This window comes from Protopterus annectens, chromosome 16.part0 (assembly GCF_019279795.1).
Source record: "Protopterus annectens isolate FY-2018-M chromosome 16.part0, PAN1.0, whole genome shotgun sequence".
NCBI lineage: Eukaryota > Metazoa > Chordata > Ceratodontiformes > Protopteridae > Protopterus > Protopterus annectens.
In genome coordinates, this window is record NC_056750.1 from 797,023,987 (window position 1) to 797,312,344 (window position 288,358).

Here is a 288,358-nt window from a genome sequence, read left to right on the forward strand (position 1 = left end):
CACACATCGCATATCTGGCAAACATTATCACATCAATACTTATTTCTACATCATTCAGTCACTACTGCACATCTAATATAATTTTGAATGTTTAAATTTAGTGATAAAATTCCTAAATCATCATTTAAGCAATAACCCACACCTGGGTGTTGGTAATGCTGGATTTCTCCACGGTTGGTGTGGTTTGGTCACGAGGGCCAAACAAAGACAACCGTGGGTAACTCCAGCATTACCCACACCCAGAAGTGTGTTATTGCTATTATACAATGACATTATTTAAGAAAAAAATACGTACATCAGAACTGTGTGTGTGGAAGCAACAGAGAAAGGAAGATCTCCATTGCTTTTAAAAACTTGTGAGAGATAACAGCAATGGAGCTCTTCCGTTCTCCGTTGCTGTCCAAAAAAAAAAAAAAAAAAAATGACTTTTACTAATGGAAAAAGTCCTGGCGACCGGACCTTTTTCCATTAGTATAAGTCTTTGATTTACAACGTGCACACTGACCAATCGGCGTGCACGTTTTGGAATATTAATTGGGGGGGGGGGGTTGTTATATAATTTCCTTTTTTGAACCTTTCTCATTTCCAGTTTTTATTTTTATTTTCCTTATCTTCCACAATGGATTTGTCACATCTTTCTTCTTTTCCTCCTTTCCCCTTCTTCATTTCCTAATGCTACATATCTGTTTTTGCCATGTACAGTAAAACTTGGATCTGGAGTAGGGACTTCATTTGTTAGCAACCTGTGGGTCTTGGATCCGATATCAGATCTGAGCCGGCAACTTGTAGCATAGTTATGGATCCGAACTCCTAGCTCCTCCCATCACCCATAATCCCCTGACAACCTCCTATGACCTCAGATCTAGTTTGCCACGCTTGAGTGTGTAGCTGGATTTTTTGAGCTCCTAGCGTCTTTTTCAGGTAAGTGAAATTTTCAGAGTTTTTTTTGACTAGTTTTTGTTAATTATATTTTGTGTGTGTGGTTAGGTTCCTGTGTAGTCTAATTAGTTTAATTTTCACCCTCCCCTCGCTGGTCGTTAGTGTGTCTGTGTGTGTTTGTGTTTGGGGCCTGTGTGTTTGTTTTTAGCGTACTTTAGTTTTGGGTATGGCAGAGGCCCCAAAACCTATTTTTTCGAAATGCACCGAGTGTAGCCATAAGCTATCCCCAGCTGATGGCCACACTCGGTGTGTTCGGTGCCTTGGGGTTGAACACCTCTCATCAGGATGTACAATCTGTGCAGCGTTCAACCCCAGGGCACTGAAAGAACGGAGGTCAAAGCTTGTCCTGGCAGGTCTTTTGCCTCCGGATTCGGTTTCGGCCTCCGCTCCTCCAGTGGCACCTCCTCAGCCTGTGGTGGTAGCCACTCCTGCCCCCCTTCCCCCGGCCGGGATTCAAACTCCCACTAAAGCGCCGGAGGACAGGGAGGCTAGGAGGGAAAAACGGAGGGAGAAGCACCACAAGCGGCGGGCCGAGGCCTCCGCTTCAGTCCCCCTGCTAAGCGGGCTTCTCCCTCCATGGCTTCCAGGTCTCCTCCTCAGCTCCGATCACCTTGCTTCTCCCTGGGTCCGGAGGAGGAGGAGACCCGATCTCCAAGGTCATCGAGGCGGCACTCCAGGCCAGCCTCTGTGGCCTTCTCAAGATCCACCTACTGATGCACACTTGGACCGGATGATGAGAAGGTTCATCCAGGCCCAGCTGCAGATGGGAGTGCTCCTGCCTCCTCACCCCCCCCCCTTTCGGGAGGGAGCTCGACACCCTTTTTTGCTCCGATAGCTCCTTCTCCAACCTGCTCTTCGGGTTCGGAGCGTTTGGAGCTGGGCAGCGTTGGAGCCGGGGGTGGGTCGGCGCCGATAGTACTGGGTATTTCGGATCCGACCCTACCCTCGAGTGTGTCGGATCCATCGTTGGATCCGACCTCTCGGAGCTGCAGGCCGAGCTTTGAATCTGAGGGATTCAGTGTGCCTTTGGCTCCGTCCAGGTCGGAGCACACTGGTCCCTCGGATCCGACTGTCTCGGCGCCAGTTCCCATCCCTTCATTGGATCCGAGTGGGAGTCGGCTCTCGGAGCCCAGGGAGAGCGGATCCCCCTCAGCCTTCGATGTAGTGGACAGGACTCTGTCGAGAGCATCCAGACCTCCGGCCCTTGTCTCTGCTCTGCCCTGCACTCCCTCTCTGCTGGGTCAGGCTTCCATCACCCGGCCACAGGGACAGCCTGCTTCGATGTCCCAGGTTGTTCCATTGGAACAAGACATTGCTGGCGAGACTTCCTCGGACAGCCCCCCCCAAGTGTAAGAGGAGGCACGTGGACTCCCTCGAGTCCTTAACAGAGGACACTGACTTGGATGAAGGGGAAAGCTCCCCAAGATTACCCCTGGAGGATGTCTCCTTTGGAAACATCATGGAAATGCTTAGGATCAGAGGTGGGTGGTCTGCCCCCAAGGCTTCCTCTGACGAGTCTGTGTTTCTGGAGGCATTCGAAGCAGGCCAGTCTACCTCTTGGGTGTCCCCTCCGGCCGACCCCCTGGTGGACCTTACCACCAGGGCGTGGAAGGAGCTGGACACTGTGGAGCCAGTCCCTAAACGCCCGGACAGGATACTGAGCCCCCCCGCAGACCGATCCCACTGGAGCAAGGGTCCCCCCGTAGATGCTATACTGACGGCGGCAGCCACAAAGAGGGAACTAGCTCAGGAGAGCCCCTCCGTCCATCCACCGAGCAAGGAGTCCCACTCGATGGATCGCCTTGGGAAGCAAGTTTTTAGTTCAGCGACCTTCTCGGTAAGGTCGCTGAACTATATGGCACATGTCATCAGGATGCAGCGGGATCTTATCAAAGAATACGCTGCTTCCCCCCCTGAGTCCATGTCGGTGGAGGACAAGCAGTTGTACTCCATTCGAATGGTCACTCTACAGTCTCTCTCCAGTACCTCTATGCGGCTTTTGTCCCACGCTACTGAGGGAGCCGCTAGAGCTAGCGGAGCGGGCCTAGTCATGAGACGTCAGGCCTGGCTCCGGCATTGTGACTTTGTGGAGCCCTTTAAGGCGTCCTTTGCGAACACCCCTTTTGATGGTTCTGCCTTGTTTGGCAAGACCATTCGTGAAACACTGGTCCAGAGCAAGAAGGACGGGAAGACGTCTGTCGGAGTCCGCTTCTCTGCTCCCCAGAGGTCCTTCTCGAAGAACCAAAAGGAACAGAAGCTGTGGTTCTGGAAATCGCAACATTCCCAACCTGCTCCGGACAACCAGTCCTTCCGTGGCAGAGGAGGACGCCGCCCTAGGGGCAGAGGGGCCCCGAAGAACTTTGGGTCCAGAGAGTCATTCTCTGACCGGCCCACGCAGCAGCCCTGAAGGGTTGCCCGACTGCTCAGCTCTGGAGGAAGTCGGGGGACGTTTCTCGTGGCATCTGGCGGCATGGGAGTCCATCACATCAGACCGCTGGGTGCTTCATATCATATCCAGAGGCTACAAAATTCCAATGTATCATGTCCCCAAACTCAGGAGCCTCACCGATGTTCCACCCGATCAGAGGGAGGCCGCAGCCGCAGAAATCCAGCAGCTGTTAGAAAAAAGAGCCATCCAACCCGTCCCCCAAGACCAGCTCGGATTAGGGTTCTACTCCAGGTTCTTTCTGGTGCCAAAAAAGATGGGGGACTTGAGACCAATTCTAGATCTTTCCCTCTTGAACCTGTCGGTAACCAAGGAAAAATTCCGAAAGGTCACTCTTCAATCCATTCTCCCCCTCTTACGAGAGAGCGATTGGATGTGCTCTATAGACCTCAAGGATGCATACTACCATATTCTAATGGATAGGTGATCCAGGAGGTTTCTCCGCTTCCAGCTGGGAGACGGTCCTTATCAGTTCAGGGTCACACCAGTCCAGTAGTTTAGGCAGAAACAGCTCACAATCAGGCAAAATGATCCAAAAAGATTTTATTAACGTGTCAAGACTCCAGCAATAAACTCCACACACGTTTTCGTCTATTGGAAAGACTTCATCAGATACAACAATTTCCTGCATTCAACCAGTTTAAATACTTTTGCAAAAACACTAATTGATTAATTGATGAATCAATTTTAAAATGTTTTAAGTCAAAGGGACTTAATGAAAAAACATTTTCCAACAAATGAATGTACCAAAATGAATTGGAATATAACAAGTACATCCTGGACCACTTAAACCACAAGTACAAAATATTAAATAAAAAATTAACTAAAAAATTTTTTAGATGTAACTTGTAAAATTCAATAAAACACATAACAATATTAATTTACTTATACAATCAACAAAATGAATAATAAAAATAAAAACAACTTATGCACAATTTACCTAAATGTATTGTGCCTTAATTTTTAAATACGGAACAATCGAAATAGATTCATTAAGACCAGGGGATCTGTTAGCCTCCAACAAAATCTGCCAGTACGTTTCTTTATGGGCAAGGCGTGCCTCCCATGGACCCCCCCTGATGTCCTTTGGAACTACCTCCAGAACAAAGAACAAGAACTTGGCATTTTTGCATATGGTGGTATGTTTATACAAGGCACTGGTGTTTTTGCACTTAGAAATGTCGTAAATGTGCTCATATATACGCCTAGAAAGTAACCTTTCGGTTTTGCCAACGTAAAACGCTGGACATTGTTGGCATATAGCCAGATAAACCAAACCACCAGTCTTGCAATTATAATGACCCCTTGCCTTAATGTCCCTACCTCTACTTTCCAAAAACACATGACTGGCCTGAAGTATGTACTTACAGGAGGAACAATGACCACACTTGAAAACCCCTAAATTAGGTCTGGAGTGCAAGATGGAAACATCTTGTTGTTCTAGGGTTTTTTTGATGTTTATACCCCTCCTAAACACGGTTTTAACGTCCCTACCCTTAAAGGTATCTAGGTCAGTCAACTCCTTAAACGTGCCCCATTCCTTTTCCACAATGTTTCTTATGTGGGAGGCGTTTCCACTAAACTGGGTAATAAAGGTAAAACTACTTGCAAACTGGTCAGTTTTATTAGATGTAGAACTATCTACGATGTTAACACCAGACCTACCCAGTATAGGAGCAAATCTAGATGACCTAGCCAAAGTAACCTCCTCTTCAACAGCCTTAATCAGTGATACAGGGTAACCCCTTTCTAAAAATAGATGTTGTAGTATACCACATTCCTGCTGATAATCTACATCTAGAGAAGTCATCCTGGAAATACGAACGTATTGCCCCTTGAGTATCCCCCTTTTTTGAAAATTGGGGTGGGAACTCTGATAATGTAAATAACCATTGGAAAATGTGGGTTTACGATAGATGCTAGATTTGAACCCACCATCAACCATGGTAAGTGTCACATCCAAATAGTTTACACTATGTTGGGAAATGTGGTGTGTAAACTTTAAAAAATTGGTGGTAGTATGGATGTACTGAATAAATTTCGCTATATCATCCACGGGACCCGTCCAAAAAATACAAACATCATCAAGGAATCTAACATAGAAATTCCAAGATTTAGAAAAGGGGCTATCCAAGATGAATTTCTTTTCCCAAATGTACATAATAATATCAGCATAGGTAGGTGCACAATTTGCCCCCATTGACACACCTGTCACTTGATGGAAATATTCACCTGAAAAGAACACAAAATTGTTCTTTAAAACCACTCCCATCAATTCGGTAATGGTATGCACGTCATTGTTGGTAATATTGGGGCATTCCCAAAGGGCCGCCTCTAACCATTCGAGACCCAGTTCGTGGGGAATAACAGAAAAAAGATCCACCACGTCGATGGTTAGAAATACCAAGTTGGGTACAAGTAAATCTGATGTAACACGACGCAAAAAGGCCCAGGAATCTTTGAGAATGTATTCTTCCCTACCCCATAGTTCCTTCAGTTTCCAATCCAAAAATTTGGATATAGGGTGTGTCTTGGAACCTTGGGACGCTACTATAGGCCTTAAAGGTGGGTCAATGGGGTCTTTGTGCACCTTGGGTATCCCAAAAATAGATGGTATCCTGGGATCTGTGTTTGAAAGGAAGGTATAAACTTGAAAATCAATCCCCTCCTGATCTAATAAATCCTGAACAACTAGGTCTATCTTGTGATAGGATATATTGATTTCATTCAAGGAAGCAGAGGTGTATTTATGATGGTCATGAAGAATGTCATACATTTTACCCTGGTAGACTAAACTGTCCATAATGACCGTCCCCCCACCCTTATCGGGTTCCATAACCCTAAGGGTAGGGTCACCCCTAAGTTGTTCAAGTAATTGTCTCTCCTGTGGTGTTAGGTTAGCCACAAAGTGGTCCGTACCCAACTCCTTCCTAAACCTACCCTCGATCCTTTTCTCAAAATTTTTGAGTTGTGGATGAAGGGGGGGATTAAATGTACTAGATCTCCTCAAAAAGAAACCAGGAGTACCATTAGAGGTACCCAGTAAATGTTCCAAATTTAATTTTCGGGTGAAGAGCTTGAGGTCCAGAATGGCAAGTATTAAGTTACTAGATTTTTTAGGAACATACTTAAACCCTTTGGTGAATAACTGAAAACAGTGGTCAGATATAGCAAAATCACTGTAATTGTAAATGTGATAATTATTACAGGAATGTAAAGTATATTCTCCCAAGGGAGTAACAACATGTTCATTGTTCCTTACCAATGCTGTCTCTGGTTTCTCTTCCACCCGCGAGTAAACCCCCCTCTCCCTCTCTGTGCTAGAGGGGCCCGGTCTAAAGGGTGATAATTATTATGGGGTTGTTGCCCTTGTTGGCGAATACGTTCAGACCTGCGCAAGGCAGGCTCATCCTCACCTAATGACTCGTGAAAGTCACCATGGGGGGATGTAATGTCTCTCTGTTCCAATGGAACCTCCCTGGGAGGACTGTGGGAAGAAAAAACAAATTCATGATCATGATGGTAAAATGGCTGTTTAAAAGGAGGCGGACTGGGGTATTGTCATCCCTGTTCATATTCTAACAGATCCCTTCTTAGTTTTTTGTATTTGCGATTCAAAACTGTCTCGCAATGTGTATCAACATCCCTTCTAATTTCATAGCATTTGTTGGAATCAAATAACAAATCATCGGACATTCGTTTAAAATACACAGAAATATCCTGCTGTAAAATACACAATTCTTCATTATTCTTTTTAATGATGGCTTTCACTATGCTACGCCTACATTGATCAAAGGCCTCAATGAGGTCCTTGTGAAAGGGGCTGCCTGATATAACCTGATTGGGGTATTTAAATACCCGGAAACCCTTAGGTACACTACCTTTATTTAGATTTTCCATAAGGTATAAATTGTCCAGTTCAAGAGTCCGATAACGGTAGAGTGCATTCTCAAAACGCCGTTCCAGTTCGGAATAAACAACGCCGTTAGCTCCTCGACCCTGAAAATGCTCCTCATATTGAAATTTAGGTTTGGACATAAACCATTCATTGAAAGAAGAAGTAGAACGATGGTTAGTCTCAATGTCACTGTCCGGTTGAGCGGCAGAAATGGGTGAGGATGCAGTATTATGAAGAGCCGCTGGCGTACTGTTAAAATCAGTTGCAGGAACGCGTACGCCATTTGCGTTCTCTCTTACTCGGACTACACCATCAGCAAAATCTGGGACGGGTACATTTCTCTGGTTGGGAACAACCAACCTGGAAAGGTTACGCTGCTCTTGGAGTAGAGCCTGAATACCCGTTCCCATAGGAGTCAAAAGATTTATTAAAGTGGTTAACTGGCCCGTGAGCTGAGATAGTCCGTCCGTTTCGGACCTGGACGATTCCACAGGGAAATTCCTCTGTTGCCCATGCCCTGGAGAGACCACCGGACTAGCAGCCATAACGACCACAACCCAAAAACAGATGCTGCAATAAAACGAACCTCAACAAAGAAGGCAGCCACACCAGTCCAGTAGTTTAGGCAGAAACAGCTCACAATCAGGCAAAATAATCCAAAAAGATTTTATTAACGTGTCAAAAAGACTCCAGCAATAAACTCCACACACGTTTTCGTCTATTGGAAAGACTTCATCAGATACAACAATTTCCTGCATTCAACCAGTTTAAATACTTTTGCAAAAACACTAATGGATTAATTGATGAATCAATTTTAAAATGTTTTAAGTCAAAGGGACTTAATGAAAAAACATTTTCCAACAAATGAATGTACCAAAATGAATTGGAATATAACAAGTACATCCTGGACCACTTAAACCACAAGTACAAAATATTAAATAAAAAATTAACTAAAAAATTTTTTAGATGTAACTTGTAAAATTCAATAAAACACATAACAATATTAATTTACTTATACAATCAACAAAATGAATAATAAAAATAATAAAAACAACTTATGCACAATTTACCTAAATGTATTGTGCCTTAATTTTTAAATACGGAACAATCGAAATAGATTCATTAAGACCAGGGGATCTGTTAGCCTCCAACAAAATCTGCCAGTACGTTTCTTTATGGGCAAGGCGTGCCTCCCATGGACCCTCCCTGATGTCCTTTGGAACTACCTCCAGAACAAAGAACAAGAACTTGGCATTTTTGCATATGGTGGTATGTTTATACAAGGCACTGGTGTTTTTGCACTTAGAAATGTCGTAAATGTGCTCATATATGCGCCTAGAAAGTAACCTTTACGTTTTGCCAACGTAAACGTATACTACAACATCTATTTTTAGAAAGGGGTTACCCTGTATCACTGATTAAGGCTGTTGAAGAGGAGGTTACTTTGGCTAGGTCATCTAGATTTGCTCCTATACTGGGTAGGTCTGGTGTTAACATCGTAGATAGTTCTACATCTAATAAAACTGACCAGTTTGCAAGTAGTTTTACCTTTATTACCCAGTTTAGTGGAAACGCCTCCCACATAAGAAACATTGTGGAAAATGAATGGGGCACGTTTAAGGAGTTGACTGACCTAGATACCTTTAAGGGTAGGGACGTTAAAACCGTGTTTAGGAGGGGTATAAACATCAAAAAAACCCTAGAACAACAAGATGTTTCCATCTTGCACTCCAGACCTAATTTAGGGGTTTTCAAGTGTGGTCATTGTTCCTCCTGTAAGTACATACTTCAGGCCAGTCATGTGTTTTTGGAAAGTAGAGGTAGGGACATTAAGGCAAGGGGTCATTATAATTGCAAGACTGGTGGTTTGGTTTATCTGGCTATATGCCAACAGTGTCCAGCGTTTTACGTTGGCAAAACCGAAAGGTTACTTTCTAGGCGCATATATGAGCACATTTACGACATTTCTAAGTGCAAAAACACCAGTGCCTTGTATAAATATACCACCATATGCAAAAATGCCAAGTTCTTGTTCTTTGTTCTGGAGGTAGTTCCAAAGGACATCAGGGGGGGTCCATGGGAGGCACGTCTTGCCCATAAAGAAACGTACTGGCAGATTTTGTTGGAGGCTAACAGATCCCCTGGTCTTAATGAATCTATTTCGATTGTTCCGTATTTAAAAATTAAGGCACAATACATTTAGGTAAATTGTGCATAAGTTGTTTTTATTATTTTTATTATTCATTTTGTTGATTGTATAAGTAAATTAATATTGTTATGTGTTTTATTGAATTTTACAAGTTACATCTAAAAAATTTTTTAGTTAATTTTTTATTTAATATTTTGTACTTGTGGTTTAAGTGGTCCAGGATGTACTTGTTATATTCCAATTCATTTTGGTACATTCATTTGTTGGAAAATGTTTTTTCATTAAGTCCCTTTGACTTAAAACATTTTAAAATTGATTCATCAATTAATCAATTAGTGTTTTTGCAAAAGTATTTAAACTGGTTGAATGCAGGAAATTGTTGTATCTGATGAAGTCTTTCCAATAGACGAAAACGTGTGTGGAGTTTATTGCTGGAGTCTTTTTGACACGTTAATAAAATCTTTTTGGATTATTTTGCCTGATTGTGAGCTGTTTCTGCCTAAACTACTGGACTGGTGTGGCTGCCTTCTTTGTTGAGGTTCGTTTTATTGCAGCGTCTGTTTTTGGGTTGTGATCAGTTCAGGGTCCTTCCCTTTGGCCTCACCACAGCTCCCAGGGTGTTCACCAAAGTTTTAGCAGTGATAGCGGCCCACCTGAGACTCCAGGGAATGCAGGTCTTTCTGTACCTGGACGACTGGCTTCTAACCGCCCCAACAAGGCATCTACTCTGCTCAGCCAGAGATTACTTTCTCCGCCTAGCTCCCCAGTTAGGCATCACAATCAATACGGGCAAATCTTCCCTTGCTCCGACACAAGTGATAGAGTTAATAGGGGCCAGATTAGATACCAGAGATCTACGAGCCTTCCTGACTTCGGCATGACTACAGAATCTGAGATTGCATGTGCGGGCCATCCTACTATCGGAAGCTCTACCGGCGGAATTGGTCCTGAAGGTGCTGGGTTCCATGGCGGCTGCAATAACGCTGCTTCCATGTGCTCGCCTAAACATGAGGGTATTGCAGTGGACCCTTCAAGTGCAATGGTCCTTCCAATCTCTTCCTCTCTACAACCCTATCTCTATCAGCAAGGTTTGCAGGAGAGCCCTGTTATGGTGGCTCCAATCCCCGGACCTCCACATAGGCCGGCCCTTCTGCACTCCTCCCCCGCTCACCACGGTGACCACGGACGCCTCTCGCCTCTGGTGGGGGGGGGCATTACACAGGCAGGACAGTCCAAGGCACGTGGAACGACAGAGACCTCCTTGCATATCAATGTTCTGGAGATGAGAGCGGTGCTGTTGGCGTTGCAGGCACTTCAGAATCTCCTCCCTGTAGGAACGATTGCAATTCAGTCAGGCAACATGTCTGTCTGGTACATCAACAAACAGGGGGAACCAGATCCTACCCCTTATGCAGAGAAACCATGAGAGTGTGGGAATGGGCGATTTCCACCAACCGCTTTCTGATCGCAACGCACATTCCGGGGCGGACAAACTCAGCCGCACCATTCTTTCTTCTTACGAGTGGTCTCTCAACCCACTAGTAACGAAGCAGATATTCGCAAAATGGGGGCAACCCTGCTGCGATCTCTTTGCCTTTCCTGTAAATACGAAATGCGACAGCTTCTTCGCTCTGATTCCCCCAGCAGGGGAAGCCCCGATAGACGCTCTGCTGCATGCTTGGCCGCCCGGTCTACTCTATGCCTACCTTCCTTTACCCCTGATGCTAAAGCGCTTACAGAAAGCCTCGCGGTTCGGGAGCAGAATGATCCTCATTGCCCCATTCTGGCCTAGGCAAACTTGGTTCCTTTACCTGTGGTCTCATCTAGTGAATCCTCCTTGGATTCTGGATCCCACTCCGGATCTAATCTCCCATCCATCGGAATTACAGACCCTGAATCTGGTCATCCTGAAGCTGACAGCTTGGTTGCTCCAGTTCCACTGTTAGTCAGGACTCCCGGCATTTCTTCTCCAGTCAAAGCCATCCTGGTGGCAGCACATAAGCCTTCCACCAGAAAAATATACCACAGTAAATAGAGACGTTTTTCCATCTGGGCAGAACATCATAATCTGGATGCCTTCACTGCCCCTCTACCGTCTGTACTGGATTTTCTAACCGGACTCTTTCAGCAAGGAGCTAGTTGTTCAACAGTCAAGGTACAGTTGGCAGCCATCTCCCTTTACCATGTGGGACATGAGACAGGCCCTTTAATGTCAGCTAAATTGTGCAAAACATTTCTTAAGAGCACCTTTCTACTCAGGCCTCCTGTCAAAGAAGCCGTACCCCCATGGGATCTTTCTTTAGTCCTTCAAGCCTTGACCGCTTCTCCCTTTGAACCAGCTGCATTGGTCGATCTCAAATATTTGTCCTGGAAAACAGCATTCCTGGTAGCCATCACTTAAGCCAAGAGAGTTTCGGAACTCCAAGCCCTTTCAGTAAAGCCTCCTTACTTGGTCTTTCATCCGGACAGAGTGTACCTCAGGACCAATCCCTCCTTTCTTCCCAAGGTGGCATCGGAAGTCAATATCAATCAGTCCATCAACTTACCGGTCTTCTTCCCTAAGTATCAAAATAAAGGAGAGTACAAGCTGCATTCCTTAGATGTACACAGGCAGCTGCATTTCTATATTCATAGGACAGCTGATCACAGACCATCTGATCAGTTGTTTGTCTCCTTTGCTAAATTCAGTTTGGGTAAAGCCGTTTCAAAGGTCACCTTATCACGTTGGATTTCTCAATGTATTCTTCTGGCCTACCAAGCTTCCGGGAGGCCTGCACCTGAGCGAGTCCATGCACATTCCACTCGCTCCATATCTACTTTGGCTGCTTATAAATCTAGAGTGCCATTAAGCGATATTTGTTTGGCAGCTACTTGGGCCTCATCTCATACTTTTATTAACCACTACAAACTGGACGTAATTTCTAGAGGGAGAGCATCCTTTGGCTCCGCAGTGCTCTGGAACATCCTTCCATGATGGCCGCCCAAGATTCAGGTAGCTGGGGACTCTGTCCCACAGGTTGCTGACAAATGAAGTCCCTACTCCAGATTAAGAAGTTATGTACTCACCATAATGTTCCATCTGAGTAGGTGGCTTCATTTGTCTGCAACCATCCCCCCTTCCTTCCCCCTGGCCTTCATAACTTGGTCCTGTTATATTGTTTTAGCTATTGAGCTTGTTGGTACACCTTTTCAGGTATCCATAGAGGGACAAACTTGATCTGAGTTCATAGGAGGTTGGCAGGGGATTATGGGTGAGGGGAGGAGCTAGGAGCTCGGATCCATAGCTATGCTACAAGTTGCCGGCTCGGATCCGATATCTGATCCAAGACCCACAGGTTGCAGACAAATGAAGCCACCTACTCAGATGGACCGTTATGGTGAGTACATAACTTCTTATTTATAAAATTTCTTGTCTTGGTCTAGTTATCTTCTTCCATACTAAGTACATTTTCTTCTTCGATTATGTCCCCATAATACTTTATCCACCAATATCTTCAGTTATAGTATCCCATGTTGTCTTTCTTCTAGAATATTCTCTTCTTCTAACCTTGTATTTTCTAGTAAAGGACAGTCACACCAAACATGTTCAAATTCATTGCATTTTCTACATTTAGACCTACAATTTTTGAAGTATGCTCCCTTTTGCTGCATTGCTTACATTTTTCTTGCAATCTTAGAGCAAGTGCTTCTCATCCCCACAAAAATGCTTTAGGTTGATGACAATACCTCACTGTTCCCTAAGATTTGAAATATGTAATTTTCCATCATGCATATCCAGTGTCACCTATACCTCTTCCTGCCCAAATACCATTTATCATACTTTTTATGCTATGTACATTACAAATAGAAAACATTTTTTAACTCCGGTTCCTCTTTGTCAGAAGTTCTAAACTGCACATTTATTTTTCTACTTTAACTGTAGTCCCAAATTCTGAAAAATGTACCCATCCCATGCTGCAAATTACCTGCTTTTTTCTGCTTCATATTTTTTCTAGTAAACTTCGTTTCAAAAGTAACTTCACAAAAATCTTTTCCTAAGTGTAGTAAAGCTATTATGTCATATGTTTTACACCCTAAATGTAAAATAATACTGTCCATAATGTAACCTGCTAACATACATGTTACAGTAACTTTTCTTTGTTTTGAGTCATACCACTTGTCTTTTGTTCTGTTTTTTTGTCTTTGCAGTATTTCTTGTTTTCTTACAGCTTCACTCACAGCATCTTTCTTTCCTTTGTTTACCACGTCTGCATATGAAAAAGGTTTTTACTTATAACAGCCTGATGTTCTTCATCTCACATTGCTGCAGTCCTTACATATGGGTAGTCCGCTGTCCTCGGTCGGCCCGAATACCAAAGTATTAGGCTGACGTCGGTCAAGGCGCTTAAAACTGACATCAGAACGTCAGGGTACAAAAGCGCATGACCGACGTCATTTCCTCAGTCTTTTTTGCCGCATGGTCCGATGCAGAAGCAGCGTTGCAAGTGCCGTTCGGCGTTCTGAAATTTTTCGAATTCGGAGTTTCAGACCGAATCCAAGTTGGCTAAGTACCCCGTTGGGGAATATTTTGTTTTTTTCTTGCCTCAGTGTTTTACCGGATGTCAGAAAAAGTGAATAACTGTATTTCTTGTGGGAAACCGATACCGCATAGGGATTATCATTCTTTGTGTATTCCTTGTTTGGGGCCTGAGCACGACGTTGTTGGGTGTCGCTTTTGTGCTAGGTTCAATAAACGCACTATTAAGCGAAGGTTAGATTGTGCTAGGCTGGTCTTTGGGAAGCAGTGCAATTATAATATGCCGTCGGATTCTCTGGCGCCCGCTTCTGCGAAGAAGCGCAAAGACAAAGCAGTTAAACCCAGGCAAGATGAGTCGTCCGTTCCGGACGCCGGTTCTTTAGAGGCTTCAGTGGAACCGGTGGTTCTGACGGAGACTTCTCTGGAGTCTCAGGGGGAGACTTTGATTTTGCAGGAGGTGGTCTCTCAGGAGGCAGGTCAGGCTGAAGGGGCTTCTCAAGTTACTGTACTCCCCTCCCTTCCTAGGGTGGTTAGGCCGCCTTCTGTTTCCAAGGCTTCTCCCAGAGGCAGGCCAGTTTTAGCTTCTGTTGGTGTCACTCCTAGTTCAGCAGGGTCTGTGCCTAAGAAGCACATGCTTAAAATGGCAGAAGATTTGATTACTCTGATTAGAGGTTCTTTGCCCCCTCCTGATAAGAGGCCTAGGGTGGAGCCAGAGTTGGGAAGTTTTGAGCAGGCTTCGGATGTTTCAGAGTCTTCAGCTGAAGACTTGCAGGAGTACTCTCCTTATTCTGATTCTGATGCAGATGATTCCACTCCTTCTGCTTCTCCAGAGGATTTTTCTTTTTCAGAGACACTTCATTCTATGAGGGAACATTTTAAGTGGGAAGGTCAGGACTTCTCTGATTCTCGGAAAAGGCTTAGGGAATTTTTGCTGTTACCCCAGCATAGGCCCTTGGCTATACCCCCTGTTCTGGATGTTGTGGAAGATATGTTTGTAGAGGCTTCACTTAATCCTGATTCTCTGCCTCCTGCTCCTGTTAAACCGGATAAGTATTACAGGGTGCCTGAGGCTCATAAATACCTTTATAAGAGTCCTAGGGCGGACCCAGAAACTATTTGTCAGGGACCTAAGGGTGTCAAGGCCTCTGTTGTAAAAAATCCGGTTCCTCTAGATAAAGAAGCCAGAGCTTTGGATAGATGGGGAAAAAAGGTCTATACATCTTCTACCTTAGCTATGAGGGCTTTGAATTGCCAGTTTCATATGTTGAAATATCAAAACTTTCTTCTTTCTCAATTGAAGTCTAAGGTGGATGCTCTGGCGGCAGGCATGGAGTGTAAAGAATTACAAGATTTGGTGCATGTCTCTGAACAGGTGGGTAAGCATTCATTACAGTGTGGTTTTGATGCTGTGCAGGCCTCGTCTAGGGTGGCTGCCACTGGCTCAGTTCTTCGCAGGCACGCCTGGCTGAAGGATCAGAATTTATCTGACCATGTTAAGACAAGGATTTTGGATGCTCCTTTGCAGTCTGATGTGTTGTTTGGTTCACCTGTGGAGTCAGTCTTGAAGAAAATGGAAGACAAGGCTAAGTCTATGCAGGCTGTTAAAGATTTTTTGCAAGTTCAGCCTCCGAAGTTTAGTAGGAATTGGCCTGCTAAGGGGTGTACGTATCCTTCTTATGATTCTCAGTCTAGGGGTAGATCTAGACGTGGTAGGGGCAGAGCTCAGAGTTCTTTCAGGCCTAGAACAGGGAGTTCACCTGCACAATCTTGGTGAGGGCAGGGGCCAGTCCTTTCGTAAACAGGCCCAATGACCTACTTTTTCAGCTGCCAGATCCTTCTGGCCTGGCAGCACCTTTGGGAGGAAGGTTAGCACTCTTCAAGGAAAATTGGATGTTGATTACCCAGGACAAATGGGTATTGGATATCATACACCAGGGTTACAAGTTTTATTTCCATACCTTGCCTCCTTTCAAAGGCATGCCGGACGTTCCTCCTCAGCAAAGACTAGAGTCTCACAAACAAATTTCTCTACTACTTCAAATAGGGGCCATACAACCGGTCCCTCTGCCAGAAGTGGGTCTAGGATTTTATTCTCGCCTGTTTCTAGTACCAAAGAAAGGAAACACGTGGAGACCAATTTTGGATTTATCTATCCTCAACACATATCTGGACATTCCCAAGTTCAAAATGTTGACGTTACAACAGCTTTTACCTCTGCTGGGCAAAGATCACTGGATGGTGACTCTGGATCTCAAGGAGGCTTACCTTCATGTTCCTATCAGGCCCAGTTGCAGGAAGTATCTGCGTTTTCGGGCTGGGACTTCACATTATCAGTTCTCTGCATTGCCCTTTGGCTTATCTACTGCGCCCAGAGTGTTCACGAAGGTTCTGGCTCCAGTGGTAGCTTTCTTCAGGCTAAGAGGAATACAAATCTATCCTTATTTGGACGATTGCCTGATTCTGGCCCAAGAAAAGGACGAACTTCTTCATCATCTACAGTATGTGATGGCAGTGTTAAGATGCCTGGGGTATTCTGTGAACGAAATAAAGTCCAGTCTAGTACCCTCTCAGGACATGTGCTTTCTGGGTGTGAGACTGAATACAGCATCCCAGATGGCCTTTTGACCCCGGACAAACAAAAGAATCTTTCTCTTTACTTCCACCAATTGTCTCGTCAGTCCAGGCTGACTGCAAGGACAGTCCTTCAAGCCTTGGGGTTCATGGCATCTTGTATTCTGGTACTTCCCAATGCCAAACTGCATATGAGGAAGCTACAATGGTATCTCAAGAATGTATGGACACAGCACTGCCAAGATTTGGACACTGTCATTCAGATAATACCTTGCATTCAAAAGGAGTTTTTGCGGTGGGCTCAGGAATGTCACCTAAACAAGGGACTCTCTGTGACCCGGCCAGAGGCGAGTCAGATTTTAACGACAGATGCCTCAGACAAAGCTTGGGGAGCTCATCTAAATGGAAAATGGGTACAAGACACGTGGCCTGCCAGACTTCAACATCTACATATCAACTTGAAGGAGATGTTAGCAGTCCAATTTGCATTGATAGCTTTCAAGGATTTACTTCTTCCAGGGCAGGTGTTGATTCAAACAGACAACACAACTGTCATGTGGTACATCGACAAGCAACGGGGAACGATTCTTATCCTCTATGCAGGCAAGCAATGATTTTGTGGGAGACTGCTCTCAGTTTACAGCTAAATCTTCAGGCAAGGTTTCTGCCAGGAGCACAGAACTCCTTAGCAGATGTGTTGAGCAGACAAATTATGGATCCCCACGAGTGGAAATTGGATCCTCATGTATTTCAGAGATTGACAGTGTTATGGGGAACTCCAGACATAGATCTGTTCGCTTCTCCACTAAATTACCAGCTGCCAAAGTTTTGCACAAAAAGGTTTCATCCCACAGCTTGGAAAGTGGATGCTCTCTCATTCAATTGGAGCAATCTTCACGTGTATGCCTTTCCACCTCTGCCTCTCCTCCCAAAGGTACTGCTGAAGGTCAGACAGGACAAGCCAAACATGATTTTAATAGCTCCAGATTGGCCTCGACAGCACTGGTACCCATTACTGAGAAGTCTGGTACGGAGCCTCCATGGCCTTTGCCTTCGATTCCTCACCTGCTGTCTCAGGAGAACAGTCATTTACTCAATGTCAAACTTCATTCTCTACATCTGACAGCCTGGCATATTCTGTTTTAAACCCTGGAGGGTCTCAGCTTCCACAACAAGTTTTGAATGTTATTTTGGAGGCCAGAAGGCCTAGTACAAGGAAAGTTTACGCAGATAAATGGAGGAGATTTTTATTTTGGAGTACAGCAAATGACTTTGATGTTTCTAAACCTAATTTAAGTGTTGCGCTTCAATACCTTACTGAGTTATTGGACAAAGGTTTGTCCTTCTCTATAAAGGTTCATGCTGCAGCAATTTCTGCTCACTATGACTGTGACCCACCATTATTTTCTCAGCCTTTGTTTAAGCAATTCCTTAGAGGGGCAAAGAATACAAGACCCCCACGTAGAGCTCCTACTCCTGCTTGGAATCTCAATTTTGTGTTGGAGAAACTCACTCTACAACCTTTTGAGCCTGCAGCATCTGCAGAGTTGAAATATTTATCATGGAAGACTGCTTTTTTGTTGGCCATTACCTCTGCGAGAAGGGTTTCTGAATTACAGGCCCTTATGGCAGTTGAGCCTTTCTTAATTTTCCACAAGGATAGGGTGTCTTTGCGTACTAACCCTTCTTTTATGCCTAAAGTGGTTTCTAGTGTGGCTTTAAACCAAACTATTCATTTGCCTACTTTTTATGCAAACCCTCAAAATAAAGGGGAAAGGATTTTGCACACTTTGGATATACACAGACAGTTGCGATATTATTTGAGCAGAACTAAAGGGTTCAGGCAGTCTCAGCAGTTTGTTTCTTTTGCTTTGGGTTCTCGGGGCAAACCTGTTTCAAAACAAACTATTTCTAAGTGGATTGGTTTTTGTATTGCTTTCTGTTATTCCCATCATGGTAAGGAGATTCCAGCTGGGATTAGGCCTCATTCCACTAGGGCTACTGCCACTTCTACAGCTTTTTAAGGGGTGGCTACTAAAGATATTTTGGAAGCAGCTACTTGGAGTTCAGTGCATACTTTCTCTAAGCATTACCACCTTCCACTTTACTCTAAATCTAGGGCTGGATTTGCCACTGCTATTTTACAGGGCATTTTGGCAGCTCCTAATGCTTTATAGTTTTGCCATCCTCCCTTACCTCTGCTTTGGGATTCTACCCATATGTAAGGACTGCAGCAATGTGAGATGAAGAACATAGTACAGTTTTGTACCTACCATAAATGTAGATGTTCGAAGATCCACATTGCTGCAGTCCAATTTACCCTCCCTCCTTCCCCTCTGTTGTTGAAGGTGGTGGTGTGGTTTGTGTTGTACATATTGTAAATATGGTTAGTGCACGGGTGGTTGGTTAGTTTTTGCTGGTTTTTGGCTTTGGCCTTTCTTGTTAGGGCCTTCTGATATCTGGGGCAAGAAAAGACTGAGGAAATGACGTCGGTCATGCGCTTTTGTACCCTGACGTTCTGATGTCATTTTAAGCGCCTTGACCGACGTCAGCCTAATACTTTGGTATTCGGGCCGACCGAGGACAGCGGACTACCCATATGTAAGGACTGCAGCAATGTGGATCTTCGAACATCTACATTTATGGTAGGTACAAAACTGTACTTTTCAGGGGTCTGCCTTTAAAACCAACTATGCCACTGGCAAAGCAAACCCCCAAACTGCTGTCAGCACCTTCTGATAATCTAATTCCTTCTCTGGATTCAACTGGTAGCACCTTCTCTGTTACTGTTCCCAACAAACCATCCACCATAGCACACCAGTTTACTTCTTCATCAGCATTTCACTTATGTCAATCCATCATCTTCAATGCAAGAGTTTCCAGACCTTGTTCCTCCAACTCTAACAATTATCTCCTCTCTTAGTCTTTTTGTGAGATTTTAATACTCTGTAGCACTGCACTGTCAGCCTGCTTTATCCTTTCCTCCTGCACCTTGAAATTCTCTGAGCACCACTGACAGCCATCTGGCACCGCATAGTGCTCACAAAAGAGTAGGGGTCTTTATTGATTATCACATATTATGAACATTATTTACATAATATACGTTATTTACAATTATTTACAGTTTTATCAATTATTTACAGTTTTATATACAATATAAATCAGTCTCATATGTTATTAAACACCCCCACCTTTTTTCCAGAGCCAAAAACATATCTTAAAAATCTCAGTATCTTCATTATTTGTTTCCCATTAAATATTACTTCATCCCTCAATCCATATCCATAAAATGAAAAATATTTTATCAATGTTTTCAACCTCTTTTTGTTTTTTGTTACTATAATACCCATATTCAAACATATTCATAATTAAATTGTCAACCTTTTTAAAACTTTTCAACATATTACATATTTCTTCCCATAACTTTACTCGAACTTTTCAAAAACACGTGTTCTGTTATTTCAAGCTCCCCACAGTGACTACACTTTCTTTCTTGTTTTCTTTTATAAGGCATAGTAGCTTTAATAGGTAATTTACCTATTGTCAATCTTCACAAAAAACCTTTGCATTCATATATTTTCTTACACCATGTACATTTTATTTTAATAGCAATTTTTTTCTCCTTTTCTAAATGTTTCCATGGAAAAACATATGTTCTTTCATAATATTCAGATACCATTCTTTCCTTTTCTTTTCAACATTGTTTATATTCAGTTTGCATAAAAGAATTTTATTTTTCTACTCATTTATATCTTCATTCACATAATTTGTCCATTTCCCTAACACCATCTTTCCCCAAAAAAACTTAGTTAACATTCAAAATATATTCTATTACATTTCCATTCTCTTTTTTAAAACCTACTAAACTCTATACAGGTTCAGGGATGCTGCAAATTGGGTTAATTTACCTTAATCTTCTTCCCTTACATACAGAATCTGTCTTCTAGTTGGATTTAACCTTGATCCCCATAATAACGAAAATACAGTAGACATGATCTTTTTCATAGTTGGACAGAATTATGTAATACTTGATAACTAGGCTAACTTCCTTAAAAGAATATAATTTATTAAATATATGTTTTATATGATTTCCAAAATGTACAAGTATCTCTTAATTCCTGAAAGATTTTCTTCCACTGTTTCTTATGCTAACCTGAACCAAATACTGCTCCCAGGATATCTATAACCTCAACATTAAACTGTATCTCTTCTATATTTCCCACACATCCAAATCCTTTACTTTTATCCTTGTTTATTCTTAAACCAAACATCTTTAAGCATTTCTTTAGCTTTCTAATTCCCTCTTCCATCCATTCCTTATTCTTAGTAATTAAAACTGTCATCTACATATATATATATATATATATATATATATATATATATATATATATATATATATATTTGCAATGGTGATGGACAGGTTGACAGACGAGATCAGACAGGAGTCCCCGTGGACTATGATGTTTGCAGATGACATTGTGATCTGTAGTGAGAGTAGGGAACAGGTGGAGGAGACCCTGGAGAGGTGGAGATATGCTCTAGAGAGAAGAGGAATGAAGGTGAGCAGGACTAAGACAGAATATATATGTGTGAATGAGAGGGAGGATAGGGGAATGGTGAGGATGCAGGGAGTAGAGGTGGCGAAGGTGAATGAGTTTAAGTACTTGGGATCAACAGTTCAGAGTAATGGTGAGTGTGGAAGAGAGGTGAAGAGAGTACAGGCAGGATGGAATGGGTGGAGAGTGTCAGGAGTGATTTGTGACAGACTAGTACCAGTAAGAGTGAAAGGGAAGGTCTACAAGAGGGTAGTGAGACCAGCTATGTTACATGGGTTGGAGACGGTGGCATTAACAAAAAGGCAGGAGACAGAGCTTGGTGTGACAGAGTTGAAGATGTTAAGATTTGCACTGGGTGTGATGAGGATGGACAGGATTAGGAGTAAGTATATTAGAGGGTCAGCCTAGGTTGGAAAGTTTGGAGACAAAGCCAGAGAGGCAAGATTACGTTGGTTTGGACATTTGCTGAGGAGGAATGTAGAGTATTGGGAAAAAGATGCTAAGGATGAAGCTGCCAGGTAACAGGAAAAGAGGAAGGCCTAAGATGAGGTTTATGGATGTGGTGAGAGAGGACATGCAGGTGGTTGGTGTGACAGAGCAAGATGCAGAGGATAGGAAGAAATGGAAACAGTTGATCTGCTGTGGCGACCCCTAATGGGAGCAGCTGAAAGAATATATATATATATATATATATATATATATATATATATATATATATATATATATATTATTATTGGCATTTGCATTTATTCCATTATTTTATAACCTGCCATGTTTAACACTGTTCATTTTATTGGCAACCACATTCATAACTGAAGTAAATAAAATACTACTTGTAAGACATTCATGCCTTATTCCACACTCTGTTTTGATTTCTTCACTTAACCATTCAGTTAATATTATTTTTACATTGTTTTTCTCATAAGAACGTAATTATCTTTATTATCCTTTCACTTGTATTATAAACCCTAACATATCCCATAAACATTCATATTGTGTTCTATCAAATGCTTTACTCAAATCTCCTACAATGACTTTTGTTTCCACCTTTTTATTTATAATATCATCTATTACTTTTATTATCCATAAAAAATCCTAACTTCCTTTCCTTCTTTCTACCAAAAAATTTTGTTCAATTAATTTATCTACTTTGTTAATCTTTTAGCTATTCTCATAATTATCTTATCTGTGTTATTCAACACTATTGGCCTCCAATTTCATACATCATCTTTTTCTTATTTTTTCCATATAAATTTCATAATCCCAGTACATATCTCTCTATCCACCATATTTATCTTTAACCATTCATTTAATACCTCCACAGAATATACTTTTTGCCAATTTTCTGTATTATATATTTAATACTCAATACCATCGGTTCCTGTAGAGTTTTCCAAATTAAGTTTTATAGGTTCGTAGGTAGGTACTAGGCTATTGGCCTAAGGGCTTATGTAAGCCTAGCCAGCAACGTTCCATAGCTTACTCCACCCAAGAAAGTTATTTTCCTGTGCCACTGTCCAGCAGAGACGCAAGTGATCCCTGGGGTGTATTTCCAATTTCTCATCCACTCCTCAAGATTTTTCTTGAGTGCTAATGAAGAACTTTGCTTGACGTAGATGGGTAGCTTGTTCCAGAGTATATGAAGTCTCTGGGACAGGAATCTATCCCTCCAGCATGTCCTGTTTATTGTGGTGGCAAGGTTTAGGTCCCTAGAGTGTGTAGCTCTGAGGGATTGGGATTTCTTTAGGTGTAGCATGTCCGACAGCTCTGGGTTTGGCATAGCTCTATATGTTAAGCAGAGATCACCTCGGAGTAGGCGATATGCTACGGAGCAAAGCTGGGGTTTTTTAGGCAGCCAGTGTAGGACATTTGTTTGAGGCCAGTAATCCTCTTTGTGAGGTACTTCTGTGGCCTTTCCAGCTGCTGCAGATGTCTTGTGAGGTACATTCCAAAAGGGGCGTTGTACTCTATAATGGGTCTAATGAGTGACGAGTAGAGGGAACAATGACCTCTTTTTTTTCCTGGATGAGAACCCTTTTATGATGAGGTGTGCCACGTAGAAGGACTTCCTGACTACTGTGGCAATGTGACTATCAAAGGAGAGATTACTGTCCACCTGGGTTCCAAGGTCTCTTATCACGCATTCGGTGTTAAGTAGATTGCTGCCTATGTGGTAGTTCATGGGTACAAAGTTTTTACCAAAGGGAATGACACTGCACTTTTTGGCATTGAGCTTGAGGTCATGGCTCTGACACCAGACATCTGTCTCAGTGAGGCCCTTCTGTAGGATGTGCACATCATTTGGGGACTTGACTATGGCTCCTAGTTTGCAGTCATCTGCAAACTTCATTAGCCAAAGGCCTTCTGTGTTAGCCTGTACTTCAGAGAAGTAGATACCAAACAGGAGAGGTCCCAGGACGGAACCCTGTGGCACTCCACTTGTCACTGCTTTGAGGTCAGATTTGGAGTCTGCAACTTTTACAGTGTGGGTTCTGTCAGTGAGCCAGTTGGCAACCCATCTTGTGATCTAGGGATTTATACCTAGTTTAGTGAGTTTAGCTATAATTCCAGAATGGGGGATGGTGTCGAAAGCCTTGGCGAGGTCAAGATAGGCTGTGTGAACCACCTTACCCTCATCCATGGCTTTGGTGGCTGCCTCAAAGAAGTCAGTCAGGTTCAGGAGGCATGATCTGCCTTTCACAAACCTGAACTGGGTGGGATCCAGAGTTTGGAGGTTACCAATGTCTTTATTTGAGTTCCATGATGATACATTCCATGGCCTTGCAGACCAGGCTTGTCAGGCTAATAGGTCGATAGTTCCAGGGATCAGTGGTGGCACCCCTTTTGTGGAGTGGGATAACTGTTGCTGTGCACCTTTCAGTGGGCACAAAGCCTGATGCAAGGCTATTGAACATGGTGCTTAAGTGGGGAGCCAGTTCTTTCTGAAGTTCGTTTAAAACGCAGCCTGGGTGTTGTCCAGTCCCATGGATGCTGTGTTTTTGGCTTTAGAGTGCAGCTTTTACCTGCGTAGTTGTGATTACAGGGACTCTGCATTCTTCTTGTATAGATATGGGCCCTTTAGGGAGTGAGGGGAGGGTAAAGTTAGTACTGAACCTATATGCCAGGATGTTGGCAATATCAGTTGGTTCTGTAATTTTTGTGCTGTAACTCGGAGCAGATCTGGGTGTTGCCATCGAGATTCTTGACATAGCTATAGAATGCTTTGTGGATGTCCTTAGAATTAGTGGTGATTTTGTTTTCATAGCTAGCTTTGGAGGATCTTATAAGGGATCTCAGCTTCTTACTGAGGCTGACCAGGGAGCTCCTCCACTCATGGGATTTTACTCCCCTTTGCAACAGTTTCTTCCTTTTGTTGTACAGTTTGTTTATGGCAGGGGACCACCAGATTGGCTTCCTTTTTTTGGAGGATAGTGTCTTGGTTCTGTTTGGGATAGCATAATCCATGCACTCGTGTAAGTGCTTATAGAGTGCATTTGTGTAGGATTCAGCAGTTGTAACTGTATTGTCCATCTGCATGGGTGTCATGACGTTAACCACTTCTGTCCTAAGAAGCATGAAGTTGGCTTTGGAGAAATTTTTTACTGTGGTTTCCTTAATGGGGGCTGGGTCGGGATGTGGATATCAAGGGTGATAAGCTTATGGTCTGATCGGACCGAGGAGTTGACTTCAGGTATGGAACACCGGTCACTCATGTTGGTAATGACTAGGTCTAGGATATTGTTGCCCCTGGTGGGGGTGTGGATGAGTTGATCTAGGGCATTGGAGTTTATGAATTCCAGAAAGCATTGAGCTAAGGAGTAGGTATACGAGTAGTTTTCCCAGTTAATGGTGGGGTAGTTGAAGTCGCCCATTATTAGGGTGTTTGGTTGAACCCTAATATTTTCCAGTACATCAAGAAAAGAGGAGTGGGAATCCTGGGGCATGGTGGGGGATCTGTATCAAGCTACAATTTGGATTGCAGTTTTGCCCAGAGTTAGTTGCACTTAGATAACCTCGGATGCATTATGCTGAGCAACTAGCCTAGAGGTGTGGATATCCTTTATGAATATGGACACACCTCCACCTTTGGTGTTTCGGTCCAGGTTACATGGCCGAAAAGTGTGGTATGAGTTGTAGCCCGGTAGTGCAGAGGTGCTCTCTGGAGCCTTGAACCAGGTCTCAGTCACTGCACAGATATTGATGTTCTCCATTTTAAGGAGTGCCTCGAGTGGATTTTGAGATTTAGACTTCTAGCATTGAGTAGCATTACCCTCAGTTTTTGCTTGCCTGTTCCTGTTATGGTGGCAAATTTGTTATTTGAACCCTGCCTAAAAAAGGCACTATAGGGACAGCAAGAGCCTTAGCCAGTATCCAGAATCCCAGGGGTGACAGGTGCAGGCCATCTGTGGCAAAGCATCTTGGTCTGTCGACCATGTCATCCCAAGCAGACAGATACTGGATCCCCTTAGAATGACACCAGAAGCTTAGCCAATTGTTGAAGTCAATCATTTTGTCCTTTAATTTTAATATTCTAACTCTTCCACATTTATATTTTGCTCTAAGTTCTCGTCTACCTTACTCAGTTTTTTAGCCATCAATTTTTGTCTCTGTTTTATCTCCTTCTTTAGAAAAGTATGATCTGCCTACTTCCTAATTGCCTCAAGTATTCCATTCTGTGTAATCATTATTTCACCTTCATTATTCTTTAATCCCCTTATTATTCTCTTGTCTTTACTAATTTATTCAAATATGGCACCACCTCTACTTTTCTTTCTTGCAAAAAGTATCTTTATTTATCTCATTACAGCCGAGTAACGTCTCCAGGCGTTTCTGCAGTTACCGCCTACTGCACCTCTAGGCGTCAAATATTGCCTGTTCATATTTGCATTAATAATTCTAAAACCATGCTGCATACAAGGTGTCAGAATATTTTATCTTGAAGCATACATGGTGGCAAACACAATTGTATTGATATATGACCTCTGTCAATTAGTATTTGTTATAATTGTAAGGTGATAACTTCATTTTTTAAATGCTGAAGCCACACCCACTTGGAATTAAAGGTACATACTCAGAAGAGCTTTACTGGAGGGAATAACCGTTTCCAAAGATTCAAAGAAACTTTATTATCATTTAGGAAACACCAAGTGCTACCTAAATGAAATTGAGTGTCACCTCTTTTGCAGGAGAAAGCAAACAAAAAAGAAAAGACATGATAGGTATTAAAGAATAAACAATAACTATAGTACAAAAGTAAATATCTCAGTAGCGGATGCACATGCTTGTACACTATTTATGCACACTGGGCAACATTGACTACTAGATTAACACATGAAAAGAAATGTACAGTATACACAGTGGTGAGATTGGGTGATCTTGCACATAAGGAAATGATTGGAATTGCACTTGAAAGAGAATATTAATTTTAGTATGCAGTGAATAAATGCATAGAATTACTGTATGAAAAAAAAGCAAAAGAATGAGAGAGGAACAGTCTGTTATAGTTTTGATATACCCAGATGTATGTCTGCATTAATGAGTCTTATTGTAGTTGGATAAAAACTGTTCATGAATCTGGAGGTCCTGCAGTGGATACTCAACCTTCTACCAGATGCAAGTTTAGTGAACCAACCATACACTGGATGTGAAGTGTGACTCAGTATTTTGCGGGACCTCTTTTTACATCTCATTTTAAAGAGCTCCTGCAAGGTAGGAATACTAGTGCCCACAGTCTTTACTGCTGCTATTATTCTTTGCAGCTCCTTCCTTTCGGTCATTGTGCTGTTACCGAACCAAACAGTGCAGTTGCTGCTGATAATACTATCAATGGCTCCTCTGTAGAAGGTATTTAGAGCATTCATAGAGAGCTTTGCTTTTCTCAGCCTTCTTAGGAAGTGGTCACTGGAGGGCTTTTTTTAATTAGCTGGCCTGTGTTTGTACTCTAAGAAAGATCCTCTGATATATGTACCCCCAGGAACCTTGTAGTTTGGACTCGTTCCACTTCTTCACTGTTGATCTTGAGGGGCAGGTGCATGGCAGTACTCTTTCTGAAGTCAGTACTAATTTTTTGTTTTATTGACATTCAGGTCCAAATTGTTCTTGCACCATTCAATCAGGGAGATGATCTCATTCCTATGCCCACTCTCATCATCACCACTCATGAGTCCCAACACTGTGGTGTCATCTACAAATTTTATGATGTGGTTGTTGCTTGCTAGCTTTCGCAGAGCAGTCATGGGTAAGGATTGTGAACAGTAGAGGACTCGTCACACAACCCTGGAGTACTCTGGTGTTGATTGTAATACTCCCTGAAGAGTTGTTAACAGCACAGGTCCTTTGTGGTCTTCCAGTCAGGAAATCGAGGATCCAGTTGCACAGCCATTTATGCCAAGGTATTTTAGCTTTTCTGTGCAAGTTGCATTGGAATCACTGTATTGAATGCCGAGCTGCAATCTATGAACAGCCTGGCGTGGTTGTTCTTCTCTTGAATATGTTCTAATGTGAGGTGAAGTGCCTCCGAAATGGCATCAGCAGTTGATCTGTTTGCCGAGTAGGCAAACTGCAGCAGGTCAAAGGATTGGGGTAGTACTATAGTCAACGCCTTTTAACCAGTCTTTTGAAGGATTTCATTATATTTGATGTATGGGTCACTGGCCTGTAATCATTTAGGCAACTGGGGTTGACTTTTTTGGGCAGAGGGATTATGTTGGTAACTTTGAAGCATGCTGGTATGTTCTCCTGGACAAGCGAGGTATTGAAGATATCTGCCAGGACTATGCTGAGTTGGTCTGCACAACCTTTCAGTACTTTCCCCAGAATGTTATCAGGACCAGTAGCCTTCCTGGGATTTACTATCCTCAGTTGGTTCATTACATCCACAGCAATGAAGTTGAATACTGTCTTCTTTTGGTCATTGAGAAGCTTTACAGCCTCTTCAAACCTGCCATAAAATGTTTAGATTATCCAGAAATTTAGTGCTATCATTGCACTGAGTTGACTTGGACTTGTAGCCAGTTAGCTGTTGAATACCATGCCACAGGTATGTTTCCTGCATTTCTGTGTGCTTTCTATCTCAAAAACAAAAAAAAATCCTTGTTTTCCCACATCTCCTCGACTAGTTTAGACCAGTATACAGGCTTTGCTGTATTCTGGGCTGTGGTGTAGTCCCTGTGGTGTCCATTGCCTTACTTGGATAGAAGGAAGTTTCTTTGCTCACCAGTGGGAGTGGGGAGCCTTGAGCAGCCTATCTGTCCCTGAAGGAGTGACCTCGGCACAAGAGCTTGTAGTAATTGGTTGTTTTGGACCATTTCTAGCTCTTTTGAAGTTCCCTGTTTAAAATCCGCCTCTGAGCGTTTTTTTCTGGCTATACTACTCAGCAACAGCTCCTTGTGGTCCAAGCAGCAGAGAACTGAGAAAGCGACTACTTTCCTGATTTAAGTATTTTTGCTGTTTTTTTTTACCTGAAATACCTTCTCTTGCTTACCTTGAACAAGCTTAAACTGTTTTTTTAACTGTTTGTTGCATTATATATTATCTGCACGTAAAGTTTCATTTAGTCGAAAATTGGTCGAAAGTTGTTTGTTAATTTAACTGTTGAGACTGCCCACTAAAGTGTGCTAGCCTGTGTAACTGATTTATTACCGTTTCCTGTATTTGTGTGTTTTCTATCTCAAAAACAAAAAAACCCCAAAAAAATATCCTTTGTTTCCCGCCTCTCCTCGACTAGTTTAGACCAATATACAGGCTTTGCTGTATTCTGGGCTGTGGTATAGTTCCTGTGGTGTCCATTGCCTTACTTGGATAGAAGGAAGTTTCTTTGCTCACCAGTGGGAGTGGGGAGCCTTGAGCAGCCTATCTGTCCCTGAAGGAGTGACCTCAGCACAAGAGCTTGTAGTAATTGGTTGTTTTGGACCATTTCTAGCTCTTTTGAAGTTCCCTGTTTAAAATCTGCTTTTGCACGGCTTTGCGCAGCAACGGTTAAACAAGGTTAAACTTTTTCTGGCTCTGCCAAGTCTGCTCTTCAAATTTTCCCTTAATAAAGCTCTACTCTTATAATAATCTAGTCTAACCGCTTTATTATAAGACTAGCACTTGTTCTCAAAACCTCTCTTCTAAGTAAGCACTCGCTAACTAAAGTAAGCACTACATCCACCTACCTTCCCTGTGAGTACCCACTTCCCTTAAAGGCACAGCACTCCCTTATAATATTCTAGCATGTCGAGTGGTAGATTGCTGGCATCCTGTCCGGTTCAGCTGGTTAATCTGGGAATCTTGAGACAATGCTACAATTGTCTCATGTACACAGACAACCCTCTCCTCCTCCCAACAAACAGATACATGAGAGATGCAACTATATAGCCAAACTGGAGGCTGAACTCTCTCAATTCAGGACTGGCAAGACCAGACAGGAGGAGACAGTAACCACGCACACACCAAACCCAGTCCCACATAGACCTACCACAACTGCAAACCAAACACAAAAACACAAAGACATACTCTGAGGCTCTAACAAAAAACTTACCAAAACAACAGCGGCTCCCAAAGCAGACACCCAAAAATCCACCACCTCAAAACATAACACATACATCACATACTTCAATAAATCAGTGTGTCAAACAATCACAGCCCTTAAGGCCAAACACCATGCCTGATACACTAGTAATAGGTGACTCTATAGTAAGACACAGTGACGTTCCGCTTACAAGGCTGAACAAGGAGAGGGTAACGGTGAGCTGCTTATCGGGAGCTAGGATCCGCCACATAACACACGCACTCAGGTCACTCCAAAGCAAGTACAAATATGACTCCGTCATTGTCCATGCCGGCGTGAATGACCTGAGACGTACCTCCCTGGACTACATGAAGAGACGTAGAGGAGCTCTCTGATGTAGCCCAGGCTGGTTTGACCCTGATCCTGAGCAGCATCTTGCCCTCACCAAGAATGATGCCACAATACAAAGACAAGATGACCAGCTTTAATAATTGGCTCAAATGCTGGTGTCATTCTAGGGGGATCCAATGTCTGTCTGCTTGGGATGACATGCTGGACAAGCCACGCTGCTTCACAAGAGACTGCTTGCATCTGTCACCACTGGGCTTCCGGATATTGGCTAAGGCTCTTGCCTCCCCCATAGTGCCTTTTTTAGGCAAGGCTCAAAAGACAAACCCACCTCCTTAGAAAACAAAAATGGAAAAAAACTAAGGGTAATGCTGCTCAACGCCAGAAGTCTAAATCTCAAGATGCAGGCTCTCGAAGCACACCTCAGTATGGAGAACATCGATGTCTGTGCAGTAACTGAAACCTGGTTCAAGGCTCCTGAGAGCACCCCAGCGCTACCAGGCTATACCTCGTATCATGCTTTTCGGCCCCAAAACTCGGGCCAAACCAAAAAGGGAGGGGAAGTGTCCATATTCATCAAGGACACCCAAACCTCCAGGTTACTGGCAACACATGAAGCATCAGAGACCATCCAGCTGCAACTAACCGTAGGCAAAACTGCTATACAACTGGTAGCATGTTGCAGACCACCCTCCCAATCTCAGGAACCCCACTCAGCCTTCCTGAAGACATTGGAGGATATGAATGTCTCACCAAACACCATCATATTGGGAGACTTCAACTACCCTAACATAGACTGGGTGCATTATTCTAGCCCAAACACCCTAGCCTAAAGGTTCCTGGAATTCATAAATTCAAACGCAATGTAACAGCTAGTCACCTCTCCCACAAGGGGAGATAATATACTAGACCTGATCAACACAAACATGGGGACAAAGTGCTCCACACCGGAAGTATACCCTTCACTAGTGAGATCTGACCACAAACTAATCACCCTGGATATACATATCCCACCTCCAACCCCAACACAAAAGACTACAGTGAAAAACTTCTCAAAAGCCGACTTTACACTTCTTAAAATTGAGATGGTATCCTTTAAGCCCACTGGGACAGTGGAAACCACATCCCACAATGCAGAATCCTTCACAAATGCTTTCTACGGACATCTCCAAGAATGCATGGATCATGCAATCCCAAATAAAACCAAGACCCTCTCCACCAAGTGCAGGCGTCCTGTCTGGTGGACCCCAGCCATAAACAAATTGTATAACAAAAGAAGGAAGCTACTGCACGACAGAGCAAAATCCCATAAGGAAAAGGCATCTCTGATCAGCACTAGTAGAAAGCTACGTTCTCTCATAAAAACATCCAAGGCCAACTGAAAAATCGCTATGGACACTAAAGATAACCACAAGGCCTTCTTCAGCTATGTTAGAAACCTGGGCAGAAACCCTCAGATATGTTCAGAATTAGTTCACAGTGACAAAAAATACACTGAACCCACAGATATTGCCAACATTCTGGCAGACAGGTTCAGTGCAAATTTCTCCCCTCCCTCAACCCCAAAAGAAGAAATACTTTATCCCAGCTGAATGTAACCTCCCTGTCATCCCAGATGTCCAGGTGAGAACCGCCCTCAGCAAAGTTAAAAACACAGCATCAATGGGACCTGACGGTATCCTGGGTTGCATGCTACGTGAACTTCAAGAGGAGCTAAACCTGCACATAAAAATGCTATTTAACCTTAGCCTTACTACAGGATATGTACCTGAAAACTGGCGTACAGCAGCAGTAGTCCCACTCCACAAAGGAGGCACCTGTACTGACCCCTGGTAACTACTGCCCCATAAGCTTAACCAGCCTGGTCTGCAAAGCTATGGAAAGAATCATTATGGATCTAATAAATAGAGACATTGGGGACTTACAGACTCAATCCCACCCAGTTCGGCTTTGTAAAAGGCAGATCCTGCCTTTTAAACCTGGTTGACTTTTTTGAAACAGTCACTAGAGCCATTGACGAGGGCAAAGCAGTCCATACAGCCTACCTGGACTTGGCTAAAGCTTTCGACACAATACCCCACTCTGGCATCATAGACAAGCTCAACAGCTTAAATGTAAATCCATATGTCACAAGATGGGTGGCAAACTGGCTAAAGGATAGAACCCATAAAGTCAAAATCGCTGGAGCCATGTTAGACTCAAAGCCAGTGACAAGTGGTGTCCCACAGGGCTCTGTCCTGGGACCCCTCTTGTTCGGCATTTATTTCTCAGATGTGAAAGCAAACATGGGAGGGTTGTGGCTGACAAAGTTCGCAGATGACTGCAAACTAGGTGCCATAGTCGATACACCAGCTGACACACGCATCCTACAGAAAGGCCTCACTGAAATGGACAACTGGTGCCGGAGTCATGGCCTTAAACTAAATGCCAAAAATGTATAGTCATCCCCTTTGGGAAAAACAAAGTGCCCACAAATTATCACATAGGCGGTAACCCACTGAGTACGGAATAAGTAATCGGAGACCTGGGGACCCAAGTCGATAGTGACCTCTCATTTGACACCCACGTTGCCAAAGTGGTTAGACTTTCTACCTTGCCCACCTTATCATGAAGGGATTCACATCCAGATCAAAGGAGGTCATTGTGCCCCTGTACTCCTCCCTTATCAAGCCCATGATTGAGTACAATGCCCCATTTGGTATGTACCTCACCCGGCACTTGCAACAGCTAGAGAGACCCTAAAAGTACCTCACCAAGGAGATCAAGGGTCTCCAACATATGTCATATGCTGCCAGACTAAAGAAACTCCAACTCTATTCAGTAGCATACCGCCTACTCAGAGGTGATCTGTGCCTGACGTACAAGGCCATGTCCAATCAGGAATTGATGGACATGCTCCACCTCAAAAAATCCAAATCCATCAGAACCACGAGAGCTAAAGATTTGAACCTCAGCACAAATATGAATAGGACATGCTGGAGGGACAGATTCATAACTCAGAGGCTTCCCATATTCTGGAACAGAATCCCAGTTCATGTTAGGCAGAGCCCCTCACTGACTCTCTTCAAGAGAAATCTTGACGAGTGGATGGGAGATCGTAGGTTTACCCCAGGGGTCATCTCTGTGTCACTACTAGACAGAGGCACAGTAAACTAAACACAAAAAGAAAAATCTGTCAGATGGACTTTCCACTGTGTGATATCTTAAACCTCTTGTATCAGAGGCAACAGGGATATATGCAAATTACCCTTTAAGGATATCAGGTGTTTCAACTAAATGGCAATTCTGAATGTCCAAGACCTTTTCTTTTACTATAACTTTTAAGTTTATGTATGGTCAATTTCAATATGTATGGTCAATTTCAGGCCACTAAAGCCAAACCCCTCTAGCTATGGACATGCATGTTTCTGCCTTCTTATGGTATCATCAGCACAGCATAAGAGGAATGTTTGACTTTTGGAAACAGAGTTGTCATACCCAACTGATATCCATAAACATAAGGAGGTCTACAAAATATCCCAACTAACAAACTAAAACAATGAGTAAAAGGGTCACACAAAAAATAATTGGTTAAAAAATGCAAAAGGAAAGGGTACTTTGCACATATCCCATGTTGCCTCTGATACAAGAGGTTTAAGGTATCACAAAGTGGAAAGTCTAGCTTTGCTAGATTTTTCTTTGTGTTTATTAACTAATTGTTTTTGTGTGACCTTTTTAATTCATACTGTAGAATATTCTCCATATACTGTCCTGTTTCAAACAGTATGTCTCAGCAAGTTTCTTTATTAATATGAATGAAAGCTCTTACCTCTTGGTGTGAAATACCCAGTGGTGCAATCAGTGTCACACATTTCATACCTTTCAAGTCCTTTTTCTGCCTTACTGCTTAATCTCATCACAAATTTTTTTCTTCGCCTCCATTTCTTCCACACTTCACTCTCCTTTTACCATATGCTTGTAAGATTTCTTTTGCTTTTTTCCATGAAGCCACTACCTCGCTGTCTAGTTCACTCTGGTCAATCATCTCCTTCAAATAAACATCCTGCAACCCTCCCGACTGGAGGGTTGTTACAACAATTTTTTGAAGCTACTTCTTCTTTGAAATATCTTCAGTGTGTCACATAAGTCATCCTTTCTTCTAACATCCTTCTCTTGAAAAAGCTCAACTGCCTTTTCCTATCCAGCTGCTACACCATCTCACTTTTTGCAAGCCTGGCTGTCTTTGTACAACTCTTCTGTCAGAACCTCCTTAATCCTATCCACAGTCATATTGCTTATTGTGCCAGCACTAGCTTCATCAGTTGTTGGCACTTCCATTGCTTGTTCCATCACTCACTATTGCATCCCCGGTTCTCTGAACCACCTTCATGCTCAGAACAGAAGCAGGAAGCACACCCACAAAATGTGTCCCTTTATGAAAAGAGTAAGGGAAGTTCCACAGTGTCTTGACCAAATCTCTTAGTTAATGTGAATATCACCTCTGGCTTCCCATGAAAAGAAGCCATTGGCCTAGTGAGGCAAACCCAGGCAACAAAAAGTATGTAAAAATAAATAAATTATTGTTGCCACTATATGGGTTCATAGGTGTTTACTATGCTAACAACCACAAGGGTCTTTTTAAGCCTAGCTATGCACCCCAAATCGCTGGCGAGTTTTGGTACCTTTGATAAATGTAAGCAGGAGCTTGGGAGATTAAACATTTACAAATAGGGCCCTGGGAGATGAGCCATTTACAGGTAACTTGTGTCCAGTAGAGACATACACAAAAAGCCAGGGATGAATTCCTGTTCCCCATGCAATTGTCCAAGCTGCATCTAAACTGGATTAGGGAGGAACTCTGCTTGACATCAATGGGGAGCCTGTTGCAGAGACTGGGTAGTCTCGGGAATACACACCTGTCTCTCTAGCAGGTCCTATTTATATCACAGGCAAGGTTTAAGTCTTTAGAATGGGTAATTCTATTGCTGCTTGTTTTGATGATATGCAGGTGGTCCATCGCACTGGGGTCTGACAGTGCCCTGTATGCCAGGCATAGATCTCCCCTCAGCAGTCTGTAGGAGATAGAATACAGGAATAGGACCATGAGGCTGTCTGCATAGGACATTTTACTTGCACTTTTTCAGTGAGGAACCTCTGTGGATGTTCCATTTGTTGATATGCCTGGTTAGGTACACACCAAAGGGGGCATTGTACTCAATGACAGGTAAGTTGTGCAACATAGAATTAAAAAATAACTGTAATCCTTGGAACTCTTATGAGGTGCAGGCATTCCTCACTGTTGTAGACATGTGATGGTCAAAGTCTAGATTAGTGTCTGTTTGTCCCTATGTTCCTGACTACTGGGTCATCGCTAAGGGGTGTGTTGTCAGTATGATAGTTATCATGGGTGGATGACTTCCCAAAGGATACGTTTATGCATTTCTTGGAATTTAGTTTTATTAAGTTGTTTGTCTGTGTCACCCCTTCCTGGAGAGCATTTGTGCCTTTGTGAGATTCAGTGACAGCTCCTAATCTGCAAATTTAGTCAGCCCGAGACCACTGACATTGGCTTTGAGTTCAGAGAAGTAAATGCCAAAAATGACAGATCCAAGGACTGATCCCTGAGGGACTCCAATTGTGACTGGCTGGCCCCTTTGTAGAGGTTGACTCCCCAATTCTTACTTCCTGGGTCCAGTCTGTGAGCCATTTGGCTATCCACCTGGTGGTATATGAGTTTGTACCTAACCTCTTGAGTTTGTCAACAATGCCTGAGTGGATATTGTGTCAAATGCTTTGGCCTGGTCAAGGTAGGCAGTGTGGACCATTTTGCCCTCATCCATTGCTTTGGTGACCTTCTCAAAGAAGTTCACCAGGCTGAGTAGGCATGACCTGCCCTTGATGAAACCAAACTCTGTTGGATCCTGCCACTCGACTACTTTGGACACAATAGAAGAGTCTTTGTGGGTTCTGTTCAAACAGCTTTATTATATACAAACACATTATGATATAAGTTTACTGACTTTAACTTAAGTAACTTGTATACAAACTACTGCAATCATACATGCTCACTCTCTGGCTGCACTCTCAAAATGGCACTGGGAATAGCACGTGCCTGGTATTTGGAATAGCACATGCCTGGTATTTATATGTGCACGTTCAGTCCTTCATATGCTTCTTAAAGATACAGCACATACATTCTGATCTATATCCTCCCTCTTTGAGAAATAGACCATGGAACGTTATGAATCTATTTGGCATGCAGATAATACAAGTAGTTCTTTGTGATGCAGTTATACAAGACTTGGTACATATATACAGTTATGTCCATGTTGCTGTGTATTTCACACTGGGCCTGGAAATTCGACCATATAGTGTGACATAAAACTGGGAATTATGTTTAGCAACTGGAGCTGTCTCTACAGAACGGTCAACTTTGGGAGTATTTGGAACATCTTCAGGAATGGAAGTAGAGGTTGAAACACACTCTGGGATGGGAACAACATTCAGTTTGCTGTGAGATCTAGAGTCCATCACAGGAACAATGCTGCGATGATGATTCTGGTACAGGAAGATGTCTGCGATTTCTCCTGTTCTCCACACCCCCAGATTCTACAAGGTAGGATCTTAGCTCGGCACATACACCTTTAACTATCCAATCTAGTCGAAACCTTTCGCTATTTGTATACGCACTGTCACTCCTTCCTTCAACGGATGAAGAAATCTGCTCGATTTATCATAACTGGACTTCTGGATAGACAGCTTCTTGAATAATTGAGCCTTGATGGTACTGTTCTTAGCTTTAGTTCTCAAACTGGAACTAAAGGTAGCATCATTCTGATTTGCCTAGATAGAAGTCTTTGAGTAGGTGAGCCAAATATATCATGATGGGGTATGTTTGTGATATTAAATAAATTCAAAAAAATCATCAGTATTATCACACTTTGACCTTTCATGTAATTGCTTTGCACTCTGCACTGCACATTCAGTTAGCCCATTTGACTGTGGATATTCAGCACTGCTAGTAACAAGTACAAAGTACTATTCTCTTTCAAATTTCTGAAATAACTGACTAGTAAATTGAGTACCATTGTCAGAAACAACTTTGTCTGGACTACCAAGGACTGAGAAATGATGTTTCAACGTAGTAATAACAGTAGTGGATGCTAAATTACGTAGCAAGTCAATCTCAAACCAATTTGATTGAGTCTATCAGTACTAAGTAGTGTTGACTGTTTCACTCCAAGATAGTGGCTATTGACCAACGTAGTTCAGGAACTGGACTTAGCTGAAGTGGGTCTGTTTGCAAATGAGGTCCAGTACTATTGCATACTGAACAAGAAGAAAGTACTCTATCTGTCTTATCACTAATGAAGGCCAAAATACTAATTCTCTCGCTCTTCTCTTAGTGGATGCAGAACCTGTGTGACCATGATGCAAAATCTGGATATATTCATGTTGTAAGGAATGACATCATTTCTAGGGAATGGGGCAGGTTTGTCCAAATTACAGATTTACCACTCAATAACCAAACCCCCCTAAAATTTATTTATCGTAGGGACACCAATTTTAAACAAATCTTTGAATTTGGTGGTCCCAAGTTCAAAAGTACAGGTTCTCGAGGGTTGGGAACATACAAATGTGGTTTTTGTTCCCAGTGTCCTTGGATAGTCAACAGAAGTCAGATTTTTTTAGAAGCTAGGAACAAATTACTTACCAGTAGGGGTACCTTTAATTGTAATAGTTGTGGAATAGTATATTTGGCTATATGTGACCAATGTACCTCTTTTTATGTGGGGAAAACAGAAAACTGAAGTGTCGTATTTATGAACACCTGTATGAAATTAAAAAGCAGAATACGTAAAATGCATTGTATAGACACCAGATAACTTGTTCCAAAGCAGTATTTTTCTTTTTTGCTTTGGATTCTGTGCCCAAGGATGTAAGGGGAGGTATGTGGGAGGACAAACTGGAATACAAAGAATTATACTGGCAGATAGTTTTGGAATGTAATAAACCTCCGGGTTTAAATGATGTTTTATCTATTAAGCCAGTACTAAAATTGAGATCAGCTAAACTTTGAGACATCAATTGTATTTACCACTAAAGTCACTAGGTGGCAGTACTGTCCCACATATTTATACATACATTTATTGTTGTGGAGCCTGAGTTAGATAAATCAGTGATTTTAAATGTTAGTTATTGGTAAAATGAAGTACATGTTTTTTTATTTACTTACAATGGTAATCATGCATTTTTTTTGGTTTTGTTTACATTTTTAACTTCAATTTTGAATATGTACCCACTAGTACTATGTTTAGAAACGAGTCTGTTTCTTTATATGGTTCATTGTAAGAATTGTTTGTTGTTTTTAAATGGACTGATAATTAATTTGCTAATTGGATAGGGTATATAAGTTGGCAATTAATTTTAATTTGTTGTACTGATTCTGATGAAGACCTTTGTCGAAAACGTACTAGGATAATTGCGTTATTCCATCATATTGTTACAAGAATAAATTCCTTTGAGTTTCCAACAGTGTTGCGGGCTTCCCTTTGTGATTGTTTGGGCATTTTTTTACATTTATCAGTGACTTATTACTGCCTTCATCTTCTTTTTGGTATTTTGGTTTGGACGAGATGGCAGATACCACGGAGGCAGCAACCGATTTGGATTCTCGTTTAGACGCCAGAGGTGAATTGAGAAAGGTCATCGGACAGCTCTCTCAATTTGGTGGAACTGCTCACCCCAGTGTGTCATTCTTTGGTTGGACTGGCTTCTGAGCGGAGGGTTGGTTTGCTGAGAGAGCTGCCAACACAAGGAACTGGTCCGGTTGATTCCTGCCCTAATACCAGTCCGTTGGAACTATCTAACGGGTCCACTTCTCAAGGGAACCAAGCGTTTTTGGATTTTCCGAGGCTCCTTCGTTCTGGCACTCCGCAGGCGGGTAGCAGTAGACCGTCGTCCTCTATGCACGCCGATGGTTCTTTTGATGTATTTAATCAAGGTGACTTTACCAATAAGCAGCCAAACCTTGATTTTCAAGGTTTTTTAAAAAAGAACTATGACATGCAAGTTCCTTGCAATGCTGAGACTGGTGATAAGGCTGTTAAAACCTATAGGCAAAGCCTTGATGATTTGTACTTTTATTTAGACAAATATAAAAGATTAGAATGCGATTGTACCTACCTCAAGGAATGCCTAAATAAGCAGGTGGTGCCGAAGGGTTTAAGGCTTTCCAAGTTTCCCAGTAGGGTTGAGGAGGGGTCCGAGTTTCATTTAGATTTATTAAAAATTTTTGATAGTGTGGCTTTGAGGTTATCAGAGCTATATTAAATGAAAATGGGAGAGTTATGGCAGGGATTCTAACAGAAATGGAGACCATTAACAGTAGGATAGTAAAGGATCTTTTATTCCAGGTTGAACATGAGAAGAAGCAGTATTTTAATATTTTTTCTCTGATTCTGACTGTATTACTAACATGAATAGGAAACTGGGAAAGTTAGAAAGGGACCTTAAAGAATATAGGGACAAGTTAGCATATCCCAAACCCAGGTTTTTTTCTAGGCTTCGAGAACAAAGGACCACCATAGATCAAGTTGGTTACCAGTCACATATTCCTGATGAAGCTAAAAGGGGACACTATGATGATATTCCCTTACAGGAGGGGGAATGCCCTTTAGATCAAGGACCCCCACTTCGCCGGTCCAATCGGATCCGCAACCAGAATCAAAACTATTACAATCAGAGGGGTTACAACAGGAGATAGAGGTTTTTTCCAATATTTCTCGTGAGGGTAACACTTTAGAACTGCACAACTACAAGATTTTTAATTACAGCAGCATTGATGTACACCCTGAACATTTCCAGCTTTTTTCAAAAGGATTTAAATTCGTTCCTAACAGGAAGGCCAGCATTCCCAGATCTATTATTGATCTGAAATTATTTTTGAGAAAACAAAATTTGGCTCTTTTATTTCACGGGCAAGAATTAGGTACACCCTCTACCTCTGTACTTAAAAGGAAAAGTACCTTTAACCCCCCCCTACATCCCCAATTGAGGAATTTTGGTAATTTTATGGAGAGGGAGATCAGGAATATTATTTCAAAACACTATGTTTACCCTAATTTGTCTCAGGTTGAGAACAAATTACTCAATGATTTAAAACAGGATGGTAACTTGAGAGTGATGCACCCAGACAAGGGAGGGGGGGACAGTCCTTATGGACAATATTGTCTATGAATCGAAGATGAGGGACTCTCTTCATGATGCCAGTAAATATTCTAAGGCCTCTATTAACGAGGTAAATATTGCTAAAAGCAAAATACATTTAATGCTTCAAGAATTATTGTTGGATGGCTCTATTAGTCAAGAACAATTTAATTTTTTGTTCAACCAACAACCTCGTGTTCCGGCCATTTTTGGTATACCTAAAGTACATAAGAACCCCATGGATCCACCTTTGAGGTTGATTGTCTCCGCAGAGGGGTCTATTACCACCCCCTGGCTAAATTTGTGGACGATAAGCTCAAGAGATTATCATACTCTGGTGACACTGTCCTCAAAGACTCATGGGATTTTTTGAGGTGTGTTAAACCACACCTTTATACGCCCGACTTCATTTTTGTTACCCTGGATATAGTAGACCTGTTTGGTTCTATTCCACACGAGACTGGATTATTATGGTTGGAACAGGCCATGATTGATAATGGTACATTTTCCCATGGTGACTTTACCAATTGCCTTTTATTTATGGAGATCATTTTGAAAAACAATTTTATGTTTTTCCAGGGGGAATTCTTCAAACAAAACAAGGGTGTTGCCATGGGTGCTAAATGTGTACCAACATATGCCAATATAGTTTTGAATTGGTGGGAGAAGTTACATATTTTGGATTGTCCATATACCAAATGCTGGTCCCTGTACAAGAGATTTTTAGATTATATTTGTATCTTTTGGATGGATACTGAAGAAAGATTTTTTGAATTTCTAGACTATGTGAAGGTAACGACTAATTTTTTGGACTTTACTTTTGATTTTAATGTTGAACAACTGTTTTTTCTGGACATCACACCTAGGAAGGCTGAGCAAGGGTTTTCTTCTAGTATACATCGCAAGAAAACTTTCTCTAACTCTTACCTTCATTTTTAGAGTGCCCATCCTTATTTTCAGAAGAAAAACGTAGTGAAGGGTCAATAGTAAGAGTTAGTAGAATGACCTCTGACGACCATGAATTTTTAAAGGAATGTGATCATGTGTGTAGTATGTTGCTTGATAGAGGTTACCCAAGGTCCCTACTGGAGGAAGTTTTAAAAAGGGTGGTTCAAGCAAGGCATGATAGATTTGCCCCTATTTTGGGACAAAATTCACCAACTTCTGTTGACGATTCAGGGAATAAAAATCTTACTAATTCGGATAGGGCATATATACTGGATTATTCAGGTGATTCAAGACCCATTAAAGACATGATTTCTAGAGAATGGGGCAGGTTTGTCCAAATTACAGATTTACCACTCAATAACCAAACCCCCCTAAAATTTATTTATTGTAGAGACACCAATTTTAAACAAATCTTTGAATATGGTGGTCCCAAGTTCAAAAGTACAAGTTCTCGAGGGTTGGGAACATACAAATGTGGTTTTTGTTCCCAGTGTCCTTGGATAGTCAACAGAAGTCAGATTTTTTTAGAAGCTAGGAACAAATTACTTACCAGTAGGGGTACCTTTAATTGTAATAGTTGTGGAATAGTATATTTGGCTATATGTGACCAATGTACCTCTTTTTATGTGGGGAAAGCAGAAAGAAAACTGTAGTGTCGTATTTATGAACACCTGTATGAAATTAAAAAAACAGAATACGAAAAATGCATTGTATAGACACCAGATAACTTGTTCCAAAGCAGTATTTTTCTTTTTTGCTTTGGATTCTGTGCCCAGGGACGTAAGGGGAGGTATGTGGGAGGACAAACTGGAATACAAAGAATTATACTGGCAGATAGTTTTGGAATGTAATAAACCTCCGGGTTTAAATTATTTTTTATCTATTAAGCCAGTACTAAAATTGAGATCAGCTAAACTTTGAGACATCAATTGTATTTACCACTAAAGTCACTAGGTGGCACCACATATTTATACATACATTTATTGTTGTGGAGCCTGAGAGAGATAAATCACTGATTTTAAATGTTAGTTATTGGTAAAACTAAGTACATTTTTTTATTTACTTACAATGGTAATAATCATGCATTTTTTTGGTTTTGTTTACATTTTTAACTTCAATTTTGAATATGTACCCACTAGTACTATGTTTAGAAACAAGTCTGTTTCTTTATATGGTTCATTGTAAGAATTGTTTGTTGTTTTTAAATGGACTGATAATTAATTTGCTAATTGGATAGGGTATATAAGTTGGCAATTAATTTTAATTTGTTGTATTGATTCTGATGAAGACCTTTGTCGAAAACGTACTAGGATAATTGCGTTATTCCATCATATTGTGTTACAAGAATAAATTCCTTTGAGTTTCCAACAGTGTTGCGGGCTTCCCTTTGTGGTTGTTTGGGCAATTTTTTACATTTATCGTGTTGTAAGGAAGCAGGAACAGCAATTTTAGGACCTTTGAAAATAATGGCATCTTCCATCACCATTTCATCTCTGTAAGGAAAATAGGTTTGCACTTCAGGTGGTACACTAAACTGCTTTGACAGCCATCCAGCATTAATGTAGTGATTGAGATTTTGCAAAATTGGATCAGTATTTGTATGCTCTCTCAGCTGCTCAAGTCTAGTGGTTGAGAAATTACTCATTGCCATCATGTCAAAGTCAAAATTCTCTGCGTCAAGCTGTTTCGTCATGTTTCTGGGTGATCTGGATAAGGTATCAACCAGGTAAAGTAGTTAGCCTTTCATATAGACTATTTTGAAGTTGTACTTTTGCAGTAACTAGAGGTTAGTGATCAGTTTCAATCTCAATAGCTTGACCATAGATATAATTATGAAACTTGGAACAGGCAAATACTATTGCCAAAACTTTTCTCAATTTGAGCATATTTCATCTTAGTTTGGGTAAGTGCTCTAGATGCATAGGGTCTGTCCTCTTGAAGAATAACTACACCATGAACAAATTTGGAAGCATTACAAGAAAGAGTGATTGGTTTATTCACATCATAGTATCTTAATGTAGGTGGGGTGGGAATTTTCTGCTTAAGGTCTTCAAATGCTTTCTGGTACTGTTCTAACCATGACCATGTAACATTTTTGCACATCAGCTCTCCTAAAGGTGCTGTCAACTCACTGAAGTCTGGTATAAACTTGCCTAAATAGTTAACCATGCCTAAGAAATGCTGTAGAGCTTGAATATTATTTGGTGATGACATCTCAAGAATAGCTGCTTGCTTGGTCAGGTCTGGTCTCAAGCCAGTACTGGTAAATAAATGACCTACATATGTAACTTCTCGTAATCTGAATTTGCACTTCAGATGATCGAGCTTCGAGTTTACTTCATGTGCTCTGTCTAGAACTCTCTTTAGGTTTCTGTCATGCTCTGCTTCACCATTGCTTCCAATGAATAAATCTACTATTATGGCAGAAGGATAACCCGAAAAAAAATTCCTCCATTGCACGCTGGAAGACTTCACTTGCAGAATTTATTCCAAATAGCATCCTTAAGAATCTGCATCTGACAAATGGGGTTCCAAAAATGGTTAGTAATGAGGATTTGCAATCTAGCATTACTTGCGAAAATGAACTTTTTGCATCCAAGGCCGAAAAAAACAGTGGCATTCGGTATTAGGGCTGCTACCTCCAACTGTACACATTGGATGATGCGGTTTCTTCAATGCTTTGTTCAGATCTCTTGGGTCAATACATAGTCTGATTTTGTCTGAGCCTTTTTTGTGCGCAGCTACCTTAGACGACACCCATTCAGTTGGTTCTATAACTGGACAAATTACACCTTGCTGCACCATTTTATCCAACTGAGCTTTGACTTTATCTTGCATAGCTATCGGAACTTTTCTTGCTGGTCTAACTGCTGGAGTGACCTCTGGGTCTAACTTCATGGAGTACACAACTGGAAGTTTGCCCAACTTGTCATCGAAAACATCGGGCATACTCTGAGAAAATGGCTTCAGAAAAAATTGGAACTAGGATATGCACTTATATGATGAACTTCTTTTGTAAAAGGAATCCGATTCATTCTCAAACTGTCTTTGAGACCCTATAATAACTGTATTGGTCTTCAGACTACATAGAATAACAAGATGCAACACTTCATGGCCAAATAACATGAAAGCATCACTGATCCTTTGGTTTGAATTTCTTCACTTCCATAAGCAACGAGCTTTGCATTACTGGCCACATTGAGTTGCACATTTATTCTCACTTTAGCAAAATGTGTCCACTGATGTAACATTACACTTGGAACCAGTGGCTAATTTAAGCTCTGTGGGTTTACCATTGATAGACTGTACAAAACACTCCATTCTTTGCCAATTAATTCACTGCATCAACTCTTTCATCAATTACTGATATACCATCTACATTAAAAAGTTGACTGCTGAAGCTTCACTTGATCAACTTGCTTTTTTTGTGTGACTTTTCTTTACAACTTTGTGGGGTTTACTTGATTTACAAAACTTTTGAAAATGGTTCAATTTTTTGCACTTGTGACATTGTTGACCAAATGCTAAGCATTTCTCTCTCTTAGACTCATGAGTGGCACCACAATTACGACAGTTAACAATAAAGCTGGACTTGTCTTTTGCTAATTCATGTTTATACTGTACTAAGCATGCTCCTTTAACTGAAGTGTTCTTAGAACTTGGTGGAAAACTATGTGGTTTCCCTGGTGTGCCAGCAGGGGCTGTGGCTGCCATGTGCTTAGGCCTACTCCTATTTTCCACGTGTTGCATGCTATCTACATTTGCGCTGGAGCCTGCTGAAATCATGCTCTTGTCACTTGCAAGAATGCTTGTGCATTTTTCTGTAACTTCATGGATTTAACAAATCTCAAAGGCTTTCCTCAATGTTAAATCACCATGACAAAGCAAAATGTTTCTCACAGCAGCACTATTAATGCCACACACGAGCTAGTCCTTTATTAACTCATCTTTTAAGTCACCAAACCGACACATTTTAGCTTTGTTTCTCAGTTCAGTTATATAAGCTGCAAAAGTTTCCTGTGGTTTCTGATCTCTCATATAAAACAAAGCCTCTCTAATGTAATATTTGTCTGGGGGTTATACATTTCTCTGAATTTGCCCTTCAGGCACTCTGGGTCTTCCCATGATTCACAAGTACTGAAGGTAGAAGCCCAGGAAAAGACTGCATTTGCTGTCAATAAATTGGATTTGAGGTTTGGACTTTGGTTTGTGTGGTTCCTGGGCCTCTACCTTCATTACTTGTGGTTCTTATTTTTTTCTTCCCATGATTCAGCCTGTAACACAATATGAAGATTTTCAACTTCTCCCTCATATACTCCTGGTGCATACACAAATGAACACTCTTTCAATGGCCTCTGATCCAGCTAGGTTTAGAAAAATGAGTGCCCCAGTGCATGCATCTTCATCTGAATAAGCTGCTTGTATAAAAATATCATACTCTTGCTCAAATATTCTCCAATTCTCTGCAATATTCTGATCAAATACAGGTGGTAAGGGCTTTTGAAATCCGGTTGCTATATTAGCACATACTAGTGAAGGGTTTTGCAAATAAGTACAAACACATACATATACACATATGCCAGAAATTTATGCCAGTATTTGTGACTTTGTCCATTAGCACAACAAGCCTTTGTATAACTTAACTTTGTGAAATAAGTCTCTTGGACACTAACATACTCTTGAAAATTACTGTATTGCAAGGAATTGCCTCTTATCAGTGTAAGAATCATTTCAAATAACTGCACGATGTGAAAAGACTGGGAAGAAGCTCAGAGTCAGTAACATTTCAAAGTAATTGCACACTTTTCAAATAAACAATGTGCAGCACCCTTAATTTCCCCAAAATGGTGGTACCTTGCTGAGCAATTTCTTTACAGTGCAAGAACACTCTGTAATGGTGACACTTTGCGAATAGACACACCCAGCACAATAAATGTTTTGAAATTGCTGCACTTTGACTGTACTTCATGAAATAGTTGCACTTTGCGCACAAATAAACTCTTCTGAATACGTGCATAGTAGTAAGCACTCACTGTAAGCACTTTTACATACTTTGAATAACTCTAGTTATCCCCTTGATACAATACAAAGTCGTAGTTATGCCAAAACATAGCACTTTGCCAAAAAACATCCATTTGCTTTGCTTCATTTATGCCTAATGTGCCCTTTTTGCCCTTGTTATATTCGTTTTGTTTATTCTCTTTTCATGCCCATTGTACTTTTCTTGTGCTCGTTTTGCTCTAAACATGCCCGTTTTGCTTTAAACATACTTGTTTTGCTTTCCTCATAATCATTTTATCAAATATCTTAATCTTAAATGTTTTGCTTAGTTAATAAACCTTTTGTGGCTCCCGCTTGTTTAATAATGTAGTTTGTGCCGTTGTAATGCTCTGTTTTATCTTTTTTATAAAGTAAGCAGTTCATGCGAATTCTCCTTACCTTTGATTCTTTTCTGGCTCTTTTCCATGCTCGTTTCTCTTAGTTTATCTTCACTGTTATCACTGCACCTCATGGCTCCGAATATCATTGTCTGGAATCCCGGTTCTGACACCATGTTGCTTTCCTACTTTGCACACAGTAGAAGAGCCTTTGTGAGTTCTGTTCAAACAGCTTTACTATATACAAACACATTACGATAGAAGTTTACTGACTTTAACTTAAATACAAACTAACTACTGCAATCATACATGCTCTCTCTCTGGCTGCACTCTCAAAATGTCTGGTATTTATATGTGCACGTTCAGTCCTTGTTATCCTTTTTAAAGATACAGCACATACACTCTGATCTCTGATCTACAGGTCAGGTGTCTGGAGGTTTACTATATCATTATTTATCATCTCTATGGCTTTGCATATAAGACTAGTGAGAAATATGGGTCTGTAGTTTCCCCACATTTATGCAGAGGGATGACTGTTGCTGTTGTCCACTCATGAGGCATGAAGCCTGTTTGGAGGATAGGGTTAAATGGCAGTTACAGAGGAACTGATGGGTCATGTTTTATGGTGTTTAGAAGGCAGCCTGGGTTATTGTCTTGGTCCTTTGCAGTATTCTTGGCCTTAGAGAGAGTATTAAGGACCTGATCCCTATTGATAACAGGATGAGTTATATTTGATTGCATTTCCTGAGGGAAAGTTGAGGGGGAGAGGGGTAAAGTTGAAGCTGAATTTGTTGACCAGTACATTTGCTATATTTTCTGACACTGTATAGGTTGCTTCATTTACAATGAGCTCTGCACACAATTGTGTATTCCCTTTAAGGTTGTGGACATAGCTAAAGAATCACTTGTGGTTGTCCTTGGAGGCCACATTTACCTCAAAATTGGCTTTAATAGATTTTATTTGTCCTCTGAGTTGTTTGTTTAGTTTGAGAGTGCTTTTAAACTGCTGGGTACTGCACCTCCTAATTTTTGCCATGATTTTCTTCCTTCTGTTATACAGCCTGTTGATGTTGTGATTCCACCAGGGTAGCTTATTTTTTATTTAGTTCTGTACTTCTTCCTGGTGGGTAAAGCTGCCTCTCTGCAGCTGTTAACATGCTCATAAGGTTTCTGTGAACAATTGTGCATAGGGTTTCTCAGGGTTTATGGGGGCTTGAAATTTTGCCAGATTATCACTTAATACCAAGAAGTTAGCCGTAGAGTAGTTCCTGAATATTCCAGGGTTAGCTGAGGGTCCAGGTTTTACTTTTACTTCAAATAAGTTTATTTTGTGGTCTGACCTGAGGGAAGACATTACACTAGGGGTTTGCAGCACTCTCCCATATTAGTAAGGACCAGATCCAGTATGGTTGCACCCCTGGTTGTATATTGACAATCTGGTCCAGTGAGTTTGTTTACAAAATCCAGAAATCTGTGCCTGTACATTTGGTGCCATATAGGATTCCCAGTTAACAGTGTGATAATTAATGCTGCCCATGATTATGGTATTGGGTTAGATAGTGAGTGTTTCTAATAAGTTTAAATAAATCGTATGCGTTTCCTGGGTCATAGAAGAGGACCTATAGCTTGTAAGGAAGTGGTATTGGATTTTGCCTATGATGATTTGAATATGGAGTAGCTCAAATGCATTGACCTGTTTGACCAGACTTGAGGTGTATTTATTTTTAATGCAAATCATGACACCTCCACCTTTAGTCCTTGTCTGTTTAGCAGGTGGTCTAAATTTGTGAAAGTCATTATAATCTTGCATTGTCGGTATGCTTTAAAGCACGTCCCATTGACCGCAGAGAAGTCGGCATTCTCTAAGGTGAGGAGAGCTTCAAGGTAGTAGAATTTTTTGTTTAGACTCCTAGCATAGTATCTTAATATCTTATTTATTTAATTGTATCTTTCTACTCTGTTGTAATGCAGCAGAATCTTTAAGTGGCTATTGTATCTTAATGGACTTGCCACTGTAAAGAGTTGTTTTTTTTTTTTTTTCACAGAATCCTCTTCAGTCCACCTATATGGGAGTTATGCTAGACATAAGGAAATATATTTTTTTAACTTTTATATAAACAGAATGGCAGTAGTATGAATCACAGGCATCTTGCACAGCTTCTGAAACCTATTTTCCTTTTCACTTTTTTTTGCTTAAATCCCTCTGATTTTTGTTCTCAGAGCAGCCCTTAACCTTTTTAACAGTAGTTGTAAATACCCAACAACATAAACTAATATTTATAGTGGGGAAATTGTTTTTGTTCTCAGAGCAGCCCTTAACCTCTAACAGTAGTTGTAAATACCCAACAAAATAAACTAATACTTATAGTGGGGAAATTGAAGCATCAGGAAAATAGCAGCCTGCCTGACCCCGGGGCGCGGAGTCATAAAGCTCTGACTATGGCTTATTTTCCCCATCTTTGTTTAGTGGCATGGATGCTGGAGCCCAGGCAGAGGAAGATGGCCGATGCCTCCTCTCTATCCTGGGGGTGGAGAGGGAGGCAGTCTGTCTCATGCACTGATGATGCCTACAGGATTGTTAATGTAGTGCACAGCAAAGTACCTAGTTATCCCAAGCTCCACAACTGTGTGCTGCATGAAAAGGAGTTGGTATATGTGGTACCAGGTATGCACCCTGTGTGAGGCAGTCTTAGTGGGGCTTACAAAGTGATGAAGGCAATGGTTTAGTGGGGGACCCAATCCAAAGCATGCATATGGCGGTTACAACTCCAAGTTCGACTTTCAATCTGAAGGACTGGATGAGCTGTAGGTATGTTACCTCCACAGAATAAACAGGGCAGGAATTGACGGTTAGAAGGTGTTTCAGAGCTTAAAAAAAGTGCGTCTGTTAGGGAGAAGAATATGATATAAAAGAGTTAGAACAAGCAAAACTATTAAATATCTAGGACTAGACGAACTGGATCTAAACAAAGTACAGGGAGGAGACAGAATTAGTAACAATGAGCTGAGAGCACTTCAGCACAAACGTACGGTACCATTATATCTGTTATTCACTGTCATTTAACTGTGGGGAGATTCCTCAAGATTGGAGACATGCGGTTATTAAACCTGTCTTTAAGAGAAAGAGGAGTAGGAAAAACTCAGTCATTTAGACCCTTAAGCTACTTTCAAGTTGTGGAAAAATAATGGAGAAGGTAATATTGGGTAAGTTATTGTTAGAATTGGATAGGCTGGGACTTGAAACTATATATCAGTATGCATATGTTGAAAATAGATCTATCACCTGTAACATGATGTTCTATAACACTATAATAACAGCTATGAATGAAAAGTTGTGCTGTGATGTAGTTTATATACATTTAACTTCAGCATTTGACAGGGGTCATGCACAAAATACTGATCAATAAATTAGTACAACTAAGTATTGATGTACTCTTGATAAGATGGATAGCTGCATGGCTTACAAATAGGACATGGCAAGTATCATACAGCAACTGGACATGTGAAATCCTTGGTTAGGGTGTCCCACATGGCTCTATCATAGGCCCTTGCTTGATAAATTGTATCTTTGACACCTAACTTTTTCATCTGAGCTGTTTTACAGTCTATATTTTACACCTGAATAGCCACATGGTGCAGTGGTTAAGGTGTATGCCTTTCAATTGCAAGGTTTGATGCTCACCACTGGGAAAGCTTTACAGATTGAAGGTATATATTTTGTGTGGTAGTCATGGCTTAGTGGTAGGTCATACAGACTAATGTTACCAAGGTCGTGGGTTTGAGACTGGCAGTGGGAATTTATTTTCGTGCTGGAGGGACAGATTCATCACCCAGAGACTCCCTATGCTGTGGAACAAAATCCCGGTACATGTGAGGCAGAGCACCTCGCTGGCCTTGTTCAAGAGGAATCTTGACCAATGGATGGGGGATCGCAGATATACCCCAGGGATTACTTCAGTGTCACTGCTTGACCGAGGCACAGCAAAATAATAGGCATAGTTTTATTTAAACTAAAGGGGTGGCGAAAGCCAAATAACTATGGGCTAGGCTTATAAATGCCCTTGGGCAGATAGCCTAGTATGAACCTATGAACCTATATGTAGATGACCTAAAATTGGGTAAACTGATTACATGTGTTACAGATAAGGCACGTTTGCAAAATAACTTGACTAAATTGGCCATTTGGGTACAGGAGAATAATATGCTGATAAATACATCAAAACAAAGCATATGAGATTTGGAGACATAAATTGAAAGGTGAATATTTAATACAGCACACCATGATTGAAAGTGTAGACTCATTTAAGGACCTCGTATATAGGTAGATCCAGCTATGAATTTTTATAATCATACCAAACAATTAGTTAATGATAGTTATAGAACTATAGCTGTATAAAAAGATTTATAAAGTCGAGGAAATCAAAAATGATGAAACCATTGCTTGTAAGTTACATCAGACCCAAATTTGAGTATGAAATAACAATATGGAAAGCCTATAAGAAAACAAACATGAGTAAACGGGGAAGAGTAAAGCAGAAATATACCAAGGGCATACAAGGATGTGAAAAGTTAAGTTTTTATGAAAGACTAAAATATCTGAACTTGTACAGTGCCTCTTACAGATACCTAAGAGGAAATCTTATTCAGGTATATAGGGCATTTAGATCATAGGAGGTTACTAGGCTAATGGTCCTGGGGCCCTTACAAGCCTAGCCAAGAGTTTATCTCCAAAAAGAAACTTCAGTCAGCACCTTCCACCTCTGTCAGTGAGAGCCGAAGGTGGAACCCCTGGGACAAATTTGTGGTTTCCCATCCACTCATCAAGGTTGCATTTGAAGAGGGTCAGCGAGGTACTCTTTGACATGTATAAGAAGTCTATTCTAGAGACAGGGCAGCCTCTGCGAGACAAACCTGTCTCTCCAGCAGGTTTTGTTGATGTTGCATATTAGATATAGGCCTTTCAAGTGGGTAATGTGTGAGGAGTTAAACTTATGGATATGGAGCATCTCTAGTAGGGCAGGGTCTGATATTGCCTTGTAGGTGAGAGACAGATCACCTGTTTGCAATGCGTATGATACTGAGTAGAGTGATAGTGATTTGAGCCTGTCCACTTAGTACAGGTGATGGAGGCCATGGATTCTCTTTGTAAGGTATTTCTTTAGCCTTTCCAGTTGGTGCAATTGTTTGGAGAGGTACATACCAAATGGGGCATTATACTCAATTATAGGCCTAATGTGGGAAGAGTACGGAGAGGTAATAACCTCCTTTTTTTCTGGATGCAATCCCTTTACTTATGAGATGAACCAAGTAAAAGGCTTTTCTGATTACTGCTGCTACATGATGGTCAAATGTGAGATTGTTGTCAACCTGAGTACCCAGGTTTCTCACCACAGGTTGAGTGCTTAGGGGGTTGCTGTTGATGTGGTAATCAGTAAGGGCTGTGTTTTTGCCGAATGATATGATATGCCAGTAGTCATTTGTTGCTGTGAGACCCTCATGCAGTATGTTAACATCATTTGGGGAGTCAGTGACAGCAACCAACTTACACTCATCTGCAAACTTGGTCAGCCACTGGCCTTTGTCTTTGCCTGGACTTCTGAGAAGTAGATGTCAAACAGTAGGGGTACTAGAAAAGATCCCTGGGGAACACCACTAGTGACAGGTCTGATGTCGGAGGTAGTGGTGCTTATTTTGACCTTGTGGGGCCCATCAGTGTGCTAGTTGGCCACCCACCTAACAAGGTAGGGATTTACCCCAAGTTGTGTTAGCTTTTTGATGATGCCAGAGTGAGGGGTTGTCAAAGGCCTTGGCCAAGCCAAGGTAAGCTGTATGTACTGACTTTCCCTCATCCAGGGCCTTGGTGACGGTCTCAAAGAAGTCAACCAGGTTCAACAGGCAAGATCTACCCCTGACAAATCCCATTTGGGTGGGGTGAAGTGCTTCGAGACTGCCTATGTCCTTGTTTATGCAAACCATAATAATACGTTCCATGGCTTTACAGATCAGACTTGTCAAGCTAATTGGACAATAGTTTCCCAGTTCAGTAGTGGCACCACCTTCGTGCAAGGTGATTAGTGGCAGGGCAATTCTCTACTCTGTTGGAATGAAGTCTGCAATTAGGCTGTGGTTGAATAGGGTGCTCAATGGCGCAGCTAGGTCTTACCGGAGATGGTGCAAAATACAGCTTGGGATACTATCAGATCTCATGGAAACTGTTGCCTTGCATAGGACTTTTAACACTTGATCTATGGAGATGTGAGGTGCAGGACAAGTATCGGGGATGTCAAATGGGCCTTTGGGGGAGATAGGGGGTGAAGTTTGCGCTGAACCTATCAGCCAGCAGGGTGGATAAGTCAACGGGATCAGTATAAGTGGTACCGTTAAGTACTAATTTGGAACAAACCTGGGCTTTGCCATGGGGGTTCCTGAAGTAACTGAAGAAGGCTTTGTGGTTTCCCTTTCTTTCGGAGGCTAGTTTCAATTCATAATTGGCTTTGGAGTTTGTTTCGGAGGCTAGTTTCAATTCATACTTGGCTTTGGAGGTTTTCACTAGTGATCTAATTTGCTTGTTGAGGCTGAGGAGGGAGTTTTTTTTCAATTTGGAATTTGTTCCTTTTTACCCTTGGACAACAGTTTCTCCCTTTTGTTGTAAAGCCTGTTGATAGAGGATGTCCGCCAGACAAGCTTGTGTTTCCTTGTGGAGCAGGTTTTAGTTCTGTTGGGTATGGCTGAGTCCATGAAGTTGTACAGGTGCTTTTGTATACTGTTCAGCATAGTTGTCTGCATCATCTGGGAGGGGGGGTGGTAATGGTGTGAAGCTACTGCTACCCTCCCTTAGGAGGTTGTAGTCAGCTTTTGAGAAGTTTTTTAGCCTGGCTACAGCTGGGGGAGGGATAGAAACTTCGAATGAGACAGATCAATGATCTGATTTCACCAGGGAAGAATATACTATGGGAGTGGTGCAGTGGTCACCCATATTGGTGAGACCCAAGTCCAGAATGTTATCTCCCCTTGCTGGGGATGAGATGAGCTGGTCTACTACATTAGAATTGATGAAGTCAAAGAATCCTTGGGTGAGTGCTTTAGTGCAGGAATACTTCACCCAGTCTATGGTGAGGTAGTTGAAGTCATCAACCATCAGGGTATTAGGGGTACCTTGATGGAGTCAAGTAGGTCCAAGTAGGAGGGGGTGGGTGTCCTGAGTCATGGAGGGGGGGTCTATACCTGGCTTTAACTTGGATGGGTGTCTTGCCAACTGTCAGTTGCACCTGGAGTAATTCCAGTGCGTCATGCTGGCAAACCAGTCTGGAGGTGTGCCTGTCCTTAATGAAGATAGAGACTCCACTACCCTTAGTCTTTCCGACTTTTGTTTTGGGGCCAGAAAGTGTGGCATGAGCTAGAGCCTGGTAAGGCAAGGGTGCTGTCAGCTGCCCTGGACCAAGTTTCCATGACCACACAGACATCAGCATCCTCCAGTGTGAGGAGAGCCTCCAATGAGTACATTTTCAGGTTAATGTTCCTAGTGTTAAGCAGCATGACGTTCAGTTTGCCTTTTGAGAGATCTTTCATATTGGAAGATTTATCTTTGGGACATAGCTTAAAAAAGGCACAATGGGGGAGGCAAGAGCCTTGGCCAGGATCCAGAACCCCAGGGGTGACAGGTGCAGGCTATCTCTGGGAAAGCATCAAGGCCTGTCAACCATGTCATACCAGGCAAATAGATACTGAATCCCCTTGGAAAGACACCAGAAACTAAGCCAGTTGTTGAAGTCAGTTATTTTTTGTTGGTATTATGGTATCATTTCTGGTGAAGGTATGATGCTGCTTAAGGGCGAGGGTCATACCTGCCTGGGACACATACTCTGAGAGCTCAATCATGTCTCTCTTCATATATAGTCTAGGTAGGTCTGTCTCAAGTCATTCAGCCAAACATGGACAATGACAGAGTCATACTTGTACCTGTTGTGGAGAGACATAACTGCGTGATGTGTGGATTCTGGTTAAAGCATTGAGAAAGGGTGAAATACCTGAAAGCTTTGTGTTTGTGATATAAAGGTCGTTTTTTTGCTCAGTGTTGTCTTATTTATTGGATTCTGGCACTTGTCAGACAGCTGACCATGACCATCTCCTTGTTGAACCTGGTGAGGGGGGCATCATTGTGTCTCACTACTGAGTTGCCAATGACTGGTATGTTTGGTTTATTGTTATGCCTAATGGGCTGTGTTTGTGAGACACTGGTGTGTTATCTACTGTGTGTGATGTGTTTGGTGTTGTGTATGGAATGTTTGTGGGTGTGTTTTGGGGGTCTCTGTTTAGATAAGTTTTTGAGGACCCCTGCATAGGTAGGTGTGTGCTGTGCTTGGCTGAGTGATGTGGGTGGTGTGGTGTTTGTGCTGGCAACCTCCTCTTTGTTAGGAGTATTGACTGTGATGCAAGAGAGAAGTGACCCTGCAAGCTACCCTAAAAATTATAGACCAATAACTTGCCTTCCGATGAAGTATAAACTATACACCGGAATTGATGCCTACAGAGTTTATAGTCATTTAGAAGAAAACTCAGTTATGGCAATAGAACAAAATGGTAATAAATGAAAGTCATATGGAACAAAGGATCATTTGTTAAATAAAGTTATAGTGGAGAACTGTAAAAAAGGGAAGAATTTAATGAAGTATGGCATGGATTAACTACAAAAAAAAAAAAAAAAAAAAAAAAAAACATTGGATAATATCCCACATTCATGGATACAAGAGTGCTTAAAAGTGTATAAGATACACCCTACACTGATCAACAACATTACATTGACAGACCACTTTGTAATGAAGCCATGATAAAGGACAAATTATTATTCCAGGGATAAAAATTCAACGGGAAATATTCCAGGGTGACTCTGTCACAGCTGCTATTATGTCTTGCCCTTAACCTGTTAAGCTGTCTACTTAACAGCTTAGGCCATGGCTATAATTTGGCTCCTAGAAAACAAAAACGTGTAAAGACTTCTTATCTTCTCTTTGTTGATGATTTAAAACTGTATAGCTTGCACGTTGTCAAAACTTTTTCAGATGACATAAGAATGGCATGTGGTGCAAAAGCAACCTTTAAATGAGGAAAACTGCAGCACCAAGAAAACATCAGTTTGGGATAAGAATGTGATATAAAAGAATTTGAGAAAAAGGGAGTGTAGAAGTATTTGGGAATTGATGAAGGATTAACAATAAAACATGAACAGGAATACTTTAGAAGACTTAAATTAATCCTGAAAACAACAATGACATCCAAGAACAAAATCCAAGCTATAAACCAATTTGCTCTTCCTGTCCTAACTTACAGTTTTGGCGTGACTGATTGGCCCCAAAATGTGTTGATTAGATTAGGCAGGAAAACAAGAAGGATGCTTCATAAAAATCATTGCATACCAAGATTATATATTCCCCATTCCGAAGGAGGGATGAGCTTCCTTGAAATTGATTACATATATAGATCTGCAATCGTGGGATTACATACATATCTGCTGACCTCACAAGATGCAAACGTAGTGAAAGTTTTGAAACATGAGGAGAATAAATCTAAGCTGACATCTCTGCTTAATCTAGCAGAAGCATGTCGGTGTCAAGCAGGAATGGAAATCAAAACCAGAAGTAGATAAAAATCAGGCACCAACTGAATGTGCCAAAAACAGAAAAAAGATTATAAAGTGAAGGACCAGATGAAAAGGCAAGAAATGTGGATAATGTATAAATATAGTTGCAAGTATGGAAAACTTCTGGAAGAACCTCATGTTGATCAGGATCAATCGCAGGAATGGTTAAGGAGAGGCAAATTCAAATCAAGAGATGAAAAGTTAATATTGGCGGCCCAAGATAGTAGGCAATGTACATGTTGGTTTACAAAGTCCATTAAATATGTGGGAGAAACTTCAATTGTAGGTCTTGTAAAACAGAATTTGAAATTGTTGCAGACCTCATTGCTGGTTGTGACATACTAATGGCAGAAGGACTGTGGACTGAAAGGCATAATAATGTGGCAAGACTGTTACACTGGGTATTGTGCAAACATTATGGTACAGAAGTGGCTGAAAAACACTGGAAAGATGAGCCACAAAACATCATACAAAATGATGAAGTTTATATCACATGGGATCACCCATTACCAACAGTTCAAAAGATAGATGCTAGAAAACCAGATATAGTGGTTCAAGAAAAGAAGACAAAATAGCATCAATCATTGAAATCGCTACACCCAGTGACTACAGCATCCTGCGTAGAGAGACACGAAGTTATAAAATATCAGGATTTGCAAGCAGAAATGAGAGCAATGTGGAAAAAAAAGATACCTAGACAATTACAATAGTAGTGGGATCAACGGGTCTTATAAAAATAATTTACAATTGTATTTAGTTATGTTACCAGTACATGTAACTGTACGAATTGCAGGAGGAGTCATTACTGGTTACATTGCGGTTGCTGCGAAGAGCACTTCTGGCTGACATCAAAAGAGTGAAACAATACCAATTTCATGAACTTTAATTGTAGTTTGACTTAGGAATGAGGTCCATTTCTATCACGGTATTAGAAACCCAAAAGACTTGGGGACATTAAAAAAAAATTCTATAGGAATGAGAAGTGTAGCTGATGCATGGAATAGGCTACAAAATTACATTAAAGCAAGTACTAGTTTAGATATTTTTAAAAACAGCCTGGACACTTATTATGGGAACAAGTGTTTTGGTATGTTGGCAAGCTAGAAGGGCATTAATGCCTGTGCTTGAAATATTTGTATGTACGTACAACAAAGAGAAGTACACCAGGATCCACCAAAAAGTATTTATTGAGCACTTTCGTTTTTTTTAAGTAAAAAACATCAAAATGACAGACGCATACAAAAACCGCATATATATATATATATATATATTGACCCTGCTTTAGATACCCACCTAGTTCATTAATGTTAATTGTAAAGGTATATGCCACTTAAAAACATAACAATAAAATTCATGATATCACATATGCATCCCCTTCAAAGTAAAATGAATCTACATTAGAGACTTTCAAAACACATATATAAAAAATATTTTTGTGCAAAACATAAAACATAAATCGTGTTATTAAGCCCTTAATTGTAAACTTGTAAAAGATATATAAAAAAATATCTAAAACCCTTACTATTGTATAGTTAATTTTATATGTATCCCTCTGCCCTAAGCCTAAGGATAGGGCTTATAGAGATATTGCTATTAAGCCCTGGTTGTTCAGTGGCATTAGTTCTGAACTGCAATCTCAATTCTTAAAAATCATTTAAAGGACCTCCCCCATCACCCATTACTACATGCTCTAAAATAGTAAATATAAAACTATGCCCCTCGTTATTAAGGACATGTACAGCCAAAGCATTTTTGGAATCTTGTTTTTTAATATCATAGAAATGTTGATATATTCTAGTACTAAGAGCATTAATGGTCTTCCCAATGTAGAAGCTTGGACATGAATCACACAGGGCAAGGTAAATTACTGACTTAGTACTACAAGAATACTTCTTTTTATGTGTATACCTGCCATAATTGGGTATTTTTACCACAGTACCTTCCATAATGTGTTTACATTGTAAGCAAAATCCACACTTATACATTCCTCCAATCCCAGTACTGGCCTTACAGTTCCTAACATATTTTTAAAGATAATATCTTTCTGATAAATTATTTTTGTTGTCATTCCTACAATTTCTATAAGATCTTGACTGGTATGAAATATATTCCAGTTGTGACAAATAATCTGTTTAATACCATTGAATTGCTTGTTATAACTAACAGCCGATTTCTTAAACCCATCAGTCTCTACATTGGGTAGCCCCATTTGTGTGGAGCTACTTTTCCAAGCAAAGGAAAGAAATGGCCCCTTTCTCTTTTAGCAACCACTTTCTGTAAAATCACATCTAAAAATACATCAGGATAACCCCTTTGTACAAGCATCCCTCTCAATACTTGAACCTGATGTAAAAATTAATCCCACTCAGATATCATCCTGGCTAAACAGACACCCTGTCCCTTTACCAGGGATCTTTTCTGATGGAGTGGGTGAAAACTGTTAAAATGTAGGAGGGTGTTGGAATAGGTTGGTTTTCTGAAAATGGTTGTTCTAAAACTTCTCCTCTCTATCTTTAATGATGGTAATATCTGGGTAATTTATTTCATCCTTGTCTGTTGTGTAGGTGAAATCTAAAAAATCTGTGGTATGATTTATGTAACTCAAAAAATTCTGTAGTTCCACCTTTCTTCCATTCCAAAGAATAATATTGTTCAAATATCTCCCATAGTATTTCCAATATTGGGCATATTGACTATTAAAAACAAACTTAAGTTCCCAAAATGCTAAAACTAAATTTGCAAAAATAGGGGCATGAATGGCCCCCATTGCCATACCCTTGCATTGTTTGAATAGCTGTTCCTCAAAGACAATAACATTTGTGTCTAAAACTAACTCCATAAGGGTTCTAAAGGTCCTAATACAGTCATGTTTAAGGTTAGAATATTGACAAAGAAAAGAATAGAGCCACTCAACCCCCGTGTCACGTGGAATTACCTTAAACAAATCCTTAACATCTATGGTCACGAAAAAAAAAGCGCATCATCAAACATATTTTTATTAATTTTCCTGAGCAAATCCCAGGAATCTTTCACTATCCATGCACACTCATTTAATATGGTTTTTAACTGTGTGTCTTGCTATAAAGTATGTTTTAGATGCTTTTGCATCTACAATAGTTCTAAGGGGTGGGTTGGCTATATCCTTATGCAACTTCGGTATACCAAATATAGTTGGAATTTTTGGACTTTTAACTTCCATAAGCTGAAACTCTTCTAAACCGATTTCTGTATTCAATACAAGCTCATCTAGCATCATATCAACTTTCCTATATAAAATATTTTTTTCATTTAAGCTGATCTCACAATAAACATCCATATAAAGTATACCTAACATTTTGTTGATATAAAGATTAGAATTCATAATAGCCAACCCACCCCCTTTATCAGGTTTCATAACTCTGATAGCCTTGTTATTACAGATGTCTTCAACCATCCAAGTTATTGTCTTTGAACAAATAGGTGCCTTTATTCATAAAATAATTACGTATATCATGTTCACACATTTTTTTCAAAAGTTTGTACCACAGGATGTAATGGCGGATTAAACAAACTAGTTTTTTTTACACATGTCATATTGTGTCTGGTTGGGGGGTACACCTTTAAAAAAGAATTGTAGGTTTAGCTTTCTTGTGTATAATTTTAAATTAATTAATACATCTATCATTGCATCCCTACTGGGAATGAAAGAAAGACCTTTATCAAACACATCAGCTATTTTCCTATCAAAAGTAATATCACTGTAGCTATATATACTAAAATCTCCACATGCATTCCTGATTATACTGAATAAAGGCTCATTACTAGATCTAAACATGTTGACACATTCGATACTTAAATTAGAAACTTGATTAAACCCATTATGAACAGTTTCTACATTCAATACATTGTCCCTCTCCCCCTGTAATTCCAATTGTATTGATTCATACCCCCTCTCTGGTTTCTCAGTCGCTCGGACCCTCTCAGAGGGCATATTCTAAAGTGTCAGGGTGATATTCATCATAATTATTCAAACCCCTACTATCATCAATGTCATGTCCATTTTCTTTGTCAAAACTGTTCCCATATTGAAAGTGTTTGTTCTGTCCCAAAGGGGGTGGGGGATAAGCTCTACATTGAGCATATTCATTTTTATCTCTTAAGTTTTAAATCTTTTTTTGTTTTTAAGATCATTCATATACAAATCAATGCGCTTAAAGATATCAAAATAAGCAATGTTAAGTTGTCAATCTCGCCTTCATTCTTGCTTGATGGGTTCGGAGCCGATCCCTCGGCTCCGACTCGGCACTTGCTAAGCTCGAGAGTCACTTTTACCAGCTTGAGGCAGCCCCATATCCCATGATGCAAGGCGGTAAGTACCCAGATCTCGTTTGCCGCTTCGCTTATGAGGTCCTCCTTTTACCAGCTCCTGGTAAGTGATTCACCTTTTTGATATTTAAGCCCCTTTTTGTAAAAAAAACCCTTAATTGTTAGTTATAAGTTAATTATTTACACTTTCTGACAGGAAATCCCTGTCTCTTCTAATTTTTTTTAGTCAAACTTTACCCATCCCATCCCCTCCCTGTTAGGGTGTGTGTGTTTGTTTTATAGGAATACCTTTTGGTATTTTATTTAAGTTAATTTTTTGACTGGTGTGTGTGTGTGTTTTGTAAAGCACCATGTCAAAGGAGAGGGTCTCAGGTTTTAAGAAGTGTGACTCGTGCTGTCAGAAGATGTCTCTGACAGACGGTCACACTTCTTGCCTGTATTGCCTGGGGCCTCTTCACCTGCAGGACTCCTGTGCTATTTGTCATTCCTTCAGCCAGAGAGTCCTGCAGGAAAGACGCAACAAGCTGATACTTAGGGGCCTTCTTAAGCCGGAGGGCTCTCCGGCTAAGTCGGCTCCATCAAAATCAGCTAAATCTTCCAAGGCCCAGGCTTCTGTATCTAAGCCTGTGGCCTCGGCTCCGACTCGTTCCGAGTCGAGATCGGCTCCGGCTGGAGCCGATTCTGGCTTAACAAAGCCTTCGGCACCGATGGCTATCGGTGCCGAATCTGCATCGACCACTTCGGTGTCGGCTCCGATCGGTTCCGACCCCCATGTGGCACAGGCATCGGTGTCGGCTCCGATCGGCTCCGACACCATTACTTTGGTGGCTGTATCGGCTCCGGCTGGAGCCGATACATCGAGGCTTCCTGTCGGCTCCGGTAAGTCTTCGGCTCCGGCAGGATCTATAGTATCGGTTCCGATGGGTCATTCCAGGAAGAGGTCGAGGTCTCCTTCCTTGGGGCCGATACTTTCGGCTCCGGCTTCACCTCTTCTTCGAACGGAGCCATCGGAGCCGATCTTCAAGGTCATCCAGACTGTCAGATCATGACCTAGAGAGAGTGGTCAGTAGATTACTTAAGTCACAGGTACTGGCCCAAATGTTACATAGTCCGTCTCAACAGACGACTGTTGGTCCACACCCCGTTACAGTTCCTCCTTCAACTCTACCCCAGAGCTTGGAGTTGGAGTCTTCGGGAATGGTTACTGCTACGGCTGGAGGACGGATACCCCCTTCTGTTCCTTCAGCCTCTACTCTTATCTCCTCTTCGAGACCTTCCTTAGAGGGATTCGGTGGTCGGGCTTCCATGGTCTCCGAGGGGGTGAGTGGCATCGGACCCTTGTCCGAACCCGCTCTTCCACTTGGAGCCTCGGCCTTGGTGAGCTCGGCTCCGATATCTGCCTCGGAGACTTCCCTTTCGGTGGTCCCTGGAGTTCCTAGTTCTTCGGAACGGGTTCTCTCGGACCTGCCTGGGAGGGGAGCATTCGAGGTGATGAAGAGTGTGCTGGCCACTGGTATCAGTCAGCAGTCTGTTCCCGTAGCTCCTCCCTCTATAGTACCTGTTGACATCTCTGCCACTTCTCTTGCTACAGGACCCAGAGATCCTCCACCTCAGGTTTCCCCATTGGGAATTTCCCCCTCTTCTGAGGATTCTCCTGATGTTTCGGGAGATCCTCCTAGGAAGAGGATTTGTAAGAGGAAACATGTAGACTCCCGAGTCTGTCACTTCGGATACTGACTTTGATGAGTCAGAGGGATCCCTAGATCCCCTCTGAGGATGTCTCCTTCTCAGACATCCTAGAACTCCTTAAACAGAGGGGAAACTGGCCCACCAACAATCCCTCTGAGGATGAGTCAGTGTACCTAGAGGCGTTTGGATCTCGGCCCTCCACCTCCTGGGTGTCTCCGCCTTCGACCCCTTATGCAGGTTATTGCACGAAGGCGTGGGCAGCTCCTGACTCTGTAGAGCCAGTCCCTAGGAGGCCTTCAAAATTTATCACTGCCCGTGTGACAAGCAATTCCTCACTAAGGGTGTCCCCGCTGATGCCATGGTAGTGGCTGCGGCCACCAAAAAGGAACTTGCAGATCCTTCCGTACCCGTCCATCCTCCTAATAAGGACTCTAGGACCATGGATAGGTACGGTAAGCGGATGTTTTCCTCAGCGACCTTTGCTATGCGTTCGCTGAATTACCTATGTCACTTCACCAGACTCCAGAGGGATATCCTTAAGGAGCTGGGTGAAGTAGTTCAGGATCCTACAGCTGCAGGGGCTCAAGAAAAAATTGCTTCGCAGCTAGGAACCCTCAATTCCAATGCAAACTCCTCCATGCGGCTAATATCTTATGCTGCGGATGGAGCGAGTAGAGCCGCAGGTACAGGTGTGGCTCTTAGACGCCAAGCCTGGATGCGGCTATGTGATTTTGCGGATCCCTTTAAGGCGTCCTTCACAAATTCTCCCTTTGATGGGTCAGCTTTGTTTGGCCCTCAGGTGAAGGAAACCTTGACCAGGTGCGAACAGGACGGCAAGACTCTTTCTGCTGTTGGAGTCCGTTTTCCACCCCTTCTAGACCTTATCCCAAAGGACAGAAAGGTGGGAAAATGTGGTTCCGTAAATCCCAAGGAGTCACGCCCGGATTCACGTGGTCAGTTTACCCCTAGAGGCAGAGGGGTAACAACAACAGGCGCCGCTCTAGAGGCAGAGGGGTCCAAAACCAGGGAAACAGAGAGCCTCTCTCTGACAAGCCCTTTCAGCATCCCTGAGATGTTGCCCGGCTGTCCCTCCTTGGAGGCAGTCGGGGAAGATTATCACTGTACCCAGAAGCCTGGCATTCCCTCACTCAAGACAGATGGGTACAGTCGATCATATCCAAGGGTTACATAATTCCTTTCGAGGAAAGTCCCTTCCCTCAAGTTCCCTTCCAGATGTACCACCGGTCTAAGGGAAATTGCAGAGTTAGAAGTCTCAAAACTACTGCAAAAGAGCCATTCAGCCAGTTACAACAGACCATTCAGAGCCGGAATCTACTCAAGGTTCTTTTGGTCCCCAAAAGACGGGAGACTGGAGACCAATATTGGATCTCAGCAGACTCAACAAGTCTGTCAGGAAGACAAGATTCCGAATGGTCACTCTTCAGTCAATTCTGCCCTTCTTACAGAAGGACAACTGGATGTGCTAAATAGATCTTCAGGATGCGTACTATCACATCAAAATTCACAGACGCTTCAGGAGATTTCTCCGCTTTCGGCTGGGGTCCAGTCATTTCCAGTTCAGAGCCCTGCCCTTTGGTCTCACTACAGCCCCCAGAGTGTTCACCAAATGCATGGCAGTGGTCACGGCTCACCTGAGACGTCAAGGATTCCAGGTGTTTCCGTATCTCGACGACTGGCTCCTGTCAGCCACCACCAGGCATCAGCTTATACAAGCCAGGGATTACACAATAAACCTTTGTTCTCTTTTGGGCATCTCGATCAACTTCGAAAAGTCATCCTTATCGCCCTGCCAGTCTATTACCTTCATAGGCGCAAATTTAAACACTGTTCGGATGTCAGCTACCCTTACAGATCAAAGAGTTTCAGACATTCAGAGTCATGTCAGAATCATTCTGGCCAACAAGAAAGTACAGGCCAGGATGGTTCTAAAGGTTTTAGGTCTCATGGCTGCGGCCATTACTCTTCTTCCCTGGCTCGATTCTACATGCGCCTTCTTCAGTGGATGCTGTTCACACAATGGTCATACCAACAACTTCCAATGCGTCACCAGATTCTGGTGACACAGACATGCAAAGAGCATCTTGCTTGGTGGATCACATCTCCTCAGGTTCACCAAGGCAGGTACTTTGTACCCCCCATCCCCGATAGCCACTGTCACCACGGATGCCTCCCTGATCGGGTGGGGGTCATTATCAGGGCAGGATGGTTCATGGGGCGTGGCAGCCGTTCGAGTACCATCTGCACATAAATGTCCTGGAGATGAGAGCAGTGCTTTTAACGTTGCAAGCCCTCAACGACTTTCTTCCCGTAGGGACAATTGCAGTCCACACAGACAACATGTCTGTAGTTTGGTATATCAACAAACAGGGCGGAACCAAGTCCTACCCCTTGTGTCGGAGCGCTCAGACTATGGCAATGGGCGATCTCCTCTCATCGGTTTCTGGTAGCAACGCATATCCCTGGGAAAACCAACATTGTAGCGGACAGATTGAGCAGAGCTATTCTCATGCCTCACGAGTGGTCTCTCAAGCAATCTATAGCGGAAGAGATTTTTCTGGAATGGGGTCGTCCATGCTGCGATCTTTTTGCTACTCCCCAAAACAGCAAATGTCCAGACTTCTTCTGCCTCTTCCCTCCATCAGGCCATCCCCCCAGAGACGCTCTGACCCAGGATTGGCCCCAGGGACTTCTTTATGCCTTCCCTCCATTTCCTCTGATCCCTCAGGTTATCCAGAAAGCTACCGTTTTGAGAGCCAAATTGATTCTCATTGCCCCTTACTGGCCTCGACAAGTTTGGTTTCCGTTCCTCCATCACCTTTTGGTGCAGCCGTGGCATCTGGACCCAGTGCCAGATCTTCTGATTCACCAATCGGGTCAGCTGCACCGGTCAATCCCTTCTCTCAACCTCACAGCATGGTTGCTCCACTTCCTTCCTTAGCCAGGCTTCCTTTGATCTCTAACCCAGTTAGAGACATCATAGTAGCTTCGCTAAAATCCTCTACCAGGAGGATTTATACAAGCAAATGGAAACGTTTCTCTTATTGGGCTAAGGCCAAGAATATTGATCCTTTTACTGCCCCTGTTCAGGCAGTCCTGGACTTCTTAGCAGAGATTTTTCATGCAGGCTCCTCTTCTTCCACAGTCAGAGTTCAATTGGCTGCTATTTCCAATTTTCATGTTGGTATAGCAGATCATAATATGTCCCATAGGCTCTGCAGGGCCTTCTTGAAAGGAATTTTCCTACTAAAGCCTCCAATCAGGAATCCTCCTCCTCAGTGGGATCTAAATTTAGTGCTGACATCCTTGATTCTTCCCCCCTTCGAGCCAGCTGTTTCTTGTTCCCTGAAATATCTTTCTTGGAAAACTTTATTCCTAGTGGCTATTACATCGGCCAGAAGGGTGTCTGAACTTCATGCTCTTCGGTTCGACCCCTATTTGGTTTTCACAAAGACAGAGTATCTTTGAGAACTAACCCAACCTTTTTGCCTAAGGTCGCTTCAAAGAACAATTTGAATCAATCCATTGATCTCCTGTATTTTTCCCTAACTATTCAGATAGAGCTGAACAAAAGCTACATTATCTTGATGTCCACCGTCAACTTAGATATTATTTGGACAGAACAAAAATTTAGAAAATCTGATCAACTTTTTGTTTCCTATGCGGATAATAAAAAGGCCTTCCTGTTTCTAAAGTGACCTTGTCCAGATGGCTTTCTTGGTCATCTCTGAAATTTATCTGCTCAGGGGAAAACAGCTGTGCTCAAAACCTAAAGCACATTCAACTAGGAGCTTAGCTACTTCTACAGCTTGTCAAGCTAGACTTCCTTTAGACACTATTTGTGCAGCGGCCACTTGGGCCACTCCTCACACTTTTGTTTCCCATTACAAATTGGACTTGGCCTCCAGGGACAGAGCCAGTTTTGGCTCTACAGTCCTCAAGAGTTTGTTCCATTGAGCCACCCAGGATGGAGGTGCTAGGGGCCGGTCCCATCAAGCAAGAATGAAGGCGAGATTGACAACTTAACATTAAGAAGTTATGTACCTACCATAACGTTCCATGTTAGTTGTCTTCTCGCCTTCTTTCTTGCGACCCTCCCTCCTTCCCCCTGGCCTGGACAGACCTTGTTATAAGAAACTGTTATGCTGAAGACCATTCAGACCTGGTCCTTCCATCTGTAAGTTTTCTTTCTTCCTTTTGGAAGTATTTTATGCTTGGTGCTGTTGCCCTTTGTCATCAAACGAGATCTGGGTACTTACCGCCTTGCATCATGGGATATGGGGCTGCCTCGAGCTGGTAAAAGTGACTCTCGAGCTTAGCAAGTGCCGAGTCGGAGCCGAGGGATCGGCTCCGAACCCATCAAGCAAGAAAGAAGGCGAGAGAAGACAACTAACATGGAACGTTATGGTAGGTACATAACTTCTTATTCTTTTTAAAATCAAACAAATCTGAATGTATGGTGTCATCTAGTCTTTTTATTTTCCCTGATAAATCGGTCATTTTCCTTTCGTTGTCCCTAATTAGACAACCAAGCAGCTCACAACCATGCTTATTAAAGAGCTGAAGTTATTCAACATGTAAAACAGAGTCTTTTACTAACCCTGTAGGGTACTTCCACAAACGGAGGCCCTTGGGTATCTCCTCTCTGCGTCTACATTCTCTCAAATAACAGTTCTCGAGCTGCAGCTTACAAAAATCTGATGTTAATGTTTCAAAAGTTTTTAGCTGGTCATTTAGGGAACAGTTTCCTCGTTAGTTCTGTTGTAACATGCCATTCTCATTCGCCTTCCAGCCATTGATTTAGCGTGTCTGTACCATTGTAAGAGTAAACACCCCTTCCGTCTTTGTGATTTTAAGACTTATGCAAATTCTCACGAGTTGATTGGTTTGGATTGAGATCTCCTTTCTCTTTGAGTTGGTGTAATACTGCTAGCTCCCATCTCGTCCTCTACACCATGGTCGTAGGGGTGCCTTATCGAAAGGTTGCTGAGTCAGTCTTTCCATTAGGGAAACTAAGTTCCCCACAGTTGAATTCAAGGTCTGTAATGAGAGTGCTAAAGATCCAATAGTGGGTGGATCACTTGGGTCAACTCCTTCCATAACACACAACTAAGAAAATCCACAGCTATTCCAAACCACGAAAAACAAAGAGAAGTAGTACACCAGGATCCACCAAAAGTATTTATTGAGCGCTTTTGGTTTTTTAAATAAAAAACTTCAAAATGACACACATACAATAACCACATATATATATATGTATATATATATATATATATATATATATATGTATATATATATATATATATATATATATATATATATAGACCTTGCTTTAAATATCCACCTAGCTCATTAATGTTAATTAATTACCTAAAAGGTATATGCCACTTAAAAACATAACAATACAAATTCATGATATCACATATGCATCCCCTTCCAAGTAAAACGAATCAACATTAGAGACTTTCAAAACACATATAGAAAAAAAAATCTTTTTGTGCAAAATGTGCAAAACATAAATAAAACATACATCGTGTTATTAAGCCCTTAATTGTAAACTTGTAAACGATATAAAAAAAAAAATAAAACTATCTAAAGCCATTACTATTGAATAGTTAAATAATTTTATATGTATCCCTCTGCCCTAAGCCTAAGGATAGGGCTGATAGAGATATTACTATTGAGCCCTGGTTGTTCAATGGCATTAGTTCTGAACTGCCATCTCAATTCTTGCAGTTCTAAAAAATCATTTAAAGGACCTCCCCTATCACCCATTAATGCTCTAAAATAGTAAATAGAAAACTATGTCCCTCGTTATTAAGAATATGTACAGCCAAAGCATTTTTGGAATCCTATCCTTAGGCTTAGGGCAGAGGGATACATATAAAATTATATAAAATTATTTAACTATACAATAGTAATGGTTTTAGATAGTTTTATTTTTTTTATACATCTTTTACAAGTTTACAATCCAGGGCTTAATAACACAGTGTATGTTTTATTTATGTTTTGCACATTTTGCACAAAAAGATTTTTTTCTATGTGTTTTGAAAGTCTCTAATGTTGATTCGTTTTACTTGGAAGGGGATGCATATGTGATATCATGAATTTGTATTATGTTTTTAAGTGGCATATACCTTTTAGGTAATTGACAATTAACATTAATGAGCTAGGTGGATATTTAAAGCAGGGTCTATATATATATATATATATATATATATATATATATATATATATATATATATATATGTGTGTGTGTGTGGTTATTGTATGTGTCTGTCATTTTGATGAAGTTTTTTATTTAAAAAAACGAAAGCTCTCAAATACTTTTTGGTGGATCCTGGTGTACTACTTCTCTTTGTTTTTCGTGGTTCGGAATATCTGTGGATTTTCTTACTTGCATGTATGTATGTAAAGGATCACCAATACAGCATGAGCAAATGATAACCACGCTTTGCGAGGAATATTTTATAAGACTGAAGCTAATACTGAAAACTGCTTTAACAGCAAGGAATAAACTTCAGGCTGTAAATTAATTTGCCTTTCCTGTTTTAACTTGTAGCTTTGCTATGACTGACTGGCTCAAAAAGTGTTAAGGCCATTTGGGTAGGAAAACAAGAAACTGTTTTGTGCTTATCAAGAAATACATAGCAAGACAGTGTTTGTCAAGATTGTATATCCCTCAGTCTGAAGGAGGCATGGACCTCCTTGAAATAAACTGCGTATATAGGTCTGAAATTGCAGGACTGTGTACATATTTGTTTTTATCAGAGCCAAGAATAGAGAAAGTTCTGAATGATAAAAATAAGTTTAAGATAACATCCATTCTCAGAACAGCAGAGGCATTTTCAAATGGGAATAGGCATGGAAATTAAATTGTGTGTCTTTTGGCTTTTCCCGGTTAGGGGTCGCCACAGTGGAACTCTGGTCCGCTAATGATTGGCAGTAGATTGTTACGTGCCGAGTTGCCAGCTCTGATGCACAACCTTCAACGAAGGTACGCCCATTCACGCATGTCTCTACACAGAAGACGCTCTAGCTGAGAATCGAATGGGACAACGTCTTACTGTGAGGCGACTGCTACCACAGCACCACCACCGCATGGAAATTAAATTATAAGTGGATAAAAAAAAGACAAATAGAAACAAAGTACTGTAAAGTCAAAGAATATCAAGATTGTGACTAAGGAAGTAAAACAAAACAGGAAAACCTACAGTTATAACTACTGGAACAACCACCTATTGATCAAAGTTTGATGTATACATTGTCATCTTTGTGGCACAGAAGGGTAAAGCCCAAACTGTGGTATAGATGACCTGAATTCTAATACCAGCATAGGTGCTAGTAGAGTCTGGTGCTAGAGGATTGATGGGAATAGCTAATACAGGCTCACCCGTTCTGAGTGAATTCGGCTATGGATTCAGTCGCCAGTTTCCATCATGCAAGTGCAGACTTGCTGCGCACTGAAAAGGTCAGGAATAAATACTTGAGCTTGATGATTCAAAGGCACTGATGGTGGCCCTCAGCAGGTGAGTGGAACCATGTCCATGTATGGTGAGGGCGCAGGATACCTCATGGTAATGTGGGGTGGGATTAAAGTCATAGTGGGATGCCCACAAGAGCACAAACCACCTACATAACTCCCTGGCTTATAGCCCCTTCTGTTGGCTGTTACTTCTATGCTGGGGATACCCAGTAACTTGGAGCGAAAGTGCTGAAGACCAAGAAGTAGAGGTTCAGTGATAGGCAGACACAGAGGTACAACTCATACATAAAAAAGATCTAATGCCTGAATGGCTAAGGAGGGGTAAATGTAATCCAAACAAAGGAAGGCTAATAGCAGGAACTCTGGGCTGCTTTCATGTTGTATCACAAAAATCTGTAGAAAAAATTGGAGATATAGATAGATGCATGTTTTGCAGTATAGACCTAGAAACAGCTGCGCATTTGTTATACGCTGTGATGTACTTATTGCTGATAGTTCTGCCGTTCATTGTGCAACTTACATGGCGAGGTTGTTCACCTGGAAACAACAAACACTAGTGTACAAGTAACCAAGAGACACCAGAGGCATGAAAACACAAAGAAAAACACAAAGAATAACAGAGCAGTGAGGAAATGCTGGTCATGTTCTATCTTCCAGTAATAATTGTTAATAAAAAAAAAAAACAGGTGACTTGAGGAAAAAAGGACAGGAGTAGCAATAGTTATTGAAGTAACTACTTCTAATCATTAGATTGCCTTATGTACTGGCGGCTTGCTGCAGAGTAAATTCGTTCACTTTACGTGGTATGACAATGATGTGACAAGCTTATTGATCAAACAGGGAAACCAAGAACAGAGAAAGTTCGAATGATAAACCCTTGTACTCGTACTGGAGTTTGCTGTGATCAAATTTATCCTTATAGAAGTGAAAGTGAAAGACTTGACCTGAGGACCTGTTCAAACCTTTGTGCCCATATAGGGATTAGTTCTGCAAAGGAGTCAATGTGGCAGCTGAGTTGTTTTAAAGTTCGGCTTTTTTTTTCTTTTCATTTTTGTTTAGTGACAACCCCACCTACAATGTACCCAGCATTGCCTCATGCAGTTCATATGGGGTTACAGTTATTTGTAGCATATTTAACCATGATTGTAAATGTTGTTGGAATTGTCTGTGTATCTTTCTTCCTCATTGCTCTGCTTTCTGCTTCAAATTGTGTTGTTTTATGACTTTCTCTCAGTACATATGAAAATATAATTGCTGGGTGTGACAATTTCAATAATTAATGCTAGTTTTGTCTTTTTTCCTTGGACTACCATACATGGTTTCCTTGCTTCTCCTTTCTCAGCTGTTATCACTGATACTCTCATGTGAGCCATACTGTATCTTTCTAATGTTTCTCAGTGTTTGCACAATCTTCAGTGAAAGACTCTTGCCACATTATTGTACCTTTCATTAACAGGCCATTAGACATGTCACAACCGAAAATGACATGTGCAACTGTTTCCATTTCTGTTTTACAGAACCAGCATTTGTCTGTTTTTTCCCACTTTTTCTACAGACTTTGTAAACCAATATGTACACAGTCCATTATTTGGTGCCGCCATTATTAGCTTTTCATTTTTTTGGTTTAAATTCACCTCTCCTTAACCATTCCTGTATGAAATTTTGGTTAACGTGGTTGTTCTAGAAGTTTTCTATACTTGCTACTATGTTTGTGGGCTTTCCAATTTAATTTCCATTTTTTGTCCTTTATATTCTGTTGTTATCTGTTTCTTGTCTACTTTTGGTTTCATTTTCATTCCCACTCCTTTTCAAAATGCTTGTAATAAACTAAGCAAAGATGTCATCTTAGACTTATTCTGTTTATACTTTAGGACTTTTTTTACTATGTCTGTATCTTATGAGGTCAGCAGATATATATGTAGTGCTATGACTACTGACCTATACATGTAGTCAGTTTTGATGAAGCCCATAACTGCTTCAGATAAAGGGGATATATATTCTTCAGATGCACTGGTTTGTATATCTCATTTGATAAGCATTGTTTCTTGTTTTCTTGTCCATCTGATGCAGTGTTGTTTGGGAAGTTTCGGTTTAATTTCTCCAAATCTTTCAGGTTTCTAATACCATGATGGGAATGGACCCCATTCCTGAGTCGGTGTATGACTAAAGTTCATGAAATTAGTATTGTTTAAATCTTTGATGTTAGCCAAAAGTGCTCTTCTGAATGCCTGCAATGTGCCCAAAACTGACTCCTTCTGCAGTTCATACTGAGTTACATGTGTCGGTAGCATATCTAAGTAAAACTAATTTTTTATTTATTTATTTTTTTATGAGAACCATTGCACTTACTACTATTGGAACTATCTGGGTGTCCTCCTTCCTCCTTGCCCTAGTTTCTGTCTGTAAGTCCTGGCATTTTATGACTTTGTGTCTCTCTCTACATAAGACACTGTAACCACTGGGTGTAGCAATTTCAATGATCAGTGCTACTTTTGTCTTCTTTTCATGGAGTAATAAATCTGGTTTTCTCGCAACTGTTTTTTGAACTGTTGGTAATGGGTGATCCCATGTGATATAAACGTCATCATTCTCTGTAATGCTTTGTGGCTTATTTATTTACGTTTGTTTATCGTGAAATTCAGACTGGACACGGGTCCTTTTTCAGGGGAGGTCCGGGGAGAAATGCTCCACACAAAGCAATACAAGCAATAGACATTGTAAACATGAACAATAGAGTTAAATGAAGAACAATTGATATGCATACAATAGCAATCAATACATGCAATAGCAACATCGTATACATACAAAATGATCATAGAATGATGAGGGTAATCTAATATGCAGGTGGTGAGTAACAATGGTAATAAGTATATTGAGATATAAGTTCAAAACAGATAGAATTATCAGATATCTCTATGCAGTCAACAGGTAAAAAGCAGACATTCCATAGATGGTGGAATGAGCTGGAAGGACTTAGAGGAATATCAGGGGGAGACAGATGGAGTAAAAGGGGAGATCTAGAATGTAGCAGTAGTAGTGAAACATAGGAAGGTGTATGTATCTGGAGATGTATATGGAGTTTAAGAATTTTAGAAGAGGGGACTGAGGGATTGAGCAGGGTAGAGGAGGGAACAGAGAGAGCCAGAGCCTGTGGAGGAAAGTTTGCAATGATCCGACAGTGAGTCAGGGTGGCTAGGAGAGGGGAGAGGAGGAGAGGTAAAAAGGTGAGTCTCTAGTCAGGATTGGTGCATGGACATAACCAGTGGGTTTTTAGTTCAGCTTTGAAGTGATAGCATGAAGGAAGTGTGATTATGGGGAGGGAGGAGTGTTCCATAACTTGGATATTATGCAGGAGAAAAGAGCTTCTCCACATGAGCTTTTGGCTTTGGTTACTTGAAGATGATTTTTGCTGCTGGAGCATAGTGGTATAGTGGTAGAGTAGGGCTAGAGAAGGTTTTGAAGGGATTGGACTTTTTGAAAGTGGTTTATTTACTAACTTGTGAGCAAGAGAGAGTTGATTTAGGTGAAGAACTTGAGGGAGTTCAAGCCAGTCAAGTTCTCTTAAGTGAGATACAGTGGTGGCTATAATAGGATGTTCCAGTGGCAAACTTAGCGATTTTGTTGTAGCAAGCCTTGAGCTTGTTTAGGTCTGTTTGTGTAAGGTTGGTAAGTACAGGAGAGGTGTAGAGTAAAGCGGAGATAAGGTGGAAATTGGCAACAGAAATTCTGGCTGTTTTGGTGAGGAATTGCTTATTTCTATACAGTGTCCCTAGTTTTTTTGTGAACTTTTTTTTATGGTTAGAGAAATGTGAGTGCCGAATCTAAGATGGTTGTTAATCTCAACGCCAAGTAGTTTGGTGTGTTCTGTTGGAGAGATGATGGTGTTGTCGTTGGCTAGAATATTGAAGTGGTGGTTAGTTAGGTTAGATTTTGTGGGTTGGAAGATGAGTTTAGTCTTGTTTGGGTTGAGTATTAACTGGGCATTAGATAGTCAGATTTCAACAGAGTAAAAGCCTTCCTGTGTGATCTTATGGAGTTCGGGTATAGTTTGGAGCTGAACAATTGAGGGTGGAGTCATCCTTATACTGTATGAGAGAGATCCCAATGAAGGCAGTCCCACAAAAACAGTTTGTAATGGCAGTGAGCACCAAAAAGCACCAAAAACTGATCAGTCAACGACCGGATAATAGTAAATAATTTATTAAATCTTAAAACAAAACAGGTTGATTAAGCGCTTTCGTTTCCACTCTGGAAACTTCATCAGAATAAAGAATACTAGTGTGCATACATATTTATACTAATTAACTTCAATTCATTTCAATTACATCCTTGGGTCAATAATCACTGTGGTTTGTATTAACGATACAGTACAAGATGTTAACATTTTAAAAAACAATGTATATATCATAAAATGTGAAATAAATATAGGTATGCGTATAAAAATATGTAAAAATATGTAAAATTCATACCATTGTAAAACATAACATAAAAAGACACATCTATATGTATAGAACTGTACAAGTCTCTCTCTATAAATTCTAACTAATTCTTGTGTATGGTAGTACAGAAGTAGTAATGTATCTTAATAACTATCTACATAAATAAATATGTTGATATGCTAAATATGTTAAATATATATAATATATATATATGTTAAAAAATAGATATATGTAATGCATAATAGTGACGAATACTGTATTTAATGCCTATGTGTAACATATGTATAAAGTAATGTTAGAGTGCAAGTAAATACAGAATATAATGTATAAATAAACAGCAAATACTTCATATTCCATATTATAAGACAAATTGATAACTAAAAATATTATTAATATTAATCCTGTTCTCAGTTTCTAGTGTTTGTTTAATTCTTGAATTGTTTTAGTTTTTACTTTATTATTTTTTACTTTATTGGCCCTTAGTCTTAGGGCTGGTAAAAGTGATACATGATCATTCATCCCAGGGGGTGTGTTGGAGTCCAACCGCAGTTGCCAAATTAACTCCCTGTAACACAACTTGTTTTCCCAATCTCCCCCTCTACTATCCCTAGGTAGCATTTCCAAAATCCAAAATTTAAAATTGGCTTCCGTGTATGTCTATAAAGTGCATTAGTATCCCTTTTCCTGTTGACGTCATACATATGTTCATAGATCCTCTTGTCGTAGGTGTCTTTCTGTCTTCCCTACGTAATAGGCCCAACAGATGGTACAGTAGACTAAATATACAATCCCCTTTATATAACAAGTGTAGTATTGTTTGCTCTTAAGAATTATTGGGATAGTAGGTACTGACAGATCACCTTTGTTGGCTACAAATGCACATTGGGAACATCTTCCACAGCAGAAAGTTCCCTTTTTCTTACTCAATTCTTCATTATTCTCGTGGCTGGTCTTCTCAAAAATGTTTCTAAGGTTAAGACCCCTTCTAAAACTATAGCACAAGTGCCTATTAAATGCTTCTAACTTATTGGGCATACTCTTAAACATATCCTGTGTCTTATCGATAGCCCTTCTTATCAAATTGGTGTCAAAATTGTATGTCATAACTAAAAAGGGAGTAGCATCCTTCTTAGTGTAGGTCCCCCCATTTTGACCCTCACCAATATTATTGTTTAAAAAAAATTCTCCATATTATACCCTGAATTCAATAAGGGTATAAATCTTGTCTCCCACCCCTTAATCACCTCCTCCTTAAGAGAATTGATTAGTGAGTCAGGGTACCCTCTCTCCAAAAATAATTTATGCACGTATTCCATTTCATTGATGAAATCAGTATAATTAGATGTTATCCTAGCCACCCTAACCATTTGTCCTTTTATAATGTTTTTCTTCTGCAGTGGAGGGTGGTTACTGTTATAATGTAAATAGGAATTAGAAAAACAAGCCTTTCTATAAATTCTTGACACATTTTTCATTTGAGTTGTCTTTTGAAATAGCTACAGCTAAGTAATGTATCTCCTCCATGTTAAATTCATATGTGAAACTAAGAAACTGAGTTGAAGTGTTAAAATATTCCATAACCTTAGGAACATCATCCTGTGAACCTTTCCATACTATCAGTATGTCATCCAAAAAGCGAAAATATTTCACAATATTATCCATGAATGGAGAGTTAAAAACAAAATGTAACTCCCAATATAACATGACTATATTGGCAAAAATGGGGGCACAAGCTGCCCCCATAGCCACACTATCCAATTGTTGAAAAATGTCTCCCTGAAAATAAATTTTTTGAGCACCAACTCTGTATTCTCTAATACTAGTCTAAATTCACGATCATTAAGAAACTTAAATTCTGTTAACATACATTCAAACCACTCAAGACCTATATTATGTGGAACCACAGAGAATAATTCTTCTACGTCAACAGTAAGAAATGAATAATGGGACTGGTATTGCAATTGATTGATTTTATTTAATAAATCCCATGAATCAATTAAAATGTGTGGGCATAGTTTATAAAAAGGTTTCAGTTTTGTGTCAACATATATCGCTAGAGGTTGAGTTTTGGAGCCATCTGAAGTCATAATAGGTCTTAAAGGTGGATTTATATTATCTTTATGTATCTTGGGGATACCAAACATAGTAGGAAGAAACTGTTTCTCAACCTTAAAAAAACTTGTATAATTTGTCATCAATTAGACCTTGTAATAAATTATCTTCTGTAATCAAATATATCTTTTTATAAGCTATGTTAAGCTCGTTCCTTGAAATAATAGTGCATCGCCCCTGTGTATCTAAAATTTCCATCATGTTAGTAATGTAAGACCAATTATTCATTAACACAACCCCACCCCCTTTATCAGGCTTCATAATTCTAATGTCTGAATACTGTTTAATTTCATCCAAGGTCACCCTTTCCTCTGAGTTTAGATTAAAATGAAAGTACCCTTGCTTATTTTGGTAATAAGATACCCTTTATTTCCTTTATTAAAACTTTTTCAAAATTGCTGATATCATTGTGTAAGTGTACGTACTTTTCCTTCCCAACTCATCGTAAGGTCTGTTGAATACATTATTTTGGGGCTCCTTAATGGAGGCCAACGCCTCCAAGTTTAACTTTCTAGTAAATAATTTTATATCCAAGGTAATTTCAGCCAAATCCAATCTTCTGGCTGGAACGAAAGTAAAGCCCTTTTTGAATAAAGAAAAATGCATGTCCTCTATTTTGATATCAGTATAGTTATAAATAAAAAACTCACCATCCTGTTGATTGATAACACTATTGTGAGTATTAAGATTAAAGTTGTGTACCCCACACTGTTCTGTTTCAACCTCTGTGTTGAAAATATGTAAATATTTTTAGTTATCAGTTTGTCTTATAATATGGAATATGAAGTATTTATTTATACGTTATATTCTGTATTTACTTGCACTCTAATATTACTTGTAACATATGTTACACGTAGGCATTAAATACAGTATTCGTCACCATTATGCATTACATATATCTATTTTTTAACATATATATATATATATATATATATATATATATATATATTTATATTTAACATACTTAACATATTTAGCATATCAACATATTTATATATTTATGTAGATAGTGTATTAAGAGACATTACTACTACTGTACTACCATACACAAGAATTAGTTAGAATTTATGAATTTATAGAGAGAGACTTGTACAGTTCTATACGTATAGATGTGTCTTTTATGTTATGTTTTACAATGGTATCAATTTTACATATTTTTTCATATTTTTATATGCATACCTATATTTATTTCACATTTTATGATATATACATTGTTTTTTTAAAATTTTAACATCTTGTACTGTATCTTTAATACAAACCACAGTGATTATTGACCCAAGTATGTAATTGAAATGAATTGAAGCTAATTAGTATAGATATGTCCGCACACTAGTATTCTTTATTCTAATGAAGTTTCCAGAGTGGAAATGAAAGAGCTTAATCAACCTGTTTTGTTTTAAGATTTAATAAATTATTTACTATTATCCGGTCGTTGACTGATCAGTTTTTGGTGCTTACTGCCATTACGAACTGTTTTTGTGGGACTGCCTTCATTGGGATCCTGTTTAAGTGGAGGAGCTTTGTGTTACTAGTTTTTCTTTTCTCCGTTATCCATTTGTGTGGTGTTACTGTATGAGAGAGGCTTGCTTGCTGGCTGTGAAGACATTATTCGTGAAAAGTGAGAGTAGTAGTGGTCCAAGGATGGAGCCTTGGGGAACACCAAGTATGACAGGAAGTCGAGGAGAGAGGTCATTATGCCACAAAACGGATTGTTGGCCAGTTAGATAGCTGTGAAACCAGTCAGTAGCTGATTGTGAAAAGGCTTGGTTAGTAAGAACAGAGAACAGTTGTTTGTGTGAGACCATGTCAAAAGCCTTAGACAAATTCAGGAGTATGGCAGAGGAGAGCAGGCCCTTATTTTTATAATGATGAAGGATAGTGTTAGTGAAACAGAGCAAGGCGGTAGTAGTAGTGCTGTGGAATGGCCTGAAACCATGTTGGGTGTTGGAGAGGAGGTTATTAGTCTGTAGGTAGTCTAGGACTTGAGAATGAATGTACTTCTCAAGTATCTTAGAATGTGGCGAAAGGATGGCTATGGAGCGGTAATTGGAGAGTTCAAGTGGAGGAGCTACCTTATGTTTCCAATGTTTCTGATCTACTTCGATATTGTAGTGTTTGCACAAGGTCAGATGCAAAAGTCTTACCACATTATCATGCCTTTCTATAAACAGGTCCTCTGCCATTAGTGTATTACATCCAGCAACAAGATGCACAAATGTTTCCATTTCTGTTTTACTGAACCTGCATTTGTCTGTTTCCCCCACATGCTCAGTGGACTTTGTAAGCCAATGTGTATGTAGTCTGCTGTCCTGGGCTGCCAGTATAACTTTTCATCTTTTGCTTTAAATTCATCTCTTCTTAAACCATTCCTGCATTAAACCCTGATCGACTTGAGGTTGTTCCAGGGGTTTTCTGTACTTGCAACTATATCTATGCCTTTTCCACATTTCTTGCCTTCTCATCTGACCATTCTCCTTATATCCTTTATTTTGTTTTTAGGCACTGCCTATTCAGAGCCCTGTTCTTTGGACTCACACAGCTCCCAGGGTGTTCAGCAAATGTATGACAGTGGTGGCTGCTCATCTGAGACTCAAAGGAATCTTGAGTGTTTCTAAATCTCAATATATATTAAAACTCTACTATCTAAATTAAAACCTTGCTCCACATCTGTAGACAACATTCCCTCTGCATTCCTTCAGGCTGCTGCTGATGTTCTTGCTTTTCCAGTTCCTATTCTAATAAACCGCTCTATCATGGAATCCACATTCCCTTCCATCTGGAAGCAATTTTAAACCCTTCCAATACACAAAGGAGGAAACTCCATAGATATAACTAATTTTAGACCCATAGCCATACTCTCACCACTTTCCATAATTCTGGAAAAATGTATACACAATCAAGTCTTACACTACCTTCTGCAAGAAAATCTACTCACACCTACCCAACATGGCTTTCGTCCCATGCACAGCACTACTACAGCTCTCCTGTCCTTCCTAAACTCTGTATCACTAGCTAGAGACAGTAACAAACTTATTTCCTGTCTCTTCATTGACCTCTCTAAAGCCTTTGATACAGTCTGTCATAAACTCCTTCTTCTTAAACTAGCAAAATTCCACTTCTCTCCATCCATCATATCTTGGTTTAACAGCTATCTCTCTGATATACTCCAATCAGTCAAATGGCTCTCCGCTTTCTCCCCTCTTCTTCCTGTTAAAACGGGTGTTCCACAAGGCTCCATCCTTGGGCCACTTCTTTTTAACATCTTTACCAACCTTCTCTACTCTTCCTGTCCTGGATCATCACTGATACAATACGCAGATGATTCTACACTTATTGCTGAATCACCAGCTCAACTAAAATAAAATCACACACACAGTCCTTTTTTAACTCTGTAGAAAACTAGCTATTTGAAAATCAACTTATCCTTAATCCAAAGAAAAACAAATTACTACTTTCTCCCTAAAAACCTTAACCACATAAAGTCTTCCTTCTCCATATTGTCACAAAATAATACTCAAATACAGATGGACACCAGTACAAAACTCTTAGGTGTTACTATTGATGATAGACTAACCTTTGATTTACACATCAATAATTGTATCCGAAAAACACATCTCAAGCTAGGTCTCCTCTATAGAAACAAAAAATATCTTACCAAAACAGGAAAACTAACCCTTTCAAATGCCTACCTCTTACCCACTTTACTTTATAGCTCCCAAATTCTCACCAGCCTCAACACTGGACTACTAAACATGTTAGAAACAACTTATAACAGGATTGTCAAATTTGCTGCCCACAATTCTTACAAGTGCCATCACTCTCTCTCACTAAAAGAACTAAATTGGATAGAATTACCTAACCTGCTTCGGTATAATCGGTTTCAGATTATTCATTACATTCTCTACAAACCCTGTTTCTGTCCAACTATCTCATCTCTAATCTCTCATTACCTACCCACTAGATTACGCCACAGTTCTGAACAAGGCCTACTAAAAATCTACAAACCAAGGACCAAAATGGGTCACCTAGTCTATAGCTTTAACCCTTCCAAGGCCTGGAATAGCCTACCACTAGATATAAGATCCTTGAACACCCCAATAAATTCAAAACCGCTACAAAAAATACCTTCATGAAAAATGGACTTGCCAATGTAATTATCCCCCGTAAACACTCCCCTATAACCTTCTACTTCTCTTCTCTCTTCCTTCCCTTCAATAAACAAACTTACTACTTTATCTTCTCCTCTTGGTACATCACTGTACAAACATAACTAGTAAATAGTTCAGCTATGTAACTATTGCACTATTATGTATATCATATATAATTATGAATGTATCCCTCTGATAAATGCATTTCTATATATATTTCACTTGCCACAATGTAATGTATGACACTGTAATGTAGTAATGTGTGGTACTGATGAATGTATTCTCTATGTATTCAATATGTAAAATTTCTATTTTTCTGTTGGAGCTTTTCTCCTCGGGCCTCCGCTGAAAACGGGCAATTGTAGCCCAGTCGGTCAAACCCGGTCAATAAATATAAAATAAATAAATATCTGGACAGCTGGCTCCTCACCGCACACTCCAAACATCTTCTTCTACAGTCCAGGGACTTTTTTCTCCAGATTTTCAATCATTGAGGATATCAATAAAATCCGATGTTGTCCTTTTCATTCTTCCTCACTACTGTGTCTAAGATCCTACCATTGCAACCGATATGGCCGCTTCCCTCTAGACTTCAGATCCAAGTCTCAAGCTCCTCCCTTTACCCATAATCCCCCAGAACATTCCTAAGCCCTCAGATCTTGTTTGCTGCCATTCTATTCAGATGGAAGATCAATCCTGTCTTTAGTTTTACAAGTGTTAAGTGCCTTTTTCTAAATTCTTGTCTATTACTGTTCCTTTTTTTATTATAGTGTAAGAATGGTTCCTCCCTGTTAGTAGTTATTTTTCCATTCCTACTTTACGCCTTGCTAGTTAACTTTTAGAAAGAGTGTGTGTGTGTGTGTGTGTGTGTGTGTGTGTGTGTGTGTGTGTGTGTGTGTGTGTGTGTGTGTGTGTGTGTGTGTGTGTGTTAGGTAGTTCTTGTTTCTTAATGTGTGTACCATTTCAAAAAAGTGTGCATTAGTTTAAATTTAGATCTGATGTTCTCAGTCTTCATTTAATCCTTGACTGTGGGTTCAGTTCCATATATCGGAACAGACTCGGCTGTTATTCCAGCTCGCTCCCTCCAAAACTCTTGAGCTAAGCTTTACCCATAATGCTCCTCACAGGATTACCCCAGATCTCATTTGCTGCTTTCAGTTCCAGAAGCGTCTATCAAAACAGCTCTTGGGCAAGCTAATTCTTCTTTGTTGTAAGTAAAATTTCTCTTTAAATCTCCTTTTTAGTGACTTCCCCTTCTCATCCAGCTCCTCTATTACTGCTTAACACGAGTAGTGTTTTTCTTGTACATACCATGGTTGGTAGTTTTTCTGCCTTACCGTTAAGGTAACTATTTGTATCATCATTGGTACCTTTATTTCTTTTCTTTTCCTTTCTTTACCGTTAGGTAAATCTTTTGTACCATTTTTGGCACTAATTTTCCTTAAAAAAAAAAAAAAAGAAATCTAAACTTTAAAGTATAATGTCTTAATTTCTTTTCTGCCATCCTTTCTGCCTGTGTATTTGTAATAGCTGAAAAAACAAGGGAACTTTTGGTTTCAAGAGATGCCAGAAGTGTGAGTATAAACTACCGAATTCAGACAGACACTCCTTATGTGTGTATTGTTTGGGACAAGTACACCTTCAGGAAGACTGTACCATCTGTCATGTCTTCAGTCACTAGGCCCGTATTGAGATAAAAAAAAAACGCTCATTCTAAAAGGCCTTATTAAAAATGCTTTTCGATGAGGCCATATCTGGTTCTCCAAAATCAAAAATGGATGTTAGCTCTCCATCATCTTCTTCCTAATTTAAACATAGACATTCAAAGGAGGAGCAGCTTGGTGTCAACAGTATCTTCAGCACCGTTATCAAAAATGCCTAAGACTTCCCCAGTTCCTACAGTCTCATCAGAACCAACTGGGGAAAAGACTTCATCTTCAGTGCCGTCAGTGCCTACCTCTGCACCGACAGCTTTGGCATCAGCTACTACTACTATTTTAGAGCAGACATCTCTGAAACCAAAGGAATTCCTCTTTAAAGATAGGCCTTATACTAGGTATTCTCCCTCACTAGACCCTTTTGTAGACAGACCTCCAAGCCCCTTCTTGGAGAAGCACAGATTTCTGTCTGTCTCTTCGGTCCATTCCACCAAGAGCCTCATAGAATCTGCTATTTTGAGGTTGGTGGACCAGCTCTTGATGGTAAGGGGATTGTCCACTTCTACAGTTCCTAGCCTATCTGGCTGTGGAACCTTACCTATCTCGACTCCAGTAATTGTTCCTCCTCTGACTCCAGCTGAGCCTTCAGAGTTTCTGGTGCCAACAGTCTTGGTTTCAACTGTCTTGGTGCTGGTCAGAGCTACTCTGATGCCGAAACACCCGTGAAATGTTTGGTTCTTTCAGAAGCCAAGACATCCCAGGGTCACAGCTTTGTTGCCGGTTCTGGGGGACATGGTTCCATTCTGGTGTTGTCTGAGCTATCCATGGCACTCGGACTGTTGGCACACTTTAGCTTTATACTGGCTTTGGCTTTGAAGGTGGACTCTGTGCTGGGTGGGACCACAGTTCCAAAGGAGTCTTTTTCAATTCCAGGCTCTAATTCCTCTACAGAGGGCCCTGTATTCCAAGCCATAGAGAGGGCCTTGTCAATTGCGAGCATACAGTCAACACCACTGTCGTCGGACCAACAGCTCTGCCCTTCCCCTCACCCGGAGCTTCCTCCAGCCTCTACCCTGGGACAGTGGGCACTGAAGCCTCAGGATCCAACCATAGTGGTCATGTCCTCTTTACATATCTCTCTGGCCCATCCCCCTGAAGAGGTACCCCTGAAGTGGAAGTGCAAGAGGAAATAATTTCGATGAAGGAGAAAGTTCCCCAAAGTCACCCTTGGAATATATCTCCTTCGGAGACATTCTAGAGATCCTGAAAGAGTGGTGGCTGGACTTCCTTTCAGCCTTCCTCAGAGGAATCGGTATACCTAGAGACTTTCTGTGCCTGACCCTGTGCCTCCTGGATTTTTCTGCTCAGTAACGATCTGATTAAATTGATTGCACAGTGGGTTTGGAAGATACCTGATTCTATCGAGCCAATCCCAAAGAGACCAGACCATATTTTGTCAGTTCCTCAGGATCAGCAACATTGGGTGAAAGGAATGCCAGTAGATGCATGTTGGTAGTGGCAGCCACGAAAAAGAACTTGCTAATGAAAGTCCTACTATCCGTCATCCTAATAAAGAGTCTAGGATGATAGATTCAGGAAGCGCGTATATGCTACATCGACCTTCACACTAAGGTCTTTGAATTACATGCCACATTTCATGAGACTTAAATGAGATCTGATAAAATAACTTTTATATACTCTGACAGGTGCAGTAGCTGAAGGGGTTAAAGAAAAATAACTTCTCAGCTTGCAACCCTAAGATTCTGTTTGCAACTCGTACATGAGGTTTATTGCGCTCTCAACCGAAGGAACAATGAGGGCAGCTGGTTCGGGTGTAGGCATTAGGAGATGAGCCTGGATGCACTTATGTGAATTTGTGGAGTTATTTAAGATGTTCTTCGTCTTCCCTTGCTGCAGTCCTGACTATTAATACCAGAGTGAGAGACGCCGGGTCATGCGGCGCTTAGACTGACGCCAGTACGCCAGGGTAATGGTCCGATGCAGAAGCAATTTTAAAGTGCGTACAGAGTTGGCTAAGTAACCCTGCTAGAACATTTTGGTTTTTCTTGCCTCAGTATATTACCGGATGTCAGAAAAAGTGAATAACTGTATTTCTTGTGGGAAGCAGATACCGCATAGGGATTATCATACATTGTGTATACCTTGTTTAGGGCCCTGAGCACGACGTTGTTGGTTGGATTTAATAGCGCACTATTAAGAGGAGGCTTGATTGTGCTAGGTTAGTGTTTGGGAAGCGTATTATATTGCATGCCGCGCCGATGCTCCGACGCCTGCTTCATCTACTGTGAAGTCTAGGGAGAGGTGTTGCCAGGAGTCTCTATGGAGTCTCAGGCAGATACTTTACTGTTACAGGATGTGCCTCTCAGGAAGTAGGCCAGGCTGAGGGGCTTCTCAGGTAACTGTTCTTCCCTCCCTTCCCAAGGTACTGAGGGCCCCTCTTTCTGTCTCCAGAGCTTCTTTTAGAGGAAGGACAAGTTCAGCTTCTCGCCTCTGTGCCTAAGAAACATATGCTTAAAATGGCTGAAGATTTGATTTCTCTGATTAGAGGTTCTATGCCCCACCTGATAAGAGGCCTAGGGTGGAACAGGAGTTTGATAGTTTTGAACAGTGTTCACAGGCTTCAGAGTCTTCTGTGGAAGACTTGCAAGAGTTTCCTGCTTATTCTGATTCTGATGTGGATGATTCCACTCCTTCAGCTTCTCCTCCTGAGGATTTTTCATTTTCAGAGACTCTTCACTCCATGAGGGAGCACTTTAAATGGGAAGGCCAAGATTACTCTGACTCCAGAAAAGGGGGAAAGAATTCTTGTTTTGCCTCAGCATAGGCCCTTAGCTATTCCTCCTGTGTTGAATGTGGTGGAGGATGTTTTTGCAGAGGCTTCTCTGAACCCTGATTCCTTGCCTCCTGCTCCTGTTAAGCCTGATAGGTATTATAGGGCTCATAAGTATTTGTTTAAGAGTCCCAGGGCGGACCCAGAAACTGTTTCTCAGGGGCCTAAAGGTGTTAAAGCTTCTGTTGTTAAAAATCCTGTACCCTCTGATAAAGAGGCAAGGGCTTTGGATAGGTGGGGTAAGAAAGTATATACTTCTTCCACTCTAGCCATGAGGGCGTTGAATTGTCAATTTCATATGCTGAAATATCAGAATTATCTCCTTTCACAATTGAAATCTAAGGTGGATGCTTTGGAGTATTGAGTGTAAAGAATTGCTGGATTTGGTTCATGTGTCTGAACAAGTGGGTAAGCATTCTTTGCAGTGTGGTTTTGATGCTGTTCAGGCCTCCTCGAGGGTGGCTGCTACTAGTTCTGTTCTTCGCAGACATGCATGGTTGAAGGATCAGAATTTAGCTGAGCATGTTAAGACCAGGATTTTGGATGCTCCTTTACAGTCTGATGTGTTGTTTGGACCGCCTGTGGAAGCAGTTTTAAAGAAAATGGAGGACAAAGCTAAGTCTATGCAGACTGTTAAAGATTTTGCAGGTGCAGCCTCCAAGTTTAGTAGAAATTGGCCTGCTAAGGTGGACATATCCTGCTTATGGTTCCCAGTCTAGGGGTAGATCTAGACGTGGTAGGGGCAGGAGGCCTAGATCAGACAGTTCACCTGCTCAGACTTCTGGTGAGGGCAGGGGTCAGTCCTTTAGTAAGCAGAACCAATGACCTGCCTTTTCAGCTGCCAGTGCAGCTCCTTTGGGAGGAAGATTGTCTCTTTTCAAAGAAAATTGGGATTTAATCATTCAAGACAGATGGGTGCTGGATATCATTCATCACGGGTACAGATTTTATTTCCACACAATGCCCCTTTCAAAGGCATGCCAGATGTTCCTCCTCCACAAAGAAAAGAGGCTCTCAAGCAAGTTTCTCAGTTACTCCAGATAGGGGCTATTCAGCCAGTCCCTGTGTCAGAAAGGGCTTGGATTTTATTCTCGCCTGTTCCTAGTACCAAAGAAGGGGAACACGTGGAGACCAATTTTGGATTTATCTATCCTCAACACTTATCTGGACATTCCCAAGTTCAAGATGTTGACGTTACAGCAACTGTTACCTCTGCTGGGCAAGGATCACTGGATGGTAACTTTGGATCTCAAGGAAGCTTACCTTCATGTGCCCATAAGGCTAAGTTGCAGAAACAACTGGAGATTTTCATTATCAGTTCTCTGCATTGCCCTTTGGCTTATCTACTGCCCAGAGTATTCACAAAGGTTCTGGCTCCAGTGATAGCTTACTTCAGGCTTCAAGGCATTCAAATTTATCCTTACTTGGACGACTGCCTGATTCTGGCTCAAGAAAAAGAACACCTTCTACAGCATCTGGAATATGTCATAGCAGTGCTAAGATGCCTAGGGTATTCTGTGAACGAAATAAAGTCCAGTCTAGTACCCTCTCAAGACATGTGCTTTCTGGGTGTGAGACTGAATACAGCAGCCCAGATGGCCTTTTTAACCCCGGACAAACAAAAGAGTCTGTCACTTTACTTCCATCAACTATCTCATCAGTCCGTGCTGACTGCAAGGACAGTCCTTCAAGCATTAGGGTTCATGGCATCTTGTATTCTGGTGCTTCCCAATGCCAAACTGCATATGAGGAAGCTGCAATGGTATCTCAAAAATGTATGGACACAGCACTGCCAAGATTTGGACACTGTCATTCAAATAATACCTTGCCTTCAAAAGGAATTCTTGTGGTGGGCTCAGGAATGTCACCTAAACAAGGGACTCTCTGTGACCCGGCCAGAGGCGAGTCAGATTTTAACGACAGATGCCTCGGACACTGCTTGGGGAGCTCATCTAAATGGAAAGTGGATACAAGACAAGTGGCCTGCCAGACTACAGCATCTACATATCAACATGAAGGAGATGTTAGCAGTCCAGTTTGCATTGATGGCGTTCAAGGAGTTACTTCTTCCAGGGCAGGTGTTGATTCTGACAGACAACACAACTGTCATGTGGTACATCAACAAGCAAGGGGAACACATTCTTATCCTCTATGCAGGCAAGCAATGATTTTATGGGAGAGAGTTAAGCCTGCAACTGACTCTTCAGGCAAGGTTTCTGCCAGGAGCACAGAACTCCCTAGCAGATGTATTAAGCAGACAAATCATGGATCCCCACGAGTGGAAACTGGATCTTCATGTATTTCAGAAATTGACAGTGTCATGGGGAACTCCAGACATAGATCTGTTCGCTTCTCCACTAAACCACCAGCTGCCAAAGTATTGCACAAAGGGGTTTCATCACACAGCTTGGAAAGTGGATGCTCTGTCTTTCAGTTGGAAAAACCTTCATGTCTATGCTTTTCCACCTCTACCTCTTCTTCCAAAGGTATTACTAAAGGTCAGACAGGACAGGCCAAGGATGATTTTGATAGCTCCAGATTGGCCTCGCAACACTGGTACTTCTAAGGAGTCTTGTAAAGAAGCCTCCATGGCCTTTACCTCTGATTCCTCATCTGTTATCTCAGAAGGACGGTCATCTGCTCAATGTCAAGCTTCAATCTCTCATCTCACAGCTTGGCATATTCTGTGTTGAAACATGGAAGGTCTCAGCTTCCTCAACAAGTTTTAAATGTGATTATGGAAGCTAGAAGGCCTAGTACTAGGAGAGTACATGTTGCAAGAAAAATGGAAGAGATTTTTATTTTGGTGTACAGCAAAGAATTTGGAGATTTCAGAGCCTAATTTGAGTGTGGCTCTTCAATATCTTACTGAGTTATTGGACAAAGGTTTGTCTTTCTCTTCCATAAAGATTCATGCTGCAGCAATTTCAGCTCACTATGATTGTGACCCACCTTTGTTTTCGCATCCTTTGTTCAAGCAGTTTCTTAGAGGGGCAAAGAATATAAGACCCCGAGCTCCTACTCCTGCTTGGGATCTCAATTTTGTGTTGGAAAAACTTACTCTACAACCTTTGAGCCGGCAGCTACTGCTGAATTGAAATATTTGTCATGGAAGACGGCTTTTCTGTTGGCTATTACTTCTGCAAGAAGGGTGTCTGAGTTGCAGGCCCTTATGGCAGTAGAGCCCTTTTGATTTTCCATAAGGACAGGGTATCATTACGTACTAATCCTTCCTTTATGCCTAAGGTGGTTTCTAGTGTGGCTTTAAACCAAACTATTCATTTGCCTACGTTTTTGCAGATCCTCAAAATAAAGGGGAAAAGATTTTGCACACTTTAGATGTACACAGGCAATTCGTTATTATTTGAGCAGGACTAAAGATTTTAGGCAGTCTCAGCAGTTATTTGTTTCTTTTGCTTTAAGTTCACAGGGCAAACCTGTGTCAAAACAAACTATTTCTAGGTGGATTGGCTTTTGCATTGCATTTTGTTATTCCCATCATGGCAAAGAGGTTCCAGCTGGGATTAGGCCTCATTCCACTAGGGCTACTGCCACTTCAACAGCATTTCTAAGGGGTGGCAACTAAGGATATTCTGGAAGCAGCTACTTGGAGTTCAGTGCATACTTTCTCTAGGCATTATCACCTGCCTATATACTCTAAGTCTAGAGCTGGTTTTGCCACAGCTGTTTTACAAGGTATGTTGTCAGCTCCTGCTACTTTATAATTTGCCAGCCTCCCTTACCTCTGCTTTGGGATTCTACGGACTGCAGCAAGGAAGACGAAGAACATAGTACAGTTTTGTACCTACCATAAATGTAGATGTTCGAGGATTCCTGTTGCAGTCCCAAACTCCCTCCCTCCTTCCCTCTGTGTTTCAGGGTGGTTGTGTAGGTGCCTTTACATGCTTATATTTTTGTATATATATTACTGTATATATTGTACATGTTTATTGGTGCAGGTTGTTTTGGGACTTGTCTTTTGGGTCTTCTGACATCTGGGGCAAGAAAGACTATACCCAATAGTCAGGACTGCAGCAAGGGAATCCTCGAACATCTACATTTATGGTAGGTACAAAACTGTACTTTTTCTTTCGTCACTGCTCAGTTTGATGGAACATCCCTTTTTGGCACCAAACTTAAAGACACCCTTGCCAGATGTGAGAAAGATATATAGACCCTTTCTGCCGTGGGCATACACTTTTCCACTCCTCAATGGTCTTACTCCAGGAACCAGAGAAGTGGGAAGCTATGGTTTAAGAAGTCCTAAGGACTTTTCCATGATTCACATGGCAAGGATTTCCCCTGGGGCAGAGGGTGGAATAACAATGGAAGACACCATGCACGAGGCAGAGGTGGCCTGCAAAATCAGGGTTCCAGGGATTCTTTCCTGGTAACTATTACCATTGCTCCTGAAAGGAGGCGTGATTGCCATCCTCTGGAGCCAGTTGGGGGACGACATTTCTGTACCTACGTGCCTGGCTCAAGATAACAATGTACAGTTGGGTGCAGAGGATCATAACCAGAGGTTACAATATCTCTTTTTTGGAAAAACACAGAAAATTGAAGAAAATCCCAGATGTTCCACCCAGTCACAGGGATTCTGCAGTCTTAGAAATTCAAAAATTACTTGACAAAAGAGACATTCAAGCAGTCCCACCAGACCAGATAGGATCCAGAGTTTACTCAAGATTCTTCTTAGTGCCAAAGAAAACAGAGGACTGGAGACCGATTTTGGATTTCAGTCAGCTGAACAAATCAGTTCAACAAACCAAATTCTGGATGGTCACAGTTCAGTCTATACTTCTGTTCTTAGAAAAAGATGATTGGATGTGCTCAATAGAACTTCAGGATGCGTATTACCACATAATAAATGGACAAGCAATCCAGAAGATTGCTGTGCTTCCTGCTTAGGAGCCAGTCATTATCAGTAAAGGGCCATGCCGTTTGGTCTCACCACAGCCCACAGGGTGTTCACCAAATGCATGGCAGTGGTAACAGTTGTTTTTCTATTCCTAGATGACTGGTTTCTCACCGCTTCCACCAGGCATCTCCTCTTAGAGGCAAGAGACTACATTTTTCAAACTTGTTCCTCATTGGGAATCAGTATAAACTACAAAAAATCCTATCTAAAGCCAACACAGCAATTGGAATTCATAGGAGTGATGCTAGACACAAACACCGGCATCGTGTCTCTTCCCCCAGAAAGACTTCAGCAAATAAGATTGCAAGTCAAGTCAGATTATTTGCAGCAAAAAGGTGACTGTAAGGCTGTTGCTACAAACTCTAGGATCAATGTCATCTTCCATCACTTTAGTTCCCCTTGTGAGGTATCACTTGTAGATTCTTTAGTGGCTCTTGGTGTCCCAGTGGTTGTTACTGAATCAACCAATGTCACATCTGGTATTAATCACCAACTTACTCAAGAGAGACCTGAGTTGGTGGCTTCACTCCAATGAAATTTTGTCAGGCAGACCCTTTGTCCCCCTTCATTCTTAAGCCATAGTGACCATGGACGCATCCTAGATAGGGTGGGGGGGGGGGGGCATTATCTGGGAAAGACAGTTTAAGGCACTTGGTCACAGCTCCCAGCTAGAGGCCAATTTGCACATCAGTATTTTAAAGATGAGGGCAGTGTTCTTAGCATTGCAGGCACTCCAAGAAACCCTCACCTTGGGAACAACTGCAATTCAAACAGACAACATGTCAGTAGTCTGGTGCATCATCATCATCAAGATCTTACCCTCTTTGTCGAGAAATACTCAAAATATAGCAATGGGCAATTTCATCTGAATGCTTTCTAATTGGAATGCATATTCTGGGGAGCTCCAACGTGATTGCGCACAAATTGAGCAGGACCATTCTAATGCCACACGAGTGGTCTCTCAATCAGTTGGTGGAGGAAGAGATATTCTGCCACTGGGGCCAGTCCTACTGCGATCTTTTTGCATCCCCCTTGAGCAACAAGTGCAGAAGCCATTTCCACTCCAGGGGAGTCACCGAGAGACGTTGTCTTTCATGATTGCCCCCCCCCCCAGTCTATTTTATGCTTTTTCACTGATTTCTCTCGTATCCCAGTTTCTAAAAAAAGCCAACAGGTCGAAGAACAGAATAATTATCATTGCTCCATTCAGGCATCATCAGGTGTGGTTTCCTTTTCTTTGGCCTCATCTAATTCGGAAACCTTGGACGCTGGACCCAGATCCAGACCTTTTTTACCTATCTGGATGGACTAGTTCATCTGAATCTTTATCATCTCAAGATAACTGTGTGGCTTCTCCAGTTCCAGTGATTGCCAGGCATTCTACTCATTTCCCCAGTCCAACGAATTGTTCTAGCCTCCCACAAACCTTCGACTAAACTATTATACTTCAGCAGGTGGCACACATTTTCAAAATGTATTTCAGAGACTAATCTTGATCCATTTTCAGCACCAGTTTGATAAGGTTCTGGACTTTTTAACATTGCTTTTTGAAGCAGGAACATCTGCCTCGACAATACGAGTGCATCTAGCTTCAATCTCAGTTTTTCATAATGGTCTGAATGACATAGCGTTAATATCCCACAAACTTTGTAAAGCCTTTCTAAAAGGAACTTTGATGCTCAGACCCCCATACAAAAGACCCTTCTGCACCTTGGGACTTAAATCTGGTACTTCAGTCTGTAATTAGTTCCCCTTTTGAACCTTCTTTAACTTGCGATCTGAAGTTTTTGTCCTGGAAAAACATTATTTCTGCTAGCTATTACTTCTGCAAGGAGGATATCTGAACTACAGGCCTTATCTTGCAAACCTCCATACCTTACTTTCCACAAAGACAGGGTTTCTTTGCAAACAAATCCTTTTTTTTTTTACCAAGGATAGTATCCGAAATCAATATCAACCAGAGTATTCAGCTTCCAGTTTTTTACCCCAGCTTCTCAAACAAGGGTGAACATTGTCTACACTTACTAGATGTGCATAGACAGTTACGTTTTTACCTTCACAGAACAAAGGAAATCAGAAAATCGGACCAATTGTTTGTTTCCTTCTCTTTGGCTACTATGGGAAAACCTGTTTCTAAAGTTACTTTATCCAAATGGCTTAAAGACTGTATAGCTTTCATTTATAACAAAAACTAAGGGCAGCTACCAGGGCGTGTAAAAGCACATTCAACAAGGGCAGTAGCAGCTTCTGCAGTCCTTCATTCCAAAGCTTCTATTGATGATATTATGCAGTGGCTACCTGGGCATCTCCTCATACCTTTGTTGGTCATTACAAGCTAGATCTGGTCTCTAGGGGATGAGCATCATTCGACTCGATGGTGCCCAGGAATATTCTTCTGAGAGACCTCCCAAGATTTAGGTAGCCGAGAACTCTGTCCCACAGTCAAGGATTAAGTGAAGATTGACAACATCAGATAAAGAAGTTATGTCTTACCATAATGTTCCATCTGTGTTGTCGATCTTCACTAATCCTTGACATCCCTGCCATACTTTCCCCTGCCCTTCAGTTTCTTGGTGGAACGGATTATTCCCAGAACATTGGATTTCCCTTTTAGGAATACAGATATGGTCTCTGGAGTGTCACTTCCTGTCTGTCACTATTTTATGCAAACTCGATCTGAGGTAATCCTGTGAGGAGCACTGTGGGTAAAGCTTAGCTCAAGTATTTTGGAGGGCACAAGCTGGAATATTGGCTTGGAAAAGCTGAAATATTGGCTAAGTCAGTTCCGATATATGGAACTGAACTCACAGTCAAGGATAATTGAAGATGAACACAGATGGAACGTTATGCTAAGACATAACTTTTTTCTTTCTCCAGCTTGTGTCTTGGTTGCCACCGGCGTCATAGGTTCATAGTTTATAAGTTTAGTTTAGTGTCAGGACCTGAATCTGTTTGTGGGTTGCTTTCTTTCTAGCCTCAATCTCTGGGTGTGTCTGTGTGTGATTTAGGATGGCTGAGAAACCAGATGAACCTACTGGCTTCAAAAAGTGCACTTCTTTTGTTCACAAGATCCCAAATTCTGATGCCCACAGGAAGTGTGTATACTGTTTGGGAGCTGCCCATCTGGACACGCCTCACTTGGTGTGCAGTACCTTTAATCCGAGAGCTCTCTTGGATCAAAGGAACAAACTTATCCTTAAAGTGTTATTGTCTGCTGGGTCTCACTAAACAGGCCTTCTCGGAGCCAAGGAAGAGACGCCACAGGTTTCCTCCCTCCTCATTGGAGCTGTCCTCAAAACTGAGAAAAGTATTGGATCCGACCTCTGTTCTTCAACCCTCAGAACCTGCCTTTTCATCTGATCCATTAGTCTCGGCTCCCAGTACCAGCTCACCTACAGTCTGCCCCAGCAATGGATTCTAAGACCTCGTATCAGACAGCTAGAGGCAATACCTCAGATTTGGCGTTATAGGCAGTGATGCTGCCACCCAAGATATCTCAAACACCTACCAAGTCCTTGAGACCACCCTCCACCAACTCGTATACGTTTTCCTGGAGCTTCTCTTATCTCGACATGGACAGGATGATGCAGAAGTTCCTTAGAGCTCAAATTCAGATGGGGGTCATTTCAGCTCTGTCCCCTACTGTATATGTGAGGTATACAGTCAGATAGTGACTTTCTCCTTCTTTGATCCGTCCACCAGTTTCATAGCCCAAGTATTCAAGACCTCTGAGAGGCATGTTGTCAGGTCCTAAGAAGTCCCTGACTTTGAATTTGAAAGTCACCCTGAACAGCTCTGTACAGATGTCTTCAGATCAGAGAGGTCTTTGCTAGGTCCGAGGGCAGGGTTTGGTTCTGATTTTTTTGGATCATCCCCTCCCCCTGGGTACCTCTGCTTTAGACAGCTCTGGTCTGATTCTCTCCAGATGGCATGGATCTGGGGCTGGCCTAGACTTCCTGTCCTTGGCGACTTCTCTGAGGGTGAAGGAAGAGGTTTCTTAGGGTCTGTCAGCCTTCTGGGTTGTAGAAAGGGCTTTCTCTGCAATCAGAAAACTGGACCATCCCACTGAGGAAGTTCCTCAGAAGGGGTTGTGCAAAAGGAGGCACATAGACTTCCCTTTGGAGTCCCTCATGGAGGACAGAGACTTTGAGTAAGGGGAAGGATCCCCCATCACCACCTAATGATGTCCCTTTCGAGGACATCATGGAAAGCCTTAGGTAAAGAGGTGGATGGTCCTCCCAAAATCCTTCTCCTGAGGAGACTATGTTTCTAGAGGCCTTCAGGGCTGGCCCATCTACATCTTGGGTGACCCCCCCCCCCCCCCGGCAGATGAGCTTATAGACCTTGTCTCCCACCAGGTATGGAAGGAGCTGGACATTGTTGAACCGATTCAATGTCTGGATAAAATTCTGTCTGCACCTGCCAATTGCCAATTCTGGAGTAAGGGAGTTGCTTTGGATGCTACGGTTGTGGCAACAGCCCCAAAGAGGTAGCTTGCACGGTAGAGCTCTACTGTCCATTCCCTGAACAAGTACTCCATGGTGATGGACAGATTTGGGAAGCACGTTTACATCTCGGCCACTTTTGCACTGAGGTCATTGAATTTTATGGCCTACTTCATCCGTTTGCAGAGAGAGTTGAGCAAAGAACTCTCAAATTCTCTCACTGAGTCCATGCCAGTGGAGGGCCTTAAGAGAGTTTCTCCGCAGCTGGCCACTTTATTGTCTGTAGCTAATTCATCAATGAGGCTAATTTCCCATGCAGCAAAAGGCGACTGTATATCAGCCGGTTCCGGCATAGCCATACAGTGACATGCCTGGATGAGGCTTTGCAATTTTTTGGAAACCTTTAAGACGTCCTTTAATGCCCATTTCGATGGTTCTTCCCTTTTTGGACCATCAGTCAAAGAAATGCTTTTCTGCACCGAGCAGGATGGAAAGACCCCATCTTCTGTTCGAATAAAATTTTGCACCCTTCAGCATACCTTCTGCAGGAACCAACAAGGTGGCAAGAAGATGTGGCTCTGTAAGTCTCATGCTCCTTCCTAGAACTCGTGGGGAGATTCCTTTTCCAGAGGCAGAGGAAGTTTCAATGGTAGGTATCACCCTAGAGGTAGAGGGGGTCCACAGAATAAGGGCTTTAAAGATTCCTTTCCTGAGAGGCCCTATCAGTGCTCTTGAAGTGCTGCCCCTCTGCTTTTCTCTGGAGGCACTTGGACATTTTTCACTGCATCCAGAAGCCTGGGCAAATATTACACAAAATGAATGGGTGCTTTCCATTTATACAGAGGCTATTACATTCCCTTTTCCCTTCTTCTTACAAAATTAAACAAAGAAACTCCCCAACATTCCACCCTATCAGAGGGACTCAGCAGCCCTAGAAATCCAAATGGTGCTTCAAAAAAGAACACAAGAAAGAAGCAGCTTGTCAGGCAAAACAATAAAGCCTAGAACAGTGCGAAATAAAAATAACACAGGGCAGTTTGATGCACATCACCACACTTTAATTCACAGCACAGAGCACATTAATGTTCGACAATACATTTTCATTTGAAAAAAAGCATTTCATCAGATGTGGGCTGTCCTATAGCTAAAACCTTTATACCTTTTTCTAATACGTAATTGAATTAATTACCTAATGTAGAGCTTAGATTTTAAAGTGCATATAATCATTTGTGCTAAAAAACTTTTATTGTTACACTAAAGCATGAATAAATAGTTAAATAGGTGAATTAGTAAATCTTGTGTGAAACCACTTGCTTAGAAATTAAAAAGTTAAACTTTCATTAAAAATGTATCTTACTTCATGAGTAAAATAAACCCCAATTTTTGTACCAGCTTCAATATTCACTTTAAATAACCTTGGAGCTCCATCTTGTGGATTGTTCATAAAACTACACAATTAGCACAAATGTTTTTAATATGCATATGCACTTTAAAATGTAAGCTCTAGATTAGTTAACTAATTCAATTAAGTATTAGAAAAATGTATAAAGGTTTTAGCTATAGGACAGCCCACATCTGATGAAGTGATTTTTTCAAACGAAAACGTATTGTCGAGCGTTAATGTGCTGTGTACTGTGAATTAAAGTGTGGTGATGTGCATCGAGCTGCCCGGTGTCTTTTTTATTTCGCACTGTTCTAGGCTTTATTGTTTTGCCTGACAAGCTGCTTCTTTCTTATGGTTATTAGTGGAGCCTTGAAGCCGCTGTGAACTTGGTGTTTTATTGCTTCAAATAAGAGCTATCCAAAAAGTCATACCGAACAGATAGGATTTGGAATTTACTCCCGCTTCTTTCTGGTGCCAAAGAAAACTGGGGACCTCAGATCAGTCCTGAATCTAAGCAAATTGAAGCAGTATGTAAAGAAGTCCAAGGTCCAAATGGTTACTGTACAGTCCATTCTTCTGCTTCTGGGCAAAGGCAACTGGATGTGCTGCATAGATTTCCAGGATGCGTACTATCACATAAAGATACACAGGTGCTCCAGCAAATTTCTGCACTTCCGACTGAGAGCCAATCGCTGTCACTTCTGACCAATACCATTTGGTCTCACCACAGCCCTCCGAGTGTTCGCCAAGTGCGTGGGAGTAGTAGTAGCTCACTTGAGGTTCAAAGGATTACAGATGTTTCCATTCCTAGACAATTGGCTCCTTACTGCCCCAGCCATGTATCGACTGATTCAAGCCAAAGATTTTCTGATGTACAGCTCAAACTTTTTAGGAATTTCTGTAAGCTTGACAAAATCAAAGCTAACTCCAGTGCAAAACCTGGAATTTATAGGAACCCAACTAGATACCTTGCACGCAGTGGCATAGCTTCCAACACACAGAATATCTTCCTTGAGAAATCAGATACAAGAGATGCTATCTCACCCTTCTCCTGTGAGGCTGGTATTACAGGCATTGGGCTCCATGTCAGCAGCAATAATACTAGTCCCCCCTGGCCAAGGTTTTCATGAGGATACTCTAGTGGACCTTAGCAGTTCAGTGGTCGACTCTTCATTGTCCTCTTTCTATGCCTATAAAACTCACAGCAGTCTGCAAATATCATGTTCCTTGCTGGATTCAGTGCCAGGATCTGCACTTTTCCTCTTCCCTGCTAACAGCCACAGTGACCAGACACTTCCCAGCTGGGGGGGAGGGGGGGCATTACAACAGGAAGTTGGTCCAAGGCATGTGCTCCCCATTAAAGACCAAGTTGCATATCAATGTCCTAGAAATGAGGGCAGTCCTTCTGTTACAAGCCTTTCAGGATGACCTCCCTCTAGTGACCCTTGCTATTCACACAGACAACATGTCAGTAGTCTGTTACATCAACAAACAAGGAGGAACTCGTTCTTGCCCATTATGCAGGGAGGCTATGATGATCTATGAATGGGCAATCTCTTCAGACTGCTTTCTAGTTGCAACACGCATACCCAGGAAAAACAATGTATTGATGGACAGATTGAGCAGGTCCATTTTCCTTCTCACGAGTGGTCCCTCAACCAATCAGTAGCGAACAGGATTTTCAGCCATTGGGGCCAACCTTGCTGAGACCTATTTGCCTCTCTCCTCAACAAGTGCAGCAAGTATTTCACTCTGATCCCCCCCCCCCCTAGGGGGAGTCACTGAGGGATACTCTAGTCCAAGATTGGCCCCTGGGTCTCCTCTGTACTTACCCTACTCTACCTCTGATCCCAAGATTTCTTCAGAAAGCAAGAGGGTCGAAGAGCTCGGTCACCCTCATTGCCCCCTTTTAGCCTCGCCAGGTGTTCCTCTTCCTATGGTCTCCTGTCAAGTATCCCTCGTGGATTCTGGAGTTCTCTCAGGATCTTTTGTCTCACCCATCAGAACTCCATCACCCCAATCTCCACACCCTCAAGGTAACCGTATGGTTTCTCCAATTCCAATGATTGTTAGACAGTCCAGGCTTGCTTCCCCAGTACGTCATATTGCTCTGGCCTTTCAGAAGTCTTCCACTAAAAAGCTGTACAAAAGTAAGTGAAAAAGATTTTCTATATGGGCTTACAAAGAGAACATTGATCCCTTTTCAGCTTTGATTACAGATGTTTTGCTTTTCCTTAGCCACCTCTTCAATCAAGGGGCTCGCTTTTCCATGATTAAGCTGCAGCAATATCTAATTTTCACTCAGGAAACCAAAGTTTTTCCTTGCCTTCTAACAAACTATGTAAAGCTTTCATGAAGGGTGTTTGCCTTCTCAGACCACCAGTTAAAGAACTTTCTCCACCATGGGACCTCACGGTAGTTCTTCAAGGATTAACCCAAAAACTCTTTGAGCCAGCAGGTACCTTTGAACTGAAATATCTTTCCTGGAAATCTATTCTTCTTGTAGCTATTACTTCTGCGAAAAGAATCTCTGAATTACAGGTGCTGTCAGCAAAAACACCATTATATTGTCTTCCACAAAGATTTGTTTATTTATTTATTGCATTTGTTAACCAGGATGGTCCACTGGGCCTAGGTGAGCCCATTTTTAGTGGCGGTCCGAGGAGAAAAGCTCCAACATAATATGACAGTACATACAAAAAAATAACAGGCATTTTAGAGTACAGTACAGTTACAATGGAGTAAAACACTGAAATTGACACTAATACAGAGTTTATATGGTGATATTACATTAGTAATAATGTAAGCCCTGTGGTTCAGTGTTACATACATATTTACACACTATTGCATACACATTTACACACTTCTACCTTGTGTAGAATTAGATGATTGTAGAACAGCATTGAGGATTAATTATTTGGTTGTGGGTGTTAGGATCAAAGATTTAACAGAGTTTAAGTAGATAGTGTATCCCTTCAAACTAATCCTTCCTTCGTGCCCTGGGTAGCCAGTGAGTTAAAACTTAACCAATCCACTACCTGAATTTTTTTCCCCAATTGTTTGAACAAAGATGAATATGTGCTACGCTTTTTAGATGTGCATCAACAGCTACGTTTGTATCTTCACAGAACAAAGCAACAAAAAAAAGTCTGACCAGCTTTTTGTGTCCTTCTCTTCTAACCATTTGGGACAGGCAGTATCTAAGGTCACTTTAGCTAAATGGATTACTGATTGCATTTCATTGATTTACCATGCAAAATGTATGTTTGCCTCGTCCACCTAAAGCCCACTCAACCAGGTCCATGTCAACTTCAGCTGCTTTTTCCTCCCGATCTTCTTTTGACGATATTTGTGCGGCAGTCACTTGGTCTACTATACATACTTTTGTTACCCATTACAAGCTAGACATTATTTCCAGAAGCAGAGCTGCTTTTGGTTCAACAGTGCTCTGTCATATAGTTCCATAGTCGCTCAAGAATTACGAAACTGGGAATTCTGACCCAGTAGTGAGGGAGAATGAAAAGGACAACATCAGATTTAAAAGTTATGTACTTATCATAACTTGGCATCTGTGTTGTCCATTTTCATTCTTCCTCACCCCCCCCCCCCCCCCAATCCATCCTCCTTCCTTTGTTCCTGGAAAATTTCTTAGCTATATTCAGCCCCCACAGATTCTTGGTTTGAGGCTGCTCAGGATGTTAAATATCATCTATGGTTTATGTTTATTAATATGTGAAGGCAGTTTCATGTACACACACACACACACATATATATATATATATATATATATATATATATATATATATATATATATATATATATATATATATATATATATAATATGGACCCAGTAGTGGGGAAGAATGAACATGGACAACTCAGATTTCAAATTATGGTAAGTACATAACTTATAATTATGCCAAATCAAACCTAACCCTAGAATTCATTGGTACACATCTGGATACAACAACACAGGTAGCATCTCTACCATCTCACCACTTATCCACTATCAGGAATCAGGTTCATCTGCTTATTTCCCATCCATCTCCCCCAGCAAGATCAGTCCTTCACGCACTAGGATTTATGGCAGCAGCCATTGTATTGCTTCCCTTGGCACTTTTCTTTATGCATTTTCCTCAATGGACTCTAGCCGTTCAGTTGTCCATTCATCCTCCATCCTCAACTCCTATCCTTTCCAGTTCAACTTATTGCAATTTTCGAATGACACATTCACTGGTGGATTCAATCTGATGACATTCATCTAGGCCAACCCTTTGTTTTACTGCCTCCAATGGCCACAGTGGCCGTGGATGCTTCCTAAGTGGGGTAGGGTGGGCCACTTCCTGGGAAGAACTGTCCAAGGCATGTGGTCCCCTCAAGAGACCAATCAACATATCAGTGTACTAGAGATGCGAGCAGTCCTACTCGCATTCCAGGCATTTCAAGATGCTCTTCCTTTTGGGGCTTTTGCAATTCAGACTGACAACATGTCTGTGGTCTGGTATAATAACAAACAAGGAGGAACTTAGTTTTATTCCTTTTGCAGAGAGGCCACAACAGTTTGGGGAATGGGCAATCTCATCATACCACTTTCTAGTTACAAAGCACATTATGGGGACAAACTAAACAGATCCGTCCTGATGCCTCAGGAGTGATTTCTCAATCGATCTGTGGCAGAAAGGATCTTCTGTTGTTGAGACCAACCTTGTTGCGACCTCTTTGCATCTCCCCACAACAAGTGCAGCAGGTGCTTTGCGCTTATCCTCCTCAGGGGGAGTTAGCGAGAGATGCTCTAGTCGACGGTTTGCCCTCTACTCTTCTTTTGCTTATCCCCCTCTTCCTTTAATTCCCAAATTATAGCAGAAACCAAGTTGGCTTAGTCATCCTCATTGTCCTCTTCTGGCCTCAACAGGTATGGTTCCCCTTCCTATGGTCTCACCTTTGTTATCCTCTGTGGATACTGGAGCCATCTCCAAATCTCTTCCCTTGCCCATCAGGGATCCAGCATCCCAATACCCAGGCCCTCAAATGAATCACATGGATTCTCCACTTCCAATAATGGTTGGACAGCCCAGGCTTTCTTTTCAGGTATATACCATTATTTTTGATTCACAAAAATAATCTACTAACTAAGTTTACAAGAGCAAGTGGAAAAGATTCTCCCTTTGGATGTTGAATAATGTAGTTGACCCTATCTATGCTCAAGTTTCTGCAGTACTTGAATTTTTAGCTATCCTATTTAAAGAAGGAGCTAGTTTCTGCAATTAAACTAAAGTTAGCAGCAATTTTTAATTTCCACACAGGAGACAGAAATTATTCCTTGGCTTCACCGAAATTATGCAAAGCATTCCTAAAGGGTATTTTTCTTCTCAGACTACCAGTAAAGGATCCTTTACCTCCCTGGGATCTCACAGTTGTGCTACAAGGTCTAACTCAGAAACACTTTGAACCTTCAGCTAAAACTGGTTTAAAATTCCTTTCATGGAAAACAGTTTTTTTAGTAGCCATTATTTCTGCAAAGAGAATATCTGAACTCCAGGCTCTTTCCTCAAAAATCTCGTACATCATTTTCCTTAAAGATAGGGTTACCTTATGGACAAACCCTTCCTTTTTACCCAAAGTGACTTCTGAAAATAACATTAATCAATCCATTCATTTACCAGTCTTCTTTCCAAATTTTTCAAATAAAGGTGAGTACAGGATAAAACAAGTCAGAAAATCAGATCAACTATTTGTTTTCTTTTCACCAAAAAGGCTAGGGTACCCAGTTTCCAAAGTCAATATTAACCAAATGGATTGCAGGCTGTATTTCCTGAATTTATTCTCAACGAGGCATGGCCTTACCCAAACCACCCAGGGCTCATTCAACCCAAACCAAGGCTGCTTCATTTGCTTTTTGGTCTACAACATCTGTTAATGATATTTGTGCAGCAGCCACATGGTTCAGTGCTCATACCTTTGTTACTCATTATAAGTTGGATATTATATCTAGAAACACAACCGCCTTTGGTTCAGTATATCCTTCCATGAGGGCCACCCACACTCAATGTAGCTAGGGCCTATGTCCCATTCGCTGACCATAACTAGGCATCTGTGCTGTCACAGGTTCATAGATTAGTATTAGGCTTATTGTCCATTTTAAGCCTAGCCAATTATCCCATGTGAGAATCAAACTCTGCCTCTTGTGCCTGCAAGATAAACACCTTAACTGTTCTGCCATCCTTCATTCTTCCTTAACTTCCCTCCCATCCATCCCCCATCCTTCAGTTTTCTGGAGAGACCTATAGGACTGTGTTTTGGAACCTACAGTTCTGGGTTTGGGCCCTTCCCTTCTCTGTCAGCTATTCCTGTCTCTGTCTAGCTATATGGGCATAATGGCAACAAACTCAATCTAAGGTAATGGGGATGGTCTAAGGCATTATGGGTAGAGGTAGGAGGTTGAGACTTGAATCTGAAATCTGGAGTATGCAACCAGGTCGGAGCCGAGGATCGGATCCAAATACATTCGGTGAGGAAGAATGAAAATGAACAACACAGATTCCTAGTTATAGTGAGTACTTAACTTTTAAGTTATGTTACTGAGCTGTTACTAAACTTGCCAAATGTAATACTATAGTATCAGTTTTCTGGTACATTTTTTATATTATTACTTTAGCGGATGTTTCCCACAATATTTCTTACACCCAGAGTACTTTCCTAGTTAAAGAAAAGAGGGAAAAATGCAAGTGTTGCTGGAATCAGGGAGCTTGACTGCACCTTTAAAGCACAGTATGTTTGGACCATAAACCATTGTACTACGTAGAAAACTGAAGCTAAATGTACATGTAAATGCAAGGGGAATACCCTGCAATACAGCTAGAAATGCAAATTCATTTAGGCAAAGTGTTACAGTTGTAGCCTCATAGCTAATCAAGCATTTCACTGTAAATGTCTGACTATTTTACATCTCAAATGAAAGTCCTTGAGATACAAGTCATTTTGTTTATTAAAATTTTCCAGTAAGCATAATCAAATGGAGAATTTTAATAAAAGCAGTGTGATTTTTTTAATTTGGCTTTTTATTTAAGATTATTTTTGTGTCCAGTCTGTTTTTGCTGTTTTGAGATTTGTCTATATAAATCACTGAGGCAATAGATTTTATTTAGAGTAAGATTTAGCAGCTTAATAAGAGTGCACAAAAGCAACTCTAAAATGGCCTGGCTAGCTTTATAGACATGCAAACTACAAAATAAGCAGTTCCACAGCTTAGGTGGTACATTTTGGAATACTCTTCCAGTCATAATCATCATACGCTAACTGACAACAAAATAATGCATAATCTGTTTCTTTTGTCACTTAGAAGACAGCTCAGCTTGTCAGAGCTCTAGAAAGTTCTCATCTCATGCCATTTTCCTCTCATGTTGTCATGTTTAGTAATCTCCCATGATCTTAACACTACAAATAAGGTCACAGACACAATGGTAGTCTGTCTGTCTGTTTTTAAAACGTTTCTTACTTAGTTCATGGTAATATTCAGTAATACTCTTGTTCACAACTGCAGCTTTAAAAAACAAAACAGCTTTTTTATCTAGAGTTGCAATAAGACAGTTGCAGTGTAATGTCTGAAACAATTTTCACACAACACAAATGTTCTTTCTGCCCGAGATTGCTTAGAACTTATGTCTGAAATTATTCTGCTGGAAGAAATCCACTCTACCTGTGCTATAGCGATATTTTAATAGTTCTTCATTTAATTCATTTTACGAGTTATGAATTAAACTTTTATTTACTCAGGAAAGAGGTTCAGGTGACCCATGGCACACCTGTATCTGATGATCACCTGATCTGCTCTATGCTCAGACCAGCACTAAGTAGTAGGTGAAGGGCACAGACTGGCCTGGAGGCTACTTCTCCCGCTCTGTATTTACATGGATATATGTGTACACTCTGTGATTACTACTAATTTATCAGTAACTATTTTGTGTCCTCTTTTTATTCAGAATCTAAACACAAATCAGAAGAAAATCAGAACTATAAATGCTATATCCAAGAACATTTCAAAAACAGATCTGAAAACAAAATGGTTAGCCATGCCCATGGTGAGTTATTAGCATGTGAAGAAGTTACAACTTGCTAAGTTGCACCCAAATGATCTCCAGTTTATTTCACTAACTGGAATGATTGTGCAGCATTTGTATCTCGCACATGGTCCCCTTCCCCAATGATAATAGCTACGTCTCTCATTGAACTGTGCTAACATCATGTCAAAAGGGTCAGGATTTAAACTCCAGGAACTGTTATGCATTTAGCAGCTGTTTGCATTTACCCTCTATATGTTCTTGCCTTTTGCTCTTCTCTCACTGCGCTTCCATAAACTGATCTACAACTTGCGTCGTTCTCAATTTGTCCTGACATGCATTGCAATTATGTCTGCTGTGACAGTTGCTTCAATAAGTAAGATCTATAATTTATGAGAAGAACAAATAGGTTGGGTATTTGTGGCATATTACAGAAGCAGATTGACAGGCTTTTCTTCTGCTTAGATACTGCTGGTGCCCAGGTGTTCACAGCCAGATTTCGAACCCAGGTCTATGACTTGGTATCCTGTGCCTTAACCTCTGCTATCAGACCAGGGAAGATCTGGAATGTCTTGTTATCTTACCATTTCCGATGCTCCATGATCATTAATCATTAAATAACTTGAATACTTGAAGACTGATTTGTTATATTTTGAATCTTGTTAAGTAACCTTCGCTACTTGTTTTATCAGGAAGCCATTTTTCTCATTCTAACAAATTTGTCACAATGAACACGTCACTTTCAAGCTGGTGTCCGAATAGTGTTAACTGTGATGCCTTGCTGCAAAATCTGTTTAATCATATGCATGTATTATCTATATTGTGGGAGCTATTTAGTAATATAAACATATCATACTGAGCATTGAAATAAGTGTACTTACTATTAATAGAATTTAAGAAAAATCTTTAACTACTTATATCCTTATCTTCAAGAGAAGAAAGTCTTTAAATCTGCTTTAAAGAATAAGTCATTATTATAAAAGAAAATTATAACCACTAAAAGTGTCTCACATTCTTTTAAGTAAGCATCCCCCTAAAACACAGACCTAAAAATGCCATTCCTGCCACCTTTGTCTGGGCCGTCCATCCATCCACAACCCCTATTCTTGTTTCTGCACATAGGTTGGTACTAGGCTATCTGCCCGAAGGCATTTATAAGCCTAGCCAGAATCTGTTGGCTTTCGCCACCCCTTTAGATTAGTTCCCTGTGCCTCTGTCCAGCAGAGCCATTGAAGTGATCCCAGAGGTAAATTTTCTGTTTCACATCCACTCGTCAGAGTTTCTTTTGAAGAGTGTTAGTGAGGGGCTCTGCCTAATGTAGATTGGGATCTTGTTCCAAAGCATGGGAAGTCTCTGGGACAGGACTCTATCCCTCCAGCATGTCCTATTTATTGTTGTGGTGAGGTTTAGATCCCTAGAGCGTGTGGCTCGAGGGGATAAGGTTTCCTTTAGGTGGAGCATGTCCATCAATTCTGGGTTGGACATGGCCTTATATGTCAGGCAGAGATCACGTTTGAGTAGGCGGTATGCAACTGAGTACAACCGGAGTTTCTTCAGTCGAGCTGCATAGGGCATCTGTTGGAGGCCAGTGATCCTCTTGGTGAGGTACTTCTGTGGTCTTTCCAGCTGTTGCGGGTGTCTTGTAAGGTACATCCCAAATGGGGCGTTGTACTCTATGATGAGTCTGATGAGTGATGAGTAGAGGGGCACAATGACCTCTTTTGATTTGGATGTGAACCCTTTTGTGATTAGGTGGGCCATGTGGAAGGATTTTCTAACCACTTTGGCAATGTGATTATCAAAGGTGAGATTACCATCTACTTGGGTCCCCAGATCCCTTATTACATCTTCTGTATTTAGGGGACTACCACCTATGTGGTAGTTTGTGGGTACTTTGTTTTTCCAAAGGGGATGACTATGCACTTTTTGGAATTTAGCTTGAAGCCATGATTTTGACACCAGGTATCCGTCTCAGTGAGACCCTTTTGGAGGATGTCTGTATCAGCCGGAGAGTCAATTTTGGCCCCTAGTTTGCATTCGTCTGCAAACTTGGTCAACCATAGTCCTCCTATGCTTGCCTGTGCCTCTGAGAAGTATATGCCAAACAGGGAGGGGTCCTAGGACTGAGCCCTGAGGAATACCACTTGTAAATGGTTTAGAGTCAGACCTAGCTCCCACAACTCTCAACATGTGGGTTCTGTCCGTGAGCCAGTTGGCAACCCATCTTGTGACATAGGGGTTTATGTTCAGGCTGGTGAGCTTGTCTATAATACCAGAATGGGGAATGGTGTCGAAGGCCTTAGCGAGGTCTAGGTAGGCTGTGTGTACCACCTTTCCCTAGTCTGTAGCCTTGGTAACTGTCTCAAAGAAGTCCACCAGGTTTAGAAGGCATGATCTGCCCTTAACAAAGCCAAACTGGGTTGGGTCCAGCGTTTGGAGGTTCCCAATATCTCTGTTAATGAGTTACATGATTATGCACTCCATAGCCTTGCAGACCAAGCTAATCAGGCGATAGGGCGATACTTCCCGGGGTCTGTTGTGGCTCCACCTTTGTCAAGCAGCATAACCATTGCTGTGCGCCACTTTGTGAGTATGTAGCCTGTGGAGAGGCTGAGTTTGAACAGTGTGTTTAGGTGAGGGATTAGTTCATCTTTGAGCTCATGTAGGACGCAGCCTGGGACACCATCCGGTCCCATTGATGCTGTGTTTTTGGCTTTGGAGAGGGCTGTTTTAACCTGAGTGTCTGTGATTTCAGGGACACTACATTCTTCTGGTATGGTTATGGGCCCTTTTGGGGTGAAAGGGAGGTGAAGTTTGCGCTGAACCTGTCTGCCAGGATGTTGGTGATATCTGTCGGTTCAGTGTATTTCGTGCCATTCTGCACTAACTCAGAGCAGATCTGTGCATTGCCACTTAGATTCTTGACATAGCTAAAGAATGCCTTGTGGTTATCTTTGGAGTCTTTGGCAATTTTTCTTTCAAAGCTCGCCTTGGATAATTTTATGAGGGATCGTAGTTTCTTGCTGATACTGCTCAGGGATGTCTTCCCTTCTTGGGATTTTACTCTTTTCTGTACTAGTTTCTTCCTTCTATTGTATAGCTTGTTTATGGCAGGAGTCCACCAGACTGGTTTCCTTTTCTTGGAGGAGTGAGTCTTGGTTTTGCTTGGGATGGCACGATCCATGCATTCTTGTAGCTTCCTGTAGAATGCATTAGTAAAGGATTTTGTTGCTTGGACAGTGTTATCCTTCAGCATGGGGGCTTTGAAACTTTCCACCTTGGTCTTAAGTAACGTGAAGTTTGCTTTTGAAAAGTTTTTCACAGTGGTTTTCTTGTCCGGGGGTGGGGGCGGAATATGGATATCCAAAGTGATTTGTTTATGGTCAGATCTAACCAGCAAGGGGTTGACCTCTGGTGTGGAACACCGGTTGCCCATGTTGGTGATGACCAGGTCCAATATGATGTCACCTCTGGTGGGAGTGTTCACCAGTTGCACCAGGGCATTTGAGTTTATAAATTCTAGGAAAAGTTGGGCAAGGGAGTTTAGTACTTGAGTAGTTCTCCCAATTAATGTTTGGGTAATTGAAATCACACAATATTAGGGTGTTTGGTAGGAAATTTGTTTCCCAGTGTTTTCAGAAACATGGAATGGGGGTACTGGGACATGGTGGGTGATCTGTAGCAAGTTACAATTTGAATTGCAGTTTTGCCGATTGTTAGTTGCACGTGGATGATCTCTGAAGCATCGTGCTGTGCCACTAACCTGGAGGTGTGGGTATCCTTGATGAATATGGAAACATTCCCACCTTTTGTATTTCTGTTTGGGTTCTGTGGCCGAAATGTATGGTATGAGTTGTAGCCTGGTAGTGCTGGGGTGCTCTCTGGAGCCTTAAACCAGGTTTCTGTTACTGCACATATATCTATTTTCTCCATACTGAGGAGTGCCTCGAGTGCATGCATTTTGAGGTTTAAACTTCTGGCATTGAGTAGCATTACCCTCAAGTTTGTGTTACTTGTGCTATTTACGGTGGGTTTGTCTTTTGAGCCTTGCCTAAAAAAGGCACTATGGGGGTGGAAAGAGTCTTGGCCAGTATTTGAAAGCCTAAGGGTGACAGGTGCAAGCCGTCTCTAGCGAAGCAGCGTGGCTTGTCGAGCATGTCATCCCAGGTGGACAGACACTGGATATCCTTTGAATGACACCAGAAACTTAGCCAATTGTTGAAATTGAGAATTTTTTCTTTATACTGTGGTATCATTCTTGGTAAGGGCAGGATGCTACTCAGGGTCAGGGTCATACCGGCCTGGGCTACGTGATCAGAGAGCTCTTCCATGTCTCTCTTCATGTAGTCCAGGGAGGTACGACTTAGGTCATTCACACTTACTTGGACAAGACAGAGTCATATTTGTACTTGTTCTGGAGTAACCTGAGTGCTTGTGTTATGTGGCAGATCCTGGCACCAACAGGCAGCTAACAGTAACCTTCTCCTAATTCAGCCTAGTGAGTGGGACATCAGCGTGCCTGACTATAGAGTCACCTATTACTAGTATGTTGGGCATGTTATTTTGCCTTAAGGGCTGTGATTGCATGGCACACTGGTTTTGTGAAGTATGTGTTTCATGGTTTGTGTTGGGGGGTGGAGGTTGCTTAGGTGTTTGCTTTGGAGGTCTTTGTTGGTTTTGCAGATTTTTATTTAGAGCCTCGAGTATGTTTTCATGTATTTGTGTGTTTTTTGTTGGTGCTGGTTTAATGGGTCTGTGCGAGACTGGTGGTGTGATGCAAGTATTTCCCTTCTCTTGACTGTCCGATCCATTTTTGGGTTGAGAGAGCTTAGCCTCTAGTTTGGCTGTGTATAACTGCATCTTTCGCATGTATTAGTGTTTGGTGGTAGGAGGAGGGGGTTGTCTGTGTACATGAGGCAGTTGTAACATTGCCTCACAATGCCCAGATTTACCAGTTGAACCGGAGAGTACACCTGAAACTGCCCTTTGGATATGCCTGGATAGGTACAGTGAACTGTTTTACTGGATGGCTGGTAAGGTCGAATAGAGAGCCTTGTCCTTATGTACAGTACAGAAGGGTCTAGTGCTAGGGTTTATAAGTGCTTGCTATAAGTTTTGAGCAAGTGCCAGGCTGAGAAATGAATGGCTTGAGTGCTTAAGTTGAAAGTTTGTCTAGTTCCAAGGGAAAAGTTGAAGAGGAGCTTTTGTGGAACTGGGAATAGTTTTACCCTAGCTAACCGGTGCTGCCCAGCATGCAAAACCGGGCAAATGCGGTATTTATAGCAGGGAAAAGAAAGAGCTAGAAATTAGCCCAAAATGGCCAATGAACTACTAATTTCTGGGCTGAAACCACTCCTCCAGGGACAGATAGGCTGCTCAAAGCTCCCCTCACTCACAGGTGAACAGAGAAACTTCCTTCTATCCAAGAAAGGTATGGGCAAACACAGAGATTTGTAACAAAGCCCTGAATTCAGCACTAACCTGAAAATTGGACTATACTAGCTTAGAAAGGTGGGAAGCAAGTGTATATATATATATATATATATATATATATATATATATATATATATATATATATATATATATATATATATATATATATATATAATTTTTTTTTCCAGAAAATAAAGCAGATACACTCAAAAAAAAACAGTTTAAAAGCACAGAAAAGTATACTTATTGTTATATATCACAGATCAGAGTTGTAATAAAGTAGGAAGAAACACAAATACAGTAAGAGCAGATGAATAAAGTGCAATTGTGTGTGTGTATATGTGTGTGTGTATATATATATATATATATATATATATATATATATATATATATATAAAACAATAGAAAATGAACAAACTGACTTAAACAAGTTACCCAAGTAACCAGATAAAAGCTCAAAACTGAGCTTTGTTCCAGCAGTTTTCGATCAGACAAGTTCTAACTGCACACCCCTGCTTACTAGGGTGCAGGGGAACTTTCTCCAAAAAAAGATGGCCTGGATCAGTGCTCGAGTTATACAAACAAAGCTAGATTCTGCAGGCCTGAATCTGGTCTATGCTACAGCAACAAGGTGCACCAATTTCAGAAAGAAACAGTTGAAATAAGCAGTCACAATAAGCCTGTGACCAGAAATTCCCAGCACAGAAGGGCAGAATCCAGCCTCTCCTCCGACAAGAGTGCAGATCACAAACCTTCTTTATGTAGAATAACTGGCCTGAAGCCCAAGTGCTTAAGCCAGAACTAATACACTTTTAGAATACCAGACATTGGGCCTTCAATCAGCAATTCCCAGTTTAGAAGGATGTAAACTACCTGTCCTGCCACAACAGTGCAGACCACAAACCTTCTTAATGTAAAACAGCCTGTATGAAGCCCAAGTGCTTAAACCAAAAGACTTAGAATAACAGTTACAATTTAATCAGGCTACGACCAAGCAGTAATAAATGAAGCAGAATAAATAAAATTGAGTACTTTTAAGAAAAGCAAAATAAAGTAGGAGGAAACACAAATACAGTAAAAGAAAATTAATAAAGTGCACATTTTTTTTTTTTAAGTGCAAGAAGAGAGAAAGGAAGAACCTAAGTGGGCTGTCCTTCTCAAATCTTCTCTCTGTATTAAGTAGAGTGAACACTAGACTCAGAATATGATCTAACTGTACTCATTTAACTGAGTGTTCTAATACAGACTTACCGGAGGGGAGGGCAATTCCAGTGCCACCAACACTATTACCAACACAGGAACAAGGAGGGAAGGCAGGGAACTAACCGCAGAGAGACAGAGGACACAATTAGGAAACAGAAAAAATGAAAATACAGTACTTTTAAAACTGCAAGTTTGTACTTAACAGAAGACTAAAATTCACTACTACAAGTTTCACTTGGCTTCAGCTTGTAATGCAGATGTTTGTAGCCAAGCAAGTCAGGGGTCAGGGTGTCACTTTGACAGTGACAATCATCTAGAGCTAAGGTTTACACCTTTTTTTTTTAAAACATAAAATGTATAGAATCCTAGATTTGCAACCACTGGTTAAATATATGTTTTTTTCTGTGTTCTCAGAAGCATTGAGGGAAACCGTTAGGTCAGAATTTATAACTCACCTGGGAAGTAGATGGTATAGCATTACATCTGGATTTCATCATGTAAAAACAAGAATGTTATTAAATGTTCCTGCATAAGACCATGTGAAAAATAAACTTTTATTAATTAATCACTTTTTCTTTTTTTACAAAGGCAAAAACAAGAAAGGACATAATTAGAGGATCTTCCAGTATAAACAGACGTCACAGATCATTTTCTTTTTCTCTGCTTCTTGAGTAAGCAGCCATTAATACGGTAATAGCAGATTTCCAGACGAATGGCTTAAGAGCCCTTATAAGCCTTGCCAATATAACCCAATTTTGCCCAATATGCAGCCCCTAAGGGCCAGAGGATGGTATGGATTTGTGCCTATACCTTGAGTGTCTTACAGATTGCCCCTGTCCATAAGGGACATAGGCATTATCCCAGGTGTGAATTTGCGATTCCCCATCCATTGATCCAAAATGTGTTTGAAGAGGGCCAGGGATGGACTCTCTTTAATGTGAATTAGAAGCCTATTCCAAAGAAGGGACACTCTCTGAGACACATATCTGTCTCTCCTGCATTTTTTGTTTGAGTCGCTGACTAAGTTTAGATGCCTAGATCGGGTAACCCTCATGCTGTTTGACTTGTGGATATGTAGCATCTCCATCAGGGCTGAATATATGAGTGCCTTGTAGGACAGGCATAGCTCACCCCTTAATAGTCGGTAGTAGACAGAGTAAACGGATAGGGTTTTTAGTCCATCACATAGAGCATGTTGTTTACACTGTATTTTCTTTGTGTGACATCTGAGGTCACTCCAGCTGCTGAAAGTGCCTAGTCAAGTACATGCCAGATGATGCATTGTACTCAATTATTGGCCTAATGAGGACTGAGTACAAAGGGCCTATAATTTCCTTGGATCTGGATGTCATACCTTTACTTATAAGCTGTGCCACATAGAAGGACTTCCTCACCACTATGGCTTTTAAAGGTCAGGCTACTATCTAGCTGTGTACCTAGATCTCTCACCTGTGAGTCTATGCTTAGGGGTGTGCTATTGGTGTTGTAATTTGCAGGTTTATTTGACTTCCCGAAGGTTATGATGTATTTTTTCGCATTTGGTTCTAGGCCATGGTTCTGGCACCTATCATTTGTCTGATCTAGACCCTCCTGAAGGATATCTATATCATATGGGATTCAGTGATTGCCCTAGCTTGCAGTCATTGGCAAACTTTGTCATTCAAAGGCCCTCCACATTAGCTTTGACTTCAGAGAAATACATTCCAAACAAGAGTGATGCCAGCACTGAGCCCCGTGACACACCACTAGCAACTGGCCTCTTGCTGGATCTGGATTCACACATTTTAGCCACATGTACCCTGTCCATGAGCCAATTGGCTAAATGTCTGGTAATATAGGGAATTATGCCCAGTTTTGTGAGTTTATTTATAATACCTAAGGGGGAAATGTGTCAAATGCCTTGGCCAGGTCAAAGTAGGTGGCGTGTACTGTTTTACCCTCATCCTTGGCTTTCTCAGAAAAGTTCACGAGATTCATTAGGCATGACCTGCCCTGGACAAAGCCAGATTTGGTCAGTTCCAGTGTTTGGAGGTTTTCCATGTCATTATTTATGAGGTCCGTGATTATTCTTTCCATGGCCTTACACGCAAGACTAATCAATCTTATGAGTTTGTAATTTCCCAGGTCAGTAGATGATCCCCCTTATGCAGAGTGATAACTGTTGCTGTCCTCCAGTCTAGCAGGACAAAGCCAGTCCAGAGGCTGCGGTTAAGGAGAGATCCTAATAGGTCTGATAAGTCCTGATTTAAGCTGTTTAAGAGGTAATCTGGTATATTTTCAAGCCTCACTGGAGCCACGTTTTTAGGTTTAGAGAGCACAATGGCATTGTGTTCTTTCATGATAATTGGCAGTGGAGTGATGGAGGGTATTTCTTGGGGAAGAACTGGGGCGATGAGGTGAAATTTGAGCTGAATTAGTCAGCCAGCAGATTTCCTATATCTTCTGGCTGAGTATAGGTGATGTTATCTGCAACTAATTCTGCACATTATTGGGTGTTGCTCTTGATCGCAGACATAACTGAGAAATTTCTTATGGTTATCCTTACCTTTGGATGCTATTTTTACCTCTGAGTCTGCTTTTTGAGACTTGAACAGTTCCCTGATTCACTTGTTTGGACTTTTGAGGGACTTTTTGCTCTATTGCACACATTCCTTCTTCTTGACAGGGTTTTCTTTTTCTTGTACAGTCTGTTAATAACAGAGGCCCATCAGAGTGGCTTATTTTTGTGGTTTGACCTGGGCTTATTTCAGTCTGGTACTGCCATTTCTATGCAGTTCTTTTATATGGTCATACAGGGCTTTTGTGTATTCCTCTGCATAGGTTTCTATATTTTCTGAATTTGGAGGAGCTTGGAAACTAGCTCTCCCATTCCTTAATAAGGGGGAATTTGCCTTAGAGAAGTTAGGTGTGGGACTAGCTTTACCTTTATTTCAAGAGAGACCACTTTGTGATCTGATCTTACCAGTGAGGACATCACACTGGGGAGGGTGCAGGACTCTTCATATTTGTGAGTACCAGATCTAGGATGTTTGTTCCCCTGGTGGGAGTGCAGACTAGCTGCTCCAGGGCATTTGAATTTACAAAATCAAGAAATCTTTGGGCCTGCATGTTAGTAGTCATCTATGCCTCCCAATTAATGCAGTGGTAGTTAAAAACACCTATGAGTATGGTATTGGTCAGGATGGTGAATGAGTCTAGTAAGTTCAGGTATGATGTATGGGTTTCCTGGTTCATGGTGGAGGACCTGTAGCTAGGAAGAATATGGTAATGGATTTTTTCCCATGGCTAGTTGAACATGAAGTAGCACAGGCATGTAATATTGTTTGACCAGCCTTGAGGTGTGCTTATCCTTTATGTAGATATATACACCCCCCTTTGGACCCCTTTGAAATGATACCAGTAGCTAAGCTGGTTTGTGGCATCATACTTGGATATGGTAGAATGCTGTTCAGTCCTAGGCTCATGCCTGCCTGTGTCACATATTCTGAGAGCTCAATCATGTCTCTCTTCATATAGTCCAAGGAAGTACGTCTCTCATCATTCCTGCCCACACGGACTATGAATGAGTCATATGGGTACTTAGGGCTAAATGACCTGAGTGCTAGCATGATCTGGTGAATCCTATCCCCTGACAGGCAGCTAACAGCAACCTCCCTCTTCTCCAGCCTGGTACTTTGGACGTAAGTGTGTCTCACAACTGGGTCTCCTATGACTGGAAAACTGGGTTGTGCAGTGTTTCACCTTATGGGCTTGGTAGCTGAAATACAGTGAGATCTGGCTTTATGTATTGTGAAGGAGATTGTTTTGTTTGTATGCATGTGGAATTTCTGAGGACTGCGCCTGAGAAACCTTTGATGTTTGTGTAAGTTTCATGTGAGCACCTACATACATGTGGGTCTATCTATGTGGTGCTTTGTGGGTGCAGTGAGTAATGTGTGTGTCGCTGACAACTTGTTTGTTGCCTTTTGTGTCTGTATGTGACCGTCTACCCTCCAGTGCTAATGTGTAACCGCATCTCTCAGATACTTTGTCTGTTTGAGAATTAAGTGGTTATCAGTGTACATAAGGCAATTGTTACATTGCTTCAGGATGCCCACATCTACCAACCTGGATGCAGAGATAGCAGAAAAGTGCACATCCGTGGTTACAGGTCATAATGTGTACTTGAAAGGGATAGGAGTGGAGGGTGTTTGTAAGCAGATGAAGGAAGGATGTTTACTTGGTGTAATCTGCAGCTAACCTAACCAGCAATGCTGCACACTGCATAATCAGATGCACCCAGAGCAGCAATATTCCTGGGTGCTATAACATGTGGTAAGACAGACCTAAATAGTCCTAACTAAAAGTGTAAATGCTGCTTACCATGCAAAATAGTTTCCACATGCATAACACAGACTAAGGTAATGTTCAGAAGTGTTTCTTTTATAGGGAAATTTCAGTTTCTGGTGATTGTCTACAAGGCACCAGTAACGGTTACTGCACAAAGAGCAGTTTCTCACAAATGTGAGGGTTATACACAATTAGAAAAAAGCAAGTTTTGCACTAACTATGCCCCAAGGCCAATCAAGGAAGCACCCAGTGATCTTTCCACCAGCATTTCCCAGCTCAGATAGGTGAAATCAGCCATCTCCTGCCACAAGAGTGCAGACTTTGGCCATCCTAATGTAAAATGACTGGTTTGGAGCCCAAGTGTTAAGGAACCACAAACAGGTTCCTAGTACTAACTTAAACACTAGATACAATGTATTTTAGTACAAGACAACAGCCCTTACAGCACTTTTTAAACTTTAGAGAAGCACAAGAAAACAGTAAATAACACACTAAACTTTCACAGTAAAATGAAAATAAGCAATGTCTCTTGAAGGTCGCAGATACAAGTTGAGTTTTTGGTTGTATTACTCAGGAATGTTAGTTTGTAGTACCTGCACAGCATCTCTGTGCTTATTAGAGCTTGAAGAAAGAAATATCTATTAGATAGCTATCTAGTAGCTATTTGCTCAATGTGTTTTTTATAATCTTTATAATTTATATTTACCATCTCAAAATGCTTACTCCTCTCTCTACTCTTCTTTTCTAGACCGAACACCACTGTAAGTACTCAACTGTGGTACCACCTTTAACATTCTTATAAGAAAAGCACAGTCTGGGTCTGAACTGTCTGCAAACACAAACAGCTACCTAACACCACTCTAAGTATTCAACTGCGGTACCACCCTTATCATTCTTATAAGAACAGCGCAGTCCGGGTCTGAACTGTCTGCAAACAGCTACAGTTAACTTTGAACCTAACACCCCTCTAAGTATTCAACTGCGGTACCACCTTTATCATTCTTATAAGGAAAGCCCAGTCCGGGTCTGAACTGTCTGCAAACAGCTACAGTTAACTTTGTACCTAACACCATTTTCCTCAGTCTTTCTTGCCGCGCGGTGCCCGAAGCAGAAGCTGTTCGCAAGTGCCGGTCGGTCAGATCCAGTGATTTCAACTACCGAAGACTTCGAAAAAAGCTAAGTACCCCGTTGGGGACTCTTTCTTGCCTCAGCCGATGTCAGACAAAGTAAATAATTGTTTAACTTGTGGGAAACAAATACCTCATAAGGATTTCCATTCTTACTGCCTTCCTTGCTTAGGCCCAGACCACGACGTATCGGCCTGTTTAGCCTGTGCCTCCTTCAACCGACGAACTCTTAGACATCGGTCGGAGTTTGCAGAGGAATTTTTTGGAGCCGCTTTTGCTTATAAAATGCCGTTGGAGACTCCGACTTCGCATATGGTCAAAAAACGCAAGGAAAAGGACCGACACTCACGGCCCGCGGTTTCGGCTGAAACCACGGCTAGGCCTACTGCGAGTGTCTCAGTTTAGGCCGAAACCGAGTCCTTGGTGATTCCTTCTTCCGAAACCATACTTCCGACCACCGAGGCCCAAGAGGCCCCGGCTGAGTCGGCTTCAGAACTACCTACCGAAGCTAGTGTTCAGGAATTGTCCGACACCATACCTTTGGATATTTCTACCCCTGCACGTGGGGCAGCTAGGCCCCCTGCTTCCATGTCCATTAAGGCCTTTTCAAGGGCTAAAGCTGCCAAACTTTCAAAAGCTTTGCCTGCCAAATCTACCTCCCAGAGGCCTTCCTCTAGTTCACAAATCCTCAGCCTTGCTGAGGACCTTATTTTCTTAATTAGGGGTTCACAACCTCACCCAGACAGGGCCTCTCATCCTCCTCCAGACAAAAGGCCCAGGACTGACCCCTCTGATCCACACTCCTCAGATGATTCCACGGATGGATCTGAGTTGTCATACCACCAGGAAGGGGCTTACTCGCCTTATGAGGATTCAGATGCAGAGGAATCTATCCCTTCGGCCTCCCCTCCTGAAGAGTTTTCCTTTGGTGAGACTCTACACTCCATGAGAGAGCATTTTCAATGGCAAGGTCAGGATTTCTCTGATTCTAGTAAAAGATTAAGGACCTTTTTACATTTGCCTCAGCATAGGCCCTTAGCTATACCTCCTGTTCTGAATGTAATTGATGATGTGTACAATGATGTCAGTACAGCCCCTGATACTCTCCCTCCGGCTCCTGTCAAACCTGACAGATACTACAGGGTCCCGGATTCTCATTTCCATTTGTATAAATCCCATTCTGCAGACCCAGAAACTATTTCTCAGGGCCCTAAAGGGGTTGCGGCCGCTACTGCCAAAAATCCTCTACCCTCTTGACAGAGTCTAGAGCTTTAGAGAGATGGGGAAAGAAGGTGTATACTTCTGCACCTCTTTCTGTCAGGGCATTAAACTGTCAATTTCATATGATACAGTACCAGGAGTATTTGTTAGATGAACTGAATAAGAAACTTTCTTCTCCTGAACCCCTAGACCGTAAATCCCTTCAGGATTTGGTACACAACTCACAACAGGTTAGTAATCATTTCTTAAAATGTGGCTATGATGCACTGGAGGCTTCATTTAGATCAGCTATGACTGGGGCAGTTATTCGTAGGCATGCCTGGCTGAAGGAGCAATCTCTGCCAGACCATGTCACAGCTAAACTCCTGGATGCTCCAATGGAGAAACAAAATTTATTTGGCTCCTCTGCTCAGGAGATCTTAAAAAAGGTTGAAGAAAAGGCAAAATCTGTGCAAACAGTTAAAGATTTCCTGCAAGTTCAACCACCGAGATTCAGCAGAAACTGGCCTACTAAGAATTGGTCCTTTCCAGACTCTTGACAGAGCCCAGAGAGGCAGGAACAGGCGCCCTAGAGGCAGAGGTCAATCAAAGGGCTCCTACAGAGGCCCTCAGTGGCAGCCTGCCAACCAGAGGAGTAGTGCAACAGCAACAACTACTACACCAGGACAGGGTCAATGACTTAACTCTGATTCCGCCTACCAGGGATCAACTTAGAAGCACCCTTGGGCGGAAAGCTGGCTTTATTCTCAAAAAACTGGCATTAAATAGACAAGGGATACAGGTTCCACTTTCACACTTTGCCAAAAAGAGGCGGAATGCCAAACCTTCCACCAAATCAGAGGGCAGAGGCTTTAAAACAAATCAGCAATTTACTTCAGATGAAAGCTATAGAAAAGGTACCATGTTCAGAACAAGGCCAAGGATTTTACTCCAGACTATTCCTTGTACCAAGAAAGGAAAATCAATGGAGGCCTATTCTCGACCTGTCTGCACTGAACACTTATCTCATTGTGCCAAAATTCAAAATGCTGACCCTACAGCAACTTCTTCCCATGTTGGGCAAGGAGTCTTGGCTGGTGACTCTAGCTCTCAAGGAGGCATACCTGCACGTCCCTATTCGACCAAACTGCAGAAGACACCTCAGATTTCTTGCAGGATCAGAGCATTATCAATTCTCAGCATTGCCCTTTGGCTTATCTACTGCGCCCAGAGTATTCACGAAATGCCTGGCATCAGTAATTGCACATTGCAGACTACAGGGAATTCAAATTTACCCATACCTGGACGACTGCCTAATACAAGCGGACAACAAGGAAAATTTGATAAAGGACTTGGCCTATGCCATACACCTGCTACAGACCTTGGGGATACACAGTCAACATCCAAAAGTCAAGACTAGTACCATCCCAAAGGATAACCTTTTTGGGTGCAGATCTGGACACAACCACCCAAATGGCGTTTCTCACAGAAGAAAAATAAAAACAACTTCCAGATTACTTCATGATTCTGACAAGACAAACTCAGCTTACTGCAAGGAAAATCCTGCAGGCCCTGGGTTACATGGCATCCTGCATAATTCTAATACCACATGCCAGGCTGCATATGAGGAAATTACAGTGGTACCTCCGGAGTGTATGGTCTCAGCACAGTCACAGTTTAGAAACCATGATACCAATCATTCCATGCCTTCAAAAGGAATTCCTGTGGTGGGCTCAGGCCTGCCAGTCCAACAGAGGGTTGCCTTTCAACAAACCAAAACCAAGGCAGACCATCACCACGGACGCCTCAGACCGAGGATGGGGAGCACACATGGAGGACAAATGTATCCAAGGCCTATGGCCTCAAGGACAGCTAAGCATGCACATAAACCAAAAGGAAATGCTGGCAGTGAGGCATGCAATCGAGGCATTCAAACCCTTCCTCCAACAAGGACACCTGCTAATAAGGACAGACAACACCACGGTCATGTGGTACATAAACAAGCAGGGAGGCACACATTCCTACCCTCTATGCCGGATGGCTATGAATCTGTGGGAACTATGCCTGAATCTCAATATCCAACTACAGGCCCAATTCGTGCCAGGGAAAGAAAATGCACTGGCGGACAGCTTAAGCAGAACTACCATGGATGCACACGAATGGATGCTGCACCCAGACATCTTCCAACTCATAGCAAAGACATGGGGAATGCCGGAGATTTGTTCGCCTCCCCACTCAACAACCAACTGAAGACATTCTGCTCAAGGACATACCACCCACAAGCTTGGAGGGTGGACTCTCTCTCTTTCAGCTGGAAAGCCCTAACAGTATATGCCTTCCCACCTCTCCCATTGATGTACAAGGTTCTACTGAAGATCAGGGAGGAACAGCCAAAAGTGATACTAATAGCTCCGGACTGGCCAAGACAACACTGGTATCCATTATTGAGAAGCATTTCTCAGGCAAAATCATGGCCTCTCCCCCTACGGCCTCTTCTGACGCAGAACAATTTCAAGACCCTGCATCCCAACTTGAAAACATTGCAGCTAACTGCCTGGAAAATTCCTTAAATCCCAATCAAACTGTTTTATCTCGGAGGGTGAAGGACATTATCCTGGAGGCTCGCAGGCCTTCCACAAGGAAGACATACTCGGCTAAATGGAAGAGATTTCTCATTTGGAGCACATCAAAGGGCACAGATGTCACAGTGGCAAACCTAACACATATCCTAGAATACTTAGCAGAATTGTTCCACAGTGGCCTGTCCTATTCTTCCGTTAAGATTCATGCTTCAGCAATTTCAGCAGAATACAATGTGGATCCACCTATCTTCTCACACCCTCTCCTCAGACAATTTCTGAGAGGGATCAAAAATATTAAACCTCCAAGAAGACCCCCTCTACCTGCCTGGGATCTCAACTTTGTGCTGGAGAAACTGACACTACCTCCTTTTGAACCAGCAGCATCAGCGGATCTAGAGTTTCTATCTTGGAAAACTGCATTCCTACTGGCAATCACTTCAGCAAGAAGAGTATCTGAGTTACAAGCATTAATGGCAGTGCAGCCTTTTCTTATTTTCCACCAGGACAGGGTGTCACTAAGAACCAATCCTACTTTTATGCCAAAGGTGGTATCTAGGGTATCCTTGAACCAAGCTATTCACTTGCCTACGTTCTTCCCTAATCCACAGAATAGAGGGGAAAAACTTTTGCACACCCTGGATATACACAGACAACTACGCTACTACTTGGACAGAACAAAAACTAGCAGAAAAACTGACCAACTTTTTGTAGCATATGCAACTGGGGTGCAAGGAAGAGCAATTTCCAAACAGACAATTTCAAAATGGATAGGGAATTGCATTCACTTTTGCTACTCCTTTCATGGAAAGACAGTTCCTGAAAATATCAGGCCTCACTCCACAAGGGCCACGGCCACCACTACAGCCTTCCTACGGGGGGTGGCTACCAAGGACATTTTAGAAGCTGCTACTTGGAGCTCCGTGCATACATTTGCCAAGCATTACAATCTACCTTTATACTCTAGATCCAGAGCAGGGTTTGCAACTGCAGTCCTGCAGGGAATCTTAACTACACTATCCTTTTCTTAGTACCTCCTCCCCCAGATTGGCTATGGTATTCTACCCATATGTTATGACTGCAGATGCATCCTTGAAGGACATAGTACAGTTTTGTACCTACCATAAATGTAGATGTCCGATAGGTATGCATCTGCAGTCAGGATTACCCTCCCTCCTTCCCCTCTGTGGTATTCCTAGGGTGCTTACCCCTCTTTTAGCTAGCTGGGGGAATCTATTATGGTGTATTTGTTTGTTTATACATGTATATAATTTGCAAATGTTTGGAACTTTTCAGCATTTATCCAAATTTAGCCTTCCTAGAGGGCACCTGGCATCTGGGGGCAAGAAAAACTGAGGAAAATGGCGTCGGCTGATGCTTTTATACCCCAGACGCTCTGACTTCGGGGAAAGTGCGACATCAGCCGAGGCCAGACCCAGACTTTGGAATCCGGCCGACCGAAGGGCTGCCTGAGGCAGGACAACCCATATGTTATGACTGCAGATGCATACCTATCGGACATCTACATTTATGCTAGGTACAAAACTGTACTTTTTTCCACCTGAGAAATTAAGAAATGACTTAGTTTCAGAGCAGTCCTTGGTCAATTGTGATTGTTTCTTAACACATACTTGTCTTTGCTTTGTGATTGTTTCCAGCCTCTCATACAAGCAACTAACAGGGTCTCTACCCGCTTCGCTCCCCACCCTGCCCCCCATTTCCTCCCGCCCCCGGTGGTCCCACCTTTATTGCACTCAAACCCCTCCCATCTTTCTAATAGCCAACCACAGCACTAACCCAACACTACCTCCTCCATCTTCCCACTACTATCACACCTCCTCAACTAACATGTACAAGCATACCTTTCCTATGCTCACTGCATGCACTCCTTGCATATCTTGCATCCTACCAATGCTCCATCATTCCCCCACTCAACCACTACCACTGTACTACTACTCAAACCACCACTCATGTCTCACCCACTCAGCTCCCCTCCCACCAGCTCAAGAACCATCCCTATGCACCCCCCACATATACTACCAACTATATTACTCAAACATAAAGCATCCCTACAACTTAACATAGTAACCCTCCCACCATACCTATTACCCACAGAGCACAATCATAAAGTTTCCCTTATAAACAAACACATTCAAAAACTGAGAAAACTAATAATCTCATGCTTATCAAAACTAGCCCTAAGTGGAGACATCCACCCCAACCCTGGCCCTACCATCTCCAACCCCAATCTTCATAATCAGACTAGAAACCACAACTTCTCCCATATTACAGCCAATAGAAAGCCAAGTGACTTCCTTCTACTATGCCTAAATATTAGAAGTATATCCAACAAAGTCCATGAACTCCATGCCACCATAGACTTGTACTCCCCAGATATAGTCATCCTGACAGAAACCTGGCTAAAACGTCACATTACCAGTGAGCAAATACTCCCTACAGGTTACGGCATACTAAGAGTATAGGAAAAGAGCTAGCTGATATGATGGAGAGAAGGAAGGTTGATATATCGTGCGTGCAGGAGATCAGGTGGAAGGGAAGTAAGGCCAGGTGTTTAGGAAACGGGTTCAAATTGTTCTATCATGGTGTGGATGGCAGGAGAAATGGGGTAGGGGTTATACTAAAGGAACAATATGCCAAGAGTGTTATAGACGTGAAGAGAGTGTCTGACAGAGTGATGTTTATGAAGCTCGAAATTGATGGTGTAATGATGAATGTTGAGCCGACTTTAATGGGCATGTTGGTGAAGTGAACAGAGGGGATGAGGAAGTGATGGGTAGGTATGGTGTTAAGGAGAAGAATGCAGAAGGTCAGATTGTAAATTTTGCGAAAAAGATGGACATGGTTGTGGTGAATACGTATTTTAAGAAGAGGGAGGAGCATAGAGTGACGTACAAGAGTGGAGGAAGATGCAGACAGGTGGATTATATCCTATGTAGGAGGGCCAGTCTGAAGGAGATTGGAGACTGTAAAGTGGTGGCAGGGGAAAGTGTAGTTAAGCAGCATAGAATGGTGGTCTGTAGCATGACATTGGTGATCAAGAAGAGGAGGAGGAGTGTGAAAACAGTGCCAAGGATTAAATGGTGGAAGTTAAAAAAGGGTGATTGTGAAGTGGAGTTTAGGGAAGAGTTAAGACCGGCACTGGGAGGCAGTGGAGAGTTACCGAATAGCTGGGTAACTACAGCAGAGCTAGTAAGGGAGACTGCTAGAAAGGTGCTTGGTGTGACATCTGGACACTGGAAGGAGGTCAAGGAGACCTGGTGGTGGAATGAGGAAGTACAGGAGAGTATACAGAGGAAGAGGTTGGCGAAGAAGAAGTGGGATTGTCAAAGAGATGAAGAAAGTAGACATGAGTATAAGAAGATGAGGCGCATGGCAAAGAGAGAGGTGGCGAAAGCTAAGGATAAGGCATATGGGAGAGTTGTATGAGAGATTGGACACTAAAGAGGGGGAAAAGGACCTGTACTGATTGGCTAGACAGAGGGACAGAGCTGGGAAAGATGTGCAGCAAGTAAGGGTGATAAAGGATAGTGAGGGAAAGGTACTCACAAGAGAGGAGAGTGTGTTGAGTAGATGGAAAGAGTATTTTGAGAGGCTGATGAATGAAGAAAATGAGAGAGAGAGAAGGTTGGATGATGTGGGGATAGTGAATCAGGAAGTGAAACAGATTAGCAAGGAGGAAGTAAGGACAGCTATGAAGAGGATGAAGAATGGAAAGGCTGTTGGCCTAGATGACATCCCAATGGAAGCATGGAGGTGCTTAGGAGAAATGGCAGTGGAATTTTTTAATGAAATTTTGGAAAGTCAGAGGATGCCTGAGGAGTGGAGAAAAAGTGTTTTGGTACCTATCTTTAAGAATAAGGCTGATGTGCAGAGCTGCAGTAACTACAGAGGGATAAAATTGATCAGTCACAGCTTGAAGTTATGGGAAAGAGTAGTAGAAGCTAGGTTAAGAAGGGAGGTGATGATTAGTGATCAGCAGTATGGTTTCATGCCAGGAAAGAGCACTACAGATGCAATGTTTGCTCTGAGAGTGTTATTGGAGAAATACAGAGAAGGTCAGAAGGAGTTGCATTGTGTCTTTGTAGACTTTGAGAAAGCATATGACAGAGTGCCTAGAGAAGAGTTGTGGTATTGTATGAGGAAGTCGGGAGTGGCAGAGAAGTATGTAAGATTGGTACAGGATATGTACGAGGGTAGTGTGACAGTGGTGAGGACTGCAGTGGGAGTGACAGATCCGTTTAAGTCCTTTCTTATTTGCAGTGGTGATGGACAGGTTGACAGATGAGATCAGACAGAAGGCCCTGTGGACTATGATGTTTGCAGATGACATTGTGATCTGTAGTGAGAGTAGGAATCAGGTTGAGGAGACTCTGGAGAGGTGGAGATATGCTCTAGAGAGAAGAGGAATGAAGGTCAGCAGTACTAAGATAGAATATATGTGTGTGAATGAGAGTGAGGATAGAGGAATGGTGAGGATGCAAGGAGTAGAGGTGGTAAAGGTGGATGAGTTTAAGTACTTGGGATCAACAGTTCAGAGTAATGGTGAGTGTGGAAGAGAGGTGAAGAAGACAGTACAGGCAGGGAATGGGTGGAGAAGAGTGTCAAGAGTGATTTGTGACAGACGGGTACCAGTAAGAGTGAAATGGAAGGTCTACAAGAGGGTAGTGAGTCCAGCTGTGTTATATGGGTTGGAGACAGTGGCATTGACAAAAAGGCAGAAGTCAGAGCTGGATGTGGAAGAGTTAAAGATGTTAAGATTTGCACTCTGTGTGACTAGGATGGATAGGATTAGGAATCTGTATATTAGAGGGTCAGCTCATGTTGGACAGTTTGGAGACAAAGCAAGAGAGATGAGATTGCTTTGGTTTGGACATGTGCTGAGGAGGGATGATGGGTATATTGGGAAAAAGATGCTAAGGATGGCGCTGCCAGATAAGAGGAAAAGAGGAAGGCCTAAGATAAGGTTTATGGACGTGGTGAGAGAGAGGACATGCAGGCAGTTGGTGTTACAGAGAAAGATGCAGAGGATAGGAAGAAATGAAAAGAGATGATCTGCTGTGGCGACCCCTAACGGGAAAAGCCAAAAGATGATAATGAATATATATATATATATATATATATATATATATATATATATATATATATATATATATAATCACAAAACCCAGTTCTCGTAATTATGTGCAAAAAAACCCAAAATAGGAGCACGATCACCTTAGATATCACTCTGTAACTTCCAGTATATAAAAGTCCGTATATGCAGGTAAATGCAATCAAAAAAGTTTATTAATAAAATATGTGAGCGCTTTCGCGGACACCACATCCGCTTCTTCAGACAGTCAAATGAATGCTTACATCACTTTTAAATAATACAAAGCCTAACATATAGATTGAACAATTAATCAATTAACCAATTAACAATTGCTGATTCATTAAACGCCCATTGAAAAACCAAGCATAAGAAAAATGAACTGTAGTAGAACCTACATAATAAATATAGGAATATGTAGCCAACACTAATTCCCTAATACAACTAGTATGATAAATGATGAGCATGTAGAAGAAGCTCATAACATAAAATAAAAACTGAATATCAAAAAATTTTAAAACATTGATTAAATATCCACAAAATTGATATGTAAAACTTCTAAATGATAAATGACTATATGAATTGCAAAATATATATAAAACTGTAACTATCATAACTAAAAACCATATAAGCTGAAATGTTATTATACTATTAAACAACTACCTGAGAGTTCTTGCTCATCATTTATCATACTAGTTGTATTAAAATTGTTAATTTGTTTATTAATAAACTCTGTTTTTATTGCATGTACTTTTATATAGTGGAAGTTACAGAGTGATATCTAAGGTGATCGTGCTCCTTCTATTTTGGGTTTTTTGCATATATATATATATATATATATATATATATATATATATATATATATATATATACATATATATAAACACTTTATATTCTCAAAATACTGAAATGTCGAATTTCAGTATCTTGAGACTATAAAGTTGAAATTTGAAAATAGTGAAAGTGCATAATCACGAATTTGAATATCTCGAATTCACGGTTATGGATTTACGCTATGTGACGTCCGGGATTTTATGTGGATGGTGTACGGTGCCGTGTGTGGATTTAGGTGTTATGTCAGGTAAGTGAGTGTTTTGTAACGGTTTTGGGTGGGAGTTTGAGTGTATGTGTGCTGATATGCGTAGTGTGTGTGTGTGTGTGTGTGAGGGACTGTAGAATGTGTGTGTGTGTTTGCTATTGTTTACTGTTCGTGCGATCTCGGAGTTAATATATATAAGTAGGGGGGTGTGGGATGCAGGGGGGCTTGCCCCCCCTGCTTATTTGTGTTGTAGGTTTGTGGATGTGTGTTGTTTTGTTTATGTTGTGGTGTAGGTGTTGTGGTATATGTGTGGTCTGGTGTGTGCTGTGTTTTAGGTGTTTTTAATTTCTCGGTTTTGCTGTTTCGGCATTGTGTGGATTCGATTTCATGGTCTCGAAAAACTGAAATTCGAGATTTCAGTATTTCAAGATTATGAAGTGAATCCATATATATATATATATATATATATATATATATATATATATATATATATATATATACACACACACACACACACACACACACACACACACACACACACACACACACATATATATAGTGACCTTTTTTTCTGAGTAAATGTGTGTGTGCACTATCAAAATACAAATAACTATTAGAAAAAGGTGCTTTTCCTATGCAGGTCAGATTCATAGCACTCCTTGTTCACATTCCTGTATAAAACAATGTCTAAAAAACCAGTACCAAAATGTTCCACTTTGAATGTAAACTCCAGAAAGTTAGCAGGAAATCTCCAGATATTCTATGAACTCTGAGAATGTCGCCTGCGAAACAAAAAGATGTCATCCAACAACCTAGTTTATGCGTTGAGAAGTGGATTGCATTTGCTGTCAAAAATGTGGACTTGCTCCCAGTAACATAACAAAATATTAGCAATGATGGGGGCACAGGCTGCCCTGATCACAACCCCCAGAAGTCTGTTTACAGTAGTCACCCTAGGAGATGAAGAAGCTGTTTTTAAGTGCAAGTTCCGTAAACAGACAGAAGTTGTTGATCCCTGTGTTGGTTATAGATGTGTTAGTGCTAATGTAGTCTGGGAACCATTCCAGGCCCATGTTTTGGGGGATCACCATGAAAAAATCCTTGGTCTGTTAACAACAACCATCTAACTGTGGTCATTTAGGTTACACGGATTTTCTACACGGCTAAGCTTGTAAAGTCCATAAGGCTTTTAGCCTAGTAACCTCCTATGAACATCCCCAGTAACAAACAAGTTACCCTTCTCACAAACCAACCCTCTAATTTTCCCTCAGAATTCCCATGAAACTTTGAGTACCTGGAAACGCAGGGGAAAACGTTTCAATTTCTTGTCAATAAAGATGGTGAGAAGTTCAGTCTTGCACCCCTCAGAAGAAATAATTGGTCATAGAGGAGGGTTGTACTTGTTTTTATGAATCTTAGAGATGCCAAAAATCACTATGATGAATTGTTTAAAAACCTGTAAATAGTTCATTAGAAATAGTACCCAAAACTAACAGTCTTGTAATGCCAAATCAGTGGCTGTATATGCCTGGTGTACCTCATTTAGAGAGAGAGGGTCTTGTAAAGAGCATTACTGAGTATCATGTTCATTATTCTCCCTGTATAATCCCATGTGTTCATCAGCATTATACCCCCACCTTTATCTGGTTCATAACCCTGACAGCCTTATTGTTAGACACATACCTCTCAACGTCTTAACTCAAAAATCTGTTCAAAACCTACAATAATGGTGGGAAACGGCCCATAAATAGGGACATATTTTAAATATTGCTCTTATAAACTTGGAAAGTTGCTAGAATAATATGAAGTCTGAAACTCAAATGTATGTTATTATTTAGTGACTTTAATCCTTAGTGATATACCAGAAAACTACACATTTTTATGAGGAACACACCAAAAATCTGAGGCAAAAGTCTGGGCATTCTGTGAAAATCTGGACAGTTGACAGGTATAGTTAGATAAATCTTTTAAATTATTAAATTTGGTCTTTTTAAGTTGTAATACCAGTGCTTAGGTGTTTCACACGATAAGCTTCCTCTTTTCAAAGTTAAATATTGGCGGAGGGAAGGGTTTCACTCAGACCACCTTATCAGTGAAAATCAGTAACATTATCACCACAGTTATCAGGAAACACAACTGAAAGTTCATTCTTCTTAAATAAATTTTAAATTCACCAATGGTGCTGTCCAAATTAAAACACCTGGTGGGAATTTCTTAATTCTATATATCACTGTGTATTTAGCTAGTATTATCTATTTGGCCTGTCTACTTTGGGAGCACCTCCTAGTTTCATCTTTAAACAAAGGAATCTAACTGTTGAGTATTACTACACCAATAGGGGACTTTCTTGCTGTGGTTTTAAACAGCCAGTGTCTCTATTTCCACTCCTTATGGTAATCTGACTACTAAATCCCCCCACTCTTTCTCCCTGATATTTAAATCCTTCATCTGATATTGTCAGTTTTCATTTATCCTTGACAGATGGGACTTGGTTCCAAGTCTCTGAACCGGCTCGGCTGTTACAACAGCTCGTGTGAGCCAAAAACTCCTGAGCCAAGTTCCCACCCCAAATGCCTCTCTGTAAATTACCTTAAATCTCATTTACTGCTCTTCTCATAGAGACGTGTCAGCCGAACTCTCCTTGAGCTAAATGAAAATTTACTGTTTATTCCATTTTTATTTCAGAATTTCTATCTCCTACCCAGTTAGTTTACTTGTATAACATTATAGTACTCTCTCACTCTCTCTTTAATCTTTATAGGTTCATAGGTGTTTACTAGGCTAACAACCACAAGGGCGTTTTTAAGCCTAGCCGTGCATCCCAAATCTCTGACTAGTTCTGATACCCTTGATAATTGTATGCAGGAGCTTGGGAGATGAACCATTTACATGTTACCTGTGTCCATTAGAGAAATAGGTGCCAAACCTGGGATGAATTTCCACTTCCCCATCCAATTGTCCAGGTTGCACTTGAATTGGGTTAGGGAGGAACTCTGCTTTACATAGATGGGGAACCTGTTCCAGAGACTGGGTAATCTCTGGGATACATACCTGTCTCTCCAGGAGGTCCTATTTATGTCACAGGCAAGATTTAAGTCTATAGAATTGGTAATTCTAGTTCTGTTTGTTTTGTGGATATGCAGGAGGTCCATCAGACTGGGGTCTGACAATGCCCTGTATGCCAGGCATAGATTTCCCCTTAAAAGCCTGTAGGAGACAGAATACAGGAATAGAACCTTGAGGCAGTCTGCATAGGACATTTTACTTAAGCCCTGTATTCTTTTAGTGTGGACATTCCAATTGTTGGCTATGCCTAGTTAGATACATACCAATGGGGACATTGTACTCAGTGATAGGTCTGATGAATGCTTAATACAGTGAAACTGACTTCCTTGGACTTAGATGCCATACCTTTCTTTATAAGTTGTGCAACACAAGAAGGATTTCCTCACTACTGTAGACATGTGATGGTCAAAGGCAAGATTATTATCTATATCTGTCCCAAAGTCCCTGACTACTGGGTAAACTCTAAGGGGTGTGTTGTCAATGTGATAGTTACCAGGGGTGGATGACTTCCCAAAGGATACTATTATGCATTTCTTGGCATTTAGTTTTAGTCCATGGCTCTGACTCCAGTTGTTTGTCTGTGTCAGCCCCTCCTGGAGAACATTTGTGTCGGTGTGGGATTCAATGACAGCTTCTAATTTACAATCATCTGCAAATTTAGTCAGTCAGAGACCACTGACATTGGTCTTGACTTCAGAGAAATAAATGCCAAAATGCAGAAACTGGAACAAACATACAACAAAATTGCCAGATTTATTCTAAACCAACCACTCTCTACGCATCACTGCCTTTCACTAAACAAACTTCAGTGGCTGGAATTTCCACACCTTCTCCTACAATCGCAATTCCACACTACATTTTCCATACTCAACAACCCCTCTGCCTGTCCCTGCTCTCGCCTCCCATGTTCATAGGTTGGTACTAGGTTTTCGGCCCTAGGGCCTATACAAGCCTAGCCATAAGACTTCCCTGGCTATTTCTTCCCACACTATTTACTTCCCTGGACCCCTGTCTAGCAGGGCGACTGACGTGATCCCTGGGATGAATTTCCTTTCTCCCATCCAATCATCAAGGTTCCTTTTGAAGAGGGCCAAAGAGGTGCTCTGCTTGGCATGTATGGGCAGTCTATTCCAGAGTCTGGGGAGTCTCTGGGTCAGGAACCTATCCCTCCAGTATGTTTTGTTAATTGTGATGACAAGGTTGCTCTGAGGAATTGTGATTTCTTTAAGTGTAGCATGTCCAACAGCTCTGGGTTTGACATGGCCTTGGATGTTAAGCAGAGATTGCCTCGGAGTAGACGATATGTGACAGAGTATAGCTTGAGTTTTTTAAGGCGGTCAGCATAGGGTATCTGCTTTAGGCTTGTGATTCTATTAGTGAGGTATTTCTGCGGCCTTTCCAGTTGTTGCAGATGTCTTGAGAGGTACATACCAAATGGGGCGTTGTATTCTATAATGGGTCTAATGAGGGATGAGTACAGTGGGACTATGACCTCCTTTTTTCTGGATGAAAAGCCCTTAGTGATGAGATGTGCCACATAGAAGGATTTCCTGACTGTTGTGGCGATGTGGTTATTGAAGGTGAGACCACTGTCCACCTGTGTCCCTAAGTCTCTTATCACACTTTCGGTGTTTTGTGTACTGCCACCTATGTGGTAATTCACGAGTACATGTTTTTCCCAAAGGGGATAACTATACATTTCTTGGCATTGATCTTGAGCCCATGGCTCTGGTACCAAGCATCTGTTTCTGTAAGGCCTTTTTGTAGAGTACCGACATCATTTGGGGATTCAATAATGGCTCCCAGTTTGCAGTCATCTGCGAACTTTGTTAGCCATAGTCCCTTAGTGTTGGCCTGTACTTCAGAGCAGTAGATGCCAAACAAGAGAGGTCCCAGGACTGAACCCTGAAGTACTCCACTTGTCACTTGTCTGGAGCTGGATTTGGAGTCAGCTACTTTTACAGTGTGGTTTTTGTCAGTAAGCCAGTTGGCAACCCATCGAGTGACGTAGGGATTAATGCCCAGCTTACTAAGTCTATCTATGATTCCAGAGTGGGGAATGGTGTCAAAGGCCTTGGCAAGGTCCAGATAGGCTGTGTGGACTGACTTACCCACATCCACGGCTCTGGAGACTGATTCGAAGAAGTCAATCAGGTTCAGGAGACAAGATCGGCCCTTCACGATCCCAAACTGGGCGGGGTCCAGTGTTTTAAGGTTGCCAATGTCTTTGTAAGTTCCATGATAATACGTTCCATGGCCTTGCAGATCAGGTTCATCAGACTGATGGGGTGGTAGTTCCCGGGATCCAATGTTACTCTCTCCTCTCCCCCTGGCCTCTCTAGATTGTTGATCAGCATCTTCTCTCAGTTTATAAACCCACAAGCAATATTAACAAACTACTTTACAAACACTCTATCTCACTAAATTTGAATAAACTCCATCTCCGTATTAGATCCAACCCTTCCTTTCCCTGTTTTAAAAAAGAGCTTAAATCCTACCTACTAATACTTGAAATTATGCCGTTGCCTTGACCACACAAAGTCTTAGGCTGTCCTACTGTATAACCTGTTGCATCTCCTAACTTTCTTTTTCTGTTAGTAACTTCTGCTTAAACTAACCTCCTAAACCCTCCGCTCTACTATTATAGCCCCATCCTTTCTCTCTCCCCTCCCATTCTCCACACGATTTCTTTTCCCCTCACTTCCTATCAATGTCTGTACATTTTCCTTCTTTTGAACAATGATCACCTTTTTTTACTCTTGTATGTAGTAAATTTAGACTGCTGCTGTCAGTGCAACCCTTAATGTTCATAATTTTTTCTTTTTCTCTTTATTATTAATTTTGTATTTGCATTGTTGTTTTTAATAGTTTTTGCCCTGTATATTTGTCTTTGCTTATGTTTGCTGGGGCGTTTTCCCCTTGGGTCTCCACTGAAAATGAGTTTCTTACTATTAGTGCAATACAAATAATTAATAATCTTTTCATTTTTACAATTATTTTACATTGTGATTATCTTAACTTATGTTTGCTTGGGCTTTTCCCCACGGGTCTCCACTGAAAATGGGTTTGTTTGCAAACTCAATTGGACTAACCCGGTTAGGTTAACAAATGTGAAATAAATAAACAAAATAAATAAAAAGGAGCAGTCTAAGGACTGATCTCTGAGGGTCTCCACTTGTGACTGGCCTCTTTGTAGAGGTGGACTCCCCAATTCTAATTTCCTGGGTCCTGTCTGTGAGCCATTTGGCTATCCACTGGGTGACATGAGTTTGTACCTAACCTTTTGAGTTTGTCAACAATGCTCGAGTGGGGTATTGTCAAATGCCTTGGCCAGGTCAAGGCAGGCAGTGTGAAGGATTTTACTCTCATCCATTACTTTGGCGACTTTCTCAAAGAAGTCCACTAGGTTGAATAGGCATCATCTGCCCTTGACAAAACCAAACTGGGTTGGGTCCAGTGTCTGGAGGTTTACTATATCACTATTGATTATTTTCATAATTAATTTCATGGCTTTACATATAAGACTAGTGAGACTTATGGGTCTGTAGATAGCCCACCTTTGTGCAGAGGGATGACTGTTGCTCTCCATTCATGTGGCACAAAGCCTGTTTGGAGGTAGCAATTCCAGAGGCCCTGACAGGTCATGTTTCATGCTATTTAGAAGGCATCCTGTGATATGTTCTTGGTTCTTTGATGCAGTGTTCTTGGCCTTAGAGAGAGGATTAAGGACCTGTTCCCTAGTGATAGCAGGTGGAGTTATATTAGATGGTATTCCCTGAGGTAAGGTTGAGGGCAAGAGAAGGGTAAAGTTGAAGATGAATTTATCAGCCAGGAGGTTTGCTGTATCCTCTGGCTCAGTATATGTGGCTCCATTTACAATGAGCTCTGCACACAATTGTTTATTGCCTTTGAGGTTGCGGACATAGCTGAGGAATGCCTTGTGGTTGTCCTTGGCCTGGGAGGCCAGATTCACCTCAAATATGGCTTTGGTAGACTTTATTTGTCCTCTGAGTTGTTTGTTTAGTTTGATGAGAATGCTTTTATCCTGCTGGGTTCTGCACCTTCTAATTTTTGCCATGATTTTCTTCCTTCTTTTATACAGCCTACTGATATTTTGATTCCAGTAGGGTGGCTTGATTTTTTGAGTTAGTTCTGTACTTCCTGGTGGATACAGCTGCCTCTATGCAGCTATTAACATGGTTGTACATGGTTTCTGTAAACAGTTCTCCATAGGCAGCAGTGTTCTCTGGGTTTATAGGGGCTTGCAATTGTACCAGGTTATCACTTAATAGCAGGAGATTCGCCTTAGAGTATTTCCTGAATATTTCAGGTTTAGCTAGGGGGTCCAGGTTTTATTTTTACTTCAAAGTAGACCAGTTTGTGGTCTGAACTTACCAGGGAATACATTACAGTAGGGAATGTGCAGCACTATCCCATATTAGTGAGGACCAGAGCCAGTATAGCTGTACTCCTGGTTGGGGTATTGACCATCTGGTTGAGGAAGTTTGTGTTTACAAAATTCAGGAATCTCTGTCCCTGTACATTTGGTATTGTATAGGATTCCCAGTTAATAGTGGGGTAGTTAGTCACCCATGAATATAGTATTGGGTTGGATGGTTAGTGTTTCTAATAAGTTTAAATACATGGTGTGGGTTTCCTGGGTTATAGAGGGGGACCTGTAGCTGGCAAGGAAGTGATATTGGAGTTTGCTATGGTGATTTGAACTTGGAGCAGCAAAAGTGCATTGTCCTGTTTAACCAGCCTTGAGGTATATGTATTTTTGACGTAAACAGATACACCTCCACCTTTAGTACCTGTCTGTGTAGTAGCTGGTCTAAATGTGTGGAAGGCATTAAAACCTTCCACTGTCAGTGTAGTCTCCATGGCTTTAAACCATGTCTCAGTGACTGCACAGACATCAGCATTCTTTAGGGTGAAGAGAGGTTCTAGAAAGTAGAGGGTTTTTATAGACTCCCAGCATTGAGCAGTAATACCTTTAGATTTTCTTGGCTTTGATTTTCTATGTCGGAAGTACTTTTAGTTTGGCATTGCCTAAAAAGGCAGTGTGGGGGAAGACAGTGTTTTAGCTAATATTCGAAAGCCTAGAGGGGAGAGGTGCAGAGCATCCAAAGCAAAGCAGCATGGTTTGTTCACCATCTCCTTCCAAGCTGGCAGATATTGCACCCCCTCAGAATGACAACAGAAACTAAACCAAATATTAATCTCAATCATCTTTTGTTCATATTGTGACATCATCTTTGGAGAAGGTAAAATGGTGCTCAATGCCACATTCGTACCAGCTTGAGACTCATATTCTTAGAGCTCTATGATGTCTGTCTTCATATGGTCTAGGGAGGTATGTCTCAGGTCATTTACTCCCACATTGACTATGACTGAGTCATACTGGTACTTGTGGTCCAGTGACCTGAGTACATGCATAATGTGGTGGATCCTAGCCCCGGATAAGCAACTGACCGTGACTTTCTCTTTAGTCAGCCTAGTGAGAGGGACATCATTGTGTCTGAAGACGGAGTCTCCAATGATCAGAATGTTAGATTGTGTGGTGACTTGCCTTATGGGCTTAGAGGTGGAGGCTCCACGAGATGTAGCTCTATGTGCTGATGTGGGTGTTGTTTAGAAAGAGGGCATCTGGGGCTGCTGAGGTTATCTGTTATGTATACTTCGTCTAGCGGGTCTTTGGGGTTTAGGAAGGTTACATTTAAGTGCCTCAGCAAATGTGGGTCAGTATGTCTGCTTTGAATTGTGCGTGATGGGTGCAGCGTGTGTACTACTGACAACCTTTTTGACATTAGGAGTACTTTTGTGCGAGAGCATTGCCTCCAATGACATTGTGTAAATACATCTCTCACATACCATATCAGTTTGTTTGAGAATTAACTGGTTGTCAGTAAACAGGAGACCATTTCTACATTGCCTCAGGATGCCCATATTTACCAAGCTGGTAACGGAGGCAGTGAAAAAGTTGATATCCATGGCAACAGACCTTTTTTTATTGATTAGATAGCTGGGATGGCAATATAAAGCAAATGTCAAGAGTATTCGGTTTAGAACTCTGGGAACAGTGCTTGTCACTGTAAACTAGTTGTCCCGTGTGCAAATAGGTAATGGAGAAATTTCAGTCATGCTTTTATAAGGAAAATGTCACTCAAGATGTCTGAGTCTGTACAGGGCATGGCCAAACACTTCAGAGGAAACATAATATGTAGACCCTGAAAATTTAAGGATGAAATATTTAGGCAGATATTCTGATGTTAGAAACCAATCAAGCAGCACTTACTGAAAACAAAGAGTTAGGTTGTCAAGAAGGATGAAAAAAGGGGAGTCACATGAATGGCTACTTTACCATTTTTTTGGAGTGAGTGTTCTATCCCTTTCTTCCTTCGTATCATTTGGGTTCTCTCCTACCATTGCTGGTAGTGCTATCCCTTTCCCTTACCTCTGATAGTTTTTTGGCGTACCATCGTTCGTAACCTTTCCTTCTTTCTTCATTTTTTTCTGTGTGTGTGTGTGTGTGTGTTTGGCATGAGTGTATCTGCCACTGATCCTTGTCTTTCAGTATGGCAGATAAAAGAAAGAGAGCTACTGGCTTCAAATCCTGTTCTGGTTGTGGCAGAAAAATGCCAAAATCCGATGGTCATGCTTCTTGTGTATATTGCTTGGGCCGTGCGCACTTACAACAACAGTGCAAAATTTGTCAAGCCTTTAGCTGCTGCGCCATAGTTGAGAGAATGAATAAACTTATTTTAAAAGGTTTATTAAAAACATTTTTTGAAGAGGCCTTGTCTGGTCAGCCTGGAGGTGCTAGATCTGAGGGGTCTTTTCCTTCATCATCATCCTCATCTTTCTCAAAAAAAAAAGAAGTCACTTGGTGCAGATGTCACCCTCAGCTCCAGGTCATAAGAAGTTGAAACCCTCTGTTTCCACAGCTTCTGTGGAGTCGAAGGTGGATCTGGGAAAATCTATGGAACTGTCTCCATCAGTTGCGGTAGTAGTGACTACATCAGCACCTCCACTTTCGACACTGTCCACCTTGGTCCCGACCTTTGAAAGTGCCTTTCCTTCTTTGGTGCCAGTTATGGTGCTGACAATATTTTTGGAACAGATTCCCTCCCTGGCGCTTGTTGTCCAGGGAACATGGTTTCTTTTGGATCCCAGAACCAGATGCTCTCCTTTAGTAGACCTTTTTGTGGGGCAACTAACAAGTCCCTTTTTGGAGAGGACAGAATCTCCTTCAGCCTTGTTAATATGGTCATCTAGGAGTCTGATGGAAGTTGACGTTGTGAGGTTGGTGGATCAGCTCCTTGTGGCGAGGGGTCTCTCCACTTCTTCCCAGGCTTCACTCCTTACTGGAGATAGGCGTCTTTCTCTAAGGACTCCACCAGATATTCCTGTTCTAACCACTGTGGCTTTAGAGACCTCAGCTCCGACTTCCCCAATTCCATCTGTCCTGATGCTGACAGCTCTGGTGTTTTCGGCTCCAGTCCCTGTCTTACGATCCTCGGTTGCTTTGGAACCAATGCACTCCTGGGGTTATAGCTCCACAACCCCATTTGTGCGACCTTCCATGGCTCTGACCTCGATGGCTGCTTCCTTGGAGCAGGGTGGCACCATGGTTCTGAGGTTGTCTCTCAACTTTGGGCTCCCATCCCTCTTCGGGGGGACCTGCCTTTCAAGTTATTTTGAAGGCTTTGGCCTCTGCAGCCTCCCAGCTGTTTTTTTCCCCATCAGAGCTTTTCTCCGGGATCCTCTCTAGTTCAGAGCTTCCACAAACCTCCATGCCTGGACAGTGAGCATGGACACTGCAGGGCACTTTTTTTATTATTTTTATTTTTATTAGCCAGTCCAGTAGGTACCAGACTGGCTAATAATACAAAAGATTTTCTAAGCCTCGGGAAGATTTATTTATTTATTTATAACTGGATTTGCACATTTATTATTTTTATTTTTTTTTTCTGCTAATCATTATTAACAAACAGTTTTGAAAGGTAAACAACATTATTCACGAGGCTAGCACTAGCGGAACCACTCTTCCAATAGTTTTCCTATTTTTAGTAATTTTTCAAACAAGGGAGACTACTGCTTAGATCTATTGGATGTCCACAGGCAATTGCATTTTTACCTCAACAGAACTAAGGATTTCAGGAAGTTGGGCCAGTTATTTGTTTCCTTTGCAGGTTCTTCCATGGGTAAATTAGTTTGTAAGATTAAGTTATCTAAGTGGTTAAGAGATTGCATTATCTTTGTCTACAGCAGGAAAATCTCAAATTAGCAGCTCCAGTTAGAGCATACTCCACAAGAGCTGTAGCCACGTCTGCTGTTTTTCACTAAAACTTCCATGGACAACATTTGAGCAGCAGCGACATGGGTGCTCCTCTTATCTTTATTACTCATTACAAAGTGGATCTGGTCTCTAGTGGAAGAGCGTCATTTGGTTATATGGTGCTCAGAAATATCCTTCCATAAGGCCTGCCAAGATTCAAGGTAGCTGGGGACTCTGTCAAGGATAAATGAAGATTGACAACATCAGATAAAGAAGTTATGTACTCACCATAACATTCCATCTATGTTGTCGATCTTCATTTATCCTTGACATCCCACCGTCCATCCCCCTCCTTCAGACTCCCTGAGGAACTGACCATAGTCATGGCTATTAGCTTCCTCATGTATGACCTTGGACATAGCCTCTTCAATGGCTATACTATTACCTTTACCTAATTTGTTATAGCTGCAAACTTGATCTAAGGTAATTTAGAGTGAGGCATTCTGGGTAGGAACTTGAATCCGGAATTTTTGGCTCGCATGAGCTGTTGTAACGGCCGAGCCAGTTCTGAGAATCTGCAGCAGTTTCCCTACCAAACTATACTGCAAAACACTGATTATTGCCTTATAAAGCCTCCCTTAATACTCATCTGCCTACTTTCTCTACCCTTCCTTGTTCAAGTCTACTGAAATGTTATGAATCTGGCTGTCACAAACCATGAAAATACCTTCAGATAGAGTCCTATTTCAAAACACATTTGTATTATATTATTTATGTATAACACATTCACTTTCTAGCAAACAACTATGCTTTTAACTTGTGCACCTTTTTGTATCTGAAGAAGTTGAGCAACGGTGTCTTGACGAAAAGTGGATTTTATAATGAACACTTAAAGTCGACAGTTTACGGGCTTTCATTGTATCCGGAGTTGGTTTCAGTGAGTTCTACTGGATTCCTTTGCTTCTGTGTGGCTAGCAGTTGGCGTTTTTCTTTAACAGTTGGTTTTCGTGTTTGTGATGGATCCTGAACCTACGCTGAGTGTCTCTCCGGTACGAAGCCAACAAGATAACGAGTGCAATTTATCGGCACTCATGGAACTGTTATCGTAGAAAGTGGACAGTATATCTATAAGTATAGACAATATTTCTCCTTCCCAAAGTGCATTGTTACAACCAAGTACTACAGGCGACTTGGTTAACTCTAGGGATGTAGCTCAAAAACAACCATTGACTGGTAACCAAGGAATATCAGTTTTGAACACCAGTGTTACCGGGAACTGTGCCAGCACTCGTTCGGAAGGACTAGTTTTTAGACCTACTACTTCAGCTAACAACGAGGTGCTTTCAGCACAGACTTAATTTGAACACTTGGGTTAATAAGACATTTACTTTTGCACAAGTGGTTTCTATGAATGCAGATAGTTCTCCAAACGAGGTAAGACAAGATTTGACTACCAAAATGAATTTATTTGATATAAAATTAGTGAAACTGTGGAAAATACAGCTAGAAATAGCATATTTTCAAGAATGCATTCGCCTTAAGATTATTCCTAAAGGTTTAAGGGTTTGGCAGTACCCAACCGGGTTGGCTGAAGCTTCCAGTTTTCACAAGGACTTGATTAACTTATTTGACAAACATGGTATAGAGTTATCAACTTTCTGCCACCATTACCAACAGGCAGCAGACCAATTGATAACTGAGACTAACAACTTGGACATAGAAATTAAAAACAACATTGATTTTTTAAGATATCAATACGAATACGAGAAAATTTTTGACAGTATTGACCAATACATGTCAAAAATTAATACGACTAAAATCAAAAAAAATCAAGAGAGACTTGAAGGAATATGAATTAGGTGTGGCCTACCCTAAACCCCCACTCTCACAGGGGAATTTTTTACCAAATGAAGGTCCCAATAGTGATGAACAGCAGGAACAAGAGCGAACATCTGGTAATAATATTAACCATCAACAAACTTTTCATCAGGTTGAAGGAAATGGTCCAGTAAGACTGAGCGAAAGAATAGCAGCTAATAATGCGAATGGTATTAACACTTCAAATATAGTGAACAACACAAATTTTCAGAGGCGAGCCTCCAACTTTGTTCCAGGAAAAGGGAAAGGCTACGCAGGAAAGAACAGAATGAAGAACAAATGATGATAAGTAATGGACCGAGTGTAAGCCCAGTAGAAGAACAAAAGTGTCAGGTGTTGTGTAATGCTACTATGGACTTTAAAATTTTTAATTATTCAGACATTGCAATCATGGACGATATGATAGAATTGTTGGCAAAAGGCCACACTTTTGTTCCTTCAACACATCTGACATAGCAAGTATACTGATTGATTTAAAACTTTTTAGTCGTAAGTTGAATTTAATAGCCTTAATGGGCGAACATTCAAATAACAAAAATGACTTCTATGTGGCCAGTGTATATAACCCCCCGTTACACCCATTAATAACACTGTTTGAGCAAATCTGTGAATTAGATCTGCGTAACATGTTAGATAGACACGGAATACAGAACAGGGGTAAGGGGTGTAAACATATCAGTACAACTGGCAGAGATAACTTGAGATTTCTCTGCCAGGCACCAGTGTAATTTATGAAACCGGACAAAGGGGGTGGGATAGCTATAATGAATAATTTTGATTATAACAAAAGAATGCTGGAAATTTTTGAGACTCAGACATATTCAGAAGTCTCAAGGAATTAATTGAATGTGGCATATAGAAGAATTAGAACTTTTATAGAGGACTTATACATAGAAGCAAAAATTGACAAATCAGTATACAATTATCTGATCCAACCAGCACCTAGGATTCCAATTCTATTTGGCATCCCAAAGGTACATAAAAGTGTGGACAGCCCCCCCAATGCGCCCATTGGTTGATGCGAGACATAGTATAACTTACTCATGTGCAAAAGTAGTGGATAATATTCTAAAGAAATATGTTACTTTGGAACCACAGATCTCAAAAGATTCATGGTCCTTTTTAGAAACAATAAATAAGTGTGCTTTTAATGAAGAACTTTTGTTTCTTACAATCGACGTGAAGGACCTTTATCCATCTATTCCCCATAGTGTAGGCATAGAGTGGGCATCTAATATGATGAGACGACATGGGGCGTCAATGCCAGAGATAAATTTAATGGAAGAACTTTTGGATATAGTTTTGTCATACAATTACGTAATGTTTGACAAGAAATATTACCATCAAGAGATTGGTGTAGCAATGGGTTCCCCCTGTGGGGCCAGTTTTGCCAATTTAGTGATGGCAAACTGGGAAAGATTACATGTGTTAACACATCCCACCTTTTATGAACACATTGGTCTATACACACGATTCTTGGATGACATTTTTATTTTATTTAAGGGTAAAATAGAGGAACTGAAGAGTATGATAGATTTTTTAACATGAGTACAAACTTTTTTAAGTTCACTTACACATTTAACAAGGACAAAATAGCATACTTGGATGTTGAGCTTAATAAGGACTATCAGACTAAGACATTCATGATGAAAATCTATCGCAAGGAAACATACTCTAACACATTTTTACAATACTCAAGTTGTCACCCTCCAAATCAGAAGAAGTCTGTAGTGAAGGGCCAACTTGTAAGAGCTGCTAGGATGGTTTCCAGAGATACAGACTTCGAGGAGGAATGTGGCACACTGTATACATTTTTTACCTAGAGAGGTTATCCAGCCTCGTTAATACAAGAAGTTACGAGTGAAGTCAGTCATAAAAGGAATAGCGGTATTTATACACCAATTTTGAAGTATAGCACACAGCAACAGGGGATGGTGAGAAATATTCAATCTACTTTTAGCCCTCTGTATTTTATTTGTACATACACATTGGACGCTAGTTCAGTAGTAAACATTATTAACAAGAACTGGGCAATTCTAACAGGGGATGGCAGGCTGAGAACTCTTATGCCAGAAAGACCAAAGGTGGTTTATAGAAGGGGTAGTAACCTCAAAGCTATTCTAGAGTCCGACCAGATAAAAGTACATCCCAGAGCAGGAATGTATAAATGTAATATGTGCAGACATTGTAAGCACATTGATGAAGGCATAAACTTCCACATTAGAGATAAAACATTTAAAACTAAAGGTAGATTCAATTGCCAAAGCAAACAAGTTATATATCTAGCTAAGTGTAATTCATGTCAAGCGTTCTACATAGGAAAAACTGACAGAAAACTTTGTGAAAGAATTTATAAACATTTATACTGTATTAGTAGATCCAAAGTAGAAAACGCACTAGCTAGACATGTCAAGGAGTTTGAGGGGCATAGTTTTAAATTCAGAGTGATCCAACAACTACATAGTGATGGTAGAGGTGGACCTGAATCACTTAGATTGGAGAGAAGCGAGCTAATATGGCAATTAAGATTAAATGCATGTCAATATCCAGGAATTAATTAATTTAGTTCCATTATGTGCATTTTACGCCTAAAGAACTTGGGTAATAAGGTTGTAATTTACATAGGTATAGGTCTGAGCACACTTAGTATACGGACAACGACTTTACAGTAAACGTATAACTAGCCTTTTCGGTCCACGACATTTCATCAGTAGTAAGACTATTATTAGAGTACCGTAAGAGGCCATTTGGGAGTAAGTTTATTGTAGTATTCAGAACTATTGACAAAGATTGGTTTAGTCACTGTTGTAGCAATCAGTAGCTGTAACTTCACTAGCATTTAAGTTCTATTAACAGTGTCACTAGTATTTTAGTAGTATACTTGTGTGCACTTTATCTTAGCGCTTTATTTCACTCATGTCTTGCTATATGTTTTGTAGACACACATTGGTGTCGAATGAGCAAGACATTGAAGTAATGTGGGCCACATGTTGTAGCTTGATTTGTATTATAAAGTATAAAAATTTTAGGTAATAAATGAAAAAACATGCATACATATATATATAATTCTTTTGTAAGAATTTTTTTTTATTTAATCTTTTATTAGTTTTTAATACATTATGTTTTAATACTCACAGTTTTTAAATATTATGCAGGTTTTTAACCTTTCAATGACATAGGCATAGTATTAGAAGACAAGATGTGAGAATATTTAATTCCTGACATTCTTACGTTGTTGTGATTACGCTGTTGTTTGCTAGAAAGTGAATGTGTTATACAAAGTTTGGGAGTGGCAACACTGTTGGTAGACACAGTTGATAGAATGTACATCGAGTATCGGACGTACTGTTGATTTTTTTTTAAATCTGGAGTTTTGACACATTACCCGACTACACATTGTACGATAATATGTTTGAGAGTTTACTACAAATTAGCGTAGTAAAGTAACATTCATTAAATTACAAGTACATGTGTAGAATAGGGAAGCTTGGAGATTTAATGCATTCATAGTTAGAAACTCAAGTGACAATATATTTTAATTACAATATACCTGTCTACTGAATAATTTATTGACTAGCCGTGTGAGTAGAACCAATGGTTATATCTATTAAAGTCACATGGGAGGGGAGTTTTAAATTTAAATGACACTTATTGCTTTGATATGCTTTTAACTTGTGCACCTTTTTGTATCTGAAGAAGTTGAGCAATGGTGTCTTGACGAAAAGTGGATTTTAAAGTGAACACTTAATAAAGTCGACAGTTTACGGGCTTTCATTGTATCTGGAGTTGGTTTCAGTGAGTTCTACTGGATTCCTTTGCTTCTGTGTGGCTAACAATAGTGTGTGTTTGTAACACCAAAGCTGGAAATACACATTAAAAATAAACATAACTCTCAGATTTTTGCCTCATAATTTGGGTCTGCTCCTCATAAAATCTGTGGCTTTCTGGTAAATCACCGGGGATAGAAGTCACTAAATAATGACAGACATATAAGATTCAGACTTCATACCGTATAGAAAATGTATTATATCACAAAACCAGTTATTTTACTAACTTTCTAAGTTTATAAGAGCAATATCTAAAAATCTGTCCCTATTTTTGGGCCTTTGTCCCCCCATTATTTTTGGCTTTTTCCAGATTTCTTCCACCAAGAGGTTGAGGTATGTAAATAGCAGTCATATATAATATGTCAGAACAAAACCTTTTTATCATGATGGCTATGCATATTATCCTGGAACTTGAATGGCCTTACAGAATCAGGTTAAAAGGAAAGATTATTAAATTATATTAAGAAATGCAGAGTGCAAACTGCAGTGCTGCAGTAGAGACATTAGGAAAGAAATGAGCATGTGAATATGGCAAAGTGAAGATTTCAGATTGGATATTCAGCAGAAAATCAGGGACAGAGGAAAAGTGGAGTAATTATACTAATTGATGGAGGGGCTTTAATAGAAGAGAAAGAAGACAAAAAAATGGTAGATTTGTGGTAGTAAGGGGCCATTGGCAAGGGGTGAGGATTACAATGGCATGTATGTATTTATATTCCACTGAAAACTGCTATTATGGAGCTTAAGAAAATTTTGGGAGAAATGATCAGATTTCAGTAGGGAATATTACATATAGGTGTGGACTGGAATTTGATTTGGAATAGTGAGAATGTGTCGGGGCACCTGGAAGGGGCACTATAACTGTGACACCCATACCCTGGCCCAGCAATCAAGGAGCCTCAATCCTCACCACTAACACCAGTGAGGGGCGTCTCATATAGGAGGAAAGGATAACAAATACACACAGTAAAGTGCAATTTCCCTTAAGAGCACACAGAGATCACAGTCAGTCCGGGGCTGGTTGCTCCCTCACTCTCCAGGTCCCCAATAAGGCTCCCCACTGGCACAGCTATAGGGTCCAGATCTCAGCCTAATGGGCAAGCTAAAATCTCCAGCACCCTCTCTGTCCACCCAGTGCTTCGTGTCCCTGCCCAGGTAGCACACACACACACACACACACACACTTTGAGAAGAGTTTATACAACCACACAGACACTCCTGGGAAAGGTTGGCACAGGTTCTCCAGCTGTGCCCCTTTTTCCTAGACTATATGGTAGTACCAGCTGCCACCACCCACTAATATTTATCAGCTACTCAAAGGCCCTTAAAAGGGTGTCCAATTATTACTGTGCAATATTATTATCCAACTGGTAGTATAGCCCAGGGCTAAAGCTGTTGGAGTGGCTTTGTACAATTTTACCAAAGGCATGCAAGTAATCTAAAGAGCTTAAATTATCTGTACAAAAACAGCCACAGTTGAAAGGGTTTAAAAATATTTAATAACAAATAGTCAAAACACAAGACAATACTTTTCACTACACAGTGCTAGTCAAGAGTTCAGAGATTACAGAGAAATACTTAAAATAATTCAGTAGTACAGTTCTGACATCACAGAAAAACACTTAGCTAGAAACTAGAAAGATTCGACTATTGCTAAGAGAAAACACAAATCTAAGATAAACTTACATATAGAGAGAGAAAGAAAAACACAGTCTAATCTTTCTAGTTTCTAGCTATTGCAAAGAGAAAACACAAATATAAGATACACTTACATATAGAGCAAGACAGTGCTGGTGAGTTGGATGGTCAAGACAAAATGCTTAATGCTCTCTGATTCTCTCTGTTTTTAAAATCACATTCCTGGTTCACATTACATCATTCTTCACACTTCCCTGGGTTCCCAGGCTAACAGAAACTGCATTTACATTCTTCACCTTTGGGCAGAAACCAGAGCAATAAAGGACATTTATGCATGCAAATTCTGGCCATTATCTCTGGCCTTAAAACAATAGGCAGGATGCCTCATTCTAGACTTACTGGCTCTGAGTTTTAACATCAAGTCACAACATGCTTTACTTGGTCAGTAGAGTGCACTGTTGTTACATTACTTTTACCATTTAAGACAACAGCCTGTGGTTTACATTAATATTTACAGATGACATAATTATCTCCAAAATTCTATCTGGCTAGGCTGGCAGCCTTCACCCATCTTCACCCTTCACCCATCTTCACACAATCTTCACAATAACAACAAATAATAGATTTCTGATGAAATTTATGAATGTATTTGCTATAGAATTTGTGAATTCAGTAGTAGGAACTCTGACAAAATTTACATATTATTCAACAAGGCACAATAACAGAGCAGTTGCATTTAACTGAAAGCTTTGACAGACAATAACTATTTCAGATCATACATTAGTAAAATCTAAAATGCAGGACAATTAAGTTAAAATAAGACACTGGTGCTTCCCTACCTATCTGTTAAAAAGAGAGGAATTTAAGGAATGGGTAGTGGAAATTATTCAAGAGTTATTAGGGAAGGTAGAAATATGTTCAGAAGTTGTAGATAGTGACTGGGACAAAAAAATGGAATACAAATACAGTGAACACCATGGGAAAAAACTGCACAGAAAATAAACCAGTAACCAGAGCAGGCTGTGCACTCTGGGTGAACTGGAAGGAATGTACTCCACATCTGGTATTCTCCACAAGTGGAGTACATTCCTTCTGAAACACCCAGACTGTGCTGCCAGCTCTGGTTCTAAAATACAAATGAATTTTTAAAATGATGGTTGAAATAAAAAGGAAAGGAATGTGGTTAAGTAGTATTAGAAATTATTTAGATGGACTGACAAGGGTTAAAGTATTGCAGAATTAAGGGAATCTCCAAGAACAAGAAGAGGAGTCGATGTACAGTGCAAAAGAGAAAATAAGGGAGTATCTGGATACCATAAATGAGTTTATAAATATTGCTATTAACCAACTAGTTTTTTAATGAGTCCAGAGATCACAACGTTGTAGCACAGCGAGTTAGGCAACAGAAGATTGAAAGGGTTATTGCCAAATTAGGGAACCTATAACAAAAAAATAAATGACTACAGATCATGTAGAGGTTTTAGACAGTTTCCAGAATTTTATAAAAAAAATATATAAAAAAGAGAAATGTGGAAATCCAGAAAGAGTACAAATAAAAATATTTATGGAAGACTTATTTATGTCAAGGTTAGAGATGGACAAGGCTCAATAACTAACAGTTAAGATAGGAGATGATGAGATAAAATAGCAATGTATAATCAATCTTAAGGAAAGTCTCCAGAAACAGATGGTATTCCTGTGGAAATTAGAAAGAAAGAAGGTGATAAAGATGTGGAAAATTTTAACAGCATTTAAAAGGATGGGAAGCACCAACATCTTGGAAGAAAGCTTTGGTGGCTGCATTACCTAAAGACAGCAAAGACCCTTCAGGCCCAGCTTCATATGGAGCCATTTCGATTTTAAACCACAATTATAAGTTGTTTGTCTATACTAGCTAAAAGAATAGGAAAGGTGTTGCCAACATTGATATCAGTCAGTGTGGTTTTGTGGAGGGAAGGCAAACATTTGACAACATTAATAAACAGTGATGATCCAGAGGAAAGCAGAATAAAATAAACTAGCTTTGTTATTGGTGGAGCTTGAGGGAGACAAAACATTTGACAGACTAAGCTGGAATTTTATGAGTAGGACATTGTAAGCATTTACATTCCCTGATACAATAATAAAGCTAATTAGAAGGATATATGAAGGGATCTGTGGCAAAAATTAGAGTGGGTTCATGTTTGAACAGAGAAACCAAGTAGGGATGTCTTGGCTCTAAATATAAATCAAATAACAAATGGGAGCAATTGACAAAGAAAGTAAGGGAATCAGAAATACAAGGATATAATTGGTATGGTAGTCAGTAAAAGTTTGCCTTATCTGCAGATAATATTATTTTGTACTTAAATCCAGAAAAGGCCATCCCAGTGCTGTGGAGCAGTTTGAGCTAGTTTCAGGTCTTTTCAGAATATAAAATTAATGAAGATAAAACAAAAGCTATAGCCATAAATTATGTACCCACACACAATTTGGTTCACCAATACCCACATTTATGGGGACATAAGATGAAGTATTTAGAAGTATGGATTAAAAAGGCTTCTTTTATGGTAGCTAAATATATATGAAATAAAACTACACAAAAGATAATACAAAAACTGAGAAACTGAAACCTCTTGTTCATGGATACGGATAGTAAGATACAAATTGTTAAAATGTTTTTAGTCCATTTAGTCTTGTATACAAGTCATGCTACTTTAAGCAACCTGAGGAGAAGTTATGGACAATACTTAAGACAACTGAAGGAATTTATCTGGGAGGGGAAGAGGGCAAGAGTTATGTGGTATAAGCTGAACCTTCAAATAGAACAAGGTGGTTTAAATTTACCTGATTTGAATGGATAGTTTACAGCTACACAGTTGAGGCTCAAATACACAACACAAGTATAAGGTTATAATTCAAAATGGAAAGGGATGATGATGAAGCAAGGGAGAATGTCAAGAAATAGAGAGAGAGAGAATTGAAGTATGGATGCATATCCTTACAGAGAATAATAATTATACAAAATGTTATATTAATAAAGTAGCAGAAGGTATTCTAAGAGCTAAGCCAACATGAGAATGGACAAAAGAGATTTTGCCAATAGGGATGACTGCAAGTAGGTTTTCAGAAAATAGGCAACAGGGGGCTGGAATCTACTGGGGAAACCTAGCAAAGGAACCAAGACAGTGGGAGCAAATAACTAAAGCAGGAAAGGTAATAGAGTGGGATGAAGACATTTGGATTGCAAATTAGAGACTGCCTCTCCTACCAAGGCTTGCTATCAGAGTACAGGGAAGCAGAAAGGGATGGGAATATTTGACGTGAAAGACTTGCTCTGGTAGAGTGTTTAGTTGGATCTAGAATAAAAGCAGCTGTTAAGGGATAATTAGTAAGTCATATAAAATATTGCTTGATAACTATAAGAATCAATTAGAGGAGGTTAGTAAAGATTGGGAAGTGAGACTGGACAAGCAATTTAGAAGAAAACAATGGGAAGACATATGTATGTCTCTTAAATATCCAGCCAAGTCCAGAAGGTTTAGGATTGTTGCTTAGAAGTGTTTGCATAGGTATTTTTATACCGCAAGCAGACTTCAAAGAAGTTTTCCTCAGGTAGATAGCACATGTTGGAGGTGTGGTGGAGAAGGAAGAGGTAACAGGAAACATGTTTTGGGAATGTAATTAGTTAATAGATTTAAAAAATTCTTTACAGAGTACTCTGTCAGAAAAATTGGGTGAGCAAATGGCCGTAGCTACAGAAATGATTCTTTTGAGGTGTGATACAGGATTTGAATTGCCTAGACATAGTAAGGGCTTATTAAGTTTATTTCTGTTGGCTGCCAAAACAGCAATTACTAGGAAAATGGAATTCTAATTCTACACCAGCTGTACTTGAGGTATTGAATTTTATAAAATGGATAAAACAGGATATTTAGAAAAGGGGAGGAGCAAATTACACACACAAATGGGAACTGTGGGAATAATACATGCATAATAATGTCAGGAGGAGGACTGAGGTTAAGGAAAGGTAAGAATTATGGAACATGTTAAAATGGTTTGCTAATGTATGTTTGCTTATGTCTTAAGTGATAGTTTAATAAAGATGCTAAAGTTGCTGGGTGAGTTAGTGAAGACATGGCTCCAAGGAGAATCATAGCAGAATGAAGGAAGAAGCGTATCCTAGATGACCGTAGAATAAGCATTCTATTGGCAATGTGCACGAACAGAAGTGATATTCACAACTGTATGCAGTATAGAGGTATGAAACTCCTTTTACACTGCATAAAAATGCTGTAGAAGGTGATTTATTAAACAAATATGCAGAGTAGTAGAAAGCTAGATGGGAGTTGAGCAGTTTGGATTTAGAGCAGGATGCAGCATGACTGACCTGATGTTTGCAGGGAGACAGATGACTGATAAGCTAGAGAGTCCAACTGGGCATTCCTAGACTCTGAAAATACATATGACTGGGTCCAAAGAAAGCTAATTTTGAGCAGTTCTGTCATGTTACAAAGTCCCAAAAACATCAGTAGAATTAGTGCATGCTTATGTACTTGGCCCAATGACACAAGTACCGTATTTGGACTGTCAGAAGTTTCCAGGGTGAGTGGGTGTGTATCAGGATTCATCTTTGAGCTTACTACTGTTCATAGTGATGATGGACTACAACAAACAGTTTGGGGAAACAGATCAACAAAGCTGCTGGCATTACAGGTAGACTCCGAACAAGAACTTCAGCAAATGATAGTGGAACAGAATGCAAGACTGAAGGTAAATATGATGAAACTCAGTATAGAGAAGACTGTTGCCATGGCAGCAAATGGAAAAATCAGATAGAAGGGAAAATAGTGGAACAGGTTAACAGTGTCAAGTATCTGGGAGGTTTGGCTGAGAGGAAAGGAAGTCTGAATTTGGAGGTCAAAGTTAGAACATAGGAACTGCAGCTAATAGTGTAAGATGTAGTGTGGGCAGAAGAATGCCAAAGAAGCTGAAAAGTAAGGTGTACAAAACAGTGCGGTGACCAATACTACTGTATGGTTCAGAAATCTGGGCAGTGATTGTAGAACAGTTGCGAAAGCTACATATGATGGAAATTAAGTGTCTGAGAAAGGTGGGACTGTGCATGCTGTAGGGAAGATGAAGAAATAAGGACATCAGAGCTGAAGCCAAAGTAGCTCCACTTGCATAGAAGGTCAAAAAAGACAGATTGCAGTGGTCTGGAGCGGGGAACCAGAATTCAATGTAAAGAAGATTTGGGAGAAACAAGATGATGGCAAGAGGAAACAAAGCTGACCAGCAAAGAGATTGATGAATTGCATGAGAGAAGACTTGCAACAGTCAGGCATGACCATTGAAGAAGGTATGAGAGTGGCAGTGAATCACGAAAGATTGTAAAACTGGACATGACAACATGACCTCATGTACAAGATAGGGAAAATGGGATTGTTGATGATGGTGATGTTTGAAGTTAATATTTGTCACGTTTTTCCTCAAGACTTATTTTGTAAGGTCCATCTACAGTATTATTTATACAATTTATCCTGCTGAGATTCAAAACTCCTGGTCTTATTCTTCCTGGAACCTGTAGTAACTTCTGTCAGAGTTGCCCACTTTTGATGTGGAGATATCTGAGATGTTTACTCCTGTCCCTTTTGTGATGTGATACTACCTGGCTAAATATTAAGATTGCCCTCAGTTGATAAAAGCAATTGAAATGTGATAGTACAGAAAGCAAATTACCATATGAATTGGAGAAGGTAATATGTAAAGATTAAGGACCAGTGCAGATTAGATAAACTCACAGACTTGGGAGACTATGAAAGTTATTTCAAAAGAGCTATTGTAGAAAATGTAAAAAAAAATATTTTTTCCTCAGCTTCTTAAATATATGTTGTATAAGACAGCATGTTGAAGGTTTACTTGATGTAACAATTTTAGCAAACTGGCAGTTGATTTCTATGATCTTTAGTGAAAGATGACATAAAATGGTATCCCATCTTCCTTTCCATTTTTCAGTAATGTAACAGGTTATTTATATCTGACCAAAACTGTTTTTATTATTATAGTATTATTTTTTAAGAAACTTGCTTATTGTACAAAAAAATGAAAGCAAAAAAAAAAAAAAAACATTTAGGAGCGCCCAGGAGCTGGTATAGACCTGTAGAAGCTTGATGTTAGGTGGGCTGTTATAGAGTCATCAGAAGTACCCAGGAAAAGTAACGCGATGTAGAAAATGATGTGTTTAGTATTCACGGGATCAACTTCACATAGAAATGACATGCAGTAATTGCTATAGGATAACACAATGTGTGAAAGTATTTTCTTAACACTTACACTGGTTCAGGCTTGTAAGTCTGTTGAGCAAAATGACTATACTTTTCAGGTGCTTCAAAAACACTACAAAACACTTGATATTAAATTTGTATAATGTGAGAAGTAGGTAGGATTTTTTTTTTTTTGCTCTGTAGCAAATGTTGCTTAGATTTTTTTATTTTTGATCAGTAATTCCATACAAATTATTATTTTTTCAGCAAGGGTGAACAACTCAGTTTTATTTACTAACATTTCAAATAAGATAATTAATATACAACAGCTGAGTTCAGATCGCATCACATTTGAATTTACTATTTTGATGAGTTGATATTTAAAGCACCAGGTAAAGAAAATATTTGATAGTTCAAAAATTATTGATCTATCAATGGCAAATCATGATGATATTACCAATATTTGGGATAGTTTCTATCATTTGTGCTATAAACATCTTAAGTGTTGAAAATATATTACTCAGAGATTTCAGAAATTCTATCCACCTTATTAGGATCTAATATCTTCTACATTTTTGAAAAAGTAAAGGACAAAATTTAGAATATGAGAAAAGTATAGGAGCATTGCTGCAAAGAACCTATAATTTAGTTAAAAGAAGACACGTCATCTTTAAGAATTGCAAAATGTAAGCATGACAGTAACATTTTGTCTAATGTTTCAATGAAGAAATTATATTCTTATGTTATTTAATCCTAAGGAAAAATAAAGGTTTAGGTCCTATTGTTGTCAATAGTGTGGTACTATATGCAGGTTTAAGATTGGCTGCCGTAGTTAATAATTTTCTAACAAGTGCTGCTACTGTAAAGGTTGATTATTATGAGTTGGGCATCGTACATTAGATGCTCAGGAGTGTCTAATTTATAATGTAGACACAGTGAGCAATTTGTTGGGTTGAGTTATGATATGATAGTGATCTGGTTCCTGATAATGTACCAGAATGTTTCTCGCCCAACTGTTTTAAATATAATTCTACAACTACTGCATCACTTTTCAACAAAATGTTCCTATATGGTTATGTTTCTCCAAGCTGAAAATGAACTGGTGTTATACTGATCCATAAAGAAAAATGAGAGGATAACATCTCTAATTATAGGCCAATTGGTTTCTCTTCATTGGTTGAAAAGCGTTTCAAAAGATGTCTTTTATCAGTACTGAATGAGGATTTAAAGGTTAGCTTATTAGATACTTCTCAACATGGGTTTACACAGAACAGATAATGTTTTATAAACTTGATTGTCTGTAGTTGTGGTTTAATTAGATCTATCAAACGCTTCTGATAGCATTTTACACAATGTTATAATAGAAAAAATGTGTATGTAGTTGGTTTACCCTTACATCATTCGTTGGAGGTCTCAAAGAATCAGATTAATATTTATAATTCTAATTGGGCCCAGCTGTTTGTAAGAGTTCCACAAGGTTTGATTTTAGAATCCATGCTACTTAATAGGCTACCTGTCAAATCTTTGAATGCTCAAAATTTCGAACATTACATGGTCGAGACCAAACGTTCGAAATTTTGAGTGCTCAAAGATAGACTTTCAATGGCACCATACAGTGCATACAGGGAGAATTTCCCTTTTCTGCACTGAAGTACGGTTTCGGAGTTGGTATATTTAAGTGGGGGGTGGGGGTGCAGGGGGGCTTGCCCCCGCCTACATTGTTAGTGTTTTTTTCTGTGTTTTCTTTTTTTTTTTTATGTTCGAACATCCAAATGTCGAACATTTGGTCTCGACCATGTAATGTTCGACATTTTGGATGTTCGAACATTTAACATAGACACTACTTAACATTGTTTTTTTCTTTGATGCCTAAATCCTATTCTGTATGAATGGCTAAATATGCTGATGAGATTAAGTTTGGATGTGTTGTGACTATTTATTTTTTATTTATTTATTTATTTATAATTGTTTACTGGGAAAGTCCAACTGGATACAGGTCCTTTTTCAGCGGAAGCCCGGGGAGAAAACTCCACAAGTACAGTATAAGTAAAATAATACTACTTACAAGATTATAGATTAATTTAATTTGTACTGGAGTTCAGTTGCATCTTAGCTAAAACAAAGTTGGCCTAACATTAATACAGATAAATATGGAGCCTTATACTTTGAAAAGCACAATGTCATTTGTAATGCTAGACTGGGATGTATAGATTTATTGAATTTGTCAGAGTATTAAGATTTAGATATCCTTATTTGTAACGCACTCAAATTTAGATCTCTTGCTCAAATTATAAATGTTAAGGTGATCAAAATAATAGGACTGATCTTTTAGAATTTTGTCTCAACCGCTATGTTTTTCTTTAAAAAAATGCTCATAATATATGTGTGTGCCCAATTATACAGTACAATGCCTTGTTTTGTATATATAATAAAGGTGATCTATCTGTATTTGATGGTATTCAACAAATGTTTACAAAAAGACTAATGGAGATCAAAAGCCACACATACTACTCTAGATTAGAACAACTTGGCCTGTTTTCCATTAGTTATAGATATTTGCATGGAAAGCTGTTTTTAGCTTGTAGGGATTTAACAAATGAGGCACTTTGATTCATTGTTAAATATTGAACTGATGGATTTGAGCCAATCCACTAGAGGTATTGATTGCACTTTTAAAATTGGTAAATGTAGAACTGCAATTAGATCAATATTTCTAATCCATTCTATGGTGGAATAACCTCTCTTTGTTCATTTGTCAGTCTGGATCCTTGCAGTTATTTAGAAAACATATTTATATTTGGGTAGGTTGTAAAGCTTTTTTATTTGTTAGGGAATCTTCATTTTAATTGGCTTCTACCCTAATGCAGTTATTGCTTGAACTATGAACTACGTTATCTTACTGTTGATTCACGGTTAGTTTCACATCTAATCTTGGCAGACTGGATCACAAAAGCTAAAAAGATGGCTGTTTCCTTCTTACTGTTTGCTTTATATTTGGAAGCATTAGCAATGAAAATAACGAGCTCTGAAATTCAAGCATATAACTGGTACTGTGATCAATAAAAGTTAACTTTCTTTGCAAACGGTATTATTTTGTACTTGATAAATCCAGAAATACACATCATTGTGGGACATTTTGATACGGTTTCATGTCAGTATGGGATATACAACAAATGAAGATAAAGGCTATAACAGTAAGCTATGTATTTATGGGAACATGGGAAGATGAAGTATTTAAGTATATGGCTTGAAAATGATTTTGTTATGGCAACTAAGGATATGTAAGAAGAAACTGAACAAAGTAGAATGCAAAAACTGAAAAGCTGGAAGCTCTTTATTATATTTAGGGATAGAAAAAGCAAGCAGTCAAAATGTTTAAGTCCCTTTAATTTTACATACAGGCCAGGTTTATTTTAGCAACCAGAGAAGAAGTTGTGGATGATAGAGTTGAATGAATTTATTTAAGAATGGAAGAAGGCAAAATTAATTGGACTGAGTTGATTCTTCCCATATAATAAGATGGTTTCAGATTACCTGATTTGAAGGGGCAATTTAGAGCTACCCAGATAAGGATTATATATATATATATGTGTGTGTGTGTGTGTGTGTGTGTGTGTGTGTGTGTGTGTGTGTGTATATATATATATATATATATATATATATATATATATATATATAAGGTTATACATCAAAATGGAAAAGCTAAATGATGACACCGGGAGGAGATCAAGAAATGAACAGAGTAGGATTTTTGGAAGCAAGACCTTAAGAAAGATAACAACAATACAGAATATTCTATTCAAAGGGTAACAGAAAATATTCTAAAAAGTAAACCAACATGGGAATGGAGGAAGACTTTACGAAGAGAGCTAACAACAAGTAGGGTTATAAAATGGATATCAGAGTAGAATTTGTTTAGGAAAAAATAGCAAAGGAGCCAAGTTATTGGGAGCAAATAACTAGGGAGGGAGGGAAGGAGAATAAAGTGGAAAAGCAGAAGTCTAGACTACAGGATAGAGACGGTCTTCCTTACCAGTTAATTGCTAAGATTATAGGCAAGGAGAAAGTGATAGGGTAATGCTGAGTGAATGGTCAACTCTAGTTGAGTTTTTAAATGAGTGTAGACTGTGAGCTGCTGTTTAATAGAGATAATTAGTAGGGCCTGTAAATTCAAACCAGCTGTTGCTGCATCAAAACAATAGGAAAAGCAGGAAATGCTCTTTAGAGAAATAAATTATGAAAAAATGTTATTGTAAAATCATTTTAATGCTTTCATCTATTTACATTATCTTAGAGTTCTTCAGAGCCAATATAAAACAAATATCTTTCCTAATTTATACTTTCGGGTAATGATGTAATGAAGTAAATTAATGCATAAAGCATTTAACACCTAAAATTATGGTAACCTATAGTAGAATTACCGTAATAAATAACGCAAGAAACATGTAGCTTATGTCATGTCATCCTACTAGGAAATAAAAAATACCATCACACGTAAATATCGCATGATAACTGTAAGAATCTGGAAAAAATCAAAACAAGAATCCAACTAATAACCACACCAGAAATGTAGAAGAAACACATAACTGTCTGTAATAAATCTGTGGATTTTTATCTGGACTTTACTGTTTCTTCCACAAGAATCTGAAAAAGATTGGGAAGCTGAATGGAAAAGCAATTTACAAAGAAACAATGAGAGGGATTCTGTATTTCTCCCAAATATGCAACAACGTCCATGATTTTTGCATGTAATTGTTTGCAAAGGTATTTTTATAATCACAGCAAATTCTGGAGGTGTGTTATGAAACAGGATAGTGGAAAAATTTTAGAGACTGCAAGAAGTTGACAGAATTTAAAAAATCCTAACAGAGTACATAGTCAGAAATGTTGGAGAGAAAGTGTTTATAAAGAAATGATTGTTTTGGACACTGTTTATTGTTATTTTTTTTTCTTATTTTTTGTATTTATTTGCTGTTTAAACCTATTGTTGCTATTATGTATATATTAATTTGTTTGGAGCTTTTCTCCTCGAGTCTCCACTGAAAATGGGCTATTACTGCTCAGTTGGACAAACACTGTTAACAAATGTCAAATCAATAAGATATAGGGTCTGAATTGCCTAGCCATACTAAGGCCTGACTAAGTTTAATGCTACTGACTATTAAAAAAAATTACTTGAAAATGGAAATCAAAAACTAAACTAACCAGAAGTGAAATATTGAATATTGTAAAGAAGAAACAAATTGGAGGTGGGATCTTTAGAAAAGGGAAGGAACAAATTACACATAAATAAATGGAATTTATGGAAGCAATACATGCAGAATAATGTTCTGGAGGAGGAATACATTTTAAGGGAAGGTAGAAAGTAAGCTATTTATATAATGTTGGAGTGAATGAAAACTGTTAAAACATTATGTATTTTGCATTATGGAAATGTTATTATATGTGCACGTATCACTTTTTATAAAATATGTTTAATAAAGATCTGTAAAAAAAGAAAGATGAGATCATCTTACTACTGGTATAGCACAGAGGAGGATCACATTTGTCTATGACGATCAAAGATGGGATGGAGATCACAGAAAACTTGGAAAAACTGAGGTACTAAATGAATTACTTCAGTTCAGTCTTCATAAATGAAAGCAAGGGGAGATTGCCATGCTAGAAGGTGGCAAGACATAAGAGTAAAAACTTAAGACATAGGCAAGGATTGAGGGGAGATGGAGAAGGAACTGTCTGCCTGTAGATACTACTAAGCAGAAAAAGCTAGCTGGGCTGACTGACAGTCCTCTGAAATATGTCCATTATATTAGTAGACTCCATAATGGGCACTTATAGTTATTCCTGGCTAATGCAGATGTGCTAGAGGATTGGAATATAGCAAATATGATACTCTTGTTTAAAAGGGAATACAGAAAAATCACTGACTAGAATATATGTGCCTGAGGATTGGAAGACAGCAAGTATGGTATCACTGCCATAAAAATAAATAAATGCATACATACATACATAAACAAGGAAGTAAGATCACAGGGTAGTGTACGTGTGCCTGAGGACTGGAAGACAGCAAAGGTGGTACATTTTCTCAAAGAAGACAAATCCACACAACTAAAGACCTTTTGGCTTAACAGCAGTGAGAGGGAAAGTCATAAATAGAATGTTGAGGGGAAGGTTGGAGGCATAGTTAAAGGAAAGCAATGTCTAGGACAACAATCAAAATAAGTCTGTGGCCAGGAGGTGCCAGCCAGTCATGATGCAGTGTTACAATGGGATTACAGGTGTGGTTGAAAAGAGCCAACCATGATGCAGTTTTAGAATGGGATTACAGGTGTGGTTGAAAAGAGCCAGTCATGATGCAGTGTTACAATGGGATTACAGGTGTGGTTGAAAAGAGCCAACCATGATGCAGTTTTAGAATGGGATTACAGGTGTGGTTGAAAAGAGCCAGTCATGATGCAGTGTTACAATGGGATTACAGGTGTGGTTGAAAGGAGAGAACTAGTCAGCAAAATGTACTTGGACTTCAGCAAGGCTTTTGACACTGTCCCACACAGAAGGCTGATAGGAAGACTGGTGGATCAGGTCAGATCAAGACTGGGGAACTGGACCATTGGATAACTGAGGGATATAACACAGTAATGTGGTTTGAGAGACTGTCAACTATTAGGAATGTGACTAGCGGATTACCATAGAGACCAGCCTTGGGTTCATTACTCTTCAGTGTGTTTGTGAGAGACATAACTGAGGGGACAGAGAATGGGATCAACCGCTTTATTGATAACACAAAGATGCAACAGTGTGGGATTCATCTATATTACAAGGCTATTAATCTTATTACATCTACGACTTGCCAGTACCCTCCTTCAGGCCACAACTCATTTCTTAAGAAAACTTATACCTGTCAATCTCGGAGTAAATTTGTGGGTACTCATCAAGTTGTCTAGGTTATGTTTAAAGGAAGATATTTTGTCACACTACTTACCATGGAAAGAAAGTTTATTCCAGATGTTTATCAAGTGCTGGATTATAAACATGCAACTCCACCATGTTTTATTTATCTGTTGTGAAGATTTAGGTCTCTGCTTGTATTACTGGTAGAGGTATTGGATGGCAGACATAAAGAAGATTCAGGAGAACAGAGTCACTAATAGAGCAGTAAACGAGACAGAGATTTCCCCTCACAATCTATAGGACACTAATAATAAGATATAGTTCCCAGTCTCTCTTGATAGCTCAGAGAGTTTATGCCTGTGATCTTTTTAAGTGGGAACCATTGGGGACTTTCTAATTGATATGTTTAGTGAAATGCATTCCAAAGGGGGTATTGTCCTTGATAGTTGGTCTGATCAGTGCTGATTATAAGGGGGTGATTACCTCTGTGACAACCGTGCCGTGGCCCAGCAATCAAGGAGCCTCAATCCTCACCACTAACACCAGGGAGGTCATCTCCTAGAAGAGAAAAGGATAACTAATACACACAGTAAAGTACAATTTCCTTTAAGTGCACACAGAGATCACAGTCAGTCTGGGGCTGGTTGCTCCCTTACTCACCAGGTCCCTAATAAGACTCCCCACTGGCACAGCTATAGGGTCCAGGTCTCAGCCTAACTGGGCAAGCTAAAACCTTCAGTACCCTCTCTGTCCAACCAGTACTTTGTGTCCCTGCCAAGTAGCTGACACAACACACACACTTTGAGATAAGTATTTATACAACTTCACAGACACTCCTGGGAAAGGCTGACACAGATTATCCAACTGTTCCCCTTTTACCCAGACCATACGGTAGTAATTACTGCCACCACCCAGTTAATATCGGCTACTAAAAGGTCCTTAAAAGGGTGTCCAATTATTACTGTGAAATATTATTATCCAATGGTAGTATGACTAACAGTCACGGCTTACTTTAGAGTGGCCTATTACAATAACCTCTATAAATATGCAATGTACTCTAGAGCTTATCTCTCCACAAATCAGCCACAGCTGGAAGGTTTTAAAAGTATTTAATAATAAATAATTAAAACACAAGACAAAACTACTACACCACAGAGATATGTAAGAGTTCAGAGATCACACAGAAACTTAAAATAATACAGTAGGACAGGTCTGATTTCAGTGAAAAATACCTAATTAATCTTTACTAGCTTTAACTATTCCTACACGAAATCACAGTGCTAAAACTTACATGTGAGCACAAGGCAGAGTGCTGATAAGTTAGATGTCCAAAGTCAAAATGCTTTTCAATCTTTTGTGAGAAATAGTACTTAAACATTACTAACAAACATGTCTCTAAGGCCCTTCCCAAATTACATCATTTTTGACACTTAGGTTTTAACAATATTCATATTGCATCATCTTAACACCTGGTCTGAGTTCCAAACTGCATTATTTAGCAATCTAACGCCTCTTCAGAAACTTACAATACAAGACATTTCACATGTATATGCTAGCATAAACAAGAGCAATAAAGCACCTTCCATATCTAAATTCTAGTCATAAACTTTAGCCTTAAAACATTGGGCATGAAATCTTCATCCAGTTGCCCTGGAGCCAAATTCTAACATGAAAGGGGTACAACATGCTTCACTGGGCCAGTAGAGTGCAATGTTGTCACATATTTTGCAGTTCCATATTTCATAATATTCTTTTACATTCAAGAAAACATGCCTGTATTTTACATTTATTTACAAATACCGGAATTATATATCAAATTCTATTTGACTAGGCTGGCAGCCTTCGCCCATCTCTCCCCAATCGTCACATCTCTTCCCCCTTGGGGAACTCAAACAAGTTTTTCAAGTGCCCCTTGAGAAACATCGCTTGAGAGTGTCAGGTCTACCTAGGTGTACCTCACCCTATTCCCTGTCTTGAGAGCCCATCTGCATTGGCAGTGCTACTCCCACTGCGGTGTTGCATTGATATACCATATGCTTGCAACCACGGACTCCATCTTAGCAACTTGGCATTTTGCTGACTGGCTCTGTTTAACCATGTTAGAGGGTTGTGATCTGTCATCACAGTGAATTTTGTTCCATACAGATAAGGCTGAAGTTGTTGTAGTGCCCACACTATGGCTAGACATTCCTTTTCTACTGCTGCATAGCATTTCTCTCTGGGTTGGAGCCTATGACTGAGATAAACCACTGGGTGCTCTTCTCCCTCTGAAGAAATCCGGCTAAATACAGCCCCCACCCCATAGTTTGAAGCATCCACCTGCATAACAAATTCTTTGCTATAGTCTGGACTGGCTAACACAGGGGGTCCTCCCAAAGCTTCCTGAAGCTTCTGAAATGCCTGCTCACATGCTGGGGTTCACACTACCTTATCTGGCCTGTTCTTCCTTGTCAGGTCTGTAAGGGGGGCAGCTATGGTACTATAATTGGGAACAAACTTTCTGTAGTACCTTGATGTCCCTAAAAATGCCCTCACCTGCTTTTTGGTAACAGGTGCAGGCCATGCCTGAATGGTTTCCACTTTGGCAGGTTTTGGCCTTATCTTACCACTCCCCACTCTGTCCTAGGTAGGAGACCTCTGCCATACCCACCTGACATTTGCTTGGCTTAATGGTCAACCCTGCCCTCAGTAGTCTGCCCAGCACCTCCCTGACATGCTGAAGGTGCTCTTGCCAGGAATGGCTGTAGATAGCAATATCATCCATGTAAGCAAGGGCAAACACTCCTGCTCCTGCTAAGATATCTACCAGCCTCTGGAAAGTCGCTGAGATATTCTTCATCCCAAAGGGCATCATTGTGAACTCATACAAGCCAAAAGGAGTCACAAAGGCTGTCTTCTCTCTAGCACTGGAAGTCAAGGGCACCTTCCAGTAACCCTTGGTAAGATCAGTGGTTGTAAGATACTTAGCCCCACCCAGCTGCTCTAGGGCCTCATCTGTCCAAGGCATGGCGTAAGCATCTGACTCTGTGTGACTGTTTAATATCCTGTAATCCACACAGAACCTGGTGCTGCCATCCTTCTTTGTCACCAGTACCACTGGTGAGGGCCAGGGACTGTTGGACTCTTGAATCACCCCTAGTTCCAACATCTCCTGTACCTCCTCCCTCAGAGTCTGTTTGACTCTCTCAGGCACCCTATAAGGGGCCTGCCTGATGGGCCTTTGGGGTCCTGTATCCACCTGGTGCTGCACCAGGTGGGTGCTCCCTGATTTCCCGGTGAACATGCCCCCAAACTCCTGCAACATTGCTCGGATTTCTCAAACCTGGGTAGGAGATAGCTGCTGGGACATTGCTACCCCTTCCACTGAGGTGTCAGCCCAAGCCTCACTGAGAAGATCAGTCCCTAGATCTCCATCAGACTCCTCCTGCAATCCACTGCAAATGCTCAGCACAAGGGCCTCCCTATCATGGTAAGGTTTAATCATGTTAACATGGTACAATTTGTGCCCCTGCCATCTGCCTAGCACTTTCACCATGTAATTAACATCACTTACCTTTCTTACCACCTTGTAGGGTCCCTCCAGAGCTGCCTGCAACTTGTTGTGTCTGACAGGAATGAGAACCATTACCTGCTGCCCTACAGCATACTCTCTAGCTCGAGCATTCCTGTCATACCACACCTTTTTTCTGTTGTTGGGCTTCTGCCAGGTTCTCCTGGGCCAGGCCCATGATTTCCCTGAGCTTTGTCCTGAGGTTCAGGACATAAGCCACAACAGACTCCTTGTGAGACTCACACTCACCTTCCCACTCATCTTGAATTAAATCTAGAGGAGCCCTCACCCTATGCCCATACAGCAACTCAAAGGGTGAAAAACCTGTGGATTCCTGGGGAACCTCTGTAAGCAAACAGATGGGGCAAATATTTGTCCCACTCACTCTTAAACTGATCTGCAAATGCCTGTAGCATGGACTTGATTGTAGAGTTTAACCTCTCAACAAGACCGTTAGTCTGGGGATGGTAGGGGGTGGTCTTCATGTGCTTCACCCCCAGGACTTCCACAGACAAGCCAGCAGGTCTGACATAAAATTGACACCTCTGTCAGACAGTATTTCCTTTGGGAAATCTACCCTGCTGAAAATCTCTAGCAAAGCATTTGCCACCTTTTCTGCCTCAGTGGAGGACAAAGCCACTGCCTCATGGTATCGTGTAGCATAATCTACAATCACTAGGATATACTTTTTCCCTGTGAAACTTGGGGTACTCAGAGGACCCACGATTTCCATAGCTACCCTCTGAAATGGCTCCTCAATCACAGGCAAAGGCATCAAAGGAGCTCTCATCTTGTCTCATGCCTTGCCTACCTTTTGACACTGCTCACAAGTCCTGCAGTACCCTGTTACATCTCTGGAAATTCCAGGCCAATAGAAGTTCTGCATAATATGTCACTTTGTACGTTTTATGCCCATATGAACTGCAAAGGGAATATCATGGGCTATGGCTAGAAGTGACAGACTGTAAGCTCTAGGCACTACCAACTGCTGTATTCTCTCACCATTTAGCCCTCCCTCAGGCGTCCACTCTCTGTACAGTAACCCTTTGTTCCAGTATACAGATTCGCCCTTCCCTTGGGAATCAGGTGCCTCCCCAGCTACCTGCCTCAGGCCTTGCAATGTAGGGTCTGAGAGCTGAGCCTGTCTCAACTCCCTCCTTGTAACCCTTCCCAGCTCCCCTTCCACAGGAAGTCTGGCATCCTCTGACAGCGGTGCCACACTGTCAACCTGGATACTACTACTCACCTCTACCTTTGCAGTTACCCTGTCCAAGGGAACATCAGTACCCACAAGTAGCTGTGGCTCACATTCATTCTCACTGCTACAGAGCAGCTGCCTCCCTGAAGTAACCACCTCAGCAGTCCTGGCTGCAAGTGTGCAGTCTGTCTCGGTCTCCCCCAGGCTACCAGACCCACATGCTTGTCTCCAAGCCTCACTGCATGTAACTTGCATAAGTACATAGTACTGCCTCATTCAAATCCTTCCCTCTCAGGACATCTGCAGGATGGTAATTCCATACCCCTGTTGTCTCAAGACAACCTACTATTGGCATTTTGTCTTTACCACTTACTGGCTTCCTCACCTTTGGTTCCCCACCTTGCGTCCGTGGATACCTGTATGCCACATGGCCCCACTGGTTGCATTCAAAACTTTAACCCTAGCTCTTAGACATGTACCTGGACTAGTGGCTTCCCCTGCTACTGGCGGATTCTGTTGGGGCAGTCTGTGCTGCCCACCATGGGTTCCTTTAGTCCCATGAGCAGTACTGGGGGTCCCTTTCCTGTGCAGGGCTGCCCTGCTTGCTAGGTATAGGTCTTCCTTCTTCCCCAACTCCTCTGAAGTAGCACATTGTCTATCAGCTAAACAGATCCTCATGTCCTCAGGCAAAGTGCTAAGGGCTTGTTCCCTTACGAAAAGGTCTGCCAGCCCTTCAAAAGTGGTGACCTAACATCCACTTACCCAGCTATGAAAATAAGTGCTCAGTTCAGCAACATATTCACATACATTTTCATCTGCCTTGCGTCTATGCTCACTAAACTTTTTCCTGTACATTTCGGGTGTTAGCTTAAAACATTACAACAAGTGTCTTTTTACAGCAGTATAATCAAAACAGTCAGTATCATGCGTTTTTGCTAAAGAAGTTACAGCTTTACCATGGAGTAAGGGGGTCAGGAACTGTACCCAGAGCCCTTGGTTAACTTCATACTGTTTACATACCTGCTCAAACATATGCATTAAGCTATCAAAATTATCCCCCTCTTTAAACTGTGGAAGAAATTTACTGACCTTTTGTGCTTCTGGGGTCCAGTTACTCCCTTCCCCATTACCTCCATGACTCTGGTGAAGAGTCAGCATTTCCCTCTCATGCTTTCTCTGCCGTTCCTGTTCTTCAGCTTCTAGGCTCCTCATTGTGTCAGCTTCTTCTAGTTCCATACGCCCGACCACCAACTCAAGTCTCTTTAGCTCCAGCTGGATTTTTACGTCCACTGCAGAATGGTTGAGCTGTCCATTCTCCGAGGATATTATATCTCCACTGTCAGTCTGATTGTCCTCCAGGCTGCTGTTTTCTTATGCAGCTGTAACTAAGGCTGCAATCAGGTCTGCTTTAGTCAGGTTTCCATGCACCAGTCCCCTAGCCTGGCACATCTCTGCCAGCTGGCTCCTTGTCAGCTTTCCATACTCTTCTGCTGACATGCTGCCTGCTCACCCTAACACTAAACTAACAAAAGAAATAAAACAACTGTGATCTGAACTCTGAGTATACACTGTGTGGCTGTTTTAGAGTACAAAACACTTTTAGAGATCACTGTACATAAGCTACAGGAATTCTCTCTACCCACACCACTACAAGCCAATTAGTATGTGAAGTAGATCCCACCACTGCCACCACTTGTGACGACCGTGTCCTGGCCCAGCAATCAAGGAGCCTCAATCCTCACCACTAATACCAGGGAGGTCATCTCCTAGAAGAGAAAAGGATAACTAATACACACAGTAAAGTACAATTTCCCTTAAGTGCACACAGAGATCATAGTCAGTCTGGGGCTGGTTGCTCCCTTACTAACTAGGTCCCCAATAAGACTCCCACTGGCACAGCTATAGGTTCCAGGTCTCAGCCTAACTAGGCAAGCTAAAACCTCAAGTACCCTCTCTGTCCAACCAGTGCTTTGTGTCCCTGCCAAGTAGCTGACGCAACACACACACACTTTGAGATAAGTATTTATACAACTTCACAGACACTCCTGGGAAAGGCTGACACAGATTCTCCAATTGTGCCCCTTTTACCCAGACTATACGGTAGTAATTACTGCCACCACCCAGTTAACAATATCCGCTACTAAAAGGCCCTTAAAAGGGTGTCCAATTATTACTGTACAATATTATTATCCAATGGTAGCATGATTAACAGTCAAGGCTTACTTTAGAGTGGCCTATTACAATAACCTATATAAATATGCAATGTACTCTAGAGCTTATCTCTACACAAATCAGCCACAGGTGGAAGGTTTTAAAAGTATTTAATAATAAATTAAAACACAAGACAAAACTACTACACCACAGAGCTATCTAAGAGTTCAGAGATCATACAGAAACTTAAAATAATACAGTAGGGCATGTCTGATTTCAAAGAAAATACCTAATTAATCTTTACTAGCTTTAACTAGTCCTACAAGAAATCATGGTGCTAAAATTTACATGTGAGCACAAGGCAGATTGCTGATAAGTTAGATGTCCAAAGTCAAAATGTTTTTCAGTGTCTTGTGCGAAATAGTATTTAAACATTACTAACAAACTTGTCTCTAAGGCCCTTCCCAAATTACATCATTTTTGACACTTAGGATTTCCCAGTATTCTTATTGCATCACCTTAACACCTGGTCTAAGTTCTCAGGCCACAAACTGCATTATTTAGCAATCTAACACCTCCTCAGAAACTTACAATACAAGACATTTCACATGTATATGCTAGCAGAAACCAGAGCAATAAAGCACCTTCCACATCTAAATTATAGTCATAAACTTTAGCCTTAAAGCAATGGGCATGAAATCTTCATCCTGCCACCCTGGAGCCGAATTCTAACATGAAAGGGTACAGCATGCTTCACTGGGCCAGTAGAGTGCAATGTTGTCACATATTTTGCAGTTCCACATTTCACAATATTCTTTTACATTCAAGAAAACATGCCTGTATTTTACATTTATTTACAAATGCCAGAATTATATATCAAATTCTATTTGACTAGGCTGGCAGCCTTCGCCCATCTCTCCCCAATCGTCACATCTAGGCTGGTAGCCTTTGCCCATCTCTGCCCAATCGTCACAACCTTTTTAAACCTTGATGACATTCCTTTGTCTGTTAGCTATGGTTGAGCTAAATAAAAGGATTTCCTGACCGCCTTTATTCCATAATGGTCAAAAGTGAGGAAGTTATCAATCCAAGTTCCTAGGTCCCTGAGAAAATTTTTTTTGTTTTGTATCGTGTTGTCTATATAGTGTAATGAGGGAAGGTTTTTCTACTAAAATTGATGATACTATATTTTTAGCATTACGATTGAGCCCATTTTTAGTACAGAAAGAATTCTGTAGGAGGAGTTCATTCTGAAGGGGTTTGGGTGTCGGAGGATATCTTAACAGCAACCCCCAGTCTGCAGTAATTTACAGCCTGTTATCCAGAACTTTGCTTAGAGATCTGAGAAGAACATACCAAAAAGGAGTGGTCCCAGCATTAAACCCTGAGGAAATCTTCTGGTAATTTTCATATTTTTTTTATGAGGCACTTGTAATTCACACTGTGTAGGTTCTGTCTGTATCCATTATACCATGTGTGGGTTGATTTTTAAAAGAATTTTACTTTGGTATGATACAAGCATGGAGAATGGTGACAAAGACCATGACCAGATCAACCAGCTTGCTTAATGGGGATGACTCTATGGGATGATTTAGAAAGGCTGACAAAGTGAGCATAAAGGTGACAGTTTTAAGTTCAGCACAAACAAATGAAAAGCACTGCACGTGTCTTGCTTTAGTCCTGGTATTAGGTATTATCTGGGGCATGAAACTGAAGACAGTACAGCAGGAAATGGATATGGTTATGTTCATCTCAACCAGATTGGACTGGACAGATTACTGGGATGTATCTTCAGAGTAAAAGATGCCAGAAACAAAATAGTAGTGCATTGACTACATGGCCTTAGTTCAGCTCACACCTTGAAAGCTGTGTTCAGTTCTAGAGGTCCTACAAGGATTAGGGTACCAGCTGTTAGGGGGCATATTCGGAACAACAAAAGAGTTGCCTGTCAGGCATGTGTACTCAAATGAATTGTGTTATTTGCCTTTGTAGTATGTGTTTTAATAACTGTTGGAAGGAGCTAGTATAGTTCAATTAGTGATGCTAGGGACTTTGTTGGTCCTCCACTGTTAAGAGAACCTTTCCTTTTGTCACCATTTCACAGAGAAGGTGGGTATCACTTTGGGGATTACCAGGGGCATCAATCGACCTGGCTACATCTCTGAAGGGAGGGGGTTACGTAGCTGGAAGTAAGATTGAGGAGATGAACTCCACAATGGCATTCAAGAGGGTATAGGACAGGCGAAGAAAAGGTAAGAAGAAAGGTACCAGATGTATAGGATGATGAACATTAAAGGGCAATTTTGCATGTATATATCATGTGTCTAGGTATATATATTGTTTTGCTTGGGGGGGGGGTGCTTGAAGAAGTCCAGAGGAAAGCCACTAGAAAGATTAGTGGGATCATGGATTACAGGATCTAGACGACTTCTTACATCAAATAAGGGAAAGTAGGAAGGACATGGTATTGGTGTAGAAGATCAAGTAAATGAGCTGTGAATAGGTGAGCCCCAACAGGAAGGACAGAGGGTGATTTTTGTTGGGCTATAAAACAACCTGAAATGTACTTCATTGAAGACACATTATAATGAAGACTAGAGGCAAATTAGTCCTGCTACTAAAAGGAGTATGTAATTTTTAATTCCTGCAGCAGACTGTACTGCATTTATTAGTGACTAAAGCAAATCCTGTAAAAGGACTATAGTCTATTTCAAAAATATCAACAAGAATTGATTTTCCTTATATATTCTCCCACTACAGTCAGTCTAGTTTAATTTCAGAAAGTGGGATAGATTCCCTGTATATTCACTACAAGCAGGCCAAATCTATTCCCTGAAGGGTGGACCTTTCTCAGTCTGACTAGATTTCTTTGTCTGAATGGACTTAATAGTATGTTTATTAAAATAGATCAGAATCTGATTCATGAAAGATAGTCCCTTCTTTCACTACAGTTTTGCATTTTCTTATTAACAACGCATTCTCCTGCCATATTGTAATCATAAGAAACATTGATTTATTCACTGAAGCGAATTGAAGACATTTCAGTAAATGGATTGTCCGATATTTATAAAATACAAGCTAAACTCTATTTCCCAGATGGCATTCCCTTTTCCCACCACACCTTCCACTAATTAGGATAAAAAGGTTATATATTTATTTATTTACTTTGTTGGTGGGCTGGGCACACCAGGTTATAATTCCACGTTGTATTCTAGGTGCCGAAAGAGTAGATCATTTGTATGGTCTAGATCCTTTCATCCAATGTAATCTAGTAGGAGCTTTAAAAGCATTCAGAGTTCATGTTCTGAAGGATAGCCCTTTCTTCTACTATAATTTAGCCCTCTTTTTTGAGCTTGTAAGATTTTCTTGGCTGAAAGAACATGAAAGTGTGCTTAGTTAAACAAACAACAAACTATTCCATGAAAGAAAGTTTCACCAACTTTTATGAAGATGTTCTTTGCCCATGTTATGCATTGAAAGAACTAGACCATTTTTATACCTTACTGCAGACATCATTATATTTATTAATGGTTTAGTTACTGCCTACTGTGGTCACTAAAGATGTTTAGCATTCATTAAGAAAGTCTGTTATGTTTCCTGCTGACTGGCATCCTACTGATGACTGGACTGTAGTAAGTTTAAAAAATACAGTGATGGATGTATCTTCCAATAGGCAGTCCTTTCCCCCATTACAGTCTAACCTACTTACGGCAAAAATCACACGCACATTTTGGTAATTAAAAGGATAGATGATTTTATTTCCTACAGCAGAATGCATTACATATATTAATTCCTGGATTCCTTCCTGCCTATGGAACATTATCTAATTCCAAGATGCCAGAATGAATTAAGTGACAGGTCATGGTCTGTTTACCACACCACGAAAAATACAAATAACCACACAACACATCAACAACTCCATAACCAGGCTAAGAAAGAGAAAAACAGACAAGCAAAACTACTTCCTCTCATGTCAAAAACCCCCCACCATTATAACCCCCAAAAAGTCTAGCAAAGCATTAACAATCTTCTCAACCTGTGCCATACCCCAAACCTCCCCACCTGACACCTCCAAGACTACTGACCCTATAGCTACAAAATTTAATGCACACTTTATTAACTCTATCACTTCACTTCTTGGTAATCAGACTAATCAACCTCTCACTGTACACAATCCCTCTTCTGACTTCCCCACCCCCTTCTCTTTCACCCCAATCCAAACTAATTACATAAAATCAGACCTTTCCAAGCTCAAATCCTGCTGTTCAGCTGCTGACCAACTGCCTAATGAATCAGTCTTGATTAACTGCTCAATCTCTGACCAATACGTCCCCTATCTATGGAAAATATCTCACATCATTCCACTACACAATGGAGGCCCCTCCAAAGATCTTACTAGTTACCATCCCATAGGCATCCTCTCCCCTTTAGCCAAGATATTAGAAAAATGCATTCACTCCCAACTCCTCACCCACCTCCTTAATCACAACCTCCTCTCCCCCTCTCAACATGGCTTTAGGCCGAAACATAGTACCAGCACTGCCATACTGTCTTTCACAAACACCATACAAGGTCTCATTAACAATGGTCAAATGATGTCCTCTATATTTCTTGATATGTCAAAAGTCTTTGACACAGTCTCCCACCAAATCCTACTAAATAAACTATCATCCCATGGCCTCAGCACATCAGCCCTGTCCTGGTTCCATAGTTATCTTTCTAAACCGTCAGCAAGCCACCAAGTGGAAGAACACCCTGTACCCCCTTCTACCCATCACTGTTGGTGTACCCCAAGGATCTATACTTGGCCCTCTCCTCTTTAAAATTTTTACCAACAACCTCAGCTCTGCAAGCCAACTAGCCTCCATAGTCCAGTACGCCAACGGCTCTACATTAATCTGCTCTGCCTCCACACCCCAGGATCTACAAACAAAAATCCTTCCAGAACATAGAAAACTACCTTGCTAACCATCAGCTCATACTAAATTCTAATAAAACCAAGTTAGTTCTTTTTAAATATAATAAACGTAAAACATGTCTTACCCCACTTTCAGTCCTCTCCACAAACAGAACCAAAATAGATCCCACTAACCATACCAAACTTCTAGGTGTCACAATCAATGAAAACCTAAGGTTTGATGCCTACATCTTCCTCACCATCAAAAAAGTCCACTCTAAACATTGCACCCTATATAGAATTAAACCCTACCTTACAGATATTGCCAGACTAGGCACTGCCTGCATACAATTACTCTCCACCCTTCTCTATGGCTCTGAAGTATTTACAAACATTCATAAATCTGACCTAAATAATCTACAATCATGCTACAACAAAATTGCCAAATTCGCTACAGGCTGCCCATACAGAACCCACCACTGCTCAGTACTCTCACAACTGAAATGACTAGAACTCCCAAACCTACTAACATTAAACCAACTGTCCATAGCCCACACAATAATCCACAAACCAAACACCTGCCCAGCTTTCACCAACCTAATCCAACCCAACAACAATCATAGAACACTTCTTGTTTCTTTCGGCTTTTCCCAGTTAGCGGTCGCCACAGCGGAACTCCGGTCCGCTAAATGATTGGTAGTTTTTTACGTGCGGAGTTACCAGCCCTGATGCACAACCTTCAACGAAGGTACGCCCATTTACGCATGTCTCCACGCAGAAGACGCTCTAGCTGAGAATCGAACAATCATAGAACACGAAGCTCCTCAAATAAACTTATGTTAAAGGTTAGCCAACAACACACAAGGCTCTGCCCATTACTCCTATAAAATTGCCAAACTCTGGAACACCATTCCTCAACCTATAGCTAAAAACCCTAACATTCATGAGTTCAAACACCTCCTTAAGGAACATTTAGCTAAACACTGGCTCTGCTCCTGCCACACTCCTGGTTAGGCCACACACTATCTCCACACATCACCCTAATACAGTTCTTTCTCACAGCTACAGCTATTATCTGCTTTACACTATCTAGGTTCAACAATCTATCTCAGTTAGCATTGTAAACATAACTACTGCTATGTCTTACATATGCATTGCTTTTTCTTGACAAACTATATTGCACTGTTTACACTACTAGTCAAGCTGTTAATAGTCATCTCGTACTGTAACATTTATTTTTGTTGTTGTTGTTAAATTGTGAATTGTTGCTATTCTAGTTATTACCATACTGTTTTGCTTTGTGCATTGCTAGTGACATTTATGCGTGTTTCAACTTGATTGTTCAATGCTGTTATTTGTATCTATGGAATTATATATATATATATATATATATATATATATATATATATATATATATATATATATATATATATATATATATAGTGCTTTTCTCCCTAGGCCTCTGCTGAAAATGGGCCTTCTGCCAAGTCGGATATTATCCGGTAAATAAATGAAATAAATAAAAAATAAAGTTTCCTGTACCTTTCTGTTACTGTGATCAGGACTGTCTTACCTTTAAGAAAAACAGGGTACATTCCTTTGGCTGAAAGGGTGACATCTCTTCATCCTAAAGAATGTAACACATTTTGTTCCTGAAAACTGGTCCTTCCTTCCAGTGTTATTCAGCTTTATTATGAAACTAGGCCAGAATCCAGTGGCTGGAAAGACCTACTGGTGTGCTTGGTAAAATCTGTCTACTATGTATTCTGTGAAGGAAAGCACTTTCTACCACTGCATTTTACCTATTTTCCTATTCTAGATGTCATTACTAAAGAGCTTTCTTATTAATTAAAACAGTCTCTCTTATATTTAGCACTGACAGAGTCCTTCTAGAAAATGGAAAATTATATATTTATAAAATGCAAGCCAGAGTCCATTTCCAAGGAGGCCATCGTATGCCCTCAAGAATGTAGCATATTTAGAGTGAAAAATGTAAGATTACAGGTAAAGATCGAAGTAATTTTTATTCTTACCAGCATAATATTTTATATATATATATAAGGGAGTAGGTTCTTTCTTGTAAATGAAACATATTTCTAAATTGGCAGAAGAAATTAATTTTCCCATACGTTTTTCATATTATAATCAATCTTTCTACTTTTAAAAAGCAGGTGCATTCATCTGCTTGTAAGGGCTAGTCCCCTTCAGACAAAGTACTCTGTCACCTCTCTTTCATGATAAAAGGTCCTTCCTGTCATTGTAATTTAACCCTCCCTTCAAGACTAGGCTAGATTTTGTTAGCTAAAAAGACCTAGTAGTGTGCTCGGTAAAACTTGGCTATACTGTATCCTGTCAAGGAAGGTACTTTTTCCACACTACAGTTTTGCCTTCTTTTGCAGCCCAAGCTGTTCCCATACCCTTGTGATGATTACATACCTTTATTATTCCTAAAGTAGTCTCTCTTATATTTATTACTGATCAGAATCCTTCCAGTAAATGGAGAGCTGTACATTTATAAAATGCAATCCAGATCCTATTTCATAGAAGGCAATCCTATTCCCACTATATAGTCTAGTATATTTAGAGTAAAAATATAATATTCCAATTAAGGAATGGATTATACCAATTTTTATTCACACCAACAAAATATTTTATATATATATATAAATAAAAAAAAAAATATATATATATATATATATATATATATATATATATATATATATAGTTGCAGTTAATTTGATCATTGGCACGCATTCACAGAGTGCCACAATTTCTGGTAAATTTTGTTGGTGTTTGCTGTGGCCAAAGTATATTACAGTCTAACTGTATTAGTTCTACAGGGTCTACATTATAACAACGAAAGTTTAAAATTGCGAACGCTCCAAATATCGAAAATGCCGGACCTTGAAGTGCTTTTTGTGAGATCGCAGTACAGTGAAGATCAGAATATTTGCCCTTTCCTCACTGTAGTGCGATCTCGGACTTGGTATATATATTTAGCAGGGGGGTGTGGGGGGTGCAGCCCCCCACAATAGCAAGTTCAAGGTCCGGCATTTTCCATATTTAGAGCGTTCGCAATTATTAACTTTCATTGTTATAATATAGACCCAGCTCTACGTAATATAATTTTTGGAGTTTCCTCTTTTCCCATTGATGTATGGCTATGGAGTTAGTATATTTAATTTCCAGGGGTGTATGGGCAGAGCCCCCCATGTTGGGGGTGTAAAGGCAAAGTTTCTGTTTTTCAGGTTATCACAAATTAAACATGTTTTTCATTTGCGCTCACCTAATTTCATTGCTTTTGTGTGTTGATAAAAGAGATCCCCGTTGAAGTTTTATGATATATTACATGTCAGTGAAAGTTCATTGGTGATGAAAACGAATATAACCAGATATGATTATAGCTCATTGCATCTAAAGTACATTTCATCAAATTGCAAAAAATCATCAAAGTGCACATTTGAGCTACAACACAAAAAAGTCATATACACTAACTGTATCTTCAAAGCTTTTTTGCAGGGGTAAGCCCCTCTGAATCGTCATATGGTGGCTTTGCCCCATACCCCTCTCACATAAATTCACAGATGCAAAGAAAAGAGAATACTTGCACACTGAATCACTGTTGGCACACACATACAGACAGTAGAGGTCTATAACAAACTATTACTGGTCAATATTAATTTGTATTGTAACACCCGCGGTAGTGGTGCTGCGGTAGCGTTGTCGCCTTACCGCAAGATGTCACATTCGATTCTCAGTTAAAGCGTCTTCTGTGTGGAGGCAAGCGTGATTGGGCGTGCTTTCGTTGAAGGTTGTGCGTCAGGGCTGGTAACTCGGAACGTAAAAATCCACTACCAAACATTAGCGGACCAGAGTTCCGCTGTGGCGACCCCTAACCGGGATAAGCCGAAAGACACAACAACATTAATTTGTATTGTAATTCCTGTGCTCCAGAACCACACCAGTAATCATTTTCTACCATCTTCAGCAGTTTTCAATCAAAAGTGATTCAGTCAGTTGTGGTTTAGATCAAGTTTTGTATCAAATTTGCTTTAGATCAAATGAAACACTACTCTCTCTCTCTGTATATGTGTGTATATACATATATATCTATATATATATATATATATATATATATATATATATATATATATACATATATACATATATATATATATATATATATATATATATATATATATATATATATATATATATATATATATATATATGTATATATATACACATATATATATATGTATATATGCTCTTGCAATAACCCTGACTAATCTGCTTTTTTCATTTCCTTGTCCTCTGCTCTACCATGCCTCACTTAAATTTTTCTCTGTTAAAATTTATCCTTATTTCATAATTACTCTCTGACCTTTCTACTCTGTCCAGCTCTACCTATCCCATCTAACCACCTATCCTGTTTTCCTAATCCTATCTTATTCTGTAGATGTCCTTAGTAACCTTATATCCCCATCTTTTCTTGATTTGCTTACTTATTGTTTTTTTTTTTTGTGGGAAAATAGTCTAATAATTTTTTTTTTTTTTTTTTTTTACTATGTACAAATCTTGTTCTTGTAACATTTTGTTTACTTTATTGTATTGTTGTTTTTAAATTACTTGTAACATTAACTGTTTTGAAAACTTGGAGCTTTTCTCCTCGGGCCTCCACTGAAAATGGACATGTATCCAGTTGGACTAGCCCGGTTAACAAATGTAAAATAAATAAATAAATAAATAAATATATATATATATATATATATATATATATATATATATATATGTCTGGATTCTTCTGTTCATACAGAACACTGTATTTTTCCAAAATGACTGCAGGAATGTATCTTCTCATTCCTTTGGCTCACTGTAAGTATCACAGCCTACCTTTAAAAAAGTAGATTGCATTCCTTTGACAACAAAAAGGACTAGCTCATTTCAGCCAAACAAATCTAGATTGTACTTTTCCTGAAAAAAAAAGTAATTCCACTGTAATTTAGCCTTCTTTTTTGATACTAGACTAAATTCTGTTGGATGAAAGGACTTCCTCGTATGCTTGTTAAACTCAGGCAAAAGTGTATTGTGTGAGTAGAAATTTCTTTCTCTACAATTTCACCTTCTTTTGCAAACCAAGCTATTCCCCTCCTCTTTCTGAGATCACTGAAGAGCTTTATTGTTTTATCACTGGCCAAAGTCCTTCCAGCAACTGAAATATTGTATATTTATAAAATGCAAACCATAACCTATTTCCTAGAAGGCAGTCCTTTTCCCAATAGAATCTAGAATATGTAGAGTAAATGTGTATCATACCAGATAAATAAAAGGCTAGATCATTGTTTCTCTCACTAGCAGAACATGTTGTGTATATGCTGTTGGCTGAGTCCTTTTATGCAAATGAAGCACAGTCTAATTCCAAAATAATAGTACAAATTGATCTTCCCATACTTTTCTGCAAATTTTAATCAGTACAGCCCACTTTAAAAAACAAGGTGCATTCTTTTGGCAGAAAGAACTAGGCCCCTTTACCCAAAATAATCTAGTTTACCTCTTTCTTCAAAGTTATTTTTTTCTCCTGTGGTATAAGATTGCGTTGTCTCAACCCTCATTTGCCCACTTTGTGACCTTGAGCAAGTCATTTAACCAGATATTGCTTCCAGGTCACCACTAACTAGTGGGCCTACCTGGTAAACAAATGGGAATTTTATTTAATTTACTTTAGCATTCTGCTCAAGACAAGCCTAGATTCCATTGGCTGAAAGAACCTCCTGGAGTGCTTGTAAAATCAAGGTCAAATGTGTTGTATGAAGGAGACTAATTTTTCCCACTATAAATTCGCCTTCTTTAGTAGCCCAAGCTAATCCCCTACCCTTGTTTTTAATGTACAGGACCTTTACTATTCAATAAAACAATCTGTCTTGTTTTTTACTGACTGGAGTCTCGCCATCAGCTGAAAAGTTGTATATTTATAAACTTCAAGCCAGAACCTATTTCCTAGAAGACAGGCATTTTTGAATTAGAAGATAGTGTATTTGTCATAAAAGGGTAACACTCTTGGTAAAAGAAGGGTTAATTCATTTTTATTCTCATTAGCAAAATATCTCATATGCATATTAATAACAAGTTATTTAATGCAAATGAAACATGATATATGTCCAAAATGCAGCAGGATTTTATCTTCCCATAACGTTCTATCACTGTAATTAGCACAGACAACTTTTAAAAAGTTGGGTGCATTCCCTTGACTGAAAAAACTAGTGCCCTTTAGCCAAGAGAATCTAGTATATCTAATTCTTGAAAAACGGTCCTTTTTCCCACTGCAATATAGCATTCTTTTACAGACTATATTAGATTCTGTAGGCTGAGGTCCTCCTAGTGTGGTAAAATCAGGCTAAAATATAGTCTGCAAAGCAGAAGAAGAATTTCTGCTTGTACAATTTCACTTTCTTTTGCAACCAAATGTATTCCCCTACTCTTGCTTTGATTACTAAGGACATTTACTGGTCACTAAAGTAGTTTCCACCAGTATAAAATACAATTCAAGACCTATTTCCTAGAAGGAAGTTATTTTTTTTTACTAGAATCCAGTATATTTTGCTAGAAATACATGATATCAAGTAAAGAAATGGATGGGTCATTGTCTCAGCCACTAGTAAAATATCTTCTCTATACATTAATGCCACAGTTCCTTTGTGCAAGTGGATCTTAGTGTCTTTCAAAAATGCCAGTAAGAACTTATTGTTCCATACTGCTCTCTCATTTTAATTATCACAGCCTACTTTTAAGTATCTGGGAGGAATACTTTGGCAAAGGACTATGTCCTTTCACCTAGTAGAATTCATTGTATTACTTTCTTGAAAAAGTGTTTCTTTTTGCCACAGTAATTCAGCTCTCTTCTTTAGACTAGGTTTCATTCCATTATGTATTTGGTAAAATCAAGGTAAAATATATTCTATGAAGGTGAATAATTTATTCATTACCATTTAAATTCTTTTGCAACCGAAGCTGTTCCCCTACCCTTAATGTAATTACCGAGGGCTTTGATTATTCAGTAAAAACAGTCTTTCTAATGTTTACTACTGTCTAGAGTCCTTTCAGCCACCAACAATCTGTAGATTTATAAAAAGAAAGCCAAAACCTATTTTATAGAAATCAATTCTTTTCCCACTGGAATCTGGTATATTTAGGGTAAAAATAATGACTCCGGGTAAAGAAAGTGTTGGGTTAGCTTTATTCATAGAAGCAGAATATTCTACCTATATGTATTCTTGGCTAAGTATTTTTCTGCAAATGGAACACAGTCTGTTTCCTAACTGCCAACAATTATTTATCTTCCAATAGACCATAATCCGCGGTGGTGCAGCGGTAGCGTTGTTGCCCCACAGCAAGAGGTTCTCCCCTTCGATTCTCGGCTGGAGTGAGGAGAGTGCCTTTTGTGTGGAGTCTGCATGTCCTCCCCACAGTCGAGTGGTATTCCGAAAGACGTGTGAAAGGGCGTGCCTTCGTTGAAGGTTGGGTGTCGAGCTGGCAACTTGGCACCATAAAAATCTACTACCAATCATTAGCGGACCGGAGTTCCGCTGTGGCGACTCCTAACCGTGAAAAGCCGAAAGACAAACAACAAGACTAAGATGAAGAAGGAGCTTGATAGTGTGCTCACTGAAAAGAATGTAATGACGCTCTTTCCTTAATTTAAAAAAAAAAAAAAAAAGGTCATTCCTGCCACTGTCCGAGAAAGGGGCTTGAATTCCAAGAATTTTGGTCTATTCTTCCCCTTCAATTTAGCATTTTCACATAAAGCAGGCTAGATTTCCTAGGATGAATGGAATACATCCCTTAAACTATAGGACTACAAGCCGAATTGACCTGATAGTATGCTAAGCAAAAATAATGCAATACAGCTCCTTCCTGAAAAAGAATAAGTCGTTCTTGCCACTGTACAACAAAGCAGCTGAAATCTATTGACATAAAGACAGTCTTTTCTTCCACTAGAATTTAGCCTTTTTACATAGAGCAGGCTAGATTCCCTTCCGTCACAGGAATCTGTGCTGAAAGGACTTGAAATTATGCTCAGGCAAAAGAAAATCTGCAACTGTTTCGTAAAGAAAAGAGGTTATTCCTGTCACTGTACACCAAAGCAGCTAGAATTTAGTCCCATAAGACAGTCCTTCAACCATGGCAATCTGTGTTGAAAGTACCTGAAATTATTCTCAGCCAAAAGAATGTAGTACTGCTCTTTCCTAAAAAGTCTATTCCAATAAAGAAGGTCCTTTTCACTACTAGAATTTAGCCATATCATAGAGAGCAGGCTAGAGGACTCGATGAAAAGGATCATGCCTACTACTTCCAGAAGGATGGTCCTTTCCTCCACTAGAATTTAGCATTTTCACATACAGTAGACTATATTCTTTTGATGGAAAGGACCAGGATCCTTCAGCCATGGCTGTCTGTGCTGAAGAGACCTGAAATCATGTTCAGCAAATGAATGTAGTGCATTTATTTCCGAAAAGAATTGTCATTCCTGACACTATACACCAGACAGGATAGCATTTACTCCTAGAAAGAAAGTCCTTTCCTCCACTAGAATTTAGCATTTCACATAGAGCAGGCTAGATTCCCTTAGCTGAAAGGACCTGGGTCCTTCAGGGACAGAATTCTGTGTTGCAGGGACCTGAAATTATATTCAACCAAAAGAATGTAGTGCAGCTTTTTCCTAAAAAAAAAGATTCCTTCTGCCTCTATTCACCCAGAGGTGATAGAATCTATTTCAATAGAGAAGGTTCTTTTACCCACTAGAATTTACCATTGTCACATGAGGACAGTCCTTTCCTCCATTAGAATTTAGCATTTTTCACATACAGTAGGCTATATTCCCTTGGCTGAAAGGATCAGGGTCTTTCAGCCATCTGTGCTGAAGGGACCTGAAATTATGCTCAGTCAAAATGAATACAGTGCATTTATTTCCAAAAAGAATGGTTATTCCTGCCACTGCACACCACAGGGGTGTGAATCTGTTCCCAAAAAGACAGTTCTTTCCTCCACTAGAATTTAACATTTTTGCATAGAGCAGGCTAGATTCCCTTGGCTGAAAGGGACTGGGTCCTTTAGACATGGCAATCTGTGTTGAAGGACCTGAAATAGTGCTTAAATAAAAAATGTAGTTCAGCTTTTTCCTAAAAAAATAATCATTCCTGCCTCTGTACAACAGAGGTGATAGAAACTAATCCAATAAAAAAGGTCCTTTCCCCCACTAGAATTTAGCCATCATAGAGAACAGGCTAGATGACTCAATAAAAAGTGTCATTCATGCCACTGTACTCTAAATGGGCTAGAATGTATTTCCAAAAAGATTGTCCTTTCCTCCACTAGAATTTAAGATTTTCATGTATAGCAGGCTATATTTCCTTGGCTGAAAGGACCAGGGTCCTTCAAACATGGCAATCTGTGCTGAAGGGACCTGAATTATGCTCAGCCAAATGAATTTAATGCATCTATTTCTGAAAAGAATGGTCATTCCTGCCACTGTACACCAGAGGGGATAGAATCTATTCCAATAGAGATGGTCCTTTTCCTCACTAGTATTTAACTATGTCCTAGAGAACAGGCTAGAGGACTCAATAAAAAGGGTCACTCTTGCCACTGTACCCTAAAGGGGCTAGAATCTATTCCCTGAAAGATGGTCCTTTCCTCCACTAGAATTTAGCATTTTCAAATAGAGCAGGCTAGATTCCCTTGGCCGAGGGGACCTGGGTCTTTCAACCATGGCAATCTCTGGGGAACAGACCTGAAATTATGTTTAGTCAAATGAATATATTTCCGAAAAGGATGGTCATTCCTGCCACTGTACACCGAAGGTGATAGTCTATTCCAATAAAAATGGTCCTTTTCTCCACTAGAATTTAGCCATGTTGTGATGATGTGAAGTAGTGCCAGCTGTGCCAGGAGGAGTAGGGCAGTAGCTGTGTAACAAATGTCAGCATAGGTTGTTGGAGTTTTGTAAATAATTATATGTCATTTGTATATCAAACTGATTTGTACAGGTGTTTGTGTTGTGTTGAAAATGTAAAGTTGCTTGTGTTAAAAAAAAAATGTATCAACAGTGCGTCCTGCTGGACAGAAAAGAAATGGACCTGTATGTCAGACTGTATTGTAACTGTTGAAATGTATATATTGTAACCGAGGATACTAGAAGGGAGGATGTTAATCTCACTCCAGCTAACTTTGAAAAATAGGTTGAAATTAAATTACCTAGTTTAGGCCATAAAGATTGCATCTCACAGTTTTGACAGTAGCCACAGATGAAATGTCTGTGAGAAACTTGGCTTAGTAGCTCTGTAGGAAGAGTGGGAGTGTTAAAATTATTTTACAGCTTTGAGATGCTGTAACACATCTTAGCAAAGCTATATGTGTGTGTATTGGGATATAACAGAGTACTGCAGGACCTGTGAGAAGTGCCAAAAAGTAGGTGAGGCAGGAGACAAGGTCAAAGATCCATTGATGCCTTTGCCTGTGATTGAGGAGCTGTTTCAGAGGTTAGCTATGGATATTGTGGACCTCTGAGTACCCCAAGTTCCACAGGGAAGAGGTATATCCTAGTGGTAGTAGATTATGCTACTAGATACCCAGAGGCAGTGGGTCTGTCCTCCATCGAGGCAGAGAAAGTGTCAAATATTCTGTTAGAGATTTTCTGCAGGGTATGTTTCCAGAGAGAAATACTGACTGACAGAGGTGTCAGTTTCATTTCAGACCTACTGGCTTGTCTGTTAGAGTGCAATGTGGTGAAGCACCTAAGGACCACCCCCCTAACAGGACCACTCCCCCTACCATCCCCAGACTAATGGCCCTGTGGAGAGGTTAAACTCTACACTAAAGACCATGCTTTGGGCATTTGCAGGCCAGTTTAAGAGAGAGTGGGACAAATATTTGCCCCATCTGCTGTTTGCTTACAGAGAGGTACCCCAGGAATCCACAGGTTTTTCACCCTTTGAGTTGTTGTATGGGCATAGGGTGAGGGGGCCTTTAGATTTGATTCATGATGAGTGGGAGGGTGTGTGAAACCCACAAGGAGTCTGTTGTGGCATATGTCCTAAACCTCGGAACAAGGCTTAGGGAGCTCATGGGCTTAGCCTAGGAGAATCTGACAGGAGCTCAACAGCAGAAAAAGGTCTGATATGACAGGAATGCTCAATCCCAAGATTATGCTTTGGGACAGCAGGTTATGGTGCCCATTCCTGTCAGACACAGTTAGCTGCAGGCAGCTTGGGAGAGACCCTTCAAAGTGGTAAGGAAGGTCAGTGAGGTTAACTATATGGTGGGACTGCTAGGCAGGAGACGGGCACAAACTGTACCTTGTTAACATGATGAATCCTTACCATGATAGGGATGCCCTTGTGCTGAGTATTTGCATTGGGTGGCAGGAATAGTCTGAGGGGGATCTATGACTACATCGAGCCAGCCAGCAAAATGTCAGTTTACTAAGGTGGAGACTAGGGTTGCAGGCATGTGATATGTCACATAACAGTGCAGCACTGTAGTGGTGTTAGCAATGCCAATGCAGATAGGTTCACCAGATAGGGAATGGATTAATGTAATCCCACACATTCCTCTCAAGAAACTTTTCTCCACGGTCACTTGAGAAACTAGCTTGAGTCTTCAAAGGGAAGAGAGATGTGATGATGTGAGGTAATGCCAGCTTTGCCAGGAGGAGTAGGGGAGTGGATGTGTATCATATGCCAACATAGCAAGCTGAAGTTTCATAAAGAATTCAAAGTGATTTGTACAGGTTCTTGTGTTGAAAATGTATTTGTAACGTTGCTTGTGTTACAAAATGTACCAACAGTGGATCCTGCTGGACAGAATGTCAGACTGTATTGTAACTGTTGAAGGTGACCTGAAATTATGCCCGACCAAAAGAATGTAGTGCAGCTGTTTCCTAAAAAAATGGTCATTACTGCCTCTGTACACCAGATGTGATAGACTCTATTTAAATAAAGAAGATCCTTTTCCCCACTAGAATTTACCCATGTCATATATAACAGGCTAGAGGACTCTTTAAAAGGGTCATTCCTGCCACCGTACACTTGATCTGAGTTTGTTGTCTCCACATAACCACCATACGTCTGCTAAACTATGAGTTTGGTTCTCCAGAAATGGATTCCCATTGCCATTCACAGTAACATTGCAATAGTTCTGTCCCATATTGCCATAATTTTTCCCTGTGCCATCTCTAGAAATGCACATATACGAACCTGGATAGGAAATCGCTGCAGGCGGTTTCTCAACTTTGCTTATGACCGGAAAACGCTTTGTTTCATCTTTGCATTTATCTTCAGTTTTGTTGAAAAATAATTTCAACAGACACGTTAGGTTACCTTCATCTTGCATCAATGGGACTGTTGCTAATTGCTGTTTACCTTCAGCACAAGAAATACAATTCTCACGATGTGCTTCTCGGGTACTATATCTAACCCAAGATAACCATTCATTATGGTATACGAATCCTGTCTCGAGTAACAATTGTTCTTCTTTTGTGAAGGCAAAATCTGCTTTATTTGTAGCATTCTTAAGGCTTTGTACTTTAAGTTGGAGGGTCACCAAAGGATCAGTTCTAGTTGGAAGAGACACTCCGATTCCATAAACTCCTGAATCACTTTCTTGTGGTGACACAATGGTTATAGTAACTACTCCGGTGCCTTGGAAATGCACAATTTTTATTCTTTGTTGCCTGCTTTTATCTTTCTCTGGTATCACTGCACCACTTGTTTCCCATCCATTCACATCTGTTGACCACCAAACACTTGACCAGGACGTACAGTCTCTATTGCACAAGTATTTTGCACGAGTCAAGAAATTATTATTGTTCCATTTAGAACAGTCCAAAATTCCTTCACAAAGTTTCACCTTAAACACAGTAGTAACACCTGTTTGCGCTTGCAGCACCACCATTCCTTTTTCTCTTGCAACTGTTCCTTCTCCTATGGACATATTTACTTTCGCCACCAAAATCATCATCATGTGATAGTTCAAGTACCAGCTGAACATGGCCATCCTCCCTAAGGACTACCTCGCACCGTTGGTTTCTTCACTGGGTTTGAGACAAACTAACCGCTATTGGGCTAATCCCCCTTTGTAGCCAGACTTTGCACTCCAAGGTCCGGTGGAGTTTGACCAATATCAATGGCAGAAGGAAGAGCCTTGAGTTTTTTACAGTGGGTGATATGAATCCACAAAGTCCTCTCAGCGATCTTTACAGCCGTAGGTGTCGAGATAAGTACTTGGTATGGGCCTTCCCACCTGGGGGATGACCAATTCTTTCTCTTCACAATTCGGATCCACACCCAGTCCCCGGGTGCCACACTTAACAAGGTTCCATTTCTGGAATCTGCAAAGGAGTCATTGGTTACAAGAGATTTGACATTTAGCAGCTTCTTCATATAATCCGCTAGATCCTTACCCACCTCACGTTCCGCTGGCAACAATCCTTGCCACTGCGGGACGTAATATGGTCTCCCAAACAAAAGTTCAAATGGTGTAAGTCCTTTGTAGGAAGGTGAGATTCGCATGTAGAGGAGTGCCAACGGAAGGCACGCAGTCCATGACCTATGTGTTTCTGCCATTAGTTTGCGGAGCTTACTCTTCAAGACACCGTTGTGTCTTTCCACCAGTCCAGCTGATTGGGGATGGTAAGCACAATGATTTTTGAGATCAATTTGAAACACTTGACCCAATTTCTGAACAATCTGGTTAACAAAATGAGACCCATTATCACTGTAAATGTGTCTTGGTAGGCCAAATCGGGGAATTATTTCTGTAGTCAAAAGCTTTGCTACTGTTTGTGCATTTGGATGCTTCACTGGAAAAGCTTCTACCCATTTAGAAAAAGCATCAATAATGACCAAACAGAACCTTTTTCCCTCTGAGGGTGTCAATTCAGTAAAGTCCATACAGAGTGTGTGGAATGGATACGGAGGGGTAGGGAATGCCTGCTGAGACTTTTTAACTCCCCGCTGAGTATGATACTTTGCACATAATAAACAAGATAAACAGAATTGCTTTGCATAAGTTGAAAACCCTTTACACCAAAACACCTTAGACACTATTTGAATCATCGTCTGTACTCCTACATGGGCAGGTCCATGGCTAACCAATGCCGCATACCTAAAAAGGTTTGAGGGTAATACCATTTTGCCATCTGATGCCCTATACAACCCACTCTGTTGAGTGATACCATATTTTACTCAGTGTTTGCATTACTTTTAGTGTCTCTAAGTCTAAGAGGTGTCCGGGCTTCAAATCATTATCATGTAAAAGCAAATCATTTTCTTAAGCTGTCTTTTTTGAAGCCATATCAGCAAGGGCATTTCCCCTGGAGACAGGATCTTTTCTGTTGGTGTGTGCAGAACATTTACATATCGCTATCTGAATTGGTAGTTGCACTGCATCTAACAACTGTAAAATTAAATCTCTGTGATTTATTGGTTTGCCTGTCGCAGTAACCATTCCCCTATTCTTCCATAGTTGAGCGAAAACATGTACAGTGGAGAAAGCATATTGACTATCTGTATAAATTGTCACTTTTTTACCCTCCCCTAAGGTACAAGCTCGAGTCAAAGCCACCAACTCAGCTGCCTGTGCAGAATAAATGTTTGACAATCCTTTTGCCTCCAAAACTTCAGTTTCTGTGGTGACAGCATACCCTACTAGTGTTTTTCCTTCAGTGTCCTTCTTTGCTGATCCGTCTACAAACAAAACGAGATCAGAATCTATCAACGGAATATCCGTTAAATCTGGTTGGGGAAGTACTTTGTCATGAATGCTCTCTAAACAAACGTGTGGAGTACCTTCTTCTGGAGTCGGCAAAAGTGTCGCCGGATTAAGAATAGTACATCTTTCTATGGTCATATGAGGCTGTGTCAGCAGCACTGTCATACACGACAAATGTCGACTAGGAGATAAAAAGGTTATCTTATCTTGCAAAAGTATAGTAGCTACTGAATGTGGAACCCGCTATTGTAATGCGTGAAACAAAACTAATGATGCTGAGGCTTGTACTGCCATGGCGGCCGCCACCACAGCTTGAACACAATGCGGCAATGCCCTTGCAACAGGATCTAATCTGGAGGAGTAGAAAGCTATCAGCCTCTGTTTATCCCCATGTACTTGTACCAGAACCGAAGTCATATATCCTCCCTTACAATCAACCATTTGTACAAATGGCTTAGAATAGTTCGGAAAACCCAAAACAGAGGATCCTGCTGTCAATTGCTTAATTCTAATAAATGCCTGTATTGCCTTATTTGTCCACTGTATATTATTCTTAGCCACCATGGGAGTATCATAGATCAGTGCGGTCAATGGCCCTACTTCCTCAGCATAGTTAAGGATCCAACTTCTATAAAAATTAGTCACACCTAAAAAGGACATCATCTCCCGCTTAGTCGTAGGCATAGGTGCCTCAAGAATTGCTTGTTTTCTTGTGTTCTCCAGTTGTCTACCTGCCTGCGAAATTAACCCAAGTACTTTACTTGTGCTTTCCACAATTGTAACTTTTCTTTATTTACCTTATGTCCTTGCTCAGCTAAAAAACTAAGAAGGGCAAGGGTATCCCTTCTACAACTTTCCTGCGTGGGTGAGGCCAACAAAATATCATCTACATACAACAGAACCTGGCTTCCCTCTGGGGGAACAAACTGAGCTAAATTCGCAGCCATTTCTTGTGCGAATATTGTCGGACTCTCACAATAGCCCTGTGGCAATCTGGTGTATGTGTATCTTTTACCTTGATAAGTGAATGCAAACCAAAATCTACTCTCCTTATGTAGTGGTATGGAGAAAAAGGCATTGCTTATATCTATGACAGAAAAATATCTGTGCTGAGGTAATAAATCATTAAGTAATGTATAGGGGTCAGGGACCACTGGTGCTCTTGGGAACACAGCCGAATTAACTGCTTGTAAATCCTGAACCAACCTCCATGACACATCCGGTTTCTTTATAGGAAACAACGGAGTATTGCAGGGCGAATCTGGGCATTCAACAAGAATTTCTACCTGTTTTAGCTGCTCACTGACTGGCTTAATTCCTTCCTCTGCTTGTTTACTTAGCAGGTATTGGTGCTTACGAGGTCTAAAACCTGACTTTGGAGTTATACAAATTTCACCTGCTGTTTTCATCAGTCCTACATCCCCTTTACCTTTTGACCATAAATCTACAGGTAAGGCACTTAACGCACTATCTTCCTCTTGAGTTAGGAGGATTTGCCATGCCATTTCTGTTTTGTCATCCCTGAGGTGCACACTTGGTTGTGCCCAAGTCTCCCAATTTAATCTTTGTACCTGGATCTGTTGATCCTTCAACTGACTTTCGGACATTATGTCCCAATTTGTTACCTTTTTCGCCAAATCTACCCAATGTGTCCCCACCGCTTTAGTAATTGAAATATGTGGGCTATAACCTGAGCGATATAAAGAACTCATTTCCTTGGTCAAAGTACAGGTCACTGCTGTATTACCTTGCTTATCCCAAAACATTTAATTCAAAATTATCCTTGCACATTTGTGCGTAAAGAATTCTTTTTCAAATTCTTTATCCGGACCAGGGGCCTGTCTGTAGTACATAGTACAATGTAAGTGCGCCGCAACCTGAGGTGACCCGCTCCTAGATTTACTTAAAGCTAGGTTGATCAAATCTGTATCAACCCTCCCCGGCTCGTTTGAAATCAAGTCCTGGCTATACCAATAAAACAAGTCTTGTACTCCTTGTACCACCAAGCCATCCGCTAATCTTTTCGCCTCAATGCCTTTAGGTGTGGGAATTGCCGCTATTCCAAATGAATGCATCAAATCTCTTCCCAGCAAATTAACTGGACAAACTTTCGATATAATTACCCTACACCTAACAGTTTGGTTTGTTTGCGGATCTGTGAACAATAGAGGATGAGACAATGGTTCCTTATAGATTTTCCCGTTTGCCACTTTCACAAGGACAAACTCATCTGTTTCGCAGTTCCGGGGTAGAACTGCTGGACCCAAAAGTGTACGCGATGCACCTGAATCGCATAAAAACTCCACCTTCTGTCCCTCAACCAAAAACTCTGTCATGGGTTTTTGATCCAGATGCATAGCAATACCCAAATGTGCCAGGTTTATGACTTCACAGTCACAATCCCGCCCTTCCTTAATTTCCTGGGTGTCCTGACATTCATCGCAGAGAGTGTCTGCCTCATCATCATCACAGTCATTCTCGCTTTCTTCTCCTCTACAATAATCACAATAATGAATTTGGCGCTTTCCTTTACTATCATATAGTCATGCGGAGCCCTTGTTCATCAGCTGTGGGGGATGTTGCCACTCCTCGCAGTCGGCAGCAAAGTGCCCACGTCTACCGCATTTAAAACATTCTCCACGTTTTAACCTCCCCTCATATTCCTCTGAATGTCCACCCTGTTTATACGTGTCCCATTTCGGGCCCCCACGTTTTTGTACGCCACCACGGCGCCCTTGCCCCGTTTGGTCCTGTACCAAAAATATACCACCATCATCCCCTACTGCTAACACTTGTACTTTCTTTTTCTTTTTTAAATTGAAATGTCGCTCAGCATGCCGTGCATATTCAAACAAAGGTTGCAGTCTACATGTTCTGTGATCAACCATATGCTTAGTTATAAAACTGTTTATCGGAGCCTTACAACTTTTAAGAAAAGCGTTTTTCAATTGCTGTTCATACGGACTATCATTAGTCTGATCCTGCAGAATCATCATTCCACAATGGTTATTGAACACTTCTGTCAATCTTACAGTATAGTGATCTACAGATTCATCATCATTTTGGATGCACTGATTTATTACTGTCCAATATGCTCTTGGACGCCACTTATCAGAAATTCACTTCAACAGATCAGTGACTCGCATGTGTAACACCCCAGAATTATGCTTTAATGTAGTGCCGTCATCTGCCTTACATGTCCAAGTACATCAAGTGCCAATCAGGACCCAGGATTTGTCACACTACTTGTTCTACTTCTAAACCATTTAGATGATAACTTAAACGCATACCAACTATGTCCTCAGAAAACTTTTGAAAATTTTGAAAAAAAAAGAAAACTTTTGAAAATTAACCTTGGGATGAGGAATACCATCCGTAGCTCGTTTTATATCCTCTCTAGCCCAGGGACAATAAACTAAAATAGTTGGCTCTTGTCCAACATCCCCTGCTTGTGGGTTTGCAACTTGTATTAAGGGAAGGGCTTCTGAGTGGTCAGAAAGTTTAATGGCCCAACGTCTTTGCCCTGCTGGTCCCGACCTTAACTGCATAGGTTGGTCTACCTGTTCCAAAGCAACCTTGGGTACTACGGGAATTTGCAGGTAAATTGGAGGGGTCACGACGTTTCCTTGAGCAGCCAATAACCCACCCTGCTGTACAGATTCCACATCTTCAGACTGATATTGAGGAGGTACCGCCGGTACAGCAGCAGCAATTTCCCCATGCGGTGGGGCAGTTGCCTGCCTTTGTACCGCACAAACTGTATGCCCATCCTCCTTATCTAAAAATAAAGCTACTTTTCCACTTGGCACCAGTGATCCCTTTTGATTTATTTTTTCTTTTTCCTGGCACTTTTTTTCTTTTATAGCTCGTTTATTTGCCTCTTCTAACCATTTTTTGCTTGGGGAAATCCCAATTGTCTTTGTTTTTTAGTTCTAGTTCCCGCATCTCTTTTCAAATCTCTAACCAATTTTGCACAGGCATTCTTATTCAGTGTACCATCAAAATCATATTTCGACTTCCACTTTTTCAAAAATTTAACATTATTTTTGTTTAAACCTTTCATATACTTAGCATCAACATTTAAACAGGCATCACTCTCACACTTGCAGCAACGCGAACCCATGTTTTCCCTAGATTTCTTATTTTACCCCCCCCCCCTTTTTTTTTTCTCAGGTATTTAGGACTGTATCAAAATTATTTTACAGGGCTTATTATAAAATGGGACTATCTTAACGGGTGACCCTAACAAAATAATCTTAACAAGTAATCCTACCCATCCTTAACTAAAAATAAAACCTTGTCGACAAGATTAAATTAAATTAAAAGAAATTTATTTTTCATCCTACCTGAACCAGATGAGACTCCGTTTCCCCTTTTCGTTCAGAAACAGTCCCTCAGATAGGGGTCAGAGAGCGGCCGGCCTCATTTCAACGACAAATCAGTCGGAGGGCTTTCAGTCGAGGGAATCTTAAGATGAAAAACCCTCACCTGCACAGGTTTTTCTGTCTCTGTCGGTCTGATCCGTATTTTCGTAGAGGTTTCCGGTCCGAAGGACCAAAATGTCAGAAGAAAAAATTCAAACGAGTCGCATCTGCCTCAGGCGATGACTTTTCCTTTATTAGCAGCTAACCAGATTACACAGCATGTTGGCCAAGATGTCCAGTCTGGACTGATCTGATCAACTTGTTTACTGACATCAACTTTTATACTGCAAGAAAACAACTTTTGTTACATTTCTGACCGTTGACAGTTGGCTATGAAAAACATGTTTATCACAAATTACCTCAAACCCACAGCTAGTACAGAATGTTCAAGAAGTACAAAATGTTCAATTCAACAACGGCAGCTCAAATTCTCCAGGACACACAGCCTGCCCCAGTAAATTAACTCTTACTCGGCCGTGCGTCCTTATTCCAGGCTTCACTGAGCTATAACCAAATCTCTTTATTCTGAAATGCAGAAAACATATCATTCAGGTTCATAAGCAATGTTGCATTTTGTTCACAGATGAGGCCCATCTTTGATAGGCATATCCCAATAAATAACATGTTCACTTTGCAAGAACAGGAAAAAGACAAATAACAGTATGTTTTTAAAACTTTTTCTCTTAATTTTTTATATAAATTATGATTGGAATGGGGCTGTGAGTTGTCTGATGAAGTTCTTGTCAAAAAATTTTGAGAACAAAAGCGCTTATATTATACTATTGTGTTGTACTGTATATTTATATATTTTTCCGAGTGAAGCTTTTATTAAATAAAGTGATTTTAAGTTTCATTTGGTCCATTTGTTTCTGGATAATACCTTACATGTTTTGGTTAGTATCTGAAATTATGCACAGCCAAAAGAATGTAGTGCAGCTTTTTCCGAAAAAAAAAGGTAATTCCTGCTTCTATGTACCATAGTGGATAGAATCTACTCCAATAGAAATGTTCCTTTTCCCCAGTAGAATTTAGCCATGTAATACAGAATAGGCAATAAAAAAGGTCAGTCTTAACATTGTACACTAAATGGGCTATAATGTATTCCCAGTACGATGGTCCTTTCCTCCACTAGAATTTTAGATTTTTATATACAGCAGGCCATATTTCCTTGGCTGAAAGGACCAGGGTCCTTCAAACATGGCAGTCTGTGCTGAAGGGACCTGAAATTATGCTCAGCCAAACAAATGTAGTGCATCTATTTCAGAAAAGAATGGTCATTCCTGCCAGTGTACACCAGAGGAGGTATAATTTATTCCCAGAAAGACATTCATTTCCTCCACTAGAATCTAGCATTTTCACATAGAGCACGCTAGATTTCCTTGGTTTAAAGCACCTGCGTCTTTCAACCTTGACAATCTGTGCTGAAGGGACCTGAAATTATGCTCAGCCAAAAGGAATGTAATGCATCTGTTTCCGAAAAGAATGGTCATTCCTGCCACTGTACACCAAAGGTGATAGAATCTATTTCAATACAAAAAGTCGTTTTCTCCAGTAGAATATACCCATGTCCTAGAGAACATGCTACATGTCTCAATAAAGAGGGTCATTCCTGCTACTGTACAGAAAAGGAGCATTTTCACATACAGCAGGATATATTCCCTTGGGTGAAAGAACCAGGGTCCTTCACCCATGCCTGTCTGTGCTGAAGACACGTGACATTATGCTCACTTACATGAATGCAGTGCATCTATTTCTGAAAAGAATGGTAATTTCTGCCACTGTGCACTAAAGGGGATACAGTTATTCCCACAGACTGTCCTTTCCTCCAGTAGAATTTAGCATTTTCACATAGAGCAGGCTAGATTCCTTGGTTGAAAGGATCTGTGTCCTTCATACATGGCATTCTGTGTTGAAGGAACCTAAAATTATGTTCAACCTAAAGAATGTAGTGTAGCTCTTTCCTAAAAAATAGTCATTACTGTCTCTGTATACCAGAGGTGATAGAATCTACTTCAAAAAAGAAGATCCTTTTCACCACTAGAATTTAGCTACATCATAGATAGCAGGCTAGAGGATTCAATAAAAAGAGTCATTCCTGCCAGTGTACTCTAAGGGGGTTACAAGCTCTTCCCAGAAAGACATCCCTTTCCTCCATTAGAATTTAGCATTTTCAGATACAGCGGGCTACATTCCCTTGGCTGAAATGACCAGGTCCCTCATCCCTGGCAATCTGTGCTGAAAGGGCCAACAATTATACTCAGCCAATCAAATGTAGGTCATGTTTTCCAAAAAAGAATGATCATTCCTGCCATTGTACACCAGAGGGGATAGAATTTATTCCAAGATAGATGCTCCACTAGAATCTAGCATTTTCACATAGAGCAGGCTAGATTATGTTGGCTGAAAGGACCTGGGTCCTTCAGCCATGGCAATCTGTGTTGAGGGGGCCGAAATTATGCTCAACCAAAAGAACGTATTGCAGCTGTTTCCTAAAAATGGTCATTCCTACCTCTGTACCTCATAAATAATAAAATCTATTCCTATACAAATGGTCCTTTTCACCACTAGAATTTAACCATGACATAGAGAACAGGCTAGGGGACTCTTAAAAAGGGTCATTCCTGCCAATGTACACTAAAGAGGTTAGAAGCTATTCCCAGAAAGACAGTTCTTTCCTCCACTAAAATCTAGCATTTTCACATAGAGCAGGCTAGAGTCTGTTGGCCGAAAGGACCTGGGTCCTTCAGCCATCGCAAATTGTGTTGAAGGGCCAGAAATTTTGCTCAACAAAAATAATGTAGTGCTGCTCTTTCTTAAAAATAAATGTTCGTTCCTGCCACTGTAGACCGGAGGTGATAGAATTTATTCCCAGAAATATGGTCCTTTCCTCAACTAGAATCTAGCATTTTCACATAGAGCAGGCTAGATTCCATTGTCTGAAAGGACCTGGGTCCTTCAGCCATGGCAAACTGTGTTTAAGGTGCCAGAAATTATGCTCAACCAAAAGGATGTAGTGCAGCTCTTTCCTAAAAAGAAAGGTCATTCCTGCCTCTGTACACCAGAGGTGATAGAATCTATTCCAATTAAAAGGTCGTTATCCCCACTAGAATTTAGCATGTCATAGAAAACAGGCTACAGGACTCATTAAAGAGGGTTATTCCTGCCACTGTACACTAAAGGGGATACAATCTTTTCCCAGAAAGACAGTCCATTCCTCCACTAAAATTTAGCATAGAGCATGCTAGATTCCCCTGACTGAGAGGACATGGGTCCTAAAGCCATGACAATCTGTGTTGGAGTATCTGAAATTATGCTCAGCCAAAAGAATGTAGTGGAGCTTTTTCTTAAAAAAAAATGGTGATTCCTGCCTCTATTTACCAGAGTGGATAGAATCTAGTCCAAAAGAGATGGTCCTTTTTCCCATTAGAATTTAGCCATGTCATAGAGAACAGGCAATAAAAGGGTCACTCTTACCACTGTACACCAAAGGGACCAGAATGTATTCCCAGAACGATGTTCCTTTCCTCCACTAGAATTTAGCATTTTCACTTAGAGGAGGTTAGATTGCCTTACCTGAAAGGACCTGGATCCTTCAGACATGGCAAACTGTGCTGAAGGACATGAAATTATGCCCAACCAAAATAATATAGTGCAGCTCTTTCCTAAAAAAATAGTCATTCCTACCTCAGCACCCCAGAAGCGATAGAATCTACTCAAATAGAATTGGTCCTTTTCCCCACTAGAATTTATCCATGACATAGAGAACAGGCTAGAGGACTCATAAAAATGGTCATTCCTGCCAGTGTACACTAAAGGGGTTAGAAACTCTTCCTATAAAGACAGCCCTTTCCTCCATTAGAATCCAGCATTTTCACATAGAGCAGGCTATATTCCATTGGCTGAAAGGACCTGGGTCCTTCAGCCATGGCAATCTGTGTTTAAGGGGCCAGAAATTATGTTCAACCAAAATAATGTAGTGCAACTCTTTCCTAAAAAAATAAATAAATAAAAAGTCATTCCTGCCTTTGTATGCCAGGTCCTTTTTCCCCACTAGAAATTAGCCATGTTATAGATAGACTGGAGGACTCAAAAAGGTCATCCCTGCCAGTGTACATGAAGAACAGGCTAGGTACCCTTTGCTGAAAGGACCAGGTTCCTTCAGCCAAAGAAAACTGTACTGAAGCGACCCAAAAGTGTTCTTCCAAAAGCCTTCTATGTATTCTATGAGAGAGACTCCTTTTTCTCTCAATAATTCATGTTTTTTTACAGACCAGGTTATTCCTCTGCCCTTGCTTTGTGTTAACAATTGAAGGATTTTTTTTACTTAAATGTTAACTTCAGTCACTCTTTCAGGTGAAGAGGAGTAATTTTGTAAAGTGTAAGCTATAATCTTTTTTTCATGAATTGGTCTTTTACACAATATAATCTACTCTGCTTTACATAAATATTAGGTTAAGAATTATTTCTGTAAATAAAGTGTAACATAGGTTCATACGTAGGTACTAGGCTATTGGCCCTAGGGCCTATGTAAGCCTAGCCAAAGGTACCCTGGCTTTCGCCACCCAAGAAAATTATTTTCCTGTGCCACTGTCGAGCAGAGCCACAGAAGTGATCCCCGGGGTGAATTTCCTATCTCCCATCCAATCATCAAGATTTTTCTTGAAGAGCGCTAATGAGGAGCTTTGTTTGATATAGATAGGTAGTTTGTTCCAGAGTATGGGAAGTCTCTGGGACAGGAATCTGTCCCTCCAGCATGTTCTGTTTATTGTGGTGATAAGGTTTAGGTCCCTAGACTGTGTAGCTCGTAGGGATTGGGATTTTTTTTAAGTGGAGCATGTCTAAAAGCTCTGGGTTTGACATAGCTTTGTGTGTTAGGCAGAGATCGCCTCTGAGTAGGCGATATGCAACGGAGTAAAGCTGCAGTTTTTTTGAGACGGTCTGCATAGGGCATCTGTTTGAGGCTGGTAATCCTCTTTGTGAGGTATTTCTGTGGCCTTTCCAGTTGTTGTAGATGTCTTGTGAGGTACACACCAAAAGGGGCATTGTACTCTATAATGGGTCTAATGAGTGACGAGTAGAGGGGAACAATGACCTCTTTTTTCCTGGATGAGAAACCTTTTGTGATGAGGTGTGCCACATAGAAGGATTTCCTGATTACTGTGGCGATGTGCTTATCAAAGGAGAGACTACTGTCCATCTGTGTCCCAAGGTCTCTTATCACACTTTCGGTGTTAAGTAGACTACCGCCTTTGTGGTAGTTCATGGGTACAGAATGTTTACCAAAGGGGATGACAATGCACTTTTTGGCATTGAGCTTGAGGCCATGGCTTTGACACCAGGCATCTGTCTCAGCGAGGTCCTTTTGTAGGATGTCCACATCTTTTGGAGTTTTGATTATGGCTCCTAGTTTGCAGTCATTTGCGAACTTCATTAGCCAAAGACCTTCTGTGTTGGCCTGCACTTCAGAGAAGTAGATACCAAAAAGGAGAGGACCCAGGACTGAACCCTGTGGTACTCCACTTGTCACTGGTCTGAAGTTGGATTTGGAGTGTGCTACTTTCACAGTGTGGGTTCTGTCAGTGAGCCAGTTGGCAACCCATCTTGTGACATAGGGATTTATACCTAGTTTAGTGAGTTTATCTATAATTCCAGAGTGGGGGATGGTGTTGAAAGCCTTGGCGAGATCTAGATAGGCTGTGTGAACCACCTTACCCTCATCTACGGCTTTGGTGACTGCTTCAAAGAAGTCCATCAGGTTTAGGAGACATGATCTGCCTTTTACAAACCTGAACTGGGTGGGGTCCTGAGTTTGGAGATTACCAATGTCATTGTTTATAAGTTCCATGATGGTACGTTCCATAGCCTTGCAGACCAGGCTCGGTAGGCTAATGGGGCAGTAGTTTCCGGGGTCTGTGGTGGCTCCCCCTTTGTGGAGTGGGATAACTGTTGCTGTGCGCCATTCAGTGGGCACATAGCCTGAGGTGAGGCTATGACTGAACATGGTACTTAGGTGGGATGCCAGTTCATTCTGTAGTTCATGTAGAACACAGCCTGGGATGTTGTCAGGTCCCATGGATGCTGTGTTCTTGGCTTTGGATAGTGTGTTTTTTACCTGTGCAGCCGTGATTACAGGAACTTTGCAGTCTTCTGGTATAGAGATGGGCCCTTTAGGGGATGACAGGGGGGGTAAAGTTAGCACTGAACCTATGTGCCAGGATGTTGTCAATATCAGTTGGTTCTGTATATTTAGTGCCATTGTGCTGTAACTCAGAGCAGATCTGAGTGTTGCCATTGAGATTCTTGACATAGCTATAGAATGCTTTGTGGTTGTTTTTAGAGTCAGTGGCGATTTTGTTTTCATAACTAGCTTTGGAGGATTTTATGAGGGATCTCAGCTTCTTACTGAGGCTGACCAGGGAGTTTCTCCAATCATGGGATTTTACTCTTTTTTGCAACAGTTTCTTTCTTCTGTTGTAGAGTTTGTTTATGGCAGGGGAGCACCAGATTGGCTTCCTTTTTTGGAGGATAGCATCTTGGTTCTGTTAGGGATTGCATGATCCATGCACTCGTGTAAGTACTTATAAAGTGCATTTGCGTAGGATTCAGCAGTCATACCTCTATTGTCTGTCAGCATGAGTGTCGTGAAGTTTGCCACTTCTGTCTTAAGAAGCGTGAAGTTGGCTTTGGAGAAATTTTTTACTGTGGTTTCCCTAATGGGGGGTAGGGGAGGGATGTGGATGTCTAGGGTGATTAGCTTGTGGTCGGATCTGACCAACGAGGAATTGACCTCTGGTGTGGAGCACCAGTTGCCCATGTTGGTAATAACCAGGTCTAGGATATTGCTGCCCCTGGTGGGGGTGTGGATAAGTTGATCCATGGCATTGGAATTTATGAATTCCAGAAAACCTTGAGCACAAGAGTTGGTACATGAGTAGTTTTCCCAGTTAATGGTAGGGTAGTTGAAATCGCCCATTATTAAGGTGCTAGGTTGTACCCAATATTTTCCAGTGTATTAAGAAATGAGGAGTGGGAATCCTGGGGCATGGTGGGGGATCTGTAGCAAGCTACAATTTAGCCAGTGTCCAGAATCCCAGGGGTGACAGGTGCAGGCCATCTCTGGCAAAGCATCGTGGTTTGTCGATCATGTCATCCCAGGCAGACAGATACTGGATCCCCTTAGAATGACACCAGAAGCTTAGCCAATTGTTGAAGTCAATCATTTTGTCCTTGTACTGTGGTATAATTCTGGGTGATGGCAGGATGCTACTTAGGGCTAGGGTCATACCTGCCTGGGCTACAAGATTGGACAGCTCCTCCATGAGCCTTTTCATGTAGTCCAAGGAGGTACATCTCTGGTCATTCACACCAACATGGACAATGACAGAGTCATATTTGTACTTGTTGTGGAGTGACCTGAGTGCATGCATTATGTGGCGGATCCTAGCACCCGACAGGCAGCTGACAGTAACTTTCTCCTTGTTTAGCCTGGTGAGTGGAACATCAGTGTGCCTGACTATAGAGTCACCTATGACTAGAGTGTTGGGTACGTTGTTATGCCTTATGGGCTGTGGTTGAGTGGCACACTGAGTTTGTGGGCTATGTGTCATTTGGGTTGTGTTGGGGGGGGGTGGTTGCTTGTGTTTCTGCTTTGGAGGTCCCTGTTGCTTGGGCAGGTTTTTACTGAGAGCCTCCGCGGATGTAGGTGTGTGTTTTGTGTTTCAATGTGTGTGTTTTGGTGGCGTAGGTTTTGAGGGACTATGTGCTGAGTGTGGTGTGGTGCAAGTGTTTACCTTCTCCTCTTGACTGTCTAGTCCAGTCTTGGGTGAAGAGAGCTTTGCTTCCAGTTTGGCTACATAAGTGCATCTCTCACAGGTTGTAGTGTTGGGTAGTAGGAGGAGAGGGTTGTCTGTGTACATGAGGCAATTATTGCATTGCCCCAAGATGCCCAGATTCATCAGGTAGACAGGAGAAAACACCGGGAGCTGACCCTTAGACATGCCTGGATAGGTGCTTATTTGTTAAGTACTAGAAACTGTTTTCCTCTAGACAGTGAGGAAAGTTGAGTGCTGTAGTAATTTGTAGCTTATTTAGTGCTTACAATAAGTTCTGAATAAGTTCTGAGCTCAAAGAAACAGACTTGAGTGCTGAAACAAAAAACTGGCTAGTTCTAAGAAACAAAATTAAGCTAGAAGGTTTCCCTCCGACACAGAAAGGCTTGGGGGCCTAGAAGCCTACAAATAGTCCTGGACACAGCAAATCTATATCCAGACTAGACTACCCACAGGAAAGACAGGAAACAAGCTTAGCAATTTTTTTTTTTTTTTTTTTTTTTTAGTGGAAGGAGAAAAAGGAGTAGCAGAAACTAAGCTGATTGGCCTTCCCAAATGTTCTCCCTGTATTGGGTAGAATGAGGTAATGACACTAGACTGGGAGGAGGGTCCCAGATCAAATTTACAGTAGGGATGGGCAACTGCAAAGCCACCAACTATGTTCTTCTTTCGATTAGCTCAGTGTGAAATGGCAGAAACACTCACAACTTAACTTCTTAGGTAACAGAAAGGTGAAACCTGAGACAACTTTTAAGAAACAAAAAGCTCAAAAGAACGAATGAGGTGCTTAGTCTAAGCTGTAGTCCAGGTGACCTCAGTCAGCCAATGACCTTAAACAATTCTCTCTCACTGAAATGCCTGATGGCTTTGGCTAAACCAAGATGACCCTGAATATGTGCTCAGACACACAGCCTCCACAAACACTAGGCTCAAATACAAGCCTGAATATGGATAATGCTACAAATATCCACACTACTTAGAAACAAAGTGCAGAAATGTTTCTCACAGCAGAAAAGCAGCAGTGAGCCTTTAAATGAAAGTTTTAAACAGCTAAAGGAGCCTCTAGAGAAAGTGTTTAACTGCAACAAGTTATCAGAAACAAACAAACCAACAGATGCTTAATAAAGGTGGACAATTTCCAGTTAATACCTCACACACAGTGAAACTAGCTAGAAAAATATACAGCACACAAAGTGCTATAAATAATTTGAAAAAATAAGCAAAAAAACAGGATACTTAATGTTGTTATATATTATAGATCCGAGTTTGCTCAGTGTCCTTCCTTTGATTAGCTCAGTGTGAAATGGCAGAAACACTCACAGCTTAACTTCTTAGGTAACAAAGTTGAAACCTGAGACAACTTTTAACAAAAAAAGCTCAAAAGAACCAATGAGGTGCGTAGTCTAAGCTGTAGTCCAGGTGACCTCAGTCAGCCAATGACCTTAAACAATTCTCCCTCACTGAAATGCCTGATGGCTTTGGCTAAACCAAGATGTCCCTGAATATGTGCTCACACACAGCCTCCACAAACACTAGGCCCAAATACAAGCCTGAATATGGATAATGCTACAAATATCCACACTACTTAGAAACAAACTGCAGAAATGTTTCTCACAGCAGAAAAGCAGCAGTGAGCCTTTAAATGAAAGTTTTAAACAGCTAAAGGAGCCTCTAGAGAAAGTGTTTAACTGTAACAAGTTATCACAAACAAACAACCCAACAGATGGTTAATAAAAGTGGACAATTTCCAGTTAATACCTCACACACAGTGAAACTAGCTAGAAAAATATACAGTACACAAAGTGCTATAAAAAACTTGAAAAAATAAGCAAAAAAACAGGATACTTAATGTTATATATTATAGATCCGAGTTTGCTCAGTGTTCTTCCTTCGATTAGCTCAGTGTGAAATGACATATGACATATTTATAAAGAAGGTAAAATATGTTCATCCCTTTCCCCCTACAATCTACTGTATTAAAAAAGCTAGATTCCATGCTCTGAAAACACTGTCAGTCATATGTATTACATCAGACTACCTCATGCTTATTTATAACTAGGTCCTTTCAGCCAAGGGAATCTAGCCTGTATTATGTGAGAAGGCTAAATTCTATTACTGCATATACTGTTCTCTTCCCCACTAGAATTTAGCCTTCTCACATAATAAAGGCTAGATTCCCTTGGTTCATAGGTTGGTACTAGGCTATCGGCCCTAGGGTCTATACAAGCCTAGCCATAACAATTCCCTGGCTATTTCTTCCCACACTATTTACTTCCCTGGACCCCTGTCTAGCAGGCGACTGACGTCACCTCCGGGGTGAATTTCCTTTCTCCCATCCAATCATCTAGGTTCCTTTTGAAGAGGGCCAAAAAGGACCTAGGTCTCTTTAGCCAAGGGAATCTAGCCTGCTCACACCAATAGGGCTATAATCTATTGGTGTAAAGATGGTCCTTTTCCTCATTAGAATCTAGCCATCTCACTATGAGCAGGCTAGATTTCCTTGGCTGAAAGGACTAGATACCTTCAGCCAAGGGAATCTAGTCACAACCTAATGGGTAGTGCAGGCAGCTGTTTGGGTCAAGTAGCATATATCTGAAAACTTTAAACCTTGTATATTTTCCACTATAAAAGATTTGTGAGCAACTGTATATTATTTTGTTAGTTCATTGTCATTTTCTAGCCAAGAAGGGCTGGGTAGATTTCAGTCCTTTGTTGAAACTATTTTCCCTTCTATCCCAAAGTTCAACTTCTGATTTGCCCCATGTGCTGTCATGACAACTGTCTTGTCTGTATTCCTTTCATCCTGTGTGCCTTTAGTTTTGCATTCCATTCCCCCATCATTTGCATACATTCTTGTTCAGAGCCTGCATGTAATACCACATTGTCTGCATACAGTGGCTTTGATACTGTGTCCCTATGACACATTTGTTAATGTAGTACATTACTAGTATGAACAACAGATAGTATTCAGTTGCCCATCTTGGGTTACCTGTGAGAGCTCTGTTGAGTGAAAGCTGGACATAAAACCAAATCAACTAGCCAAACATGAGCTAAAGATTGCTACAGTCATTGAAGATTTACTGATAGGATGCAGCTTGGAAGTAAGTGACTTCATGGTAAGAAGGAGGTTGGACATCCTCTGTATTCAGGAGACAAGATGGAAGGGCAGTGCCGGAAAAAAAACACTTGGCTCTTGATCCAGAGTCTATTACTCATGGGGCAGTCGATGGTATGTCTAAACAGTGCATTGTTAATATTTGCCTTCTGTATTGCATACAAACGTTTGTATATCCTCTTCTTTAGTCATCTCTATATCTTACCTGCATAATGCTGCCCACATCCTTCACAGACTGCTATATAAACTAGCCCCTTGGTATTGCAATTTCCCCTATGTAGATTAACCACAAATGGTATAACTGAAAAGGTACCGAGACGGGGGAGAGGCAGGCGGAGGGGTACGAGGTTCAACAAATAGATTCTCAAGAGGAGACTGGGGGAATAATTATGAGGAAATTGTTGTTTGTAGTGAGGGCAGGGTACTGTCCTATAGAGGTTTTAATATTTTTAACTACACAGATTTAACTATAGGCAAGAACTTTTTTCTCTGTTTGAAAAAGGCTTTAAGTTTGTACCTTTCCATAGTTTAAACATGGTAGATGTTATCACTGACATCAAATATTAACAATGCACTGTTTAGACATACCGTCAAATGCCCCAGCTATACTAGATTTAAATTTGGAATTTTAGAGGGTTTACCTGTTGACTCTAGAGGGAGATGGTGAGAAGTATTGCTAGAAGTAAAAGAATTCCAATGGCAAGTACGATTAAATGCTGTCCAACACCCAGGTTTAAATGAGAACATTTTCATACTCACTATTCTAAAGAAGAGAGCATTAGAATTGTGATTTTGCAAGTTGTTAGTTAGAACAGGCATTAGGGACTAATTGAGTATTTATTCAGGAAGTAAGGGTATGGTATATTTCTCTTTCATTTTTTTATTCCTTGACATGGTTTTAAAATGTATTGTTTCTTTTTGAAACTGAGCCTTATACATTTAAATTTATATTTTTAGAAGTCACATACTAGTACAAACTTTTATTAATGGTAAATGTGTAAACCATATATTTTAGAATGTATTCAGTATTTAAATTAACATACATTTTTATTTTTCAATAGGTGTATGTATGTATGTATATATAATTCTATAGGCATGAGATGCAAGAATTGCTTTGGGTATATAAAAGTAACATGACAATCTTATTTTAAAGTTTTTATATAGCATATACCTTTAAAAGTTGAACAGTTAACAATAGTAGTTAATTGGGTATGGTTTATAAGGAAGTTGTATTTATACTATGTTTGTTCTGATGAAGTACCAGCATTAAGTGTGGAGGGACGAAAGCTCTTGACAGAGTAGATTACAATAAAATTTCTTGGATTTTATGACTACGCTGCATTTTTGAAATCACATGTGTGAAGGTCTCAAACTGAGTTTTTTGTCTCTTTATGGTTTATTTTTCCTCTTTTTCTTGCTAGTTTTCTTCTGCTGGTAGAATTAGTGCAGACAATGTACAGAACCCATTAACTCAAGTATGAACAGTGTTTGGACTCTCACAGGGGTTCTTAGTGGGAGTGGGTGTGCATCAGTGTTCAGCTCTGAGCCCACTTCTTTTGATATAGGTGATGGACTACATTAGCTAACAGGTCAGATAGGACAGATGAACAATGTTGCTGTATGCAAATGATGTGGAATTACAGGCAGACGCTTAGGAAGATGTGAATCATACCCCGTCCCTTGTGTCTGTGAGGTAAACAGCTTAACCATTATGTCAACTCCCAAATGCACTATACATGGCAACTAGTATATCCTGACCTTTTCTGACATGGATTACAGAACTTGGCCACTGAAACATTCTATTATATTTATTCAAGAAGCATTAACAAGAGACTTGTATGTCCATTGCTGCTTCACTTAGAGCGTCTCTTCCCATTTACTTAAGTGATGTGCTTTTAGTATAATTTTTTTTGGTTTTTAAACCTGCAGTCATTATCAAGTTTCATGTTCAGTATCCAAACTGACCAATTTTTTTTCTTCTGAGTCAAGACCCCATATCCCCAGAAACTATCTTAACTTGCAACATTTACTGTATATACTGTTAATAATTAATATCCTGTTATTGTATTAAAGCCAACAACCTGTAATGTTGTTTACTATTGCTGCAACTTTGTATCTCTATTTATCATGTACATGATGTGGAGCTTTTCTCCCCGGGCATCTGCTGAAAATGGACCTGTGTCCAGTCTGAATTTCCCCGTAAACAAATGTAAAATGTAAATAATAATAATAATAATAATAATATCTGTGTTGTTCCCCCTGGAAGGGTGATGAGAGTCAGGTGCTGAGAATGTTGCTGTCATCTAGTGCAGAGATGAGACTGTTTTATTTTTGCACCTAACTCCCAACCCCTGGCCATAGCAACTTATTCAATGACTTGTTAGAAGCAGCACATACATGTTTCCACAAATGCATTCCTCTCAAGTAATATGTAAACTATGAAATGCAAGGATCCTCCCTGTGGACCACCGCAGAGCCCCCCCCCCCCCCCCCCAGATAGGTGAGGCAACAATTGCTGTTCCTTTCCATCCTCTGACATACTATTTCTTGTACTATTAGAACCCTGGTCTTAGGTGCAAAATTTAGGGCTTCATCTGTCTTTGCCACTGTACAGAGCAACTTCATTGAGTAGCTATTTTATTAAATTGTTAAAATTCTTGTGAACATTTCTGGCAGGAATAAGTGTCTTGCTTTATTCATGTAAGGCTTCCAGCAATATAAATTTTAAATTTGTATTTGGAATATGTTCTGGGTACAAAATTTATTTATTGGCATGATCTGACTGGCCAGAGCCCCTTTTCAGTGGAAGACCAGGGAGAAAAGCTCTACATGAATTTACACAAAACAGTAAATACACTTTTATAGTACGATATTCAAACAACTGTATAGCAGAAAATAAGCAAAAACTTCATGAGCAGCATGCATTCAGCAAAATTTAAAAATAACAATATGAGTTCATCCTTCATAGTGAATTGAGAAAGAATATCGATCACAAGTAGAATAAGATGAGTATGAACATGGATATAAAGTAGCCGAAGGAGAACATGTAGCAATGAGAGAGAGAGCATAGTATATTATCTGGGGTTATAAGAAAAGAAAAGCTGGAACAGTTAACATAGCAATAAGTGATAAAAATAGTATTTTAGCCAGGGTGCAGCAAGAGCAAATACAATTATCCATGAGATGCATTTTAGGACTTTTTAAAAGGATTTCTGTGAAGAGTCTACTCTTATAGGGATGGGAATGGTATTACATATGTTTGAGAAATGCCTTGAGAATAGTCTCTCCTGCTGAGTTAGCTTTGGTCATGCTTAGTAGGTCTTTATCAGTTGATCATAGGGTTCTAGTCCGAATACAGTGAGTAAAAATACTAGCCAAGTTTGGGTATTTTTCAAGGTTGGGGATTAGAGTATGGGTCATATTCAGTTGAGAGTAAGTGAGGGAGTTTTAACCAGAGGAGTGTTTTTAGGGCTAAGCAATGGTGTGACCTATGTGCTAGGTTTGCTTTGAACTTTGCGGTTTTGTTATAGCACTGTTTTAGTAGATTCACTTGGGTAGTTTGTAAATTGTTAAGTATGGGGGCGCCACACAGAAGGCTGTGTGTGCTTTTCCTTCCTCAGTTAAAAATGGGTTAATTGTATACAGGAGACCACATTTGTGATGTATTTTTGAATGTTTCTTTTATATGGAGATCTAGTTTCATTTTTTCATAAGTTACTACTTCTAACAGCTTGGAGTGTGAAACAGTTTTAATTGTGTTGTTACTGGAAAAGATTATGGTGAAGTTGGGTTTATTCTATTGGAATATTTTAGGAGTAAAGAAAATAAGTTTGTTTTGGGTGGTTCAGTAAAAGTTGGGAGTTAGAGCCAAGTCTATACAGAGAGTAGGGATTCTGCTTTTAGTTGCTATAACATTTCAGTAGTTTTATCTGAACAGATGAGTGTTGAGTCATCAACATACTGTACTATAAAGGTGTTTTTGGTTGATTTTTGTAGGTCATTGATGACAGTATTAAATAAGAGTGGTCCTAGGATGGATCCTTGTGGAACCCATAGAGATATAGGAAGGAAGGAGATGTCAGTAGTCCATTTAACCACTTGGTGTCTATTAGATAAGTAACTGAAAAACCATGACAGGGATGGACTGTCTAGTCCAAAGGAAAAGAGTTTATTAAGAGGTTCAGGATGGGACACTGTATCAAAGGCTTTGGACAGGTCAAGGAATACTGCTGATACTAATTTGCTGATGTCACGGTGCTGTCAAATACAGAAATTAAGGAGTGCAGTGTTGGTACTGTGATGTGGGTGGAAGCCTTTTGGGTAGAAAAAAGTAAATTATTTTCCAGTGCACATTTTAGTAGTTGGTGATGGATACATTTTTTATAGGATTTTGGCTGGGGGGAGAGGATAGCAATAAAACAATAGCTGATGAAGCCTGTAGAGTGGCCACCTTTGTGAAGTGGCAAAACGTATTATTTCGAGACAGAAGGACATAGCTGTGCTCTCTTTGATGAAGTGGTTAATTAGAATGTTTACTGGGTTGGCTACTGAATCTGTTGCTAGTTTGATTTCCATTTTCTATTCCTCCTGAATATATTAAACTATAAACCAACTGCATTTGAAGTATTGCATATTGTAACATAGATAAAAGAACTGGAAGTGGGATCTTTAGAAAGGGGTAGGAGCAAATTACATTGAAATAAAATATAAATTGTGGGAACAATTCATGTAGAATAATGTTTTGGTGGAGAAGGAGTGAGGTTTAAGGGAAAGCAGGAATTGAGCAATTTATATAATGTTGGATTGATGATAGTTATACAAAAAATACATGTTATGTATAATGTTTGGAACTGGGAACATGTTAATATGATTTGTTTTCTTTTGTAAAATAGATGCTTGCCTGTGTCTTAAGTGATAATTCAATAAAGATGTTAAAAAAAAGCAGATCCAAATCCCCACCCAAAATAAAAAAAAAAATTTCAGGAGGAAGGCTATCTGAGGCAATAATGGTAGGTTTTTTATGTTTGAGAAGAAGTTTTTTGTTGAAGAAGGTTTGTGTAGGTTTGCGCGATACTGTATTTAGCTGTTGAATACTCTTATGTAGGTTTGAGCAATACTGTATTTAGCTGTTGAACAGACTCTTATGTAGGTATAGAGAGATAGTTGTTTTGTCCTTTAAGAGTGAGGCAAATGTTTGAATGAAGGAAGTGACGAATTGGCTAGTCATACTTTCTGTGAAGTTGGTTGTGTTCTATGTCCAGGATGGATGAGTGATTTTGTGATGACCAGAATATTTTAAGGTTAGTATGACTTGTACTTTGTTGACTGGTGTACTATGATCTTTTATCTGATTTAATCTTATATTTGGTCTTATTTCTAACTAAGCTATCTTTAAATCTGGAGATTGGATTAATTTTTGTTTTGTTTCCAGTGACTCCAGGCTTTGTCTCTCTTTGAATTTAGTGGCTTTGTTAACCAAGGAACTGGGTTGAATTTAATTATTTTATTTCTAACACTTTCATAGTTGTTGAGTATATCTAGGAAAGTTTTATTGAAGTAGGATACAGCTTAATTTAGTGGAAGTTGTATTAATAGATGCCAGTTGATTAATTGTAAAGTGTGGGGAAATATATCTTTATCAAAGTTAGTTGTGTTGCAAGATTGATGCGGTGTTTTTTGGGGGTGGATGGACAATCCCTTACCTTAAAGTTCACTAGGTGCTCTCTTAGATTGTCTGGTAGGGAGTTGGTGGGGTAACATTTTTCTGGAAAAATTGTGAGGACCCAGTACAAGGTGCTTTGTCTGTTGCTGTTTTCATTGTATCTAGTTGGGGTATCTATAAGGTGATTATCCATAGAGGTTAATGTTTTTGCTGGATGATATTTTTTTACTGTTAGCAAATCAATATTAAAATCTGCCATTATGATGTTTTTTTGACAGGTAGATGAAGAAACCCATGAGGATCCACCACATTACGCACACACTCAGGTCATTGGACCAAAATTACCAATATGACTGAGTCATAGTCCACGTGGGAGTAAATTACCTGACATGTATCTCTCTAGACTATATGAAGAGAGACATCATACATCTTCTTGGAATATGTGTTTCAGGCTGGTATGAACCTAGCATTGAGCAGCATTTTACCTTCTCCAAGGATGATGCCAAAATACGAACAAAAGATGATTGACTTTAATAATTGGCTTAGTTTCTGGTGTCATTACATGGGGGTGCAATATCTGTCAGCATGGAAGGAGATGGTCAGCAGACCACGCTGCTTTGCCAAGGATGGTCTGCATGTCTCCCCTCTAGGCTTTTGAATATCAGCTAAAATATTGTCTTCCCCCATAGTGCCTTTTTTTAGGCAATGCCAAACCAAAAGTACTTCCGACATAGTAAATCATAATCAAGAAAAACTAAAGGTATTACTGCTGAATGCTAGTTGTCTAAACAAAAAACTCCACTCCCTAAAAGCTCTCTTTACTCTAGAGAATGCTGACGTCTGTGCAGTCATTGAGATATGGTTTAAAGCCACAGAGAACACATCAACAGTGCAATGTTATAATGCCTTCCACACATTTAGGCCAGCTACTTCACAGGCAGGGACTAAAGGTGGAGGTGTCTATATTTAATCAAAAATAAATATTCTTCAAGGCTAGTCACACAGGATGATGCACTTGAGCTGTTCCATGTTCAAATCACCATAGGTAAAATCCAATTCCACTTCCTTGAAAGCTATAGGTCCCCCTCTATGAGCCAGAAAACCCATACCATGTATTTACACTTATTAGAAACACTAACAATCCAACCCGATACTATATTCATGGGTGACTTTAATTACCCTACTATTAACTGGAAATCCTATACGACACCAAGCGTACATGCACAGAGATTCCTGGATTTTGTAAACACAAACACCCTGGACTAGATAGTCACTACACCAACCAGGGGTGCAACCATGCTGGATGTGGTCCTCTTTAGTACATCCCCTGCCATAATGCCTCCCTTAGTAAGGTCAGACCACAAAATGGTCTCCTTTGAAGTAAAAATAAAACCTGGACCCTCAGCTAAACCTGGAATATTCAGGAACTATTCTAAGGCCAACCTCCTGCTATTAAGTGAGAACTGGGAAAATGTCAAGCCCACATAAACGCTGAGAACACTGCTGCCTGTGCAGAACTATTCACAAAAACCCTCTACAAGCATGTTAATAGCTGCATAGAGGCAGCTGTACCCACCAGAAGTAGTACAGAACTAAATCAAAAAACAAGCCACCCTGGTGGAATCACAGCAATCAATAGACTGTATAATAGGGGGAAGAAAATCATGTCAAAAATTAGGAGGTGTAGCACCCAGCAGGATAAAAGCACTCTCATCAAACTAAAGAAACAACTCAGAGGACAGATAAAATCTACCAAAGCCAAATTTGAGGTAAGTTTGGCCTCCCAGGCCAAGGACAACCACAAAGCATTCTTTAGCTATGTCCGCAACCTCAAAGGCAATACACAATTGTGTGCAGAGCTCATTGTAAATAGAACCACCTGTATTAAGCCAGAAGATATTTCAAACCTCCTGGATGATAAATCCAGCTCCAACTTTAGCCCCCTCTCTCCCCCTCAACGTGTCCTCAGGAAATATCATCAAATATAAATGCCCCTACTATCACTAGGTAACAGGTCTTTAATGCTCTCTCTAAGACCAAGAACACTGCATCAATGGTCCCAGACAGTATCCCAGGATGCCTTCTAAATGGCATGAAACATGACCTGTTAGGGCCTCTGGAATTAGTATTTAACTGTAGCCTCCAAACAGGCTTTGTGCCTCATGAACGGAGAAAGGGAATAGTCATCTCTCTGCACAAAGGTGGGCCATCTACAGACTCATAAGTCTCACTAGTCTTATATGTAAAGCCATGAGAAGAATTATCATGGAGATGATCAACAGAGATATAGTAAACCTCCAAACACTGGTCCCAACCAAGTTTGTTTTCTTCAAGGGCAGATCATGCCTACTCAACCTGGTGGACTTCTTTGAGAAGGTCATCAAAGCAATGGAAGAGGGCAAAATCATTCACACTGCCTACATTGACCTGGCCAAGGCATTTGATACAATATCCCACTCGGGCATTGTTGACAAACTCAAGAGGTTAGGTACAAACCCTTATGCCACCCAGTGCATAGTCAACAGGCTTACAGACAGGACCCAGGAAGTTAGAATTGGGGAGTCCACCTCTACAAAGACACTAGTCACAAGTGGTGTCCCTCAGGAATCGGTCCTTGGACCACTCCTTTTTGGCATTTACTTCTCAGAAATCAAGGCCAATGTCAGTGGTCTCTGGCTGACTAAATTAGCAGATGATTGCAAATTAGGAGCTGTCATTGAATCTCACACTGACATAAATGTTCTCCAGGAGAGGCTGCCACAGACAAACAACTGGTGTCAGAGCCATGGACTAAAACTAAATGCCAAGAAATGCATAATAATATCCTTTGGGAAGTCGTCCATCTCTGGTAACTATCATATTGACAACACACCCCTTAGAGTTGACCCAGTAGTCAGGGACTGTGACACATGTAGATAATCTAACCTTTGACTATCACATGTCTGCAGTGCTGAGGAAATCATTCTGTGTTGCACAACTTACAAACAAAGGTATGGCATCTAAGTCCAAGGAAGTCATTGTTCCACTGCATTCGGCATTCATCAGACCTATCATTGAGAACAATGCCTCCTTTGGTATGTACCTCACCAGACATATCCAGCAATTGGATTGTCTTCAGAGGTTCCTCACTAAAAGAATACAGGGCGTAAGTAAAATGTCCTATGGAAACCACCTCAAGGTCCTATCCCTGTATTCTGTCTCCTATAGACTTTTCAGGGGAGATCTATACCTGGCATACAGGGCATTGTCAGACCCCACTCTGATGGACCTCCTGCATATCCACAAAACAAACAGCACCAGAATTACCCATTCTAAAGACTTAAACCTTGTCTGTGATATAAATAGGACCTGCCGGAGAAACAGGTATGTATCCCAGAGACTACCCTGTCTATGGAAGAGGCTCCCCATCCATGTGAAGCAGAGTTCCTCCCTAACCCAATTCAAGTACAACTTGGACAATTGGATAGGAAACCGGACATTCATCCCTGGTTTGGCACCTATGTCTGTATTGGACAGAGGTAGTGTGTAAATATTTCATGTCCCAGGCCCATGCTTACACTCATCAAGGGTATCAGAACTTGTCAGAGATTTGGGATGCATGGCTAGGCTTAGAAAGGCCCTTGTGGTTGTTAGCCTAGTAAACACCTATGAACCTTTAAGAAGAGTTCCTCAGCTGTGCTAGTGTTATTTCCAGGGAGGAATATATACTTCTACAATAGTTATGCTTTTATTAGGGTTACCACCTGTCTCTCTCTGTGAGGGACAGTCCCACTTTAGGCAACTGTATCCTGCGAAAAAAAACTAAAAAACGGCAAATGTCCTGACATTTTAAGGCAAACTATATTTCTTAAGTTGTCTTTAATAGTTGCATGAAACAGTTATTTTGTATCTGAAACACATAAATATTATACGAAATAGCATAAGCAACTCAAATGCTGCAAAAATAAGCTTTTATTTTGGCAAAAAAGTGAAGTTCTGTCCTTTGCATTGGCCGTGGGTATGTTATGCCCTGCCAAATCTCACATTTCTACAAAAAATGCCCACTTTGGGCATTTGAAAAAGCGTCAACCTTAGCTTTTATGATTATACACATAAAGGTAAAAAGGAATACCAAGGCATGGTCTAGTCTTCACAAAAAGCAAGCAGTCAAAAAAGTTTAAACAGAGCTCTAATAAATCCAATGGTTAGTGCTTTCACAATGCATCTCATTGCTTCTTCAGACCATAACAGAAATGAAACAGTCAGCATTTGTAAACATCAAGCAACCAATCAGAGCACATAAAGCCAATAATTAATCAATTAACTAATCAATGTAGCCCTCAACGTCAAGAATGGTTTAAGTGAAATCCTGTCATTTAACTCACTCCCTCTGTCAGCACGCATCCTTATAATCCATCTGGCTTCAGCAGATTCTGTATGTGTTTTAATATCACCCATTCATTCATGCTCTGATAGTACTTTTACTGCCATAAATTTAAATGTATGGCTACTATCTCTTTCACTAACATGTTTCACCAGTGCATTATTTGATCTCATTTTCATACCATATCCTCCTCTCTAGTTCAACCAAACCCACTCCACTACTTCAAACCAAAAATTATACCCTCCTCAATGAAACATCACATACCTAAAGTAATATTGCTTTCCCCACAAAACTCAAGGAGCAAACCCAAGCTCCTGCTCCCATTCCCCTTTGCCTGCCTTTGCTTAGCAGGAGACATACACCCCAACCCTGGACTAAGACTAGCACCAATCCCACTACCCCAATCACAACCAATATTACCGACCATAAATATCTCAAGCTACATACCATTAACACCCAGAGTTTAAAAAACAAAATAGCCCACTTCCATGCTTGGCTATATCATACCCTACCAGACATATTAGCAGTCTCTGAGACATGGCTAAAACCCCATATTACTGACAACGAAATCCTACCCCCTGGGTTTCAAGCACTCAGACATGACCGCCAAACTAGGAAAGGAGGAGGAGTAGCCTTAATTTACCTAGTCTACTCTCCTTCACTCTGTACCAAAATCCCATTCCTCAGTTCAATAACGCTGATAGGAATACTCAAAATGAATGACCATAAAAGCATTTGTGTTATGGCCCTCTATATTCCCCCTGGAAACAATACCACTACACTTGAAGACATTCTTTTATGGGCCACAACTAATATTAAGCTTGAGGCATACATATTAGGGGATGTGAACATTGACTGGAACAAAATTAATACCAATAATCCCTCTGTATCTATCAATCTATTCAATTTAACTCAACTTACAAATGACATTACCACTTGTCAGCGTTCATCCATTGAGCAACCCCCTCCACCTCTTACCTACACCAATAAATCTAGACTCGAAACCTTACAAACTTTAACCCAACAACTTTTTCCAATTCCCTCAAACTAACAAACTGGGACAGTCTAAAAACTCTTCCTCTAGATAACGCCTTAGACTTCTTCAACTTAATCTTCTTAGATGTTGTGAACTCCCAAGCCCCACCAAGAACAAAACTAATAAAAACCAACTCCGCCCCGTGACTAACTAAAGATACTAAAACACTAATGCAACAAAGAGAGATGACCTGGAAACTTTACCATCACAATAAGCACCCTGACACCCTTCTTAAATATAAGCAACTCCACAACCTTGCCAAAAACAAATTATAAAAGATAAAAAAAATCCTACTATATTAAACTCCAGTCTAATCATTCCAAAAACCCCAAACAATTCTGGAACGGCATCAACTGTCTTCTGAACCCAGGTACCAAAAACAATCCTTGCCCTGACACCAGCAAAACTGACCCAGAAATAGCCACTCTATTCATCTCCTTCTTTACCAACTCTATATCAGAACTCTCCAAGACCTTCCCAAATCACAACCCCTCCCCTCACCTCAAATTCTCTTCCCTAACCTCTACCCAACCTTCCATCCATAACAATCCTTCCATATTCCAACTCAAACCCATCTCCACCTCATACATAAAAAAACTTCTCTCTAAACATAAGCCATGCTCCAATGCCCCTGACAATATCCCCTCACTCTTTTTAAAACTTGCAGCTGATGGTATCGTCATCCCCATTAGCATTCTTATTAATAGATCCATACAGGAATCTTATGTCCCCAAACTGTGGTGTGCTGCCTTTATCCTGCCCCTCCACAAAGGAGGCAAAACTAATAACATCTTAAACTTCCGACCTATAGCCATTCTCTCCCCAATCTCAAAAATTCTTGAAAAATGCATCCACCTCCAGCTCATGCCTTTCCTTACCAATAATCAGCTCCTCACCCCTACACAACATGGTTTCCGTCCTGGACATAGTACAATAATTGCTCTTCTCTCTTTCCTAGACATAGTAAACCATGCCCGTGACTCTGGAGATTGTATCCACAGTCCTTCTAGATCTCTCCAAGGCGTTGACACAGTCTCCCATTCCCACCTCCTGAACCACCTTTCTAACCTTAATCTTTCTCAAAATATCCTAACCTGGTTCAACAGCTACCTCTCTGACAGATCTCAAGCAGTGAAATGGCAAACTGGCACCTCAACCTTCCTGCCTATACCGACTGGGGTACCCAGGGATCCATACTCGGTCCAATGCTCTTTAATATATTTATTAATGATTTCCATGCAGCCATTTCTAACACTAAGATAGTACAATATGCAGACGACTCAACTTTAGTCTGCTCCACTTCTACCCTCCTAGAGCTCCAAAGAAAAACTCAAATCGCCTTCTCAACTACTGAGAACTGGATGCTTCAAAACCACCTCTCTCTAAATGCCAACAAATCCAAAATTCTACTTTTCTCTCCCTCAAATTCCCTCCCTCTCGACAAACACTCTTTCAACATTATGAGCCATGCCAACTCCACCATAGAAGTTGTTCCTTTTGCTAAACTTCTTGGGGTTACTGTTGATGAACACCTAAAATTCCATACTGATATACAGCTAAATATTAAGAAAACACATCATAAACTTGGCATGCTGTACAGAAACTCCCACTTTCTCTCTCCTTCTACAAGACAAACACTCACCACTACTTACTTACTTACTACCATCACTATTGTACAGTGCTCCCCTACTAACCAACGTATGTTCCTCCATCTCTTCCAAACTGGAAATCTGTTACAACAAAATCTCAAAATTTGCCACTAAATCCAAATACTCCTCCCACCACTGTACATCTCTCCACCTGCTAAATTGGCAAGAACTTCCCAACTACCTTGACTACCTGCAACTCTCTACAGCCCATAGACTAGATGCCCAGCTCTAACAAACATCTTACCATCATACACCCCTCACAGAACTCTAAGATCTGCCCACCAAAATCTAATTTCTGTACACAAACCAAACCATCCCACTGGTCAGCTTCTCCTATCCTTTTCCTTAGCCAAAAAATGGAATTCTCTCCCACCCTCTCTAAGAATTTTTGAAAACTTTGAACACTTTAAAACCCAGCTCCATTCCCACCTCTCCCATAATTGGAAATGTAATTGCACTCTACCTACCTAACCTGCTAATGACTCTACTACAAGTAACTCTACTCATACTGATTTCCTAAACAGCTGCCTCACTCTGAACCTATATCTATAGCTTGAATGTATATATTGTAAATAGTATACTATCTGTCTTCTCTCTCCCCCCATCTGGGAATGATTCTTACTACTGCCAACTTATAAATTTTGATGCTATTTAACAAAGAATATCAACACTTCCATAACGTGAAATGTAATGTATGCAATCCACTTTTTCTATTTCACAACTGCCTCTCTCTGAACACATCAATATCATGAAGCTATACATTGTAAATAATGTACTTTCCTCCTTTATTCACCCCTTTTCTGGAAAAAAAATTGTATTTACAGCAATCTTACAAATGTTAGTTTTATAACTATGTTCAGATGATTTACAATTGTTAGTTTTTATAACCATGTACACATGAGCTACTACCTCTGTGCAACTTGTTCTCTAATCAAGTATGTAAATACAAAATGAAAACTCCAGCAAAGTATCAGAGGCACATGGGATATATGCAAATGATCCTTATGAACATCAGGTGTTTCAGCTAATTGTTGATTCTGAATGTCCATGACTTGTTTCGTCATTTTAATGGACAATTTCAGGTCAGTAAAGCCTTTATACTCAGGGTATTGCTTTTGGCTAGATTTCTACAGATATTATAACATTTAAAATTCATATATGGGTGCTTCCTTACATCAGTATAACTGAAGGTAATATTATTTCACTGCTTTTAAGAACGTGATTGGAATTTAGCTGTTGAAGTTCTTTTGGCAGGAAAGTTTCCGTAACAAAAATTTGCAGCAATAATCTTCTGAGCAACTATGTGCTCAGCACACTGGGAGAGAGAGAAAAAAATAAAATAATTAGAATTGTTTAGTTGTTGAAATGGGTAGATAAAGCAGCTGATCAACAGAGCATGAACGAACAGTATTTTAAGTAGCGTTAGGCCAACATAAATAAATATTATAGCAATAACCCACACCTGGGTGTGGGTAATGCGGGATTTACCCACGGTTGGCGTGGTTTGGTCCCGAGGGCGAAGCTCGAGGGACCAAACAAAGACAACCGTGGGTAAATCCCGCATTACCCACACCCAGAAGTGGGTTATTGCTATTATACTATGACATTATTTAAGAAAAGAAATAATTACTTTTCTTAAATAATGGCATTGTATAATGCCTCTTTGCTGCCCTTCTGCAGCTGGCTGGTATCCGTGGAAGTTCTGATTTACTGCGCATGCCTACGCAGTATATCAGAGCTGTGGCCAAAAGCAACGGAGAAAGCAAGATCTCCGTTGCTTTTTACTGTCTCGCTATGTTAAACCCATTTAACATAGCGAAACAGTAAAAAGCAACAGAGATCTTGCTTTCTCCGTTAACACAAACCTGTCTCGCTATGTTAAATAGGTTTAACATAGCGAGACAGCTTTAAAATAAGCAATGGAGAACTCTGTTGCTTTTTTTAAACCTGTGTCGCTATGTTAAACTCTTTTAACATAGCGAGACAGTGTTTTAAAAGAGACTTATACTAATGGAAAAAGTCTGGGCGACCGGACCTTTTTCCATTAGTATAAGTCGATTTACAATGTGCACGCTGGCCAATCAGCATGCACGTTTTGGAATATTAATGGGGGGTCATGGTATAATGCACTATATTTTACCATTGTATATTTCAGCTTTGCAGCCATTACACAGAAAGATAAACCGATAACAAGAGATTTTTCCTGGTAGTCAAGTTTGGGATGACTGAGATGGATGTTTCCAGATTTTAGAAGTACAGGTAGAATAACTCTTTGTCAGTTCCCCCTCTCTACTCCCCAAAATACACTCTGTAGTGTGAAATTTAAGCACTTAACTTTCAATCAGTTGATTCTTAACAAATGGAACAAACACTATGGTATGATCCAACTCTTTTTCACAATCAAAGCTCTCAGATTAATGAAAAAAACTGCACTAGGCAGTAACTATGCTATTTGTAATCCACAAAACCAGATACAACTAAAATCTGCAGAAGCCGGTAGAAACATGCTAATATATTTGCTAGAGAGCAGAAAGAAGATATAGACAGATTGATTATACAGAACAAAATCTTATATCTATCTTTTGAGCAAAGTGTTCACATTTAAGTGTCTTTTACTATTAAATGTATTATTTTAGGTATCTGGATGTTTATTTTCTGCACAAGTCATCTGTGGCTATATAAGTATGAGCACATTTAACCAACAAGCTTTACAGTTGTAGTTACTTGATAAAAAAGGTTAGTGTAGAAGGACTGATAACATGCTTGGCACTTTTTGTCTGTTTGTTTATTCACTTTGATGATGATGTTAGTCTCACTATTTATTTTTTATTATTTTATTTTATTTAAGTTTGATGACCAGGGAAGTCCACTGGGCAAGAAGAGCCCGTTTTCAGTGGAAGCCTGGGGGAGAAAAGCTCCACAATAATTGCAAGTTACATTTCACATGTTACAAAAAGACATAGTTCATACAGCTAATTAAACATTTACAGATAAGCTCCATGATATTTGCAAATGGCTTGTCACAATGTTACAAAAATGAAAAGACATAATTCAATACAGAAATTTCAACATTTACATAAAGTGAATATATTTGTTATAAACTCAATTGTAGGTTTAACATTTCAAAATATATAGCAACTAGCCATTAGTAGGTTAGGAAAATATTATGCATGGAGAGGGTAATAGTATATTTAAGATTGGAAAGTATAATACAATAGATATTGGAGAGAAAATTAGTTTTTGGTAGGGGAGGAATTGTTTTGGGTGGGATGAAGTAATAGTAGAGGTAGTTGGATGAGTCAGTGCAAGGTGGAATGAGGGGGGAGGGGTTTAAGTTGGAGCATGGCAAGGGCATTCCCATTTGGAAGAAAGATGAGAGAGCAGCTGATATTTGAAATTTGTGTAGGTGTGTAGTGAGAGAGTCCACTGTTTAGCTAAGGAGTGGGACAGTAGTAGATGGCCAGGAGGTCATGCAGATTTGTGGACCTGAAGGAGATTTTGTTTTTTGGATCTGAGAGAGTGGTTGGGAATGTAAGATTTTAAGGAGGTAGCGAGAGCTGGGCAGTTGGCAGGTTTAAAGATGAGCTTGTGGGCAATGGTGAGTTGTAGATAACTGAGGTAGTTGGGTAGTTCAAACCAGCTGAAGGTAAGGAGAGTGGCAGTGGTGGGATGAATTTTTTGAATTGGTTGCAAATTTGGAGATCGTATGGTAGCAAGATTCAAGTTTGGACCAAAGTCCAAGATGGAGATTGGTGAAAAGAGGGGCACCATACATAAGGGAGGGGAGTAGGAAGGTGGATGCAAGAGTTTGATGGGTAGAGGGCCTTAGAAAGCGGTTGTGCCTGTAGAGGAAACCTAACTTTTGGTGGGTTTTCTTGATTGCAGAGTGGATGTGGGTGCCAAATTTTAGTTCTTCATGAATAATGATGCCAAGAAGCTTGGTGTTGGGAACGAGTTCAAGGAGGGTGTTGTTTTGGCTCTGTGTGGTGAATGTGGATTTGTCAATGGAGTTTTTGGTAGGGGAAAAACATTAGTTTGGTTTTATTTGCATTTAGTGCCAGATGGTTAAACTGCATCCAGGTTTCTGTTTTGGAGAAGGCTAGTTGAGTTTTTGCTATGAGCTCGGAGGGGAAGAAGGCTGAGCAGATGATTGTTGAGTCATCTGCATATTGGATGATAGATGAGTCTGAGATGGATTGGTGAACGTTGTTAATGCATAGGTTGAAGAGAAGAGAGCCAAGAATAGAACCTTGTGGGACACCTGTGGGTGTGGGAAAGAAGGGGGAGGTTGAAGTTTTCCATTGGACAGCATGTTGGCGGTTGGACAAGTAGCTGGAGTACCAGACAATGGTAGTGGGAGAGAGGTGTAGGGTGGAGAGTTGGGATATAAGTAGGGTGTATGAGATGGTGTCAAAGGCCTTTGACAGATCTAGGAATAGTGTGGATACGAACTTGCCTGAGTCACGTTCATGGTTTATGGTTTCAAGGAAGGAAAGAATGGCAGTCATGGTGCTGTGGCCAGGGTGGAAGCCATGTTGGGTAGGGGAGAGGAGATTGTTTAGTGTTAGGTGTGCCATGAGTTGTGCTTGTATTGTTTTCTCTAGTATTTTAGAAATAGGGGAAAGGATGGCAATAGGCGTGAAGGTGGTATCAGTATTTTTTCCACCTTTGTGGAGGGGGATGATGTTAGCATGGCGCCAGATAGAAGGGACGTATGATTCTTGTATGGATCTATTTATAAGAATAGAGATGGGATAGGCAATGCTGTCTGCAGATTGTTTGAGTAAGGTGGGTGGAAGGTTGTCGGGTGCATTGCAACAGGGTTTGAGTTTGAGGAGAAGTCTTTTTATAGTGTTTGTGGTGATTGGCTTGAGGCAGCAGGATGTGGAGGAAGGTTGATGATTGGGGTGGCGGTTGGGACAGGAGGGGCTGGTGGTGGAGGAGGGAGGCTGATAGTTTAGCTATGCAGTCTATGAAGAATGAGTTGAACTGGTTGGCTGTTTCAAGGTTGGAGAGGTTGGGGTCTGGGCAGGGGTTTTCTTTGTTGCCAGGATGCAGCATGGATGAGATGGAGTCCCAGACGTTTTTGCGATTTGTTGAGTGCAAGGACTGGAGTTTGGAGTAGTGGGCTTTGCAGTCTTCAATTCTTAGTTTTTTTGCAGAGTTTCGTAGTTGCTTATACTCTAGGAGGGTGTTAGGGGTTTTATATTTTTGATATTGTTTCCATTTTTTGTCCCTTTGGTGCAAGGCTAGTTTAGTATTTTTTGATAACCATGGGCAGGGATTGGTTTTGATGCGTTTGGTTTGAGAGGGAGGCTTGCTGATTGAGAGGGGTTAGGAATGAGTGGTAAAAGTAGGAAACGGCATCATCTAGAGGAACGGTTTTTAGGGGGGACCAGTCAGTATGCTTTAAGCATTCAGAGAAAGTTAGAGGGTTGAAAGGGGAGTGGTTGCGGGTGTGGATGTAGTGGTGGTGTTTATGCAGTGGAGATGGGAGACGGTCGGCGAAGGTTGGTAGGTGATCACTGAGAGGATCAGGAAATCTTCCGGCTTTGGTGATAAGGTTTGGGAGAGTTGTTAGAATCCAGTCAATTATGGTACCATCTTTATTTGCTCTGGTTGGAGATTGTATTAGTTGGGAGAAGTTGTACAGGTTGATTGTGTGGGACGGGGCTTCAGAGTTAATAGTATTCCAGTTGATGTTGGTATCACCGAGTATATAGGTTTCATTTTTTATATTGGAGGAGAACCAGGATAGGATGTTTTCAAGAGTTTTGATATTATCACCAGGGGGAATATAGGGAGCAGTGATACATATGGACTTGTGGTTGTTTATTTTTAGTAAACCTATTATAATTTCAGCGTTGGCAAAGGTTGGTATTTTATTGGAGTACAGAGTTATGGTATGGGAGGTGGGGTAGATTATTGCTATTCCACCTCTTTTTTTGTGGGCTCTGTCATTTTGAATGATTTGTTAACCTGGTGGTAGGAATTTGCTATCTTTTATATATGTTTTCAGCCAGGTTTCAGAAATGGCGGTAATGTCGGGGTGGTTATGGGAGAGCCAGGCAGGAGGTTAGGGATTTTGTTTTTTAAGCTTTGTGCATTAAGTGTTATAAGGCGAATGGACTTTGAGTTTGCGGGTTGAGTGAAGTTTGTGGGTTGAGTGGAGGGTTTGCTGAGATTGATGTTAGAGATGGGTCTGGGGTTGGGGTGGATGTCGCCGGCTAGTGAGAGAGAGATGTGGTGGAGTAGAAGAGTGAGGCAGTGTGTTGGGCAAGGTTAGCTTGGGTTATGTGAGAGTAGTGATTTTCTGGTACCACATTTAAGAGGGGACTACGGGGGGGGGGGTTGGGTTGGGTTGGGAGCAGTTTTGGTTTGAAAAAATAGATTGGGTTAGAGGTAAAGAGTTCATGTGAGATGGATGAGTAGGATGGGAAGTGAAGTTGATGGTAAGATGTAGTGGAGTGTGTGTGAGAGTTATGACAATGGTTGGGAAAAAGTGTAAGATAGGTAAGACGAGAGAGAGATTAGTAGGGTAACTAGGGTTACAGGGAGAAATGTTATGTAGAGCACTGTAGGAGGGGTGGATGTTTGGGGTGATGTAGAGCTACAGATGGGTGGGGTTTGGCTTAGGTGTATTGTGACTTGAGAGCTGTTGGGTGGGGAGGAGTCAGAGGATGTATAAAAATACAGGTAGTGGGGGCAGGTGGCATTTGGGGGCAGGGTAGGGGAGCGGAGAGATCCCAAAGGGCAAACGGAGCAGGTTACATCTTCCAGGAGGAGTAGCAGCCACCAAAAAGAAACAATCAGTGAGAAGGTTAGCAACTACAGAAACAGGGGAGCCTATAATTTTGGTTTGACTGTTACCTTTCTGTTTGTTTTTATTATTTATGCACCATTGGGGAGCTGCAGTTCACTTAGATCTAGGAAAATAATGTAGTTATGCCAGGGGTTTTAGAAATGGACATGCTGTAAGTGCACACCACTGAGGGATGCCCGTGGGACAGACAGAAACAGAGTGTAGTCAGGCAGAGGTTTTTAGTATTTAAAGATAGCACCGCAGCTCAGGGGAGGAATAAGTAAACTCTCAAGAGGAAAAGGGAGGGAATAGACAGGACTGACAGGGCTGGGAAGCTTACAATAAGATTATGTTAGGAGAGTGAGAGATGGGGGGGGGCTAAGAGCCAGGGCTTGGAGAAAGCTATGAGAAAACAGGTTTGACAGGTCTAGGAAACTTATACTAGAAAAGGGGGAGGGGGTGCTATGGACCAGGACTTGAAGAAAGCTGTGAGAAGAGAAAAACAATCAACCAGTTAGCCCAGGTCAGTACCTAAATGTGTCTGTTAAATCTGTTGAAACACAAAGCACGAAGTGGTGAAAGCTGAGTGCCGCCAAACTATTATTATGAGCAGTTACGAACAGTCACAAAATGGATTTCTTTTTCCTTTAACACAACTTTAATAGTGTTTTCGGAAACGACTATGCGTTTCCTTCTTCAGAAAGCAAAAAGTAAAAAGCAAAAACAACGTAGTCACATCCAGCCCATACATTTAAACCATTTGAGACGTCATGTGATGCTAATTGATTAATACACTCGTAATGTTAAATCATTGTACTGCTTAAAAACACTTTCCAAAACTTTTTCATGTATACTGCAGCAAACCCTATAATTACATTTGACTGAACATCAATTAAAGTTAAAAACACTTCAAAGATATATCCACTTACTTTAAACAATCTATAACACTATAATATAAAACACTAAAATATAAATTGGAATTAAATCTAATATGGCCAATAGAACAAACGGCCAATGCAACAAAGTTGAAGCAGCAAAAGGGAATCCTTTTCAAAGTCCTATACATTAAAGCATATGTAGCCAAAATTTTACTGGATGCATAACAATAACATTAAAGCAAACTATCAAAGTGTGAGAATTCCCATAAACCAACACAAAAGATCTAAAAAATCTAAAAAATAATAATAATAATAAAAAGCTCCCCTATCTATTACAAGCAAGCTTTTTTAATACACAAGTAATGGACATACTATCGTTAAGACCTGGGGCAAAAGTGGCCCCTGTTCTTATCTGCCAACATAGTTCTTGTATGTCCAAATAGATTTGCCATGGACCCACATGAGGGGCAATTTCTATCTTTTGTAACACCATGAATTCAAAATCGTGATGAGGGAATTCCAAGATGTGGCATGCGAGTGCGTTGTTTGTTTCACCTTTGGAGATAGCGTAATAGTGTTCATAAACACGCTGCCTTAATTTACGCTCCGTTTATCTGTTGATAAAAGTAGAACTCGCAGTGGCTTTTACTGGTTTGTACGGGGTTCCGCTCTCCGTGTTCTTGTATGCAGGTAGTTTTGTTGTTGGACCTTTGAATGTGTTTAAACTGCTCACAGTCTGTTGATAAAAGTAGAACTCGCAGTGGCTTTTACTGGTTTGTACAGGGTTTCACTCTCTGTGTTCTTGTATGCAGGTAGCTGCTTCAGGTTTTTTTTTTTTGCTGTTGGACCTTTGAATGTGTTTAAACTGCTCAGTCTGTTGATAAAAGTCGAACTCGCAGTGGCTTTTACTGGTTTGTACGGGGTTCCACTCTCCCTGTTCTTGTATGCAGGTAGTTGCTTCAGGTTTTTTTGTTGTTGTTGGAACTTTGAATGTGTTTAAGAGAAGTTGTGCATACTACTGAGGGATGCCCATGGGACAAACAGAAACAGAGTGTAGTCAGGCAGAGGTTTTTAGTATTTAAAGATTCCTTGATTTGCAACCTATTTTTCAGAGTGACTCAAAAGTTGTATTTATGCAGACAGAAAAAAAAATTGGCACAGGTACCATAGAAATTCCCTTGCTCTTTTCTTACGGTGTGGTACACAGCCTGTCAAGAGATAATGGTTGACCTTGGGAGAAGATGGTGGCGAGAAGTCTGGAGGTTGATGCTTCTGTTGTAGATGCCAAAACCAAACTGTTGATTTTAGATGCAGGTGTTCTCTGTGATGAGACCTTGATTAAACTGTGTGACAAACCAGAACTTCAGAGCAACACTGTAGAATGTCTATGGGAGGTGTGATAGACAGAGTTGCAGTGGACATGTTAGACAATGCCAGGTTGGTGGCTTCATCCTTGACTTCTGGTTGTGCCCTGGAGAAGTCAGCTGTTTCTAGATTGCTCCAGAGTGTTGCAGTCATGCACAAACTGGAGAACCAAGCACTGTGAGACAGCAGCACTAAATGCATCATTGCTATGCTGCCCAACCTTCAACTTCACACTGTTGTAGAGTAGGAAAAAATGGAATTCAATCAAATGGCTTTTGTGTGGGATGGAGCCACCTATAAGGAGGGGGGAATATCAAAGCGAGTGAATATACATTTTACTACAGGAACAGTGATGCTGAGGTTTAGAGGATGCTTTGTTCTGCACCCTAACTTCCCCATATCTGTTTACTAGTGGAGACCAGCTGTTTAATCAGATTACTTGAGAAAAGCGACAGCCGTTTGTTTAATAATGGGATTAATAATGGGATTAATAATGGGATTAATAATGGGATTGCAGCATTAACATGGACTGTTACCTTTTCTTTCCAGTGCCATTGTTTTATTTATTTATTTTTTTTGTGAAATGGAGAAGTTCCGACAGTATTGCAGTTGTTACCTTCTTTTTTTAGGTTGGATAGGGAGCATTTCTAGGGACATTCTTGAATAAAAAAATCATTGTATATATGCTTCACCTTTTTTTTAATTACACTACTATGTATGTTGATTTAGGGTGCTTTTTTTAAAATGTAAGCTGTGGTTTCATCTTTCAATAATTAATAAGGAAGTCAGAAGCTGTTTAGCAGTACGATTACCTAACATTTGTTCTTTTTAGATGTTCTTCATTCCACATTGCTGCAGTCCTAACTATTGGGTAGTCCGCTGTCCAGTCGGCCCGAATACCAAAGTATATGGCTGACGTCGGTCACGGCGCATTAGACTGACGTCAGTACGTCAGGGTACTAATGCGCATGACCGACGTCATATCCTCAGTCTTTTCTTGCCCCAGATGTCAGAAGACCCTAAAAAGACAAGGCCAAAACCAAAAACACCAAACATACCTGCACCAAAAATATATACAATATATACAAAGGTACCAGAATATAATCTCACCTACACAACCACCCCTAAACACAGAGGGGCAGGAGGGAGGGTAAATTGGACTGCAGCAATGTGGATCCTCGAACATCTACATTTATGGTAGGTACAAAACTGTACTTTTCTTTCCTTTCACATTAGTTATAGATATTTTTTAAACATTGTAATAGTATTAATGAAGCAGCGATAGTATGACAGAATCAAGTTAATTCAATTGATAATATCTTACGTAGATGTACAAAAGTTACAGCATACCTCATGCACGTTCCCTGGCTTTGCGATCAAACCGCAGATCTCTCCCTGGCAGGCACCCAGTAATTTTATGCCTATTGTAGAGGATGGACATTTGCGCTATGGTGTGATTCATAGACCTCATCTTCTCTGAGCTTCATTTGTATAATACATTTCTAAATCAGCTCCAGTTTATGCCAATAGGCTTAAAACAGAGGGAATACAGACATTTGTAGGGCAGCACAACAGTTTGCAAAATTAAATACAGGTCAGAAGCATTTGTTTACCAGTAAGACATGAAAGAGAGTAAGATTTTATAGTCTTATGAGCAACAGGAGTGGGAATGTGTAAGGTACGATTTTTACTGCTGTTTGAATGTATTTCATTGCTGCCTGGCATTAAATTATATTGCTAATGGTTATAGAAAAGTAGAACAGTAGCACAGAATAGTAAGGCTATACCTAAAAATACTCAGACGTACAGCATATCATAAAGTGCTAAACATGTAACAATTCACATTTAAGCACTGGTTTGAATGACTTACAGAGGACAAGTAATACCTCAGTCAATACACTTATGCCATTTGTATTAGTAAACATTTAGTGGGAAGCTAGATTAATTGTGGGATAAAATATGTGCCTTCAGGTTCCAGCATGCTCCAGCAGGAGCAGCAGAGATTAAGATACCAGTGAGACTACTTTAGTCTGGAGGAGAACCACATCCTCACGTATGCTCTGAGGACATACTGTTAAATGACTGTTTGGCAAAGGGTGGGGGTGGGGTGGGGGCAAAGCAGAGAGAGACAGTTAAGGCTTGGAATAAAACCGTGTCTGATATTAATGCAATAGAGGGAAGGAAATACACATTGCCATAATGTAGGAAGAGAGCAAATGAGCTAGTGAGACATGTAGGGAACAAAGTTAGGCAGAATGCAGTTGCCTGTAGCAGCACTGGTGGAGGACCTTTCAAACAACAACCATTAACACCTGATGATGAGTACCTTCTTTCCATAAGGGGCGATGACTATAATGCAGATGAGGATACCACAGGAATCGTCAGAAGTGGTGCGGACACCAGCAGTTTGAGACCCCTGCAGCAGCCACAGTCATGCAGTGTGGAAAGGTAGTGCACAGGTGATGGCAAGACTTTATGCTGACATATACCGCTCAGCATACTTGTGAACATGTAACATCTTCCATTAACAAGCACCCCATCCACATGAGCATTGTCGTTATGGTACGTGACAGTCATCTGTTCGTAAATAAATCATTGTTATTGCCAAAGGTATGAGTAACCATGTCATCACAAATTCTTTCACAGGGTAAGCATAGTGCAGGCTATGTACAAGGACACAATAATATAAATACAAACAGTGTTTGGACTCACAAAGGGGTTCCCAGTGGGAGGGGGTGTGCATCAGGGTTCATCTCAACCCTCTCTTGTTCGTACTGGTGATGCACTACATTAACAAACAGGTCAATGGGGCAACATCAATAAAGCTGATGTATGCAGACAATGTAGCAATACATGTAAGCTCTAAACAAGAACTTTAGCAGATCATAAGGGAATGTAATGTACATGGGATGCAACTGAGTACAGATAAGACAGTTGTAATGGCAACAGATGGGGGAAGTCAGAAGAAACTGAGAATTGACATAGGAGAGAAAATAATGGAACAGGTTAGCAGCCTCAAGTATCTGAGAGGGATAGTTGAGAAGAAGGGATGTCTAAATGAGAAGGTCAAAGCTAGAATGAGATGGGCTTCAGCCAACTGGCTCAGAGTGTTGGGGTGGTGTATGACAAAAGAATGCCAAAGATACTGAAACAAAACAGTGGTGTGACCAGTACTATTGTATAGGACAGAAACCTCGGTAGTGAAGGCAGAGCAGTTGAGGAAGCTAGAGGTGATGGAGATGAAGTGCCTGAGATGGGTGGTAGGATGCACACTGTGGGATGGGTGAAGAAATGAGGGCATAACAGCAGAAGCCAAAATAGCCTGAATTGCAGAAAAGGTCAAACAGAACAGATTACAGTGGTTTGGGCACATGTGCAGGAAAGCAGAAAATAATCTGGTGAAGAGGATTTGGGGGAAGACAGAAAGAAGGAAAGTGGAAATGAGGGTGTCCAGCAAAGCGATGGATAAATTGTGTGGGAGAAGACCCGTGGCAGCCAGGCATCAGTGTCAAAGAAGGTAGGCAAGTGGTATTGAATTGAGAGAGATAGTGACAGTTGATGTGACACCCCAATCCCATGTAGAAAAATGGGAAAAAGAGGTTAATGATGGTGATGACAATGGAAGTGTTGCATTTTAGCATTTTACCTTAAATGAAGACAAGACAATTCTTCCTCTCTTTCAGTGGTATTTATTACACACGTGTGGGAGCCTCATGGAAAGTACCAGGGAGACTCCCCGAAGAAAAGAATGCATAAGCTTATATGCTGGTGATACTGCTGACAGTACAAAAATATAAACTAGACCAATTAAATTAGTACAAAAGACAATTAACTAATCAGTGGTTTACCCGTAGGCTTAAAACAGTTCACATTACTACATCTCTAGGCAGAAAAGGAAAATAGGATGCTCTTCCATATAAGGCACATTTCTTGCTTTCAAGCAGGCTCTTGGTTTTCAGTACTTTTCCACTATTCACAGTTTACTCAGAGTTTGTAGTACAAAGTCCATCTTAATGTATGCAGATTGTCACATACTCAATTTCCTTAAGCACATACTTTGGCCATTCATATTTTACAATCCCCCATTTGATGCTGTGTAAGCATCATCATTTAGTCTATCATACATTTGCCCTAAGTCTAACATAACCATGTGGTTGGTTTCTTCAACGCTGTCGCACATTTTTATTTCATCATCCATATTTATGACTGCAGGCATATAAAACTTTGGCACCTTTTTAGTAATCTTAGAAGACATTAATTTCAAAATCAGTGCTTTGATTAAAAACACAACAAGAAAATCAATAAGAGCTAATACTGTGATTAATAAAATTAACTTCAATAGTCCACCTCCCCAACCTGAGAACAGGTTGGTTAACCATGCCCACATTGAGTTTATCGGCCTCCTTGGCCTTAGAGAGTTCAGAAACTCTCTGAGTTTGAGATGACTTTCAATTTCGTGCTAATTGTCAGGAATAAATGTACAACACTCCTCCTGGATTAAAGTGCAAGTTCCACCTTTTGCCGCTAGGTTGAAATCGTGAGCCATATGGTTTTGGAGGACTACAGCTCTCAAAGCAGTCAGTTCATCAGTCACTAGTTTTAAAGCAGAAAATGTGGCATTGCTTAATACTTCAAGCAATTTGGACAGTTTTCTCAGTTCCCAAATTGATTTTACTGCTCCATATGCTGGAATTATACCAGCCCACGATATGACGTCATCACCCAAGTCCATATGAGATAGTCCTTTGGTGCCAGCATAAGCTAAGTCATGATGATAAATCCATGAAGCGTCAATTTGGCCTACTGGCTTGGCAGGCTTTTTAACCTCTCGAACATTCCGAATTTTTCCTTGAGGTAAAGCAGATTTATGTCAGATGGCTGGGACTAAATAACCTAAGAAACAGCTACCAGACCAGTTTCCTGGTAGCCATTTATAGGCTCTTTTACCACACAAAAAGTAGCAATTTTGCACCTTAGTGGTGATATTACTATCTATATAACCTTGTTCAGAATGAAACACTTTCTTATCGATCAATCGCAGCTGTTGGTATAGGACGAAATTATTTCTTACCTCTTCGTATGTTTTATGCACCAGTTCACAAAATGAATCGTAGGTTGTGTTACAGTAAGAGGAGTTATTACACCTGTAGGGAACGGTCACATTGCAAAAACTCCATCCTACCTTGACTTTACTAAATTTTTGAAAACACACAGTTCCATTTTGATGGTTAAACAGATGTAATGCTATCCTGTCTTTTGAAGTGACATTTGAAGTGTCATAGATCAGATTCATCCAGGTTTCATTAGCCCCTAAAGGGACTGTACTTAGCATCAATCCCCCATGAACAGTAGGTAAAGCAGTACAGATCCAACAGTCAGAGACATTGAGGGATGATGCATAGGCAAATTTAATAGCTTGGTAGGTGTTGAAAGGTGGATGCCAAATAGCTCGCTTGGTGTGATGCGTCGATGGAGCAGGAAATAAAAATGGCCACATTAAAAATAAGTACAACAAGAATGACCACCAAAATGGCTGTCCAATATTTTTGTGGAAATGGTTGTTGAGTCTGTGTAGTGTCAGAAGTTTGGAGTTTTCCAAAAGGATAGATGTTAGGCATCGTCAGGTACTGCAACAGTTCTTCGAGTACAAGTAGCAATGGGAGGAGAATCTGGAGTTGAAAAAGGTAAAGGCTGTTGGTCTTCAGACAGCACAACTTTTTGACGTGGGAAATGTGGATCCAGGTTGGAGATCCTTGCAGTCGCACAACAGATGACGTTGTTAGAAGAACCAGGAAGGGCCCCTTCCAGCGTGGCTGAGGCGCTGTTTTTCTAGAGAAGGACTTAACGTAAACCCAATCACCTGGTTGTAGGGCAGATGACAGGAAAGGATCTGGAAGATGCTGAGCAGCTGCTACTTGTCGGTGGTGAAACTGTAGGAAGGAAACGAGATTTGCAGTACAAGAGAATATCATTATCAAATGCATCATATTCAGAAAAGGGTGGTGGTGGCATCATGGGCATACGCAGAGGGAGACCCATGAGAATTTCATGTGGAGAAAGACCCTTAGTAGGATGCGGTTGTGCTCGCATAGAAAGTAAGGCTAGAGGTAAGGCCTGCACCCAAGTTAAGCCTGTTTCTGAAGTGACTTTAGCAAGTCTAGTTTTCAAGGTCTGATTCATTCGTTCAATAATACCTGATGCCTGTGGTCTATATGGACAATGGAATTTCAAAGTAATGCCTGACATTGTACACAATGATTCAACTAACTTAGCAGTAAAATGCGTTCCACAGTCAGAGTATATATGACAAGGAACACCAAAACGAGGTATCAATTCATAACACAATTTTTTTTGCAACTGAAATAACATCGTTTTTAGCACATGGGTAGGCTTCTAACCACCCCGAAAAAATATCAACAACAGTCAAAACATATTTAAATCGAGCACAATGTGGGAGTTCAATAAAGTCCCACTGTAAGGCACAAAATGGTCCCATTGGTTTTGGCACCAACTGAGTGGGAGCCAGAGTGCCCTTTGAAATATTATGCTGTAAACAAATGGAGCGTGTGCTCAAAAAATGTTGCACAGAAGCAGAAAGTCCTGGGGCGAACCACTCCTTTTGGATTTGTTTGATTAGTGCTTGTACCCCTACATGAGCTGGCAAATTATATGCTTTTATAAGAGAATTTAACATAGATATAGGGCAAATTAATCTGCCATCAGGATGCTGCCAAATTGAATTAGAGTGTTTGAAACAACTTTGGGCCAACAATGTTTTTCTTTCCTATTCCGATGCTTCACTTTGTAAAGTTTTTAAAACAGTAGTGTCAAAAGTAACCATTTGTAAGACAGGCTGCAGAAATTGTCCCTGAACAGTATGTGAAAGAGCAGCCTGCTTGGCAGCCCAGTCAGCCAAATTATTTCCCTTAGCTATTAGGGAGTCGTTATACCGGTGAGCTGCACACTTGACAACAACAATTTTAGAAGGTAATAATAAATCCTGTAAGAGGTGATCATTATACAGGTAATTTTTAATCGGTGCCCCAGAGGATGTCAAAAACCCCCTTTCCTTCCACAAGGTACCAAAATCATGAACAACACCATGGGCATAACGTGAATCAGTATAAATAGTAACAGATCTGTCTTTGGCCATTTTACATGCATGCGAAAGTGCCACTAATTCCATGGCTTGTGCGGAAGTGTCAGGTGGTAATTGTCCAGTTTGTAAAACCTCAGATGGTGAGCAGACTGACCATGCAGCCTGGAGTTCACCAAAACTATTTCGTAAACAGGACCCATATACTAAAAGAACTAAATCGGGATTAAGGAACATCTTGAAAATCTAACCTAGGAGAAAGAACAGTGTTAACTACAAGTACATAGCTGTGGTTCGCCCTCATCACTAGTTGGAATCAGTGAAGCAGGGTTTAGTGGTAGGCAACGTGTAATTTGAACAGCGGGATTACTTAAACTTAACTCATATTTAATGAGGCGAGCATTAGAAAGATACTGTGTTTTTGTTTTTAAGAGTAATGCTTGCACCGCATGAGGTTCTGCTAGTATAGTGTCACGTCCTAAAGTCAATGGTGCTGCCATATCGATCAAAACTGCAGCAGCTGCCACCGCTCGTAAACAGGGTGGATAGCCAGAAGCAACAGGGTCTAACTGAGTGCTGTAATATGCTATAGGTCGATAGCCCCCCGTGCGCGCTTGCGCCAGCAGGCCCAGGCAGTCTTGTTTCTTTCACAGCAGAAGAAAACAAAGGGTTTAGAATAATGTGGGAGCCCTAGGGCAGGTGGGTTTATCAGTGCCGTTTTAATAGCTTGAAAGGCATTTTCATGTTCAGGGGACCAAGGCAGAGGATCTGTAACTTCCTTTTTTAGAAGCTGTAACAGAGGGGCCGAAATTTCTGAAAAATTGGGCACCCACTGTCTACAATAACCTGCTAGGCCGAGGAACCCCCTGAGTTGTCTGAGTTACAGGGCAGGGGCAGTCTGAATGGAGGTAATTCTACTTGGAAATATTTGACGTAAACCCATAGAAATGATGTGTCCCAGGTATTGTACCTTTTCTTGACAGAACTGCAGTTTAGATTTATTTACCTTAAAACCTCATTCAGCTAAAAACTTTAAAACTAGAAGTGAATCCTCTATACAAGACTTAGTATCTTGCGAAGCTATAAGAATATCATCTACATATTGGTTCAGTACTGAACATGATGATAACCGTAAATCCTGCAGATGTTCTTCATCTCACATTGCTGCAGTCCTTACATATGGGTAGTCCGCTGTCCTCGGTCGGCCCGAATATCAAAGTATTAGGCTGACGTCGGTCAAGGCGCTTAAGACTGACATCAGGACGTCAGGGTACAAATGCGCATGACCGACGTCATATCCTCAGTCTTTTTTGCCACATGGTCCGATGCAGAAGCAGCGTTGCAAGTGCCGTTCGGCGTTCTGAAATTTTTTGAATTCGGAGTTTCAGACCGAGTCAGAGTTGGCTAAGTACCCCGTTGGGGAATATTTTAGTTTTTTCTTGCCTCAGTGGTTTACCGGATGTCAGAAAAAGTGAATAACTGTATTTCTTGTGGGAAGCAGATACCGCATAGGGATTATCATTCTTTGTGTATTCCTTGTTTGGGGCCTGAGCACGACGTTGTTGGGTGTCGCTTTTGTGCTAGGTTCAATAAGCGCACTATTAAGCGAAGGTTAGATTGTGCTAGGTTGGTCTTCAGGAAGCGGTGCAATTATAATATGCCGTCGGATTCTCCGGCGCCCGCTTCTTCGAAGAAGCGCAAAGACAAAGCAGCTAAGCCCAGGCAAGAAGAGTCGTCCGTACCGGACGCCGGTTCTTTAGAGGCGTCAGTGGAACCGGTGGTTCCGACGGAGGCTTCTCTGGAGTCCCAGGGGGAGACCTTGAAGGGGCTTCTCAGGTTACTGTACTCCCCTCCCTTCCTAGGGTGGTTAGGCCCTCTCCTTCTGTTTCCAAGGCTTCTCCCAGAGGCAGGCCAGGTTTAGCTTCTGTTGGTGTCACTCCTAGTTCAGCAGGGTCTGTGCCCAAGAAGCACATGCTTAAAATGGCAGAAGATTTAATTACTTTGATTAGAGGTTCTTTGCCCCCTCCTGATAAGAGGCCTAGGGTGGAGCCAGAGTTGGGGAGTTTTGAGCAGGCTTCGGATGTTTCAGATTCTTCGGCTGAAGACTTGCAGGAGTACTCTCCTTATTCTGATTCTGATGCAGATGATTCGACTCCTTCTGCTTCTCCACCAGAGGATTTTTCTTTTTCAGAGACTCTTCATTCCATGAGGGAACATTTTAAGTGGGAAGGTCAGGACTTCTCTGATTCCAGGAAAAGGCTTAGGGAATTTTTGCTTTTACCCCAGCATAGGCCCTTGGCTATACCCCCTGTTCTGGATGTTGTGGAAGATGTGTTTGCAGAGGCTTCACTTAATCCTGATTCCTTGCCTCCTGCTCCTGTTAAACCGGATAGGTATTACAGGGTGCCTGAGGCTCATAAATATCTTTATAAGAGTCCTAGGGCGGACCCAGAAACTGTTAGTCAGGGACCTAAGGGTGTCAAGGCCTCTGTTGTAAAAAATCCGGTTCCTCCAGATAAAGAGGCCAGAGCTTTGGATAGATGGGGAAAGAAAGTCTATACTTCTTCCACCTTAGCTATGAGGGCTTTGAATTGCCAGTTTCACATGTTGAAATATCAAAACTATCTTCTTTCTCAATTGAAGTCTAAGGTAGATGCTCTGGCGGAAGGCATTGAGTGTAAAGAATTACAAGATTTGGTGCATGTCTCTGAACAGGTGGGTAAGCATTCTTTACAATGTGGTTTTGATGCTGTACAGGCCTCGTCTAGGGTGGCTGCCACTGGTTTGGTTCTTCGCAGGCACGCCTGGCTGAGGGATCAGAATTTATCTGACCATGTTAAGACAAGGATTTTGGATGCTCCTTTACAGTCTGATGTGTTGTTTGGTTCACCTGTGGAGTCAGTCTTGAAGAAAATGGAAGACAAGGCTAAGTCTATGCAGGCTGTTAAAGATTTTTTGCAAGTTCAGCCTCCGAAGTTTAGTAGGAATTGGCCTGCTAAGGGGTGGACGTATCCTTCTTATGATTCTCAGTCTAGGGGTAGATCTAGACGTGGTAGGGGCAGAGCTCAGAGTTCCTTCAGACCTAGAACAGGGAGTTCACCTGCACAATCTTGGTGAGGGCAGGGGCCAGTCCTTTCGTAAACAGGCCCAATGACCTACCTTTTCAGCTGCCAGATCCTTCTTGCCTGGCAGCACCTTTGGGAGGAAGGTTGGCACTCTTCAAGGAAAATTGGAGTTTTATTACCCAAGACAGATGGGTATTGGATATCATACACCAAGGTTACAAGTTTTATTTCCATACCTTGCCTCCTTTCAAAGGCATGCCGGACGTTCCTCCTCAGCGAAGACTAGAGGCTCACAAACAAATTTCTCTGCTACTTCAAATAGGGGCCATACAACCGGTCCCTCTGCCAGAAGTGGGCCTAGGATTTTATTCTCGCCTGTTCCTAGTACCAAAGAAGGGGAACACGTGGAGACCAATTTTGGATTTATCTATCCTCAACACATATCTGGACATTCCCAAGTTCAAAATGTTGACGTTACAACAGCTTTTACCTCTGCTGGGCAAAGATCACTGGATGGTGACTCTGGATCTCAAGGAGGCTTACCTTCATGTTCCTATCAGGCTCAGTTGCAGGAAGTATCTGCGTTTCGGGCTGGGACATCTCATTATCAGTTCTCTGCTTTGCCCTTTGGCGTATCTACTCGGCCCAGAGTGTTCACGAAGGTTCTGGCTCCAGTGATAGCTTTCTTCAGGCTAAGAGGAATACAGATCTATCCTTATTTGGACGATTGCCTGATTCTGGCCCAAGAAAAGGACGAACTTCTTCATCATTTACAGTATGTGATAGCAGTGCTAAGATGCCTGGGGTATTCTGTGAACGAAATAAAGTCCAGTCTAGTACCCTCTCAGGACATGTGCTTTCTGGGTGTGAGACTGAATACAGCATCCCAGATGGCCTTTTTGACCCCGGACAAACGAAAGAATCTTTCTCTTTACTTCCATCAATTGTCTCATCAGTCCAGGCTGACTGCAAGGACAGTCCTTCAAGCCTTGGGGTTCATGGCATCTTGTATTCTGGTGCTTCCCAATGCCAAACTGCATATGAGGAAGCTACAATGGTATCTCAAAAATGTATGGACACAGCACTGCCAAGATATGGACACTGTCATTCAGATAATACCTTGCATTCAAAAGGAATTTTTGTGGTGGGCTCAGGAATGTCACCTAAACAAGGGACTCTCTGTGACCCGGCCAGAGGCGAGTCAAATTCTAACGATAGATGCCTCAGACAAAGCTTGGGGAGCTCATCTAAATGGAAAGTGGGTACAAGACACGTGGCCTGCCAGACTTCAACATCTACATATCAACTTGAAGGAGATGTTAGCAGTCCAATTTGCATTAATAGCTTTCAAGGATTTACTTCTTCCAGGGCAGGTGTTGGTTCTAACAGACAACACAACTGTCATGTGGTATATCAACAAGCAAGGGGGAACGCATTCTTATCCTCTATGCAGACAAGCAATGATTTTGTGGGAGACTGCTCTCAGTTTACAGCTAAATCTTCAGGCAAGGTTTCTGCCGGGAGCACAGAACTCCTTAGCAGATGTGTTGAGCAGACAAATTATGGATCCCCACGAGTGGAAATTGGATCCTCATGTGTTTCGGAAATTGACAGTGTTATGGGGAACTCCAGACATAGATCTGTTCGCTTCTCCACTAAACTACCAGCTGCCAAAGTTTTGCACAAAAAGGTTTCATCCCACAGCTTGGAAAGTGGATGCTCTCTCATTCAATTGGAGCAATCTTCATGTGTATGCCTTTCCACCTCTGCCTCTCCTCCCAAAGGTACTCCTGAAGGTCAGACAGGACAAGCCAAAGATGATTTTAATAGCTCCAGATTGGCCTCGACAGCACTGGTACCCATTACTGAGAAGTCTGGTACGGGAGCCTCCATGGTCTTTGCCTTCGATTCCACACCTGCTGTCTCAGGAGAACAGTCATTTACTCAGTCAAACTTCACTCTCTACATCTAACAGCCTGGCATATTCTGTTTTAAACCCTGGAGGGTCTCAGCTTCCACAGCAAGTTTTGAATGTTATTTTGGAGGCCAGAAGGCCTAGTACAAGGAAAGTGTACGCAGATAAATGGAGGAGATTTTTATTTTGGAGTACAGCAAAGGAATTTGATGTTTCTAAGCCTAATTTAAGTGTGGCTCTTCAATATCTTACTGAGTTACTGGACAAAGGTTTGTCCTTCTCTATTAAGGTTCATGCTGCAGCAATTTCTGCTCACTATGACTGTGACCCACCATTGTTTTCTCATCCTTTGTTTAAACAATTCCTTAGAGGGCAAAGAATATAAGACCCCCACGTAGAGCTCCTACTCCTGCTTGGGATCTCAATTTTGTGTTGGAGAAACTCACTCTACAACCTTTTGAGCCTGCAGCTACTGCCGAGTTGAAATATTTATCATGGAAGACTGCTTTTTTGTTGGCCATTACCTCTGCGAGAAGGGTTTCTGAATTACAGGCCCTTATGGCGGTTGAGCCTTTCTTAATTTTCCATAAGGATAGGGTATCTTTGCACTAATCCTTCCTTTATGCCTAAAGTGGTTTCTAGTGTGGCTTTAAACCAAACTATTCATTTGCCTACTTTTTATGCAAACCCCCAAAATAAAGGGGAAAAGATTTTGCACACTTTGGATATACACAGGCAGTTGCGATATTATTTGAGCAGAACTAAAGGGTTCAGGCAGTCTCAGCAGTTATTTGTTTCATTTGCTTTGGGTTCTCAGGGCAAGCCTGTTTCAAAACAAACTATTTCTAAGTGGATTGGGTTTTGTATTGCTTTCTGTTGTTCCCATCATGGTAAGGAGATTCCAGCTGGGATTAGGCCTCATTCCACTAGGGCTACTGCCACTTCTACAGCTTTTTAAGGGGTGGCAACTAAAGATATTTTGGAGGCAGCTACTTGGAGTTCAGTGCATACTTTCTCTAAGCATTACCACCTTCCACTTTACTCTAAATCTAGGGCTGGTTTTGCCACTGCAATTTTACAGGGCATTTTGGCAGCTCCTAATGCTTTATAGTTTTGCCATCCTCCCTTACCTCTGCTTTGGGATTCTACCCATATGTAAGGACTGCAGCAATGTGAGATGAAGAACATAGTACAGTTTTGTACCTACCATAAATGTAGATGTTCAAGATCCACATTGCTGCAGTCCAATTTACCTCCTCCTTCCCTCTGTAGTTAGAGGCGGTTGTGTGGTTTGGGTTGTGAATATTGTGGATATTGTATATATTGTACATATGATTAGTGCAAGGGTGGTTGGTTGTTTTTTGCTGTCTTTTGGTTCTGGCCTTTCTTTTTAGGATCTTCTGACATCTGGGGCAAGAAAAGACTGAGGATATGACGTCAGTCATGCGCATTTGTACCCTGACGTCCTGATGTCAGTCTTAAGCGCCTTGACCGACGTCAGCCTAATACTTTGATATTCGGGCCGACCGAGGACAGCGGACTACCCATATGTAAGGACTGCAGCAATGTGGATCTTCGAACATCTACATTTATGGTAGGTACAAAACTGTACTTTGTCTCTGCATCTCTCTAGAGAATAGGGTTGGAGATTCTACATATCCTTGGGGTAGTCGGGTCCAAGTATACTGTTGGCCCTTATAAGTGAATTCAAACAAATACTGACTATCTGAATGTACTGGGATAGAGAAGAAAGCTGATGAGATATCTATAACCGTAAAACAACGTGCTGTAGGTGGGATACAGCTCAAAGTTGTAGCTGGGTTTGGTATGATTGGAAAAACAGGCAAGGCAACTTTATTGACTTCTCGAAAATCTGTACGCTTGTTTACCAGGTTTCCTTACTGGTAGAATTGGAGTATTACATGGACTACTTGTAGGTACTATAATTCCTTGTTGTACCAAGGCAGGAATGACGGGGGCAATACCAGATGTAGCCTCTGCCGTCAAAGGGTACTGTGGTACCCGAGGTAACTTTGCTATAAGGTTATTTTTACAGAAGTGGCTGAAATCAGAAATCCAACATCATTATCATGAGTGGTCTATAGATGAGAGGGTAATGAATTTAAATGCTTATTTTTATCGAGGTCAGACTGCATACATTTTGTTTGCAGAGTGACATTTTCATCTAAAGTAGCCAAAATACTATCTTGTTTATCTGAAGGTACTTGTAAATATACTCCTTCAGCTGTGCAGAAGATGGTTGCTCCCATCTTATAGAGCAAATCTCTCCCTAATAAATTTAAAGGTGCTGAGGGTCCTACTAAAAATGCATGATTGTTGTGTAAAGTTCCCAAAGTTACTGGGACTGGGACGGTTTCAGAATATTCAATAGGAATACCAGAGACACCTACCCCTTTAGTTGTTTTATTGGAGAGGGGGATATTTATTGCTGCTTTGCCAGCTAACATAGATTTAGTTGCTCCAGTGTCAATTAAAAATGGGTATGGTTTATTTTTGCCAAGTAACATAACATGTGGTCCATCTTGATCCACAGGGATGAAAGGGCACAACTGCTGTTGTCTTTGTTCAGGGAACCTTCGTTGTAATGGCTGCCGATTGGATGGGGTCCAATTAGAATTCCACTGAGGTGACGTATCAGTGGGTGGGGCAGGTTGCTCAGCCAGATACGGACATTAATTTCCCCAATGGCCTACTTGGCCACAATTGAAACACTCCATCTGATTATTATAGCTTTGGGGTGGGGCTGATCAAGTTTCCTGCAAGTTTTGTCTATTTTGGTTTCCTGCGCCTTGGCGTCCACCTCTCCCTCTTTCCCATCCTCGTCGTCCATGCTGCCTGAAGGCAGTACACATCTGAATCTGCGCTTTAACCAATTTTTCCTGTAAGTCCTTTTTTTCCTGTGCTAAGTGGTCGGAGAGGTATTGCACTTGTGTGACTAATTCATGCAATCCAAGGCTAGGCCAGTTTAAACATACTTCCTTTAGCTTATCCCGTACTTGTGGGCGTAACCCATCTACGAAGGCAGCCGACAATCTGCTCTGTGCTGGCCCTGCAGTGGGTTCTGGGTAACCAGAATAAGCCTCAAAGGCTTCAGTGAGACGATTTAAATACTCGTCCACAGGTTCATCTTCTTTTTGAAGAACTGACTTGATTTTGGACCAGTTGGGTGTGGGTGGGACTATTACCATAATAGCATCTACTATACGCTGTCTGACCGCTTCAAACCCATTATCTCCTTGTGCATCATGTTTTGTAATCGGAGTAGGGACATTAGCATGGTCCCAAATCCGTTTCATCAGATCAGCCGGTATGGCGTACTGAAGAACTGCCCTGACTTCTTCTACTGTAGGATTTTGTAAACAAATATGTCCCGCCAGCAAACGCTGGAACTTAGCTGGATTAGTACGGATAGGCGGTAGTGATTTGGTAATAGCTTGAAAATCAACCGCCGACTATGCCCTAGGTACTACACCAGTCGGTGGTTCCTGTACACTTCTAGCATGGGCTGGGTTAGGTACCTCCCTCAAAGGTAACAATCTGTCGTTATCTGACGATTAAATTTATCTGGCCCAAATATCCATCCCCACTGTCCATTATAGTGGGGAACTGGCCAAAATGCCTTTGTCGGTGTAAATGTCGCTTCCCTTTCCCTTTATAATAGGGTTTAGCTTTAAAGTACATTACAGCTTTTGCATCTTTGAGTCTTACTATGAGTTCTTGGTCCCTTTTTTCTGTTGCTCGTTTCTGGATCAGATTCACTAGACTGACTGTCCGCAGCCTGCTCTCTCTCTAGTGGTGGAATCTTTAGTGGTTGAATCCGGCTGCTGTGTTTCGGCTCCTTGTTGAGCGAGGGGGGACTGATACTGCGGGGGTGCAACTGGTGGTGCAGTTGGTGGTGGGGGAAGCCAGGCATTATCGTCTTCTGACGATTCAGTTATTTGCAATTTAGCTAATTCTTTTACAGGATAAAGCCCCTTAAAGGGTGGGTCCTTCAAGCATTTACCGTTTACTGCATCTAAATTACTAGCAGTGTGTTGTAATCCCCTCAATTGCTCTTTTAATTTTTGCTGATTATCTTTTAGGCTACTAACAACTGAATCCTTTTCTCTTTCATTCGCCTCTGTCATCCAATCATTAAATGCTGCCCAGCACAACCCTGGTATTCTTCTCCCTTTTTTCCTTAACTTTCCTTGGAGATTAAGCAAAATATTTTTATTAAAAGTACAATTTTCTGGAAAGGCAAGTTTACCATCACCCTCAGTGAGGGCGACCCACTGACTTATAAACATACAACTGTCCCGGGACACACGAAAATACATATAACCAGCTGGTGTACCTCTTTCAGGCTCCTTTATAGTTCCCACACTCGCTCCCATTTTCACACAATAAGCTATACTGTATTTTACAGATTTACCTGTGACGTTTTGTAAATGTTTTCCCCACTCTCGTATCTCCTTTCACTCTTATGTCGCCAGTTTTTCATTTTAACCCACTCTCATACTGCACAATCAATAGCAGAAAAGAAATGCATGCCACTTACCTCAAAACAACTAAATGAGAGGAATTATTACATTTCTATAAAGTTATCAATACCAAATTTTAAAGCAGGCAAGTACAGGAAATGAAAGAAACACTGCCAGAACAGAAAATTCTGTCATGGACCCTTTTACTAGCAGTATTTCGTTCAATCCCCAACTGCCGCAGCTGTTGTCAATTCAGATCTGAGTAAACGGCACCATTTGTTGCATTTTACCTTAAATGAAGACAAGACGATTCTTCCTCTCTTTCAGTGGTATTTATTACACACGTGGGAGCCTCATGGAAAGTACCAGGGAGACTCCCCGAACAAAGGAATGCATAAGCTTATATGCTGGTGATACTGCTGACAGTAAAAAAATATAAACTAGACCAATTAAATTAGTACAAAAGACAATTAACCAATCAGTGGTTTACCCATAGGCTTAAAACAGTTCACATTACTACATCTAGGCAGAAAAGGAAAATCAGATGCACTTCCATATAAGGCACATTTCTTGCTTTCAAGCAGGCTCTTGTTTTTCAGTGCTTTTCCACTATTCACAGTTTACTCAGAGTTCGCAGTACAAAGTCCATCTTAATGCATGCAGATTGTCACATACTCAATTTCCTTAAGTACATACTTTGGCCATTCATATTCTACAGAAGTACCAGAGCCAAACACTTCCAGTGCAGCAGCACAGAAAGTTGATGTTAACTACAAAATGGCTGCCAACAATGATGCCATAACTCTCATAATTATGACACAGCCTGAGGAAAGTGGCACATAGTCACAAAGTATACTGGCAGGACCCCAAACCCCACACAAGGTTGATAACTTCATAGTCAGTGGCAAAGGCACACACACACTAAACAAAATGAAGACATAGCATTAGAACTAGGGGAGGGAAAGACACCATGTACACCAGCACCAATGTCTTGTGAACAACCTTAATGCCTTGAGGAGGATGTTACTATTTTAGAGTAAGCAGTACCCACTATCGGGCCAGAACAAAAGGGTAGAAGGCAAAGATATTTCACAGTTACCTCTTGAGTCGCACAAGGCCCAGTAGCAAATGTGCAGTGACATAGTTCAGGCACAGGCCACTGCCACAGACAGAGTACTGCAGGGTATATGTGAGGAATTTCATCAGTACGTGGGAATGGCAGGGGTAAGTGACAATGCTGTGGTGATTCTTATGCGCAATATGTGGCACATACAATGTCCATGTCTGCCTCCATGTGCACACTAGTAAAGACTTCACAGGCTCACATTGGAAACTCATATCGACATGAACAGGGGACTGTCTGCATACATGGAGGGTTAACAGGCTGTACCCCCTGTGATTGTCATGAATGTACTACAAGGAATAGGGTAGAAGTAACCCAAAAGAAGGCAAGCAGGCCTTATCAGTCTTTCACAACACATGGCGGAACCTCTCATTCAAGGTCTCTATCCCATAGCACTGTAAGATCATTGTTTAGATATTCCCCATGCATCCAGCAGATCATACCATAACAGCAACTCAGCATCAGAGTCTGACATATTAGCACTTGTTCACAATCAATGGAACCATCACCCACACTATACTTAGGAGGCATTGTGTATGATACCTTAGATCAATAATTCACTGACCCCAATGAATTAAAGTCAAAAGTCACAAAGTCTCCAGTTTTCGGGCATGAATATCATTATATATAACTATTCATATCATCTGAACAGAATCAATGATACTGTACAAAGGTAAGGAAAAAAATTAGAGCAGGTTTATTTGATCATGCAAAGAATTACTTAAAATAGTATCCTATACTACGTTTAGGGGGATGTAATGCTAGCTGAATGCATATGTTACTAAGTCTAGGGTATTCTTGCCAGTAAAACAAGCACTGTTGCCACTTGACCCTCAGCACTGCAGAAATGATAACTATATGACTTATGATGAGATAAAGGGGTTCTGAGACAATGAATTAAGTAATTAATCTGATAACGCAGTCTCACATGACCATGCACCACACATCATAGCCATGCAAACAGTACACCTGCAGAACAAGTTATACCTGAGGTTCATGTCAGTTCATTAAGGCAAACTAAAAGTACTAACCCAATAGTGACTTTTAAGATGAATGAATTTCTTCTTTGTTACATCTGAAAAACAGTAGAGTCACCAAAACACACAAGAAAGCTAAAGTACAACCTTCTTTAAGGCTACAATGAAATCATCATAATCTCTCAGGTAGAAAACTGCATGTATATATGCATGTATATAGGTTCATAGGTTGGTACTAGGCTATCGGCCCTAGGGCCTATGCAAGCCTAGCCATAACAATTCCCTGTATATTTCTTCCCACAATAGTTACTTCTCCAGGCCCCTGTCTAGCAGGGAGACTGACATGATCCCCGGGGTGAATTTCCTATCTCCCATCCAATCATCAAGGTTCCTTTTGAAAAGGGCCAAAGAGGCGCTCTGCTTGATATGTATGGGCAGTCTGTTCCAGAGTATGGGGAGTCTCTGGGTCAGGAACTTATCCCTCCAGCATGTTTTGTTCATTGTGATGACAAGGTTTAGATCCCTGGAGTGTGGCTCTCTGAGGGATTGGGATTTCTTTAAGTGGAGCATGTCCAAACAGCTCAGGGTTTGACATGGCCTTGTATGTTAAGCAGAGATCACCTCTGAGTAGACGATATGCCACAGAGTATAGCTGGAGTTTTTTTAGATGGTCAGTATATGGCATCTGCTTTAGGCCTGTGATTCTTTTAGTGAGGTATTTCTGTGGCCTTTCAAGCTGTTGCAGATGTCTTGTGAGGTACATACCAAACAGGGTATTATACTCTATAATGGGTCTAATGAGGGATGAGTACAGTGGGACAATGACCTCCTTTTTTCTGGATGAAAAGCCCTTAGTGATGAGGTGTGCCATATAGAAGGATTTCCTGACTGTTGTGGCAATGTGGTTATCGAAAGTGAGACCACTGTCCACCTGTGTCCCTAAGTCTCTCATCACACTTTTGATGTTTAGTGTCCTGCCACCTATGTGGTAATTCATGGGTACATGTTTTTTTCCAAAGGGATAACTATACATTTCTTGGCATTAAGCTTGAGCCCATGGCTCTGGCACCAGGCATCTGTTTCTGTAAGAACCTTTTGTAGAATATCCACATCATTTGGGGATTCAATAATGGCTCCCATTTTGCAGTCATCTGCAAACTTTGTTAGCCAGAGTCCCTTAGTGTTGGCCTGTACTTCAGAGAAGTAGATGCCAAACAAGAGTGGTCCCAGGACTGAAAGCTGAGGTACTCCACTTGTCACTTGTCTGGAGCTGGATTTGGAGTCGGCTACTTTTACTGTCTGGGTTCTGTCAGTAAGCCAGTTAGCAACCCTTCGAGTGACGTAGGGATTTATGCCCAGCTTAGTAAGTTTATCTATGATTCCAGAGTGGGGGATGGTGTCAAAGGCCGTGACGAGGTCCAGATAGGCTGTGTGGACTGCCTTACCCTCGTCCACAGCTCTGGAGACTGATTCGAAGAAGTCAGTCAGATTCAGGAGACAAGATCGGCCCTTCACAAACCCAAACTGGGTGGGGTCCAGTGTTTGAAGGTTGCCAATGTCTTTGTTTATAAGTTCCATGATAATGCGTTCCATGCCCTTGCAAATCAGGCTTGTCAGACTGATGGCACGGTAGTTCCCGGGATCCAAGGTGGATCCTCCCTTGTGGAGCGGGATAACTGTAGCTGTGCACCACTCAGTGGGCACGAAGCCTGAGGTGAGGCTATGATTAAACATGACACTTAGGTGAGGTGCCAGTTCATTTTGTAGTTCATGTAGTACACAGCCTGGGATGTCATCTGGTCCCATGGATGCTGTATTCTTACCTTTGGAGAGTGCGGTTTCTACCTGTGTGGCCGTGATTATCGGAATTTGGCAATCTTTTGGTATTGAGATGGGCCCTTTAGGGGGTGAGAGTGGGGTGATGTTGACACTAAATCGATCTGCCAGGATATTTGCAATATCCTTGGGATCAGTATATTTAATGCCATTTTGTTGTAATTCAGAGCAGATCTGAGCATTGCCATTTAGATTCTTGACATAACTATAGAATGCCTTGTGGTTGTCTTTGGAATCTTTGGCAATTTTATTTTCGTAACTAGCTTTTGAGGATTTTATGAGGGATCTCAGCTTCTTACTGAGGCTGGTGTGGGAGTTTTTTGCATCCTGGGATTTTCCTCTTTTTGCAACAGTTTCTTCCTTCTGTTGTATAGTTTGTTTATAGCAGGGGACCACCAGATTGGCTTCCTTTTTTTGGAGAAGAGCATCTTGATTCTATTTGGGATGGCACGATTCATGCACGAGTGGATGTGCTCTTACAGTGCCTTAGTGTAGGATTCTGCAGTCGAACTTCCAGATCCCGTCTGCGTGGGTGTTGTGAAGTTTATCACTTCTGACTTCAGTAGCTTGAAGTTGGCTTTGGAGAAGTTTTTTTAAGGAGGTTTCCTTACTGGGGGGGTGGGGGTGGGATGTGGATGTCAAGGGCGATTTGCTTATGGTCGGACCTGACCAATGAGGGGGTGACCACTGGTGTGGAGCATCTATCTCCCGTGTTGGTAATGGCCAGGTCTAGGATATTGGAGCCCCTGGTGGGACAATGGATTAGTTGATCCAGGGCATAGGAATTTATGAATTCCAAGAACCATTGGGAAAAGGAGTTGGTACCCGAGTAGTTTTCCCAATTAATGGCAGGGTAGTTGAAATCACCCAGTATTAGGGCGTTTGGTTGTATCTTAATATTTTCCAGTGTGTTTAGAAAGGTGTAATGAGAATCCTGGGGCATGGTTGGGGATCTGTAGCAAGCTACAATTTGGATTGCAGTCATACCTAGTGTTAGTTGCACCTGGAGAATTTCAGATGCATTGTGTTGGGCAACTAGCCTGGAGGTGTGAATATCCTTGGTGAATATGGACACTCCTCCACCTTTAGTGTTTCGGTCCTGGTTTTGTGGCCGAAAAGTGTGGTAAGAATTGTAGCCTGGTATTGCAGGGGTGCTCACTGGAGCCTTGAACCAGGTCTCAGTTATTGCACAGATATCGATGTTCTCCATTTTTAGGAGTGCCTCGAGAGTGCATTTTGAGGTTTAGACTTCTAGCATTGAGTAACATTACCTTCAGATTTTGCCTGCTTCTATTTGTTACGGTGGTGGTTTTATCCTTTGAACCTTGCCTAAAAAAGGCACTATAGGGGTGGCAAGAGCTTTAGCCAGTAACCTGAATCCCAGGGGTGACAGGTGCAGACCATCTTTGGCAAAGCATCGTGGTTTGTCGATCATGTCTTCCCAGGCAGACAAATACTGGATACCCTTTGAATGACACCAGAAGCTTAGCCAATTGTTGAAGTCAATCATTTTGTCCTTATACTGTGGCATCATTCTTGGCGAAGGCAGGATGCTACTCAGGCCTAGGGTCATACCTGCCTGGGTCACATGATCCAAGATCTCTTCCACATCTCTTTTCATTTAGTGCAGGGAGGTACGTCTCAAGTCATTCACTCCAGCATGGACAATGACAGAGTCATATTTGTACTTGTTGTGGAGTATATTTTGCAAAAGACCTTCCTTTAAGTTACTGCTTGCAATCCTGCCTAAACAACTTTCAGAATAAAAATTCCTGGTCTACCCCTGCTATATATAATTAATTCAGCATAAGTTCATATGGGCAGCTTATTTAAACGTGCTTAATATGCTATCTTGTACATTAGTGTTTACACCTTTACTATTAAACTTTCAGATTACAGTCAACAACTAAGTGTCAGTCTGGGCTCTGCTGCCACTAAACAAAATACAGAAAGCAATCAAGAAATTCTCTAGAAAAAACAAAGAAACAAACAAACATTTCTTTAAAAATGAAAGAATGTCTGATGTACAATGACAATAGACTATGCACTATATACCACAGCCCACAGATAAGATTGCATGAGTCAAGTATTATCTATGTGACTTTTTTATTAATGGTACCACCACCTGAATGTCTTGGCTCGTAGTTATGGACTAGATGCGACTTCTTTGTCTGCGCAGCCATTTACCATGCATGAGCCTGCTGCATGGGGTCAAGTGCTGGGGTCAAGTGCTGATACCATCAGCAGTGCACCATTTTGGCAGTTGATCTATTCTCTTAGCAGGATCCACTATCCTATAACATTCTGACAGGCAGGTACCAGCACAAAGTGGCCTATTTACATCATAGTTTTTTCTACATTACTGCTTCTGTAGCTAGCATTTTTTATTCATAGTTTTCTTATGCTATTTATTTTTTGACTGGAAGTGTCTGACTGATCTCAAACCCTTCTTCAGCGGAGGCCCAGGGAGAAAAGCTCCAAGATGTACATATAAAACATTCCAATAGCAATAGAGACGTTCAACATTAGAATAACACAAGAAATATTTAAGAAACTACAATCCTCAATACAGAAATTGTCAAATTATACAGTACAGTAGTCAAACAGGATGAGTAACAATTAAAGCATGGGAAATAAATAGTTGTGGTTTGACAAATATGTGCCAATCTGAAGTTCAAATGACAGAATATAGCTTAAGTTTAGGAGTTTCATAGATAGTATAGGAAGTAAGTTATTCATGGTAAGTATTAGTTAAACATTACTAAGTAGGTTGGCTGTGGTCAGGGAGGGTGTGAACAGTGACAGGTCTAGTGTGTTTTAAAGTAGTCTTTGGTAGCTAGTTTAAATTGTTTGGGGTGTGTAAGGCTCCTTATTTCCAGTGGGAGTTTGTTCCATGCAGTAGAGGGGAGGTAGCTATATAAGTTGCAGCCTGTCTTAGATTTTGGTTTGTGAATCTTTAATAGGTCTTGGGTTGCACTTTGGAGATGTCTGGTAGGGGAATAGTGGGAGATGAGAGACGATAGAGCTGGACAGAAAGCTGGTTGATACAGAATGAAGTGTATGATTTGGAGCTGAGATTGGAGAAGCAGGTGAGGTAGTTCGAGCCAGTTCAGGTATTTTAGGGAGAGACAGTGGTGGGATATATATGTTTGTTGAGCTGCAAATCAGGCTATCTTGTGATAGGTAGATTCTAGTTTGGTAAGTAGAGAGGAGTTCAGATTAGTGAGTACATGAGAACAGTAAGTTAGATAAGGTAGAAGATAGGCATGAGTAAGAGTAAGCCTAGCTTCAGCGGTGTGGAATTTGTTATTCCTGTTCAGACATCCTAGCTTCTGATGTTTTTTCTGATGCAATTGTTAATGTGTAGATCAAATTTTAGTTGATCGTCAATATTGATGTCAAGTAGCTTTGTTAGATGCAACTTCTATAGGAGCATTGTTTAGGGACGTTATGGAAAAGGAAGATTTGATGTGGTTAACAGATTTAGGAAGAAAGAGTAACAGTTTTGTTTTTTTAGGGTTGAGGATAAGCTGTTTTTTTGAGCCATGTCTCAACTGATTTAAAGGATGTCTGAGTAGTTGATAGGAGTTCAGAGGGGGAGTTGGCATTAATGATGACTGTAGAGTCATCTGCATATTGGGCAACGATAAACTGAGGACAAGAGGGAATAAAGTGAGTTGGTGAAGATATTAAAAAGTAGAGGTCCAAGACTGGATACTTGGGGGACACCAGTTTTTACTTGAATGGGGGAAGATAGTGCAGAGTCCTATCTGACTGACTGCTGCCTAAGAATGCTGGAGAACTGTGCTACTGTACTGGGGAGAAATTAAGGTCTGTAAGTTTGTAAGTAGCAAAGAGTGAGAGGCAGTGTCAAAAACCTTTGAAAGGTCAAGGAATAGGCAAGATGTGAGTTTGTGATCGTCTTTGGCTAGAATAATGGTGTTGAGAAAGGAAAGAAGAGCTGTGGTAGTACTATGCTTGGAACGGAAACCATACTAAGTAGGGGTGAGCATTTTTTCTTGCGTGAGTTAATGCATAGCTTATTTGTGTATGCATTTCTCGTGGATTTTTGAGAGAGGGGAGAGGATAGTCATATGTCTGATATTAGATATTTATGTGGAGTTACCTCCATTGTGAATAAGGAAGAGTGTAGAACTGCTTCCAGATAGATGGAACTTTAGATTCAGAGATGGAGCAATTTATTAGGATAGATACAGGCATAGCAAGGGGGTGCGCTGCAGTCTGGAGAAAATATGAAGGGATGTTGTCTGCAGATAAAGAGCATGGTTTGAGCTTCGAGAGTAGAGTTTTGATATAGTTAGTAGGAACAGGTCTGAAAGAGAAGGAGTTTACTGAATTAGCAGTTGAGGGGGGTTCAGAGAGACTGAAGGTGTTGTTAATCGAGGTGTTGGTGTTAAATAGTTTGGAAATGGATTCAACAAAATAAGTCTTAAAGGTATTGGCAGTCTTTTCAGGGGACCTGTCAGGACATGGATTTGGTGAAGTTGGGATGCCGGGATGCAGTATATGGTTTATAGCATTCCAGAATTTTTTGGATCAGATTTTAATGTTGTTGGGGGATTGTAGTATAAATCTTTTTTATTTTTGTTGATGAGTTTTTTTTTGTTTGATTTCAAAGTTCTTTCTACTTTTGCAAGTCAGCTGGAAGTTTCGATTGTACCCATTTTTTCCAAGCCCTATCTCAGGTTTTCATAAGGGTATGGGTGGTTTTAGGTTAAGAAGGGACATGATGATTAGTGATCAGCAGTATGGTTTCATGCCGGGTAAGAGCACTACAGATGCGATGTTTGCTCCAAGAATGTTGATAGAGAAGTACAGAGAAGGTCAAAAGGATTTACATTGTGTTTTTGTAGACTTAGAGAAAGCAGATGACAGGGTGCCTAGAGAGGAGTTGTGGTGTTGTATGAGGAAGTTGGGAGTGTCAGAGAAGTATGTAAGAATGGTACAGGATATGTACGAGGGTAGTGTGACAGTGATGAGGTCTGCAGTGGGAGTGACAGATCCGTTTAAGGTGGAGGTGGGATTACATCAAGGATTAGCTTTGGGCCCTTTCTTATTTGCAGTAGTGATGGACAGGTTGACAGACGAGATCAGACAGGAGTACCCATGGACTATGATGTTTGCAGATGACATTGTGATCTGTAGTGAGAGTAGGGGAACAGGTGGAGACGACCCTGGAGAGATGGAGATATGCTCTAGAGAGAAGAGGAATGAAGGTCAGCAGGACCAAGACAGAATATATGTGTGTGAATGAGAGAGAGGATAGAGGAATGGTGAGGATGCAAGTAGTAGAGGTGGCGAAGGTGGATGAGTTTAAATACTTGGGATCAATAGTTCAGAGTAATGGTGAGTGTGGATGAGAGGTGAAGAAGAGAGTACAGGTAGGATGGATTGGGTGGAGAAGTGTGTCAGGAGTGATTTGTGACAGACGAGTACCAGTAAGAGTGAAAGGGAAGGTCTACAAGAGGGTAGTGAGACCAGCTATGTTATATGGGTTGGAGACAGTGGCATTGACAAAACTCAGGAGTTAGAGCTGGATGTGGCAAAGTTAAAGATGTTAAGATTTGCACTGGGTGTGACGAGGGTGGACAGGATTAGGAATAAGTATATTAGAGGGTCAGCCCAGGTTGGAAGGTTTGGAGACAAAGCCAGAGAGGCAAGATTACGTTGGTTTGGACATGTGCTGAGGAGGGATGCTGAGTATATTGGGAAAAAGATGCTAAGGATGAAGCTACCAGGTAACAGGAAAAGAGGAAGGCCTAAGAGAAGGTTTATGGATGTGGTGAGAGGACATGCAGGTGGTTGGTGTAACAGAGCAAGATGTAGAGGACAGGAAGAAATGGAAACAGATGATCCGCTGTGGCGACCCCTAACGGGAACAGCTGAAAGATGATGATGATGATGATGTCGGGTGGTTTTAGATAACCAGGGTGAAATGTTTGCTTTTATCTAAACTTTTCTAGGTGGAGCTAGGGAGTTTAAAATGCTAAGGAAAGTTGACTTGAAGGCTTTTACTGCATCATCTAGTGGGAACTGTATAAGGAAGTCCCAGTTAACTCTAGAGAGAAGAGTTCTAAATGTATCTGGGTTAAAGTTGGAAAGTTTACAGCAGGTGATACGTCGGTGTGGTTTCAAGAGATAGGTCTTATATCTGAGCACTTTTATAGGTGAGTGATCACTCAGGGATTCAGGTAGAGTTTCTGGATTATGTAATTTGCTGTGATTTGAGACAAGTATCCAGTTTATCAGGGAGCTTGGGGAATTTGAGTTAGTGTGTGTAGTTTGAGAGATTAGTTGCATAAATCCAAAGAGATTTATATGATGTTGAGAGTTAGGATTGTTGAGGTTCTGCTAATTAATGTTTATGCCCCCGAGGAGGATAGTGTCATTAGGGATGTTTTGGAATAGATATGAGAGGATATGTTCCAGTAGGGGAATGTTGTCCCCTGGTGGAATATATATGACTATTACTGTAATGGTATTATAGTCGTTGAGTTTAAGGTTTGCTGTCAGTATTTCAGCAGGTGAAAAAAAAGGAACTGGTTGCTTAGGATGGGAGAGAGTGAGGTTATTAGAGGAAACCATGGCAACACCACCACCTTTTATCAGAGTGAGGTTATTAGAGGAAACCATGGCAACACCACCACCTTTTATCTTTAAGCAGTCTTGGTGAAGTATGTTGTAAGCAGGAGGGAGAATGTCTTTATCTTGATTTTGGGGTTTAAGCCAAGTTTCAGTTACAGAGATAATATCTGGGGTATGATGAGCTACCCACGCATGAAATTGTCTTACTTTGTTAAGGATACTTCGAGTATTAATAGAATAGAAAGAAATGTGTTTATTTGATATGGATGATTGGTTAGAATTGGGTGAGGTTTTTTGCGGGGTGGAAGAGTGGGTAGTAGGACCAGGATTTGGATGTATTTCGTCTGATAAGAGCTATGGTTTCCTTTTTAGTGGGTAGTTGTTAAGGTATATTGCCTTAGTTTTAGATGAAAGATGGTAGGAGGGGGGGATTTTTATTTTGGGGAATGGTGTGTTTGCTGGGAGGATGGATGTGGCGATAACTATTGGTTACTGTGGATAACACAAAGTGTGTGAGTGAGGGCAAGTGTGGACTTTATAGATTGGGGTTAGGAGTGTGGGAGGTGCTATGATAGTGAGTAGGAGGAGTAGTGGGAGCAAGAGTATAACAGAGATGATTGAGACTGGTATCTTTTAAGAGGGAAGGAGGTGTTATAGTTGGGAGATGGCAGACAATTCAGTTTATTGTGGCTGGGTTGAGAGTTTGGGAAGAGATAATAGATAGTAGCTGAGATGATCTATGGTAAGTTTAGAGTAGGCTGTGGGAGTTAGCTTGAGTACAGAAAGGGGAGGGGGTCTGATGGTGGGAGGAAGTAGTGGTTAGGTATAAAGGAAATTATATGGGGGTGATTGGGGAGTGAAGTGAAGGATACAGCAGAAACAATCAGTAAGTATGAAGCCAATTGAGGGAAATCCTGTTAAGCTAGTTACAGAAGTATATGCAGAATACTGTCCATTTTTAACTTTCCTTGTATTGGGGCCTTTAGGCGTAATGGGAAGGGGTTAGGCAGTAGAGGATATTGCAGATGCAGTAATTTATATTAAAAAGGGACACTCTTATTCTGTGGATGGGGAGGGTGGATAAGGTACAAGTCAGGGAGTGGGGATGGTAGGGCGTTCTTGATAGTGTGCTCACTGAGCCTCCCTAGGTGTACAAGGCTTTTAATTCTAGATTTATGGTTAGATTTTGCCAAGAATACTGTTGTTAATGACAGTTACATACTTTTATTCAATCCTAATAGAGCAACAGGCATAGGCAGTTGCTGTTTGTAGCTGGGAGCTCACTCTTTATAGTGGCTTGGACAGGAACACTGCCATTATTTGGAGTTGCTTTCAGAGTAGTTATTGGGTAATATTTTGTTTAATCTTAATAGAGCAATAGGCAGTTTCCGTTTGTAACTGGGAGATCACTCTTAATAGCGGGTTGGACAGGAACACTACTGTTATTTGGACTTGCTTTCAGAGTAGTTTTAGGGTAATATTTTAGCTTGGAGATCACTCTTAATAGCGGCTTGGACAGGACCACTGCCATTATTTGGAGTTGCTTTTAGAGTAGTTATAGGGTAATATTTTGTTTAATCTTAATAGAGCAATAGGCAGTTGCTGTTTGTAGCTGGGAGATCACTCTTAATAGCGGCTTGGACAGGAACACTGCCATTATTTGGAGTTGCTTTTAGAGTAGTTATAGGGTAATAGCTGGTGAGCATGCTAACACAGAAGCAGTGGGGCAGAGGGAGGCCAGATAGGTACAGTAGATAAAAAAAAAATGTCTTACTCCAAGAACTTTTGTATGGGTATGGTTATCTCAAACATATTGAGTAAAGGCTTGTGAAATATTCCATTATTCCTAGAAAATGTAACTGCTTATTAATCTCCTTGCATTGGCATTTGCACAATTTTTTTCCTTCCACTCCATTGACCATGATCATTGCCCCTTTCCCGGTCTCTCCTCCAATTGTCTGTCCTAACCTTAACAGGCTAGAAGTTCACCAGCTAGCATTGACAGATTGGGTTAATTCATTAGTGAGTTAGAGGAGGTGGAGAGATAAGGGGTCATCTCATCCCCATGTCATTCTGCAGAGGGGAGGAATTCTTCTGTTTAAACCCAACCTCCCACTGATGTAATGACTTACATCATGAGGAGGGACAAACAGTATCATCAGGAGAGGGAAAGATGCTACCTGTGTGGTGATGCTTTCCACTCAAACATCTGCCTGTCTACACTAGTACCAGGTAAATAGTATGGCATTGTTATCAACATCAGTATCTGTACTATCTCAACAGTATGTCCAAACATGCAACTGCAAGACATGAGAAGGCTCTGCCTCATTATTCTTTAGGTTCATAGCTGTATACTAGGCTAATGGCCTCTGGGTACCTCATAAGCCCAGCTGTGAAACCCAAATGTGACCCACAACAGATCATCATTGTGCTAGCTCCAGCAGGTACCCAAGATGCTGGTTGATCTCTAGTCACCTGCATGGTAACCAGGGGTTTACCCATCTCTAACTTTTTCTGTATCAAGCTTCAATCCCTCTGATATTAGAATATGACCCATGTATTTCAGACTTGTCATACTTATTTTATATTTGCTCATATTTAACTTGAAGTTATGCCATCTTAATCTATTTAGCAACTATACAAGTCTTTTTTCTTATTCTTTTTGTGTCTAACATCCTCAACTTTGGTTAAAATACCTTCCAAACAAGGGCGCCTGTAGGCAGGCGCAAGGGGAACCAACTAGCTGGGCGATTCATTTTCTTTTAATTAAAAAAAAAATGTTTATTTTTTTAAAGGCATTCTTCTTTAAGAACTCCCTTTGTGTCCAGTCGCACAGGCGCGCAACCCCCCTTGCAAAAAATCCTGCGGGCTCCCCTGCTTCCAAGCCTTCAGTTGGCTGTGTAACAGTTCTTTGGAATAACTTTGATACTGATGGATAATGAAGTCTAAAGAACCTATACCTTCCGAATGGCAAATTAAATGTTCACATCTTTCTTTATCTGGCTTTATCTACTTGAATTCCTCATTTACATCAAGTGCTGAAAAAAACTTATTTTGGGTTACTAAGACTATTTCTTCAACTGAATCCAGTGAGAAATGTTTTATTTTAGTCACATTGTTCTAATCTTGCAGATAAATACAAATGTGAATCTTGTTTTGCTTTACAATAGTCACAATACTATTTACCAGTTCTCTGCATTATATAGATATAAGAGTTGGAAAGCCATCCTGTCCTCTTCCTACCCAGATCTCACTTTTGGGTACAATTAACATAATATGGGAAGCAGTCATGGATGGATGGACTACCTGGGTTCAATGCTTTTGTGTTCAAATAATATAAGTAGTATTATTATAATTATGGCTATAAATAGGAAAGAAAAGTTTGGTAGGAAAATAGGCCATCAAGGTATTCAAGAACTCCCTATACCTTATCATTCTTCATATAATCAGGACGCCACTGTGCTATGGTATATAAACAACAAGATGGGTATGCATTCTTACCAGTTATGTAGAATGGTATGTGGTTGTAACACTTGACCTTTTCTTACAGTGCTCAGACGACCATGATTTATCTTCTTGGAAGATGAATACGTTATTTGGGTCATGAATGGCAATTTCTTCTGGAGGTTTCCTCATAATCCAGTAATAGAAGATAGTACTTCTAATGGATCTACTTGCCTCTCAGTGATTCACTTCTTCAGTTCCTGACAGAGAACAAGATGGCACTTCTCACTAATGGGAACAAAGGTATTTCTACACTTATCCACCAGTTTCTATTTTTAAGAAAGTTTTGGGAAAGAGGAAACAAGAAAAAAAAGCGCATACATTTCTAGTGGCTCCTTCTGAACCAAGATAGCAATTGCTTTTGCCTAATGTACAAGTTGGCCTACTAAGGCCTTCTTTTAGAGATGCTCTTGTTTTATTCTCTTTAGATATTACACCTCTCTTCTAGGGGAGTAACTTTGTTTTTCTCCCACTCCTGCCAAACATCAACTTTTTTACAATTAACTGGCCTTATCTTTCCCTAGTGGGATGTCCACCTGTCACAAAAGGTCATAATTGATGCAGATATCAACATTTTTCTATTATATATTTCTAACCCCCTTCACTTGTCAGCTATGCTTGCAGATGTGAGGATATGCAATGATTTCCCTTGAGGGCATGCACATTGCTGCATACACTGCATGAAAACTACCACATATATGGCATTGGTTGGACCAAGTGCATGTGTTGACTATTGTTACTTGCAAGACACCTTTACTCCAATACATGACTAATGTGCAGCAGATGGGATCACCCCCCCTTTCCATCAGAACGGACAATCTGGAATCAATCACTGTCATCCTCCCCTGCTTGATTCATCCAGTGCATGAACAACTACTACTACTCAAACATGGGTCATCTGGATAGTAGACAATGCTTTTCCCCTGTATGCAATAACACTAAGCTTCGAGACTGACTTTCCTTCATTTGTCCTAGCATACTTCAAATTCGTCTGCAGGTAAAAAGTCTTAACACTAAGAAATCTTACATGTCTAAATGTATTTATTTATTTATTGACATTTGTTGACTGGGAAAGTCTACTATGTTAGGAAGCTATTTTCAGTGGAGGCCTGGGAAGAAAAGCTCCACTACTAAAAGATATACATAGTTAAAGGCATTAAACAATTTTAACAAAGCAAATTATATAGGTTAAGTATTACAACAGGTGTTAATAAAATTGACAAAACTACTATATACATATACATATATCAACAATTGACAGAGTTGCTATATGCATATAATACATATACTAGGCACAAAGTGCCAACAATTATCATATGATTTATCAAGGTGTATTCAAAAAGAACTTTTGAATTGATAATGAAGATAGGAATAGTTGAATTGTAAATGTTTGAGAGAAGGAGGAGGGAGGTAGTAGTGCAACAGTAAACGGGAAAAGAAATGTAAGGGGGTGTTAAGACATTTTGGTATTAGGCATAAAAGGTAACGGAATGTAAAATATAAAATGGAAGTGTGGTGTGGAAAAAAAGTTATATTAGCATAGTGGCTGAAAAGTGGAGAGAAAAAGAGAAGTATATTATTTAGTGATGAGGTTGGTAAGAAGACAGAGAAAAAGAAAATAGGTGGAAACAGATCTGATTGTTGAGGAAGTATTTCTTCAAAGATAGTTTGAATGCTTTTAATAAGTCTAGAAGGGTGATATTCCATATCCTAACAGTGGCATAGGAATAAAGATTATGACCGGCTCTTTTGTTGGGTTTGATACTAGTTAAAAGCTGTTTATTAGTAGATCACAGACTATTGGATGAGGAATATGGTTGCGGAATGTGCTGTAGGGCAGGACAGCTGTCTGGTTTGTAAATTATTTTATGAGCTACAGTTAGTTGAGTGGGATCAAGGCAGTGCTGGTATTCAAGCCAGTTTAATTCCTTTAAGGGGTTAACATTGGTATGATTGGTAAGGTATGCCAGTTGCAAAATTGGTAATTTTATGGTAGCATGTTGGAGTTTATTTTTTGAGGTTGGTGAAAATGGGGGCCCCATATAAGAGGGATGGGAGCAGGAGACTATTGGCAAATGTCTTTTTGACGGGCTTACCCATGTAAAGTTTGCATCTATGGAGTCTGACAAATTTAACGTGTTTTTTTTTTTTTTTTTTTTTTTTTTTTTTTGTATTAAGTATGTGTTGATCAAATGTAAGTTTGTTGCCTATAGTAATGCCTAATAATTTGGTATGTGTTACTCTTTCAATTTTTGTGTTGTCTTGTGAATATATGTTGAGGTCTTGTAAGACTGGTTTAGTTGAGAATAGCAATAGCTTAGATTTTTTTTAGGATTAATTAGAATTCTTGCTTCATTTAACCAGGTTTCTATGGATATAATGGTATTTTTTTAATACTTAGGTTTTGGAGATGATGATGGAGTCATCTGCGTATTGGATGAGCATACTTTGAAGGGAGGCAGTATGAAGATTATTTATGAAAATATTAAAAAGGAGAGGCCCAAGAATAGACCCTTGAGGAACTCTATTTTATTAACTAGATATTCAGATAGGCTACCTTGCCGTCTGATATATTGCTGTATGTTGGTTAAGTAGTTAGAGAACTGTTTGAGGGTGGATTGAGAGCATCCTACTATTGATAGTTGCTGAAGTAACTTGGGATGTGACACTATGTCGAAAGCCTTTGATAGGTCTAATAGAATTACTGATGTTAGTAGTTCAGAATCCAAGGCTTTGTTCAAAGTGTTTGTGAAGGAGAAAAGAGCAGTGATGGTGCTATGCGCCAGGCAAAAAACATGTTGTGTTATATAAACATGTTCAGTTATAACTGGAGGTTATTTCCAGTGAGATATTTTATTAGCTTTGTGTGTGAATACATTTCTCCAATACTTTGGATAGAGGTGAGAGGATAGAGATGAATCAGTAGTTTGTTCGTTTGTTGGTTTTGCCATCTTTGTACAATGGAGTTATGATGGATTTTTTCTGGAATTCGGGAATAATGGATTCTATGATGGCTCTATTAATGAGGATGCTGACAGGGTAAGCTACTGCGTCAGCAGCAAGTTTGAGATATTCTGAGGGAAGGTTGTCGGCGGACAGGGAGCAGGGTTTTAGTTTTTTAAGAAGTTTATGCACTAACGAGGTGGGTACTGCATGTAGAGAGGAAGAAGAAGCTGTAGAGTTGTTTACTGAGGTCCCTGTAGGAGGGCAGTTGTTTGTATGGAGGTTTGCCTGAGCTACATCTATAGGGTTGTCTGTGAGGCTAGAGTGGGAAATTAGGTTGAGAGTGATTTGTAAGGTTTAGAATACTATCGAAGTGGGAGTTAAACATTTGTGCTGTTTTGTGTGGTTCTTTGTCTGGTGCTGGTGATGGGTTTTCTGAGGTTCCAGGATTAAGGATTGAGGAGATGGATTTCCAAAATTTGTTAGGGTTATTTGCTTGGCTGGATAGTGTTTGAGAGAAGTAAGTTTTTTTGTCCGGATTACTAATTTTTTTGCTACATTCCATAGCTGTTTATGTTTGAGTTTGTTGGCTTTATTTTTAATTTTTATTTTTGCACCATTATTTCTAGACTCGGTCTCTGGAGAGTAGTAGTTGTTTGGTGGCTTTAGTTAACTAAGGGGCATGGTTTAGCTTAGTTCTTTTGATTTGAATGGGGGCTAGGCTGTTAAGGGTATCTAAGAAGACTTTATTAAAGTGACTAACTGCTTCTTCCAAAGGTAATGTTTTTAGTGGGGTCCAGTTAATGGATTTTAGTATTTTATTGAATATTTGTTGGTTGACGTTAGCTAGACATCTGGATGTTTTGTAAGTATGAGTTTTCATGTCATGAATGGGGGCTCTATAGGTATATACTAGTAAATGATCTCTTAGGATGTTAGGGAGGGTACCAGTGTCTGAATATTTATGGGGGTCTGTGACTAGGATCCAGTTTAAGGTTGAGCATCGTTGGTTATTTTGCATTCATGTAGGGATGGAGATAAGTTGTATGTAGCATGCAGATTTATGCTATTTATAGGGGAGTCAGAGATTACATCTATCCAGTTAATGTTAGTATCACCTAGAAAATGTTTGGGCTCTGCTATAAAACTCAGTGCATCTCCCATCTATGGGTGGATGTATCAAGAGTTTTGATTTACTTGGCTTGCCTTTAGTGACTCTCTTCCTCCCAACTATCAACCTTTACTCCATTTCGGGTCCATTTGTTTCCTGTTAGGGGCTAGTGCTTTCTGACTCAGGTGAGGACTGTCCACAAAGAGAAATCATTAGAGCAGCATTGGAGATTGCAGATCTCTAACCATCTGCAGGATATCAGCCTTTTAGTGCAGTCCAGTTGCCAACTGAATGTTTTGCCTTTCCCATCAGACTAACCAGTAGCACCTAGTTTTTTTTTCTGAAACTGTCCCACTCACTCAGTCTGTGCTTCTGATCCAGGCTAGAGAGCCTGCTGTAACGAATTCTCTGAGTAAGTAGCAGGAATTTTGTTTTCTGACTGAAGCCCTCTAACTCAACCCTGGTGTCTAATATTGAGCACCTGCATTACTGATAGGACATGTTGTGCCCTCTGTGTATGCCCAGTGCAGACACACCCCTTGGACACCTGTGGTAATGCATGACGACATGTAGGGGTGCAGGACCATAAAAGCAAAAAAAAAACAATCCCCCATGTAAATGATGGAATATGCACAGCACACTTGAGGCCTAGCTTCTGGGAAAACGACTGGGCCAGTAATGTGGCTGGGGTGGAATCTTGACCTCTGAAGGAGACCACATCCAAAATAGAAGTAATGACTACATAGTGGATTATTAACTACAAGGAACTGATAGCAGACAATATTGTACACACTGTGGACTTCCAATATGGCTACACACTGAATGACAGCTTAATTTCTGCTCTCACAGTATAAAATAGAAACTTAGAAAAGAGAGACAGTGAATTTGTATTTTTGGATAAACATACATTTACTGTCTAGTAAGTGCACTGCCTGGATTCTGGCAAAGAAGAACTTTACAGAAATTTTCCTCAGGTAGATTGCAAACGTTGGGGTGTGATGGGGAAGAAAGAAAATTTGAAATATATTTTGGGAGTTTAATCAATTTGTAATGTACTCTGTCAGAAACACTGGGTGAGCAAATTGGTGTAACTAAGGAAATGATTTTTTGAGCTGTGATACAACTGAAATTGCTTAGACATAGTAAGGCCTTGATGTGTTTAATTCTGGTGGCTGAAAAAAGCAATTACTACAAATGGAAATCAAATTATATTATATTGCTGTAGTACAAGTAGTGAATAAAGTAACAGAAATAAAAGACCTGGTAGTGGGAGGACAAATTACATAGAAAAAAATGGGAATTGTGGGAACAGTACATGCAGAATAATGTTTTGGAGGTGGAATGATGTTTTGGAGGTGGAATGAGGTTTAAGGGAAGGTGGGAATTGAATGAGCTATGTAATGTTTGATGGACAATGACTGTATAGAAGATTATATATTGTATATAATGTATGCAACTGAAAATGTCAATATGGTTTGTTTTATTTATATAAATGTATGATTGCCAATGTCATAAGTGATAATTGATGTTTCTTGTTTAAGAAAAAAGTAGAAGAAATGTGGAGATCCTGAAATAGAAAAATCAAACACAAAAGGTGAGGAGAAAAGACTGGCTAGAAAGACTTGTATAGCTGTTCAGCAAAAAGAAGTTCAAGCTCCAGCTTTGGTGCAAGACATGGCTTTCAGTAATCTAGAGGAAAAATAAGTCAAATGTGCTTACAACTGATTAAAATAAGCAAATCAATGAAGAAGTATACCAACTCAAATAACAAAAAGCTGAATAAAATGGAAGATGCTTTAAACAGATATTCAGATGAGCTGATAAAACTATAAAAATGAGAGGTTGAAATGAAGAAAAGGTTGGCTAAGTATGAGACTGCTCAAAAAGAGATATTTCAAAAAATGGTAAAATTGGAGGACAGAGCATATCGGGCAAACCTGAGATTTTCTGCTGTACCAGAGAAATTTGAAGGAACACACTGTAATTTTATGAAAGCACAGATAAGCAACTAGGTTGGTATTTCATAGCAAAAGTTGTTGATTAAAATGACACATCGTGTGTATGCTCCAAACCTATTCATGAGAAAACAGCCAAGACTTCCAATAGTAAATATGCAATATTACCAGCAGAATGAGCTGATTCTGACAAAGCTTGTCAGTAGGACAGAGTACTAAAAGTTGGAGACAGTAGAGTGTGGGTGGAGAATGATTACTCACTGGACACCAGGCAGAAGAGGAGTAAATTTATTCTAGCAATCATGAGATGTCAAGAAGCAGGTGTGAGAATTAAGCTGCTGTAGTTAGCTGTCTTCAGAGTACTTTTTTTCCTAGAGAGTTATAGTCATTTTTTGATGCAGAACAATCTAAGGAGAAAATACAAAAGTTTGTCTAACAAAAACTAAGCAATCAGACAGAAAGGGATTCTGCTTCTTAATTCTTTTTATAATAAATCTCACAGAGAGTCTGCACCAGTGAAGCATTCTCCAGTGTTCCAAAGGAAATGCTTGATTGAGAGAAAAAAAGCACAGGAGTTGACTAGAAGAACATGGAGTGCATTGGAAATGAACCAGAGACTGAAGCTGAGAGATGGAGATCAAGAGGAGGAAAACCACCAACTCGAAAAATAATGAATAAATGTGAGATTACAGAGCATCAGTCAAATTTGTGATATATGGTGGAACAAGAAAACCTGGAAATATTGCACTTTATTTTCCTTTTTAAACTTGAAGGAGACTTCAAAGCATATGCCCTACTTTATGTTATTAATGTTTGGTAGAACATTAAGGAGACGGGAAGAGGAAAGAAGGAGGTAACTGTAGGTAAAGCTTTTGCCCTTATTCTTAGAAAACATGACATATACTGTATGTTATAAAGTAAAGCTTTTCAGTTATTGTTGTGTTTAATAGGGATATTGAAGTAAACAGTTGTCCTTGTTCCCTCTTCTTGTTCGGTTTTAAGAAATGTAGGCTAGGCACTGCAATTTGAAAAAGAAAGCCTGAACAAAAGAGTATAAGTAAAATTAATATGCTTTTTCTTACTTTTGCATAGGGGAGTGACTAGATTGAGGACAGTAGCTTGATATAACAGCAGGTTTTAAGGGGGAGCAAGTAAATAAATGAAAATTGAATGTAATGGAAAGTTTTCCTTTAGCAAATAAATATTTGCAGTGCAACATGAGAAGCTTGTAGCTGAAGACAACTGTGTATCTAGTTCACATGTTTTTACAGAGCCCAGTTGATAAGGGGAATAAAAACTTAATATCCTTTTCTTTCAGTGGCTAGAAGATAATGTTTTCTGAAAGCAATGAAGTTGTTTTCTACATCTGGGAGAGGAGTAAAGATAAGAGAAAAACAGACAACATTTATTTTAAGTAGAAGCACAGACTACACCGTGCATTCTAGCATGGATAAACCTTCATTATAGGTCAATTCAAGACTTTGAGTATAGCTGTCAGTATGGGACAGTTGCTCCTACTAGGAGGGTTAAACTTCATTATTTGAAATGTACATAGTTTTGTGTGTTTGCACTAAATCAATAGGTTCTTGGGTGTTCTGGAGTGTGTTTTTGTTTGAGGGTTTTCATTAAAACAAAAAGTCTTGCATGATGTGACATAAGTTCAATTGATGTGACAAGAAACAACTGTATAAAAGATCAACCTGCCAAACATTAATATATGCATGTAACACAAAAAGCTGAAACTTGACATTAAAAAAAGTTGTTATACATAACAGGTGGGAATAATAACAGCTTCTTGTCATAATGGCAATACTTTTCATATTATCTTTGAATGTGAATGGCCTCACAGGTATATACGAAAATGAAAGAGTAATGAACTGTATTAAAAAATGCAGAGTGCAAATAGCTATGCTACACAAGACACACTTGGAAAGAACTGAGCATGTGAATTTGATAAAGGATATCAAGATGGTTGTTTGACAGAATATCTGGGACAAAGGAAAAGGGAAGCACTTATATTAATTGTTAGATGAGCTCCGGTAGTATTTATTTATTTATTTGTCTTTTGTTAACCGGGTTAGTCCATCTGGGGCAAAGGCCCATTTTCAGGGGAGACCCAAGGAGAAAAGCTCCAAAAATACAGAGTATAAAGTACAAGATAAACATAGATGATAAAAGTACAATATAAAAAATACATGAATAAAAAAGTACATAGTACACGACAAAAGTGAAACATGAATAAAAAATACACGATAATAAAAAACATAAATGATGAATACAATGAAGGAGAAAAGCTCCTGAAACACGATATAAAAATGTATAATGGCAAAGGAAGTGAATTAAATACAACTGTTAAAACCATGACAGTTTCATAGCAAGTTAAAAACAAACAACTATATGAAATAAAAAATTTGAGTACTAAAAATCAATAATAAGGGGAAGTTACTAGAGAGATACATTTGAGGAAATAATTCTATGAGATAGAGGCCTTACAAGTGGTGAGTAGAGAAGAGGGAAGAGAAAAATAGGAAAGGGCGTACCAAAGAATAGAAAAGTGATTAGTAGGAGTATATGAAGTGGAAGGGGGGGGTGGCAAAGTTAAATAAGAGTAGGAAGAAGTTAATGAGGAGGAGAAGGGCAGTGATGGCCAGAGAAGGGGAAGGAGAAAGGGGGTAAAGGTGGAAGAAAGTTGAGTTACAAGATTGCAAAAAGAGGTTGCTGAGGCTTCACAGGATTATAAGTATGTAGAAAGTAAGGAGGGAAAACACTTTTGAAAATAGGTAGCTGGAGTTTAGGTGGAGTGGTGGCAGATGCATGGAGGAGAGCTGGCCAGTTAGTTTTTAAATTCTTATTTGAAGAGGAGAGAAGATTGGATAAGTCATATGTTAGTTGGGAGTTTGTTTCAGGTTTGCGATATGGAGCATTTGTAAAGTAATCTGCCTATGGTTTTGTTAGGTTTACAGGTGTTAGGTAGTGCTTGATCAGTGCTACGGAGGGATCTTGCAGGGTGTAAAGAGATAGGAGGTGGACAGGGAGGGACAGTTTGTAGGTTTATAGAGGAGAGAATATACTATTTATAGTTGTGAAAATTGGAGTAGTTGTGGGAACTCAAGCCACTGTAGTTTTTTTAAGGCAAGGCAGTGATGGGACTTGTACGGGAGATTGCAGGCAAATCTAGCTATCTGGTGGTAGATTTGAAAAAGTGTGGTTAAAATATTTATTTGGACGTGTGTGTGAATATAGGGGAAGCATAAGGTAGGCAGGGGAGGAGATAGGTTTGTGCAAGCAAGTGTGATTTTAGTGGTGTTGGATAATAATTTTTTGTCTGTAAAGTAACCCTAGTTTTTGCTTGGTCTTTTTGATGGATTGCAAGATGTGATGGTCAAATTTTAGTTGGTCATCAATTGTAATTCCAAGACGTTTAGTAGATGTGTCTACATGTGTAATGGTGTTGTCAAGAAAATAGATATGGAAATAGGTTTTGAGATGGGATGCAAATTTTGGAAGAAAAAGAAGGAATTTGGTTTTCTTAGGGATCAGGATAAGTTGGTTGTCCGTTAGACAGTGTTTTGCAATGTTAAAGGAACTCTGAGTGAGAGAGTGGAAGTCAGTGGGGTTTTCAAAGAGGGTGATAAGGGTAAAGTTACCAGCATATTGAATTAGTGATGAAGAGGTGCAGGCAGAGCGAAGATTGTTAGAGAAAATATTAAAGAGAATTGGGCCAAGAATGGATCCTTGGGGACACCAGTTTGTATAGGTAAGAAGGGTATGTAGGAGGTCTGCCATCTAACAGATTGTTGACAGTTGTTGAGATAGCCGGAGAACCAGAAGATAGTGGAAGTTGCGAGGTTTAGTTCAGATAGTTTGGAGAGGAATTTAGGGTGGAATACAGTGTCAAAGGCTTTTGAGAGGTTGAGGAAGTCAAGTTTATTATTGTCACTTGCTTCTGCCACAGTCTGGGTAAATGATAAGAGGGCAGTGGATGTGCTGTGGTGAGGTCTAAAACCATGCTGAGAGGGGGTAAAGAACTTTTCATGAAGTAGGCAGTTTAAAAGTTGTCTATGAATACATTTCTCAAGAATTTAGGGGAGAGGATGGCCATTGGTTGGTAATTGGTGGTTTCGGTGGAATTACCTCCCTTGTGAAATGTAATAGTATAGAAGGATTTCCAGATTTCAGGGACTGTGGATTCTTTAATGGAGTGGTTAATAAGAATTGGAATGGGATAGCCAATATAGTTGGCAGCAAGTTTAAGAAATTGTGGTGGTAGGTTGTTGAATGAGGGTGAGCATGGTTTGAGTTTTGGCAGAAGGAATTTAATATAGTCAGTCGAAACAAGTTTCAGGGAGAAGGCTGATTGGGAATGGGAGTTTGAGGAGGTCAGGGGTTGGTTTTGGTTGTTGTAAGCTTCCTTATGGAGCCTGTAAAGTAGTTGTTTAGAAGAGTGGCAGTTTCAAGATGTGTATTGGTGGGGAAGGTGTTAAGGGTACTGGGACTTCCAGGATGGAGTATTCTATTCATGGTGTACCAGAATTTTTTTGGATTGGAGAACTGGGTGGATTGGGCTTTCTTATAGAATTTTTTCTTCTCTTGTGAGATGTTTTTTGTGAGGTTTCTGAGTTCTTTATATTTAAGAAGGAAATAAGGAGATTTAGACTTAGACCATAGTTTCCGGGTGATGTCTCTAAGTTTCATGGTGGAAAGAGTATCTTCAGAGAGCCAGAGGCAGGATTCATTTTTATTCTAATTTTCCTTGTGGGAGCTGAGGCATCTTTCACCCAACTAATAAACCTCCCAACCAGGCCAAACAAAGATGGTACCTCTGGTACCATCTTAGATTGGATATTAACAACCCACCCCTACTATATCTCCAAAGCCGGTATAATACCAGACCCCCTAAGCGACCACTTACCAGCCTTCATAGACCGCCTGCCCTCTCACATAGAAAAACAACACCTCTTCAAGCAATCCCATAACCTAGCTTCCTTCAACCCCAAAATCTTCTCTGAATGTCTTAATATTACTGACTGGTCTCCACTAAAAAGCCTCCCACTAGATAACGCTGTCTCATATTTTAACCATACATTCCTTACCTTACTTGATAAACTAGCCCCTCTCCAAACCAAATGCATTTGAACTAATCCCTGCCCCTGGCTATCCCAAGAAACTAAACTGATAATGAATCAATGAAACAAAAAGTGGAAACTGTAGCAAAAACAAAAAAAAAAAAAAACCCCAGCACCCTCCAAGAATATAAACATCTACATAACCTAACCAAAAAAATCAATAACAAAAGATCGCAAAAACTGCTACTGCAATCTGCATTCCAAGCACTCAAACAACCCAAAGAAATTCTGGACATCCATCTTCTCAATACTCAACCCCAGTAATAATACCAACCCATGCCCCAATCCTAACCTCTCAAGCCTTGAAACAGCCATTAAATTCAATACATTTTTCATTGATTGCATAGCTAAATTTTCCTCCACTTTCCCCAACCCACCAATGCTACCCCCTCACCCTGCCCCCCTCACCCCCCCTCACCCTCCTCCCTCCCTGTTCTCCCTTAAACCTATCTCCACCAACACTATAAAAAGACTACTCCAAAAGCTAAAACCATGCCGCAATGCCCCTGACAACCTTCCAGCTAATTTTCTTCAAATATCAGCTGAATCAATAGCCTATCCCATATCCATTCTCATAAATAGATCCATTCAGGAATCCTATGTACCAACCATCTGGCATCATGCATACATAATCCCGTTCCACAAAGGTGGTAAAAACACAGACACTACCAACTTCAGACCCATAGCTATACTCTCGCCTCTCTCTAAAATTCTGGAGAATACCATCCACTCTCAGCTAATGCCCTACCTAATCCAGCACAAACTCCTCTGTCCCACCTAGCACGGCTTCCGCCCCTGCCCACAGCACCATGATAGCCCTCCTTTCCTTCCTTGAAACAGTCAATCTAGCAGGTGATAGCGGCAAATACGTATCTTTTCTATTTCTTGACCTCTCAAATGCATTCGACACAATCTCCCATTCCCTACTCATCTCCCAGCTCTCACACATGCACCTATCGCCCTCAGCCTTAGCCTGGTTCTCCAGCTACCTTTCCATGCACCAACAGGCTGTACAGTGGAAAGAATCAACCACCCCTTTCCTACCTACACCCACAGGAGTTCCTCAAGGATCAGTACTGGGCCCACTACTCTTTAACTTATTCATCAACAACTTCCACCACTCCATCCCGGACGCCTCAGTCATCCCAATATGCTGATGATTCCAGAATCATCTGCTCAATCTCCTGTCCCTCCAGACTTCTACTTAATACCCAAATAGCCTTCTCCAAAACAGAATCATGGATGCAATCCCATCACCTAGCCCTTTCACTCCCACCAAAACCTCCCAATTCAACAAGGACCAATTTTCCATCAAAAGCCACAATAACTCCCCTCTAGAAATTGCATTACCGTTGATGAAAACCTAAAACTCGATTCCCACATCCTCTCTGCAATCAAAAAACCCACCAGAAAATCGGTCTCCTCTACAGGCATAACTGCTACCTTTACTCCCTCCTCCCGTCAAACCCTCGCATCTACCTTCCTTCTCCCCTCTCTCTTGTATGGTGCTCCCCTATTCTCCAACTTACTACTTGGCCTCTGTTCCAAACTCGAAGCTTGTTACAACAAAATCTGCAAATTTGCAACCAATTCTATGAACTCCTCCCATCACTACCACTCCCTTCACACCCTAAACTGGCTAGAACTCCACAGCCACCTAAAATACCTACAACTTACAACAGCCCACAAACTCATCTTTAAATCAACAGAATGCCCCTCTCTTGCCAAATCTCTAACACCTTACACACCTAGCCGCACCCTGAGATCCAAACGCCAAAACCCTACACCCACCTGGCCAACTATTACTATCCCACACCATAATCAAACTGTGGAATGCTCTCCCCACACTACTACATAACATACCAAACCATTACAACTTCAAATCCATGCTTCTCTCCCATCTGGCCTCCAAATGGGAACGTCCTTCACATGCTCCCACCTAAAACACCCACACCTAAATCATTTTTTCTTTGCCAAATTTAACAAAATGTCATAGGTCTTTCTCTGTACATATTTCCAAAAATTATTTCTTTTGCATGCCAGCCTCTGGCCTATCTTACACATATTCTCAAACTGACACCATCTTAATTGCAAAGCAGTGTATATATTATTGTAAAGCTTATTCCTGTATATACTAATATTGACATATGATACATTATCTATTACTAATGTGGCAACTTTCTGTCATTCTTCCTTTTCCAAGTTTGACAAAACTCTGTACTTTATATTTTGTAATTTTGCAAATTTCTGTATTTTATATTTTGTAATGTTCCAAATCTCTGATTTTATACTATGTAACTGAGCTTTTCTCCTTGGGTCTCCACTGAAAATGGGCCACAAGCCCAGCTGGACTAACTCGGTTAACAAACAATAATAAATAAATAAAGTAAATAAATAAATAGTATGAACAGTAAAAAACAAAGCAGGCGGTAGCAGCCACAGCTATGTAGAATAACAGCTTTATTAGTAAAAGAGGTGAGAGCTTTCGTGGCACCAGCCACTTCATCATCATCATCATCATCATCATGTGATGAAGTGGTTGGTGCCATGAAAGCGCTCACCTCTTTTACTAATAAAGCTGTTATTCTACATAGCTGTGGCTGCTACCTCCTGCTTTGTTTTTTACTGTTCATTTCATTGTTGTTGGAGGTAACTCTTGCCAGCACCATTTGGTTTTTACCGCAAATAAATAGTATGTTTAGGAAAATTCTATTAAATTCTAAAACAGCATCATTTAGAGGGTGGTTATACAATTGTGACCAGTTAATCAGGGTGAGTTGGTTATTGAAGGTTTCCACATTGAAATTTGTCAGGTTATGGCAGTGTCTATATTGGTGGGGTTTTGGAGTTTGAGGAGGTAGTCTTACTATTGAGATATGGAGGTGATCACTTAGAGAGTCTGGTAATGTGGTGCGATAGTGATACTGATTGGGGTTGGAGGTTAAGATCCAGTGGAGTACAGAGCTTGAGTTATTGTATATATGAGTGGGAGAGGTAATAAGCTGACTGAAACCGTATAGATTAATAGTAGAGCTAGGGGAATTGTGAGATAGCTTATTCCATTTGATATTAACATCGGCAAGTATGATTTTTCATATGGTATATGTTGGGAGATCCAAGATAAGATATGTTCTAGAATTTAAATGTTATTGCCAGGCGGTATGTAGATGGACACTATGGCAAATTTTTTATGTGGATTAAAGTGGCCGTTAAGGAGGATAAGTTGTTCTGGGGGAGAGGTCTGGGATTGTTAAGGACAGGGGGTGAGGTTGAGGTGCTTTGGGTATTGTATGGCAACATCTCCCCCTTTTTTAGAGAGTCTATCTTGTCAGAATATGTTGTATTTGGGAGGTTGAATTTCTGAGTTTGTAATGTGAGATTTTAGCCACATTTCTGAGAGAGTTACGATGTGGGGGAGTGGTGGGCAGTCCATGCATGAAATTCTGTAATTTTGTTAAGAAGACTTTGTAGATTTATATTATAGAGTGGTAGGTATTTCAATGAGGAAGTGAGAGATTGATGCCTTTTTGGTGTGTCTGAGATTTTTGTGTCTGTGGGTGGGGATGGTTCGGGATTGGGGTGGATATCCCCATCTTGTAAGAATGTAGTTGGATGTAGTATACATTTGGCTAAAAAAGAAAGATAGTGAAAGAAAGGTAGGTAGTAGACATGAGCTTGTGTTTGGGAAAGGAGAGTGGAAGGTTAACATGTTTTAATTTATGAAACAGAATAAAGGAGATATTAAAAAGGGGGGGGACACTGGGAAGTACAGGGATGAGAAGCAGGCTGATGCTGTGTGGGTAGCAGTGGGCAATGTAGAAGGGTAATGTAAGGTAGTGTGGTAAGTGGTAAGATGATAATTTGGAGATGAGTGAGTAGGGTAGTAAGAGGAGGTAAAGTAGCACCCTGTTTTCTTGTAGGTTTGTTTTGTGAGTGATGAGGGGAGTGAGACAGGTTTTATGGGGTAGACTTTAAGAGATAAGTGAGGGGTGCAGTAGATAGAGTAGAGGGAGGAGGAAAATTAGAGAGTGGTAAGGAGAGTAGTTGGTATGGGGGTACATAATGAAGTTAGGTGAGAAGATAGTGTAGAGAAAGTGAGTGTGTATTAATCAGTGTAGGTGGAGGGGTATGTAGAGTTGTTCTATTGTGCTGGAAATGGAAAAGTAAGGTTGTGGTTAGGTAAAAGGATATGACTGAGAATGGGGAGTGGTGAGAAAATAATTACTGGCTTTTGGGAGAATGATGGGTGAGCTTTGTAATTAAGGATGAAGTATTAATGTAGAGTAATCAAGGGTGGGTGGGAATGGGGTAGGGTATAGAAATGGCGTGAACCCAAGCATAGCAAGGACGAATGGAGCGGGTTTGCATGAGTCTCAGAGAGCTATCTCTCATTCCAGAAAAAATGACTGCAGAGGTGCCAGTAAGCAGGTAATGTTGTAGAGCAACTATCTAGCTGACAAGAAAGGCAAATGTACTGGAAAAAAGAAGACTATTGATGGGGGCTAGAAAGTGAGGTTATAACACTTGGGGTGAAGTTAGAAGTTCAGACAATGGTGAAGAGTATAGGTCCAAATGAGAAAGAATGGCTATACCTGAACGTATGCATTGGGAAAAGCCAGGCTAAAGTAAGAAAGAACAAACAACAAAGGACCCAAGAGTGGGAGAACTAAGACGTTGGTAGTATCTCAGGATGTAGTTGCAGGGGAATATAGGGGTTTACTAGGTATGAGGTGTGGGCTACTGCTATTGCTGGTAGCATGCTCCCTCGAATTGTGACAAAAGAAACAAGTAGCTGCAATTCTTGATAGACCTAGGAAAACTAAGGTTATAACATACTTTGTTGCAAAACAAGTGGATAGATTTCTTATTTTAAAAGTAGTTGTGACTCCAGTCCTGCAAGGGACACAGGTTCAATGTAGACAACTGTGTACCAGCAAGATTAAATTGGACAACTAGGGGGGGAAAAGAAAAAAGTGTTAAATGTTATGTCACTGAGTGTGAATTGTTTAAAGGTAATTCCACAGTAACATACTAGTTTTTTGCCTGAACAGTGTGATAAACTATGGCAGCAGAAACATAACGTACACTAGCAGCAGTTCTACCGGGACACTATGTTCTATAGTATGGATTCTGGAAACAAGGTATAATGTTAAATTGAAGGGAAAAAAAGATTAGAGGAAACATAAAGGACAAAATGTTTATAATACCATAAATGGAGCAGAAATGCATACAAAAATGTAACTCTATAATAACAAAGCAGCGGTCATTCCCCAAATGTAGCTCTTTTCAACTAACAGCAGAAACATGTGCAACACAGTTAGAGATACCTATTCTTAAGTGTTTAGCTTTTATCCCTGATAGCAGATCATTCACAAACTAAAGTTTGAACCTTCTAATTAGAGAGTATTTTGTTGGTGGTGGGAACGCTGTTATAAAAGTATACGCCTTCAGTGAAACATGTTGATTCCACAGGTATTTGGACCAGCAAAACATATAAAATAAACCTTAAAATACTTTTGAAACTAGCATACAAATGATCTCAGTTAAACTAGTAAACTATATTTTTGCTATTTTACCAATAGTGATAGAAGAGAAAAAAAAGATAATAATGGCAAATTTGTAGAAGTAGGGGGGAGGAGGATTACGTTGACATGTATTTATATTCCACATAAAGCTGGTACAATGGACCTTAGGAAAATTCTGGGAGACATAATTGGCTTTGAGCAGGGAATATTACTTATAGCTGGGGACTAGAATTTGATTTTTAACAGTGAGGATCAATACGGGTGGCCTATAAGGGAAAATATAAACAAAGAGGGTAGATTTTTGAAGAAATTTATGAAAAGTTCCATTAAAATTTATGAAGAAATCCGTTAAACACAAAAAATGCATTATCATAATATTCGGCAAAAACATGGCCCCTACTGATTACCACATCAATGGCAGTGCCCTAAGCACACAACCTGTGATGAGACACCTGAATGCACAGGTTGACACTTACATTCAACCATCATGTAGTGGAAGTGGTCAGAAAAAAGTAAAGGGATGGCAATCAGAAAAAAGGATGTTGTTACCTCTCTGTACTCCTCCCTCATTAGGCCAATAATTGAGTACAATGCCCCATTTGGTATGTACCTCTCCAAACACCTAGACCAACTGGAAAGGCCACAGAAATACCTCACAAAGAGAACCCATGGCCTCCAACACCTGTCCTATGTGGACAGGTACAAATCACTATCACTCTTCTCGGTATTGTACAGCTCACTCAGAGGTGGTCTGTGTCTCGCCTACAAGGCAATCTCAGACCCTGCTCTACTAGAGATGCTCCATATCAGTAAGTCTAACTCCTACCTGATCAAAAGGCCTAAATCTAATATGGAACATTAACAAAACCTGCTGGAGGGACAGGTATGTCTCCCAGAGGCTGCCCTGTCTCTGCAATAGACTCCCCATACACATCAAACAAAGTACGCTGCTGACCGTCTTCAAGCGCAACCTTAATGAATGGATGGGAAACCACAAATTGGTCCCAGGGTTCCACCTGAGTCCCTCACTAACAGGGGTAATAGGTGCTGATTGAGGTTTCTTTTTTTGGGATAAACTCTTCTTTAGGCTTCTAAGGGCCCCAGGGCCATTAGCCTAGTAATCTCCTATGATCCTATAAAATATTTGGTGTGAAAGATGTGAATTTAGTAGTAGGAGCTCAGAGAGAATTTATACATTATTCCCCAAGGCACAGAAACTGGGTTAGGCTAGATATAAATTATATTTCACAGAAACATGCTTTTAATTGAAAGTTTTGATAAGCATCCAATAACTATTTCAGATCACATGCCAATAGTAAGAAAAAAATGCAAGGTAATGAAACAAGAATGAGACAGTGGTGCTTCTCCACCTATCTGTTGAACAGAGAGCAATTTAAGGACTGCATATTGGAATTTATTTGGGAGTTATTAGGGATGATATAAATTTCTTCAGAAAAAATATAGCTAGGGAATGGGATAAAATAAACGTGGAGTTTAAAAATAGGGTAGAAATAAAAGAAAAAGAAATTTTTAAGAAGTAACAATAATTATTTAGTGACTGACAAAGTTTGGGTTGTTGGCTTTGCTTCCTTATTATGAAATATAAACAATACCAACTCACACACACCCATATTTATGCACACACACACACACACATATATATATATATATATATATATATATATATGTATATATAAGTATAGGGGACTGGATCAAACAGACAGTGCCCTAACACCCAGTAGATCGATGTCAGGACATCCAGTTGTGAGGGTGGGAGGTTGGCATAGTTTTTTAGGTGTTTACATTACCAACAGAAGGTGCGGGGTTTGATTCTCACATGAGGTAATTGGCTAGACTTAAAATGGCCCTAAAGAGCAGTTAGCCTAGTACTAGTTTATAAACCTAAGTCAAGAATATCTGCACATGCTCCAGGAGTTACCCTGACATGGACCAAAGCAACAGCAAGTGTTTGTTTTTGCATGAGAACGTCCCCCCCAATGGTGGTGGGGGGTACTACAAGGATTGACTACAGTAACAGAGATAAAATAATTGGAAGTGAGATCTTTAGAAACGGGTAGTAGCAAATTACATAGAAAAAAATGGGAACTGTGGGAACAATGCATGCAGAAAAATGTTTTGGAAAAGGGATGAGATTTAAGAGATTGCAGAAATTGAATAACCCCGTAATGTCATTTAAAAGTGAGACTGTTCTGGGGAAACAAGACAGATGGTAGCTTTAACTGGAATATTTATGAAGGGGTTGCTTCATTTCAGGCCATTAGAAATTTGATTAATTGATCCAATTTCATTTCATTTAAGGGGGAGGTAGGCATAATGGTTAAGGTGTTTACCTTACAGACAAAAGGTACAGGGTTTGATTCTCACAGGGAGTAATTAAGTAGGTTTAAAGTGGTTCACAAGGACAGTTAGCCTAATACTAATCTATAAACCAAGAGGGGACTTGGCTACTGCTTTTGCTCAGTATATGTTTTCAGCTGCATCTCCCTACATTACTAGTACACAGCTTGGTTTTCTACCCATTTCTTAAAATAAAAACGACAGTAGAAAAAAGAAATGAAACACAATACATTTATGTGAAGAAAATGTAACACTATATATTTGATTCCCACTTCCTGGCCTTAATACTTACACCCATCCCCAGTCACATTCTTTGCTTATATCAGTCTAATGTTTACAGCCATATAGAAATGTTCTATGAAGGGTGGAAGGTTTGTGAGGTTAGTCACAGCCTGGTGTCTCCCTATGATAAAGGAAGACCTGGTGTGTATTTGCTTCGTTATGCAAATGTTTTGCAGGACCTTGATCATTACAGCACATTTTAACAGAGCTAGTTTACCTCTGATGTTGTGTAGTGAATTCATTGTCTTTGCTTGGAAGCATATCCATATTCCTTTAAGTTATATTTAACTCTCTAGTGTTAACAAAACCTCACTAATAAAATCACCCCAAAACTTCTGGAAAAACGTCAACCTTCTTACAGGTTGAAACAACCTTGACTCCACTAATTCCATATCCTGTCAACTTTCTGCCTCTGATTTCCTTTTTCATTTCAAAAACTTTCCCAGCCCTTTCTCTAGCCATTCCCAAACTGTATCTGACACACTCCCTCTCCTCAATGCATCCCTACATTCTACTTCAGAAAGGTCACATCCAAGAACATCTATCCTCTGCTTGAAAAGATTAAACCCGATAGTCCCCTAGTGCTGACAACCTTCACCCATTGTTTATTTATTAGTCAGAGACAACATCATAACCCCATTGAAACACATCTACAACCAGTGTATTACACTTAATATTATGCCTAATTTCTGGAAAAATACCATTGTAAAACCTCTCCCTAAAAAAACAAGTCCCTCCAATCCATCAGACTTTTGGCAATTTCTGTTCTCTCTATCTTATGAGAGATTCTAGAAAAAATAGTTTATTTGCTACTTATTCAATACATCAGGCAGTACCACCTTCTATTTCAAAAGCAGAATAGCTTTCTGTCAGGTCACAGTACATCCACAGCTGTCTGGACACTCAGCAACAAAATTTTTCTAGGAATGGACAAAGGCCTAATTACTGGAGCAATCTTTATTGACCTCACCACAGCCTCTGATCTTGTTGATCACTCAATTATCCTAGACTATCTCACTGAAATAAGTATTAATGATGAAAGACTGCCCTGGTTCAAAAACCTTTTAACTGCCACTTCTCAGTTTACTTCAATTCATCAACCACAACATCAGTCACTCTGCAGAAACGTGTCCCTCAATGATCTATTCTGGCAAATCTCTTTTCAATCTACATTAACAAACTTTTTTTTTGCTTACTTCATCTTCCTCTCCTGCTTTATGCTGACAACATCGTCCTCTTCCACTTTAAAATTTATTCTCAGATACAACAGACTATAGATATATTTACAAAATCTTATGCAAAACAGTTTGGCTCCACAAAAGGGGTGGTAATAAGTCATCCTAGTGACACCCAGGTAACCTCAGATATTGGAGTCAAATTAGATAATATTGAAAAAGAACTGCACAAACTGGATCCAAACAAAGCACAGGGAGGAGATGGAACTAGTAATAATGACCTGAGAACACTTCAGTAGGAATTTAAAGTACTATTATATCTATTGGTTACTAGGTCATATAAATATAAGGAGATTCCTCAAATTGGAGACATGCGCTTATTAAACCTGTTTTTAAGGGAAAGGGGAGTAGGACAAACCCAGAGGCATATAGACCCTTAAGTCTACTTTCATGTTGTGGAAAAATAATGGAGAAGGTAATATCGGATGAGTTATTGTCAGAATTGGATAGGTTGGGACTTGAAACCATCTATCAGCATGTATATGTTGAAAATAAATCTATTACTACCTGTAACATGATGTTCTATTAACAGTATAGTAACAGCTATGAATGAAAAAATGTGCTGTGATGTAATTTGTATAGTTTTAACTTCAGCATTTGACAAGGTCATACATAAAATACTTATCAATACATTAGTGCAACTGGGTATCTATGTACTCCTGATAAGCAGGATAGCTGCATGGCTTACAAATAGGACATGGCAAGTGTCATACAGTAAATGGACAGTTGGAATTATTGGTTACAGTCAAGGTGTCCCACAGGGCTCTGTCCTAACTTTTTCATCTGAGGTGTTCTACAGTCTATATGCAGACGACCTGGAATTGGGTAAACTGGTTACATGTGTTGCAGATAAGGCATGTCTGCAAAAGAACTTGACTAAATTGACCATTTGGGCACAGGAGAATAATATGCTGATAAATACATCAAACATTATGTATATATGATTTAGGAAACATAAATTTAAAGGTGAATATTTAATACAGCACACAGTAATTGAAACAGTAGATTTTTTTAAGGCCCTAGGTACATAGGTAGATCCAGCTTTGAGTTTTTCTAATTATACCAACCAATTGGTTAATGATAGTTATAGAACTATAGGTTGTATAATAAGATTTATAAAGTCTAAGAAATCAGAAACAATTAAGTCATTGTTTGTTAGTTACATTAGACCCAAACTTGAGTATGGGATAACAATATGGAAACCTTATAAGAAAACAAGCATGAGTAAACTGGAAAGAGTACAGAAGAAATATACCAAGTGTATCCATGGATGTGAACATTTAAGTTATTATAAAAGAGTAAAATATCTGAACCTTAACAGTGTCTCTTACAGATATCTAAGATGAGATCCAATTCAGGTATCTAGGGCATTTAGAGACAACTACCTCTGGGAATGTTTGGGGTTTTCAAATGCACAGATTGTTTTTTGATGGATGCACTTATGGATGGTAACATCAATGAGACCCTTTATAATTTTTTGAAGGTAGAATACCCTAATCTACCTGTCATTTTTGGTATACCAAAGGTTAACAAAGACGTTAAAAATCCACCTTTTAGACAAATAGTTGCAGCTAAAGGATCGAAAACGGAACCTTTGGCTACCTATCTAGACCGTAATGTTAAAGGAGTGTTGGGGGAAGCAGAACATGTGTTACGAGATTCCTGGCACTGTTTGGAGAGAATGAGAAATATAGGGGAATGTGAACAAAGTGTTTTTTTGACAATTGATGTTATCAATTTATTCACGGTTATTCCCCATAAAGATGGGATGAATATGTTCCATGAGAGTCTGTTGAAAAGTAAAACATTAGATAAAAGCAAAATAAGTCTGTTGTTGGATTTCATGAATTTGATACTAAAAAAATAATTTTCTCAGATTTGAAGGGGAGATTTTTCGCCAAAAATCAGGAATAGCAATGGGAGCAAGATGTGCTCCCATTTTTGCAAATTTAGTACTTCTAGAGTGGGAAAACCTTTTTGTATTTCAATCTAAATATATGAAGGATATAACGATTTATAACAGATTTTTGCATGATATCTTGGTGCTTTGGAAAGGAATGGTTGATGAGATTAGTGAATTCATTAATTACCTCGACTCAACAACATCATTCCTAAGGTTTACATATACTTATGAGACTGAAATTAATTATTTAGACATTACTTTGAGTAAGAATAACAATGTACTAAATAGTAAACTATATAGAAAAGAAAATTATTCCAGTTCTCTATTAAACTTTACTAGTTGCCATCCCCACGACCAGTTCAAGAGCATAGTAAAAGGACAGATGGCGAGGGCTTCACGACTAGTGAGTGATGATACTGAATTTGGGAGAGAATTGTTCAAACTTATAGGAATGTTTCTAGAAAGGGTATACCCATTAAACATGTTACTGAAAGTGAGGAAAGAAATTATAAATAAAAGAAACACACATCTTCTTAAGAAGAAAATTGATATAAATTAAACATTAACCAACTCGGATGAATGAAAAACAGATGTGATGGTTTTAAGTTACAATTTGGTGACACCTGGGTTGGTTAGAGTATTGACAGAAAAGTAGGTTACCTGCCTTGATGGGGAAACAAAAGCTGTAGTAGGAACTAAACTGAGGATAACATATAGAAGGGGGAAAAATATAAAAGAATGGTTGGACAGAAATGAAAATAGAACAAAAAATATTTCTAGAATGGCGAAATGTGGAACCTGCAGATATTGCAGATATATAAATGATGGGCCATATGTGGTGATACGCTCCTATGGAGCAATCATTGCATGCCCAGGGAAATGTAATTGCAACACATCAAAGTTAGTATATGTGGCAACCCATGTATCGTGCAAAGCATTTTATGTTGGCAAAACAAACCGGAAGCTAAGAGCTAGAATAGCTGAACATGAAAGAGCAATCAGAAAAGAAAATAAATTTAATGCTTTATTTATTCATAGTAAAAAATGTATCAACTTTAAAAAGTTTATTTTTTTTATAATAGATAGAGTTGTTATAGATGGAAGGGGAGAGGATATAGAAAATGAAGTAGAAGCTAAAGAAATGAGATGGCAGATGCGTTTAAATGCTCAAAGTTCACCAGGGTTGAATAACAACATTTCCCTGAAACCATTGCTAAAGCAAAGGGCAAATTTAATAAAATAGATTTATGGTGATTTTTTAAGGCATACATGCAAGGTATTCATATATATATATTTTTTAAAAATATCACATTCGTTATAATATACATGATTTTATACATAATTGGTTAAAATGTTTAAATTAATAGGAAATGATGTAATTAATTATTTGTGAGTAGTGATTGTATGCTGCTTTTTAAACAGTATGGACTTGATACCAAAATGACTATGATGATCCTATATGAATTTAATGAAAGCGCTTAGTCTTTTTTGGTGGTGTACAATAAATTCTACGTCTTATCTACCTGGCTGGATTTTATTATTTTTATTTTTCATTATACTAGTAATTTAGCCCATGAAGAAAGTTTGGTGTTAAGAGACCTAAGTAACAATAAAGTTTTGAGAGTTATGAAGCCTAATAAGTGGGGGAGGTGTAGTTATTTTGCAAAAGTGGAATTATTCAGCTAAAATGCTTGAACATCTTAACAGTGATTTGAGGTTTACCTAAGTTTCCCCTAATTACATCAATACAGCCTATAGAAAGATTGATTTGGTCCTTGAAGACAATTTTCTTACAGGGTACTATTAATAAAACACTTTCTAACTTTCTTAAGGTGACAAAGCTGGTGATTCTCAATATGTTTGATATACCCAAGATTAATAAAAATGTTGCAGACCCCCCCCCTGACCAATAGTGGCTGCAACAGGGTCAAAGACTCACCCTCTTGCGATATTTGTGGACAGAAATCTTAAACCCTTTTTAGGACTATATAATCACATTTTACTTGATTCTTGAGATTTTCGTACAAAAATGAGTAAATTAGAATATGATCTCAGATATTTATTCATTGCTATTGACATAAAGGATTTGTTTTCTGTGATTCCACATGCTGTAGTCCTCCACTGGTTTGAAGAAACCACAGTCGGCTTTGGTTTCTTGAGCAATAAGGATATTAAAAGTTGGTGACAGAGAATATTGAAATGATACCAACAATTCTATATTTTTCAAAGGCGAATATTAGAAGCAATGGATGGGATAGAAATAGCTACTTGCACCCCGATATTCACCAATATTGACATGTTATATTGGGAACAACATTTTGTTTTTCCATTTATTCTAAGAATATAGTATCTTACTTTTGTTATTTGAATGATATATTTATTATTTGGGATGGGCAGGCTAATGAAATTGAGGCTTTCATTTCTTTTATTAACACTACAATGGATTTTTTGGTTCTCAGTCATAATGTTGATGCAGAAGATGCCCATTTTTGGATCCAAGTTTGATTAAGGACAAGGAAAATAGATACTTATCAAGGTTATGCAGAAAAGACCTCATCTCTAACTCTTATTTATGTTATAGTAGTAATCACCCCTATCAACAAAAGAAAAATATTGGGAAGGGCCAAATAGTTTGTGCGGCCCACATGACCTCGCTCCTTAATGATTTGGTGGATGAACTAGACTTCATTGATGGACTTTCTTGTCAAGGGGTTACCTGAGAATGCTCACAGCCCTCCTTAAAGATGAAATACTAAAGGGTTGGGTAATTAAATTTATACATTTATTAAATATACAACAGATATGCATATTGGGAATAACTGAAAGTTGTTGATCCCGCAAGGAAGAACACAAAGGAAACAAACAAAAATGGTAATTTCCTGGTTATAAATTATAACCAAGTTACACAGGGTATACAAAAATAATATCAACATACTGGAATATATTTTCTCTGATGCAGAATACTTCTGAAGTTTTTTTATGTCCTTGGTATACAGTTTTAAGAGAGGTTCCGACCTTAAGAATATTTTAGAAGGAGAAACTGGCCTGATTTTACAATTATATCGTAAGGTGAAAAAGGGAACCTTTAAGTGTGGTATGTGTCAACAATGTTCATATATGACAGACAATGGAGAATTATTTATCCCACATATAAATGACTCTAAGAGGTATGAAAATGTATAATTGTTCTGCCAAGGGGATAGTATTCTTAGCCTACTACCTCTCCTTCTGGTCTTTTTATGTGGGGAAAATGAATGAGCATTAAAATGTAGAGTCTATGAACATTTGTATGAGATGAGAAGAAAGATGAAAACTAATGCGCTATTTAGGCATGCCACTAAATGTATTGAGGCCAGATTTAAATTGTGTGTGTTAGATCAGGTTATTCCCCATGAAAGAGTTGGTCAATGGGAGACCAAACAAGAATACCAGGAGCTGATCTGGAAAATTGTGTTTAAATGCCTATATACCTCTCGGATTAAATGATCACATATCTTTAGTATCACCTTAAATTAAGAGCGTTAAAACTTTAACAAAATTTTAATGCACTTTTAAACATTCAGTTACCATCAACTACTTACATCATGTGATGTGATTTTTTATTAATTTTCTTAAAATATTTTTATGATTTTATTTAACTCTCATTGAATGTATTATTAAAAGGTAGTAGTAAGTGTTTATGAGGTGTTAATTAGACTTTTTATTGTTCATCCAATCAGAAGTGACTACTGGTGATTTATTTTTCCTGCTTGAAATATTTTTTATTTTGATGAAGTTTCCAGAGGCGAGATGAAACTGCTAAATCAATAAGCTTGTTTGGACACTATACTAGGAGTTTGTACACTTTATATATTTTGGGTGGTGGGTTTGGGATTGCAACCAATGCCAAAGCATTCTGTTTTGATTCTGAGTTTGTTGTATGTGCCTGGGCTTCTACGGTGTTTCTAGATACATTAGACTAAATGTGAGTATGGAATAATAGTATGGAAACCCTGTAAAAAACAAGCATGAGTAAACTGGAGAGAGTACAGCGGAAATATACCAAGGGCATCCATGGATATGAAAATTTAAGTTATTATGGAAGACTAAAATATCTGAACTTGTACAGTGTCTCTCATAGATATCTAAGAGGAGATATAATTCAGGTATACAGTGCATTTAGAAACAACTACTTCTGGGAATGTTTGGGGTTATTAAAAAGTACTAGAAAATCATCAGTTAACCTATGTAGAAGATTCTATAGGAATGCGAAGTGTACTAACTGGTTCGCTGAAACAGCAGATGATGCATGGAACAGACTACCAAATTACCTTAAAGCAAGCACTAGTTTAGATATTTTTAAGAACAGCCTGGACACTTATTATGGGAGCCAGTGTTAGAAGGGCATTAATGACCATGCTTGAAATATTTGTATATTTGTATGTATTGCAGGGTCTATATTACATTCTCGAAAGCCGACAATGTCGAATCTGACATTGTCGACATGAGAATAGCAAAACTGCAGAACATAGAACAAGTAACAGAGATTTCCATTTACTTCAATGTAGTGCGGTCTCGAAGTTGGTATATTTAAGTAGCGGGGGGTATGGGGGGGTGCAGGATGGCTTGCCCCCCTGCCTACACCGTTTATTTATTTATTTATTTTTTCTTCTGAATATTCGATGTTTTAACAGTTCGATCACTAAAGGTCGACCTTTAGTGATTCGAACTGTTAAATATTCTATGTTCTAATATAGACCCTGTATTGTACCTGCAATTATCTTACTTCTTACTCTGTGGAGGGCTTAGACTAAAATTGGTAATTTGCGAATGGTATTCTATGGTGGTTAACAAATTCAAATAAATAAAAAAAAAAATAAAACAAATAAATAAACCTCTTTTAAAAACAGAAGTACGTTTTGATCTGTCTGTGTAGTTCTGGGAAAACTGCATGTGTATATATAGATAGAAAGTTTTCCCAGAACTATAGAGACAGATCAGAGTATTGTTTTGTGGAGTAAATGACACGTTACTAAATCTCAAACAGGCAAACAGGCATATCAGGAACTCAGAAATGAGCAAAAATGTCTAATCAAACAGGACAAAACAAATTATTACTTTACTATCCAAAACAAACACCATAACAACCCCCAAAAATTCTGGAGAACAGTTAATAGCATCCTTCTACCAGCCAATGCTGGCACACCCACCCCCATCTCCCACTAACAACTTAGACAGTATAGCCACTCAATTTAACAAATACTTCACTGAAAGAATTCTAACTCTCCAACAAGTATGCCTCCACTACCATTCCTATTAATTCTACTTCTGACAAAAATAGGTACACCTTCTCTTTACAACCTGTATCTACCAACACTATAAAGAAACTACTAAAAAACTTAGACCCAGTGCCCTAGTTGTGGATAAGCTACCTGCCAAATATTTTAGAATTGCATCTGATGCCATCTCTATCCCTATATATATCCTCATTTACCGTTCCATTACTGAACAACTAGTTCCATCAATTTGGAAATGTTCATATATTATCTCTCTACTCACAGGTGGCGAGTCAACAGAATTATTCAGTTATTGGCCAGTTGTTATACTGTCACTCATATTCAAGATACTGGAAAGATGCATACACATACAAATTATGGACTTCCTACTTACTCACAAATTACTATCCAGTAGCCAACAAGGGTTCCGACCTTTCCACAGCACCGTCTCTGCCCTTTTGACCTTCACTGACATAGTCAAACATCACAGAAATAATGGCAAATTTGTCTCTGATGTTTTTCTTGGGCTAAGGCTTTTGATATGGTCTCTCACAGCAAGCTCTTAAATGTACTTGCCGAACTCAACTTAAGCCATTCTACTCTGTCCTGGTTCAAAGAATATCTAGCAGGCTGTCAGCAAGCAGCTCAGTGGCAACACACCCTTTCTTCTCTACTGCCCATCACGTTAGGAGTCCCCCAAGGTTCCATCTCTGCCCCCCCTCCTATTTACTCTCTTTACTAACAATCTCCATACCTCAACCCTTCATGCATTTCTTGTACGGTACACCGATGATTCTACACCGATGTGTGCAGCTTCTTCTCTACACCATCTACAATCAATAACTCGGCAATCTTTCAGTGCAGTAGAAGCATGGTTAAATAATTCTCACCTTATCTGAGTCCCAACAGAAACAAGCTTTTGCATTTCTACCCCACTAGAAACACGACCCTTCCCCCTCCTAACATTCCATCAATAAATAAAACCATTATCTCTCTCATAAAAAACACAAAACTTTTAGGTGCGGAAGTCACTGTAGTTTGAAATTTGAGATCCATATTGCGCAAACCATTAAGAAAGTCCACAAACAACTAGGTACACTATAAAAATAAAAAAAATTTCAATAAAAGCACAAAAACACTATAGCCAGAACACATCTTTCTCAGCTCTTTTCTATGCATTGCAAATTTTCACAAACCTTAGGAAATCAGATCTAGACAAATTAGAATCCTGCTATAACAAAATAGCAAAATTTGCATCTGACACTAGCTGTAGGACACATCATTGCACTGCCCTCTAACAACTGAATTGGCTAGAACTCACTCAGCTAATAACTTAGCAACGACTGTGCTTGGCACATAAGATCCAGCACCAACCTGAAAAAACATCAGCACTTGAAAACTTATTAACTCCTTACTCTAACAAATATGTACTTCGCTCGAGTAGCAAATCCTTGTTAAATGTTACCAAAGCTAACAATAAATCAGGCAACTCCCTTTTCCCGAGCTACACAGCTAAAATCTGCAATAGCTTACCATCAGAAATAACATCTATTACCAGTTTATCTTGCTTCAAAATAACTCTTAAGTCTCACTTAACCAATACATGGCTATGCTCCTGTACCAATCCTGGATAAGAAAAGAATTCCAGTGCAGTGTCCTATTTACTCTAAATACTCTTTGTCTAGGTAATACTAGTTCCCTCATAAATCAGATCTCATCTCACCTTTCAACATACTTCTACCCATTCTTATTATAATCTAAAGCGTGTATTCAAGGACTATAGTAAAACTATTCTCCTTAAGTTGCAATTATGTTTCAATATCTGTACTCTACTGTATCTGCTCCTACTACAGGCTATCAGTCACTGTAGTATATCTATGAAAATTGCTCACCCACCGATTGTTATTAATAATACCTGGTTTGCATTCTATAAGTTACTCATTTGCCAGATATATTTCTTTACTTTAATTTTTTTTAAAGAATAATTCTCTTTTCCTGTACTAGACTGTGCAACAATGCCATTAATCAGAATATTTACATGACCGTATTTTTATCCAATGTTATATGTTTAACACAAATGTCAAGTCATGTATATATAAACCTTGTATTTGTAATTATAATCATTGTTGTATGTTAAAGGTGAAGCTTTTCTTCCTGGGCCTCCACTGAAAAAGGATTTTTGCCCAGTCGGACATTCCCAGTAATCAAATGTAAAACAAAAATATATAATAAAAAATAAAATAATAGATATTTGTTATAGGTGTATGTGTATGTATGTATGTATATATGCCTTGTTTTGTTGAATTCATGAAGAAAGTTCAAGTACCGTTTTGTATAAATAAAAATTGAAATACAAGGACTGTTATAAAAGGACTTCCCCAAACCAAACCTCTGCAAGGACGGCAGGGGCACAGGCTCAAAAACCAAAACCAAAAAAAAAACGCATTGTTCTTTTTGTAAATTAATTTGTTCAACCAAGGAATTTTCAAGTAAGAACACATCTAGGTTTTTTTCTATTAGAATGTTTGGCAGTTGTAACAGTGATTGGGCTATATATCTGTCAGTTTGCTCTTGCACAGCTTTTTATGTAGGTCAAACTTCCAGACCATGAAAATTGCGAATTTCAGAACATTTAAGTAGCATTAGAAATAATATCTAGCTAATGCCTTATATAAACATACTATCATACACAAGACAGCTATTTTTAAATTTATTATTATTGACAGCGTGTTCGAACACAGACCAATGAAAAGTGGTTGCCATAATGTTTTAAATAAAAAGGAAAAGTCCTGGACAGTGAAATTGGGGGATTGTTTCCACCTGGTCTTAATGAACATTTGTAAAAATTGTTTAATGGGATTTAATTATTCCATTATGTTTGCATATATAAGATGTGATATGTATTGATTACATTGAAAAAGGCCTGTGGGCCGAAACCATTCTGTTTTTGTACATTAAAAAGATATTTGCTCCAGTTGAGTGCTGGCTGTCAGTGTTTTTCTGTTATAAAAGGACAAATTACTGCTACATTTATTATGAAAGAAATGCTTTAGAATAGTGTCTGTTTTTACTACCATTATTCATCTCAGTTTGTTAGATACCACTGGTAAGATGCATGCTGCTTTCTAGTCCTTTCAAATACTCCACTGAATCACCAGTAAACTGGGAGAAGTAAAGTTACTGTTTATTATACAACAACCCCCCATTAATATTCCAAAACATGCACGCTGATTGGTCAGCGTGCACGTTGTAAATCAAAGACTTATACTAATGGAAAAAGGTCCGGTCGCCCGGACTTTTTCCATTAGTATAAGTCTTTTTTTTTTTTTTTTTACAGCAATGGAGAACGCAAGATCTCTGTTGCTTTTTAGAAACTGTCTCACTATGTTAAAGGAGTTTAACATAGCGACACAGCTTTAAAAAAGTAACGGAGATCTTCCTTTCTCCATTGCTTTTTTTAAAGCTGTCTCGCTATGTTAAATGGGTTTAACATAGCGAGACAGCTTTAAAGAAAGCAACAGGGATTCTCCGTTGCTTTTTTTTAAAGCTGTCTCACTATGTTAAACTCCTTTAACATAGCGAGGCACTTTGTAAAAAGCAACGGAGATCTTGCTTTCTCCGTTGCTTCCACCCACAGCTTTGATGTACTGCGTAAGCATACGCATGTGCAGTACATCAGAACTGCTGCAGAATACCAGACAGCTGCGAAAGGGCAGCACGGAGGTATTATACAATGCCATTATTTAAGAAAAGTAAGTATTTTTTTCTTAAATAATGTCATTATATAATAGCAATAACCCACTTCTGGGTGTGGGTAATGCTGGATTTACCCACGGTTGTCTTTGTTTGGCCACTCAGGCTTTGCCTTCATGACCAAACCACACCAACTGTGGGTAAATCCAGCATTACTCACACCCAGGCGTGGGTTATTGCTTAATTATACAACGACCCCCATTTAATACTCCAAAACGTGCACGCTGATTGGTCAGCATGCACTTGTAAATCAAAGACTTGTACTAATGGAAAAAGGTCCAGTCGCCCGGACTTTTTCCATTAGTATAAGTCTTTTTTACAGCAACGGAGAACGCAAGATCTCCATTGCTTTTTAGAAACTGTCTCGCTACGTTAAAGGAGTTTAACATAGCGAGATAGCTTTAAAAAAAGTAACAGAGATCTTCCTTTCTCTGTTGCTTTTTTTTTTTAAAGCTGTCTCGCTATTGTTAAATGGGTTTAACATAGCAAGACACTTTGTAAAAAGCAACGGAGATTCTCCGTTGCTTTTTTTAAAGCTGTCTCGCTATGTTAAACTTCTTTAACATAGCAAGACACTTTGTAAAAAGCAACGGAGATCTTGCTTTCTCCGTTGCTTCCACTCACAGCTCTGATGTACTGCTTAAGCATACGCATATGCAGTACATCAGAACTGCCACAGAATACCAGACAGCTGCGGAAGGGCAGCATGGACGCATTATACAATGCCATTATTTAAAAAAAGTAAGTATTTTTTTCTTAAATAATGTCATTTGTATAATAGCAATAACCCACTTCTGGGTGTGGGCAATGCTGGATTTACCCACGGATTTCTTTGTTTGGCCACTCGGGCTTCGCCCTCGTGACCAAACCACACCAACCGTGGGTAAATCCAGCATTACCCACAACCAGGTGTGGGTTATTGCTTAATTAGAACATTCTGGATGCTTTTTCTTAACATGAAAAGCTTTGGAACATTAGTGTAAGACTTAAGTACACTGTGAACGTATATGTCCTTTGTTTAAAAACTACAATGGTGAGAAATATAGACAGATATACTGAGGAGGAATCATTAATGCAAATAACCTCAGGGGAAGTTTAAAAAGAAAAGCCACACTACACATCTTAAGTGAAACTACTACTGTACATTTCTGTGTGAAGTTATTAAATTATGAAATCAGGAAGTGTGTCTGCTAGGGTTAATGCAGTAGAATTATTTAAAAATATATTTATATCTTGCACTCAAAACCTACATAAGAAATATAATTATCAATGTATTTGGTGAATTTGTTTGAACTGAAAAAAAATGTTTTTTTGATCCATAGTTGACATACTGGCTGCTTGCCCACTCAATAAGAAATAAACTATGTTGAAAGAGGGCTGGGATCAGGGTAATGTGCAGGTGTTACACATCTTTAAAAATGTGAAGGGAGGCAGGGCGGGCACATATGGACAGATCAGTTTGATGTCTTTCGTCAGCCTCAAAAAGAGAGAGAGAGAAACAGAGAGAGAGAGCATTAACTTCCTGGTTACTTTATGTGCAGTTTCAGGTTCACAGGTGGGAGTCTCTCATCCATTTACAAGTGATTAACGAGGGCACAGTGCGCGAACCAGGAAGGCTGTTTTTTTTTTTTTTAACTTTCATTTGTTTGTGCGTACAGACATGCACTGCCTTCTTTCCACACAGTTTCTGCTCAGTTTGGAAGTTACTGTGCAGGGAATAAACATGCCCTATAAGGATTTCATAAATGACTGGAATGAAGCTGTATTGGCTGTTGATCAGAAGGACTGGAAATCTGCACTGAGCATACTAAGCAGGGTGCAAGAGCCAACCTCGAAGATCTGGTTTAATATAGGCTGTGTGCAGCTGCTGCTAGGAAACCTTAATGAAGCCATTCAGGTAGGGAGAGTGGTGTTTGTGACATTTCAAATGTAAGAAGCAGGAAAACTTATCTTCCATCTTTGTTTATGTGGCAAGATGATATAGCTGTGTGATGAAACCTCAAGGCAATATAGAATTAAAGCATGTCTTAGTTGAACAGCACATAGATTGTAAAAGGATGACTTGTTCTGTAAAACAGGCTGTTATATTCAGACTATATTCATGATATTTTTCCTGTTTCTTTAAATATTTTGTTTCTCCTTCTTTAGCTGAATTGTCCATAGACTCACTAGATTCATTTGGCAATAAAGAATATGGGCAGGTAGACATTAAAAAACAAGCAGCTAGTGAAACTTTTTGTGTCTGGAATATTAGAAAATATTTGATCTTACATATTTTTATTTAGATGGCTTACTGCATGGGCATTAAGGAAAGTTAATTTTGAAGTGCAGTTTCTTATAAATGAATTAGTACTGAATTGCTTTGCTTAAATCACTGAATCTGTTTAATGTGATAAGTTGGTAAAATAATTAAAGTAGATTAATACCCCAGTTTAACCACTCCTATGACTAGAACACCAAGAACAATGGGGCTTATACCTATACTTAAACAATGCAAACTGAAAGTGATTTTTCTTGTATTTAGAATACTTTCAAAAAATGTGTGTATGTTCATCTCTCACTCTTTCTCTATGTACATAAATGGGGGAAGTGCTTTTAATCAAATCCAACTTTGGTCAACGTCTGTTTAGTTGACAAAAATTTGTCAACTACACATAGTCGACAGACATGCAAGATTGCACAATTCTCAGGGTAGGAAAATATGTCCATTCCCCAAGACTGCCCGCTTTCGGAGTTAGTATATACAATTAACAGGGGTGTGGAGGGTTCAGGGTATCTTGCCCCCCCCCTGCAAAAAGTGATTATTTCAAGCTGTTTTTGTTGTTTTGCATCCACCAAGATTTTGGCTTGGTACATGTCTTGCAGCTTGTTGGTGTTTGCAAAACTGAACTTTTGCGGTCGACCTTGTGAAGAGATGTGTGTGTGAGTGAGTGAGTGTGCAAACACATACGCATACATAAATATGAATGTCAGCATCTGTGTGGAACAGACCAAGGCACAATTCAGCCACAGTGAAACACAATTTACTCACTGTAAATATGCTGCAGATTGACAAAGGAAGATGCCAGTTTTGTTTGAAAATGCAATAATTTGTCTTGTACTTGATTTGTGTCATTCTCAGAGATGATTACAATAATTGGCAGTGCAGTCTCCCTGAGTGGGGGTTCAAGAAACTTCCACCTGGCCTGAAATAAATACTGTAGTGTTTCCATTTGGAGGAATATTGCTTAGGTTATTTCTGTTTTGGTGGAATATGAGTATCCTATGATTTTGTAAATTTTGCTGGTTAAAGGAGGAGGCTGTGAATTGTGCTTTGTTGAATTGTCTCTAGCAAATGTGCATTTGTTATGCTATTTAATATTCAGGTTCTTTTATATTACATTCTATTCTCTATTCTCATACTCCAGGATCACAATGGCACATTTGATAGAGTAACTGTTTCTTCTGTTTATTATTTCTGGGGCCTCTCCAGCAATGTTGCAAGCTATTACTTAGATTGCTGTTCACCACAACACATACAAGAGGCTCAGCGACATGCATATGTGTCCTTAATAGTAACGTCCTTCCTTCCTTCCTGCACTTTGGGAGCAGCATATACTTTCACTTAATTTACCTGGTTTATTACCACATTAAAGTACCTTTTAAAAAAAAAAAAACCTAGCTAGCAGTCTGTCGTGCACTCTGTTAATACTTCAAGCCAATGCTTATCTGCACTGCTTTTGATAGATTGCCCTTGAAATTTCCTCTTAGTAATTGTCAGCTTAAGGCAAATAAGGATGCACTGTATAGCAGAAGAAACAATGTACAATATTCTTCTTTATCTGGCATCATTTATTGTTAGCTCAGACTTATGTGAACATATTATTCTGTTGTCATTTTGTTAGTACAGTTCCTGGTCTGTAGACTATTTTAAGGGTCTGTTAGGCCAGCTGCTGTGCAGTATTTTTACTGTCAAAATCTGGATGTGTGTGAGGGCTGGTGATTTGTAGTGACGTTCAGTTAGCCATACTCATACGAGTCCAAAGTTGTGAATAAATAGGAATGATCATGTGTTTATATGGCCAGTGTCTGTGGGGCAAACTGGACAATTGCCCAGGGCCAGCACACTTTGAGGACTTCTCAGACTGACAGCCACAGCTACTGTTTTCTCCAAAGGCCACCCAATCATAATAACTTTTTTTTTTTGGGGGGGGGGGGGTATTGCTCCATATCTTTAGCAACAATGAAATATTTTCTTAGTATTCTCCCCCCTTCAGCTTCATGATGCATTGGTCCACTTCACCCAGCAACAAAAATCTTGAAACACTTACTGGAAGCACAGTTAGCTGGGAAGATAACTCCTCTGAACGGAGGGTACTGATGTGTATGTTGTACATAAGATTTCAGACATGGAGTATTTGAGAATAAGAGAAAACAGCAGCCTCTGTAATGCCAAAAAAAAGTTATGCAACAGACTTTATTAAAGAGTTGAAGAAAAAAAGGTAGATGGAAGTATGGTGCATATTTTATGCTGCAAATGTTTCAGGCGTCATGCTGATTCAGTCAAAGCATTACTACATTTACATTTTCTGCAGTAAAACACAGTGAAGTAGTAATAATAGTATTTAAATATTGCGAGGCATAGGTGTTATGTTTCCTTGCGCCATTGCATTGCTAATGTTTTCATGAAATTTAGTACACTGCATGGTGGATGTGTGCAATTTGCCAGTGATGTTTAGCTTGTATGGAAATGTTAAATGGTATAGTCATGTTCTGTAATTTGCTAATCCTTCTCAAAGATTACTAATAATATATATATATATATATATATATATATATATATATATATATATATATATATATATGTGTGTGTGTGTGTGTGTGTGTATGGAAATGTGCACACATGAATATATGCATATGTGTGCATATGTTAACTCTCATTAAGTCTCATAATGGCCATGTGTGTGTGTGTGTGTGTGTGTACATACAGGGTCTGTAGGGGAGCAGAGGGAGCAATGTCCTCAATTTGAATGTATAACATATTTATTATTACAGCACATCTAAAACTGTCATATCTGCTTGACATGCTGTCAGGCTGTAACTTTGTAGCATTATTACTACTTTTTTATCGTAGCCTCAGCATTCAGGGCCTCCCTGATATCATATTGACCCATTTGTTCCTCCTAATGTAGACAGAGTTTTCCAATTCATTTTTCAG

At 40.3% G+C, this 288,358-nt stretch overlaps 1 protein-coding gene across 1 annotated transcript in view; it reads left to right on the top strand.

Annotated features, from left to right (window-relative positions):
- Nucleotides 1-284,707: 284,707 nt before the first annotated feature.
- Nucleotides 284,708-288,358, top strand: part of NOXA1 (NADPH oxidase activator 1) — a 546,660-nt gene continuing 543,009 nt past the window's right edge. Inside the window, exon 1 of the mRNA XM_044058837.1 lies at nucleotides 284,708-285,058. Coding sequence (XP_043914772.1) covers nucleotides 284,822-285,058 — 237 coding nt within the window. The 5' untranslated portion in view covers nucleotides 284,708-284,821. The remainder of the gene's footprint in view (nucleotides 285,059-288,358) is intronic.